This window comes from Hyperoodon ampullatus (genome assembly GCF_949752795.1).
Source record: "Hyperoodon ampullatus genome assembly, chromosome: 1".
Classification (NCBI taxonomy): Eukaryota; Metazoa; Chordata; class Mammalia; order Artiodactyla; family Ziphiidae; genus Hyperoodon; species Hyperoodon ampullatus.
In genome coordinates, this window is record NC_136914.1 from 66,427,556 (window position 1) to 66,642,107 (window position 214,552).

At 48.4% G+C, this 214,552-nt stretch overlaps 1 protein-coding gene across 3 annotated transcripts; it reads right to left on the minus strand.

Annotated features, from left to right (window-relative positions):
* Window positions 1-63,903: 63,903 nt before the first annotated feature.
* On the minus strand, window positions 63,904-185,084 carry DLG5 (discs large MAGUK scaffold protein 5; the record flags this gene model as incomplete). 3 transcript variants are annotated; one of them, XM_079717487.1, is made up of 32 exons in its annotated part: window positions 63,904-64,007; window positions 65,493-65,602; window positions 66,316-66,425; window positions 67,729-67,856; window positions 68,119-68,262; window positions 74,452-74,648; window positions 75,564-75,734; window positions 76,634-76,782; window positions 77,360-77,543; window positions 78,930-79,076; window positions 79,771-79,904; window positions 80,023-80,185; window positions 83,302-83,452; window positions 83,687-83,776; window positions 84,430-84,542; window positions 85,855-85,999; window positions 86,337-86,460; window positions 87,279-88,298; window positions 89,673-89,765; window positions 91,411-91,514; window positions 91,865-92,040; window positions 93,023-93,150; window positions 93,561-93,693; window positions 96,061-96,186; window positions 97,871-98,055; window positions 102,248-102,560; window positions 103,800-104,059; window positions 122,088-122,271; window positions 122,912-123,055; window positions 124,864-125,026; window positions 137,718-137,786; window positions 184,781-185,084. In XM_079717487.1, the coding sequence occupies 32 exons, from the start codon at window positions 185,082-185,084 to the stop codon at window positions 63,904-63,906; spliced, it is 5,766 nt and encodes a 1,921-aa protein (XP_079573613.1). The 3 variants fall into 3 exon arrangements, with proteins under 3 accessions (XP_079573613.1, XP_079573614.1, XP_079573615.1); XM_079717488.1 differs by having other exon boundaries at window positions 78,918-79,076; XM_079717489.1 differs by lacking the exon at window positions 137,718-137,786.
* Between the last annotated feature and the right edge of the window lie 29,468 nt (window positions 185,085-214,552).

A 214,552-nucleotide genomic window follows, 5' to 3' on the forward strand; every position in this document is an offset into this window, starting at 1 on the left:
TTATTATTTTTTTAATTAATTAATTTTATTTTTGGCTGCGTTGAGTCTTCGTTGCTGCGCGCAGGTTTTCTCTAGTTGCGGCTGAGCGGGAGCTACTCTTTGCTGCCACGCACGGGCTTCTCCTTGCGGTGGCTTCTCTTGTTGTGGAGCACAGGCTCTAGGCGCGTGGGCTTAGTAGTTGTGGCGTGAGGGCTCAGTAGCTGTGGCTCGTGGGCTCTGGAGTGCAGGCTCAGTAGTTGTGGTGCAGAGGCTTAGTTGCTCCGCAGCATGTGGGATCTTCCTGAACCAGGGCTCAAACCTGTGTCCCCTGCATTGGCAGGCAGATTCTTAACCACTGAGCCACCAGGGAAGTCCCTCCTTATATTTATACTACGTGGGTTTTCATGGGCTTCTAAAATCTGCAAATTAATATATTAGTATTTCTCATTAATTTTTAAAAATTCTCAAGCACAATCCCTTCAGATATTCCCTCTGCCCCGTTTTCTCTCTTCTCTCTTTGAAGGACTCCAAATATGTATATACTATAGTGTTTTATGTTGTCCTACTGTTCTCTGAAACTCTGCTATAACTTAAAATTTAATTTAAATTCAATTTACTTTTTCTCTCCATATGCATTAGTTTGGATAAACTTTATTAACCTGTCTTCAAGTTTCTGATCTTTTCTTCTGCTGTATCTAGTCTGCTGGTAAGACCTTCAATTAAAATTTTCATTTCAGTTCTAGAATTTCCATTTCATTCTTTCATAGGGCTTCAGATTCTCTGTGGAAACTTCCCATTTTTTCATTCATTTTGCCCATCTTTTCCAGTAAATATTTCAACACAATTATACTTAAAGATTTTGTCTGCTGATTCCAACATCTGGGTCATTCCTGGTTCTGCTGCAATTGGCTATTTTTTCCTCTTGATTATGGGTCACATCTTCCTGCTTTTTCACATGTCTTCTACCTTTGACTGTGTGCTCACTGGTAAAGAATTGGTGGGCATATGTGCCTTGAGGGGTTCTCCCCCTATCTTCCTTCCTGTCCCTGCTGTTGTTTTGTACTCTGTGAAGACTTAGAAGGAAACAATAGGTGAGTGCTCCAAAAGAAATCTCTGTCCACCCTCATTTCCTGTCCTTCACCTTCACCAGGCCACGGTCACCAGGCCACGGTCATGGAGTTAGTGAAGCCCTACAGATAAGAATTGGCGGATAGATGCCATATAGCATTTAAGTTTGGGGGTGGGATTTTAATACATCATGCCAGCTCATGGAAATTTTAGCTTGTTCAGCTAGTTTCTCAATGCACATTCAAAAATGCCCTGTCTATGGTGGGTCTGTTCTTCTATCCGTCATACCACTTTGATGAAAGCAGCCTCATGTCTCACTCTCCTAGCAAGGGCTCTTTCCACTCTGGAATTTAGTTCATTTTAAATTCTGGTGGTTTTTTTTTTTTTTTTTTTTTGCGGTACACGGGCCTCTCCCTGCTGTGGCCTCTCCTGTTGAGGAGCACAGGCTCCGGACGCGCAGGCTCAGCGGCCATGGCTCACAGGCACAGCCGCTCTGCGGCATGTGGAATCTTCCCAGACCAGGGCACGAACCCATGTCCCCTGCATCGGCAGGCGGACTCTCAACCACTGTGCCACCAGGGAAGCCCCTAAATTCTGGTGCATTTTTAACAACTAAGATTTTGCAGTTCATCCAGATTACTTGCATTGTCACAAAGAGAGTAATGATCTCTTGCAAATTTCTATATCCTGGAAATGGAAGTCCAAACGTTTTTCAAAAAGATTTATAAACTGAAAATACAGAGAGAAAGGGTGAGAAGGAAGCCTCTGATATCTGTAGACTATAAGATTATCCATTTCCTCTCCATATTTAATTGCTAAATTGACTCAGGGGAAACACCCCCAGGTCACTTGGCAAGGTTTGTATGCCTGCTGAGAAAGTCCAGGAAGGCTAATGTATCAAATGCCCATTGCCAAAAAAACATCTGTCGTTAAAAGGCCATCTGTTTTAAAATGGGATGTGAGGGAAATGGAGTAGAAACTAGTTTGCCCTTATTTCACCAAATAGGATTTCTGATATCATTTAAAATGCCCTTTATCCTCATTTCAATATATTTCCACTTCTTAATCCTGCTGAATTGGAACCAAATCCAGAAGCCCACTTCTCTAACAAAACTGATGAGTATGAAGAGATAGTTTCCTTAATGCACACCAAAAAAACCTGCACACAGCTAGAGTTTATGCTATTTCACATGAAGAAAACTAGAAGAAAAAAAGGAGGCTGACATGAGAGGCGCTTTTTAGCAACAACTTTTCTGATGCAGGAGAGAGAAGACAAAATCTGAAACACAAACCTTCTTCCTCCAGAACACTCAGTCAACTGCTCTAGGTCTTATTATGTAGAAGGATACAATTGGTAGATTCAGTAAGAAATTACCTAAAAATCCACACTTAATTGGTTTTAAATAGTCCAAAACTTTATGGTCACAAAACCCTTTTTAACATCTGATGAAGAGACACAATGGAGGGGGCTACAGCTGCTCAGGTTTTGAAATTCCTCAGTGCCCTCCCAGGAACAGACACAAGTAGGACTGTAAAAGAAAAAGAAATTGTAGAATAGGTGAAGCAGTGCTAAGAAGGAAGAAGGTCTAAAAGCAACCATCTACGCTTCCATAGTAAGAAAGTAGAAAGAAAAGAGCAGCTTAAGCCCAAAATAAATAAAGTGGAAAATGAAGGCAAGAATAAGAATAATGAAATAGAAAATTCACAATCAGTAGCATAAACCAGTTAAACCAAAAGCTGTCTTTAAAAAATGTGATAAAATTGATAAACCTCTAGACTTACCAAGGAAAAACCCAAAATCAGAAGTTAAAGAGGAGTCAGAACTACAGGTCCTACAAACATTAGCATGATAAAAATGAATAATATAAACAAATTTATGCCCCCAAAATTCATCAACATAATGAAATTACCTATTCCTTCAAAGAGGCAAATTATAAAAACTGACTTAAGAGAGATCATCTAAATGATACTATGTCTACGAAAAAATTGAATTCTTTTGAAAAAGGAAAAGAAAAAAATAGCCCAGATGGCTTCCCTGGTGAAATCTATCAAACATTTAAGGAAATAACACCAATCTTACACTATCACTTTCATAAAAGAGGTGAAGGGAGCACTTCCCACATCCATTTTATGATACCAACATTATCCTGATAAGAAAAAAAGTTATTATAAGAAAAGTAAACTCCAGGCTAATATCTCTCATGACCATAAATCCTTAACAAAACATTAGCAAATTGAATCCAGCAAAATATAACAAGGATACTACATGTGACTTAGTGGGGTTTATCCCAGGAATCCAGAGTTGGCTTAACATTTGAAAAAAATCAGTGTAATTAACAGAATAAAACAGAATAAGAGAATAAAGGAGAAAACAGAATAAAAGAGAAAAATTAACAGAATTTAACAGAATAAAAGAGAAATTAACAGAATAAAAGAGAAAAATCATGATTACCAACAGGGACACGAAAAAACACTTAACAAAATTACACAACTGTTTATGATTTAAAAAAACACCCTCGGGCTTCCCTGGTGGCGCAGTGGTTGAGAATCTGCCTGCCAATGCAGGGGACACGGGTTCGAGCCCCGGTCTGGGAAGATCCCACATGCTGTGGAGCAACTGGGCCCGTGAGCCACAACTATTGAGCCTGCACATCTGGAGCTTGTGCTCCGCAACAAGAGAGGCCGCAACAGTGAGAGGCCCGCACACGGCGATAAAGAGTAGCCCCCGCTCGCTGCAACTAGAGAAAGCCCACACACAGAAACGAAGACCCAACACAGCCAAAAAATAAATAAATAAATAAATAAATAAATAAAATTAAAAAAAAAAAACACTCAGCAAAATATTGGAATAGAAGGAAACTTTCTCAATCTATTTAAAAAAAAAAAAGCCCTATAGCTCCTGCATGTCAACAGAAAAATAAGCTGAGGGAGGAGAAAGAGTTGCCTAAAAAAGAATAGAACATTCCCTCAAAAAGTATTTTTATTCCCACAGGAGACAAAAATAATTCATGATCACAAGCCACTTATGACACTAAATGCTCAAGTGAAGAGACAAAATCTGTAGATAAAAATCCTTATAAGGATCATGAGAAGCACATCTTAGAAGCAAGGAACGACAAAGAATCAAGTAGCAATACATTACGTAATACATATTCTTAACCCACCAGACACAGACTGAAAATGTGCAGATTAATGGGCAAATTGGCAGGAATGCTATCCAGCCTAAACCCCAGCTAAGCCACTCCTCTTGACCTTCCTCTGACTTAACTAGAGAAACTGATGAAGCTGCTATTGAACCAAACTATAATGAAGGTGATAGCGAAAGTAACATATCTGTAAGAGAAGAGGAAACTTGTCTAAGGAACCGAAAAATAAAGTGATGGAGGAAGCAGAAGAGCCTGGACACGGCGGCAGTCGGCCAGGAGCCAGAGTCAAAGCAGCCCCAGCATTAGTCCAAGTAGAAGTCATAGCCCTTCTGGAAGCCCAGCCCGAAGCCACAGTAGCATCACAAACCGTACAATAATTAGGAATGAATTTAACAGAATGGGGGCACAAGACCTGTATACCAAAAAACTGCAAAACATTGCTAAGAGAAAGTAAAGAAGACAAATAAATAGAGGGCTATGCCATGTGCATGGGTTGGAAGACTCAGTATTGTTAAGATGTCGGTTCGTTCAAAATTCACCTACAGATTCAACATAATCCCTTTCAAATCCCAGCAGGGTTTTTTTGGGTAGAAATTGACAAGCTTATTTTAAAAGTTATAAGAAAATGCAAAGAATCTAGAATAGCCAGAAAACAATTTAAGGGAAGAACAAAGTAGGAGGACTTACACTACCTGATTTTCAAGTCTTCCTATAAAGCTACAGTAATCAAGACGATGCAGTAGACCAGTGACTTCCATGAACGCGAGCTCAATGCTGTACTTCATTGGCTGTAAAATGAGTTCCTTGGTCACAAGTAATGCAAGGTGGAATAACATCTTGGTGAATAAGGTATTTTGTCAGTGCATGGATACCAGTTTGGGAAAAAAATATTGCAGGCAGGAAAAGCAAATCTATATCAAAAGTAGGTGTCTGGGGCTTCCCTGGTGGTGCAGTGGTTGGGAGTCTGCCTGCCGATGCGGGGGACATGGGTTTGTGCCCCGGTCTGGGAGGATCCCGCATGCCACGGAGCGGCTGGGCCCGTGAGCCATGGCCGCTGGGCCTGCGCGTCTGGAGCCTGTGCTCCGCGGTGGGAGAGGCCACGGCAGTGAGGCCCGCATACTGCAAAAAAAAAAGTAGGTGTCTGTGTCAGTGAGGTTAAAATACCACCCCTTACATGGAGGAGGTTGCTCACTGATTCTCCTGAAGAATGGTGCTATGTTGGGGGCTCAGTGTTGGTCTTTGCTGTTGGCAGGTTGGCCTCTCAGCAGTGACTGTAGCGACTTTAGGAGGTGGACAGTCCATGTTGTGGAGCCTATGCACAGTCTCCATCACTGCTGCCTTGGCCACTTTGATCATGAGGCCTTTGTAAGGACAGAGGTTGCTGGGGAAAGAAACTAACTAACATCCAGAGAACAGATGATTTTATCCACCTGATTATCAAAATATTTCTCTTGTATAATTACTCTTAGGTGACTACTGGGACACAGATCTTCACATTCTGTGGTCATTCAAAGATATCTATTCAGGGGGCTTCCCATTGCCTCCATCTAGACAATGTCTCAGCATTCCTGAGAAGCTGCTTAAAGAGGCTTAATCACTGCTGCTGTTGACAAAAAAGAATGGCATAGGAAGCATTCCAAATTAAAGGAAACTAAAATACACATTAAAGGAAATTAAATGCAACATATGCTCCTGAGTTGAGTCTTAGACTCGGGAAAAAATGGCTATTAAGTCATTATTGAGACAGCTGAAATTACCAAAATATGGACTGTGGATTGGATGATAGTATATTAATGCAAAATTTCCAGATTTTTATCATTACATGGTGGTTACGTAAGAGAAGGTCTCACAACTTAGCAAATACACACTGAAGTATTTAGGGTGTAAAAATAAAGCAGATACATTGAAAATTCTCCCCTTCAACCCAGCCTCTCAGCCACACAATTTCCCTCTACCCCAGAAGGCAATAAATGTTTCCTCATTCTTGTATACATCCACCCAGAGGTATTTCATGCTTTTGCAAGCTAAACTTGTTCTAACATCTCCTTTACACCCAAAATGGGAGCATTCTCTATACTCTGTTCTCTGCTTGGCTCTTTCTTAATATAACTTGGAGATCATTCCATATCAGAACATGAACCATCCCCTCACTATTTTCTACAAATATGTAGTATTCCACTGGGAGATGTACCATAATTTATTTAGGCTCCATAAAATTGGTTTCCAACCTTTTGCTGTGCTTTATTAAGATCTGCAGAATAGCAACCTTCAAGGGACCCAGGAAGATTAGGGAACACAAGCATACAACAAAAGTATGAAATTAATATGGTGATAATTGTGGCAGGGATTATATTTTAAATGGTTACTAATGAGTGCAATGTTTTATGTTATTAACCAGGGAAACAGACTTCAGAATGAATGATTAGTGGGTACGAAAAAACAAGAGTGTGTGTGGGGAAGTCAATGTTAACAGCCCTCCGTCTTAGCCATTAAACCTGTCTGAAAGAGCATTTTAACACAATGGAATTTTTTTTTTCAGAACTCTAACAGACGCTGAACGCAATAAGCAACGATCAAGAATAGTAGTGGAGGATATCTTGGACTTCCGGGGAAGATGGCGGAAGAGTAAGACACGGAGATCACCTTCCTCCCCACAGATACACCAGAAATACAGCTACACGTGGAACAACTCCTACAGAACACCTACTGAACGCTGGCAGAAGACCTCAAACCTCCCAAAAGGCAAGAAACTCCCCACATACCTGGGTAGGGCGAAGCAGAGAGATTCCCGCACAGAGGGTCGGTGCCGACCGGCACTCACCAGCCCGAGAGGCTTGTCTGCTCGCGCGCCGGGGCGGGCGGCGCTGGGAGCTGAGGCTCGGGCTTCGGTCAGAGCGCAGGGAGAGGACTGGGGCTGGCGGCGAGAAATCAGCCTGAAGGGGCTAATGCGCCACAGCTAGCCGGGAGGGAGTCCGGGAAAACTCTGGACCTGCTGAAGAGGCAAGAGACTTTTTCTTCCCTCTTTGTTTCCTGGTGCGCGAGGAGAGGGGATTAAGAGTGCTGCTTAAAGGAGCTCCACAGACGGGCGTGAGCCGCGGCTGAAAGTGCGGAGCCCAGAGACGGGCGTGGGACGCTGGGGCTGCTGCTGCCGCCGCCAAGAGGCCTGTGTGCGAGCGTAGGTCACTGTCCACGCCCCGCTTCCGGGGAGCCTGTGCAGCCCGTCACTGCCGGGGTCCCGGGATCAGGGACGGCTTCCCTGGGAGAAAGCACGGTGCGCCTCGGGCTGGTGCAACGTCACGCCGGCCTCTGCTGCTGCAGGCTCGCCCCGCACTCCGTGCCCCTCCCTCCCCCCCAGCCTGAGTGAGCCAGAGTCCCCGAAGCGGCTGCTCCTTTAACCCTATCCTGTCTGAGCGAAGAACAGACGCCCTCCAGCGACCTACACGAAGAGGCAGGGCCAAATCCAAAGCTGAGGCCCGGGAGCTGTGAGAACAAAGAAGAGAAAGGGAAATCTCTCCCAGCAGCCTCAGAAGCAGCGGATTAAAGCTCCACAATCAACTTGATGTACCCTGCATCTGTGGAATACATGAATAGACAACAAATCATCCCAAATTGAGGAGCCAGGAGTCAGTGCTGTGCCTCTGAGGTGGGAGAGCCAACTTCAGGACACTGGTCCACAAGAGACCTCCCAGCTCCACATATCAAACGGCGAAAATCTTCCAGAGATCTCCATCTCAACACCAGCACCCAGCTTCACTCAACGACCAGCAAGCTACAGTGCTGGACACCCTATGCCAAACAACTAGCAAGACAGGAACACAACACCACCCATTAGCAGAGAGGCTGCCTAAAATCATAAAAAGTCCACAGACACCCCAAAACACACCACCAGACGTGGACCTGCCCACCAGAAAGACAAGATCCAGCCTCATCCACCAGAACACAGGCACTAGTCCCCTCCACCAGGAAGCCTACACAACCTACTAAACCAACCTTAGCCACTGGGGACAGACACCAAAAACAACGGGAAATACGAACCTGCAGCCTGAAAAAAGGAGACCCCAAACACAGTAAGATAAGCAAAATGAGAAGACAGAAAAACACACAGCAGGAGAAGGAGCAAGATAAAAACCCACCAGACCTAACAAATGAAGAGGACATAGGCAGTCTACCTGAAAAAGAATTCAGAATAATGATAGTAAAGATGATCCAAAATCTTGGAAATACAATAGACAAAATGCAAGAAACAGTTAACAAGGGCCTAGAAGAACTAAAGATGAATCAAGCAATGATTAAAAACACAATACATGAAATGAAAAATACTCTAGATGCGATCAATAGCAGAATAACTGAGGCAGAAGAACGGATAAGTGACGTGGAAGATAAAATAGTGGAAATAACTACTGCAGAGCAGAAGAAAGAAAAAAGAATGAAAAGAACTGAGGACAGTCTCAGAGACATCTGGGACAACATTAAATGCACCAACATTCAAATTATAGGGGTTCCAGAAGAAGAAGAGAAAAAGAAAGGAACTGAGAAAATATTTGAAGAGATTATAGTTGAAAACTTCCCTAATATGGGAAAGGAAATAGTCAATCAAGTCCAGGAGGCACAGAGAGTCCCATACAGGATAAATCCAAGGAGAAATACGCCAAGACACATATTAATCAAACTGTCAAAAATTAAATACAAAGAAAACATATTAAAAGCAGCAAGGGAAAAGCAACAAATAATACACAAGGGAATCCCCATAAGGTTAACAGCTGACCTTTCAGCAGAAACTCTGCAAGCCAGAAGGGACTGGCAGGACATATTTAAAGTGATGAAGGAGAAAAACCTGCAACCAAGATTACTCTACCCGGCAAGGATCTCATTCAGATTTGATGGAGAAATTAAAACCTTTACAGACAAGCAAAAGCTGAGAGAGTTCAGCACCACCAAACCAGCTTTACAACAAATGCTAAAGGAACTTCTCTAGGCAAGAAACACAACAGAAGGAAAAGACCTACAATACCGAACCCAAAACAATTAAGAAAATGAGAATAGGAACATACATATCGGTAATTACCTTAAATGTAAATGGACTAAATGCTCCCACCAAAAGACACAGATTGGCTGAATGGATACAAAAACAAGACCCATATATATACTGTCTACAAGAGACCCACTTCAGACCTAGAGACACATGCAGACTGAAAGTAAGGGGATGGAAAAAGATATTCCATGTAAATGGAAACCAAAAGAAAGCTGGAGTAGCAATTCTCATATCAGACAAAATAGACTTTAAAATAAAGACTACTAGAAGAGACAAAGAAGGACACTACATAATGATCAAGGGATCGATCCAAGAAGAAGATATAACAATTGTAAATATTTATGCACTCAACATAGGAGCACCTCAATACATAAGGCAAATACTAACAGCCATAAAAGGAGAAATCGACAGTAACACAATCATAGTAGGGGACTTTAACACCCCACTTTCACCAATGGACAGATCATCCAAAATGAAAATAAATAAGGAAACACAAGCTTTAAATGATACATTAAACAAGATGGACTTAATTGATATTTATAGGACATTCCATCCAAAAACAACAGAATACACATTTTTCTCAAGTGCTCATGGAACATTCTCCAGGATAGATCATATCTTGGGTCACAAATCAAGCCTTGGTAAATTTAAGAAAATTGAAATTGTATCAGGCATCTTTTCCGACCACAAGGCTATGAGACTAGATATCAATTACAGGAAAAGATCTGTAAAAAATACAAACACGTGGAGGCTAAACAATACACTACTTAATAACGAAGTGATCACTGAAGAAATCAAAGAGGAAATTAAAAAATACCTAGAAACAAATGACAATGGAGACACGATGACCCAAAACCTATGGGATGCAGCAAGAGCAGTTCTAAGAGGGAAGTTTATAGCAATACAATCCCACCTTAAGAAACAGGAAACATCTCGAATAAACAACCTAACCTTGCACCTAAAGCAATTAGAGAAAGAAGAACAAAAACATCCCAAAGTTAGCAGAAGGAAAGAAATCATAAAAATCAGATCAGAAATAAATGAAAAAGAAATGAAGGAAACGATAGCAAAGATCAATAAAACTAAAAGCTGGTTCCTTGAGAAGATAAACAAAACTGATAAACCATTAGACTCATCAAGAAAAAAAGGGAGAAGACTCAAATCAACAGAATTAGAAATGAAAAAGGAGAAGTAACAACTGACACTGCAGAAATACAAAAGATTATGAGAGATTACTGCAAGCAACTCTATGCCAATAAAATGGACAACCTGGAAGAAATGGACAAATTCTTAGAAATGCACAACCTGCCAAGACTGAATCAGGAAGAAATAGAAAATATGAACAGACCAATCACAAGCACTGAAATTGAAACTGCGATAAAAAATCTTCCAACAAACAAAAGCCCAGGACCAGATGGCTTCACAGGCGAATTCTATCAAACATTTAGAGAAGAGCTAACACCTATCCTTCTCAAACTCTTCCAAAATATAGCAGAGGGAGGAACACTCCCAAACTCATTCTACGAGGCCACCATCACCTTGATACCAAAACCAGACAAGGATGTCACAAAGAAACAAAACTACAGGCCAATATCACTGATGAACATAGATGCAAAAATCCCCAACAAAATACTAGCAAACAGAATCCAACAGCACATTAAAAGGATCATACACCATGATCAAGTGGGGTTTATTCCAGGAATGCAAGGATTCTTCAATATATGCAAATCAATCAACGTGATACACCATATTAACAAACTGAAGGAGAAAAACCATATGATCATCTCAATAGATGCAGAGAAAGCTTTCGACAAAATTCAACACTGATTTATGATAAAAACCCTGCAGAAAGTATGCATAGAGGGAACTTTCCTCAACATAATAAAGGCCATATATGACAAACCCACAGCCAACATCGTCCTCAATGGTGAAAAACTGAAAGCATTTCCACTAAGATCAGGAACAAGACAAGGTTGCCCACTCTCAGCACTCTTATTCAACATAGTTTTGGAAGTTTTAGCCACAGCAATCAGAGAAGAAAAGGAAATAAAAGGAATCCAATTCGGAAAAGAAGAAGTAAAGCTGTCACTGTTTGCAGATGACATGATACTATACATAGAGAATCCTAAAGATGCTACCAGAAAACTACTAGAGCTAATCAATGAAGTTGGTAAAGTAGCAGGATACAAAATTAATGCACAGAAATCTCTGGCATTCCTATATACTAATGATGAAAAATCTGAAAGAGAAATTAAGGAAACAGTCCCATTTACCATTGCAACAAAAAGAATAAAATATCTAGGAATAAACCTACCTAAGGAGACAAAAGACCTGTATGCAGAAAATTATAAGACACTGATGAAAGAAATTAAAGATGATACAAATAGATGGAGAGATGTACCATGTTCTTGGATTGGAAGAATCAACATTGTGAAAATGACTCTACTACCCAAAGCAATCTACAGATTCAATGCAATCCCTATCAAACTACCACTGGCATTTTTCACAGAACTAGAACAAAAAATTTCACAATTTGTATGGAAACACAAAAGACCCTGAATAGCCAAAGCAATCTTGAGAACGAAAAATGGAGCTGGAGGAATCAGGCTCCCTGACTTCAGACTATACTACAAAGCTACAGTAATCAAGACAGTATGGTACTGGCACAAAAACAGAAAGATCAATGGAACAGGATAGAAAGCCCAGAGATAAACCCATGCACATATGGTCACCTTATCTTTGATAAAGGATGCAGGAATGTACAGTGGAGAAAGGACAGTCTCTTCAATAAGTGGTGCTGGGAAAACTGGACAGGGACATGTAAAAGTATGAGATTAGATCACTCCCTAACACCATACACAAAAATAAGCTCAAAATGGATTAAAGACCTAAATGTAAGGCCAGACACTATCAAACTCTTAGAGGAAAACATAGGCAGAACACTCTATGACATAAATCACAGCAAGATCCTTTTTGACCCACCTCCTAGAGAAATGGAAATAAAAACAAAAATAAACAAATGGGACATAATGAAACTTAAAAGCTTTTGCACAGCAAAGGAAACCATAAACAAGACCAAAAGACAACCCTTAGAATGGGAGAAAATATTTGCAAATGAAGCAACTGACAAAGGATCAGTCTCCAAAATTTATAAGCAGCTCATGCAGCTCAATAACAAAAAAACAAACAACCCAATCCAAAAATGGGCAGAAGACCTAAATAGACATTTCTCCACAGAAGACATACAGACTGCCAACAAACACATGAAAGAATGCTCAACATCTTTAATCATTAGAGAAATGCAAATCAAAACTACAATGAGATATCATCTCACACCAGTCAGAATGGCCATCATCAAAAAATCTAGAAACAATAAATGCTGGAGAGGGTGTGGAGAAAAGGGAACACTCTTGCACTGCTGGTGGGAATGTGAATTGGTACAGCCACTATGGAGAACAGTATGGAGGTTCCTTAAAAAACTACAAATAGAACTACCGTATGACCCAGCAATCCCACTACTGGGCATATACCGTGAGAAAACCATAATTCAAAAAGAGTCATGTACCAAAATGTTCATAGCAGCCCTATTTACAATAGCCCGGAGATGGAAACAACCTAAGTGTCCATCATCGGATGAATGGATAAAGAAGATGTGGCACATATATACAATGGAATATTACTCAGCCATAAAAAGAAACGAAACTGAGCTATTTGTAATGAGGTGGATAGACCTAGAGTCTGTCATACAGAGTGAAGTAAGTCAGAAAGAGAAAGACAAATACCGTATGCTGACACATATATATGGAATTTAAGAAAAAAAAATGTCATGAAGAACATAGGGGTAAGACAGGAATAAAGACACAGACCTACTAGAGCATGGACTTGAGGATATGGGGAGGGGGAACGGTAAGCTGTGACAAAGCGAAGGAGAGGCATGGACATATATACACTACCAAACGTAAGGTAGATAGCTAGTGGGAAGCAGCTGCATAGCACAGGGAGATCAGCTCGGTGCTTTGTGACCGCCTGGAGGGTTTGGATAGGGAGGGTGGGAGGGAGACGCAACAGGGAGGGGATATGGGAACATATGTATATGTATAACTGATTAAATTTGTTATAAAGCAGAAAAAAAAAAAAGAATATAGTAGAGGGTTTCCCTGGTGGCACAGTGGTTGAGAGTCCGCCTGCCGATGCAGGGGACACGGGTTCGTGCCCTGGTCTGGGAGGGTCCCACATGCCGCGGAGCAGCTGGGCCCGTGAGCCATGGCCGCTGAGCCTGTGCGTCCGGAGCCTGTGCTCCACAATGGGAGAGGCCACAACAGTGAGAGGCCCGTGTACCGCAAAAAAAAAAAAAAAAAAAAAAAAAAAAAAAAATAGTAGTAGAGCCACTGATGATGTTGTTGTTATTGTGTCATTAATGAAAGTACTGACAGAAAAAGAGTAGTACTTTGGGTTCATTAATAAAAGACCTGAAAAAATGTAATGGCTTAGAGTCACAACAACAAATAAAGTTGCCTTTCACTTCACTCTGCCAAATAAGGCTGCCCGGAAGGGGAGGAGGTTAACAATGAACTTAGACAGCAGGGTGAAGTGTGTACGTCCATATATATACATACACTGAGTTTGGGGTTGTAGGGACTTCCTGTTGTTGTTAATAAATATAATTTCTGTGCCCATTTTTATCTTCAGTATTTTTCCTTAGGTTCTTAAATTACAGAAGATAGTGACTTAATTTGACACAGATTTAGACAATATCCCAGAAACCCAAGAGCACATACGTCACTCATCCTGACCTAAAAGCTTCTCTCTTTGCAGGAATCAGAGTCCAGCATCTCTCTTCTCTCACAGACTCACTACCTCCTTTGCTGTTACAGTGGCCTTTTATGAGTTCTCACTCCTCCAACTGGACAGTTAGCCCTCTGAGGGCAGGACTACCACATCATAATCATCTAGGCTGTGCAGACTCCACTACTCGAGCAGGTGGGGGGCAGCCCCTGCTCTCCAGACGCGGCCCAGCAGAGGCTCCATCCACAGTGTCCACTGGTTGGTGTCACAGTGACAGTCATGTAAGTCAGTGTATCCACGCTGGCAGCGGTAGCATTGATACCTCCAGGGCAGCAGCTTTGGAATATGATTTAGGGCATTGTGTCTGAGTATGAAGGCATCAAGCCTAGTCTTCTATCTTTATTGGTCAGAATAGGCTAGGTCATTCCAGAAAACAAACCCTGACCTCTCAGCAGCTCACACAGTGAGTTTATTTCCCAATCACACGCAGGTCCATGCAGGCTGGGCAGCTCGCGGGGCAGCACTCATCCCAGCAGTGACTCAGGGCCCAGCTGCTTCTACAATGTGGCTCCCCTGTCCCAGACTCCCTCTCACAGGAGAGTGAAAGCCAAGGATCTGGCGAGAACTTTTAGGGCCAGGCCTGGAAGTGCTGTACATTATTTCCCATGTTCCACTGGCCTAACTGAAAGGTAGGCTGAGAAACATTGTCTTCCCGAGTGCTTAGGGGCAGATATGGGATCAGATCCAGCCAGAGTCCACCCTCTCAGAGATTTCACGAGCCCCCCTTAGCCTTCAGAAATCCATTTGATGATTATCCCAGCCAGGCTTGGTTTCTCTATCTGCACATAATCTCCCCAACTGACATACAAATTGGAGGCACAGTAGAAGGTGGGGGTCAAGAGCACAGGCCTGAGCTCCACTCCAGGCTCCTGCCCTACTGCGTGCTTTGGTAGGCAGGCAGGGCTCCTCTGAAAATTCCAGATTAAGTGGAGTGTCTGCCTCAGGAAGTTGTTGTGAGGGCTGAGTTAATGCGAGGTAGGCACCTAGAACTGTGTCGCCTGCACTCAGCACTCAGTAGCATTGTTTATTATTTATTCCCCCCGTAGTCTCCAGCCCTCAGAGACTTCTAGGAGGAGGTAGTCAGGAACACTCCAATGAGTGAAACAATGGATTGTAGAGGATTGAACAAAGGAAGGGACCTTAAAGGAAAATGAGTTTCTCCAGGCAGGACGCTGTGTTCTCTTTGAATTAATATAACTGCTGAGGACTTCCCTGGTGGCGCAGTGGTTGGGAGTCCGCCTGCCAACGCAGGGGACACGGGTTCGAGGCCTGGTCTGGGAAGATCCCACATGCCGCGGAGCAACGAAGCCCCTGCACCACAACTACTGAGCCTGCGCTCTAGAGCCCGTGAGCCACAACTACTGAGCCCACGTGCCACAACTACTGAAGCCCGTGCACCTAGAGCCCGTGCTCTGCAGCAAGAGAAGCCACCTCAAGGAGAGCCCTCGCATCGCAAGGAAGAGTAGCTCCCGCTCGCCACTAGAGAAAGCCCGCACGCAGCAATGAAGACCCAAATGCAGCCAAAAATAAAAATAAATAAAATTAAAATTAAAAAAAAATATATATATATATATATATAAAACTGCTGAACCCCAAAGAAAGGGCCCCCCAGGACCTATGTCTGTCATGTGCTCCAGGGAGCCTCCTTGCCTGAGTCCAGACAAGCTTCTCCTTTTATTTTTTTTGGCCACGCCATGCAGCTTGTGGGATCTTAGTTTCCCAACCGGGGACTGAATCCAGGGCCATGGCTGTGAAAGTGCCGAGTCTTAACCACTGGACCATCAGGGAACTCCCCAAGCTTCTCCTTTTAAAGTCCTACCTTTGGGAGCTGGACTTACAGCCAGCAGGGCCGGTTATCTTGCCCAGGCTGTCCTCTGCCTCCGGGGTTGGGGTGGAGGTGGGCAAGCCTATGGGAGCCACACCTGCATGGAAAGAGCAAGGCTGCTGGCCCCTCACCAGGCAGGTCCAGGCCTGGGCTTAGGGCGTCCAGAGGGAAAATGGTCATTCTGAAATCCCAGGCGCAGGCTGAAGACCTTCTTCTAAGTGTAAGGCATCTGGGCTCACTGTGGGGACAGGTACAGTGTCTTTGCTGCAGAGCAGAGGTGATGAGGCCTGCCTTCACTCCCGTGTTTGCCAAGTTGCTTGCCGAGGCTGTGAAAACCCCATCCCTAGTTTTTCCACCAACACATCTCCTCTGTTAATGCAGAGACCACACTATGAAAGAGACAGTTTCCTGTGCCAGAGCCCAACAGGCCCAGCCCCCCACCCTCAGTATGCTCCCACGGAGAACATGGTGACAGTGGGGAAGGTCTCTCCTCGGGGCAGCTGTAAAATATCCCTGGGGCATAAGGCTTCCCCTGGAATGTGGCCTTTTTCTAGCCAAGAACAGTTCCAGGTAATGAGCACACTTCAGGCTGAATCCTCTCTCTCTGGAGAAAAATTTTCCAGGTATGAAAGGATCGAGGTTCCTACTTTGAGAATCTCTTCCTAGAGGGTGACAGCCCAAATTCTCCCTAAAATAATAGTAGCACGCAGCAGAAAACAGAGCGGGGAAGCACGGAGGAAGTAGAGGTATGGATGTGGGGGACTCAATGACACCGCCAGGGAAATGGACAAAGACTCTCAGCATCAGGCATTCATTCAATAGGCTGGGCCAAGGGCATTCAGGGTACCCGTCCACTGCTGGGTGTCAGGGTGCTGACGCAGCAAATGGCCAACACTGGACTCTAGATCTGTCATTTACCAGTCATGAGCCTTGGACAATGTCAACTGTCTGAGCCTTAGTTTCTTCATTTGTCAACTAGAGATAAAATTCCTTGCTCTGACTGCTTCACAAGGTTCTCCTGATGAACTAAAAAGAAAAAGGCCATGAGAACACTTTATAAACCAGAAAGGGTTGTCTTAAAACAAAGCATTGTTATCATTGCAGTTGTTAAGACAAATCTTAGCTCTCCAGGGACCTACAATCTAGTTGCAGGAATAAATCAAGATACCTGGAACAGTAAAGTGGTAAATCATGGCAGTATTCACTGAGCATAAAATAGTGTTAGCAAAATTATATGCAGTACGTTTTCTGAAAGACAGTCAGGTGTAGAATGAATCAGACAGAACAAATTTCATGAAAGTCGTGATAAGAATTGAAATGAGTCCTGGAAAAAGAGAAAGTTGTAGAGAAATTGGAAGAAGTAAGGCATTAACTGTGTGTGTGTGTGTGTGTGTGTGTGTGTAGTAGTAGTAGTAGTAGTAGTAGTAGTGGTAGTAGTAAAAAGCGCAGCCAGGACATGTACCATTCTAGGCTACAGACATACTCAGGAAGTGAATGGTGGGAAACGGGTCTAAAGCAGAGGCTGGCAAACTATAGCTCCACAAGCCAGTTTTTGTATAGTGTGCAAGCTAAGAATGGTTTTACAGTTTTAAAATGTTATACACTTATTAGAATGGCCAAAATCAAGAACACTGACAACACCAAATATTGGTGAGGCTGTGGAGTAACAGCAACTCTCATTCATTGCTGTTGGGAATGTAGAATGATGATACAGACACTTTGGAAGACAGTTTGGCAGTTTCTTACAAAACTAATTATATTTTTACCATATGATCCAGCAATTATGTTCCTACTGAAAGGAACTGAATACTTGTGTCCACACAAAAACCTGCACACAGATGTTTATAGAAACTTTATTCATAATCGCTAAAACCTGGAAGCAACCAAGTTACCCCTGAGTACCTGGACAAATAAACTGTATGGTATATCTGAAAACTGAATGTTACTCAGAGCCAAAAAGAAATGGACTATCAAGCTGCGAAAAGACAAAGACGTATCTTAAACATATATTACCAAGTGAAAGAAGCCAATCTGAAAAGGCTACATACTATATGATTCTAACTATATGACATTCTGGAAGAAGCAATGCTATGGAGACAATAAAAATATTCATGGTTGCCAGGGTTGAGGGGAGGGGGCGGAAAGTAGGTAGAGCACAGAGGATCTTTAGGGCAGTGAAACTACTCTGTATAATACTATAATACACGTCATTAGACATTTGTCCAAGCCCATAGAATATACAAAACCAAGACTGAACCCTCATGTAAACTATGAACTCTGGATGATATGATGTGTCAATGTAGGTCCACCAATTGTAGCAAATGTACCACTCTGGTCAGGGATGTTGATAATGTGGGGGCAGGAAGTATATGGGAAATCTCTGTACCCTTCTCTCAACTTTGCTGTGAGCCTAAAACTGCTCTAAAAAATAAGTTTATTTTTTAAAAATGTTATAAGGAAAAAAAAAAAAGATGAGTAGGAGTGACATAGATCATAGTCCCACAAACCCTAAGGTATTTACTATCTGTCCCTATACTGAGGTTTACTGACCCTTGGCCCAAAGGATGAACACTAGACTGAATGACAGTGGAAATACAATATAACGCAAATTTGTGTGATGCAGCTAAAGGAGTGCTGATAGAAAAATTTATAGCACTAAATAAAATGTTTACATTTAGTAAAAGCCTCAAATCAATAGTTTAATGTCCCATAATAAGAAACTAAAAATAGAAGAGCAAACTAAACCAAAAGCAAGCAGAAGGAAGAAAATAATAATAATAATAATAGCAGAAATAAATGAAATTGAAAACAAAAAACATAGAAAATCAATGACACAAATACTGGCTCTTTGAAAAGCTCAATAAAATCAACAAACTTCTAGCAATACTGACAAAGAAAAAAAGAGAGAAGACATATATTATCCATATCAGGAATGAAACAGACGATATCACTACAGACCCAGCAGACATCAAAAAATAAAAAGGGAATACTACAAACAACTCTACACACATGAATTTGACAACTTAGATGAAATGGACCAATTCCTTGAAAAGCACAGACTACCACAAGTCACCCAATACAGTACAGATAATTTGAATAGCCCTGTAACTATTAAGGAAATTGAACTCAAAATTTTAAAATTCCCAAAAACAAATTTCCAGGCACAGATGGCTTCACCACTGAATTCCGCCAAACACTTAAGAATTAACACCAGTTCTACACAATCTCTTCCAGAAAAGAGAAGATGAGGAAACTTGCCAATTCATTTTTTCCAGCTTTACTAAGGTATAATTGAGAAATAAAAATTGTATATATTCAAAGTGTACAACATGATAATTTGATACATGTATACACTGTGAAATGATTACCACAACCAATTTAATTAACACACCTATCACCTTACATAGTTACCTTTTGTGTGTGTGTGTGGTAAGAACACTTAAGACCTACTCTTTTAGCATATTTCAAGTATACAATAGAGTATTGTTAACTAAGGTCACCATGCTGTACATTAGATCCTCAGAACTTATTTCATCTCATAACTGAAAGTTTGTATCCTCTGACCAACATCTCCCCATTTCCTTCAGCCCCCAGTCCCTGGCAACTATCATTCTACGTTCTGCTTCTATTAGTTCTACTTTCTTAAAATCCACATATAAATGAGATCATGCAATATTTGTCTTTTTGTGTCTGGATGATTTCACTTAGCATAACATCCTCCAGGCTGATCCACGTTGTTGCAAATGGCAGCATTTCTTTCTTTTTTATAGCTGAATAATATTCCATTGTATATATAAATATATTTTTAATCCATTCACCCATCAATGGACATTTAGTTTGTTTCCATATCTTGCCTATTGTGAATAATACTACAATGAATAGAGAGGTGCATATAGCTCTTCAAGATCCAACTTCATTTTATCAAGTTAGTATTATTCTGATGCCAAAACAAAACAAACACATTGCCAAAAAAAAGATCAATATCCTTCAAAAATCCTTAACAAAATATGAACAAAGGGAATTCAATAATATGTTAAAAAAATTATACACCATGACCAAGTAGGGTTTATTCCAGGTATGCAAAGCTGGCTCAATATTTGAAAGTCAACGCAATCTACCATATTGACAGGCTAAAGAAGAAAAACTATATGATCAGATCTACTGATGCAGAAAAAGCATTTGACAAAATTCAATATTCATTCATGATAAAAACTCTCAGAATACTAAGAATAGAGGGGAACTTCCTGTTTTTTTTTTTTTTTTTTTGCAGTACGTGGGGCCTCTCACTGCTGTAGCCTCTCCCATTGTGGAGCACAGGCTCAGCGGACATGGCTCACGGGCCCAGACGCTACGTGGCATGTGGGATCTTCCCAGACTGGGGCACAAACCCGCGTCCCCTGCATCAGCAGGCGGACTCTCAACCACTGCGCCACCAGGGAAGCCCGGAACTTCTTTTTTTAAAAAATAGTAACAGCTAACATTTATTGAGCCCTTTCTTTTTTTTTCTGGCCATGCCCCGCAGCATGTAGGATCTTAGTTCCCTGACCAGGGATTGAACCCGTGCCCCCTGCATGGGAGTCTTAAAAACTGGAGTGCCAGGGAAGTCCAAGAGGAACTTCTTAATAAAGAACTGGGGTGCTGCTTTTTTTTTGGAAATGATAAAATTGACAAAACTTTAGCTAGACTAAGAAAAAAGAGAGAAAAGATGCACATAAATAAAATCAGAAATGAAAGAGGAGACATTACAACTGGTACCATGGAAATACTAGTGATCCTAAGACTACTATGAACAATTATATACTAATGAATTGGAAAACCTAGAAAGGTGGAATACTTTCCAGAAATATGCAACCTTCTAAGGGTGAATAATGAAGAAACAGAATATATGAACAGACCAATAATGAGTTACAAGATCTTATCAGTAATCACAAACCTCCCAACAAAGAAAAGCCCAGGACCAGATGGTTTCACTGGCAAATTCTACCAAACATTTGAAGAAAAATTAATGCCAATCCTTCTCAAACTCTTCCAAGAAAACTGAATAGAAGGGAACAGTCCCAAACTCATTTTATGAAGCCAGAATGAAATCTGATACCAAGCCATATAAGGATACTACAGGGAAAAAAATAAATAAATAAAACTAGAGACCAACATCCCTGATAAATATAGGTACAAAAGTTCTCAACAAAATATTGACAAATCAAATTCAATTGCACATTAAAAGGATCATACACCATGATCAAGCTGGATTTATCCCTGAGATGCAAGGATGGCTCAACACATGCAAATCAATAAATGTGATACACCAACTAATAAAATATGTAAAATCATATGATCATCTCAATAGATGCAGAAAAAGCATTTGACAATATTCAATATCCTTCCATTATAAAAACCCTCAACAAATTGGGTATGGAAGGAACATACCTCAACATAATAAAGGCCATATATCACAAGTCCACAGCTAACATCACACTCAATGGTGAAAAGTTGAAAGATTTTCCTCCAAGATCAGGAACAAGACAAGGATGCTCACTATCACCACTTCAACATAGTACTGGAAGTCCTATTCAGAACAATTAGCCAAGAAAAAGAAATAAAATGTATCCAAATCAGAAAGGAGGAGGTAAAATTGTCTCTGTTTGCAGGTGATATGATCTTACTTATAAAAAACCCAAAGACCCCACCAAAAAAGACAAAGAATACACGAATCCAGTAAAGTTGCAGGATACAAAATCAACATACAGAAATCAGTTTCATTTCTGTACACTAACAATGAAATATCTGAGAAAGAAATAAAGAAAGCAATCCCATTCATAGTCATATCAAAAGCAATAAGATAGGAATAAATTCAACCAAGGAGGTAAAAGATCTGTACACTGAAAACAACAAGAATTTGGTGAAATAAATTGAAGACACAAACAAATGGAAAGATATCCCATGTTCATTAATCAGAAGAATTAATATTGTTAAAATGTCCCTACTACCTAAAGGCATCTATAGATTTATGTAACCCCTAACAAAATTTCAATGGCATTTTTCACAGAAATGGAAAAAAATCCAAAAATTTGTGTGGAATCACAAAAGATCACAAATAACCAAAATATCTTGAGGAAAAAGAACAACACACTTTCTAATTTCAAACTATATTACAAAGCTATAGTAATCAAAACAGTGTGGCACTAGCGTGACAATAGATACAAAGACAAATGGAACAAAATCAAGAGCTCAGAAATAAACCCTTACATATATGGTCAACTAATATTTGACAAGGGAGCCAAGAATACTCAATGGGGAAAGGAGAAGCTCTTCAATAAATGACATTGGGAAAACTGGATAACCACATGCCAAAGAATAAAATTGGACCCCTATCTTACATTACTCACAAGAATTAATTCAAAATGGATTAAAGATTTAAACATAATACTGAAGTCACAAAACTCCTAGAAGAAAACATAAGAACAAAGCTCCTTGTCAATGGTCTTGGGAATGATATTTTGGATGTCAAACCAAAAGCATGAGCAATAAAAGCAAAAATAAACAAGTGGGACTACATCAAGCTAAAATGCTTCTTCACAGCAAAGGAAACCATCAACAAAATGAAAAGGCAACCTACTGAATGGGAGAAAATATTTGCAAATCATATACCTGATATGAGGCTAATATCTAAAATATATAAAGAACTCATACAATTCATTCGTAAAAAACAAACAATCTGATTTTAAAATGGGCAGAAGATCTGAATAGACTTTCTTCCAAAAAAGACACAGATGGCCAACAAATACATGAAAAGATGCTCAACAACATTAATCATGAGGGAAATCAAAACCACAATGAGATATCACCTCACCCCTGTCAGAATGGTTATCATCAAAAAGACATGAAATAAGTGTTGGTGAGGATGTGGAGAAAAGGGAACCCTGAGCATTGTTGGTGGGAAGGTAAACTGCTGCAGCCACTATGAAACACAGTATGGAGTTTCCTCAAAAAATTTAAAATAGAATTACTACCATATAATCCAGCAATTCCACTTCTGGGTATTTATCCAAAGAGAAAAAAACACTAACTTGAAAAGACGTACGTGCCCCATGTTCTTTGCAGCATTATGTACAATAGCCAAGACATGCAAACAACCTAAGTGTCCATCGATGGATAAGTGAATAAAGAAATTGTGGTATAACATATACAACGGAAACTTACTCAGCCATAAAAAAGAATGAAATATTGCCATTTGCGGCAACATGGATGAACCTCAATGGCATTATGCTAAGTGAAATAAGTAAGAGAGAGAAAGACAAATACCATATGATTTCTCTTATACGTGAAAACTTAAAAAAAAAAGTTATACTCATAAAAACAGAGTAGAATAGTGGTTACCAGGGGCAGATGGAAAGATGCTGGTCAAAGGATACAAGCCTGCCATTATACGATGAATAAACTCTAGGGATCTGAGCATGGTACAGCATGGTGAACATAGTTAACAACACTACATTGTGTACTTAAAATCTGCTAAGAGAGTAAATTTTTAGCATTCTCACAACAGCAACAAAGGTAACCATATGAGGTAATGGTTGTGTTGACTTGATTGTGGTAACCATTTCACAAAGTATAAGTATGTCAAATCATCACATCATGCACTTTAAATATATACAATTTTAATTTGAGATTATACCCTAATAAAGCTGAAAAACATAACATCTATAAAAAATACCCTATAGCTACCATCATACTTAATGGTGATAGATCAAACGTTTCCCCCCTAAGATCAGGAACAAGACAAGGATGTCTGCTCTGATCACTGTTAGTCAACATGGTGCTGAAAGTTCTAGCCAGTGCTTAACTAACATATGATAAGGAAATAAAAGGCATAAAGATCAGAAAGGAAAACATAAGACTGTGCCATCTGCAGATGACATAATAATCTACATAGAAAACCTAGGGAATATACCAAAACAAAACAAACAAAAAACAACACCCATCTCCTAGAGCTAATAGTAAGATTATAAGATACAAGTTCAACTTACAAAAATCAGTTGTAGGGCTTCCCTGGTGGTGCAGTGGTTGAGAGTCCGTCTGCCGATGCAGGGGACATGGGTTTGTGCCCCGGTCCAGGAAGATTCCACATGCCGCGGAGCGGCTGGGCCCGTGAGCCATGGCTGCTGAGCCTGCGCGTCCGGAGCCTGTGCTCCTCAACGGGAGAGGCCACAGCAGTGAGAGGCCCACGTAGCGCAAAAAAAAAGAAAAAAAAAAATCAATTGTATTACTATATAGCTATGGAAGCTGAGATTAAAAAATACCATACTGGGCCTCCCTGGTGGCGCAGTGGTTGAGAGTCCGCCTGCCGATGCAGGGGATACGGGTTCGTGCCCCGGTCTGGGAGGATCCCATATGCCACGGAGCGGCTGGGCCCGTGAGCCATGGCCGCTGAGCCTGCGCATCCGGAGCCTGTGCTCCGCAACGGGAGAGACCACAACAGTGAGAGGCCCGCGTACCGCAAAAAAAAAAAAAAAAAAAAAAAAAAAAAAAAAAATACCATACTATTTACAATTGCTTAAAAAAATTTTAAATACTTGAGTGTAAATATAACAAACATACAGGACTGAATATAAAACAGAAAATGCTGATGAAAAACATTAAGAATGTTCTAAATAAATAGACATAGCATGTTCATGGATTAGTACACTCAACACAGTGTTAAGATAGATAGATAGAAAGAAAGAAATTCCTATCCAGATCTCAGGAAGATTTTTTTCAGATATAGACAAGTTATTCTAAAATGTATGGAAATGCCAAGGAATTAGAATGGCTAAAACAGTTTTGGAAATGATGAATAAAGTGGGAGAAGTAACTCTGCCCAATTTCAAGACTGATTACATAGCTCAGTAATCAAGACTGTGTGATATTGTTGGAGTAACAGACACAAAGATCAATGGAACAGAATAGAGCTCCCAGAAATAACCCCATACAAGTACAGCCAAATGACTTTTTTCAATGTCAAAGCAATCCAATGCAGGAAGGATGGTCTTTTCAACAAATGGTGCTGGAGCAACTAAGACACCCGTAGGAAAAAAAATGGACCTTGACCTAAACCTCACATATTATGTGCAAAGTAACTCAAAATGGGTTATAGATTTAAATGTAAGACTATAAGACTTCTAGAAGAAAACAGAAGAAAATCTTCAGCACTTGGAGCTTGGTGAAGACTTCTTAGACATAACACCAAAAAAGAGTCCTTAGACATGACAATTCACAAAAGAAAAAAATTGATAAACAGGACTTATCAAAATGAAAAACTTTTGTTAAAGAGATGAAAAGACAAGCTATAGACTGGGAGAAATTTTTGTAAATCACATATCTGACAAAGGACTCATCTCTAAATATATAAAGAATGCTCAAAGTTCAACAATAAAAAAGCCAAAGAATCCCATTAGAAAATGGGCAAAAGACATGAAGAAAAGTTGCAGCAAAGAACATATAAAGATGACAAATAAGCACATAAAAAGATGTTGAACATCATTAGCCATCAAAGAAATGCAAATTAAGACCATAATGAGCTTTTAGGACATGGAGAGGCTGAAGCAGTTAGAATTTGCACGGCAGAGTCCTGGAGAGGAGAGAGCTTTGCAGAGAAAGAGCTCCAAAAATCTGCAGAGGCGTCTAAATCTTTGGCTGAATATAAATCTGAGCATGCATAGGGTAAAACTCAATGAGGCTGGTAGGAAACAACTGACAAGGAAAGACAATTTTCCAGGGAGCTCTAAGCCAAACAATTCTCAGACCTCACACAAGGCTGGGAATCATTTTAGCTCCTACAATAGGTGGAGGAACTTTGTTGAATACATAGGGGATTGAGTAGAAATCACATAAGTGTCATGTCCTAATAGTGTGGCTAAAATAGCCCTACAGTACAGGAAAATCTAGACCTGCCCTTTAAAACTTAAAGATAAGCTTGAAAAGGATTGATACGAACCATGAGTATCTTAACTGCCTGCTACAACAAAACCAAACACTCTTTAAAGTAATGCAACAAAATAAAGCACTACTAAACACAAGGTTTAAAATGTCATATGCAATAAAAAAATTAGGCGTATGAAGAAGAAAGAAAGTGCTACCCATAATAAGGGGGAAAATCAGTTAGTGAAAAGAAAAACCCAAATCACATATATGATGGGAGCATGTCAAGTTGTCAGGAGCCAAATTAAAGGAGCACCCAAAGGCCAGGTCAGGGATATTTTAAATAACAAAATATAATAGTAGTAATGGATTATAACACATAGAATGAAATAAATATCCGTGAGTCCACATAGTTATAATGAATAAATGAAGGAGAAGGGCTAGCTCTTCCTTTCAGTAAAATTCCAATTTATACAAGTAGAAGAAATGAAAATAGAAAATCATTTGGGAAATACCATGGTAATAATTATTGCTGGCAAAACCTTTCAATGGATGCTAAAAAGTATGATAAAAAGGAGATATCTCATTGGTCTCAAAATATGTCCCCATGGAAGCAACCTAAGTGTCCATCAACAGATGAATGGATAAAGAAGATGTGGCACATATATACAATGGAATATTACTCAGCCATAAAAAGAAATGAAATTGAGTTATTTATAGTGAGGTGGATGGACCTAGAGTCTGTCATACAGAGTGAAGTAAGTCAGAAAGAGAAAAACAAATACTGTATGCTAACACATATATATGGAATCTAAAAAAAAAAAAAGGATATGAAGAACTTAGGGGCAGGACAGGAATAAAGACGCAGACGTAGAGAATGGACTTGAGGACACGGGGAGGGGGAAGGGTAAGCTGGGACGAAGTGAGAGAGTGGCATGGACTTATATATACTACCAAGTGTAAAATAGATAGCTAGTGGGAAGCAGCCACATAGCACAGGGAGACCAGCTCGGTGCTTTGTGACCACCTAGAGGGGTGGGATAGGGAGGGTGGGAGGGAGGGAGACACAAGAGGGAGGAGATATGGGGATATATGTATATGTATAGCTAATTCACTTTGTTATAAAGGAGAAACTAACACACCATTGTAAAGCAATTATACTCCAATAAAGATGTTAAAAAAAATAAAAATAAATAAAAATTCCAAAAAAAAAATGTCCCCAGAAGATATTTATTAATTGTAAAAGGGAAATGGCAACTTTACAGTGGACAAACCAGGTAGACAACGCCTTAAGCAAATGTTAAAAGTTAACAACACGAGTAATAACATATACTGACACCTTGTACCTCCTGATAAAATGCACTGAGAGGCACAACATGACTTCTGCAGTGTTCTTGCCAAAACTGCATAACCTCAACCTAGTCAGGAGAAAATATCAGACAAAGCCAATTGAGGAACACTGGGCAAAATAACACTTTACAGGGCTTCCCTGGTGGCGCAGTGGTTGGGAGTCCGCCTGCCAATGCAGGGGACACGGGTTCGTGCCCCAGTCCGGGAAGATCCCACATGCTGCGGAGCAACTGAGCCCACATGCCACAACTACTGAGCCCGCGCGCGTACAGCCTGTGCTCCGCAACAAGAGAAACCACTGCCATGAGAAGCCCGCGCACCACAACAAAGAGTAGCCCCCGCTCGCCGCAACTAGAGAAAGCATGCACGCAGCAACCAAGACCCAACGCAGCCAAAAACAAATAAATTATTAAAAAAAAAAAACAAAACAATGTGGGGGATTGGCTTAAGGGCAAGCCATGTGATTGACGGAACATAAAGTTCAGAAATGGACTCCATTCAAATATGGTCAATTGACTTTCAATGGGGGAAAGGAGAGTCTTTTCAATAAATGGTGCAGGAACAACTATACACCTTTAGTAGCTGAGGGGAAAAAAAGGGAAACTCAATCCTTTCCTCATACCACACACAAAAATTAACTTTGGATGGATTGCAGAATGGTTATAACAACTTTATTCATAATAGCCAAAAATTGGAAACAACCCAAACCAAATCAAGTGAATGTATAAACAGAGTCTTGTATATCCAAACAATGGACTATCACTCAGCCATAAAAAGGAACAAACTATTGATAAATTCAACAACATGAATGAATCTCAAAAACATCATGCTAAGCAAAGAAGTCAGACACAAAAGAGGACACACTGCATAATTCTATTTATATGAAGCTCTAGAAAGGGTAAAGCTAATTTGTTGGACTGGAAAGCAGATCAGTGGGTCTAGGGCTGGGGGTGAATGGTGGGGAATGACTGAATGAGGGAAAAGTCCTTTATCTGGATTGTGATGATGGTTACAAAAGTGTAAACATCTGTCAAAGCCCTTCAAACTGTACATTTTAAGTAGTCATATTTTATTGTATGTAAATTATACCTCAATAAAGTTGATCTTTAAAAAGTAACTGTAAATATTATAATCTTCTGCTCATCCCTGCGTATCTATATGTGCAGATATATCATCCCCCAAATCTGTGGTCCTCAAAACAGCAGTCACCTGGGAGGCTTGTTTAAAAATTCATTTTCCCAGGCCCATCCCCAGGAGTAGGTAGGGGGCCTGGGACTTGACATTTGAAACAAGCATTCTAGATAATTCTGACTCAGGCAACCTCAAGTCCACACTTTGGAAGACTTGCCCTAAGTGGACTGTGGCATTAGATTTTTCTCCTGGATCAGAATAAGACCATGTTTGGCCATCTGGTAAGCGCATCTCTGAGATTTACTCAGGCCTGGCATTTCCAATTTACAGCAGGAGGTGATACTGGAGCTATCATGGCAGATAGTGTGATGCACTCTCTTCATTTTAATCCCAGCTTGAATGACTCTGATCAAGCCACGCCCCTCATCTGTGATATGCAGTTAGAGTTGCTGCCCTGGCAACCTTTCTAAGTGGTGCTGACCAACTGAAAGTTTTTGAATAACTCTCATCCATTTGTAGGCTTAGCCCCACCCATGCTGCCAGGGCAACCAGGCCTGCTGAGACTGGCCCCACCTCCCAGGCCCAAGTCACCAGTAGAGAGAGGAAGGCAAGGAAGAAGAGCTTACAAAGAAGCCCTCACGGTGCTGTTCTCCCCACCAAGGCAGAAAAGACGCTGGGAGATGGGGAAAAAGGGAAACAGGCAGTCCTTTCAAGGGTTCAGGGAGCCAGGGCCTAACATGGGTCCCACAAACGCAAAAGCCTCCTAAAGCTGTTTTTCAGAAGCTGGGTCGGAAGAAAGCCTCAGAGCTGCTGTCAGGCATGGAAGGAGCCACCATGAGAAGCCACTGCTGAGGAGAAAACCCTTCTCAGTCCTGAAGGGAAGAAAGCAATGCCACCATGGGTCCCCAGCCGGGGGTGGGCCCAGGTTTCTCATAAAGGGAGTAGGTGAAAAGGCATGGGGAATGGTGAAATGAGGATTCAGCAAAAGCTTCAAACGGACCTACATAAATCTATTAAAATATAACTGAACCAAAGCTTGTTAACACAGAATGGGGGGCAGTGCGGGGGGAGCCAGACGGTAGAGAGGGAGTAGAGAAATAAAATGCCAAAGAGTTAGCCTCAGGGGACTGGAGTTAACTAACTGCGCACAAAATGCAGCTCTGAGCTTCTTGGCAGTGAAAGCAGAGAAAGGAGCAGATGGGTGACATTAGACTCTTCGACTTCCCTAGTAGAAGGCAGAAGGACCAAGTTTTTAGGAAAGGAAATTGATTTCCTGACTCCCAAGCAAGACAGCAAGCCACAGCTTCTCCTTATATTTCTTTCCACTTGAAATGGGGATTCAGCATCTGTAGCAAAGGGAACTCTTCAAAGAGATGATAGTGAGGGGTTTCAAATCAAGGGAAATAAGGAACAGTTTAGCTCAAGAGGAAGAACGAGGTGGACTAGAGGCTACAGCCTTGAAGCTAATGAAGCTTAACTTCAAAACCCCACACACATAGGGCCTCTCCCCAAGTTCTCTCCCCTTTTTCTGTCTGTCCAACGAAAACTGTAGAGATTTGGTGTTTTGCTTTCACTGATTTTACAAACTCAAATCGATGCATGGGCACAGAACGGGATTTAGAAACAAAAGCAAAAGCAGTATAGGGAGGGCGGGAGGGAGGGAGACGCCAAGAGGGAAGGGATATGGGAACAGATGTATATGTATAACTGATTCACTTTGTTATAAAGCAGAAACTAATAATAATAAAAAAAAAAAAAAGCAAAAGCAGTAAGTGCTCTCCTAAAAGCCCGGCACATTGGCAAGCTAGCCTGGGAAACACTTTGACCTCGGACCACGAGTTGCTGGGGAAGCCAGGAAGGAGCTGGCTGGCAAGGTCAGGGACACAGGGCCTCATGAGCTACTGTGGAGGGGTCCAGGGTTGGAGGGTGGTGGGCCCAGCACCAGGAAGAAGCTCAGTCTCCCCCGACTACCTTACTGTCAGTCTTGAGGCCTGGCTGCTGATCTGCCCCCTCCCAGCATATCCAGGATGCCCTGCTGGGATGTGGGGATACTGTGGGTACAACACCAGGCCCAGGAGTGCACTATGTGTAGTTCTCTTATGGTACTTACCTTCCCTCCTCCTTTCATAATCATGTGTACTTAATCTTCCCAACAATATGTCCCTTGTTGCCAAGGGCAAAATCGTCCATATCTCTGCTCCATCCAGGAGCTCTTACATTTTGCACAAAATACATGTCAACACATTCTTGGGGCTTTGATCCAAACGGAAGTAAAAGAAATAGGAGACTGTGAGCTCTGAGCTTCCAGAAGTTCCAGTCCTATTGTAATAAGACACTTGTAAGCAAACTCAGCCCCACAGTTACTCATTTGCGGTGTAACTGTGCGATCAGTTACACAGCAAATGAGTTTCCCATGGTCAGGAGCAGAGATGGGTGTGGGTTTGGTGGAGGCTGGAAGTTTATAAAATTGGGAGATCTTCTCTAAGAAAAATAATGTAAGATTACAAATATAAAATAAGGCCCAGAGCTTGGGAGTGTGGGGTCCTGAAGGTTAAGCTTCAAAAACTTCAAGGGTAAATAGCCTGTGGTCTTTGCAAGTGGCTGGCGCTAAGGGGGTTAAGGAGATGGGACCTGAACTTGCTGACCCTTGACCGGGCAGCCTTTGGAAAGACCCAACAAAAAGGGCGGTGTGGAAGGATGAGATGTAAGAATGCCAGAGACCTGCTGGGGGAGCCAGTGAGCAAACCAGTGCAGCCAGACAGGAACTTTGCAAAGTACAGGTACAGAGAGGGAGGCTAGGAACCAGCTAGTCAGACTGCGGAGGCCTTGAGTGCAGGCTAAGGCATCTGAATGGTATTTCGCTGGTAACGGAAGCTGTCAATGTTTTTATTTTTTAAATGTGGTTGAGTGACTTGAATAAAGAAATGTTTTAGGAAGATTAGCCCAGTTGAATTGTACAAGGCAATGAAGCAGAAACCTTTTTACAAGAGTCCAGGCTTGGGTGATAAGAGCCTGAACCTAGGCTGTGGCTGTATGGAAGCAAAAGAAAATAACCAACTCGATGCACTTTGGTGATTTAGGTACCAAGAGAGGAAGGATTCCAAAATTATTGAGGGTTCTTCTGGGAAAGTCAGGAAGGAGGGCAGATTCGAAGGAGAAAATCAGAAGAGGAGAATTTGAGACATCCTGGATTTGAGGTGATTAAATAAAAAAAACTATGGATGTTGAGATGGTCACCTGATGCCTGGGAATTGAGGAACAGAGTTCTTCATTGGTACTCAGAGCTCTCATTCATTCATTCACTGAGTCATTCATTCAAGATGCATTTGTTGGTAACCTCTGGCACACCCAACCCTGTGTTAGGTGTCAAAGGAATGTAAAAGATGAAAGTGTTCCCTCCCTCCGAAGAATTAAATTTAGGATCTCAAGAGAGAAGAGACAGAGGTGAAACTAGTTGAGTAAGGCAGGGTCTGTTGTGTCTACAAATGAGCAACCTGGAGGTGCGGGTGGGGGACTGGCTGTGACATTTGTCACTGTGTTGTTCTCTAGAAAGTATTCTGCTCAAGTGACTAGCTGTCATGTGGATATCCCCTTACTTCTCCTCCACTCCGCTCATGTTCCTCCCCAAATGGCAGACTTGTCTGAAGAGAACAGTGTTCCCAGAGGCCACAACTGTCCTCCGGTCAAGGGTCCCTTGAGTAAAATGAGTGGTGCAGACAATAAAAGCGATGCCACTTCTCAGAACGGTGAAATCCCTATGAGAGGAGGCACAGCTGGGGCAACGCTCTTAGACCCTGGAGAAGGTGGGACTGGATCTGAGTCCTAAGTGATTGAGGGGCTGGCTTCAGTGGAATGGACGGAGGGGGAGGGCAGACCTGGCCCTAAGAGATAACTGCCAACTGCCATCTGCTAGAAAGCAACCCGATATTTGGGAAATTGTCTTCAACCCCAAAACCTCAGCTACTAGGAGGAGGAAACAGTCTTCCCAACGGCAGCTGTGTTAAAACACAGAAGACGTCCTCTAGGAAGGTGACGTGAGACCACGGGGAAGCTCTCCTGACTTTCCACGTGCTGCTCCCTCTGTCTGGAAAGGCTTCACCAAGAAGAAAACATGGGAAACGAAGAAGGGGAAACGAGGACCAGAGGTGGGCAGACAGGAGCAACAAGGTCCCGGGAGGAATGGGCAACAATTCCAAGATATTTCAGTGAATTGAAACTCCCAAATTCAACCCTGAAGACGTTTTCTTAGCAGCAAGCTCACCAGAGCTGTTTTTGCAGTAATTTAAAATGAATAGAGATGATCTCCTGCATGGGTTTTTTTTTTTAACTTCTATCACTGAAGTATGTGTTTCAATTTCCTTGGTTCATGATACCCTTTCCTGAACTTTTTATGTGAATGTGTATAACACATACATTTAAAAGTAGCCGCTTTAGAGGGCAATCTGAAATTGACAGGGCTTGATTTTCCTCTTAATTGCTAGTCAAGCAGTGTGTCCTCACACTTTTAAGAAAAAAACTGATTCACTGCAGACCTCCCAAACATACCTGAGAGATGGTAGTATTCCTGGAGATGCCACATCTAACTGTCCTGACTCTGTGTCTCCTTGGATGCCTTTAGTCTCTTTAGGAGTTTTATTTACCTGCCCTGAATAAAGTGAAGACAGGAGGGATCAGAAGAAGGAAGGAAGTAGCAATCAAATTAATTTTGCCACTTATTCCCACCTGGCCACCAGGGTACACTCTGATGCTGAGGCTGCGAGTAGGATGAGGGTTTGCCGTCATTTCCCCAAATGGTCACACCCCATATTGATGGAGAGATGGCCCATCTGACGAGAAGAGCTGGTTACTTCTTGGACAGTTGAATGTATACCCGGTGATGCGTGCTGAATCAACTCCCACTCCTTCAGCCAGAGATAAGGGGCTAAGGTCCCAGGGACTTTGCCTGTAACTTCTACTGCCCTGTATCCACAAAGCCAAGCTTCTTGTCCTGAGCCTTGAAACATTGCTCACACCAAAGAATCCTACCCTTCCTGCTGCAGGGGGAAAGTTGCTCACAGACTTAAAGCTCTTCCTAATTGGAAACAGAAAGGGGCCTTCGATATGCAGTAGGATCCCTCTGTTTACTGAGTAGGAAATGTTTTAACAAACTGAAAAATACTGAGTAGGAATGCCCACACACCCCTACCTAACTCTAGCAAACCCAACTATTTTACTCTTATGGTTCAGATCTTTTTTTTTTTTTTTTTTTTATAGTAAGATGCCGGTGCCCATGAGGCTTCTATTCTGGCATGAGGGCAAACAGGATAACCAGAAGAGCTTTCTGTAACAAAACATCTAGAAAATGTTGGGTATAATTTAGAAAACTTAATTTTAATGCATAGCTGAGCTTGCAAGAAGGTAAGGGAAACACCCCCGGGGGCTGGAGCACCAAGGGAACAGAAGTCCAGAGCACTGACCATAAGCAGCTGCCATACGTAGCTGCCTAAGGTGGGAGAATGTCGTAGGAAGGGCTATGTTTTAGGAAGCTTGACCTTCAGTGCCCATGCAGGGAGAGGAGACAGAGCCTCTGGCCTTGCCAGGGGGTGCTGGCACCAAGACCCTCCTCACACAGACACAGAAAATTGGGAATCTCTAAAAGCAATACTTACTCTCAGATAAAGGGGAAATTAGAGAAGTTCACACGGGAAGACAGTCCCCAGAGAATTCTTAACCAAGGTCTAGGACTCAGAGGCTTTGGAGTTGAAATACACACTCCCCTCATATTTGGGGAACTCAAAAAATTGACACAGAGCCGATGATGTCCCCAGGTTACCCGGCAGAAGCAAATGAAATATCTCTGTACAGGACCCACCCACAAGCTAGGCCTTACAAGGATCCCACAGATAAAGCCCTGTTAAAGATGAGCTCATAGTCCAGGCAGTAATACACTGAAAGAAACAATCTACCCCTTGGCTTATACCTTCCTCCACTTTTTTCAGCTACAAGATGCCCCTGCTGTGGGATACCAACTGCTCCTGTTATGCAGCAGAATTAGGCCCTAAGAACTATGTGCCCCTCCCCTAGTCTATTCCCTCCCTCCCCGAGAGTAACCACTAAATCCTTGCTAATTCCCATGCATCATTTTAAACTACACTGAGTGATTCCATAAATAACTATACATTTGTTTGCAATCTCAAGCTTACAGAAGATGACAGTGATGCTCAGCAAAAGGCCTGTTTTTGCTGGGAGCTCATCTCTAAATGAAGTGCACATTCCGGTCTCGACAGAGGCTGAGCTTTCCCCATGACTCTCTGTGTGAGGGTGATGAACCCTCCTAGCATCGGGATCATCAAGGAGCTGTCTGCAACTCAAGGGCAGAGCTCATGTCTGATTCATGGGCCCTTGTATCTTCAGCTCTTAGAAAAGACCCTGGCACACTGTCAGCGCTCCATCAGAAAGCCAACTGGAGGATGCATGACCTGGGCGACAACACAGCAGGGTCCGTCCAGAGGCAATGGAGGGACAGCCGCTCCCCCGGCCCAGCATAACCTACACATCCCCGACTCTGCAAGTCCACGTTCAAGGCAGCCATGTGGCAGGAGGAGAAGAGAGAGCCCTGAGATGGGGCAGGCTCTGAACCCTCTACCCATAGCCACCAGGGCTGGCAGTCCAGGTGGAGACCCCGAAATGGGCATGGCACTGATGGCAGTGCCCCTTCTCAGGGCTCACAGGTCCCCGCCCCTTGGCTTATGTTTTCTCCCCACACTTGTCAGCTACAAGTTACCCTATGATACCAACTGCTCTTCTCGTGCAGCTTTTCCCCACCCTGATCCGCTGTGGTTTCCATGAAGGTTTTTGCCATGACTGAGCTGGTGATGCTATGTGCTTGGAGAGCTGAGCCCAGAGCACAGGGCCTCTAGAAAGTGACAGCCTGCAGGAGCTGAAATGCAGCTAGGCGGTATCAGCTTGGGTTCAAGGCCTCTTCCCACTCCAAATGCTAATGGCAGAGTGCCTGCCCCGGCTGCCGCCCCAACCTTGAAGGGGCACCACGGAGCCCGTCTCTTCTGTTATTATCATACCTTGTCTCCTGTGGAGTCTCTCTGAAGTGATGTTCCTCCTGCCGCTGGACTTGGCCCCTTGAGCCCAAACAGCACACTGTGCGTAGCCTTTCAAAACAATGTTTACAGATATGGAGGCCAGGAAGAGAAGGGAGGAAGCAGGGAGTTCCAGGAAGGAGCATTTTGAGTTCTGAAATAGACAAACATTAGCTCTAACCTGGCAGGAGCTTTTCTGAAACACAAATGTGATTGTATAAGTCCCCTCACTCATCGCCGTGAAATTCTTAGACTCCTAGGGAAAACGCCACATTTCTGTCTGTCACCGTTAATTATCCCACTTTCTCCCTTGTACATGCTTTTGTCCCACCATCCTTAAACCTGGGCTCCTTCCTGACCTCATCAACGTCCTGGCCCTCCTGGCCTTTCTACCTGCACTGCCCTCCCCTCACTACCCCTCCCGCCCAGCCTCACTGTTGGTGCAGCAAACCCTTCTCACTTGTCTCATGTGTCATCCAGGAAGTTTTAGCTTCCCTGTGAAAACTTCTAAAACTGGCTCAGACAGATGGAAGTAATTTTCTGTCATCACGGTCAGTGTCCCCTTTTGATGGTCCTTGTCCTTTGGGGTCCCAAAAGTGACTCTATTATTAATTTTTTTTTTTTTTTTGCGGTATGTGGGCCTCTCACTGTTGTGGCCTCTCCTGTGGCGGAGCACAGGCTCCGGACATGCAGGATCAGCGGCCATGGCTCACGGGCCCAGCCGCTCCGCGGCATGTGGGATCTTCCTGGACCGGGGCACGAACCCGCGTCCCCTGCATCGGCAGGCGGACTCTCAACCACTGCGCCACCAGGGAAGCCTCCAAAAGTGACTTTAAAAAAGAGAAGAAAAGACACAAACCAAGAAGGCTGGTGAGCCCTTGGGAGACACCCCCCTCTCCCGACTAGGGCATCACAGCAGAATGACCTGTCTCGAAGGGGTGTCTCTGACCAAAATTCACCCAACTCACGGGAATCCCTTTCCCCAGACAAGCAATTCACCACCTTGCCCCACTTCTACCTTCTTTCAACTACCATGGCCCCCACCAGCTCAAATGATGCTGGCAAGGAGGGGCTCACTCTGCAGAGATGGGCTACAACACTTGCCCACTGCCTATCTCCTGCTTGTCACTCATCTTGTGACAGAACCTCTGCCCAGAAGCACTCAGGAATCCTGCCTGGAGGAGCCATCGTGGTCCTAGGGCCCGCCCTTGTCCCATGTCCAGCATAAACAGGACAGCTGGAAAATCCCTGAATTGGAACAATCCTCAACAGAGCTCTACCACGGCACCCAGGCGTCCACGCATAGCTGCGTGGCAGGCCTGTCTCCCCACAAGGCTGTGAGTTCCTCGGGACAGGGACCACGTCTTATTCACCTTTGTTCCCCTGTGCCCAGCACATGCAGGTGTTCAATGAATAAGAGCAATGACTGGCACTTGGAAGGGCCAGTTAGGAACCAGGGAGGGTGGGACATGACAAGGAAGGATTCTCTAATCCAAATCTGCACCATCAACCAGGACTGAGTGGGTCTCTGGATGGAAGAGGCAATGCGGATTTAGGCGATAAGTAACAACCTGGTCCACCCAGCCCAGCGTGAAGACAGGCTGTCCAAAAGACGGAACAGAGAGAGCCGGGCTTCTGATAGTTATCCCCAGAGACTGCTTCTCATTTCCTGTCCTCTTACCAGATGCTATGTGCATAGGTCAAGGCCTATTTCAAACATACTTTAGCTGGGAAGTCTACCTGACCCCTTCCAACCACCACTTTCTACCTCCCAAGAAGGACTTTGCCTTTGTCTGACCTCCTGGAGCCCGGGGCCCAGAGGGCCCACTCAGGTGTGAAGGCAGGATAGACATCAGGAACCGAAACAAACAAAAACACCAGTTAGGTAACCAAGGAATTCGGGCACACATCTGCTTGTTGCTATTTGCATGTACTCTCTCTTGAAGAATTCCCTGGAAACATAAGCAGTTCTCATTGAGACATGGTGGCCTCTGGGGAAGGGGACAGGACCGGGGGCTGAGTCCCAAGAGTGAGCAAGGGAAGCATATCTGAACTGCATGTTCTTCAGAATGTTTGGGTTTTGACCATATGCACGCAATACTGTTAAAAAGGACTCAAGAACTAAATATCAGACCACAGAAAACCGCAAATTCCAAAATGCAAAAATCTTTTGAGGCTAAAATTACAGACCTAGTCATAAATAACTGAAGTCTCAACAACACTAAAGCAAGATAAATGACAAGAAAACAGAAGTCTAAAAGTCTCTCCTCAAGCAGCAAACAAAATCAAGACTATAATGAGCAATTACTCTGAGAGTAGAATCACTATATATTTAAATGGGTTGAAAGCAGGATTTCTCAGAGGAAAATTCTTTGTTTTTAATGCTTATGTATCAGGAAACACTAAGAGAAAATAAGGGAAGAAAAAAGGTCAGAAAGGAAGAACTGCCAGGAAACCACAAGGAAGGAAGAAAAAGTTTGCCAGCCACCCCGAATCCATAAGCTATTGCACTTCTAAACAGATTCATCACTGAGGTGTCATCATTAGGAACACTCAATTTATTCTTGTCTTACCAGTAGCTTCCTAACTGGTTCCTTCCTCTGACCCAGCGTCACTCATCTCCAATCCATTGGGAAGACACCCCCCCCAAAAAAGATCTGATCCTGCCATGCTCATTTTAAAACTGCAATAGTTTTCCAAATGATAGCCTATGGAATGCACTTCCAAATCTTGTCCCTGTGTCTACCCCTCTCTACCCCTTTCTCCTGGGCCCTTGGTTCCAGCTCTCTAGACATAGCTCTTCAAGGCACCTTGCTTCTCCATGAGAACAGATCTGTGTACCAGCTGTTCCACTGGCCCATCCCCACTCTGCCTGGCCAATTTGACTGTGTTTAAGTTTGAGCTTAAATGTGAAGCTTTGCTAGGCTTTCTCTGCACGTTTCTCTCTCACAGGGCTCGAGTGTAGCCATTTTTACATGTTTTGTAATGCCTGCCTCACCAGTGGGCTCGGGCAGAGACTATGCCTTGTTCATCTTTGTATCCTAGCTCCTTCCACCCGAGCACAAAGCCAGTTGCCTCGACTCCCCTCAGTGAAGGTTCATTGAATGCCTCAAGTGACTTTCTTGTACAAAGCAAAAGAAAGCTAAAAGCCCCCTCTGCCCGAAGACGTCCCATCCACCCATCTTAAATTCTCCTTCCTCTCTCCGTGGATTTCAGTCTCACAGACGTTGCTGTTCACGATGGTACCCAGACCTCTGCTGGCTGATGCTATTCCACTCACTCTTTAGGGTGCAGGGGCATTGCCAGGGGTATCTGAACTCCGCTCTCAAAAGACAACTCCCTTTCCCTTACAAATTCTCCTTCTCTTCGATGGGTCTTGCCCAGATTGGATCTCAGGTCCTTTTATACAAATGTCAGTAGCTCCATATCCTGCCCCAAGACTTGGATCTGGGTTGAGGCCCTATTCAGCTCCTGATACATGTCTCAGACCTAGAGGAGAAAAGCAGATGCATTCAACTACGCATCTGGTTGTTTTCTACATTCCTCCTAATCTCCTGATTGGGCAACCTAAACTGAAGTTTTATCTAAAGATACTCTTCCCCAACCTCAAGAGAAAAATGCCATGGATTGGCTGAGTGTCCACCACGACTCTGTGTATGGTGATGGACCCTCTGGCATCACCAGCCTCAGATAGCTGCCAGGATCTTAAAGCCAGGGCCCTTGCCTCCTGAGTACTCAGAAGAGATCCTGGCATAGTCGGTGCTCCATCAGAATGTCAGCTGGATGATGCGTTACCCAGGCAACACAGAAAGGTCCATCCAGAAGCAATGGAGTGACACCCGCTCCCCCAGCCCAGTATAACCTTCAGTTTCCTAGCTCTGCAAGTCCACGTTCAAGGCAGGCAGGTAGGAGAAGGAGAAGAGAGAACCCTCACCAGGGTTTGAGCCACATGCTCAATCTTTCAGAAGCCCAAGTCCAAAAGTAGCTTTCTGGTACACATTTGAATTTGAAAAAAAAATGAAAACTTTTCCAGTCTTCAAAAAAGTTTGTTTTAAAACACAAGCTTCTAGAAGGCAGATATTCCTTTCTATGTAACAGCAAGCACAGCACTTTTTATTTATAAATATTATTTGATAAGGATAATACTTTACTAGATGAACAAATATTCCAGGTTGGTTATTTTAGGAAGTAACTCCTAGAACAAGAAGTCTCCTGCAGGTCAGGTAGAGAATCCTTTATTATCTCAACAATGTGTTTGCTTCCCATGCCTAATCCTGAAAAGGAATCCTTTCTAACGGTAGGGAAATTAGAGTCTCCTCTCAAGGCTGTATATAGGATTTTTTTTTTTTTTAATGTGAGCCTTCTTTTAATTTATTTATTTTTATTTTTGGCTGTGTTGGGTCTTCGTTTCTGTGCAAGTTGTGGCAAGCGGGGGTCACTCTTCATCATGGTGTGCGGGCCTCTCACTGTCGTGGCCTCTCTTGTTGCGGAGCACAGGCTCCAGACACACAGGCTCAGTAGTTGTGGCTCACGGGCCTAGTTGCTCCGCGGCATGTGGGATCTTCCCAGACCAGGGCTCGAACCCGTGTCCACTGCATTAGCAGGCAGATTCTCAAACACTGCGCCACCAGGGAAGCCCTGTATATAGGATTTTAATTTTAGACCTAAGTTTTGTGGGGAAGCTCAAACTTATTAATTGCCCTACTCTTCCCATCCAGTGTTTGACTACACCTAAATCCCTACAGGGATAGAAAGCTCAGTACCTCTCAAGGAATCCTGCACCATTTTCAAACATTTCTATTAGAAAACCTTTCCTTACAGCCATTCCAATTCTTTGCCCTTAGAATATTGTTTGCCTGCCTTCCCTGGTGGCGCAGTGGTTAAGAACCCACCTGCCGATGCAGGGGACACAGGTTCAAGCCCTGGTCCAGGAAGATCCCACGTGCCGCGGAGCAACTAGGCCCGTGCTCCACAACTACCGAGCCTGTGCTCTAGAACCCACAAGCCACCACTGCTGAGCCCACATGCCACAACTACTGGAGTCCGTGCGCCTAGAGCCCGTGCTCCGCAACAAGAGAAGCCACCTCAATGAGAAGCCCGCGCACCGCAATGAAGAGTAACCCGCGCTCACCCCAACTAGAGAAAGCCCGCGCGCAGCAACAAAGACCCAATGCAGCCAAAAAAAAAAAAAAGAATATTGTTTGCCAACCAAAAAAACAAACAAAAACAAAAACCCAAGAGTTAACCCCAAATGCTGGCATCTAAACTACCTTCCTGCTTTGTAGGGGTGGTATGCATGTGGCTATGTGTTCCAAACCCCACAGCCAATCTCTGCCAAAGTGCACGGGCACATTTTTGAGCAAGAAATTTGATCTCATCTTTCTGTAGAGAATGTCTGTTGGGGTTAACCATGGGCCCTTGGGCTCTTCGTCTCTTGAGTTCTTACTTTTCTTAACTTGGAGAAAAGATGCTGTATTGAATACACATTTAAGTTGATTCATGTTAAGGATGGCTGATTACATTTGACCAAAACTCACCCAACTCACAGGAATCCCTTCCCCCAGACAAGCAATCCATCATCCTGCCCCATTTCTGTATTCTTTCAACTACCATGGCCCCCAGCACCTCAAATAATGCTGGCAAGGAGGGGCTCTCTCTGCAGAGATGGGCTACAACACTTGCCCACTGCCTCACAGGCCCTTGGTTCCAGGAGCTGCCCACCCCATCTCCTGCTTGTCACTCATCTTGTGACAGAACCTCTGCCCAGAAGCACTCAGGGATCCTGCCTGGAGGAGCCATCATGGCTCTAGGGCCCTTGTCCCGTGTCCAGCATAAACAGGACAGCTGGAAAATCCCTGAATTGGAACAATCCTCAACAGAGCTCTACCACGGCACCCAGGCATCCACGCATAGCTGCGTGGCAGGCCTGTCTCCCCACAAGGCTGTGAGCTCCTCGGGACAGGGACCGTGTCTTATTCACCTTTGCTCCCCTGTGCCCAGCACATGCAGGTGTTCAATGAATAAGAGCAATGACTGGCACTTGGAAGGGCCAGTTAGGAACCAGGGAGGGTGGGACATGACAAGGAAGGATTCTCTAATCCAAATCTGCACCATCAACCAGGACTGAGTGGGTCTCTGGATGGAAGAGGCAATGCGGATTTAGGCGATAAAAAACAACCCGGTCCACCCAGCCCAGCGTGAAGACAGGCTGTCCAAGAGACGGAACAGAGAGAGCTGGGCTTCTGATAGTTATCCCCAGAGACTGCTTCTCATTTCCTATCCTCTTACCAGATGCTATGTGCATAGGTCAGGGCCTATTTCAAACACACTTCTGCCTGGAAGGGTTTGGGATTTTTTAATGCAGTGTCATGAAGTTTAGTGCATGGGCTTTGTGGCATCTGTTTTCACTGCTTTTTTCCTTTTCCTTTTTTGACTGTTTCAGACAACTCAGGTTGCTAGGTAAAAGAATCTTTATACAAATGAGGTGTTGTTAAATATTCTCAACTATGATATAAACTAGGGATCCTAAGGTTTTTTTTTAAATTAAAGTAATGGTATAAAAAAATTCAAACAGATCTGAACCGTCACTAGCCATCACGGAGATAAGGGGTGAGGTGCTCTGGAAACAGTGTGAAGGGACAGGTGTTCCAAGCAGGGTCCAGGCCATCAGAGAATGAGACCTGGAGGCTCTGCACTTAACCAGCAGGGTGTACAGAAGAGACATCAAGAGGGATGGTAAGAACATCACATAGCGCTTTAGGACATGGAATGGCAATGTTGCAAAAACCCCATTAAATGACAATTTCTCCTTTTTTCTATATCAGAGGCACATATAATTTTTATATTGGCGTTCTGATAAAAGCTTTTTTTTTTTTTTTTGCGGTACACGGGCCTCTCACCGTAGCGGCCTCTCCCGTTGCGGAGCACAGGCTCCAGACGCGCAGGCTCAGCGGCCATGGCTCACGGGCCCAGCCGCTCTGCGGTACGTGGGATCCTCCCAGACCGGGGCACGAACCTGCGTCCCCTGCATCGGCAGGCAGACTCTCAACCACTGCGCCACCAGGGAAGCCCAAAAGCTTTTTTTTATATATACTAATTTGAAGGAAGATAAATATAGTAAGTAAAAAAAAAATCAAGGAATTCAGTTTTTATCTATCAAAACTTTAAACTGTGTACCATTCAACCCAGAAATTCCACTCTGGGCATCTATTCTAGGGAAACATTCACGGTAGATAAAGTAGCTTGTACCATTTTTATAACATTTTATGGCAAAAATGTCTGTATCAGTAAGGGAATAATGAACTACATTAGGACAAACACAAACTATTAGAATACTAGGCAGCAATGAAAAAGAAAACCCTTCTGAACTCCAGATCCTAGGCTTATATCAAGCACACATCTGTTACCACCAGGAGAGCAGCAGGAAACTCTTTTCCGCCCATGACCAACTGCAGGTACAAGGCAGAGTTTGGCTGCCTTGAGGAAGAGAAGCGGGAATGCTGGAAAAAAACCCAGTTCCCAATCCACACACACAGAGCCTGTCTAAGACTAAAGATGACCAGGGAAACAGAAATCCCCCTACCACTCCCAACATGAACCTGGCACCAAGTAATAAGTAACATCAGTCTACCACTGAAGGAGAGGCAATGCATGGAGAAACCCCCTCTCTGTGTCATGGGTATGCAGGGACTTCTCAAACCTGATGGTACAGCAGGAACACTGAGAAAAACCTTCTGGCACCCCAGAAACCATTCTCAGCAGAAGTTAAGAGCAGCCCACTGCTAAAGGAATCTGAAGTCTGTGATACACCGGGGGAATGACATCACTAAAGAAATCAAAACCTAGCCCATCTCATGATTAGATTGACTCCACGCAACATACTAATAACCTGACAGAAGAGGCATGCCCATTTTGGGGCACAAATACTGCTTATTTAGTCTCTTCTAGTCATCTAAAATGATGTTTAGCATTAAATTTAAAATGTCAAGACACATTTTAAAAGGAAGATAAAGTAACTTGTTATCAAAAGAGTAAAGTAATCATCAGATCTGTGCTCAGAGATTGCCCAGATCTTGGAACTATCCGAGAATTTAAAATAACTACAATTAATATGTTAAATGCTCCAGTGGAAAAGGTGGAAACCTGCAGAAGCAGATGGGGAACTTCAGCAGAAACACAAAACTGTAAAATAGTCAAATGGAAATGCTAGATATAAGAAACTAATGTCAAAAATGAAGAATTGCTTTAACAGGCTCATAGAAAACTATATACAGCTGAGGAAAGCATCATTGCACTCAAAGAACAGGTCAATAGAAATGATCTAAGTTGAAACACAAAGAGAAAAGAGAAGGGGAAAAAATAATACCCAGAATAGAACACTCAAAATTTGTGGAATAACATCAGTCTAGCATAATAGAAGTTGACAAGAAAAAGAACATATAAAATATCTGAACTAATGGTCAAAACTTTTCTAAAATTAATGGCAACAAATCATATACCCAATAAACCCAGACAACTCAGAATACAACAGAATGGCATCTTTAAAGCAGAAAGCGAAAAAATCCCAAAACTATCAACCTAGAATTTTATGACAATGAAAACATCTTTCAAAAATGAAGATGAGGGTCTTTGCTGGTAGTCCAGTGGCTAAGACTCCAAGCTCCCAATGCAGGGGGCCTGGGTTCGATCCCTGGTCAGGGAACTAGATCCCACATGCCGCAACTAAGAGTTGGCATGCCACAACCAAAGATCCCACGTGCCTCAACGAAGATCTCGCACATGGCAACGAAGGTCCCACCAGCCACAACTAAGACACGATGCAGCCAAACAAATAAACAAATATTAAAAAACAAAAGGAAGATGAGAACCTACTCAACCATGAAGAGCAACATTCTCCCAACATCAACAAAACAGCTCCTTAAAAGATAACATTCCTTCTTGATCTTGTAAGGGGCCAAGATGACGCTTAAATCTGGCGTGTGTAAACTGTCAATAATACATCATTTAATGTACAGCCCTCTGTCTCAAAAAACTTATATGACTGTGCCTTGACTTCTAACGGCGGAACAGTTCTCAGAGCTTTCTGAGATGCTGTTCCTGGGTTATAATCCTCAATCTGACTCAAATAAAATTTTGCATTTCTTTCTTTAAAAAAAAAAGGTTCATCAAAAAGTTAAACACAGAATTATCATATGACCATAAACTTCACTCTTAGATACATACCCAGAAGAATGGAAAACAGGTATTCAAACAGATATCTGTAAAAGAATGTTCACGGCAGCACTATTCATAATAGCCAAAAAGTGGAAACCACCCAAATGTCCATCAATGGATGAATGGATAAATAAAATGTGGTATATCCATACAATAGAATATTATTCAGCCATAAAAGGAATGAAGTATGATAGATGCTACAATGTGGATGAACCTCAAAAACATTATGCTAAATGAAAGAAATCAGAAATGCCGTGTGCTGTATGATTCCATTTATATGAAATATCCAGAATAGGTAAATCCATAGAGATAGAAAGCAGATTAGTGGTTGCCAGGGGGCTGGAGGGAGGGAGAACGGGGAGTGACTGCCTGGGGATGATGAAAACGTTTTGGAACTAGACAGAGGCGATGGTTGTACACAATGTGAATATAGTAAATGTCACTGAATTGTAACTCTAAAATGGTAAGTTTTATGTTATGTGAATTTCACCTCAGTTTTTTAAAAGACAGAGAAAATCAGAGACAAAAAAATAATTCCTTGCTTTGAAATGACTAAGTACAGGTACTTAAGCTTTATAGTATGGAACACTGTGAAAAGACATATCTATGTCATTAATAGATAAATACCCTCAGAAGTAGCTTCACAAACACTGACTGGCTTTAAAATTACCACAAAGAAAATATGACAAATTCACTTGAATTTTTTTTAAAGAAGATGAAAGACTTTTACATGTCACCAAAAATTAAGAAAAGTCATTGTCATCAGACCTATACTACAGAAATGTTAAAGGAAATTCTTCAGGCAGAAGAAGTATGATACCAGATGGAAACTTGGATCTACACAAAGAAACAAGAAGTGCCCGAAATGGTGAAAAGAAAGAAAAATTCCTGCAAGTCAATTTATTCAAGTCAGTTGCAAATTACTTTACAATTTACTTATCCAGACTCACTTCAAGACTCTCTCCTCACTGTTACCAATCCTAAACTATTGTCCCATGAACTGTGCCAATCTGAGTTTGCAGTCTGTCTTAAACCACTTGAGCCTAGAGCCAAAGCTTTACAATTACCCAACTTCTGACTTTCCCCTTCTGAGACACTGCTAAGATTGTCAAAGTGATGGTCTCTCTTACTGCAGTGAGTTCACATAAATTTCGTTTGCTTTATTTTTTAAAAAAAAGAGCAAGTAATACAGTAAAGTATGATCCCACATAAGTGTAAAAAGACCATACACATGTAAAAGCACTGGGACAATCTGGGCAGGTACCCACCAAACTCTTATAGCAGTCACAGTGGGAAAGGAGCGTCCTGGAAGGTTCTGGAAACAAAGGGAGACTGCTTCACACTATACTCTTTTGTGTTATTTGAATGCTCCACAGTAAGCATATGTTATTTCTGTGATTTAAAAAAATCCAATTTTAAAAAGAATCAGAAATTGAAGTTCACTCAGGCCATATTGTTATAAGTTCAGAGGGGTATGTTTAACTCAAAATGTATCATGGATCAGAAATAATTTTTTGCCAGTCAGTATAACTTGGGCAGGGAAGTGCTTTTATTTTCACAAAATTGTGTCTTAAGTCGTGAAAAAGTGTAGGAGTCATAATCAGACTCTCATTCAGCCCACTGGACCTTAGGAGGAAATCAGCCAGTGAAGTGGAAGACTTGCCCCTACTGCAATAAAGCCTTCGGAGGGGAGAGAGTGGAGTGCCAGCTCTGCTCTAAGGCTGTGGAGCCAAGCACAGGGGATGCAGGAGGGAGGCCTAGCCCTAGTCAGAGTGCAGCTGCTACAGGCAGACCCTATTCTGAGACCCAGCTCAACTCCGAACGACTTTCCCCATGACCCCAACTCAACCCACCCCAGTCCAGGCCAAGAGGCATCACTACCATCACTGCCAGCCACCCTATCCGAAGGGCGAGCAGCCCCTGAGCCGGTGGGCAATCGGCATCAGTTTGGCGATGGGCTCCTCCCCAGACTCCACATCGTCAAGGACTCCTCACGAGGCTGACTGCTCACCTAGGGGGAGTCTTCCATGTTCCCTTTCCCCAAACCCTATTTTTACAGATGGGAAAACCGAGACCCAAAGAACTGGGGTGACTTTATCAAGGTCACAGTGATTCAGAGGCAGAACCCTTTTTAACACCAACTCCCTTGGCTTGAAAGAATAAGTTCTGGCATCTAGAAGGGATGTCTGTTTTCAGCAATATTTCAATGCTTCATACAAAAGAGAAAATTCAGATGGTTTACTCAATATACATACCTTAAGCTAGGTCAGAATTCCCACTAATTTCTAGTTTAGTCAGGCTTATTAAGGAAGCCAGGACAGCAGGTGTCAGTCATTCTTTGAGTCTCTCTCTAGAATGCAGCCTCGGGTGGAAACATACCAACAATCCTCTTTGCTGCTGTTTCTCTTACTTCCAAGGAATGTCATTAAGACTTCATTAAGAAGTCATTTTTAAGAAGTAGGCACTAATTGGTCATCCTAGGCTATGTTCTCAGCTTCTCCCAACAGGGCTTATCTTCAGGGACCCAAACATGCATTCCCAAGAGTCAATGCAGGAGAGAATTTGAAGTCTGTCTCATCTTGGGTTCCCTTTGATGGAAGCAGTCCTGCCCTGGGGACTGGGGAGCCCAGAGAGCAGACAGAAGGGTCCCATGTCATCCTGGACATGGGGCCCTTCCACCTGAAAGGAGCCATGGAGGAACATCTGGGGAATGGGGTCTGGAGCTGTTGTGATTCCCCAGACTAGTTTTGTGTATAGGTTGGGAGTGGCAACCTGAAAACCCAGCCAGGAATGGGCCCAGGGTGAGGCGGGCAGTATGGGGAACACATGGCCTAGCTGATTCATGGGCCAGCCATCACCCGGCCTGGGGTCTCAGCACTGCGCTGCACCATGAAACAGGTGTGGTGGCCGGGAAGCTCTTCTCCACACTGAGCAGAAATCTCCTCTCCCTCTGGGAACTTCTCTCCTTGGGCCCGGTTCTAACGGCCCTTCAGATGTTTGAAGCTCAGCATCATGTCTCCCTAAAAAGTCTTAGGATTCATCATCAGGGTTTGCTGTAGGGCTGAACTGTGCAAAGTCTTCAGAGGATAGCCCAGGGACTCGGGGAACCTGACTGTCTATCTCCTACCTCTGTGTGAGCATTTGGCCTGCTCTATGAAATCTGGGTGGCAGTACATCTTATTGTAGCATTTTTTTTTTTTTTTTTTTTTTGCGGTATGCGGGCCTCTCACTGTTGTGGCCTCTCCCGTTGCGGAGCACAGCTCCGGACGCGCAGGCTCAGCGGCCATGGCTCACAGGCCCAGCCGCTCCGCGGCATGTGGGATCCTCCCAGACCAGGGCACGAACCCACGTCCCCTGCATCGGCAGGCGGACTCTCAACCACTGCGCCACCAGGGAAGCCCCTATTGTAGCATTTTTATGTAGACCTATGCCTGACCTTTTGCTTTCCAGATTAGTAGGCCTGCCCAGGATCTCTTCCAACTATCACACTAAAGTTGCCCAAGAATCCCGAGGTTGCTCAGCCTGTTTTCCCCAGCCTCCTGGGGGCGAGAATCAGGAATCAGCTGCCATTTTTAGCTTCCATGACTTCTGCTGCTTCTATACAATGTTGCCTCTGACCACTGACCCCGAACAGTAAGACACATTCTTGCCCACAAATAAGATGGTGCTCCTGACGGTTCAGGTCCCCACCGAGGTCACAAGCAGATACCAAGATCCCATGTACCCTCAGTGGCTCTGTCGTGTCCTCAGCTTGTCCTTGGGGCCAGCCAAAGCCCTCACCATGACATCATCTCCCTGGAGAGCCTTTCTTCACAGTGGCTTTCTGCTGCAGAGGTTTAAGTCTAAGGGCAAATCCAAGTAACTCGCCTCCCCAGAGGAATGCACATTGAACCACCTGGTCCCTGGAAGCTTGGAAGTTTTGTTCAAGACCTTTTACACACACAGAGGCAAGGCTGTCACTGATCTCACATGGATGCAGCTAAGAGGGGCTTCTTGGGAGGTTTTCCCCCAAGCAAAGATCCTGACTTGGGCTCCTACCTACACACAGCAGTAGCAGGACACCCGAAAATTGCAGCTTTGTTGATAAAACATTTGGAAAATACATATACTCCACTAGGAAAGTGACGGTATATTTCTAGCAGTCCCTTCTAGTTAAAATCTTAAAAAAAGAATTTCTTGAAAATCATTCCTTAAAAGGATTTTTAAGGAGCCTACCTCTTTCACAGTCAATGGTGTCCACTCTGGAAATGGATCACCTCTACTTCCTAATTGTCCACAGGGGGGAGGGCCAGAGGAGCGGGAGGGAAGAGGCCATCAAGCTTGGCAAGTTTCGAAAGCTGAGGGCCTCTCGTGAGACGACATTTTAAGTACTGGTGTCACTGTCCTAACTGAACAGATACTTCTGTCCGCAGATTGGGCCACAATGACCAGGGCATGGGGTCACAGCCTCTCTGGCCCTTCCCTAATGACGAATGCCGAGCCTGCTTCCATGTGGAAGTGAACATTGGCAAGGCTGGCTATCTCAGGCCTCCAGCCATGGCATCAGTCAGCCAGCAGAGAACTGCCCCGGGGGATCACATGCCCCACAGCTAAGCATGACTTTGGAGCAGGACCAGCTGAGTTTGAGGATAGCCCCTGCTCCTGCTTGGTTGCCCTTTCCTCCGGCTCCCACTTCCCTTGGCCAAGCTTTGTCCTTTGCTGGATTAGCTCAACCACTTACTTCTCGGGACCTCCTCCCGGGCCTGGCCCAGGCACCCAGGTCTGGGTTGGGAATGACCACCTTCTCAACTGCCTGGCAGGTGTTCCAAAAGAGGAGTTAAGAACAGACTCTGGCATTGCCACTGATTAGTGTATGACCTTAAGCAAGTTTCTCAGCTTCTCTGTGCCTCAGTTTCCTCATCTGTAAATGGGGATAATAGTACCTACCAAATAGGGCTGGAAGTGAATACATATGAACTACTTAGGGAAGTGCCTGGCACATGATAAGGCCCACATAACTGCCTTCATTGCTATTATTACTGTTTCCTCAGGATATCTTAGCTCTTCGTCCCTCTAGTTGCCCATGGCTGTGCCGTACAAATATGAGAGCTTCTCACTGGATACCTAGAGATCAGAGAGACTCACTTGCCCTTACCAAGGATCTGACCTCTCCTACACTTCTTTTTGTCTCTGGGTGGAAGCACTGACAAGGGATAGGGAGCCCGCACCTGACCTCAAAAGGAGCACAGCCAACCCCACTAACCCTGCGGTCACACTGATGTCAGGAAGGCCAGAAGACCACGTCTCCTAGGAAGCAGCAGAAGCCTTCGAGGTCTGAGACCTCAGGCAACTCCACAATTCTCTCCAGAAGCTTTCTTCCTTATTCCTAATTTGTGAGGCTGGGACCAGATAATCTCCAGTTTCCTTTAAGTACTGACATTTTAGGATCTGGCTTATTCTAAAGGGTCCCCGAGTTACCTCTGGATCTTTATAATCCACAGAACCTAAACTCAGGGACGGTGGGATCTGCCTGACAGAAGAAGAAACCCTCAGAAGACATGAGAGTTTGAAATCTGAGTTAATTAAAATCAGAGTCACAAAATGAGGTCCTCCATACAAATGGTCTAGTTTTCCAGATGACTGACACTCACTTGTCCAAAGCACCAAGACGTATAGCTCAAAGCTAAAGAACGGTAGAAAAGAAAACAGCTTTAGTGTTTTCAGAAACCTTCTCACTCTCTTTTAAGGCAAATTTTCATAAAAACCTAATTACAAACTGAATTTTAAACAGTGGTACATGGGGAAAGAGAGCAAACGCAGGTGGTAAAGCTATTAAGGAAGCACAGAAGCAACTGCTCTACCTCCCGGGGCCATCCCTGTGTCCACAGAAGGGGGCCACTTGGGCTCCAGGGACGGGGCTGGCAGTGTTCTGCTTTCCACCCGACGCTGGTTACACGGATGCTTGCCGGGTGATTGCTGTCCACACACCTGTAATCTATGTACACTGTGCACACGCGTGATATTTCCCAGCAATAAGGGGGTCAAAAGAGTAGCAAATGGGTTACTCAGGCAGTTGTAATAACTGTCGTTTGCTACATGGTATTTCTTGTGTGCAAAGCACAGCTCAAAAGTCACCCTCATTTTATCAACGTGTTGTGGTGGCCAGGGAGGTGTGCCTCTCACTCTCCTTCAAGAGAGCCTGCTATGGGCACACAGTCCCCCAGACTGACAGCTTCCAGCTACAGCCCCGTGACCCTGAGGCCACGCTTCCCCTGGGCTGCTCCCAGGCAGTGACTGGGCGCGGCACAGGTCGGTCGTAGTGCTGGCGCACTCCTGCCAAACACGGGACTCTTCTAAAGAGCAGCTTCTGCTCAGGGCCTTTGGCCTGGCTGAGATTTTCTCTGAACTGCACTGTGGTTTGGGGCTTTTCCTACTCAGCCCTTGCTTCCTCTTTTCTTTCACGGGAGGCAGACTTGCCTCCAGTCTGAAGGCTTTTTTGCATGCCCAACTCCCTCCCCCTCATCCTTCGCATCCCCCTCTTGTATGTCTAATCCCATGTTGGCACCTGCTTCTCAGGGGACTCAAATAGACACAAGGCTTTCCCCCTATGCATTCTTTTAAAAATTGAGACCATCCTCAACGTATGGTTTTGCATATCTTTTCATAAAACATTTTGAGCATTTTCACATGCTGTTAAATGTTCTTCAAAATATGTTATAAAATGGCCGCATGATATTGCATGTTATGAATGCACCATTATTTATTTAAAGACATTTAGATTCATGGTATAGATTTGTTATGCTTGAAGCTGCTCAACTTGTGAATATCTTTCCTCTATGTGGGAAAGTCCTCACATTAGTGGGTCCTGCCTCTCCAAGCTAGACATCCAAATTTGCTTTCTCAGGCTCCCTTGCAGCTAGAGGCAGGCAGATGCCTCTGCCAGACACACCTGCAAGAAACCTGAATCAGAATGAGAGCAGTGCACTGTGTGGGACGAAGTCTCTACTGGTGGCAGTGGTCTCTGCTTGTTCTTCATCATTCAAAGATATTATGTTATTGGCTGTAAGGAAGTAGCAGCCCCATTCACAGAAAAGGAAACTAAAAGTCAGAGGTAATTGTTTAAAGTAACTCAACCATTGTTAGATACAAAATAGTAGTTGAGGTTTTTCGACTCTAGATCAAGTAAGTGCCCCAAAATTATACACCAGGTGACAGATCAGTCTCTCAGAGGCCAAAGATAAATCAGTCCCCAAAGGGGGTTGCTAGAGAAAGCCCTAGTTTTATGAGTCCCATTTCTAGAGCTCTGGAAACAACACGAACGTGGCTTCAGAGCCTGGTTCTCTCTTACTTGGCTGTGCATCTTTGTTCAAGCAACCAGCCTGTTTCCATTAACACCTCCTTCACAGTTTCTTTGACAGTAGAATTAGACAATGCTTTTAACAGAAAAACTACAAAAAAACCAAGTCTAAAAACTAAGTTTTTAAATTAAACCTATGGTGTAAAAAAAAAAAGTTTACTCATCCAAATAAATATTGTGTGTAGTCATAAAAAGAAAAACAGATCCACATACTCTGATATGGAAAAAACCCCATGGCATTGGGTGGGGGAAAAACCCAAGTAGTTAGGTTATGATTTTGTCTAGGTAAAAATATGAAAGGAAACACAAATCTATTTTTCGCTTGTGTAGGCCTAAACTGTAATGGTGGTTGCATGAAGTAAGTAGAACTAATAAGGCTAGATCAAAACAGACTCCATTCTAAGCATTATTGTAAGTTCAAACATAGACTAGTTTGCTTTTCTGCAATGAAAACCCATGTACTCACCATCTAGATCTAAAACTACAACATTTTGCCATGTTGCATCATCTACATTTTCCTGAACCATTTCAAGGGAAATCAGACACTGCACCTCCAAAGAGTTAAGATTGCATTGCCACACATAACCCGTACACAAGGCCATTGGCACCCTAACATCATAAACAATTCCCTGTCTTTTAACTCTGAATCCATATTCAAATCTCAGTTGTTTCCCAAATGTCTCTTACAACTTTTTTTCTTGTATTTGACTATAAAAGTCTCTTAAGATTCTTTTAATCTAAAACAGGACCTCCACCCATCTATCCCAACAAACACCTTTTCTTCATACGTTGCATCCAAGGGACTGGGGTCATTGTCTCGAAGAATATTCCTGATGTTTCTTCATTCCCTAACTTCTTCTAAGCCAGCAGCTGGATTTAATGGCTAATTCCGGAAGCCAAACAACCCTTCTAACACTTGGCCCCAAACGGCCACGACTTGATCAATACCTGCCAGCTTCCCTAATTTTTGCCCCAGCTTCCAGCTTAGTAGGACCAACCAGAGAAAGCCAAATATGCACTCTGAACCAAACACATAGGATGCCCCATTGCTAGTCAACCCACCTAACAGCTTCCCCAGGCTAACAGACTCTGATCAGGGCATACCTGAAGACTTTCCTTTTCCACTATAAAGCTTTCTCACTCCACCATCTGCCTTTGAGTGTCTGCCAAAGGCAAGTGATGGTGGCTGACTCCTTTGCTATAGCAAGCTGGGAATAAATAGCCTTTGCTTGTTCTAATTTGAGCGGTCTCTATTTCTTTCCACAACTACTACTGATGCTAAGTGCGATCACACTTAAGGTGGTAATAGCCACCTTATAACCTCTTATATTGTCAGAGAGAATGGAATCTGATTTTTCAATTCATGTCCTGCTATAACATTTGCCTGTTTTTCCATGTGCCTTCATTAATATTTGCAAGAAAAAGATGGTTTAATTTTGCACCTAGAATTTACTTTGATCTTAAGTAAATGCTTCCCAAGTATGCAATTTTTTGTCAACCTTTACACTTCTGGCTCAATGTATCGAAATAATGGTTTTTTGTTTTTTGGGTTTTTTTTTTTGTGGTACGCGGGTCTCTCACTGTTGTGGCCTCTCCCGTTGTGGAGCACAGGCTCCGGACGCGCAGGCTCAGCAGCCATGGCTCATGGGCCCAGCCGCTCCGCGGCATGTGGGATCCTCCCGGACCGGGGCACGAACCCATGTCCCCTGCATCAGCAGGCGGACTCTCAACCACTGTGCCACCAGGGAAGCCCTGGTTTGTTGTTTTAAAATGACAGGGTTTGGCCCTCTTTTCATTAAACATGTAGTCAGTTAAACTGATCTCATAAGAATGAGTTTAATCTTAATCTAATTTGAATAAAAGAATGCTACAATCAAACACTAACCAATAAAAATAACAATAAAGAACTTTAACCCTGGGAAGATGTATAGTATAGAGCATATGAAAGTCGGTTAGTATGACATATGGCACACAGGGTGTTCTGCAAATATCAGGGCCCATCCCCCCAGTGGCGCACCCGGCGCAGGACCACTGAAGGGCAGCCCTTTTCCTTTCAGGTTATGCTCAGTCATGACCCGCAGTGCATCCTTAGGGCCAGCCCTGCCATCCCACACACAGCAACACTGCCAGAGGACCAACAACCCCTCGTAGTGCTTCGAGGAAACAGCATCGCCGTTTTCATGTGTGGGTGGCCATTACACACTCTTCCACTCACGTCCCGAGACCCCTGAAGAAGAACACTTGAGGTCCCTCTCTCCAAGCTCCTCCCTTTGTGCCTCAAGGTTTCAGCCAGTACACCGGGCTCAGGAAGTTATGTGAGGATCAAGGATGTCAGGCAAGGTGGGCACGCTTACTTCTCAAATCCCAGCAGAAAATCTCCACTTCCTGTAACCCCAGGGTATGCACAGAAATGACTACCCACAAACCCCAAAGCAGGGCTTGCACCCTACCTCACAGTGTGGGCGCAAAGCAGGGCTTCCAGTCTGGCCCGACATAAAACATCTTTAAAACCTGTTTCCTTTTTTAAAAGCTACATTCCACGTTTTCAACTGCCTAAGAAAACCAGAAAATGATAGTAGCACACAGAGCCCCAGGGATGCCCCCTCTACCCCCCAACAAACACCTATCCCAATCTCTGACCTTCTCTGAGGGGCTGTGTAGCATTTTAGCAGCGCCTCCTGTCAGAGGAACAAGCTCCACGTGATGGGACTGAATCCCTGTGCTCACCTGACCTGGGCTTGTATTTCCCTGCGTCTAGGCTATTCGCCTGCCTGGCGGTCCTTTGCATTTTTGGTCTCAACTATAATAGCTCCATTTGCCACTGCAGTAGTGACTGCAATATAGGGCAAAAGGCTACACTAGCATCTCGGGTTATGTAAAGAAAACTAAGAAACAGCACTGTGCTCACTCCTCCTGGGTGAGAAAGGGGAGAGTTTGATTTAGCTGGTATCTGCATCAAGAAGCAGTAAAGAGAAACATAAAAAATGTGTTATCTTTCTGGGATGAGGAGTGGAATTAGACATCTCAGTGTATACATTTTTCTGTCTTTTCTACTTTTGAAGCAAAAAGAGGAAAAGAAAAAAAAACACAAAACTCCAAGATCTGATCACCAAATCCTTCCAGAGAGGGTCTTCTAAGCCAAAGAGGCACTTTCAGTCCCACCCACTGGAATCCTGAAACGCTTTATCCACCCATCCCCCACTCCATCACTGATGTGTTTCACGCCATGTTCTTTCATGCCATAGGGAAGACAGGCCTCCACCTGGTCCTACAGGGTCACCTGAGGCCTGCAGGGGCAAAACCACAACAAAGAATCCAAGAATCCTTGGCTGGAGGGTGCTCAGGACAGGGGGACATGCAACTCCCCCACTGTGGGCTTCTGGCTTCTTCTCATCCCTGCATTTTTTTCCCCCCAAAGACTGGTTCAGCTTCATATCCAACTATCTGAACTGGCTTGAGGGCACTGACTGCCTCCTGGGGGTGTCTTCACCCCTAATTAGAGCCCACGTGCTCAATCCTGCCAGCAGAGGCAGTGACAAGCCTGGGTGCTGTGACTGTAGCTCCTGGTGTCCTTCCAGGGCTTTGAACCTAGCACGTGATGGTGAGTGCTTCTTGTCTCACCAGTTGGTTGCTGTAGGGAGTTCAGGAAACCTTTTGGATGAGAGTTTAATCCCTGCGGGGTAGCTGATAGTGCCTACTTATGGGCCTTAACCTCTTCTTCTGCAGCCAAGAGTGGTTGAATCTCTGCCGCATGGGGGGCTGCAACTGCCCCATCCCTACAGTGGTCTTGGTACCCCCTAACTGCATTAGCTGCTGTTGTCTGGGCAATGCAGCCACATCTTGACTTGCCCAGCTAGTAACTTCCCTGGGGACTGGAGTGACTTCATGATGGCGGCCACTACGAGGATGACTCAGGGCTGCACGCTGATCCAGTCGATATTTGGGGCAGAGCTGTAAGTGATCAGATTGCTGACTTGGTCAAGAGTCCTGCTTGTGGACAGACACCATAAAGGCCTTCATGCTCTTGGAAGGTGATCAGTACTGGCAATGATCTTCTCTGCAGATCCGACAACAATGCTGAAGAATGTATCAGAAACACATGTACATATCAATGCAACTTCAACTGCCTGTCATCCTGAGCTCCCATCCTGTGCGGAATGGCTGTCGCTCTGACTCTTGCTGACTGGGTCGTCGGATGGTAAGCAGTAATGCCTGACCTCTTGGGGATACCAGCAGCGTCAAGAGCATCATATAACCCATATATCCCATAGGAGGTCAAGTCTGCTCTTACAGGACTGAAGGATGAAGCACTGCTTTGGCATGGAGGCCAATAGTCTCGAGTTCCCCAATGCCTGGGCCCTCAACCTTGGACTGTTGGGGAAACGAGTGTGCAGCCTGCGAGGGACCCAGAGAAGCTCTTCTGATGGGTTTCCATCCCATGTTCTTCTGCATTTTAGAGGGCCAATTACCTGGGCTGTAACCTGAAACAAGGACCTTCTTGTACAGACACATGCCTTTCAGATTCAACTCTGAGATTTTTGGTTTTAAACAAACAATTGTACTTCCCATAAATGAAGATGACCTCAAGCAGCAGCATCCTAGAGAATCACCTGCTTAGTCTAGACCCTGCAACACACAGAAACAAGAGATGACACAGGATGTCACAAAAGCTAACTTTAAAAAATACACTGGTTTTTAGGAACAAGGGAGTTGTTTAGAAATTATAAAATGTTATCAGAAGTATTTAACATATTTCAAACACAAAAATGTAAAAACAACTTACTGTACTTCAAGGAAAATGTAAACTTGTAAAATGTACAAATTAAACATATATTATCTTCACTCTAATTATTAGCAGATAATCTTAATAAAAATAAGCTGTTGGTCAAAAATAGCCACTGTCATTTCTAGCAAAATGTCTTACAAGTTTAGATTTATCATGTTTATTTCCATGGAGAACCAACACCAGCACACACCGTTGCTGGGCTCAAAGCAGGTTTTGTTTGATTCTGTTCATTATCATTGTGTGTTCTGAGATGCATGGCAGATGCCAGCCACAACCCATGATGTGCTCGGGGGCAGCCTGGCCCCACAGAACCCTCCAGTCCAGACTGCAGGTGGGCATCTGGGCCGGCTAGCCCCTCTTCTTAGTCCCACAGTCGCTTAGTCCTCAGGGCATCTCTGTCCATCTTTGACATAAGTATGCATAAAGCAGCTTCTTAGATGGTTAACTTCCTCAGAGCAGGTAGCATCTGTGAGAAGCTAAGATCATCTCCAAACTAAGCACAAGTCTGCTTTTATCCCAAAGGCAACGTAGCAAAAAGAAAGGGCTGGGGCAATCTCCTATAACTTGCCCAAAGCCTTGATGTCCTATCTGTAAGCCATAAACCCAACACAGAAGCTTCTATCAAGTTAAGTGAGTCTATATACAAACACAACAACAGTAAACTTAATCTGAATGCCCATTTGTTGGGAACTGGTTAGGTAAGTTATTGGTAAACCCACTGTGACAGTTCTTTTTTTTTTTTTTTTTTTGCGTTACGCGGGCCTCTCACTGTTGTGGCCTCTCCCGTTGCGGAGCACAGGCTCTGGACGCGCAGGCTCAGCAGCCATGGCTCACGGGCCCAGCCGCTCCGCGGCATGTGGGATCCTCCTGGACCGGGGCACGAACCCGTGTCCCCTGCATCGGCAGGCGGACTCTCAACCACTGCACCACCAGGGAAGCCCTGTGACAGTTCTTTTGATGTGTCAGTTTGACTAGGCCACAGTCCTGTTATTCAGTTAAACACTCAGCTGGGTGTTACTGTGAAGGCATTTTGCAGATGTGATTAAAGCCCCGATCAGTCAACATTAAGAGTAAGGGCTGGGCTTCCCTGGTGGCGCAGTAATGAAGAATCCGCCTGGCAATGCAGGGGACATGGGTTCGAGCCCTGGTCCGGGAAGATCCCACATGCCGTGGAGCAACCAAGCCTGTGTGCCACAACTACTGCGCCTGCGCTCTAGAGCCCGCGAGCCACAACTACTGAGCCCGCGTGTCACAACTACTGAAGCCCGTGTGCCTAGAGCCCGTGCTCCGCAACAAGAGAAGCCACCGCAATGAGAAGCCTGCGCACCACAACAAAGAGTAGCCCCCGCTCGCCACAACTAGAGAAAGCCCGCGTGCACAGCAACGAAGATCCAACACAGCCAAAGATAAATAAATTAATTTTTAAAAAAAAGAGTAAGGGAGCACCCTGGATAATCTGGGCAGGCATGGTTCAATCCAAGCTACAGGGCTACCGCATTGCCTTCAACGCTAAAGAAGCCGGGAGGTTTTTTTGCCTGGAGAATGTAAGAGAGGATTCCTGGACTAGGGACACCAGGCACAGATCAGAGAACTGGTACCATACTGCAGAGAAAAGGACTAAGGGACTGGATGCTGCCGTACTGAATCCTGAATGCAAAGAGTCTCCCTGCCTTCTTCCCCAGTGGGCTCAGGGATGCTTCCAGGCCGATCCATCCTATCAGAAGTGAAAGGACTCCTTTGGGGAATCTGAAGACAGACCTAAGGAGACCATCACTAAGATTCCCCAGTGAGTAGCCCAACCAGGCCACTCTACAGAGAAACTCAGACTACACACCTCCCCATTTGTTCTGGACCATTAAATCAAATGCCCATGATTAATCATTAGCTGACATAAAAGGATTACCTGATACCTGAGATTAAAGCGCTAATATACAGTATCCCCAGTCCCAGTATCCCCCAGACCACAAAATAAATAAATAAGCCACAAGCAAATTAAAAAACCTAAACCTTGGAGGAATTAGAATTACGTGAGAAGAAAAAATATCTATCTTCAGATGTGAGAAGATATTATAGCCAAGAAAAAAGCATAGAATGATATAAAAAAATGACATTCAGAAAGAATTCTTGGAAATTAAAAACCGGATAGCAAAGCTGAAAAACTCAACAGAAGGGCTCGAAAGATAAAGCTGAGTGAATTCCCTCAAAAAAAGGAGCAAAATGACAAAATGATGCCAATAGGAGATCAGAAATTGAGGGACTCTGTCCAGGGTGTGCAACGTATAAATAATGGAAGCTCCAGAAAGGAGGGAGGATGAGGAGGAAACCCAACAGCAAGTTATTTGTTATTTTACTTTGACCCTCAGGCCTCCCAACCCAGATGCAACAATCAGCAGACCATGGTGAATACAGACCTTGTCTTTTTCTTAATCCAGAACTTTTCTAGAAAACAATCCTAGGAGAAGGTAAATGGAGTCATCTTCCTCTGAAGAAAGAATTCGGATCAGGGGTTAATCCTTTCTCCTCACAAGCAGCACAAGAAACAGGAGATCCATCAAAAGAGAGGAGAGGAAACTCAAAGAAAGAAATCAAGAAAACTCCCAGGAAATTCTCAGGAAAGTAGAGGAGGTACCAGGATGAGGGCTGGCACCAGACCAAGAGGACAAGAAGTCTGGTCTGGAGCAGGGACTCCAGATAGAAATGCCCACAGATGTTAGCAGCAAAGTCTCTGCTCGTTTCATAGGGCTCAGCTAAGAACAGAACGTTAAGGTGATCCCGGCCCTGGGTCTTATTTCTCCTAGGTTTTTATCGGCATGAGCTGGAGACCTTCCTGCTCTCCAGATCAGCAAGAGAAACCAGCATTTCCTCCCACAGACGTGCTCAGCTTTGTCTTACTGCTGAAATCCAGAGGACGGCTGTGGTGAGCCTGAAAACTGCAGTCAGCGGTCCACGCCCTCTGACCATATTTCTGCCAGACACAGCACGGCCACACACCCCGAGTGTGGCAGCCCCGGGATCCCCAGGACTCATTCAAGTCCCTGCTCACTGACTTCCCCAAGGGGAAAGGGCTCTTCAAAGTTCCCAGGGAAGCGGAGGCTCGCCCTGCCCCAGAGAGCCCATTATATTGTCTGGCCAATGTCATCGAACAGTGGCAGCGCTGCCCTGTGCCCTCACAGCTCAGTGTGTGCTTGAGGCCCAGTGTTTTCAAAACCACACACGACATTGTTTCAAAACACCTCCACTGGGGGTGAAAATAGAAAAAAAAAAAAAAAAAGCAAGGAAATCATTAAACCACAAGTCAGTACAGTGCTTACTTTGGGGGAAAAGGTGGAGAATTCAGCTACTGTTGGGTGTTAAGATGGCCTCTACGGTAGTGGTAGTGTTCCTTAACAGTGGACGCACTGTCCATTTCATTATTCTTTAGACCGTATATTTATACTGTATATGCTCTTCTGTATGTATGACACATTTCATGGTTGGAAAAAAAGATATAAACTCATAATAGCAAGGAGAACTGAAGGGGAAACCATCAAGAAGCCAGAGAGACTACATTCTGGAAGGTACGAGCACATTAAAGAAAGAGTATGCACGATTGAAATAAGGTCCAGGAAAGCCACAGGGAGAAGAGCAGCAGAAGGGAGCAGGGAGAAGGCCCGGCTGTCCAGGCTCGGGCCTCGGAGCCCCATCCCCTGCAAGAAGATGATCGTCCCCATGCCAGCCACACTCCCAACGGTGAGATCATGCTTGCTCTGCAGCCCACCCGGCAATTCCTCGTATTTCTCTCCGTCTGTCCTTGGCATCCGTGATCCGGGTGGCCCTCTGCCCTGTCAACCCCGAGAGGGGCGGCAGCTCAGCTTCCCAGCCCCAAACTCCAGTTGTCCAGCCACTTTGGTCAGCCTCAGAGCCTTGTTCCGGCCAGAGAGGCCCAAGACTTTGGGCCAGTGCTTGGCTCCTGGTCCAGACCCCTTCGGTTTCTGCTCCTGCGCATTAGGCGTCAAGGACTCCTCCAGTCTCAGAAAGTCACGTGTGCCAAGGCTCCCAGAGCTGGGGTTTTGCTCAGCCTCTGCAAGGCCAGGAGGGAAGTCCCACTCCCCACCCATAACGCAGATGTCAGCATGGGAGGGGGCCTCAGGGGTCATCTCGTCTGCACTGTCTTTGGAGGCCCCGGCGAGATCTGTCCAAGGCCTCAAGGCTGGAGTTGAAAGTCAGCTCTGCCTTTCCAGAAGGATCTGAGCCTGCGTGAGACAGACACCAACTGGGGGCAAAGGCTGCGCACCTCCAGCCCCTGTCTGGGCTCTGCATGGTTTAGAGACAAACACAACTGCACACCCCCGCCCCAACCCAGTGCCACTCAGCGGTGTCCCAGGGGCAGCCCTGCAAGGCCTCGGCGCATCCAGAAACAAGCAGTCTATGAGCTCAGCGACCTAACTGCCCTCCGTTTAAAGAGGTGTAGCGGTTTTACCCTGCAATTGTAAAAGAAAACCAAGTTTCCTGTAGAAAACTTGGAAAGTACAGAAAAGTCTAAAGAAGAAAATAAAAATCACTCATAATGCAACAAGTGTGAGCTGCTATGGCTTTGGCATCGTCATGGACCTCTTTTAAAAGAAACCATTTCCTAAAACAAGCGTTTGTTGGGTGGGGTCACAGGATCCAGGCCACGGTGCACCCCCTCCCCCAAGGTCAGTGCTGAGTTTGTCAAGAAGATGTAGGCGACCCTGTGGCTGGCTTCACACAGGCTGAGGAGTGGCGGGCTTGGGACCCGGCCAGCTGCACAGGCCCTCCCCTCCTCTCCATGGTCACAGTCCGACGCAGCTCGGCGACTCCTGTGGCTGCAGGCAAGGCCAGAGGGACCTGCAGGTGAGACTGCAGGGTCCACAGTGGAGCTGCACCCGTGGGCCATGACCAGGGAGGCACTGGCGCCGAGTCTGCCCCCGCTGGCCCAGCCTCTGGTGCAGTGTGAGGCTTGTCCACGAGAGTCTGCCCTCAAGCTCCTCCAAGCAAACAGAGCAGAGGAGGAGGGCTCTAGTGGGCCTTGGGGCGCTAGTGAGGCAGCCCTGGCCTCCTGGCCACTTCTCCCAGCCTTCTTGCCACCCTGGAACAGACTTTCAGGCCCAAAGTGGCTACCCAGGAGAGCTGTGGGTGGTCTTGCACTACAGCCCCTGGGCCAGGCTCTGCCTTCTTCACCCCGGGGGCCCGGTCTGGGCCTCACCCCCTGGCAGACAGGGACTTGACTGAGAACATGAGGGGATAATGGCGTCCTTCAAACCCCCTTTGCTTTTCTCGGCCCAGCCCAAACCTGCAGATCTGAACGGGAGCCCCCAGATTAGGATCTGAATCTTGCACAAATCAGCTGCCTGGCTGTAAGCACTACCCACAGCTCTGCTGGACAGAGGGACACATGAGAGGGAAGGAGAGAGTCAGAGGGGTTGAGGCCACAGGGAAGAGGGGCTCCTGACCATCAGGAGAGCTGGCGAGAACCTCACACGGCAGCCAGTTCCAGCCACCTGCCGCCGGGGAGGAAGGCTGCCTCAAATTTAGGAACAAAGAGAGGGCAGGAAGCAGGGAAAGGTGGAAACGAAATGAATGCAGGCCTCTTCACCACCACAAGTTACAGAAATTGACCTTTATTGTACTAAAGTCTATTTAACTTTCGATACAAAGGAAGGTTTTAGTACAGAAAATCCCAGTCTGTCCGAACAGTACCTGTGCACACTGTACCATCACCGTCCCACCCCCGCCGCCCAGAGCAGCAGCCCCGCAGGGCGCCAGTGAGACCCCTCGACAGCCTGCAGGGGGTCCTAGTTGTCTGAGCCAGAACGCGTGTACCTGTGAAACGAAGGGCAGCACTGAGGGCTGAAACGTGTCTATTTTCGAACAACTGTGCAAGAAAATATATCCCTTTTTAAAAAATGTCACTATGGCTAAACTATAATCTAGTGTCTAGAATTACAAAGAATAAAATGAAATCGGCGATTTCTTGCTAGTAAAATGAAATGTTAGGAACAGTATTAAAATAGAGGTCCTACCCCAGTGACACTTACCCGGAGCCCCGTACAGTACCTATTATTAAGAGGACGCACAGTTTAAGGAGGAACCAGATCAAACCTTCAGCCAGAAACATCCAGCGTCAGAAGCGGTTAAAAAAAAAAAAAAAAAGACACACAAACCCCAAACAAAGCCATCCTCGTGGAGCACTGCTCATGCTGTAAGCGCTGGAGCCAAGACTAGATAGATCCCAGTTTCTCTTTTTCTGAGTTTTGACAGTGACTGCACTAATCCTTAAGCTTCCCTAAGAGTTCTCTGCTCAAAGTCTGAAATGTTTTTATATCAAGTAGAGCTGATGTGCCCGCCCCACTCTAGAGCGCTTAGGAATTACCCTGCAAAATCTGCACTGGTAAAGGCTGTCACGATTCACAGAACCTAAAGAGGACCCAGTGGCATGCATCAGCCCCAGCCTAACACCCTGCCTGGAACTGGCGGTGTCACAGTGAACCCATGAAGCTCCGAGGACCAGAGAGAACGCTGGAATAATGAACGCAGGTGGACGAGAAGAGGACGCAGAGGGCAGGGGACAAAGTCTGAGGGACGCGTCCGCAGGACGGCCCGAGTCGCCCTCCTCTGTGCAGGAGGGGAGTACACTGCCGCTGGAGAGTCTGCCCCACAAAGGCACTGGTTCCGCGCCCGCCGATGGTCGAAGCGTCCGCAGTTGCAGGTCCTTCCAGGAGAGGTGCCACCAAGGAGCATGAAGTTTGTCAAAGCTCTGGTCCCACTGACAAGAACCTCCCAAAGCAAAGCGGCCCCCAGCGAGGTTCCAGAGTCGTCTCGCTGAAAACAGGCACAAAACCAACACCAAAGCGACAGTGAGGAAAGGGCAGGGGCTGGGCAGCGACAACATGGAGCCGTTCAAGTAAACATCAACAACCGAATACTTAGAAAAGGCTTGTAAACTTGTGATCTGAAAGGTTCTCTTTGCAGCATCTCTGACGAGCTGGCTACGAGAAAGGTTGGTGTCGAGCCCCTCTACAGAGTCTTCTGTCTTACAGCGCACGAGGGAGAGGAATAGAGTCAGCGGCCCTCTTGTCTACAAAGGAGGTGCTTCTGGAGTCCTGCTTCATGGATCCTTCCCCTTCACGTTTATATACAGAGACGTCTATCTTTAGTCGCTAAAAAGGGCTGAGCCAGGCAGTCACGCCGGCGGCCAAGCTGCAGCCATCCCCAGCACCAAGTTCTAGAGAGGGCTGGCTGGGATCCACAGGACTTTATTTTGTTCTTGATTGACCATTGCCAAGATCTGAGCGCAAATGCTCGACAGGGCTCCTCCCTGGACGACCCCTGCAAGAGAGCCCCCAAACACACACGTCATTGGCCCAGAGGAAGACCCCAGGGTGAAGGCAAATAAACACATCTTTTACTCTTCCTGGCGTTCTGCCTGTTTTGAGCTACTTGGCCCTCCTGCCCCACTCCCGCCTCACTCTCTTCCATCAGTAAGAAATTGGAAAAGAAAAAATAGTTGAGTGCAAACCACTTCGGCTTTTTACCTATCCCTCTCGGCAACTGTTCCATAGGATGTTAAAATTTTACGCTCAAATGAAGGCTGGTGTCCCATTTTGCCAGGCTGCCCTGGTCCCTGTAACAGGGATGACAGGATCTGACCACACACATGAATTGCCAGGCCCCACTGCAAGGATGCTCTGGGCTGCTTTGCCTAGTCATGCAATGGGGAGTCCCAGCACAGTGGAAGGCAGTCTGGGCTGTGTTGTGATGGTCCAATCGGCAGCAGGATTCTACAGGTGACAAGGTTGGGTCTCGGAAGCTGGGCATCCCATGGCCCAGAGAAGATTCCCAGCAAAGATGATGGAATGTCTCCAGCTCTGGCTCAGGCCTGCTCTGCAGGCTTTCAGCACCACAGCCCGGCAGACACTAGACCAGGGCTCTCTGCGGGCTCCACGGAACAGCGCCGAGCGCTGGCTGCTTGCCACAGAAATGGACAGCGAGGGTTTAGAAACTGCTATGGAAACGTGACAGAGTAATTTTACATCTGTTGAATCTAACAAAAAGTCAAGGCTCGTATTTTGTTAAGTTTTGGAGTTTTGAATGTTCTTTTCTCTAGTAATTGTTAATGTATCTGACTGAAATACTGGTCTGTAATGGACTGGAAATTAAGACACAAACACACATAACACATACATAGACAGAAGCACCAAGGCTGGGTTTTGAGGCCAAATGTTGCATGAGAAGCGCCAAACTAGATCACAACACTCTCTACAAGTTCATTAAAATCACTGTCTCCACCTCTCTGTGGCCACAGTGTTATTATGCCCCCTACAAATGACTGATTTTATGGAAGAAATTGAAAGTCACAAAGTAAAATGGCAGTTGGTAAACTGGAACCCTGCTTCTTCTGGTTTGCTTTGTTTCAAAGACCAGAGATAGTAAAGGTGAAGCTTATCTTCAAACTTCACTGCAAAACTGGCCTGACCTGGAAGGTGCTGGGGACAGATGGTCACAGCCACCACCGCCGTGCTACCCGCCCAGGGAACGCTGGAGCTGCGCTACATGGCGCCTGTGCAGCCGCCACACAGGGCCAGGTTGTGACCCAAGGCCAGAATTAGTGAACTTTTACCTTTGGACCTGCAACTTCCTGACGCTGCCCTGTGCCTGCCATGAGACCATCTGTGATGAAAGTGCTCACTGTGACGGCATCCACCAGGCTCCCCGGAAGTGCGGGCTGTTACCACTTCTAAGAAGGACGTCCTTGGGAAGCCTGTATCCATCCCCACTGCCTGCTGCTCCTCTCCAGGCCTGATGCACACCTACCTGTGAAGAACCTGCTGTACTCCTGTTCAATCTTCTGAGCCGTCTCAAACTGCTCTTTGGAATGCCTCTGAGTCACCTTGTCCTTCAGGTAGATGGGGTCTCTCTGCTCCCTGTTGGGACATCCAGGGAACCAGGCTGAGCTTCTCACCTCCCCCCAGGCCCTCCCTCCTCTTTGCTTCTTTGTCCAGAGTAACAGGGGTCTCCACCACCACAGGGCCCCCATGTGCTCCCCTGGTAAAGCACAGCCTGCAGGCTCCACGGGGAGCTCCGGGCAGAGAGGGGGAAGGTGGGAACCCGAGTGTGTGCACACAGAGACCAGACACCTCAGCTGGCCCCCGAGTGCAGGTATCAGAAGCCTGGAAGCACAGAAAGGCAAAGTGGAGGAGGGCCTTGGCAAGCCGTTAGCCCAACCCACACAGAAACTCAAGCCCAGTGGGAGCAAAGGCCCATCCACACCACAAGCCAGCTCCTGGCAGAGCTGGACCCAGGCCAGGCCACCCAGTTCCTGTGTTGTTGTGAATGTCCAGCTGAGACGCAGGAGAAGGGAAAAGGGGCTGGGGGTCAGGAGGGGAGCTACGCAGACAAAGCTGGACCTCCTCAGGGAGCGGTGGCAGCATCCAAACAGCACGGAGAGTGGTGTGGAGGGAGGGCTGTGCTGGGTTCACATGCCTGGCTCAGTGTGAGATGCGGGCTCGAGGCGGAAGGCCGCTCCTACATGGGATGCCTATTTCAAGGCCAAGGGGCCCCTCGTCCCACGGATTTGAGCCAGCAGTGCCTCCCCAGCAAGGCCCCAAGCCAAGCCCCCGAGGAGCCTGTCACCTACTTGATGTGTTTGGCGCTCTTGTAGTGGATGAAGATGACGATGGGGTAGATGTGCATGTGGTGCAGCCGCTCAATGGCGTGGGGGGCGACGTCCAGGAGACAGTGCCGGTTCTGGGGGGAGGGAGAGAGTGAATACCTGGGCGGGTGCGGGGCCGGGGCCTCGGGAGCACTGGACACACCAGCCTTCCTCTGACACCGATGGGCCCCACCCCTCCCCTGACACTGCCCTGCCTTGCCCTGTAAGTGAACATACAAGGTTCTACCAACGAACAAGGCAGCAAAACCAGTCTTTCGTTAAGACCACACATGATACACGGAGGGGAAACTTCATCTGGGAAAATCTCTCCCCACAAGCCGTCAGCTGTGATGATGGTCCAGGCTGGGAACCAGGGCCAAGCGGGGTCTGGACGACCCCACTCCAAACTCCCTTTCCTGCCTTTACCCAGATATAGGAACTTCCTGAAGCGCTACCCGACCTGGCCTCAGGAACCTTACTTCTGCCAGTCTGGGCAAAAGAAGATACGGAGACTCGGCGGGGGGCTGAAGCAGGGGAGCGGGGAGTGTGTGGGTCTTTGCGTGGCTGTGATTGAAATGCATCCCATGGATCCCCTGAGCCTCCAGGCAGAGTATGAGCCAAAGGCAGGCCACGGGCACCCTGCCTGTGGTTCTCCCTGACCCCTGAAAGCTCCACTGAGGGGGTCCACCCTTTGGCAGGCTTTCTGACATCCTGGGGCACCTCTGACTGGAGCTCGTCCACTTCAACTGGGCAGTCTGCACTGACAGGTGTAAGAAGTCAACTCCCTCACGTAACAGGAAGGATCCAAAGCCTGGCGAGGTAAACTGACCACCCAGGAAGGATGGAGCCCAGAAAGCGCCCACATCCTCAGACTTGTGAGGGATGCTTTTCCAAAAGATTTCCCCACTTCCCCTCATACTATCTGGCAAATAGACCCCAGCGTGTTCACAAACCTAAAGGCACATGGCAACGGCTCTTATCCTTTCAGGGTCGTGGCCCTGATGGAAGCTGTGCCCCTGTCCCTAGAATAAGGCACATCAGCTCAGCACACAAGCTCAGCAGATGCATTCTGGGACCCTGTTGTAGAAACCCCTGTGAGGGGCCTTTCCTAGAGTTCAAAGCTCTCGTCAGAGCCCCTCAGAGAGGGAGAGGTGACACACGCACAGGGTGACTTTTGCCCAGGACTAGCTTCCTACTCACGAAAGCGGAAGCACAAGAAGCAATGGGGGCCAGCCCCCAGTAGGTTAACTCAGACTAACAGGACACAGGCGAGCTCATGAAGGTCCGAGAGACATGCAGGGCAGATGTGCAAAGGTACAGAGCCCGGACACACACACTGGGGTCCAAACCCCGGACTCAGAGAGGCGGCCCCATCCCTTGGTCTGAAGCAACAGGTACCTTTTCTGTGATCTCCTTTATGGAAGCCACTGTGGTCACATCAAAGTGGCCGCTCCTCCGCTTATAGTCGACAAACAGGCAGTCTTTGACGCCCCGCTCGATGGCCTGCTGGGAGGCCTTCATCACCTCTGCAAAGCATAGACACAGGAATCAGGAAGGCCCTGGCACCATGAGCCGTCACTGCACGTGCCAGGAGGAACGCTGTGCAGAAGAGACTTTAGGAACCCAGCCCTACTGTCTTCGCTCCTGGACAAAGAACCAGAGGCTGCACACTGATCTGAGCCAAGTCCATGGGACTCTGAAACATCCTGGGATCCGTCCCCGGGAACAGGGGGATGAACACAAACACAGGAACAGACACAGCCCAGCAGGCACGAGGGCATCCCTTACCAAGGGGGCATCTGCAGAACTTGCCGGGCACCTCGTTCACGAGCATTTCCTTCACCACATCCAGTAAAGGCCCCAGGATCAAGACGGGCCTCAGGGAGGTACAGTCCACCTTCTGGACCCGCTGATAGGCAAGGCTCACCGAATCTGAGGGAGAGAGGGGAGCAGTGTCATGGACACCCACCTGGAGCAGACGGAGGGGCTGGGGACCCACTGCTCCCCTGACCTTGCTTACCCCAGGGAGGCCCACCTCCTTCACTCCACAAATCCGGAGCCAGCTACCCAGCTCACCCTGGTTTGTCTGGGACTTGCCCAGTTGTGGCACTGAGAGTCCCACATCCTGGGCACACCAGGGCACGGCCGCTCCTGGAGTCCAGCACAGTGTCCCTGCTCCACGGACACCCAAGACACTGCAGCACTTCATCCTGCTCAAATTCTTCCGTATGTGTCCAATGCGCCCTCCCCTGACCCCTAGTATATATTCTCTACTCTCTAGAGAGGTAACCTCCCCTGAGGTAGGTGTGGTCATGTGACCCAGGCCTGCCCCATGGGGTGAGCAAACTCTCCCCCTTCCCATCAGCTGAAATGGACAGGACCGGGTGCAGTGAGCCAGCTCTGATCCTGCAGATGAGAACAACCCTCAGGAAATGACAGAGCCACAGGACAGAAGGGACCTGGCTCCCTTATGATCCCCAGAACAGAGCTGCCTCCCAGGGGTTCCCCCCACCAGCTCAGACTTCTATGTGGCAGGGAAATAAGCTTCTTATCATGCTTCAGCCATTGTTGTCTGGTCTCAGTTACAGCAGTCAAACCAATATCCTAGCTGATGCATGTAGTAAAAACCTCTCCTTCCACCAAATGAATAAAAAAAATCCTTGCAGGAAGTGACCGCCTAAAAAACCAGCACGCAAATATCTTCTTGGCACCTCCCTTGTACCAATCATTGTGCTGGCATCTCGGAAACACTTTTAAAAAGAGTAGAAAGCACAGTCCCTGCCACTGCAGAGCTCATGCTCTAACCAGGCTCACAGACGGCAACAGGTAAGAAACAAGACAACCATACAAGAGTTGCCTGCCAGCTCCAGGCAGCAGGACAGGAAGCCTCACCCTTGGGGGGTGGGAGTGGCGATGAGGAGGGGCAGAGCTGAGGTGAGGGTCGCCTGAGGTGGGCTTGTGAGGAAGGGTCAATGACAGGTCCGGCCTGGAAGGCCCGTGACTAGGAGATGAAGAAAGACGGACCAGAGGCAGAGCTTTAGAGGTGAACACACAGGGCGGTGCTCGGTGCAGCCTCAGCTCCACAAACGCCGAGCTCACAGGCAGAACCGCATGCATTTTTTCGGTCTGATGATTATCCAGGCACATCTATATGGCTTCCTAAACAGCATTTCTCAACCTGCTGACCAGATGATCCGTTATCAAAGCAGGGGGAGGGTTTGGTGATCACACTGACTATCCAAGACCCCCGCACACTTCTGACTGAAGGCTCTGTGGAGTGCCAGGGCAAAAAACTTCCTCCAGGAAGAGATAAAAACATCCCCTCTTTTAAAACTCTGAACATTACAGATAAAGCCAGGCATCCTCTCCAACACCTCTTCTCCAGTCCTGGTCCTCAACAGTTTCCTCATAACCACCATCATAGTTGGTTATAAGGATATAAGGTACATCCTCTTCCAGATGTCATTCTTACTTGTTGACTTTTACGGGCTCAAAATACCTAGAAAATATGTTATGTATTTCCATGTGCTCAACAAAAATGACAAGATACATTTTTGTATCGTGATACATGCAAAAATACATGACACATGCGACATTCCGCAACTCCCTCTTCTACTCAGTCTTATGCTTCCGAACCGCATCCCTGGTGATGCACATTGATCTCCCTAACTCCTTTTGAACACCCTACGGGATGGACGCCCTGCACCTATTTATCCATTGCCCTGTGTACAGACACTAAGTCACTATGTCTTCAACTTAACTTGAACAGAATCATCTTCTCCCTGAATGATTATTAACATTCCACACTGAGGGGCACCAATTTAGAAGATTCCTTTTCCTCCCCGAATAATCTGCTTTGTTGGAAGTCCTCATAGTTACAGAATCATAGGGGGGCTACAGAACATCTCGCAAGCACTAAATCCAACAAGGTCAGAGGTCCAGAGAAAATAAAAATCTACCTGGGAAGGGTAAATATACAGACAAATAGACAATCTGGAAGTAACCTAATGTAGTTATGTAAACTGCTTTTAAAACTGGTATAGATATTAAAACCAAAAGCATAAAGGTAATAATAAATCTACGCTAATGTTCACATAATGTAAAAAGGATGTAATTGGTATCATCCATAACATAAAGGAGGTGGGGGGGTGGAATCCCAGAGATGTAAAGTAGAGTTTTTATATAGGATTGAAATTAAGCTACCATCAGTTTAAAACGAATTGTTATAACCTTAAGATGTTTTATGTAACTGCAATGGTAACCAAAAAGAAAATATCTATAAAATATACACAAAGGAAAATGAGAAGGGAATCAAAACATGTCACTATAAAAAAAAAATCAATGAAATACAAAAGGCGGCAGCAAAGGAGGAAAAGATAGACAAAAAAGCAACAAGACATACAGAAAACAACTAACAAAATGGCAATAGGAAGTCCTTCCATGTCAGTAATTACTTTAAATATAAATGGATTAAATGCCCCAATTAAATGACGTAGATTGGCTGAATACATAAATAAAAAGGATCCAACTATATGCTGTCTACAAGAGACTCACCTAAGCTCTAAGGTCATTCATAGGCTAAAAGTGAAAGGATAGGAAAAAAATAATTCATGCAAACGGGCACCTAAAGAGAGCAGGGGTGACCATAGTTGTATCAGACAAAATAGATTTTAAGACAAAAACTGCCACAAGAGACAAAGAAGGACATTATAGCATGATAAAAGAGTCATTTCTCCAGACAGATAAAACAATCATAAACACATATGCACCCAACATTAGAATTCCCAAATAAGTGAAGTGAACACTGATGAAACTGAAGGGAGAAACAGACACCAACACAGTATTAGTAGGGGACATCAATACCCCACTTTCAGTTATGGATAGTACAACCCAGACAGAAGATCAATAAGGAAACAGCACTTGAACAACACTACAGACCAATGGACCTAACAGATTCCCCCCTAGAGCCTCCAAGGGAGTGTGGACCTGTCAGCACCTTGATCTTGGCCCAATGGTACTGATTTTGGACTTCTGGCTTCCAGAACTGTGAGAGAATAAATGTATGCTGTGCTGACCACAAAGTCTGTGACATTTGTTACAGCAGCCCCAGGAAACGAATAAACAATGAAAGCCAGAAGATAATGAATTATATCTTTAAAATGCAAAAGTAAAATATCTACCAATCTAGGGCTTCCCTGGTGGCGCAGTGGTTGAGAGTCCGCCTGCGGATGCAGGGGACATGGGTTCGTGCCCCAGTCCGGGAAGGTCCCACATGCCGCGGAGCAGCTAGGCCCGTGAGCCATGCTGCTGAGCCTGCGTGTCCGGAGCCTGTGCTCCGCAACGGGAGAGGCCACAACAGTGAGAGGCCCGCGTACCACAAAAAAAAAAAAAAAAAAAAAAAAACCACCTACCAATCTAAAATTCTATATCCAGTGAAAAATCTCCAAAATGATGGGAAAATAGACCAAAAAAAAAAAAAGAGAATTTGTCACCAACAAACCTGCATTGCAAGAAATGATGAAGGTCACAATAACATCAAGAGAATGGTAATTATATGAGGTAAAGGATGTGTTAAACTAACCTTATTATGGTAAACCTTTTGCAACATATACACCGATCAAATTATCATCCTGTACACCTTAAACTCACACAATATTATGTGCCAGTTATATCTCAGTTAAGATGGGAAAAAAAGAAATGCTGAAGGGAGTGTTTAGCTGAAAGAAAAGATCAGAAGGAAAGAGAATTGCAGGAAGGAATGAAGAATAATGGAAAGGATAAATATAAGTGAATAACTGACGTTCAAATCAGTAACACTGTTGGATTTAAAATATATGTAAAATGAAAATGATAATGTAAAAGGTGGGAGGGAGGTAAAGAAGTCACAGTGCTCTCATGTTTTAGAATTATTAGAGAAGCGGTCAAAGCAATGATTCACGTTGGCAGTAAGTCAGAGATATATATCATGAGGGTTGCTGTAATCCACCCCCCCACCACCAAAGAGTAACACAAAATGATTAACTAAAAACTAACAGATGGGGGGACAGAATAATAAAAATGCTTGATTAATCCAAAAGGAAGAAAAGGAAGTGAAGGGAACATAGAACAGGCAGGACAACAGAAAACAAACCGGAACATGTAAATGTATCAGTGTAAATGTATCAGTCATGATTTAATCAGTGATTAAATACTCTGATTAAACGATAAAGATTGTCACAGGTGTGTTCAAATTGTGAAAACGCCTCAGGATGTACACTTTTCTGTAGATGTATGTGCGCTTTTCTATACATATATTATATATCAATAAAATGAAAAAAGATGAAGTATCACAGTGGGTTGAAAAAACCCTACATGCTGCCTACAGAGCCATGTAAATATAAAGCTACAGAAAAGTATAAAAGGATGGAAAAAGACAAACTATGCAAACACTTAACCAAAAGAAAACTGGTGTGATAATAATACTTAAACAAAATAGACTTAAAGGCCAGAAACATTTCTAGACATAAAGGACATAATGATAAAAGAGTCAATTTAACAGTAAGATATAACAATTTAGAAATAACAATTTAAAGACCACTTCAAAATACATAATGAAAGAAAAAAAAAACCCACTGAAGAACTGAAAGGAAGACTAGACATATGGCTGTTTTCCAAAGACATCCACTAGACATACACCAAATACACCAGAGATGGTGTCTACAGAAGAAAAGGGAAGGGAGAATCAAGCAACTATTATTGCCAAAAGGTGAATAGTCTATTTTACATTTACAAATGTAAAAACCCATTCTTAGCTCGAAGGCCATATAAAAACAGCCAGACTTGGCCCATAGGCTATGGCTTGCCAACCCCTCTCCTCACTGACAGTGACCCGTGGGCCATGAACAAAGGTGGAACTCACTCAACTCACTGGGACTAAGGCCCTAACTGAAACAATAAATAAGGAAGCTGAGGAGGAGGAAACCAGCTGTCCCACCTTCTGAGGCCCACTGCCACCTCCACACCCTGCTACCAGGGAGGGCACACCTTCTAGGACAGTGGACACACAAGGGGGTCCTCGGAGCAGCATTCACAGGAGGCTCCTGCTTCACAGGACAAATGCACCCTTCCACGGGGCAATCTACCAAAGGATGTCTGACGCTGCCTAATACGCAACTCCAGGACTGGGTCGGCGCCTGGCCCTGGGAGGATCTTGGAAGAATGGACACAGGAGGGGACTTCCCTGGTGGCGCAGTGGTTAAGTATCCACCTGCCAATGCAGGGGACACGGGTTGGATCCCTGGACCGGGAAGATCCCACATGCCGCGGAGCAACTAAGCCCGTGCGCCACAACTACCGAGCCTGTGCTCAAGAGCCCGTAAGCCACAACTACTGAGCCCACGCGCCACAACTACTGAAGCCCACACGCCTAGAGCCCGTGCTCCGCAACAAGAGAAGCCACCGCAATGAGAAGCCCACGCGCCGCAACTAGAGAAAGCCCGCACGCAGCAACGAAGACCCAACGTGGCCAAAAAAAAATAAGAAAAAAAGAATGGACACACACAGGAGTAAGTCCAAACACGGCCAAAGATCTGCACAGTGGCCCTTGGTCACCACCAAGCAGACAGTAATAACCCAAAAACAAACTAGAAGCAATGCATTGGGCAGAGACTGCTTTTTGCCCACCCAATACCCATCTTTCCTTTATTCCTTACTAACAGAACCTGCTAGTTACTGAAGCCAGCAGGTCATCAGTGAAAGTCCTGCCTTCTCAGCGTCCCTCGCAGACTGAGCGGCCAATGAGGAATAAGTGGGAGACCAAGGGTGGGGCTTCCAGGTAAGCTGTTTAAAGAGGCACACTTTTGCCGTGCCCCTTCCTCCTCCCTACTGCCTGAACGTGGATGTGATGGCAGAAGCTGCAATGACCATGGGGAGACCTTGAGGATGGAAGCCACACCCTACAGGTGGTAAACACTCTGAAGACAGTAGCACCACCATCCCAACCCAGACACACATCCCTAGATCAGTTATGTGCGAAAGCAAAGCAAACTTCTATCTTGTTTAAGTCACTGTGGTGAGGCTTCTGTGGTCAACAGCACACCTCATCCTGCGAGCCTGCTGGAGAAAGCCAGCCCAGCCACTTGCCTTCAAAGAGTGGAATGGAGTCGTTGGAAAAGGTGTCCAAGGCAAGGAGGTCTTTCCCATCTTTGGACCCGCTGCGTTTATGCTTATGTTTCCTTCGAAAGAAGGATCTGCGTGCAGCTGCCGAGAGCGTCTTTGCGGTGTTGCTGTCATCCTTGACTTCAGACATGCTGAGCCTCCGGGAGAATTCCTGGTCCATCCTGTGGACAAGAGTACAGCAGTGCTGCGAAGGGCCCAGGGACCATCACCTCCCCGCATGCCCAGCCGCGAGGAGGGCCAGAGCTGGGACTCCAGGCTCCTCCCACATTCTCTACAGGTTTCCTGGCCGCTTCACCACCCACGCTACTGAGGACACCATGGTGCCACTGCTGTGAGGGTGATACACACACACCAGTGCTGGGCAAGCTCTCAGAATACAGGGCCTCCTCCTATAGTCAGACGAGGGTCAGAAGGAGCTGCTAAGACAGGCTTCACTCGTGAACACTATAAGTTATGCTTCCTGCCACCAAGAGGAACGAAGCACAGATAGACACTATAACACAGAAGAACCTTGAAGAACATCATGCCAAGTATAAGAAGCCAGTCACAAAAGACCACGTGCTATATGACTCCATTCACGTGAAAGTCCAGACAGGGAAGTCTATAGAGACAGAAAGATCGGTGGTCGCTCAGAGTCGACAGGAGGGGGCAGGGCAGACAGAAAGACAAGGCGGGGTAGCTAAAGGGTTATGGGGCTTCTTTCTGAGGTGATGAAAATGTTCTCAAATTGACTACGGTGATGGTTGCACATCTGTGAAAATACTAAAAGCCAGTGAACTGTACACTTTGGGTAAATTGTATGGTATGTGAATTATGTCTCAACAAATCTGTTAAAAACAAAAAAGTGCTGTCTCTTAAGTTGCCCCTGTGCTTCTGTATAGCACTGACTTAAGTACAGCACTGACCTACACTAGGACCAAAATTGCTTTTTGGACAAGCAACTGTGGCAAAACGTACAGACCAGAAGCTGATACGAGCATCAGAATCAACCCCCATGAGCCCCAGCCCGCATCCCATGGGGCATCCCCACAGGTGCCGCCCGCCCCAGCCCCAGGCCCAGACTCGAGGACACTCACACGTATTTGCTGGGGATCTGCCCACGCTGGATCTTCTGGGCATTCTCGTCCAGCTGCCAGGCCATCCAGGACCCAAATGAGCCCTGGGGCAAGGTGTCATCCACGTAGAGGATGTCATCTTTCTTAAAGCTCAGCTCATGCTCCACCTCTGCCAGCCGCTCATAGAGGGCCCTGGACCGGGCAATGGAGAGGACAGGTCAGGCCGCTGGCTGCCCTTTGCAGCCATTCTCCTAGAGCCGCTCTCCTGCTCTGAACTTTCCCCAGATCCCAGAGGCTGATCAGGACCAGCCTCTCCCCAACCTAGCAGTGGTTCCCAAAGAGGGGAGCCCGGGCTCTGCACGACAGGACAGAGACTGCCCTTTCCTCCCCTGAGACTGGGCTCCCTGGAGACAAGGGCTGCCTCATGCCCATCACATAAAAGACTTTTTGCCAAGGACCAAGGCCGTTATCTCCATTCCAGATGGGCCTTTCCCATTTGCGCCCCTCCCCTGAGTCAAGGCTGACGGTTCCTACAGACTAGAAACTTCCCAGAAGGGAAACATGCCATCCTCAACTGAGGAGGGGTTCCCTAGAGACAGGGACCCCCCCACCTCACGGTACATGGTCGATCAGTGTTTCCATTCTTGTGTGGCCTCAGATCTTAGGGGACACGAAGAAAGCTGAGCACCTCCCGGAAAACGCCCGATGCCTGCCTCAGACACACACTGCATATAGTACTTTGGGGTACCGTGGATGCCTTGACACCCACACACGCTGCAGAGGGATCTGCAGACCTGGGTCAGAGGAGACCAGGAGAGGAACCTAGCCCACAGGAAAATGAGGCTCTGTGGTCTCAAGCTTCCCCACCAGGCCCTAAACCCTAAAGAGGGAGCCCACCTGGCCCTGGGAGCTTTCGAGGGTTTTTCTAAGTCACAAGCATCTCGTCGTGAGCTTCCAATTTGGGGCCCAAGTAATAATGCTCACGGCCCCACCCTTTGGGGGCAAGAAACATGGGGACATTCACAGGGAACAGCCTCCACCGAAAGCCCCTCCCCTAGCCCCAAGTCCCCGGCAACCCTGGCCACGGGTACCTGATATAGAAGCTGTCACCAGGCAGGCCCTTGACCTTGGTGAACTCCTCAGGGCGGTACTGCACCTTCAGGCGGACGCTGTCCTTGGGCTTCAGCATCTCCACGTAGACCTCCTCCACCGTCTTGTTGCGCATGTCCAGACCACCGTACTACCCAGAGACAGAGAACTGGGGTCAGAGGGCATCTTGGGCACCCGTGAGAGGCCGGGTGTAGGGTAAAGGTGAGACTCAGCATCCCCTTCACTGGGCATCCATCTGCCCCACCTCCGCAGGTAAGGCTGAGTCCTCTGTCGAGTGTCTGCTCTACCCTCGACAGCTGCTCCCAGGAGAAACCCTGTTCTAGTCCCCCAGCAAGTAAGGCCTATTGGAAACACAGCACTTCACCTTGCTTATGCTCCCTGCTAGCTTTCGGTACCTATGACCCACCTCCCCCACCCAACAGGAGACGCAGTGAGAGGGAGATGGCCCTCGCCATCGGACCAGTCCTGACTCCTGCCACTGACAACAGTGGAGCATCTCCCCTCCGGACACCAGGGCCCAAACCAGGCCCCCTTACCCGCTTCCCCATGATCTACCCAGCAGGGGTCTGGGCGGCATCCAGTGCCCACACACAGCGGTCGCCAGCAGAGGCTGTGCTCCTCCACCTCCTGTGCCAACTGAGACGGCGGGAAGCCCGACGTGCAGGCAGAAAGCAGCCCGGCTGCTGCGCAGAGGGCGCAGAACTCACCTCAAGGACGAGGTCCCCAGGCACGAGGCCATCGGGGCCCTTGGCAGGACTGTCGTCCTCCACCTCGGCCACGAACACCCCATGCAGGTTCCCACCACATAAGTGCACGCCAAGCTCCAGCTGGGACTTCTTGATGAAGACAACTCGTGGTTCTGGGGTCTTCTTGGTGGCATCTCCCACCATCCTTATGGGGAGGAAAATGAAGCTCTTCAATTGTGCACAGGGAGGGAGGAAGACATGAGAAAGATGAAACAGTGGTGATGATGCCCTAACCGTTTTCTGCTGCCCCCGCCACGGTCTCACAAGCTCTCAGAACCACAGGAACCGGGAGGCGGGCCGACACAGCCTCTAGTTCTAGTGACCTGGTTTGTAGGCAGGATGCTGAGGTTTGGTAGAGGTGAACACATGACCCCGGGTCACAAAGCCACTTGGGAACAGAGTGGAAATCAACGCCCCTGCTTTCCAGCCCAGCTGTCCATCACACACCATGGGCTATGTCTTGCCCACCTGGACTGCACTTGTTTTCCTAACTATTCTCCTGCGGAGAACTGCAGAGCCAGGCTCACCATCCAGGGCACAACTCATCCAGCAAATGTTTACTGAGCAGCTTCTATGGCCCAGATGGCACTAAACCAAGAAGCAAGGCCCCTTGCCATCAAGGAACTCACAGCACAGGGACACTGAAAGGCTGGCAAACAAACTGAGTGAAGGAGACAGGACAGCAATGGAACCGAATGAGCAGGACCTCAGCGGGGGAGCCAGCCAGTGACGAAAATTTTGCTGCAGGTAAGTGTAGCCATAATGGGCACAGTGAACGGTCACAAGTAGGAAAGCCCTGAAGATGTCCCAGCTTCCAGCCTCAAACTTCTGTGAACAGTCCATTAAAGTCGTACCCGAGAAAGGGCTCTGTCCAAGACTGCAGAGTGACTGCCTCAGGACCCAGCCTGTGTGACCCTCTCCACCACCTCCCCACCAGCTTCTGCCCACACTAATGCCGTTCCCTCCACTGGACATCTCTTCACACCCGCCCTTGGCACGGCTAACCCCTGCTCATCTGGAACGCTGTGACTGAGCTGTCACTGCCCTGCCGTGCTCCTCATGACTGTTCCATCGTGGCCCCTGGTGCCCCTCCCAGCACTCCGGCTGTGCTGCACATGCCTGGACACTGGTCTGCCACCCTCAAACCTAGAGCTCCTTGGGGGCAACACTGCTGTTGATGGCCAGAGCCCAGGGCCTGGCTGGGGGATGACCGTGGGATTCTGTCTAAGGACAGAACCAGAAAACAAGTGAGTGAGAAAAGGAGGAGAGAAAGAAAAAAGGCAGAGCTAAGAATGAGTCAGTGAGAAAACGAGAGAAAAAAAGGGAGAGAGGGCAGGACGGAGGGAGGAAAAAAGGACTGGCGTGCTCCCCACCCCAAATCCTGACAAGCCGGTGTGCCGTCTGCAGCGCAGGGCAGCGCTGGGACCCACGTCCCTCAGAGGATGTGCTTGGGCCCCAACAATGACCCCCCGGACCCACCCCACTCAGCCAAGGTGCACGGATGGAAGGCTCATGGCACGCATTTGCTGACCTGGAGCTGGGGGAGCTCTGCTTGGCCGGGGGGGTGCCAGGGCCCTCGTCCTGCTCCATCAGTGGGTCAATGACAGAGGGATGCTCCGGGGTGGTGGCACCGCTGCCCTGGAGAGTGGAGTGGGGACTGACAGGGTCCAGGTGGGAGCTGGGGACAGAGGACAGGAAGAGTAAGGAGTGGCATGCAGCCGGCCAGAGCCACCCCCTCTCTGGTGGTGACCAGGTCTGGGATGTGAACAAGGACCAGGTCACGCAGCTCTGTGACCCGAACCCTGAGGAGAGCAGGTGCCTCAGGAGCCTGGACTCGGTCACCCAGCTGCAGGATCTGCCTGTCCTCAACTCGGGGATCCTCTGCAAAGGGGTCGGCCTGGGGACCCCTGAATTCACCGTTCTCTTTTCCTCTGCATGTGCATTTCAGCCCTTCCCTTCACAGGCGCTGCATGACAGGGGCATGTCTCACCCTTTCCTCACCTGTCCTGACACCCACAGCACAGAGGCAGATGGGGGCAGGTGTCCAGTGTCTGCTCGTGGAGTGGGGCCAGACCACTCTGTGGGAGCGCCCGCTCGGGGCCGCAGCTCCTGGCTGCTCCACATACCCATGCCGGGGCTTCCTGCTGCACGGAGGACCCAGCCACCTGTTTCCACACCCTACTTCAGGAGGGAAAACCATCCCTCCATATGTCCCTTCTCCAAAACCCAGGGCTGGTCAACTCCTCTCTCATGGCAGCAGAATCCCCAGAACTTGCAGCTGGCACGTAGGTCTCCCCATAGCGAGCCACGCACCTGCCGCACCCGTCTCTCTTCCTGCGGCCCCCATGCCCCCTAGGAGGCCAGGGCCTCACCTGGACCGGGAGTGGCCGCTCAGCTGGTGCATGTGTGGGTTGTACTGGGCCAGGATGGTGATGGTGTCGCACTGTTGCCCGATGATGAGCCGGGCCTGCTGCTCCGTGGCGCTCCGCAGGTTTATGCCATTGAACTAGGACACACCGAGAGCGGGCTCAGTGATGGGAGAGGAGGGCGTGGAGGAGGTCCTGGGGACTCAGGGAGGGAGGGGAGGAGAGGAGAGGAGGGAGAGGACGGCAGCTCCCGCTCACCTCAAGTAACTGGTCCCCGTACTCAAGCCCGGCCTGGTGAGCAATGCTCCCCCCGGTCACCTTGGAGACGTAGACACCTCCCTTCTCCCCGCTCACGATGGAGATGCCCAGCGGCTCCGAGCCCTTCTGCAGCTTCACATGGCGTGGCTCCTCCACGTAGGGCCTTGGAAGAGAGCCAACAGTTTTGCGGACTCAGACTCAAAGGAAAGGCCTGGGGAAGATCTGAGGTCAGGCATGCAATCACTATGCAGAAAGGGCCAGGGGGCACAGACGCTCCTATGATGACACAGCTGGATGGGAACACGATGAAGTCCACCTTTGTACGACGGTGATACACAACCCCATGCAATACAGACACAACCCCCCACCCATGGATGGACACAGAAGCACCCAGTACCAAAGACACCAAGAAGGGTCTGTGTGAACTATAAACACTGATATACGCAGGGAAAAGGCACGCAGGTTTCCCTAACAGGAGAGGAGTGGCCTCACAATGTGCAATGTACAAACCTCCAATGGGGTCTCAAGACGCCCTTGGGGAAAAAGGACTGCTTTCTGGGATGATATTCACCCAAGAAGGGACAACATAAAATATCAGTTTTTATATTTACCGGTACACAGGAGGATGCAAAATGATCATGAAATTAAGCTGCTGCAAACCCGAGGCACTAAAAAGGGAGCAGGGAGGCTGGGAGCAAGGCGGCACCATGCACCCACTGGCCCCGGGGAGCCGCCCACCGCACCGCGGGGGATAAGGGGCACAGGGGGCTGGGGTGGGGACCTCCTGTCGGGCCAACCTCACACTCCTCAGGGAGGAGGACCTGGGCCTGGCAGCCACAGGCAGTCTCAGGAGGGATCTGTGGTGGTGGAGGCATCTGGAAGGTGCAAAAGGTTAGAAAGCAGAGTGGGGTGATCGGAGGAGGAAGACAACCACAGACGCCTGGAACGTGACAGACAGACAGACAGACAGTTAAGTGACCCCGAGCCGCCAGGACCGCCGCTGCATGCTGCCCGAGCTCCTCCTCAGGACAAGACTGCAGCCAAAGGCCAGGGGAGGGGACAAGCAGAGCGCCACCGCCGAGGGCTCCCTCCTCCAGAGCACATGTCGGGGAGTTGGGGGTTGGTCCACGTGCTGAAGGGCAGGCAGGCAGAGGGGGGCCCTTTTGGAAGGAATCCTTACTTTTTAATCTCCCGAATGATTTAAATTTTTTATAATATGCACAAGAGTTTTGTCAGAACAATAAGGCTGCTTTGTAAAAGAAGTTCATAAAGTATACTTAACACTACCAACAGCTTAAAACATAGCATTAAGGAGGAAGTGTTTATGTATGTAAAACAATATAAATAAAGCATGCTATTTAAATTGTATATATACATACACACACACCTCAGAAGGTGAATTAACAGCAACTGAACCTCGGGTTGATGAGATTATGTGACTTTTTTTCTTTCTACTTTTCTAGTTTTCCCAATTTTCTATAATGATAGTTAACTTGAGACTGAGGAAAAGAGGGACTTTCTTTTTTTTTTTTTTTTTTTTTTTTTTTTTGCGGTACGTGGGCCTCTCACTGTTGTGGCCTCTCCCGTTGCGGAGCACAGGCTCCGGACGCGCAGGCTCAGCGGCCATGGCTCACGGGCCCAGCCGCTCCGCGGCATGTGGGATCTTCCCGGACCGGGGCACGAACTCGTGTCCCCTGCATTGGCAGGCGGACTCTCAACCACTGCGCCACCAGGGAAGCCCGAGGGACTATTTTTAGTAAGTAACCCATTCTTCAGTCAGGTCACACATGTTAAAGTTTATGTCACCTAAGCGCTGTGAAGGCAGGAATCACCGACACCGACACACACACTTGCTCACACACACACCGGTTCTCTGTGCACCGCCGAGGAAGCTAAGGGGATGTCTGAACTGCGTGTGATAAGGCCCCTTCTGCTTCTAAGGAGCCCCCTTCAGTGGGGGGAAGGTCTTGTTCTCTCAGTGACCTGAGCTGGGGGGGTTCAATAAAACCTCCCACCCACCCACCCACACCCTCAGGCCCGGTTTGTGCTCCTGTCTGCACAACGCAGGTGAGGCCATAATGAACACATCCACGTGAACTGCGCTGACTCCCCTGGAGGCCCAGGCGCCTTGGCGGTTATGGGTACACTCTGTTCTCCAGTTTACACTTGCTAGGTGTGCTGTCTTACAGGTTCAGATCGTAAATGAGATTTTCTTAATGATGGGCCCACCCAGCAGCATCTCTTGCATGGCTTGCAGCTACAAGGGCCCTCAGCTTTCTGGATGTAAGTGGAGGAGAGTAGCTCTAGTCCTTCTAAGTGATTAGATAAAGGTAAGTTCAAGTTTAATCCAATCTCCCACTAGGATCTAGACAGAACCCTTTAAATATATAGATACGATCTGGTAAATCCCACTCTGAAGAACACCAGAGGTGGATGAGGAACGTGCAGAGCTTGTGCAGGGAGCGAACAGCCCTGAGAGGAGGCATGTCTGGACTGACAGCTGAGATCGGCCTGCATTTCAAAATGAACCAATAAATGGCTAAGCTGTACACGTATGATTCACATACTCTTTTCCTATGTGTATTTTATCTCACAATAAAAAGCTTGGGGGGCGGGGGGAAGGGAGCAAGCGATACAGCTGTGTTCTGGGGCCAAAAAGAAAAGGATAAGAATGAGTCCTGGGACTTCCCTGATGGTCCAGCGGTTAAGACTCCGCTCTTCCACTGCAGGGGGCAGGGGTTTGATTCCTGGTTGGGGAACTAAGATCCCGCATGCCGCGCGGCGCAGCCAAAAGTTAAAAAAAAAAAAAAGAGTCCTGATTCTAATTAGGGTAGGCCAGTCACTAACCATGTGACCACAGACAGATGCCACTGATCACGGGGTTATGTGAGGATTTCACGACTTATTACGTGGAACATGCTTAAACAAGGGCCTGGGAAGCAGTGAATGGCATCACTCCGTCACGGTCACTGTCAGGTCGTCCCCAGCATCACGTGCTGGAGCCCCCCTCCTCCCGTGGGCACTCAGTGGAAGGAGCTCACCCTGCTCCTCCAACTGGCCATCCACGTGCGCCCCTCCTCCTGCATCACGTGTCCACAGGACTTCCTCGTGACGTCCTGGAGCAAGACACCAGGGGATGCTAGGCGACCCCAATGCCGGTGGCCTCGCCGGAGGTCAACTCTGTCGGAACTCCCCAAACCGCACCACGCCCGGGGCCGAGGGCGCGGCCGAGCGCTGGCCCGCTGCAGCAGCGCGCCGTCCTCCCCTGTGCCCGCTCACCTGTCCTTTCTGCGCTCCCCGAGGGCCGCGGGGTTGACGGCAATCCTGGGCAATGTGGCGGCTGAGGTCTGGGATGGGCTACAGGAGGACAGGCCTTCGACATTCAGAGGAGACTGCGGGGGAGTGCTGCACTCCGAGTGGGACAGCGAGCCTGCCGAGAGGGACGGGTGAGGGCCGGGCCTGCACCTCCGCTCCCGCAGCCCAGACACACGGCCGTGCGTGCAGGTGCCTCGTGCCTCGCACTCCCCTGCATCGCCCGCCAGGCCCGGCCCCGCCAGCATGACTGATGGCTGAGACAGGGAGCGAACTGTGAGCGGTGCCCAGACACCCCACCCTGAGGACAGAGGGGGTCAGCAGGGGGAGGGGGGCACTGAGAAGTTCTCACCTCTGTCAGAGCCCATGACAGACCGCGGATATCTTGGCGTTGATGGGATTTTAATGCGTTCTGCCTTAAACTGCAAGTTGCTCGAAGACCCTGTGGTTCCACAAGGGGACAAAACTTTAGGCCTGCGGTTAAACAGCGCCCCTCACTCCCTCACCACCATCCTAGTAGTCAGGAAACATACACGGTTACGACAGAATGAAAGTGGGCCCTGCCATTTATCCCCGAGGGGGTCTCAACGTGGAACAGTCGGGGAAAGCAGAGGCCTAGCCCCAGTGTGTGAATAAACCGTGCAGGGCTAGGCTGCTCCAGAACAGCATTCCACAAGTCTCGCTTCCAGCCCCGAACAGAGACAGTACCCCACGTGACAGGGGCGGCTGCTGGCCCTGTGTCCACAACGCTGGAAGCAGCTCCATCAGGGTCTCTTTGAGATATAACTGCTAGCCTCGACTCTGGGCTGCGTTTTCCGTAAGTGATCGGCCACATGACATCCCCCAGAATGACCTCAGGGTCAGGCAGCAAGGCTCCTGGGCCAGGGGTCACCAGAACAACTACACGGCCACTGTGGGAAGCTGCAGGAAGGCCACAGGAAAGGGCTCTGGGTGCAGCATGGAGCCGGCCTCGGCACCCAGACAGGAGAGGGGCTGTGTGTGTGGGCCGCCAGAAGGTCTGGTCACGAGGATGTGGGTGGAGACGAAGAAAGGCTGGTGCCTGCTCTGGCGAGAAGGCGCCAGTGGCTCAGTTACCAAGGCGGGCGCTGGAGGGCAGGGAGTTGCACCCGTGGGAGGCTCTCATCTCAGAGCAGTCGCTGCAGGCCCTGGGGCTCAGATCCAGGCTCAGGCGGCCCTGGTGCTGGACACTGTCGAAAAGCAGACAGGTGAAGGGCTCGGGAGGAGGACCAGGTCAGGATAACAAGTGGCTGGCCTCCCTGAGGCCCTCTGCCAGCTCAGGGAGGCCCAGAAGCGGCTCCCAGTCAGCCGAGGATGGCGACTGCCCGCAGCCACGCTCAGAGGGCCCTGCAAGCGCCGGGCCAGGACCAGGCTCACTGGGACAGAGGGCTTTCTGCAGGGACGAACAGAGGCTCTGCCTCCTGGGTGGGCAGGGAGGGGCAGGACAGCACCAAGGACCTGGCAGAGTCCTGCGCCTCCCTCAGGAGAGCCCGTCCCAGGAAACGGGAGAGCTGAGGGCAGGGAGCCCGCGTTGCCCACGTCAGGCTGGCCTGCAGTCAGACCCAGTGATGACCTCTTCTAGCTGTGAGACTACATCTCTTGCCTGCTTAGAGCCTTCCAGTGGTCTTCACTGTACTCAGCAAAATAAAACCCAAACTCTGGGTTTGTGCCCTACGACGTGGGCCTTCCTCCTGACTCACCATCTCTTTGCCAAGCTCCCCTACTCTGTCCCTTGAGCCCACTGCACCATTCTCAGACGCCCGGGCTGTAGCACCTACAGCCCTCCTTCCTGGAGGCTCCTCCCCAAGTCGTGTACAACTGGCCTCTTCTCAGCCTTCTAGTCATGGCAGCATCCCCCTGCACGGGGCCCTCTCCACCACCCAATATAACTTGCCACCCTCTTCCAAGTCACAGCCTAGCTTGTCAACACTTTAGGGTCTTTAGGGCCATTCAGCACCATCTGGTATCACTCTGTTCTCTTTTTCTGTCCCACCCCCACCCCGCCCCGGCCACTTGAACACAAATGCCACAGGAGAGGAAGTTTGTCTAATTTTTCACTGTAGCCCTCTAGAACTATAGCAGTCCATGGCATGTAGTCTGTGCTCTATTAAAACCTGTCAAGTAATCGAATGAATGAGTGACCTTGAGCCAATCCATTCATTTTCTTAAGGCTCAGTTCCTCATCTATCAACCAGAGACAGTAATAGTAGGGTGGCTCTGGCGACCAAGTGAGATGATGCTTATAAAGGTCTGAGGACAGTGCCTGGCATGTGAGCGCTCAGGTATCAGCTGCCATCTCTACCATCGTCCTACAAATACCTTTTCAAGCTCCACCTGGTAAATAAAGAGAGCGACCTTAAAGTTTAGTTTCCTCGGGGTCCCAGTGCTGCTCTACCTGGCCTCTTCCCAGCTAGGCAAGGGAACCCCTCTATACACAGTGGCTTTATGCCCAGGTGGGCTTGGATGGCTGGGGTACAGGGAAGCACAGGTGGCTTCACATACCTGGGATGCAAACCCTGGGGGCCAGCCTCTCTGGGGACAGGCGGAGAGCTGCAAGGGCCGACCCTGTGGCTGCGCACGGTGTAGATGGGGTTCCTCAGGACGGAGCTCACAGTGGTGCCTGGGGTCATACTGCGGGGAACAGTGCCTGCAAATGGGCAGGGTGAGACAGTGGCCCCAAAGCATCCAGCCAGCCCCAGATCTATGCAAGCTTCTGGCCCTGCTCCACCTGTAAGCCAGGAGAACCCTCTTTAATGCTTCCCATTTCCCAGGCTGCTATGGGGAGAAAGCACTCTGAAAAGCTAAAAAATGTCACTGATAGAAGACTGAACACTCCAGATAGGTGAGCAGTGGCTAGATCTTTGGACCACCGGGTTGAGGACACACAGCGGCTCCCTGAAATGACAGTCTCCACTCTCCCTGGGACTGGGCGGCCCTGTGAGCCCGCATCGACCCTCCTCCCCGGCCCTGCCCTGCCAGCTCACCCACAGACGCCCTGCTGGAGTAGAAGGGGGGGTTGCTGTGCCGGCTGGAATGCCCTGGCGAGTAAGGGGACCACTCCTGGAGATCCGGGGAGAGCTCTCCACTGGCTGGGACGCTCTTCTGCTCCTGCAGAACCAAAGGCAAGAGGCAGTGGCTGGAAACAGGGAAACACACAGGCATTTGCAAGCGATTTCTGTCCCTTACGACCTAGCTTCTCCCACTCAGACTCATGACGTGACATTGGGGAGAGATCGTAACTCGTTTATTCATTCACGTTGCCTTACACATCTGGAAGAGAAGAACTTCCTTCAAAAATACTTCGGGAGAAAACCACACAAAAAGAATCTGTTCTTTCAAATAAACAGCTTTTGTATGTAGAGAGGGTGGAACACACGGGTGCATCGGGCACACATATGTAGCAACTCCACACCGCCTGCCCAGCCGTGTGAAGCTCCGTGTCTGCTGAGAGTAGCACGGATTTGTTCTCCTGCTCACAGCAACCTCTCCCTTCTGGAAATAACCACAGCACCCACAAAAAACAAGCCGGCCTGTCCTACTGCCGGCTAACAGATTCACGCGTGCTATCTTGACTCCCTAAACCCTTTGAGGTGGGTCCTTGCCACTTGGGTTTATTGCAATACAAGTTCAAAAGCTTCTTGCTCAATAAGCAAATCAAACCCCACGCCCAAGAAAGCGTTGCCCTCTTGCCGTCATATTACCGCTATCATGCACACCCCAGGCTCCTTTCTAATCTCCTAAAGGGAGACTGCTTCCTGCTGGCACTCACCTGCCATCCCCTCCCCTTCCCCCGGGCAGGTGCTGAGAGCAGAGGCAAAGGAGCCAGGGCTAAGCCTGAGCTGGGGGATGCCAGTGCGGGCGGGCGCAGGCCCCTGAGTGGCCCGCCCCACCTCCACCTCACCCTGACCCACTCCAGGGCTCTCTACCTCCAGGAACTGAGCAGAGATCACTACTGGAGCGAGCTTGGGCCGAAAGCTGGGAGCAGACTTTGGCCGGCGGCGCTTCTGCCCCAGCTCGTCTATCTTCTGGGAGGTGAGGTCCTCGTCACAGGACTTCTTGGCCGGCAGGTAGGAGGAGTCCCCGTCCCCTTCAGGGTAGTAGCTGGAAGCAATGCGGACCCTGGCCTTGCGAGGGGGCGAGGCGTGCATGGGCTCCCCGGGGTCCATGTCGGGGGGCAGGGCGCTCGGGGGGCTGGTGGATGGGGAGCTGCCCACTAGAGTGGCCTCTGACTCAGAACTGGTTTCCAGTTTGTGCTGGAACTTAATGGAGTCACCCCTCCTGGGAGGTTTTGGGGGCGTCAGAGGTCCCACCCTCTTGGAGGGCAGGGGGGAGTAAGCAGGCCCAGGGCCTGGGAGCAGGTAGTCTATTTTGGGGGGCGTCTGGGGGCGTTTGAAAGTGTTTGGGTCAAAGATAGACTTTCTTTGCTTTGGCTTCTTGTAAACGGAGAGCTTCTCGGGTCCTGCTGTGGAGCTGAGCACAGCCTTGGGCCAGGTCCCGCCGCTGTTGGCATTCTCGGGCTCTGCCTTGTCCAGGCGGGCCTCTGCCTCCCCACAGGGGCCCACCTCAGTCTCGAAGGGCAGCAGTGGCCGCCGGCTACGCACGTCCACCGGCCCAGAGCCACGTTCCCCCGAGGCGTCCGAGCGGAAGGGGCTCAGGCTACGCTCGGAGGCGCTGGGACAGGCCTGGGGGGAGACGGGGAAGGTTCCCCCGGGGAACGGCTTGTGCAGGAAGGAGCTGCTGCCTCCTGGGGGGCCCGACTCCTTCCTGTCCTCCAGCCTGTCGGCGTAGAAGATGTCCGTCTGCGTGGAGTTGTTGTGCTGCATCAAATTCCGTTTATTCTGAGCCTGGACCTCCGGGCCATGGGCTCGGAAGCTCAGCATCTTATCAGAGTCCTTGATGTTTTCAAAGATGTTCTGGCCGCTCCACGAGGCGCTCTGAGGGAACACCTGAGTGGGGGTTGCAGAGGAGTGAGGAAGAGAGCCGGTGAGACCGCCCGACCTGGAGCTGCCACTGAAAATCATCCCTGGAGGTAGAGCGATGGTCAGGAATGGGCCACACACACCCCGAAGTTGGACAGATGGACAGACGTGCAGGCATGTACACCTCACCAACAGGTGAGGCTTGCTCAGAGCCAGGCCACTGGGAACCCACAGGAAAGACACAAAGTTCCCTTGACTTTGAGCACTTTCTGAAATCATCTGCACTGTGTCCTGCCTATTTTTTTAAAAGTATTAAATGTAAATATAAAAAATTCATTATTAAAGACATCTTACAATACACCTAGACAATGGAATATTATTCAGTGATAAAAAGAAACAATCTATCAAGCCATGAAAAGACATGCAGGAACCTTAAATGCATAGTACTAAGTTAAAGAAGCCAATCTGAAAAGGCTACATACTATATGAGTCCAGCTATATGACATGCTGGAAAAGGCAAAACTACAGAGATAGTCAAAAGATCAGTGGTTGCCAGGGCTTGAGGGGGAGGAAGGAATGAACAGGTGAAGCCCAGAAGATCTTTAGGGCCCTGAAATTACCCTGCAGGATACTGTAATGGTGGATACATGTCATTATACATTTGTCTAAACCCGTAGAATGTACAACCCCAGGAGTGAATCCTCACATTAACTACAGACTTTGGTTAATACTAATGTATTAATATTGGCTCATCAATATTACAGGGCAGAAAATATGAGAACTCACTGTACTAACTCAACTTTTCTGTAAACCTAAATCTGTTCCCCAAAAAGTCTATTAATTTTAAAATAATTTTTAAAAATATCTCTTAATGAAGTAGATGAGCCTTTTTCCAACCTTCTTAGAAAAGCTGATAAAAAGTACAATAAACGTCCTTAAACCCATTTAGATTCAACAATATTTTGCCCAATTGTCTATATTTATACTGCAGATCATTCAAAAATAAGTTACAAATATTATGACATTTCACCCTAACAGCTTTAGCATCATGCATTTCTCCCAAATAAGGCCATTCTCCTGTATAACCCCAATACCATCATTATACCCAGGAAAAGTAACAATTCCCTAACATCATCTAATTATCCAGTCCAGATCCAAATGTATCCCCCATCTCCAAAATGTCCTTCATAGCTAGGTTTTTTTGTTTCTGGGTTTTTGGTTTGGGTTTTGGTTTTTAAACCAGGATCCAGTCAGGGTTCATGCATACCTTGCACTTATAAATCAAGACCTTTTTTCCAAGGATCCCAGTGATGTGGAGAAGTGGCTTGGGTACAAGGAGCTGGGGTTCTGCCTGCCCCAAAGAGGGCGAGAGCAGAGCCAGTGCAGGGCGGGGGCCCTTACCTTCAGGAGGGAGAGGGTCAGGGAGTCCTGGCAGCTCCGCAGCAGAGATTCACACTCATTCAGAGACTTGTTGTCCAGTGCAATGCCATTGATCTAGGGCCAACAGAGAGCCCGTCAGGCCCACCACCAGGATAGGGGTTCTGCCTAGCTGCTGACCCATGCTGGACAGTGGGCCTTGTTCTGTAAGGTGCCCCTGTCTGGAGCTGGCAAAGGAGAGAAAGCCACTCCCCAGTTAAGGCCCTCAAAGTCCAGTTATGGGGCTTCTGAGGCAAATGAAACACACAGCCTTAAAAGCACTTTGGGGAAGTGACTTTGACTGACTGGGACCAGAACACCACGGGTCCCAGAGGGACATCCTGGACCTGCCGCTTCCTGCTGCGTGATGCCGGACCACGGCTCAGAATTCCTTCTAGAGCAAAAAGGAAAACAAACACGACCGCCCCCCAGGGGCGCGAGGAGACTGAAAACGAGATCATGATGTGGGAGGCTGGACCCACGGGACACGAAGTACCATCGCAAAGACTCCTACAGCCCCTCACGCCTGAGTCTCTGTCCGCACCTCTCTCAGACACATTCCAGTCCTTTTTAAAAGTGCATGTGCAATAGGTGAACAGTGAGACTGGGGTGCACCCATACCATGGAGTCCTACCCGGCTTCGAGAAGGACCACAGCATCAGCACATCCAACCACGTGATGGAGCTCACAGCAAGAAGCCAAGTGGAAAAGACCATCTCAAATGGGCAAGTACTGTAGATTCTACTTATACAATATCCTCCAAATGACAGAATTATAGAGCTGGAGAACAGATTAGTTGCCAGGGCTTATGATGGCGGGGAGGGGGCATGCTTAGGACTGCGGGGGTTAATAGAAAGGGGTGACAGGAGGGAGATCTTTGTGGTAGTGGACAGCTCTGTATCTTGATTTTTTTTATCCTAAAATGTGATAACAGATTTCATAGTTACGTAAGATGTAACCATTAGATGTTAACTGGATGATGGGTATGTAGGACCTTTCTGTACTATCTTTGCCACTTTATTTTTTAATATTGTTTAACATTATAACTGAATTATAATTATTTCTGTAATTATTTCAAAGTTGAAAGTTAAAAAAATATATATTCAGAGTGATTATCTTGGGGTGGTAGATTAATTTGGTTGGTTTTGTTTTTCTTTATAACTTCCCCACATCTTAAGAGTTTTTTGTAATGGCCATATTGCTTTCAAACTCTAGCTCGCCCCCAAATCTGAAAAACCCTGGCAAAGATGTGAAGTAATGAGCTCCCCCAAACACGGCAGGTGGGACTTCTTTGAAGCACAAGGAGGGAAATCACATCACATGTTAAATGCTCATGCCCTCTGATCCAGCAATTCCCCCACCCGGGACTCTATCCCGTGGCGGGACACAGCAGTGGCCATGAAGCACTATTGCAAAGGCAAAAATGTCCTGACTGTCCATCAGGAGACCGGCTCAAAGGCCACTAAGGAACATGCAGTTACTGAAATGACCCAGACAGATCTAAAGATGTGAATCTGGAAGAACCTCAAGGCACGCTGTTAAAAACAAAAAGCAAGGTTAGCAGCAGCACAGTATATTAGGATCACCTCTAAGTTTAAAAAGAGATATAAGTTTTGAACGTTTGGGGGAGAAAACACAAGGAGTTGTTAAAAGTAGTTGCCCTCAGGATGGGAACTGGGAGATGGGGAGTCTAGAACCAGAGGAAGGGTTCCCTGAGACTTACAGCCACAATCCTGTCTCCCACGGCAAGGGACCCCTCTTTGGCAGCCGGGCTTCCGGGCACCACGGCGGCAGCATACACTCCATTCTCCAGGCTGATGCCGCTGTCTGCAAACCAGAGGTGCCCAGTTAACCCCCGCCCGGGTTGCATGGCCCTCTGGTTGTCTCATCTTGTCTTTAAGAGATAAACTTTAAAAAAGGATGTTGGCAGACTGCGACCTGTCCATCCCAGCACCCCGCCCAGGTCACGCCACCCAAGGACCCGGTCAAGTCTGGTCTGGCGAATCAAACAATCAGAGCCAAGCAAGACCCAGGACCCAGACGGCCCCCTAGCGGGAAGCACATGGGCTGCACTGAAACCACATCAACGCCTAGTTCTGGGAATGAGGGGTGCCCAAAAACACATGCAATCTCTCTGTATGAGAAAAGGGTGCCCTGCCCAGCTCCCCAGCCCCTACCTTTATGCCCGCTCAGGTTGATGTGCAGTGGTGTGACCACCTTCCCGCCCAGGGACTTCCTCCGACGCACGACCATGTTGATGGCCCCCTCCCCATTGAGGAGCGCTTTCATTGCCTGCTTCTTGTCCTTATTGATGAGGTCCACGTCATTGATTCTCAGCAGCCAGTCATTGACCCTGAGGAGGGGGACAGCCAGGTCACTGCCAGCGGAGGCCTTGGGACCAGGGGGCCGGCCCCTGTTGCTCCTATTCGGGGAGCAGAACACCAGAAAGCAGGTACCCCACAAACACATTCAGAAAGGTTTCCTCGGGGCTCCCCTGGTGGCGCGGTGGTTAAGAATCCGCCTGCCAATGCAGGGGACACGGGTTCGAGCCCTGGTCCGGGAAGATCCCACATGCCGCGGAGCAACTAAGCCCGAGCGCCACAACTACTGAGCCCACGTGCCACAACTACTGAAGCCCGCGCGCCTAGAGCCCGTGCTCCACAACAAAGAGTAGCCCCCGCTCACAGCAACTAGAGAAAGCCCGCGCGCAGCAACGAAGACGCAGCACAGCCAAAAATAAAAACAAATAAATAAATAAATTTATTTTTTTTTAAAAAAGAGAAAGGTTTCCCCTTCTAGGAAGGTGGAGTGGTTAAGCTGGCAAGGGTTGGAGCCTGGTTTCAAACCCTAGCTCTACCACTTACTAGCGGTATGACGTAGTCCCTCTGGGCCTCAGTGTGCTCATTTGTAAAATGGGGGCAATAGAAGCACCTACCTCATGGGACTGTAAAGATTAATGAATTATATAAAGTACTTAAACTTAGCAAATACCAAGCACTATGTAGGTGCTAATTATTATCATCACTATTTCATGGGATGAGCAGGCAGTGCACATTCCAGACTCTCACACACTTCACCTGAGCCCCTTACTACACAGAGAAGCAAAAGGCAGCACCTGGTGATGGGAGAAAGATCAGATTCAGAGGAGATTCAGAATCCGAGCATCCTTTAAGAACAATGTTAGCAGTTAAGCCTGAAAGCCTCAACAGCCTCTGTGAGGCCCCCAGATCCTGGGATGCATTCATTTAAATGCCACCTGGCCCTCCAGGTCCTCTGCATTAGGTCAGAGGGAAACTGCCACCTTCCCTCCAGAGCCTGGAGCCCTCTACACTCACCGTAAGCGGCCATCAGCAATGCTTCCTTTGTCGACTTTAGTGACAAATATGCCACAGTCCCCCGGCAAACAAGGCTCATTCACACCCTCTGCCATATCGAAACCAAGTGCCTTCAAGTCAATATCCTCCTGGCAGAAGAAAAGCAGTAACAGCTCACTTTACAGCAGTGATGAGAAACATTTGGCTCTTACACCCCCCTAAGACACTCACTCCGATGCGGGTGTTGTCCCTTCACACCGACGGGACACCTGGTCCCCAGGATAAAACCTCTGAGCGGCTGTGATCCCCTTTCCACCATGGGAAACACACACACACACACACACACACACACACACACACACACACACACACACTGCTACTGCATGGGGCTTGGACAAGTGCAGGGTAAGGAGGCATCCACACCCTCGGAGAAAAAGCTGACCTCCCAACTAGCAGCCATGAAACTGGGGGGCCCTGCAAGAGGGCCATCCTCTCCCTCCCCCATCCAAAGCCGTCATGTTGAGGAGAGCTGGGGAGAGAAGACACAAGGGCGGTTTACCGTCTCCCTTTCAAACTCCACGACTTCTGTTTCCCACTCCATGGAGTCTGTGTCAATGGCCGAGTCATGGGAGCTGTGGGCCATCAGCTGCCGGAACCGGGCCTCCTTTTCCAACTGGGATTCCATCTGTTCCCTGTGAACAAAGAGAGAGCCATGGCAACGGTCCTCTGGGAGGCAAAGCATCCCACCAAAGTCCACTCGGAAATGAGGTGGACCGTTCCCTTCCCCCTCATACTTCACATCAGCTGCCTCATAAACCCAAGGCTTCTTGGGTATCAGTGAGTTTTCATAGTTTTTTTGTTTTTGTTTTTTTAAGTCTCAGAAAATTGCCCCTAATTTATCTAGGGGTTTAATGCAATTCTTACAGAAATGCCAGCAAGACTTTCTGTAGATAGGGACAAGACTATTCTAAAATATACACAGAAAGGCAAAGGAATTAGAACAGCTAAACCCATTTTGAAAATGAAGAATGAAATGGGAGGAATCACTCTACTTGATTTCAAGACTTATTATACGGCTACAGAAATCAGGACCGTGCGGAACTGCCAGGAAGACACATGGATCAACGGAACAGAACAGAGGACCCAGAAATAGCCCCACAAAGTACAAAAGGTGCAGAAGTAGTTCAGTAGAGGAAGGATGGCCTTCAACGAATGATATGAGAGCAAGCAGACATCCTGGCAACAGACTCTCAACCTAAACCCCATACCTTATATAAAAATTAACACAAGACCTATCACAGATTTAAATATAAAGCATAAAACTAAAAAACTTCTAGAAGGCACGTATAGGAGAAAAATCTTTGAGATCTAGGACTGGATTAAGGGTTCTTAGACATAACACAATCCATTAAAAGTAAAAAAAATAAAAATCAGTAAATCAGATTCGATCAAAATAAAAAGCTTTAGTTCTCAGAAAGACCTAGTGAGGAGGACGAAAAAAGACTCAGAAACCTGTTAACATCCCCCAGTAAAATCCTTCTTCCTAGAACCTGGGCCCAGATGGCCTCTCCAATTCCTCAGCACTGCCCAGTGGGTTCCTGGCACACCCCTCACTACTGTAGTTTCCTGCTCGACTGGACACGCTCCCATGTCCACACCTTTGCCTGAACCGTGCTCAAGAATGTGTGGCCGGCTCTAGGAGGCCACTCAGCCCACGGGTAGTCTTCTCCAAGCTTTCTTCCCCGACAGAGAAGCAGCTCTGCACTTCATGCTCACTGCACACGGCTCACCTCTCACCCACTAGGCACATACATCTGTTGCTTCTGCAAACGGGGGGCTTCCTGGGCAGTGGCAAGGACTCCCTCACCTGCATCCCACTGGTTAGAGAACTTAGCTCAGAGAAGGTACAAATACAAACGTGCTGAATGAACAAACGCAACTTGACATTTCTTAGAAGTTCCAGGCAACTCCGACTCAATTAACGTGCAAAACCTCCTCCCATGCTCAAGCCCCCGAGGCTCCAGGCTTTGCCCTAATTTGATTCCACCACCTGCTAGACCCTAACTGGGTCCCTGGAGAGAGTCTGCCCTTTGCCGCTTAACCTCCGGGATTTTCTTAGAGTGTTCAAGCCCCAGGGCTTCTGGGTTTTCACTGAGTAAATGAAGCTGTTTGCCTTACGTTAGGAGGTTCTGTTGAATGGGGAAGAAGGGGAAGCTGTCACCCACTTCCGGAAGGCATCCCTCGAGTGTGCGAGGCTTGCACGCTCACCAGCTTCCAACCACCCTATCAGTTCAGGAACCCTCACGAGCAGGCGGAGAGCCACTGCTTCTCAACTACCCGGTCTGGCTCCGGACTGCACTGACGATTGGCATCTGCCGATTTCTCTTCTTCAACTTGGATCTCTGTATTTTCAGTACACTGCTAGGGGCCACCAAGTCTGAAGTAACACCCCTGGGAGCAGCGCTGTAACTGAGGGGACGCTGTCTGACACCCCAAACAGCACAGACTGCTGAGCGGTAGTCACAACCGCCTTTAAAAACGCTGCATCAGAATCTGTCATCATTCTCTTCGACTTTCATGCTGGTCTCTCGGATGGCCCTGCCTTTGGTCTGTCACCGTGTACTGTGAGCCCCACAGAGCAGGGACCCGGCAGCTTGTGCCTCCCCCGGGGCCTGGCCCCCACACAGCAGGCACCTGGCAAATCCTTGTTGAGTTGTCGAATGAATGAGGGAGGGAATGAATGGACAACACATGCCTGCCTGTCCCCCAGTGGACTGCCCGGGGCAGGGACCTTCCTTCCAATAAGCCCTGGCACACAGTGCCTGCCCACCCCGACTCGCTCACCAAAGGGCCGCTGCCACGCTCTGTGCTGGTCTAAGGATTTCTAATTAACTCTCAACAGAGAGGCAACACTCGGACACATTTTACGGACTGACCGAGTGAGGCAGAGTGAAGGGACTGACTGCCAGGCCTGCTCATGGGGCTGCCTTGACCTGATGGAAGCGGACACCGCGCTCCCGGGCTCCAGCGCAGCCCAGCAGGCGCCCACCCCGGCGTACTTGAGCTCCTTCAGCTCCCGGCTGACGTCGTTCTTCTGTTTGCGGGTATCATCCAGGCTGCGCAGGGCCTCAGCCAGCTCGCTCACCGCCCGGTCCCGCTCCCGCCTCAGGTTGTCACAGAGCGTCCTGTCAGAGGGGGCAGAGGGCAAGGTCACTGTGAGGGGCAGGGGACGGAGGACTCATGGCTTGCAGTGAGGCCTGCAGCCCATACTCCCGAACACCCCAGGTGCTTGCCTCGCTCCCAGATGCATAGATGGAGTGCTTGAGAGTCTGGAGGCAAGGCCACCCAGGCCAATCCCACACAGGGACAGAGGGGACACTAAGGACCTGGCGGAGGAGACACCCCCACGGTTACCAGGCAATGAGCATCCGCTTCTGAACGTCCAGTGTTCGTCCCACAGGTTCAGCCTCAGTGTGCCTGGGGTTAACAACCATGCTCTCACCCGCAGCCCACCTGGCAAGCCCCTGTGCGCCAGCACCGACCAGATACTGCACAACTACCCACGTGCAGGCTTTTCTAGAGATGCCCTCCACCCCACAACTAGACTGAGACCCCCACCTGGACAGAAATCATGTCTTATGCATCTCTGCAGCCCAGAGCCCTGTGCAGGTGGAAAGTGCAGGCTTAACAGCTCTCTACGAACGGACGTGTGGCCTCTGGGCTCCCAGGATCAGCTCAGTCACTCAGAGAGGTGGTGGGGACAGGTGACCAGGCAGCAGGAGAGTCTGTGCTGTGCTCTGTGCCACCTCCAGAACGGCATCCTGCCACTCGATGGACCCTGAGGGCTGGTTCCCACTTCTCCATGGCCCCAAATCTCCTCCAATCCAGAACCTTCATCTCCTGACCAGCCCAGGTGGACATCAGTCTCTCCAAATGGCCACAAGGGATCTTGCAGAAACTCTCAATGAACAAGTCCTCACTTATCGCCATCATCATTATCACCACCACCGCCACCACCACCAGGGCCTCTCCTGGCTTTATTCCAGGCCAAGGGCCAAGTCTACACTCCTGGGCTCCCCTTCACAGGCCCTCACCACCTGCCCTCAGGAGCCCTGCCAGCCGCTTCTCCTGTGACTCACCAAGTGCGCACCCACTCATGCCACAACCAGTCCCAGCTCTGCCCTGAGTTCACCATACACCTTTGTTCATGATGGTCCCTCAGGCTGCAACACCCATCCCCCCTTCTCCACCTGGAAAAATGCCACTCGAGCTTTAGTTCTAGCACGAACGCCACGCTTTCTGGGGAGACCTCCCTACCCATCCCCCAGTAACCTGCATGCCCCCACGAATTCACTGTTCACGCACCTCCCTCCCCCCGACCACCCTGTCCCACGAAGCTGCCTGTGGCCCCCGCGGTGCCGGCCCCTCACGGGCATCACACGTGCCCAGGAGCCTCAAAGGCTGTTTTTCTCCCAGGGTGTCCTTGCTCAAGGGACCTAAGATCCTGGCACACAGTAGGCGCCCAATGAGTATCTGGCTGAAAGAATGCATTTTTGAAATGTCAGTTGCAACAGAAACCCCCAAAGAAAAAAGCCTGGCCTTATACCACTTCACGGGGTCCATGCTGTGGACACAGCATGTGCTCGGTGCTCGGACCTCTAGGGTGAAGGGAAATGGGAAGTCGAGACATGATGGAAAATGCTAAAATTCTCACTATGAGGCGAGGCTGGGGCATCACCTAGGGTGAGGAGGGACGACCCAGGTCACGCCCACCTTACCTGGAAGTAAGTGGTTATGACTCCGACCCTCCCACAGACCCAGGGCACCACGGGGAGACCCGAGCCCATGCGGCCCTGGGGCGCCCCATACCGGATGCTGTCCCGCTCCGCCACGATCTTGTCCCGCTCCTGGAAGGCCCAGTCCCGCCGGCACTTGGCCACATCCGCCTCCTGGAGGGCTTCCTTCAGCTCCTGGCACAGAGCCTTGCACTGCTTTCGAAGGATTTCAGCCTCCTTATTGGCTCTCCCCGCGTCCATTGTCACCGTGTCTTTGATCTGGCGGAGGTGAGGGGCAAGCAGAGGGGAAGGTTACCAGGCCTTCTTCTGGCCCAGAAGTGCCCTCTGACTGGTATAGGAGCTGGGGCTGGACTCTCGGGAGCTGGACGGAGGGAAACATTGGGGTCTCAGCCAGAGCCCGTTCCGACACCGCCCCCCGCCCCCCATGACTACATGCTCCACAGCCACGTTCAGACCCCTAGCGATGCTATATTAGGGTCCGCCCAAACTCTCACAGCACCACACAGAGCCAGGACCGGAAGCCCAGCCCTCTATGGCCCGGTCTCAGGGGCCCAGGGGGAATGCCCCCTGGAGGGCTCCTGCCAGACCCTGCCCTGCCACTTACATGGTATACGTTTTGCCGAGAGCCCACTACATCTCCCTAAAGAGCTCTCGTGACAAACGTGACATGAGGCCCCACTGCAGTGAAGGGTGCAGCACTGGTCATCATGCTCCCCACCGCTGTGTCTACAATACAGTTTTTATACTCTAGCATATGGAGTTATTTCTAAATCTGAAAATACACCACTATATTTGCTGGTGAAGTCCTATGTGTTTCAGTTCCTTTAAAAAGCTGAGATCTAAAGGATTTGCATCTGGACCCCTCCCTAAAGCGTTACACGCTCCATTAAAATTTCAAATCAAACTCTTTGAAGCACTCATACAGAAAGCTCCCTCTGTGCCTCTATAATCCTCAGAAAAATGAAGACTGTGACAAATGACAAAGTGAGCATCTATTGCAAGAATAACTCCCAGTCCAGCTCAAAGGCTTTCTGAAGAAGCAAAATACACGCAACACGAGAATGCACCTCTGCTCATCCTCCACCTCTCACAGTACTTCCTCCCTCGCAAAGTACTCCCCCACTTTCTAGCAAATTCAGTTCCCCAAGCAGGACTGGACACAGGAGATGCAAGTGCATTCAGGGGCAGCAGAAAGACCGGCCAGTCCAAGTGACCAAGCTGGGCTTTCTAGGGGACAGCGGCTCTGTCAGAGGGCCTGTCTTGGGAAGCGACCTAGTATCTGGAAGGACCTCTGTGACACGCAGCAGCACCCCACAGCTTCCCTGTGGCAGGGACCAGCTGCCCCAGACGGTAACCACGTCCTCCTGAAGCCGGCGAACCTTCAGTGGACTTGGCCTGCCCATGGTCAGAGTCTGGACACCGGCCCTTGTGAAGGAAGCCCCTAGATGTGCCCACTCAGAGAGGTGGGAAGCAGGGGAGAGAGGGGTCAGAGCTGACCTGGTGTCCAGAGTGAAGCAAAGACCCTGACAGGCCCCCCCGACGGCCCTGTCTTTGCACAACCCACTCTGGAGAAGACAGTAGAGAGAGGGAAGGCAGTGGCAGAGAAAAGAGAGTAAATAAAGAGCGAGGTACAGAGAGAAGGGAGGAGAGTGTAGGAAGCCATCAGGTGTCAGAGGGAAAAAGAACCACGCCCCGGCTGAGCGGAAGAGGACAGTTCTGAGACCAGGAAGCTAGCCTGGCTGAAGGCTCACCTCAGCCAAACCCCCACCCCCCACCAAGAAGTGGCTGCTGGAGAGGGGCGGGATCAATCCCCAGGGGTCTCGCAGGCCACGGGGAGATAAGACCTTCCTGCCCACACCTCAGAGCAAGGATGGCCCAGGTCACAGACCTGGCCTACTCTGGCCAGGCGGGGAGTGGTCGTGTCCCAGAAGCCAGATAAACTCAAGAAGGAGCCGAGGGTTTAAGTTCCGGAAGCTGCAGGGGTTGGGGGCTGGGGCTGTCCTCTCCTGCCTGCTGACTGGGACGGGTGCCCAGAGAAGACTCCTGCCTCAGCTGACAGGCAGACTTCACACGCTGCCAGGGCCCCCCTGCCAAGGCCCGGGAACGTGGCTCCAGGCTGGAGGCACACATGAGCAATGGGAGGGGGGTGACACAGGCCACCAGCTCTGGCACCACGGGGCAGTCGGGGGCCTTCCTCCTCCTCTGTGCTTCCACATTCCTACAAAGAGCACGATCGGGGCTTCCCTGGTGGTGCAGTGGTTGAGAGTCCGCCTGCCGATGCAGGGGACACGGGTTCGTGACCCGGTCTGGGAGGATCCCACGTGCCGCGGAGCGGCTGGGTCCGTGAGCGACGGCCGCTGGGCCTGCGCGTCCGGAGCCTGTGCTCCGCAACGGGAGAGGCCACAGCAGTGAGAGGCCCGCGTACCGCAAAAAAAAAAAAAAAAAAAAAAAAAAAAAAAAGAGCACGATTGCTCTTTGCCCCCCCTGCTCCCTGGGGGGCATCCAGCATCTCAGCGCCCTCCAGGGGGCTGCTGGCCTATCACAGGCTCACCACCTTCTACGGGTTTAACACACTGTCCTCGACTGTTTAGCTTACTGACTGACTCAGACATTTTTAATGTTTTATTCTTCATCAGTTTGTTTTCCTTATTTGGTATCAACATTTTACCCAACAAGTAAGCTCTCAAACCAGAATGTGAAAGTGAGGTGACATTTTCTCCAGGGCAATTAACAAGTCTTAACGCATTATATTTGCTCATTAAGAATTTCTTCATGGATTTCCCTGGTGGCGCAGCGGTTGAGCGTCCGCCTGCCGATGCTGCAGCGGACATGGGTTCGTGCCCCGGGCCAGGAGGATCCCACATGCCGCGGAGCAGCTGGGCCCGTGAGCCATGGCCGCTGAGCCTGTGCGTCCGGAGCCTGTGCTCCACCGCGGGAGAGACCACGACAGTGAGAGGCCCGTGTACCGCAAAAAAAAAAAAAAAAAAAAAAAAAAGAATTTCTTCATTCCAGTCTTTTAAAAATTGCATCAAAGAAAATATTCCTTTTCACAATGGCTTTCACCTTGATGGTCTGGAGAAGTCTCACTCCCTTTGTATGAAACTGTTGCTATTTGGCCCATTTTCGCCTATGAAAACAATTTTATAGGATGCACACCGTAATCCTAACAGGGTAGCAAGGTTCAGATGGGCATAAAAATAATCCTAATAATAAAGACTCAAATCATTCCTACTTTATGCAGATATTATCCTGAGTGTGTTTTCAATGTTAAACCATTGTCATGACCACGCTGTGAAGCAGATGCTGTCGTCACTTCCATGTTGTAGGTAAGGAGACTGAGGCCCAGAGAGCTGGGAGAGGTAAGAGGTCACGTGGCTGAGGAGGTCCACTCTCCAAACACAGTCCCCAGCACCGCCTGGACATCAGGCAGTATCACCGTCCGCAGAGAGGCCCACGAGGCCCTGGCCGCCCCTCGGGCATCAGCCCTGCCTCCTGCTCGGTCCAGAGGGCCCTGGCTTCAACAATCCACACACACACCGTCCCTTACTAAGCTGCCCAACCTTTAACACCTTGCTTTTCACTTCTCACAGGCCAGTTTTAAAGCCTTCATTCTAACTGACCTGCACAAAGTAGAACGGAGAGGTATGAACAGAGAACTATTCCAACGGGAAGAAAGTCTGCTCTCAAGTTCAGCAGCTCTAAACAGAGCCCTACACACACTAACCGAATGGGAAGGCAGTGTCAAAGAGGAGGAGTCCACAGGCCTGTGCAGGCCCCAGCAGGGCACACCTGGTCTTGGGGGTAAGCAGTGTCAGTGATAAGGCCCGGCTGGTCAGGTAGGAAAGATGCAGAGAATCCCCACTGGTCACTCGGGAGTCAAGCTCAGTGCCTCAATTCCGATGCTGCTGAGCGCCACTCCCCTGACCCTGGAGGCATGCACCCCCCCACCCCACCCAGGGAGCAAGGCTTGAGAAGAGTATTGGGCTCAACCTAGTAGAACAGCTTCCCAGAAGGAGCCCAGACCACCCCTCTAAAGAGCAGACTCCTCAGATGTTGGGGTGAAGGAACACTGAGTGTGCCCTTCTGGACTCACATGGCCAAAGGTACCTATGGCTTTGGGAATGTGGCCCTGGGATCTTGCTTCTTAATGAGCAAGCCCTTGAGCTGACTTCCAGCACAAGACTGATCTACCATCACATCACGACAGGAGTGGGTGAGTGTCTGTGTGTGTCATCCAATCTTCTTCCTACACTGTCAGCTCTGGACACCCAGGAGCACAGCTGAACCTCACCTGTGTCCCCTGCAGCCCGAATAGAGCTGGGCACCGAGTGTGAGCTCAGCAGTCACCCAGGAGGCACCCAATAACCCAGGCAGCAGCAGGCTGAAGGCTGCTCCCTGCTACTCTGGACACCTGTGCATCACGGCCCTTTTTCCCTCGCCACCTTCCTACCTGTCGCAGCGCCTCCATCTCCTCGCTGGCCGCCTTCTTCTCCGACGTGCTGCTCTTCAGCTTGGACTCGGCCAGCTCCACCTCGGTCTGCAGCTTGTCCAGCTCGGAGATGACCTGGTCGCGCTCGCTCATGATGAGCTTGTACTCGCTGTACACCGCATCCCGCTCCTCCTTGTACTTCTCTGACTCCTTGGCGGTTTTCGCCTGTGTGGTCCTCAACTCCGTCAGCTCCGACTGCAGCAGCTCCATCTCCCACTGCAGGTCCTTGTTCTGGGCCGTGGCCTTGTTCAGCTCGTGGTGGATGGCCTCGAACCTGGCAGAGAGAGGCAGCCAGGACGAGGGCGTGGGGACCTGCCCAGCCAGCTCTGCTGTGCCGCACAGTCGAGCGTGAAGTTTCGAACACGGTCATTCTCCACACCCCCAAGAGAGAAAAGCCATGAAGGACCAGTGCCCCTGGACTGGGAATTTTTCTCAGTCTTTTACAAATACTGGAAGATGGACTGAGAATTTCATGCCCTCTGCTCTACTGGAAATAACAGTGTTATTTCTTCCACAGTCAAACTACATTATCTTTAAAAATAAGAACAAAACAATGCTAGAATCACAGCCTATGAAAGACAAAAGTGGCCTGAACAATCGTTGAGTCTGAGCACCTCATTTTACAGATACAGGAGATAAGGCCTCGAGACACAAGTGACTGGCCCAGCGCCTCCAGGTTAGCCCAGCGCCTCCAGGTTAGCGTGAGAGCACCGCTCGGGCCTTCCAGGCCAGGAAGTACCTTCCATGCAGGCAGTCCTGCAAATTACAGCCTGCAGCTCTAGAGCAGCATTTCTGAGTGTGGGTTCCTTAGAAACCAATCCGGCACAGAGCTCCATTTAAAAAAAGTGTGCTCTCTGATGACTGATGTTTGGGAAAAACACTGCATTCTGTCCCCTCTTGGGAGATTCTAGCGCACCATATAGGAGTAAAGGTTCTGAGAAGTCCTGCAGCGCAGACACCTGTTTGTGTGCAACCCGGCAATTCCCAAACTCTTTTAAAGCCAGAGAACACTTTTCACATAAACTGATAAGCACACCAGAGAACAGGTATTCTGCAGGAACGTACCTTAAGAAACACTGTTGGAGGGCAGGGGTCACATCCCTACAGATTATCTACCTTAATAGAAAGTGCAACTTTAGAAGAACAATGCCTAGGACAATTAACTTTCCTATCTGCCAGGTGGGTGACTGACATAGAGGGGAGAGGCTTGTGGGGTGACCTGAGAAACAGGATGGTCAGAACACACCCGAGTCGCTCAGATGGAAGAAAGGAGCACAAGTGCCAAGACAGTGTCAGGAAAATGTTTCCCGGACATAAGTAATTTTTGATTGAAAAAGTTCAATTGCTTATGCTTTTTTTTTTTTAACCCCCAGAAAGTGGTGGAGAGCCTTGCATACACAAGCCCACAAAGGAGAGTGGCCCCTGGCAGAGAGGATGCTTTGGCCCTCTGACCATTCTCTGAGTGCAAGAGACAGGCCAGCTCGCTCCGCTCCTTGACGGCCTAGGTTCCTACCTCCTCAGGGAGAGGGCACACTGGTGCTGCAGCTGGATGGCCGTGTCCCTCTGCTGGGTCAGCATCTCCGTCTGCTTCAGAAGGCGCTGGTTCTCCTCCTCTAGCTGCTCCAGGCGGCTCAGGTCCGAGCTGTGGACGGCGACTTTCTCACTATACCTCTTCCGCAGGGCGTCATAGTCCTTCTTAACCACCTCCAGCTTGTCCATGGCTGTGTCGTACAGCTTGTTGAGAATTTCTGATGACCCGTTGTGCTTCAACACCTGGCGACCAGAGAGTCACGATTACCAAAGGTCTGAGGGCAGGAGGAAGGACAAATTCGCCTCCATCTGTCTGGGGGAAGGATTGTTGACAAGGGAGGGGAGGTCACACTCTCTAGCCTTCAGGAGTCTTGAGGTCTGATTCCACAGGCCCTGCAGTCACACTGAGTTGATTCATTCGTTCACAAACATTTCTTAAGTAGTGTACAGGAAAGAGTCACCATAGCAGGCCTGAGACTTCCATCCTTAGAAAGGCCTGCTTGCAAGTTGACCCTTAGCTGGCGTGTGGGAATGTGAACAGTAAGCAGTTCCCTGGACTGATATAAAACTTTACTGAGTGACAGGAAGGGCTCCCCACGCCTGGACTGGATGAACAGTGTGTTTTAGGCTCAGCACCTGCTTTCTTATGGGAGTCTGAAATTTCAGAGCATGCTAAGCAGGGGGTTCCTACGTGGCCAGCTCCCAGTAAAAACCCCAGGCAGAGAGTATCTCATGGGCTTCCCTGGCTACATTTCACACGTGTTGTCACGATTTGGTACTGGGGGAACTAAGTCTGTCCTGTGAGACTCCACAGCGGGAGGACTCTTGGAACCTAGCACCTGATTTCCTCTGGACTTCACCCCATGCACCTCCTTCCCTTTGCTGATTTTGCTTTGTTTCCTTTTGCTGAAATAAATTTTAGCTGTGAGTAGGATTATATGCTAAGTCCTGTGAGTCCTTCTAGAAAATCACCAAACCTGAGGGTGATGCTGAGGATCCCCGACACAAGTGCCTAATATATTCTAGCCCTGTTCTAAATGCTGGTGATGCTGGACAGACACAATGACTGTGGCCTGCGGACCTCTTATCCTGATGGGACGATACAAACACACAGAGACAGATATCGGTAGATAGAGAAATTGACCAAATAAAATAACTTGAGAGCATAATAAGAGCTGTCAAGGAAGTAAAAAATTAAACAGGATAACGAGCTGGAGAGAGACTTCTGGGCAGCAGAGTAGCTTGTGAGAGAGTCCATAGCCTGAGGAGGCCTTTCTAAGAAGGTGACTTCTGAGCTTGGGTGCAAATGAAGACCAGCAGCCAAGAGCACATCAGGCAGAGGAGTGAGCAAGTGCAAAGCCTTGAGGCAGGAATCACCAGCCATGTTCTAGGCACAAACAGGAGGGCAGGGAGGAGTGACTGGAACCCAGTGAACAAGGAGAAGTGGATTCAAAAAAATGGCCAGAAAGCAGTGGTTAAGGCTGCGCGCTCCCAATGCAGGGGGCGCGGGTTCGATCGCTGGTCAGGGAATTAGATCCCACACGCGTGCCGCAACTAAGGAGCCCACGGCCACAACTAAGGAGCCCGCCTGCCGCAACTAAGACCTGGCACAACCAAATTAATAAATAAATATATATTTTTAAAAAAAGTATAAGGTTAAGAGTGCAGATTTTAAAAAAAAAGGCCAGAGAATTGGGCACAGTTTCAAGGCTCACAGCAAAGACTGTATCCTGAGTGAGATGGGAACCATGGGAGGGTTTAAGCAAGAGAGCTTTCTACTCTGAATTACAGGGGGTACTAATGCTCACTCAGGATGCTGCTCTACAGAACAAAATACAAGATGTGTTAAGAGGTGGTCAGGGCCTGCTGACTTCTGCTAAGCACCTCAGGGGATCTGAGCCCTTGGGCTGAGGGCTCACATCTCCTGAGCACCGCCCCCCACCATGACACGACTGAGCCAGAAAGGCTTGCTTAACCGTTCCAGGTCCAACAGTCCAGGAATCACCTGGCTCATCCAACACGGACCCTGAGTTATCAGAAGATCTTTGCAGCCCAGAGAACCAGAACCTGGAACTACTGAATATTCCCTGTGGAGGGAGGGTGAGCCCTCAATAAATATGATTAACAGGAAAGAGCTAATTCAAATGTCAGAATCTTTTAGAGACAAGGAAAGTGAGTTCATTCCCCTGAGACATTAGCTCCTAGGACTACAGATTAATGGGGAAAAAGGGAATCTAAGAAATCAGCTCATTCAGGGCTTTTAGTCTTTTTCCTTTTCTTTTTTTTTTTTTTTTAAAGCAAAACTCTTTCCTTCAAAGGAAATCTTACGAGGACACCAAACTACAAAACTCACTTTAAGAAGTGGTACACATGGGCTTCCCTGGTGGTGCAGTGGTTGAGAGTCCGCCTGCCGATGCAGGGGACATGGGTTCATGCCCTGGTCCAGGAAGATCCCCCATGCCACGGAGCGGCTGGGCCCGTGAGCCATGGCCGCTGAGTCTGCGCGTCCGGAGCCTGTGCTCCGCAACGGGAGAGGCCACAACAGTGAGAGGCCCGCGTACCGCAAAAAAAAAAAAAGTGGTACACAGGTACCTAGGGCAGTTAAAATCTTCACCTTTTTATAAAAATGTGTCACTGTTGCAGATCAGGACTGCATGCTGAGAAATAGTCAGAAGACCACTGACTTAGCCTCACTCGATCATTTAAAGTCTTCTTAAAGACACAATGCAATATCTTCCAAACATACAGCAAAGCACAAATAAGGTAACAGAATTTTAAGTACCCACCACTTAGCTCTCATCTTAAAGACTGGTTCCAGGACTCCCCACGGATACCAAAATCCATGAATGCTCACATCCCTCATATAACATGGTGTAGTACTTACATACGAACTATGCACATCCTCCCTATACTTTAAATCATCTCTAGATTACTTATAATACCCAACACAACAAACACGCTATGTAAATAGCTGTCAGCAAGGCAAATTCAAGGTTTGCTCTTTCAGACTTTCTGGATTTTTTTTTTTTCCCCAAGCCCTGGTTGGTTGAATCCTCAGACGTGGAACCCACGGATATAGAGGGCCGACTTTACCTTGTCACATGTCTTAAATTGCTTTCCAAAGATATAAAATAGTACAGGTGCTTAGCCAAAGCCCCCAATATACCCTTCTCTTATCTAGTACCCCTCTCTTCCCCTCCAGAATTGCTCTCCTAAATTTGCTGTCAACCATCACCATGCACAATATTTTACTTATACTACTTATGTACTCATGAAAATTCCTAATGGTGTTACATGTGCTTCCTTCTAGACAATGCTGCTTCTGAGGTTTAGTCAGTGGTGCAGGTAGTGTTTCACTGTAGGAGTACATCACACGGTTTTTGTTTTTAGATTTTTTTAAAATTTTTACTGAAAAATATTTGATTTACAATGTTGTGTTAGTTTCAGGTGTACAGCAAAGTGATTCAGTTTTATATATATATATATATATATATATATATATATATATATATAGATATATATTCTTTTTTAGATTCTTTCCCATTATAGGTTATTATAAGATATTGAGTATAGTTCCCTGTGCTATACAGTAGACCCTTGTTGGTTATCTATTTTGTACTGTGGATAGATCTTTTTAAATGGAAGTATAGTTGATTTACAACATTCTGTTACTTTCTGCTATACAACAGTGATTCAGATATATATATATAGATATATATAGATATATATAGATATTCTTTTTTATATTGTTTTCCTTTATGGTTTATCACGGGATATTGAATATAGTTCCCTGTGCTATACAGTAGGCCCTTGTTGTTTATCCATTCTATTTATACTAGTTTGCTTCTGCTAGTTCCAAACTCCCAATCCACCCCTCCCACACACCCCTCCCCCTTAGCAACCACAAGTCTGTTCTCTATGCCTGCATCACACATTCTCATTCTGGTGGATGGATGTTTATTTACATCGTCTCCATTTTTTTTTGCTGTTATAAATGATACTCTTGTGAACCCTGTACATGTCTCCTCTCCCACACCGGTGAGATTCCCCTCTAGGGTGGACACCTTGAAGTAGAGCTAAGGATCAGAATACGGACTTTTCCCCGCTGATTGGACGATAGCAAATTGCTCTCCAGGTGGCTATCCCAATTTATATCTCACCACCTGTGGGCAGGAGTTCTGAAAGTTACTGTCGTCAACACATCCTCACCAAGGTTTCATATGGTCAGGTTTTTCTTTTAGTTTTTACTTGTGATAAAATACACATAACACAAAACTGTCTTAGCCTTCTTCAACCTCTGAAGTATACATTTCTGTAGCGTTATGTATATTCACATTGTTGTGCAACCAACCTCTAGAACTTTTTCATCTTGCAAAACTGAAACTCTGTCCCCACTAAACAATTAGCTGTTCCCCCACCCCCAGCCCCTGGCAGCCAGCCTCCTACTTTGTTTTCTATGAATACAACTACTCTAGAGGTATATACAGTATTTACAAATAGAATCATATAAATGGAATCCTACAGTATTTATCTTTTTGTGACTGACTGACTTCATTTAGCATAATGTCCTCAAGGTTCATCCAGGCTGCAGTATGTGACAGAATTTCCTTCCTTCTTAAAGATGAAAAATATTCCATTGTATATATGTACTGCATTTTGCTTATCCATTCATTCGTCAAAGGATACTTGGGATGCTTCCACCTCTTGGCTATCGTGAAACAATCAGATTTCTTTTTTAAGTACTGCCAGTCTCATGGACAAAAAATAAGATCTCTTTTTTTTTTTTTTTTTTTTTTGTGGTACGCGGGCCTCTCACTGTTGTGGCCTCTCCCGTTGCGGAGCACAGGCTCCGGATGCACAGGCTCAGCAGCCATGGCTCACGGGCCCAGCCGCTCCGCGGTATATGGGATCCTCCCAGACCGGGGCACGAACCCGTATCCCCTGCATCGGCAGGCGGACTCTCAACCACTGCGCCACCAGGGAGGCCCTAGATCTCTTTTTTTAAAAACTTGCTTTCCTGATTTCTAGAAAGACAGAGCAACTCTCCTTATGTTTTTGTTTGTTTGTTTGTTTGTTTGTTTTTTCCTGTACGCGGGCCTCTCACTGTTGTGGCCTCTCCCATTGCGGAGCACAGGCTCCAGACGTGCAGGCTCAGCGGCCATGGCTCACGGGCCCAGCCGCTCCGTGGCACGTGGGATCTTCCCAGACCGGGACACGAACCCGTGTCCCCTGCATCGGCAGGCGGACTCTCAACCACCGCGCCACCAGGGAAGCCCCTCCTTATGTTTACTGACTATACACTTTCTCTTCTATGAATTGCCTGCCCACATCCTTTATTTTCCTTTCCTCCTTCCTTCCCCACCTGCCCCTCCCTCCCCCCGCCTCCTCTCCCTTCCTTTCTTTCTGCAGGACTGATTTTTAAATTCCAGGTACTGATCCTTTTCCAGTTATATTCATTAAAAATATCTTTTCCCAATATGTGGTTTTAAAATTTTCTTGAGTGCCCTTTGTTACTAAAATTTCACGTTTTAATGTGGTAAAATCTATCAATCATTTCCTTTATGGTTTGTGGTTTGGTTGTTTTACTTAAGAAATTCTTTCCTTCCTACCTTGAGATCACGAGGATACTCTCTCTCATTAGTTTTTCTAAAAAGTGTTAGTTTTACTTTTCACATTTAAATCTTTAAACTATTCATTTAAACTATTGGAATATATTTTTGTATATGTTGCAAGATAGAGATATAACATTATTCTTTTCCATAAATTACAAGACAAAGGAGAACTAGGTCCCCAAGTGCAGGACAAACTGAGGACCCCTGAATTTGTCCAGGTGCAGACAATGAGGGTTGGAGGACAGCAAGGACATCAGCTGACACAGTGCCCACCACTGAGAGGTGAGAAGGGCATCCCACAAGGACGTGCCCACACATGCCCAGGACACACAGCGCCAGTGGAGAGCTCTCCTGCCTTCAGGGTCACATCTGGAAAAGAACCAGCTTCTAGGCCAGACTGCCCTGTCTTGTGGGCAGTACCTCAAACATTCCAATTAAAAATCACTCCAAATGTTTTATTCTCTAAACATCTCCAAGCCAGGTGAGAAGCCCAAGGCTCCAAAAGAGCCCCGTGTGGTTTACTACAGAACAAAAGCACTGCTGCCATTCCCAGAGTTTCCCACAAGGTAGCAGGCCTGAGTAGACAGCCAAATGCACTCCCACAGTTGTCCAGCCTTCCAAGCTTCATTCAAGAAACAGACTAGCTCTGGGACTTCCCTGGTGGTCCAGGGGTTAAGACTCCATGCTCCCAGTTCAGGGGGGCCTCGGTTTGATCCCGCATGCCGCAACTAAGACCTGGCCCGGAGCAGCCAAATAAATAAATAAATAAATATTTTTAAAAAGAAGAAGAAGAAAAAAGAAGAAAAAGAAACAAATTAGCTCTCATCACAAGAAAAAAAATGTGTAACTATATAAGTTGATGTATATTAACTGGACTTACTGTGGTGATCATTTCACAATGTATACAAATATCAAATCGTAATATAGTACACCTGAAACTAATACAATGTTACATGTCAGTTATACATCAATTTTTTAAAAAAAACTTAATAAAATATAAATTAAATATCACCCCACATATTAATAAAATAAAACCTAATTTTAAAGACTGCCTTGAAACAATGCAAAGAAAAACCCTGTTCTGGGCACTGGCCCAGCAGAGCCCACCTGCACTGGTCCACAACAGAATCTGGAGTCAACACTGCGGTTTGGCCTCTTTCCCTGGGAAATAGCCCCCAAATGCCCCAACCGTGAGGTGCTTGGATGGGGTCTGTATGACAATCCAGAGGCAACTGAGGGCAGAGTGAATCTGCTGCCAGGATGGGTCACAATTTTCCAGTGAGACAGGGTCAATCAGAGAAAATCCCAGAACAAACCCAGAAACAAAATCAGAAAGGTTGGGATACTTTCTGATGCCCAACCCAGCCCTGCTAACACAGTAGGATCCGGGATCAGAAGAGATGACCCTGGGGAGATCAGACTGATACCCTGTGCTGTCTCAGCTGCCCATTCCACAGGTGAAAGCTCTGCATGAGAAGGCCTTGCTTATTATGAGCTATCCATTTTCCTCAACTCCTAACCTCTCGTCCTAGCCCTGGAGTCACAAGAACAGTCTCTTTCCCATATGACAGCACCCGGATATTCAGAGGCTCATGGGGCCCCCAACACTTCTCAACTTTTCTCTACAAGCAGGCCTGAGAATCATGCCTGTGCTAATGTAATCAAAAGCCTCTGAAGAAATTTGGGGAAACCACAGTCACAGTTAGCTCCAGAGGATTTGAAAAACTATCCTATCAGTCTACAATTTTTCCTTTTTACTATTACAAGATTATGTTCTTGGTAGACAGTTAGGTGCACACACACTAACAGTCAAATGTTTAGCTTCCCAGCTAAGGCTAACAGTAGTCTGAGAGACAGAATATTTAAATCTGGCTCAGAATTCTAAAATGAAAAAGGTGATAAACTTCTCAGCTCATGCAGGCAGCAGTCTTTAGAGATGACTCTCCTCTGGCCCGTGAGGAGGGGGTGAAAGTGACCCAGGGGAGGTGCAAACCCAGGGTCTGGTCCCATCCACACACGAAGACAGCTACAGCCTGAGCTGCTCCCCTCAGGGAGGCCAAGAACAGAGCCGTCCTTATATCCTGCTCCACACTGGTCAGAAACACTCTGGGCTTCTCTGAGAGCCAAGCTCTTTGAAGATTAAGAAACCCCTTTCTTGGGTTATCTGAGAAAAGAAGTTAACTTTCCTGAATCACCAAAGAAAAGAGTATATTTAAAGACAGGTGACAGGGGGCTTCCCTGGTGGCTCAATGGTTGGGAGTCCGCCTGCCGATGCGGGGGGCGCGGGTTCGTGCCCCGGTCCGGGAGGATCCCGCGTGCCGCGGAGCGGCTGGGCCTGTGGGCCGTGGCCGCTGGGCCTGCGCGTCTGGAGCCTGTGCTCCGCAACGGGAGAGGCCACGGCGGTGAGAGGCCCGCGTACCACAAAAAAAAAAAAAAAAAAAAAAGACAGGTGACAGGGCCAGAAGGAGGAGAGGGAACTTTCCTGGAGCCTTAAGTTTCCCAAATAAATTGGCAGAAACTATTTTTTTAAAAAAAGAAAAGCACTGTTTTGAACCTGGCAACTGTACCTTTTAAGAAACAAACTTCAGAAAAACATGCACAAAGGAACATAAGGACATATGTAAGGGTGCCCATCAAAAAATAATTTGTAACGGGAAAAAGTGCAGACTACCAAGATTCCCAACACACACAGGATGGGGTTAATAAATTACTGACAACTAAACTATGAAATATCTTGTTGTATGCTCCAAATTTACAGAAAATACAAGGAGACCCATGATATACTGCACAGTTAAAAAAAAAAGGCAGGTGGCAGAAAATAAAAACAAAACTTTGTGTGTTAAGTATGACATAGCAAATGTCCACAAGGAAATATCCCAAGTGGTTCAGAGAGGTCAGTCACCTCCAGGGAGTGACACCAGGGCTGAGGTGGGGGTGGGTGACTTCACTGTTGTTGAAGTTTTTTGTTTTTTAACCAAAGAATATGCATTATTGTAAAGAAAGGAGATGCAAAACTACCCTCTACGTTGCTCCCCCACCAAGGCTTGGCCATCTCCGCCCCGGAACACTTGGGCATCCAGATGGTGCATTCTGACTGCGGTCCCCCGGAGATGGAACTGCCATACCGTGCTCCCCTCGGCCACACACACGCACGCACGCACACACGCATGCTCGCACACATGCAAACACATGAGAAAAACCACCTGTCTGCTGCTCTGGAGAGGGAGAGGTCCCAGGCCCCAGGCCCACGGTGCCCTCCCACACAGCTGCCTCATTTCCTCCGAGATAAATCATGTAGAAGGCTGGGAGCCCACAAATCCCTCAAGCAAACATGCAAGTCAAACAGCACCATTTACCCCCGCAAGGGCCTCTTCAAGTTAACAAGGCGTGGGAGGAACCAGGCAACAAAACCGGCCTTGTCCAGTGAGGTCAACCTTTGGCCCCAGGGCCTGCAGGGAGGAGACCTGTGGCCACCCCCATGTGCCCTGCTTTCTCGGCTGTTGCCCTACCCAACACCTGAGCTTTTCACAGCCCAGCACCCGTCCCAGACCTGGTGAAAATGCTAAGGCCCTGGCTGGGGAGAGCAGGTGGCCTGGCAGCTCAGACACAACCCTCACCCCTCACCCCCACCCGAGGCACTGGGCCTTCCTCTCCTGTGGGGGGGGCCCTGAAGTGGCCCCCAGGCCACTTGCTAAGGGGCACTGGTCCAGCTGAAGAGAACCGGGGAAAGTCACTGACCACTGTAATCAACTACCCCCCCAAGGGTCAGCACTATAGAAAAGGAGAAGAGGAGGGAGATGGAAGCATTGGGGAGAAAGCCTTCCCAGGTCACTTGTGGGGGGACGGGAAGCGGGGCACAGGAGGCGATCATCTTGGCCTGGATGCGCATACAAGCTGTTTGGGTCCTGAGGGAAGTCAGAGAATGGGAGGCAATAAAACATCATGCCTCAAGAGGGCAGGTTTTTGGTTTTTTATGACAAAGTGGTAACTGGAGCCTTTTATTTTGAGATATAAATCACATACCATATAATTCACCCTTTAAAGTGCACAATTCAATGGTTTTTGGAATATTCACAAGGTTGTGAATCCACAAAGCTGTGCAGCAACTGCCACTGTCTAACTGCAGAACATTTCCACCACCCCCAGAAGAAATGCAGGTCCAGCACTTTCTCCTTGGTGCCTCACTTCATCCTTCAAGCAATGCTCCCAGAGCACCGCCCCCTCCAGGGCTGGAAGGTTAAAGGGCGGAGGAGAGGAAGGTGGAGAGTGAGAGTTGCTTCTCTGAGACAGTGCAGCAGGTAGGCTGCAAACGCCCCTGCTGTGCTGCGGGGCTTTCTGCCCCAGCCGGACTCCTGCTGCCCTGGCCTGCACTCACCTCCCCTTCCAGGAACCTTCCCGTTACCACCGCTGGGCCAGGCCTACCCACGCCCACCACCAGACTTCCCCCACACAACCAAGCCCGCTAATCAGAGGGCTCGCGGACAAGACGCCAGGGATCTCCAAGTGTATCCAGCTTAGCGGCCTGCACGGAGCCTGGACTGTGTACTCCACATAAGGCTTCAACAAATATCAGAGAAACAAAATAAGGCACAGAAACAAATTTTTCAACAGAACATAGTTTATAATGGGAAAATACTGAAACTAGTCCAAGGGTCAGTCAATAGGAGACCGGTTAAATCAATGATGATGCCCCTATGTAACTCAATACTCTGCAGCAGTTAAAAACAAGGAAGGAGAATCTGTATTGAAATAGAAAGATGCATGTGACATATTCAGCAAAAAAAACAATGTTAGCAACAAAAGGAACGGTGCAATTCCATTTTCTCAAATACGTTAACAAGATATAAAGGGTTCTATGAGTACAGATATAAATCTCAAACTTTTCAAAGTAACACAGCTACGGTTAGTTATTTCCGTGGAGTGAGACTACACGAAAAATTCTTTTATTTTTTAAATATCTGTATTGTTTGATTCTTTTATTGTGTTACAAAATGCATAATTTTTTTTAATTTTTGAATTTTATTTATTTCTTTATACAGCACGTTCTTATTAGTCATCCATTTTATACACATCAGTGTATACATGTCGATCCCAATCGCCCAATTCATCACACCACCACCACCACCCCCACCTGCTGCCGCTTTCCCCCCTTGGTGTCCATACGTTTGTTCTCTACATCTGTGTCTCAATTTCTGCCAAACACTGTGATGAACCGGTTCATCTGTACCATTTTTCTAGGTTCCACATATATGCGTTAATATACGATATTTGTTTTTCTCTTTCTGACTTGCTTCACTCCGTATGACAGTCTCTAGATCCATCCACGTCTCTACAAATGACCCACTTTCGTTCCTTTTTATGGCTAATATTCCATCGTATATATGTACTACATCTTCTTTATCCATTCGTCTGTCGATGGGCATTTAGGTTGTTTCCATGACCTGGCTATTGTAAACAGTGCTGCAATGAACATTGGGGTGCATGTGTCTTTTTGAATTATGGTTTTCTCTGGGTATACATACACCCAGTAGTGGGATCGCTGGGTCATATGGAAATTCTACTTTTAGTTTTTTAAGGAACCTCCATACTGTTCTCCATAGGGGCTGTATCAATTTACATTCCCTCCAACAGTGCGAGAGGGTTGCCTTTTCTCCACACCCTCTCCAGCATTTGTTGTTTGTAGATTTTTTGATGATGGCCATTCTGACTGGTGTGAGGCGATACCTCATTGTAGTTTTGATTTGCATTTCTCTAATAATTAGTGATGTTGAGCAGCTTTTCATGTGCTTCTTGGTCATGTGTATGTCTTCTTTGGAGAAATGTCTATTTAGGTCTTCTGCCCATTTTTGGATTGGGTTGTTTGTTTTTTTAATATTGAGCTGCAAGAGCTGTTTATATATATTTTGGAGATTAATCCCTTGTCCGTTGATTCGTTTGCAAATAGTTTCCCCCATTCTGAGGGGTGTCTTTTCGTCTTGTTTATGGTTTCCTTTGCTGTGCAAAAAAAGCTAAGTTTCATTTGGTCCCATTTGTTTATTTTTGCTATTATTTCCATTATTCTAGGAGGTGGATCAAAAAAGATATTGCTGTGATTTATGTCAAAGAGTGTTCTTCCTATGTTTTCCTCTAAGAGTTTTTTTTTAAGTGTCCGGTCTTACATTTAGGTCTCTAATCCATTTTGAGTTTATTTCTGTGTATGGTGTTAGGGAATGTTCTAATTCCATTCTTTTACATGTAGCTGTCCAGTTTTCCCAGCACCACTTACTGAAGAGGCTGTCTTTTCTCTACTGTATATCCTTGCCTCCTTTGTCATAGATTAGTTGACCATAGGTGCGTGGGTTTACCTCTGGGCTTTCTATCCTGTTCCACTGATCTATATTTCTGTTTTTGTGCCAGTACCATATTGTCTTGATTACTGTAGCTTTGTAGTATAGTCTGAAGTCAGGGAGTCTGATTCCTCACGCTCCACTTTTTTCCCTCAAGACTGCTTTGGCTATTCGGGGTCTTTTGTGTCTCCATACAAATTTTAAGATTTTTTGTTCTAGTTCTGTCAAAAATGCCATTGGTAATTTGATAGGGATTGGATTGAATCTGTAGATTGCTTTGGGTAGGATAGTCATTTTCACAATATTGATTCTTCCAATCCAAGAACACAGTGTATCTCTCCATCTGTTGGTATCATCTTTAATTTCTTTCATCAGTGTCTCACAGTTTTCTGCATAAAGGTCTTTTGCCTCCCTAAGTAGGTTTATTCCTAGGTATTTTATTCTTTTTGTTGCAATGGTAAATGGGAGTGTTTCCTTAATTTTGCTTTCAGATTTTTCATCATTTAGTATACAGGAATTCAAGAGATTTCTGTGCATTAATTTTGTATCCTGCAACTTTACCAAATTCATTGATTAGCTCTTAGTAGTTTTCTGCTTGGCATCTTTAGGATTCTGTATGTATAGTATCATGTCCTCTGCAAACAGTGACAGTTTTACTTCTTCTTTTCCCATTTGTATTACTTTTATTTCTTTTTCTTCTTCTCTGAGTGCCGTGGCTAGGACTTCCAAAACTATGTTGAATAATAGTGGCGAGAGCGGACATCCTTGTCTTGTTCCTGATCTTAGAGGAAATGCTTTCAGTTTTTCACCACTGAGGACAATGTTGGCTGTGGGTTTGTCATATATGGCCTTTATTATGTTGAGGTAGGTTCCCTCTGTGCCCACTTTCTGGAGAGTTTTTATCATAAAATGGGTGTTGAATTTTGTCAAAAGCTTTTTCTGCATCTATTGAGATGATCATATGGTTCCTATCTTTCAATTTGTTAATATGGTGTATCACATTGATTGATTTGCATATACTGAAGAATCCTTGCATCCCTGGGATAAATCCCACTTGATCATGGTGTATGATCCTTTTAATGTGTTGTTGGATTCTGTTTGCTAGTAGTTTGTTGAGGAGTTTTGCATCTATATTTATCAGTGATATTGGTCTGTAATTTTCTTTTTTTGTACCATCTTTGTCTGGTTTTCCTTTTAGGGTGATGGTGGCCTCATAGAATGAGTTTGGGAGTGTTCCTTCCTCTGCAATTTTTTGGAAGAGTTTCAGAAGGATGGGTGTTAGCTCTTCTCTAAATGTTTGATAGAATTCACCTGTGAAGCCACCTGGTCCTGGACTTTTGTTTCTTAGAAGATTTTTAATCACAGTTTCAATTTCATTACTTGTGATTGGTCTGTTCATATTTTCTATTTCTTCCTGGTTCAGTCATGGAAGGTTATACCTTCCTAAGAATTTGTCCATTTCTTCCAGGTTGTCCATTTTATTGGCACAGAGTTGCTTACAGTAGTCTCTTAGGATGCTTTGTATTTCTGCAGTGTCTGTTGTAACTTCTCTTTTTTCATTTCTAATTTTATTGATTTGAGTCCTCTCCCTTTGTTTCTTGATGAGTCTGGCTAATGGTTTATCAATTTTGTTTACCTTCTCAAAGAACCAGCTTTTAGTTTTATTGATCTTTGCTACTGTTTTCTTTGTTTCTGTTTCATTTATTTCTAATCTTTATGATTTCTTTCCTTCTGCTAACTTTGGGTTTTGTTTGTTCTTCTTTCTCTAGTTCCTTTAGGTGTAAGGTTCGATCATTTATTTGAGATTTTTCTTGTTTCTTGAGGTAGGCTTGTATAGCTATAAACTTCCCTCTTAGAACTGCTTTTGCTGCATCCCGTAGGTTTTGGATCATCGTGTTTTCATTGTCATTTGTCTCTAAGTATTTTTTGATCTCCTCTTTGATTTCTTCAGTGATCTATTGGTTATTTAGTAATGTACTGTTTCGCCTCCATGTGTTTGTGTTTCTTTATGGTTTCTTTCCCTGTAATTCATTTCTAATCTCATAGCATTGTGGTCAGAAAAGATGCTTGATATGATTTCAATTTTTTTCAATCTACTCAGGCTTGATTTGTGACCCAAGATGTGATCTATCCTGGAGAATGTTCTCTGTGCACTTGAGAAGAAAGTGTAATCTGCTGGTTTTGGATGGAATGTCCTATAAATATCAATTAAATCTATCTGGTCTATTGTGTCATTTAAAGCTTATGTTTCCTTATTAATTTTCTGTTTGGATGATCTGTCCATTGGTGTAAGTGAGGTGTTAAAAGTCCCCCACTATTATTGTGTTACTGTCGATTTCCTCTTTTATAGCTGTTAGCTCTTGCCTTATGTATTGAGGTGCTCCTATGTTGGGTGCATATATACTTATAATTGTTATATCTTCTTCTTGGATTGATCCCTTGATCATTATTGTAGTGTCCTTCCTTGTCTCTTGTAACATTCTTTATTTTAAAGTCTATTTTATCTGATATGAGTATTGCTACTCCAGCTTTCTTCTGATTTCCATTTGCATGGACTATCTTTTTCCATCCCCTCACTTTCAGTCTGTATGTGTCCCTAGGTCTTAAGTGGGTCTCTTGTAGACAGCATATATATGGGTCTTGTTTTTGTATCCATTCAGCGAGCCTGTGTCTTTTGGTGGGAGCATTTAATCCATTCATGTTTAAGGTAATTATTGACATGTTATGTTCCTATGACCATTTTCTTAATTGTTTTGGGGTTTTTTTTTGTTTGTTTGTTTGTTTTTGTGGTACGCGGGCCTCTCACTGTTGTGGCCTCTCCCGTTGCGGAGCACAGGCTCCGGATGCGCAGGCTCAGCAGCCATGGCTCACGGGCCCAGCCGCTCCGCGGCATATGGGATCCTCCCAGACCGGGGCACGAACCCGTATCCCCTGCATCGGCAGGCGGACTCTCAACCACTGCGCCACCAGGGAGGCCCTTAATTGTTTTGGGTTTGTTTTTGTAGGTCCTTTTCTTCTCTTGTGTTTCCCACTTAGAGAAGTTCCTTTAGCATTTGTTGTAAGGCTGGTCTGGTGGTGCTGAATTCTCTTAGCTTTTGCTTGTCAAGCTTTTGATTTCTCCATCGAATCTGAATGAGATCCTTGCTGGGTAGAGTAATCTTGGTTGTAGGCTTTTCCCTTTCATCGCTTTAAGTATATCATGCCACTCCCTTCTGGCTTGTACAGTTTCTGCTGAGAAATCAGCTGTTAACCTTATAGGAGTTCCCTTGTATGTTATTTGCCATTTCTCCCTTGCTACTTTCAATAATTTTTGTCTTTAATTTTTGCCTATTTGATTACTATGTGTCTCAGCGTGTTTCTCCTTGGGTTTATCCTGTATGAGACTCTCTGTGCTTCCTGGACTTGGGTGGCTATTTCCTTTCCCATGTTAGGGAAGTTTCTGACTATAATCTCTTCAAATATTTTCTCGGGTCCTTTCTCTCTCTCTTCTCCTGCTGGGACCCCTATAATGCGAATATTGCGCATTTAATGTTGTCCCAGAGGTCTCTTAGGCTGTCTTCATTTCTCTTCATTCTTTTTTCTTTATTCTGTTCTGCAGCAGTGAATTCCACCATTCTGTCTTCCAGGTCACTTATGCGTTCTTCTGCCTCAGTTATTCTGCTATTGATTCCTTCTAGTGTAGTTTTCATTTCAGTTATTGTATTGTTCATCTCCCTTCCCCTTTTTGAACTATTTAAACTTACAGCCATTTGGTAAGGCAGAGTAGGGCAGGAGGCTCCATTGGGCAAGGGGTGCCCCAGAGTGACCATCGGAGCCTGCATGGGATGAGGAGGGGCCCTGCATAGGTGCATGGGGGGTCCCACAACAGGTCAGAATGGGGGGATGGCGTGGGAGGGAGGCGGCAGTGGGGAAGTCAGGCAGGTACTCCCGGGAGACCGACCAAGTAAAGAGATTAAGAATATTCAGAACCAGGTTTCTCACTGCTAGGAAATGGAGTTACAAAAATGGAAAGGAAGAAAACAAGAATGAACCCTGTTATATTGTAGTACTGGACTGGAACTGGAAATGTCAGTGTGAACTCATGGTTTTCAATATACATATTACATATTGAAGGTATAAATATATTAGGAAGAGGGAGAGACACATGGAAATAGGTATGAGTGAGTGGGTGTGGTGGCGGGGGGCTGGGAGGGGCGGTGGCAGTGTACTCAGATATTCCTTATTCTGTCCACTAAGAGGGCCTGGAGCCATTACACCCCAGGAGCAATGAGTACATCAACTACACCCAGCACTCAGATCATGCTTCTAAATACCATTTTCCACTAAAAGGAATGAGGACTCCTAGGAGAAGTGTTTGATTTCCAGGACTAGGGCAGGGAAATTAGAAAATGAACCTGGAACATCTTCTTCTGCCAGAAATCAAGAAAGTGCTCAAAGAATCAGGGGTCATGTCAAAAAGACAGACAAGCAAGCTTGAAGGGGCTCCCCGTGGCCACAGTGGTATACAACCCACTGAGTAAAACAGGAAACCATGAGTGTGTGTGTATGTATGGGGGTGTATAAAGGGAAAACAAGTATCACTACAGTGGAGAAGAAGCCTAGAGACACCACTTTAGTCAAATGATCAAAGTGAACATCATTAGTAGTAAGTCGTATCCAGCCAAGTCTCAATCAACAGGATGCAATGAGAAAAAGGCAGCATCACTTCTGTGACATTCCTGCCTAAGATGCAAAAACTCACCCAACCATGGGGATCCAACAAATCCAGGCTGAGGGACAACCTAGAAAATAACTAGCCTGTAATCTTCCAAAACATCAAGGTCATGCAGGTCACAGCCTGAGGAACTGTTCCGGACTGAAGGAGACCAAAGAGACTGGACAACTAAATGCAGTGCGTTATTCTGAATGGGATCATTTTCCTATTAAAGACATTATTGAGAAAACTGGCAAAACTTGACCCGGGTCTGACGATTAGACAGTAGTACATATCAACGTTAATTCCTGATGTGTCACTGTCACTGTTACACAGGAGAATATCCCTGTTTGCAAGAAGTACACATTTACATGTTCAGGGGTGACGGGGCATCAGGTTGGCAACTTATTCTTGAATGATACAGGAGAAAAATTCTTTGTACTGTATTTGAAACTCTTCTGTAAGTTTGCAATAATCTCACAATTTAAAAAATTTTAACTGTAAATGAAAACAAAAGCAACAAAGGCAACATCATGCTAAATTACCAGGTGAGTTCAGATTGTTATATACTGGCTTTGTGTCAATCAAGCCCCAACGGTCCTGCTTTAACTGGGGAACCATAAATGTTTCTGATGGGGAAGGTGCTCTGCTTAATTGGACCCATGCTACAATGCTAGCAGTACACCCTGCCTCTGCCTGGGACTGTCTTCCAACACCAAACGTCCAACCATCTATGGACACAGAGCATCATCAGTCCCTGCCACGTCCCTGGGCAGCCCAGGCAGTTCCAGACCATAAGCTACGAGAGAAGAGGCACTGGCCTACATCATTCACAGGAAGCGGTGTTCTGACTGGCCTGCTCCTCATGCACTGCTGTCAATGTGAAACAAGAGCTGAGCAATGTGAAGAAACTAACTTCGAACGCAGAGAGCAGCAAGGGCAGCAGGACATACTCTCATCCCAAAATAACGATGGTAACTGTTACCATCTTGTATTTGCACAGGATTTTAATATTTGCAAGTTTCTTTCCATCTGTAATCTCACACAATCCATACAAAGGAAAGAAGCTATAGATGCCCAAAGCTCCCAGACTAAGTCGAATTCCTGTGACACAGCACACATACCACATAGAACCTCCTCCTTGGTAGCCCTTGCGATATTCATAACGATACAGAATGTGTGTGGTTATTTGATTAACATCTGTATCCCCCCTTGGATTGCAGAGGCCAGGAAAACAAGGGTTGAGTGTTTGCTCACAGATGGCCCGATGCCTCACAGAAGGCTGACACCAAAAATACTTGCTAAGTAATCACATGGACACACGGGTGGGTGGATAAGATGGGTGTGCATAGGTCAGCAGGTAGACGGACAGTGGGTGGGGAACGGATGGGTGGCAGATGAGTAGGTGGATAAGGGGACAGATGCATGGATGGATGGTGGGTGGTAGGCGGGTAGATGACTATGTGGATGGTGGGTGGTAGGCGGGTAGACAGTAGGTAGGTAGGTGGGAGGGTGGGTGGGTGGGTAGATGAGATGGTAGGTGTGTGTGTTGGGGGGGGCGGGGCGTTGGTAAATGGATGGTGAGTGGGTGAATGCCTGACCTGGGTCTGGTCCGCCCCCGCCGCCCAGCCCGGTTCTACCTGCTGCTGCTGGGCCCGGAGGTCACCGATCTCCTTCTGGTCCTCCTCGTGGAGCCGCTTCATGTCCTCCCACGACTGCTGGAGCAGGTTACGTTCCCGTAGCAGCTGTCCGTTCTCCCGCCTCAACATGTCCACATCATCCTTCAGCTGGGTCTGGTCGCTCAGGAGCCGGCTGTGGAGCGTGCTGAAATCCCATGTGGCACAGTAAGCCCGGCCAGCCTCCAACTCCCACCCGAGGCACCAGCACCCCCTCCAGGTCCTAGTACCCCCAACACACCAGACAGGTCAGCAGCGTGCAGAGGCAGGCCACAGCCTGCTGTCAGCCACATGCCAGGAAGACCCAAACTATTTTTTTAAGAGCCTGACACCACAATGGCACACATGCGAAGGCCAAGGAAAGGAGATAAGCCCCTACCTGGCATGGACCTGGCACCTCCAAGTGCTGAGGCCTGGGCAAATGTCAGCAGGTGGGCAGGCAAATGCCCTCAGGGGGGCACCAGGAGACCAAAGGGGAACATGCCGCATCTGCCTCTCCTGTGGCAGTAGAGCCCCAGCAGGGACCCAGAGGTCCACAGTGATCTGCCTGGCCTACTGTCTCGCACATTCAACCACTTTCCTACCAACCGTGCTTCTGAAGCTGGCAATGGATGGTATGGAAAACTGAGGCCCAAAGCCACAAACCCACGTGCTTAAGGCCCACCGCTTGCTATGTGGCAGAGGCAGGATGGGACCAGAACCCCAGGCTCCAGGTCCAGAACTGAAGACTGGCAAGAAGCAGCGGTTCCTTGCACGCTGGGAACCCTGGCCAGGCAGGCCCCACTCACTGGTAGAAGTCGGTCTCCTTGGCCACCTCCTCGCACCTCTTCAGGGCGTTGGTGTGCTGGTTCTGCAGGCTCTGCAGGTCTGACATGGCCCGCACACACTGGATCTTCAGCCTCTCGTAGTCCGGATTCAGCCTGTGGTAGGGCCTGGCCCAGACGGCAAACAGCCCAGTGAACACTGGCCCCGGGATCACAATGACAAGAATGTCTTTCCCTGGGAAGCCACGTCCTAGGTCACTCCAGCCCAGCAGTTCCCGAACACTGGTGTCCTGCATACCACCACCACCAACGCCCCCTCCGCCACCCCCAGTGCCTGCTGAGCCCAGGTGTCCTGGCCGCAGCCAGACCAACAGAATCCGAATCCCCAGGATGGAGGGCCTTGATTGCTGAACTCCCTGCGTGGGCCTGGAGAGCTGGGAAGGTGCTCCTGTTCTCTGGGAGCCCCCGGGAGGCCACACTTCAGGCCTGCACGCAGTGGGCCCAGCAGTCCCTGGGATGAAGCTCCTCCTCTCCTTACAGCGGTGATTCTCAATCTTGGGTACATAACGAATAGACAAGGCCCAGACCAATTACGTCAGCATCCCTGAGGGTAGGACTCAAACATGGGGATTTTTCAGCTCCCCAGGGGATTCCAATGTGCAGCCAAGATTGAGAAAAGTGGCCAGGACCAGGAGTCCCCAGACCTGCAGCACTGTAGTCACCTGGGAACTTGTTAGAAATGCAAATTCTCAGGCCAGCCCCCAACCTCCAAAATTGGACACTCAGGAGGGAGGGAGGAATGGCCAGCCATCCGTGCTCTAACAAGCCCTGCAGGTGACCCTGGTGCAAGCTCAAGCCTGGGAATCCCTGCCCTAGAGCAGGCTTCAGCAACCTTTCCCTGTAAAGGGCCAGTCTCTGTGCAGCCACTACTCTGCCTTGGTGGCATGAAAGCAGATGTGGACGGCACACACTCGCACACTGTCTTCACTTGCCCTGCCCTCGAGCTGTCTGTCTGAGAGACACATCCTCATAAAAGCGACCTCTAGGAGCAGGCTTTGAGCCTCGACGTCACCCCAGAAAAATCCTCCCCAGGATGAGGCGCATACCCCTGATGCTCCTGAAGGAAAGTGCTTAAAACGGCCCTGCTGCTGCTCCCCTCAGAACCCCTGCCAGCACCTCCCCAACCCTTCCCTGGTATCTACCTCTCAATCCCAACAAAAGAAGTCGTCAAAAGTTTTCTTCAAAATAACAAAAAAGCCAGGTGGGACCAACCCTTTCTAAAACACACGTGGCAGGAAACAACTAACGTGTTTACAAACCACATAAAGATCCACTCAACAATGAAGTAGGCCGGGGTATCCAGGAGACAGCAGTGCCCTTGTCCACGGACAGAACAGTCAAAGGCTCAGCAACAGGGTGACTGACTATCTCTATTAGGGCAGGGGCTGCATACAGCAGCAAACAGGGGACAGAGAGAGAAGCATATTGTCTCCAGGGCTGGAAGGCAGAGAGGACTGGGAAAGGGCTGGTGACAAGGCCAAGGCCATCCAACCAACCAGGGAGGAGGCACCAAAGTGGGACCAGGAGCCTCCAGCTGCTGCCCACACCACTCACCAAATGACCATCTGCAAGGCCAGTAGAAAGGCGGTGAGGCCGGTCCACACACACACACGCACACGCACGAAAGAGCACGCAAGTGCCAGGAGCCAAGTGTAGGATGGATACACCCACGCACACTGCTCAATCCCCAAGTTGTGTGATTCAGGCCATAGACTCCGATTTTGATCTGGAGGAAGCATAACAAGCCTCCGCCCCGCTCCCCGCATCCAGGTCTACACGGGCGGGTGGCGGGAAGGACACTCGGGCAGGCAGCAGGGCTCTCAGGAGCTAAGGGTACGCCTCGGGGCAGGGGGTGCCATGGCATCAGGGTGGTGACCCTGTCCATCGGGCCGGCGGGGGAGGGGCACGGTCGCCACCTCTTGTCGAAGGTGGTCCCGTGGGTGGCGAAGGCCAGGCGCTTCCGCAGCTCATTCCTCTCCCGGGTCATCAGCCGCAGCTGAATGGAGAGGTTCTCCACCTTCTCATTCACTTGCCGGTCAGTGAGCAGCGGCGGTGGGGACGGCGCCTTCCCGGTGGTGCCTGCAGGAGGAAGGTGACAAAGAGAACTCGTGTTCACATGGCCCCCACCAGCAGCCAGGCGCTGTTCTGGGCTCTCAGCTTGCATTCGCTCCTCACGATCACCCTACCAGGTGGGTCCTGTTACATCCCCCTTTCCCAGAGGACACCACCAAGTCAGAGTGTAAGAGGCACAGCTGGGACCAGAGCCCAGGCAGTCTGGCTCCAGCACCCACTACCTTGGCCCTGGCTGAGGACCCTGAGGTCCCCCTCTCTCCCTCCAACCTAGCTTTGGCACCTCCAGGATGGAACTGTTTTGGCCCTGATCTTTGCATCCTTGCCTGCTCTGCTAACACCAGCTGTCACCCACCCCTGGGCACGGAGAGGCCAGCCTGAGCAAGGTGGAGGCACGGCCTGAAGAGGAAGACACAGTTACAGCTTCCCAGAGAAGCTGGCAGAGGACAGAGGCAGCCAGCTCCAAAGCCGGGCCCAAGGGCCGTGTCCTGTCTTCCCCTGATCAGGGCTGGACACTCCACACAGTTCCCTCTTCTAAGCTGCCCGACTGCCTAAAGCACCTGCTCAACCAGCCCAGGTGTGCAGCTTGGAGGGGCTACAGGGAGAGCCGCCTATGGCCAAGGTAAGTGGGATGGGGTGCAGGTAAGTCCCAGGACCTCTAACTGACCAGCCCACACCAGGCCCTCATCACTTGTCCCTAGGACTAGACATGTCCTGAAGGGAATCGCATGCCTTATGCTATTACCAAGGAACAGTGGCCACCACCAGCACCTCTGACGAGATCCCAATCTGCTTCTAGGAAGTATGCACCTCACTCAAATGTCCCAGAAAAAGAGACAAATCCATGGTGCTTTTATAGTTAACTCCGTCCATGTGTTCCCCTGAGCCCTCTAACCCTCAGAGATCCTCAGTGGGGTCAGAGTAACCCACAGAAGTCATCCCAGTTTATGGATGTGATCCAGAGGCTGACTCACCCCAGGGACACAGTATCTGTCTCCCCAGTAGCCCTGTAATGTGTAAAAGGCAAGACGAACGTCTTCTGACTCTGTGTCATCCTGACCGCTGCCCCGCAGCAGACCGTTGTTGGCTGATTTGCTTGTGCAAACCAAGTGTCCCCCAAGATAGGCACTCAGGTGTGGCCTCGCATCTTCCAGGAGTGGCAGGGAGGACGGAGAATTCGACACTGTGGGTGACAAGCTAGACCATGGTCTGAGGCAGGAGACTCGAGCTCCCAGCTCAGTGTTATCCAATGTTGGTACGCCAACCACTGAATCTAGTACCCCTCAAAACGCATGTTATTTTAAAGCCAGCACCTCCGTGACAACCGGGATTCCTGTGCTCAGGCCAGACCTCTGCAGCCAAAATGTTCTTTAAGGTGGGGCCCAGGATCACCATTTCCCACAAGCATCTCCCTCCCTCCATGGGTTCTAGTCCACAGCCTGAAAAGCCTTCCCTCGCCTTTCCCCAAAGATCCTGGATCCTTACCCCCGCCCCCAGGAGTTTTGGAAAACAGGCTGGTTACAGCTCTGTGCGGCTGTGTAACGTCTTCCTCTTTGGCAAATGAAGGCACTTCTATGAGCTCTAGTTCTATGATGGCCATCTGATTTGCACTAACTTACCCGGCTGTCTGACACGTGGGGCTTCCTCTGGACACGTGCCCGACACCCCCTTCTGGAGAGGCCTACAACTAAAACTCTGCATCTAACCAGCCCCGGGGGGGTGGGGGGGGAGGGACATGATCTGTGGAGGACTGACAAACCCAAGACAGTGGGATGAACAGACCCAACAAGCACCCAGAAAAGGATTTCAATGTAAACAGTCACAACCAACCACACAACAGCACACAACACAGATGCCCCAGGCATTAATTTAACCTTCCCAACAATCCCAGAGGTGGTAAGAATATTACCATCTCCATTTTACAGGTGAGAAAACTGAGGCCCAGCAAGCTTAAGGAATCAACTTAAACTTCCACAGACAGCAAGTGGTGCCCTGGATGAGAGCCCAGGCACCCGATTCGGAGCACATGCTCTCTGCTGCTGTGCCTTGCGGCCTCCCAAAGACAACCATGAGTAGCACTCACTCCATGCCTGGCAGTTTATGAGATGCTTTTCACTCATTATCCCATTCCATCCCCTTAAGGAAGATACTGCTGTTATTCCCATTTTACAGATCAGGAAACAAAACCTTATCAAGCTTAAATAATGGGTCCAGGTCACCAAGCCAGTAAAAGACAGCATGGTGTATGGAGTGCCTTCTGCCTGACCCCAGTGCCCGAGGCCTCAACCTAAAAGTTCTCAAATGGTTTGATTTTAGGGCCTCTTTACACTCTTAAAAATGACTGAGGACTCCAAAGAGCTTTTGCTTATAGGGGTTATATCTAACAATATCTACCAGATTAGAAATTAAAACTAAAAAGGTATTTTAAAATATTTACTAATTTTAAAATAACCAAACCCGTTACATAGTCACATTAAGATTTTTCATGAAAAATTAACTACACTTTCTACCACAAAACAAAAAACACAGAGAAAAGAATGGCATGGCTTTGCATCTGCGTAATGCTGTTTGACATCTGGCTTAATAAAGACAGCCAGAGTCACATCTGTGCAACATCACACACCGTGGATGGAACCTGTAGAAAACTCCTCTCTACAGTAGAGTCTGTGTGAGGACGAGAGTGCAAAAAGCAAGTAACATCTCAGGATCATTATGAAAACAGTTCTGACCTCACTGGCTCCATGAAAGGACCTCAGGGACACCAGACCATGCTCTGAGAATGACTTGACCTGCGGTCAAGTTCAGTAAGTATCAGAGAAACATCAGATCTCAATTTCAGAACTGAAAAGCACCACCAGGCCCAGCAATCTGCCTCCAGGGAGATAAAGAATTTCCACCCTATTTTAAAAATGAAGCAACAGAAAAATGTAGCCCTTGGCTTTTGCGGAGGCTGGAGAGAGAAGCAGCAGCAGGACAGAAGTAGGGGTCATCAGACCTGTCACCACACAGAGCCACCGCCTCCTGCCTGTCTCCAGCAGGATGAGGCCACTGGCTCTGCAGCTGGTAGGACCTGGGGGCAGCCGATCACACACACAGGGACGTGAGTGCTGTCATTTGCTGAGCACAGCCTACGCGCTGGGTTCTGTGTTAAACACACCTGGGTTCTCACTTCATTAATACCCACAGTACCCTCCCAGATACGTGCTGTGATCACCGAGTGAGAAACTGACATCTAGCAAAACTGCACAGCTGGGAAGCCGGTGGATACCCATGCAAATCCGGCTTCACCTCCAGACCCAGGGCCTCATCCACTACCCTGCACAGCCTCCCGACAGGATTGGCCTCCTGCTTCCCTTCCCCTGCCCCAAAGGCTTGAGCATACACGAAACACACAAAAAGTGAGGCCATCCAGGCCTGTGAATCCATCAAATAGCAGGTTGACTTAGGGAAACTGCTGCCTGGATACCCCTGTCCTTTCACAATAAGAAGGGCAGAGGGCAAAGGAGGGCCACAGGGGGCCTCAAGAAAAATCCCAACATGTGCTAAGCCAGGAAGTTCCAAAATAACAGCAAGTGTTGCAGAAAACCCTTTCCATATCCATTCAATTAAAAATAAAGTTTTTCTCTTTTACTTGCATCTCAGGGTTGAAAAACATTTTCAAGATGATGCAGTCCTTTCAAGAAAATGGTTGCCAGAATCCCCTAAATAGCTACCAAGATTGTTTGAACTCCTGCACAGTGAGGGAGCTCACTACTTCACAGCAAAGCCCATCTAATCTCTCCCCAGGTAATTATTCTATGTACTGAGTTAAAATCTGTATTTCTCGGGCTTCCCTGGTGGCGCAGTGGTTGAGAGTCCGCCTGCCGATGCAGGGGACACGGGTTCGTGCCCCGGTCCGGGAGGATCCCACGTGCCGCAGAGCGGCTGGGCCCGTGAGCCATGGCTGCTGGGCCTGCGCGTCCGGAGCCTGTGCTCCGCAACGGGAGAGGCCACAACAGTGAGAGGCCCGCATACCGGAAAAAAAAAAAAAAATCTGTATTTCTCCCACTGACCCTAGATCTATCACCCCCCCCAAGGCCATGAGGTAGGGACTTCCCTGGTGGTGCAGTGGTTAAGAATCCGCCTGCCGAGGCAGGGGACACAGGTTCAATCCCTGGTCCCAGAACATCCCACAGGCTGCAGAGCAACTAAGCCTGTGCACCACAACTACTGAGCCTGCGAGCCACAACTACTGAGCCCGCGTGCTGCAACTAGTGAAGTCCACGTGACTAGAGCCCGTGCTCCACAATGAGAAGCCACCACAATGAGAAGCCCACACACTGCAACGAAGAGTAGCCCCAGCTCGCTGCAACTAGAGAAAGCCCGAGCGCAGCAACGAAGACCCGACGCAGCCAAAAAAAAAAAACCAAAAAAACAAAGGCCACAAGGTACAACTGTAATTCTTCTTCTAAACAACAGACATGCAAGTATTTGAAAACAACTGCCAAATCCCTTTATCACTACCAGAAGAGCTAAAATTAAAAAAAGTGACAACACCAAATGCTGGCAAGGATGCAGAGAAACTAAATTCTCAAACACTGCTGGTGGGAATATGAGATCATACAGCCACTGCAGAAAACACTTTGACAGTCTTTTATAAAGTTAAACATGCAGTTACCATACTACCCAGTAATCCCACTCCTGTATATTTACACAAAAGAAATGAAAATTTATGTTCACACAAAAGCTAGCACACAACTGTTTATAGCAGCTGCTGAATGGATAAACGACAGTGTTATACTCATACAACGGAATACTTCTCAGCAACAAAAAGGCACTATCATACAAACTCCTGTACACACGAAGGCAAGGGGAACAGGGACTCGCGAATGCACTATGCTGAGTGGAAGAAACCAGACTCAAAAGGCCACACACCATATGTTTCCATTTACACGACGTTTGGGAAAAGGCAAAACTACAGAGGCAGAAGAGAGATCCATGGTTGCCAGGGCCTGGGGGTAGAGGGAAGAAAGGCTGACTACAAAGTCACAGAAGGGAATTCTTCAGGGTGGAGGATTTGTTCTAATCTTAATTGTGGAAGTGGTTAAATAACCAATGTGTTCATCAAAACTCATCGAACTATACACCAAAAAGGATAAATTTTACTGTACGTAATTCATACCTCACGGAACATGACTTAAAAAAATCTGAAGTTAAAAAAAAAACAACACCACCACCACTGTGGTGCCCTAAACTGAAGTGACCATCCCAGGAGAGGTGTGACCAATGAAGAGGTGTGGCTTGTCACCCCCGACCAGTCACTGTGTTTATAGTAAACCTTTTCAAGAACAAGCAAAATCAAAACTAACGTCAAGTGAGTTGTCCACAGAAGCCTCAAATTCTATCTTTGCGCAGTTGTTCTTTGGGACTCAAATGCAAAACTGTCCACTCTCCCCCCACTTCACTCCTTCCTCTTCCCAAATCTGGAACCAACGTGAAAAGAAGGCAGGGGAGTTCCCTGGTGGTCTAGTGGTTAGGATTCGGCACTTTCACTGCTGTGGCCTGGGTTCAATCCCTGGTCGGGGAACTGAAATCCCACAAGCCATGCAGCACAGCCATAAATAAATAAATAAACTAATTAATTAATTAATAATAATAAAAGGAAAAACTTAAGAAAAGAAAGATTTTCTTTTTTTTTTATTTTTATGTTCAGGATGGGATTCTGGGGTTAAGGGATTTGGACTGGACTAAAATGGCCCCAAAACGAGTGCTGGAAGATGCCAGGAGAGCCGGCACAGGCCCTGGAATTCGGACAAAGCGCTCTCACTCCTCTGGGCCTTGGTGTAAGAGGAAAACTGCAGCCAAGGGGAGCAGAGCCCCTTCTCCATCACAAGTCCTGGCTCCTCCTCCCGGACACTCTGGCCGATGCAAGTGCAGCCTCCTCTGTAGACCACTGAGGCTCAGCCAGAGCCTGGCAGCTGGGTAGTCTTCTTGGCTGTAAGGCCCTTTGTCCTTAGCCCCCTTGTCACACCACACTCCAGCTGACCCTGAAGGCCACTTCCCCACCAAGTCTTATTTACAGCTAGAGAGGTCACAGCTCTGCTTCAGAGCCCTGTGGGCCTGTGGTACCAGAGGCCAAGGAGAAAATGGGCACTGGCCCGAAGTGGTCAGGTGGGTGGAGCAGGGATGCCCAGGTAAACTTCCTGGCCTCCTCCAGGCCCTGGCTGTCAGGAGAGAAGCAAAACAGCAGACCATGGTCATCACAGGCCGCAGCAAGCAAAACCAAGCCATCCTCGCCTCCAGCCCAGGAGAGCCAGAGCCGTCAGGGGGAGACACAATCCCACGTCCTGGACCAGTGCTTCCGAAAGCACCTCAGCTTCACTGGAGACGTTATTAGAAATGCACAGGTCAGGCCCCACCCAGACCTACCGAATCAGGAACCCTGGGGGAGAAGCCGGCACTCCCCTCCAGGTGAGTCTGATGCCTGATAAAGTTTGAGAACCTCTGGTCTGGTCCAAAGTCGCACTGTCTGGCCAGAGTGGCTTATCAATCCCTTGTTTTTTTGGCTGTCCAATACCCACTACATTTAAAAGCATCGCCCATTGATGCCCAGGGGATGCCCTCCTTCGTCAGCACAGGACTGCAGCTGGGCTCCTCCTGGACTTGGATGGGAAGGAGGTTAGACTCCAGCGCAGGAGCTGCAGCCTTGCCCAGCTCCCAGATCTCCTTCCAGATAAGCTACTTGCTCTCAAATCAGTTTGCCGAAACCCAAACCAAGACAGGTGACGACGGCCTGTTGCTTCCAGGCTGCTCCTACATCCAGAGCGCCATTCCTGGAAGACCCCACTAGAAGGTCGCCTCCTCCCTGAAGCTTCCTGTGACACCCCTCGTTAGAAAGAGCTGCTCCTTCCCCTCTGTCTCCTTGTTTTACACAAGGCAAAATGGCCAGTCACTTCTCTCTCTGGTGCTCTGGTCTGAATGTTGGTGTACCCCACCAAATTCCTACGTTGAGGTCCTACCCCCCCCACCCCATGTGGAATTAGGAGGTGGGGCCTCTGGGAGGTGATGAGGTCATGAAGGTGAAGCCCACGTGAATGGGGCCAGTGGCCTTATAACAGGGACCCTAGAGAGCTCTTCGCCCTCCTTCCATGTGAGGTTACTACGGGAAGGCACCATCTATGAACCAGGAAGCGGGCCCCCCAAGACACCGACTCTGCCTTGATCTTGGACTTCCAAGCTTCCAGAACTGTGAGAAATAAATGTGTGTTGTTTCTGAACTGCCAAGTCTGTGGTATTCTGTGATAGCAGCCCGGACAGACTAAGACACCTGGCTAGCCTGTAAGGCCCGGAGCCAGGCCCCCGTGATCCCTATGAGTGCCGAGCACGGGCTCCAAGAGGACAAGGTGCTCCCGGGGGAAACAGGCCCCGGATCCAAAAGGATCAGAGAAGGAAGGGTCAGAGGGCAAGGGGTCAGGGTGCAGCCTTGCCTCCATGCTCATTCACCCCACCATCCTCTATCAACTAGAAGCTGTACTTTCAAGGAATCTTTGCTGGGGTAGGAAGGAAGCCCTCCAGATCCTCCTGCTAACAAAACCAGATCTCTCTCCTTAATAAGAAAGCTCTCCTGTTACTTCAATCTGCATGAAATTTAAGGCTCATTTTATAAATGCCGCCCAAGAATGTCTCCTCTTCTTAAAACTTCCCCAGTTATCCAAGTTGAGGGGAAAAAAAGGTACCTGAGAAATTAGATCAGGATGAACGGGGGAGGAAAAAAACATCGATTGCCTGAAATGAGTGTGCATCCCCTGGGCAGATCCATGGGGTCTACCCACAGGCAGGTTACTCAAATAACAGGCCACACGGGGTGGGGGGAAGCATCAAAGAAGCCAGGCGTGCTTGGCTGATGAAAACTGCCTGGAAAGACACAGCAAACTTTAAGGCTGTTGGTCTGTTGTTAGGAGGGTCAGGCTGAAGAGGTGAAATGGGCGGACCACCTGAGGACCTAATGCCAGCCGGGAAGAGGGAAGGCGCAACCAGGTACCAGCTGTTGCAGGGAAAATACCATACCCAAGGCTCCACCTACCAATTTTCTCTTATGCTAAATATAACTTGCTGTTCTTTGCCCAAACGTTCTTAGTTAGGGAGGCGTAAGTGGGAAAGTGGAGGCAATGTTTTTATTGTAAGACCTTGCCTTTCCTTAGGTTCATGGAGAAAGACCTAACAAACAGAAACAGCCAGTCTCCATCTGACTCATCAGCCCCTTGGTCGGGGGGTGCGCCTGAGATGGCCAGGAAAAGAAGTGCTCTGCCCGTCATTAGGTGAGGCTGAGCCAGGAGGGATTCCTCCAGGAGGTGCTGCAGTGGGCCATGGATGACCCTCCATTCATTCCACTCCAAGGAGCTGGTCCAAGCCAGCCACAGACATTCCAGTGCTTTTGCCAGGGACTAGGTTAGATCAACTCATCTCCAACCAGGAGGGCTGTTAAAATGGATGCTGAGCCCCATCCTCAGAGCTTCTGGAGCCTGGAAACCTACATTTCTATCAAGTACCTGGGTGCTGCTGGTCCAGGGACCGCACTGCATGAGCCATGGTTTGGGCACAGACAAGTGACAGGGGACTGGGGACTGTGCTGAGGACCTTCTGGGGAAGGCTTCTTTGCTTGTCAGGAGACACGAGAGCAGACGGCCTCCTTCATCCTCTGGACCATTTGTGATGATGGAGATGTTCTTTTATCTGATCTGTCCAATACGGTAGCCACTAGCCACAGGTGCTACAGAACCGTGGTCTCCAACCTTTTTGGCACCAGGGACCGGCTCCGTGGAGGACAATTTTTCCACGGACCGGTGGTGGCGGGGGGCAGGAGATGGTTTCGGTGATGATTCAAGCTCATTACATTTATTGTGCACTTTATTTCTATTATTATTACATTGTAATATATAATGAAATAATTATACAACTCACCATAATGAAGAATCAGTGGGAGCCCTGAGCCTGTTTTCACTTGCCACTCACTGAGAGGGTTTTTTTGTTTTGTTTTATTTATTTATGGCTATGTTGGGTGTTTGTTGCTGTGCGCGGGTTTTCTCTAATTGCGGCGAGCGGGGGCTACTCTTCATTGTGGTGCGTGGGCTTCTCACTGCAGTGGCTTCTCGTTGCGGAGCACGGGTTCTAGGCGCACGGGCTTCAGTAGTTGTGTTGCACAGACTAGGTAGTTGTGGCACACGGGCTTAGCTGCTCCACTGTATGTGGGATCTTCCCGGACCAGGGCTAGAACCCCTGTCCCTTGCACTGGCAGGCGGATTCTTAACCACTGTGCCACCAGGGAAGACCCACTGATAGGGATTTTTGGTTGTTTGGTTGGGGTTTTTTTGCGATACGCGGGCCTCTCACTGTTGTGGCCTGTCCCGCTGCGGAGCACAGGCTCCGGACGCGCAGGCTCAGCAGCCATGGCTCACGGGCCCAGCCGCTCCGCGCCATGTGGGATCTTCCCGGACCGGGGCATGAACCCACGTCCCCTGCATCGGCAGGTAGACTCTCAACCACTGCGCCACCAGGGAAGCCCTAGGGTTTTGATATGAGTCTGCAAGCAATTGATTTATTATGGTCTCTGTGCAGTCAAACCTCTCTGCTAACGATAATCTGTATTTGCAGCCACTCCCCAGTGCTAGCATCACCGCCTCAGCTCCATCTCAGATCATCAGGCATTAGAGTCTCATAAGGAGCGTGCAACCTAGATCCCGCACAGGCGCAGTTCACAGTAGGGTTCGCGCTCCTATGAGAATCTATTGCTGCCGCTGATCTGACAGAAGGCGGAGCTCAGGCGGTAGTGCAAGTGATGGGGAGAAGCTGTAAATACAGATGAAGCTTCACTTGCCCACTGCTCACCTCCTGTTGTGCGGCCCGGTTCCTAACAGGCCGCGGAGTGGTACCAGTCCGTGGCCTGGGCGTTGGGGACCCCTGCTATAGAACACGTGAAATGTGGCTAGTGTAACTACTGAAACTAGTGATTTCAATTTTATTTCACGTTAATTCACTGGAATTTAAATAGCCACGTGTGGCTAGAGACTCCCACCATGAACACTGTAACCCTGGACACTGTCAGGTCTAGATGTGATGGCTGACCCCTGCCATCAGCCCAAGGGAAGACACCACACAGAGGCTCGCAAAGCCACACCCGATGTACTCAGCCCACCCTCAGCACAGTTACCATGTAAGATCACACATTTCTCTGCTGTCTAAGGCAGTATGAGTAGGTATTCCCTACTGCGGCAGCCAAAGGCCTTCTGGCCAATACAGCCACGGGGACATTCAAGTCAGCCTGCAGAAAAATGGGGCTACTCACCCCAAGGTCAACATCAACTCTACACAGAAAAGCAAGAGAAGGAAAACTTGGCTACCGGTGAACTAGAGAGGTTTTGACCTGAAGGGATGCAACCAGGTCTTTGAGCATCCAAGATAGGGGCCCAGACAGTGAAGTACAGTAGAGCTCTGCTAGCAGCCTGCCTGCCAACAAGTATCCGGGGACCCTGGTGACCCCTCCATCCCAAGGGCCAAAGGGTGGGTCACTGACACGATGCTCTTCCAAAGTATACGAAGTCCAGCTGCACAAAAAAATACCTTCTTACTCAGGCCTGAAATTCCACCATTAGCAGTACTTGCTGTGGTTTAAACAATATCTTTCTCTAGAATCTCCGTTTAAAATGCAAATGCTCCTAGGAAAGGTAACACTTTAAGCCTTGAAGGGTCAATGTGAATGAGTTTGTCAGATATCAGATCATTGTACCTTGCTCCCAAGCGGAATATGGAGCCGGAAAAGGATGAGGCCAAGACAGGTGCCCTCAGAGCTCAACCAGCTCAGTTTTACACAACCCCACATTACCGTTCCACACATCCTGACTGCCTGCCTGGCCCATGCACTTCCTGAAAGCCAGCCCCGTGTTCAAAATCCCAGCAGCCCCATCATTCAATCCCTGTGTCTCACCAACCCAAAGCAGGAAGGACAAAGTGAACTGTGGTCCCAGCAGAGTCCTCCCTGAACCCTAGACAGGACGAGGGGACCTGTGAGGGGCTGAATTGTGCCCCACAAACAGATGATGAAGTCCTAATCCCCGGTAAATGTGAACGTGACCTTATTTGGAAATTCGGTCTTTAGAGATGATCAAGCTAAGGTGAGGTCATACTGGAGCAGGGCGGGCCCCTAAACCAATGTGAATGGTGTCCTGCTTGAAAAAGGAAATTTGGAGACACACACAGAGAGAACACCATGTGAAAATGAAGTTAGAGACTGGGGTGATGCATCTACAAGCCAAGGAACATCAGAGGTTGCCGGCACACAACCAGAAGGAGAAGAGGTCTGGAAAAGACCCGTTCCTGGTTGCCTTCAGGGCACAATGATCTTAGACTCTGGCCTCCAGAATTGTGAGAGAATAAATCTCTAGTGCATAAGTCACTCAGTTTATGGCACTCTGCTAGGGCAGCCATGGAAAACAAATACAGTGCCTCCTTCTGGTACCCCTCTCACCACTCTGACCTCACTTACTGTATCTACTCATCTGACTGTCTCCCCAGTAGACCCTAAGATCCATGAGCACAGGGACCAGGGCTGCCTATTCACCACTATATCGCAAGCCCACTTCTGGCCCCCTGGAGGTGGCCTGTATGAGTCAAATTAACACATAAGAGGCCTGCCCCTGGCAGGTTCTAGAAGCTCAGGCACAAGACTTCCTTCTCTGAGTGTCCATTTCCCCATCTGTCTACTGGAGGAAACGGAAGGAATTGGACCAGATGACCTCTGTGAGCCCTTCCAACTCAAAAACTCCAGGACTCACCACACCACTGAAGGTGTACCCATCCATCAAGGTCAAACCAGGACACAGAGCTACACTAGGGCATTAAATAGAGGGCATGTGACACAGAAGACGGGCCACAGAGGTGCGGGAAGACTGGGAGACTATGACAACCTTCCTCTGGGACGTCTTCAGTGAAGTGACAGCAGGGCCGGCCTCCCTCTATGGGCTCCTGGGACCCATGTCCAGAGACACACCGAATTCGGCATGGACTGGCGACTCCTGCCCCCAAGACAACACTCCCAGTGAGCCATTCCTGCTCACAAACGACAGCCCCCAAAGGGGCCAGTCTCTTGGAATAGTGGTCACTGTGTACTACGAGGCCTGGGGGTCAGAGGCAATGGGCGCTCTGAGAAGCACTGTGCCCTGACAAAGTGAAAACATGGTGACACAGGTGCCTCTATGTCATGCACCTGTGCACGCACCTCCCTCCTAACGCCAGGAACAGCACCCTGCCCTCCTCCATTAAGAGGACGTGCTGGGGCTTCCCTGGTGGCGCAGTGGTTGAGAGTCCGCCTGCCGATGCAGGGGACACGGGTTCGTGCCCCGAACCGGGAAGATCCCACATGCCGCAGAGCGGCTAGGCCCGTGAGCCATGGCCGCTGAGCCTGCGCGTCCGGAGCCTGTGCTCCGCAACGGGAGAGGCCACAACAATGAGAAGCCCGCGTACCACAAAAAGAAAAAAAAAAAAAAAGAGGACGTGCTGATGAGAGGAAATGTGAATGGAACCAACAGAAGATGACTCCACGGATGATCTGACAGCTGCGGGCCAACTTTCCCATCCCATGCACCCAGCGCCGCCCCAGCTCATACCCAGACCCCCGACGGGCCGGTGTCCTCCAGGAAGGTGGGGTGCCCAGGAAGGTAGTACTCACCCACACTGCTGAGGGAGCTGCTGCTCTCTGAGTCTGAGGGCATGATGGACAAGACACTGTAGGTGGAGCCTGGAGACAGAAAGAGAGGCCATTTGTTACTAACCCCAAAGGGATTTCTCTTCTTATACCCCAAACCACTGTCCAACCAAATGACTTCAGTCAGCGCCAGGCTGAGAACCAGCACCATGTGGGGTACCAGACATCGGAACCACAGGCTGGGCAGGGGAGGTGCTGCCAGCAGGGCCTAGTCTTTGGTGCTTCTGCCTCACCTTCGGCCACCCTCCGACTGATCTACGCACGGGCAGAGGGGAGCTTGGAGTCAGCCAGCTGGCTTCTTATTGGGACACCTGGGGAAGGCCTCAGCAAGGGAGCAACATGCCCCAGGGCAACAAGGGGTCTGGGGATTTCCTACAGATTTGTATCAGCGTGATTCTGGCTTCCGCATAGAGGGTAACAGAGCCTAAGTTAAACATCTGTGAACTCTTCGTTCTCTGTGCCTGGCTGTTCTGCTCTTAGGTTCTAACTGTATTCAAGCTCAGTCCTTAATGATTTAGGCAGTGGCTGCCCCCTTCTTAAAAATTACTGATAGAATTATAAGCAATCACACTGTCACCAAAGCTAGGGAGTAACATGTTTTGTTTTTTGTTTTGTTTTCTGATTTTTGTTTTCTGTTTTTAAATATTTATTTATTTATGGCTGCATTGGGTCTTCATTGCTGTGCGCAGGCTTTCTCTAGTTGCAGCGAGTGGGGGCTACTCTTCGTTGTGGTGTGAGGGCTTCTCATTGCGGTGGCTTCTCTTGTTGCAGAGCTCGGGCTCTAGGCACATGAGCTTCAGTAGTTGTGGTGCACGGGCTTTGTTGCTCCGCGGCATGTGGGATCTTCCCGGACCAGGGATCGAACCCGTGTTCCCTGCATTGGCAGGAGGATTCTTAACCACTGTGCCACCAGGGAGCCCCATGTTTTGTTTTGTTTTGTGGGGGGAGGTGTTGACACTTGTTATTAACTCCTGGTGGCAGCCACACAACCACCACGGTTTGGTTTGCATTCAAATATCTTCAAAGCCAGGCTGTTACCTGCCCGGCATCAGGAAAAACCTCTGGGTCAAGAAACCCAGCTCTGAGTGCAGTTCTCGTCCACGTGCAAGTGGCTGGCCAGTGGCCTCAGTTTTCTGGATCTCTGTTTATCAGTCTGTAACATGAAGGGGTTCAACCAGATGGCTCACAAGGTCCTTTCCTCCCCTGTCCCATTTCAGAGATTACATTTTCCATGATTAATGGAAACAAAGCTGTGCTTTGCTTATCAAGACTACAGATGACACAGAAGTTAAGAGGGCAGGTGAACCCCAACCCAGAGGTTGAATGGGAGTCGAAAAAAGCACAACATGCAGAGATGGTGGGTCAAATAAAACAAGACGATGGGAAGAAGGCAATGTTTTGCTCTTAGAACCGAAAGAACTGTACAATGAAGTTGTGTGTACTGAGCAGAGTGAGTGAGCCAGAGATGAGATTTTTGCAATAAAGCCTTTGAATGAGGCTTAGGGCTTTGGTGTCAGAAAGCAGCCGAGAACTAATGAGACCTTGGGCTCCAGGACCAGAAATGCGGGGTCAAATTTAAGGGGTTCTCTCCGATCTCAACTCTTGACTAGCTACCCTACACCTGCACACCCTCGGAAGGAAGGAAGGAAGGAAAGAAAGAAAAGAGATAAAGAGATGGGGTAAGCAGGGGAGAGGGAGAGGAGGAGGGAAACTCATGGACGGGGGAGAGGGAGCAGTGCACCAGGGGACAGGGGAGACCCCGAAGGGAAGGGGAAGGTGTCGGGGGAAAGATGAAGACCGCATAGAGGTCAGGGAAACAGACAGCCCTGGCATAAGAGTCAGCATGCAGAGGAGCTGGCTGGTGTACCCACCAGAGGGACAGAGAGATGAAAGGAGAGAGGAAAAGAAAGAAAACCAGAAAAAGGGACCTTGGTGATGGCAAGAAGTGGGACAGTGGCCAGGAATGGCCAGTGGCCTCATTATCACATTTTCCAAGAACCTCTTAAGAACCTCTGGGTGCCTGGCGTGGATGGAAGAGGAAGGCTCGGGGAGTGGGCAGGACTATCCGAAGGGATGCAACTTGTTCGACTGGCCTACGGCAGCAGCCCTGACACAGCTGGTGGGTGCAGGTCAGGAAGGGGGCCTAACGGTCAGTGCTGCCTTGGTCTGAGAAGACCTGGGTGGCGGGGGGCTCCCACGACACATGCATTCACTCCATGCACACCTGGCAGAGATATCAGAGGTGGCACCCGCACATCATAGGAAAGGAGACGGAACCAGAAAACCCCGTGCAGCCCTGAAAGTCCTTGATCCTACTAAAAAATAAGTAAGCAGTGTTCAGTGAGATATCGCCTGTATTTAAGTTCAATCCACGCTACTCATCTTGCTGCCCCTTCCACATCTCTGCGTTTTTGTCTCAACAATGAGCATCACAAACTTCTCAAAGCATCTCTCTTTCCATATCATGAACATTAAGCACTGCATAAAAATCCATGAAATAAAGTCAGGTGCAATTCAGCCAATCCATCGGTATCTCCAAAAAACAAGAATGTAACACAATGCCTGTGTTTTAAACTCAACTGCCATTTTCTTAATAACTTTTCGTGGGCTTCCCTGGTGGCGCAGTGGTTGAGAATCCGCCTGCCGATGCAGGGGACATGGGTTCGTGCCCCAGTCCGGGAAGATCCCACATGCCGCGGAGCGGCTGGGCCCGTGAGCCGTGGCCGCTGAGCCTGCACGTCCGGAGCCTGTGCTCCACAACGGGAGAGGCCACAACAGTGAAAGGCTCACGTACCACAAAAAAAAAATAATAATAATAATAATTTTTCATTGTTGTTATGTGAGGGCAAGGAAGGCTAGCCGGCTGGTGTGTTGGTGGATTGTTTTTGAAAGACGCCTGCTCAGAAAAGCGGGCACAAATACACCGTCCCACTCACACCTCTGAGATGTGAGCTCAGCCCAGCCCTGCTCGCGACACCACAGCCAGCACTCTGGCGGATGCTCCCTGCACAACGCCTCACCTCTTTCTCACTACTGGCATCAGCAGCGCCCCATCTTCCAGTAAACCGCCCCTCCCCTTCAAATCATCCCTCTCCTCCCCCGTGGCAAGTTTCCACTGTTAATTAAACTTGGCAGACACCCTTCTCTCTCTCCTCCCACCTCCCCCCTGGCTGGGAGGAGTCAACTGGCCAACCGACACGCGCTGGTCCCCTTCCCTGTCCCCCACATCCTGACAGGGCTCTGGGCCTGACCCGGGGGGCGGTGTGACATCTCTATCGGCATCTCTGGGCATTACCTCCCCTGAGTCAGCTGGCAGGGCTCCTAGGAGCTGGGGGCGGGGTGGGGACTTGCGGTGCCAGGGAACGGTTAAAATTGGACAAGGCCCAGTTTCTACGATGTTCCCAGGGCCTTAGACGTCATTCAGGGAAAAAAAAAAAAGGCCCGAAGACGACGCTGTCTTGGTTATGCTTTGTCTCTGCAGCTATTGTTGTCTTAAAAAGCCTGTGTGGTCAGGACTGTCGGGAAAAGGCAAAAAGAGTCGCTTTCCTCCGAAGTCACGCAGTATCCTTTCAAAGCGATGGCTTCTGAGAGGTGGGACGGTCGTCAATCTACCCCTGGGATTTCACAATCCAATCTGGAGCCTGACAGAGGTCCCATCTCACTGCGCACGCTCTCCTGCCCTGCACAGCCCCTCACCCTTGACCATGTGGGAGCTCCCTTGAAGGCACCTGCACCCCGACCCGGGCCCTAATGCACACCCTGCACATCACACACACAGAGGCCTGGGTGAACGAGGGCCAGCCTCCTCTGCTCCCACTGCCTCCCCCCGAGCCCCACAGGGCAGCAGGGCACTGCCACTCAGGACCGTCACCACAAACTCAGACAAGCCTGTGCAGAGGTCCAGAGAGGACCCGGAGAAAGTCATATGATTGGGAAACGTTTCCAGAAAAGGAGAGCAGAGGGACTTCCCTGGTGGTCCAGTGGTTAAGACTCCACACTCCTGATGCAGGGGGCCCGGGTTCGATCCCTGGTCAGGGAACTAGGTCCCGCATGCCTCAACAAAAAGATCCCGCACGCTGCAACTAAGACCCAGCGCAGCCAAATAAATAAATATTAAAAAAAAAAAAAGAAAAAGAAAAAGAAAAAGAGAGCAGAACAGGAGCCCAGGTTTTCATGGCCATGTGAAGCAGAGTGATGATACAGGGGGTTTTCTACCATAGCAATAACCTGAAGCCCCAGTCAAGGTGCAGATTCTGACTGGGCAGATTAGGGCGGGGCCTTAGACTCTATTTCCAACAAGCCCACAGCGGGGACTGAAAGCAAGGTACCAAGGCTGACCCGAGCCAGCAGGTGGCATGTACATGGAAGCCATGGCAGAAGCCCTGGGAGAGAGCTGGCAGACTCTCTGGGACTGGCCTGGGCCACAAGCATTGTCTGCGTTGTTCCCAAAAGGCCGCCCCCTGCTAATTGTGTTTACTCGGTGACTCAGCCCCACTGGGTCATGGAGACCACTTCAAAGAACTTCCAGTAAAATCAACCAAGCGATAACAGAACACCCAGCCCTCCAAGGCCCCATCCCATGGCTGCGGGGCCCCTAACACACCCCTCCATTCACCTGGGGCTTGTAAAGGCCCCAGTGACTCACACTTCCTCCCCATGAAACCACGACGCTTAAGGGGCTTGTTCCAGCCAGCACGCAGAGTCCTCTCTGTGCTCCAGCCCGTGGCACTGCCCTGAGACAGCTCTGGGCGCTGGGAGGACATGCACCTCCCGCGAGCACCGGGGAAGGAGGGAGAAGCAAGCCGCTCTTCCCTGGGGGCTGTGCGACAGGGCGGGGAGGTGCTGCCTGGATGGTGGGGGCGGGGGGGGCAGTCACCACCAGGCCACCTGTCCCACCCCAGAACCATCCTCCAGCTCAGAGCTGACCACCCTCGGACGGCTGAGGGTGCCCAGTCACTCTAGTACCCACACGTGTCCATCGGGGTCCTGGCACGTGGCTGAGCCCTGCGAGCCGTAGAAAGAAGACAAGCCAGGGGCTCAGGAGGCTATTCACCTGCTGTGAGATTCTGTGGAAGTCCCTTCCCCTCTCTGAGCCCGTGGCCCTAGTCTGCAAATCAAGGCATCAGTGACTAGAATACTAACAGGCTGCCAGCCTGCCTGGGTTCAACTCTTACTGGGTTCTGCCACTTAGCAGCTGTGTACCCTTGTGTAAGTCACTCAGCCTCTCCCTGCCTCCATGTGCTTATCTGCAAAATGGGACAATAGGAGTACTAACCCCACGGAGGATCAACTGAGTTAATATGAAAAGGGCTTGACACAGCACCTGGCATGGCCAGTGCTGAAAGTGTTAGCTGCTGCTCCTACAGTCAAACCAGACCTTCCAACCCTGCTGTCCTCAATCCTTTGGTTACCCAAATTGAAAGCTGTCTTTCAGAAAGCTGTCCACCAGAGTGACAAGGCTGCATAGTCCACGATGACAAACTGCTAGACCGTATGGCACTAACAACAACAATACCAGAAATAATAATAGCAGCAGCTAATAGGCACTGAGCCCTACTAAGTGCCAGGATGTACTAGACTCTGCATATGTTGTCTCAGTTAATTCCCACACCAACCCTGAGGTTGTCATTATGCCGGTTGTGCAGAGGAGGAAACTAAGGGTTAGAAAAATTAAGTAACTTGCTTAAGGTCATGGTAGAGCCACTAAGGGGGCGAACAGGATACAAACCCAGGCAGTCTGGCCCAAAGCCTGTGCTCCTGACCCCTATACACAACACTGCTGCCCGGCTCTAAAGGTCTAGCAGTCCGGGGGGACTTCATGGAGGAACGGTCCTGGAGCTGGTCCTGGAGGACGGTGGACTTGGACAAGCACCAAGAAGCCAGATCAGCCTGGAGGAGATGTAGGCAGAACCCATCCACTTGTGCAAGTGAGAAGTATTAGAGCAGGGCCACCCCTGCCCAGAGCCTCCCAACCTGGAGCTCCCAGCGTAGGCTTTTCCCCTCCCTGTGCTCCTCCCCACACCGAGACACTCAACAGACACTGTGAGCTGAGTGGGGCTTGGGGACTAAAAGTGGGAAGAAAGAAAGAGGGGTGAGCCATGGCATTATGGCCCTGACACATGCTGCTACTTCCTGCCCACCCCAACGCCCATGACCGTGCTGGGTACAGAGACTCTCGACCCCGTGAGCCACAGACATGAGAAGGAGGCAAGAGGGTGAAAAGTGCTATGTGCTGAGCTCACTGCCCCGGCTTCTGTGGATCTCGGGAGGTGCTGGGAGGGTGGCTCCTTTGGCTGCTGGGAAGCCCTCTTGCAGAATCACGGTTCAGTGCAGCCATGCCCCTCCCTAGGGCCTCAGCTTCCTCCCCTTTAACAACATGGCCCCAGACTGTGGACACTGAGACCCACAGTTGGAGGCTGACAAGCCCCCCGATACTTCAGGAAGCAGGGGGTGAAATTCCGTGGCCCTGGAATGGAGCAGCCACGAAGCCTGCCGCATCAATCAAGAAAGTCCTGCTTCAAGCAGCTGACACGCCCACCTCAAGGGGGGAAAGCATCCTCCCCCTGACATGCACAGGGAGGCTGATGCCTCCTGGCCAGGCTGGGGGACAGTTGTCACCTGACCTAGAAGGCCCAGGAGGTAGCCCAAAGCAGGGTCTGTAGGGCTCCATGGGAGGGAGGCCGTCATTTATGCCCTAGAGGGTGGGGAGGAGACTGGGACAGACTTCAAGAGTCTCCTACTAAAATGCAACGATGTAGGGGGGCGTGTTCATCATCAATGAACACATCCACACCTGACAGGCACCCCCAAAACAGATGACAGTGCAGGAGGGACCGGCCGCAGTGTCACTGCCCTGCTACCCTCACAAGAGCTCAAGACGTTAGCATAGCAGCAAAGAGGACACACCGAGATGGGACAGGAAACAGAGCAGCACAGGCAGCCAGGCTTCCATTAATCCTGCAGCCAGACATCCCCCGGTGGGCGCATGTGCCCTGGAATAAACTTCTGACCAGCACCAGGAGTCACGACAGACTGGCTCCCTCCTGCTCTCCATCTGGACTCCCTCTCCATGACTCAGTAAAGGGAGAAAAGGCTACCTCCTCCTGCACGGACTGCGACCAAGCAGCATGTGCTGCCCTCCACCATCACAGGTGTTGGTACCAGTGCAGGCTCTGGGCCACACCACCTGGGCTCAGGCCTGCCACCAACAGCTGCGTGACCTTGAGCAAGTTGCTTGCACTTTCTGCGCCTCCTTTCCTGGTTTATGAAATAGGAAGAATGATGGGCTATGAGAACTGAATGAGGACCGAACCAGGCACACGGACAAGCGCTCCATAAACGCTAGCTCTTGTTCTTGTTATCTGACCCTCAACCATGAGTGTCCCTGCCCAATATCTGAATCCAGCCTTGCTATGCCTTTGTTTTCTTCCGCTCAGGATAAGGAGGCCTCCTCTCCCCTTCCACCATTCCACCTGGCCACGGCCAATTCCAAGCCAGCCCACCTCTCCTCCGGGTCTCTTGTTCTCTGATTCAAACAGAACAAGCCAGAGTGCTCACTGGCTTGTGTGCTGGGATAACACCAGGCCACGCCCCAACCTTCTCATGACCCTCACCGCCACCTGCACATAACATGGGCATGGGTCAGCCCTTCAAGAAAGATGAAGGTGACAGCGCTCTGCACAAGACACCACCCCTTGGTAGGCATGTCTGCCCTGGGAACACAAAGTCCATTCCGCCACCAAATGCTTAGTGAACAAACTAGGGATGCAGCAGAGAACAAGACAGAGTCCCTGCCCTCATGGAGCTCAGAGGAATGCGGGTGGGAGAGAAATAAACCAATACACAAATGCAAAATGCATCAGGTAGTAAGTGCTGTGAAGAACACTACAGCCGAGTAAAATGCAGGGTGAGTGGGGCGGGGTGGAGAGGTGGCTACTGTGCTACAAGGGCCAGGGGAGGTCTCTCTGAACAGAGACCTGAAGGAGTCTGGAGGAAGCAAAGTGCCGGAGGAGGACTGTTCCAGGTAGAAAAATAGCAAGTGCAAAGGCCCCAGGGTCAGACCGGAAAGTAGGCGAGGACATGACACCCCAGGCTGGACAGGTCGGGGACATTCAGTCCACAAAGGCCAAAGAGGGCCACTGCAAAGGAGAGGTCTTGTCTTCATCAGCAGTGAGCTGCTGTTCTGCCCCCGCTTCCCTCAACAGCAGCAGCACTGCCCCCTTACATGGTCTGTGTGGTGTCTTGACTATTACTCACCACCAAGGCAACTCAGTCTGTGTCCCCAGGACTCTGAGGTCACAGAGAACCGCTTACCTCTCCCGCCCCAATATCCGTGCCGAGTTTAAACCTACTAAGACCCCTGCCAAGGGATGGGAGGTACAGAGTGACTGTACAGTGAAAGGGCATGGGATCAGAAACTGGATGGGCCTGGGCTCTCCCTCGTCTGGCCACATACTAAGGAACTCCAAAGAGCCAAAACAATCTTGGAAAAGAAGAATAAAGCTGGAGGACTCATACTTTCTGATTGGTGACAAAGCTGCACTAATCAAAATAGTGTGGTACTGGCTTAAAGGCAGACATACAGACCAATGGAACAGAACAGAGAGCCCAGAAACAAACCTTTGCATAATGGCCAAATAATTTTTGACAGGTGCTAAGACTATCCAATAAGGAAAGAACAGTCTTTTCAAGAAATTATGCTGGGACATCCAGATATCCACATGCAAAAAGGATGAATTTCTTATACTTATCTAACACCACATACAAAAATTAACTCAAAAGGAATCAAAGTCTTAAAGATAAAAGCTAAAACTACAGAACTGGACTTCCCTGGTGGCGCAGTGGTTAAGAATCCGCCTGCCAATGCAGGGGACACGGGTTCGATCCCTGGTCCGGGAAGATCCCACATGCCGCGGAGCAACTAAGCCCGTGCGCCACAGCTACTGAGCCTGCTCTCTAGAGCCTGCGAGCCACAACTACTGAAGCCTGCGCACCTAGAGCCTGTGCTCCGCAACAAGAGAAGCCACCGCAATGAGAAGCCCGCGCACCGCAATGAAGAGTAGCCCCCACGTGCTGCAACTAGAGAAAGCCAGCACGCAGCAACGAAGACCCAACGCAGCCCAAAATGAATGACTGAATTAATTTTAAAAATAAAACTATAGAACTCTTGGAAGAAAATACATGGCAAAGCTTCAAAACACTGAATTTGGCAATGATTTCTTGGATATGACACCAGAGACACAGCAACCAAAGAAAAAACAGACATACTGGACTTCATGAAAATTGTTAAATTTGTGAATGGAAAGACACTGTCAACAAAGTAAAAAGGCAACCCACAGAATCAGAGAAAATATTTGCAAATTGCATATCTGATAAGAAATTAACATCAGTATAGGGAACTCCTAAAACTCAACAACGAAAAAAAACTGATTCACAAACAGGCATGACTTGAGAGACTTCTCCAGAGAAGATATACAAAGGGCCAATAAGCACCTGAAAAGATGCTCAGTATCACTAGTCATCAGGCAAATACAAATCAAAACCACAATAAGGGGCTTCCCTGGTGGCACAGTGGTTAAGAATCTGCCTGCCAATGCAGGGGACATGGGTTTGAGCCCTGGTCAGGGAAGATCCCACATGCCGCGGAGCAACTAAGCCCTTGTGCCACAACTACTTAGCCTGTGCTCTAGAGCCCGTGAGCCACAACTACTGAGCCCGTGCTCCATAACAAGAGAAGCCACTGCAATGAGAAGCCCGTGCACCGCAACAAAAAGTAGCCCCCTGCTCTCCACAACTAGAGAAAGCCCACGCACAGCAGTGAAGACCCAATGAAGCCAAAAATAAAATAAATTAATTAAAAAAAAAACACAATAAGATGCTACCTCATACCACTCAGGATGGCTACTGTCAAAAAGCCAGAAAACAGTTAAGTGTTGGTGAGGATGTGGAAAAATTGGAACCCTTGGGCTTCCCTGGTGGCACAGTGGTTGAGAGTCCACCTGCCGATGCAGGGGACACGGGTTCATGCCCCGGTCTGGGAGGATCCCACATGCCGCGGAGCAGCTGGGCCCGTGAGCCATGGTCGCTGAGCCTGCGCGTCCAGAGCCTCTGCAATGGGAGAGGACACAACAATGAGAGGCCCGCGTACCGCAAAAAAAAAAAAAAAAAAAAAATTGGAACCCCTGGGCACTACTGGTGGGAAGGTAAAATGGTACAGCCACTGTGGAAACATTTTTTCAAAAAAAAAAATTTTTTTTTTCTCAAAAAAATCAAAAACAGTATTACTATACGATCCAATACATCCACTTCTGGTCATATACCCCAAGAAACTGAAAGGAGGGTCTCAAAGAGATAATCCTATACCCATGTTCTTAGCAGCATCATTCACAATATCTAAAATGTATAAGTAACACAGCTGTCCATTGATAGATGAAAAGATAAGCAAAATGTGATGTCTACATACAATATTATTCAGCCTTAAAAAGGTAGGAAATTTGGACATGTATCTATAATGTGGATGAATTTTGAAGACATTATGTTAAGTGAAATAAGCCAGTCACAGAGACACAAAAACTGTTTGATTCCATTTACATGAAGTACTTAGAGCAGACAAAATGCTAGAGAGAGAAAGTAGAAGAGTGGTTGCCAGAAGCTGGGGTGGGGAGGGGGAGATGGGGAGTTACCATTTAATGGGTATAGTTTCAGTTTTGCAAGATGAAAAGAGTTCTGGAGATGGATGGTGGTGATGGTAGCACACTATGAATGTTTTTTTTTGTTTTTTTTTTGCGGTACGCGGGCCTCTCACTGTTGTGGCCTCTCCCGTTGCGGAGCACAGGCTCCAGACGCGCAGGCTCAGCGGCCATGGCTCACGGGCCTAGCAGCTCCGCGGCATGTGGGATCTTCCCAGACCGGGGCACGAACCCGTGTCCCCTGCATCGGCAGGCGGATTCTCAACCACTGCGCCACCAGGGAAGCCCTATGAATGTTTTTAAAACCACTGAATTGTATACTCAAAATGGTTAAGATGGGGACTTCCCTGGCGGTCCAGTGGTTAGGACTCAGCTCTTTCACTGCCAGGTCCCGGGTTCGATCCCTGGTCGGGGAACTAAGATCCCACAAGCCATGTGGCAGGACCAAAAAAAAAAAAAGATGAAGATGGTAAATTTTATGTTTATTTTACCACAAAAAAAAATTGGGAGGGGAAAAAAAAAAAAACCCAACAGCAGGGGGAGAGGCAAGGGCTTTATCTCCCTCCCTCTCGCCATTAAAGTAATCCAAAATCTTTGGGCCTTCAGAGTGATCCAAACCTCACCGAGCTTCACACAATCCTACAGCGACTTTGATCAAGTAAAGCCCCAGCTCCTCAGCCCTGGGACTCAAAAATGCCTGGGATTTTTGAGCACAGGAGTTAAGAGAGCAGGCATGAGCTTCAGGAAACTGTCTCCAGCATGTGAACAGGAAAGGTGGAAAGAGGGAAGACCTGGAAGTAAAGAAAACAGTTGGGATGCTCCCACAAGGGCTCCCCTGAACCAGTGGTCAGGGGTGCAAGCTGAGCGGTGACACAAGAGACAGCAGGGGTGGGGAGGATGGGAGGAGGATGCTGGGTCGGGGTGTGCGGGAAGGTACTGCAGTTAAGGAGGTGCAGAACTGAAGAAGGCTGGTGAAGAGAAATGAGGAGACACTGCTGAGGCCCAGGCTGAAGGTGCTAAAGGAAATCTCTGGGCAGGTGGCCTGCTGACGGTCGGAAACTGGAGTCTGGAGCTAGGGAGCAATGTTCAGGCTAACCCAGTCCACTTTGGAGTCACCCCACAGAGCCTGGAGGATGTGAGTGACAAGCCCAGAGAGGCTCACTGGCAATGTGAAGCCCTTGGGTAAGAAAAAGGTGAGGGGAAGGGGAGGGCCAGATCTAGGACTTCCTGAACAGCACCCACGCAGTAAGTATTGCTCTAAACATATACAGGACAAAATCCTAGGATGTGCGACCTGTGAGGACGGGAGAAGGAATACGAATTTCAGGAAGAGACAAACAAAGCCCACTCAGGGAGACAGGAGGAATAAGAGAATTAAGTCTTCTAGAAGGCAATGGGGTAGAGAGTGGTTAGAGGGGCTGTTCTGCCACACCAAATGCTGAAATAGGACACAGAAGGCAAAGACACATTTGATTTGCACACCAAATGCTGCAATAGGACACAGAAGGCAAAGACACATTTGATTTGCACACCAAATGCTGCAACAGGACACAGAAGGCAAAGGTCAGTGATGCTCTGCTAATTAAGTAAGGCCACTGATTGGCTGTGGTTTCTCCACCAGAATTGCAGGGCTTGGATTAGACCAGGAAAGGAAAGAGGTTCAACATGAATGGACTGCTATGTCTACTGACAACTGCCTGCTGTGTTTAAGGAGTGTGAGGCCACACCTGTGCTCACTAGGAAGGGAGCCCAGGATGGACTAGTGATGTGTGCCGAGGGCAAGACAAGGAGGCATGCATCATCACTCCTGGTCTGGGTGGCTCCTGAGGGCCAGCCCACCGACAGAAGCACTATTTCACAGCGCCCAGCCCTTGGCAAGCTTACTGTAACTGATTACTGATCAGAACTAACTCTAAAACCCAACAGGTTTCTCTAACATTCTTTAAACAGGCAGGACCGGAAGGGCCCTCACGAAAAATGAAAGGACAATGATCTCTTCCCATCTATTCTTTTTCTGAGGCCCTGAGAAAGAGAGTGTAAAGAAGAGTTTGGCCCTTCAGGGAGGCTCTCAGAGGCCCAGCCCCAAGCAGATGATTTTCCCAACCAAGAAGAGCCCTGGGACACTTTTATGCACCCTTCCTCTTGGATAAGGTGACATCACCGGAAGGGTTCAACCTTATTTACACAATGCTTTTGTGGATTTTGAAAAGATGACCTTCAGAAACCGGTGAAAAAGAGTCCATTCCTGAAACCACAGGCACCTTTTACAGTATTTTACAGAAAGGACAGCTGCACGCACTCACCTGCAGAAATCCACTCAGGCATCAAATGCTGTCACACCCAGAGCAGGGGGGAGGGCCTTGGGCAACAGACCCACTGCACCAACACACTCAAGCAGTGAGTGTTCCTTCTGCCAGCCACCCTACCCCACCAAATAAAGATGAAACATCGCCAGCATCCTTCTCACTAAACCCCCCCCAACAAAGCCGTCCACCATGTTCCAGTTTCACACCTATTCTTTCAGCAAATCCAGTGCTCACACTTACCTTAAGCTTGAGTGCATAACCAGTCACCTACTCCACCGCTCAGAAAACGGGCCCATGGCCACTCTTTCCTCAAATGCAGAAAGAAGAGCTCCCCCTCACACCCCATCTCAGGCAAAATCTGGTCACACACTGTCTTCAAATTGTCCCCAGTCAGCCCCGGGAAATGTGGGAGACGATCAGAGAAGTATTTCAGATGCACAAATGTGGGTTATCTTTCATACACAGGCATTCCTCAGGAGAGAAAGTTGATCTTGATAACAAGAGAAGATATTTCACTATTTTGTGCAAGGAGAAAAAAAAAAAATCCAGGGCTTCCCTCGTGGCGCAGTGGTTGAGAGTCCGCCTGCCGATGCAGGGGACACGGGTTCGTGCCCCGGTCCGGGAAGATCCCACATGCCGCGGAGCGGCTGGGTCCGTGAGCCATGGCCGCTGAGCCTGCGTGTCCGGAGCCTGCGCTCCGCAACGGGAGAGGCCACAGCAGTGAGAGGCCCGCGTACCGCAAAAATAAAAAAATAAAATCCACATCCCTAACCACAGAGTGTAGCAAACGAAAGCAAAGCGCACCAGCTCCTGGAGCACTGGCCATCTGCAGGTAGCCCTGACAGCGCACACGCCCAGTGTCCTCCCGTCGACAGGAAACCCCGGCACTGGCATCGCCGTACCTGCCGTGCACAAGGCCCATGCTTAGTTAAAGCTTGAAGAGTAAGTACTGGATCCCCATTTTCAGTTACACTCCAGAATCCTCAGAGCTTACGGGGCCCCTATACCGCCCAGCCTTGATGTTCTGCAGATGTCCAGAGGAGACACGCCGAGCCAGGTCACGTGGCAAGCTGAAGACAGTGCCAAGGCCAGCTTCAGGGCCCCTCATCACTACAGAACCGTGCATAATAGAGATAATTGCTGTGAAGGCCTGAACTGTGTCCTCTCCAAAATTCACATGTCGAAGTCCTAACCCCCCAGAATCTCAGCATGTGACTGTATTTGGAGAAAGGGTCTTCGAAGAGGTAACTAATAAATTAATACGAGGTCAGTAGGGTGGGCCCTAAGCCTTCCAAGAAGAGCAAATTTGGACACAGACAGGCACACACACACAGAGACCCTGTGAGGACACAGAGAGAAGACAGCCATCTACAAACCAAGGAGAGAGACAGGTCTCAGGAGAAAGCAACCCTGCCGACACCTTGATCAGGGACTTCTAGCCTCCAGGACTGTGAGACAATAGATGCCTGTCAGTTGAGCCCCCCAGTCTGTGGTACTTTGTTACGGCAGCCCTACCACACTAATCCAGTTGCTACCGTGCCAGGCTCTGTACAGCCCTTTCCAATACAGACATCATCCACAGTGAGAGCCGTGGAAAACCGTCAAATGAATATGCTATCCTACTTAAAATTCACAGCACTCCAGGAAAGAGGTACTGCTATCAGTCTCAATTTACAGACAAGGACCCTGAAGCTCAGAAAGATGAAGGAACTAGCCCTAGATTATTCAGCTAGACTTGGAACCAGATGTACCGACCTCTGAGCCCTCTGAGAACTTTAACTACCCCTGAGCTGCCTCTAGGCCAAACCCTGTTCCCTCTGCCTGTCCCCCACCCACTCAGCAGCCCCAGTATGATCCGAGTGGCCCTGCCCCTCCGGAGGACCACTGTATGAGACCACTGCCTTCCTCCCCACCCTCAGGCCTCCAGCAGATACTTAAGGGAACTCCACTTTCTACCATGAATAGTTTTGGAATCTTTTCTTTCTTTTTCTTTTTTAAATGATTACTGCTTTGATACTCAGAAAAAAAATTCTTAAAAAGTTAACAGTTAATGAATTCTATAGAATCTTCAGCCTGTGCGCAAATAAATAAATGATCAAAAGGGATATCTTTGGAAACACAATTAAGAATAAAAAGGAAAAAAAAAAATGCAAGCAGCCCTTGCCAGTGTCCCATCAGCCAAGATGAGATAAGGGACTCATGGGGCAGAAATAAGACCGCCATGGCCAATAATCCCAGTCAGGCCATCTCCAGAAAATATCTATTTTTAAAAGCATGTTCCGTTTCATCACATTTCAGAAACACAAAGAGGAGACCTTGAGGGGCAGACAAGCAGGCTCCGAAGCGACACGCAGCACGCACGCTTACAGCAGCGGCGAGGTCGCCTGTGGCCAGCCAGTGATTTTCATCAGAAAAATGCGAATCTCCAGTGACAGATGGAGCTCAGATACAGAGCTACCATCAGCATGCAGCCCAACAAAGTGCCAATTTTCATATTTCCAAGGGCCTGCTAGGCCCCCAACTTCTTAGTTTAAATGGAAACTGTCAGACAGGATTTTGTGCAAACATGCGCTTTCCTTGGGGGCAAACATTCTGAGTCTACAACCTGTTCTTTCATTTTCCAAGCTTTTTGTCCATGGCAACAACATCAAAGATGAGAGGCGGGTGGGGAGGGCTGTCGGGGGCACCAGAGAACAGAGCAAATACAAAGTGCAGGAAGAGCCAACTGAATTACCAGGAGGTGAGATGCAGCAAGAGCCTCTTTGCTCTGCCCCTGGCTGTCAATCACAGACAAATGACAGGGCTGGGTCCACGTGGGAAGAGAGTCCCCCCCTTCTGCAGCTCCTGCGTGGATGCCCCAGTCAGTGTTAGCAGTTTCCCTCCAGATGATCTACAAGGTCGTGGAGAGGGAAATGACATGACAGACTATGCAAAAGAAAATAAAAATTTACAGTGGAGAGCCCCTATGCCAACAGTGAAAGCACGATTCCCATATTCCCATATGAATAGGATCAGATGAGTGGGTTAAAAGTATTACTAATACTCATGGGCAAAGCTGTTGGACACAGTTTTAGTTAACAATACCGATTCTTCTGGAACGACTTTAAAGGGCCAGTAGCTTCTTCATTCTAAGATCATTAACTGGAGCCTCTTTAAATACTCTCAAACGACAGGCTTGTGCCCAAATCCACCTTTACACCATCGGTGTGCTTCAAGCAGATGAAATTCTGAGGCGAGGACATCTGTAAGGACCTTTCCAGCCCCTGTTACTAAATCATCTTCCTCTCAAGTTTGATGCACTAAACCTCATTAAACCAAGTCACCTAATACTGACCAAGTTCCTCTGAGATGTGGGTTTGGGGTTTGTGTTTGGTGGGGAGTGATGAAGAGATTCCCTCAAGATAACTGAGGAAGAACTGCCAAAACTGAAATACGTCAATCTTCCAAAGTCTCGTTTCCCCTCTGTGTTTGCATCTCAAGGAGACAGGATGAAAACCTAGCCAAGAAGGATCACAACCCCTCAAGGATCATAACCTCCTGGGTCTGGGCCTAGGCCAGGCAGAAGAATCAGTGAAGTCTCTTGATACAGGCACGATAAAAACACCAGGAAACATTGCCTTTAACAGCAACCAAAAAGGGAGAGAAGTAGTCCCTGCAACTCCGTCCCCTGCACCATCAAGAAAACTGGAGCCGGGCCTCCCTGGTGGCGCAGTGGTTGAGAGTCCGCCTGCCGATGCAGGGGACATGGGTTCGTGCCCCGGTCCGGGAAGATCCCACATGCCGCGGGGCGGCTAGGCCCGTGCATGAGCCATGGCCGCTGAGCCTGCGCTTCCGGAGCCTGTGCTCCGCAACGGGAGAGGCCACGACAGTGAGAGGCCTGCGTACTGCAAAAAAAAAAAAAAAGAAAACTGGAGCCTGTTGTAGGCCTCCCAGCTCAGGGCCCCACCCAGCCCGGTAGCCTGCGTGTGCAGCCACCTCCCCCACGCTGATGGCCACTCTGTCCACTGGCACACCACAAAGGCCACTTGTTTCCCATGAGTGCCCAGAACAGTGGCTCAACCAGTTGGCCCAGTTGCGGACTGTGGTTCTGGTGGACGGGTGATGACAAGGGCTGCTCTGACCTCAGCAGACAATTAGCAAGGTAGTGTTGAGTTACCAAGTTCTGGCAGGTCACCTACCAGGCTGGGAGACTGTGTAGGATTCGGCTTGCAGACCCAGGAAGGGGTCAGGCAGGGTCAGCTGCAGGCTAATTCATCTCCGTTTCTGTCCCTCTAGAAAAATGGAGGGACAGAAACTAAGCACTGTTTCCTCTGACCCTGGGGTGGGGGGGCAGGAGAAGAAAGGTGGTCACAAGGAATTTAGAACTTGTCACATGAGACCTTGTCACATGAGGTCTTAGAGCACAGGATATAGGAAGACAGCCCTCCAAGGAGGTGTTTGTAAATCTGGGAACATGGTTCAGTGGACATACGATGGGGAGGGGCACACTGACCGCCAGTGGGTGGGGGCCAAAGATAATGAACATCTTAAAAGCGCAGGAAAATCCAAAACCCAATAGCATCCACTAGACACGCTGAAAGTCGGTTCCATCTATCTTGGCTGTTCTAACCATACCTGAACCACCGTATTTGGCAGAAAACCACAACAAATGTGGGAGGGGGGAAAGAACCAAGAGTTGCAGGAAGGAAACAGTACAAGGTCTGGAGGAACAGACTACCATCTTTACATGGCCAAATGGTGATGATGAGAAAAACGGAAAACTCAGAGACCGTTTAAGGCTAAAACACCAAAAGGTAAAAAGTGGTTGGATTCACCCATAGAAAAGGCAAGCAGCTTCTTAGAGTGGGGTGCTCCCATCACTGCTGACACTGAGCTGCAGCAGGATGGCCACCCACCAGGACTACAGGATGTCTTCGGCTGATGGACACTCTTGACTATGAGACCCACTCAGGTGCCCACGTCCACCTGACCTACCTCCACAACCCCTCACCGGTCACTGCTTGCTACTGCCACCATCCTGGGGACACCTCTCCCAGCTCAACTGCTTCTTCCACCTCCCAACTCACCTCGAGTCTCCAGGGTCCCAGCTCTGCCACCTGCCACTATGGAGGAGGTACATAATACCTCTCTGTACCTCGCTTCCTCACTCACAATGGTTCGGGAGGATTAAGTGAATAACAAATGTCAAGTGTCTTAACATCAGAGTCATTCCGAGCTACTGGAAAACCAGCGAGCGCCACCTCCCGAGAGCGTTTCCCAGGGCCCAGCTCTGCACCATCTCCAAGCTCCCAGGAATCCCTGGCTACAGAAGAAAGCCTGCCTTGAGGCTGGTATTCAAGGGTCTTCCTCAAGGGCTAGGCCCAGCCTGTCTGCACCCCCCTCTCATTGCTCTCCCCACCATGCAGGCCTCCGGCCAGTCTAATGGGCCATGTACTCATCACTCCCTGCCTATGCTCACATGGTCCCACTTCCACCATCACCACCACCTCTACCAAGGTCCTAGCCATCTCTCCAGGCCCAGCTTGAAGTGGGACCTCTCCAAGGAGCCCTCCCAGATCCCTCCACCTGGAAACTACCTGTTCTGCTATCAGCCTGCTTATACCACCTTATGGTTCTAACCAACATCTAGCAGGCCTGGCTGTACCTGTGAGACTGGGGCCCAGGGCCAGCCATCACAGGTGCATGGCTTGTGCAGTCACGAGGCCCTGAGCGTGGCTTCATGCTCTGCTGTTGTCGTCTTAAAACTGTTAATGATTTACGAGCCAGGGGTCCTGCATTTTCACTGTGCACTGGGCTGCACATGAAGTATCCAGTCCTGCTGAGAACTCCCCAAGGAAGAGGCTTTTATTTATCTCTGCATTCCCTGCAGCAGTGCGCGGTGGGACCTGTTACACAGCAGGGACTCACAGGAGGAGGAAAGGAGAGTCTAGGGGTGTCTGCCACCTCGGGCGATTCGTCCGTATGTGAGGGGCTCGCCTTTCTCCCTTCCTTCCTTCCCCACCACCACGCTCACACACAGGACAGAGCACGGAGCCGCAATCCACCTCAGATCATGCCCGACACCCACACTCCCCTCCCGTCCCCACTACACAGCACTCCACAGGACACCCTGAAAAAAGTCCTTAAAATGCAGCACACTTAATGACACACTGGTTTGCTGAACAACTCACTCCCTGCAGAGCTTTAAGATGCAGGACACTGATTCACGAGTCATCCCGGCTCTGCCACTCACTGCCTGTACAACCTTGCCCATGAGGCCCGGAAAGGGGGACTTGTGGACAGGCCCTCTCCAGCCTTCCCCACCCCCTCCCTGTCCCTTCTTCAGACCTGGCTTCAGCCCCGCCCCTTTCTGCAGCCTGGCTGGGTGGCTAGGGCCCATGGTGACCACCTCACCCAGCTCTCACAGTCCGTATTTGTGGTGCCCACAAGCACCGGACTCAGGAAGACACCAGACACACCCGCAGGCCAGACATGGCCTTAGGGAACAGGGATGGCGGCCACTTCCCCAGGAAAGGGACCCCCCCCGCCCGCCAAGCTAATGGGCTCACACTCAGTACTGGCTCAGATTTGCAGGAGCACATCTGACACGTGCCCTCAATCCACCCCCTACCCCGTGACCCATAAGAAGCCTGCTGGCACTGGCACACAGCCATAAGCCAAGCCAACTTGTGAGAAAAGCACTCCCAGGCCATACAAACGTATCTGACACATCAGAGAATGAATAATCATTTGTGAAAAGACAGATATAGAACACAACAGATTCCTCCCTCTCCGTCTGACCCGGGACCACTTTAAACATAAAATTTCGGTTGACGCTAGGTGTGTTTTAGCCCTCAAGATAACACTGTTTTCATGAAGAATCACAGAATGTAAAAGACAGAAGGCAGATAAACAATAAGGTGCTACTATATAACACAGGGAACTATATTTAGTATCTTGTATTAACCTATAATGAAAAAGAACCTGAAAAAAATATATATGTATAACTGAATCACTATTGTACACCAGAAACTAACAACACTGTAAATCAACTATACTTCAATTAAAAAAAAAAAAAAAACACAAGGGAAGCCCAAAGATCAAGTAATCCAACACACCCATTTGACAGATGAGGAAACTGAGGCTCCAGCAGGGTCAGGACTGCCTACCTCTGAGCTCGTAGAGCCCCTCCATGCTCCACTTGGATACTGCACCTGTGCACTGTATTAGCACTAGCTGTTTACAAGCCACCTCCCACACCCCACTGTGAGTTCCCTGAGACCACGGTGTTACCTCTTTCACCTCTGTAATTCCAGCATCTCTCACAGGGCCTGGCAACCGTACGTACTCAATAAACAACTGTTGAACAAACAAACGACCCACAGAGACATCCTGAAGCCACACAGTCAGGGCAAACAAAGCTGAATCTGGAGCCCTAGCTTCCTGTGTCACCACCTTCCTGCTCTTTTCTCAGAGCGAATGCAGTAGGTGCTGCATAACTGGGTGAAGGAACACGAGAATGGCAAGACCCATATGCTGTATGCTGCTGGGTTAGGGTACTGGCCTGGGGGTCAGACCTGTTTTCAGCCCTGCCTCTGACACAGGCGTGCAGGCCACGTGACCACATGAGCTGCCCTCTCTGAACCTCGGTTTCTGCCCTTATCAGCTGGAGAATAAAGAAACCTCACCTTGCCTACCTGCCAGTATCTGAGCAAGGAGAGACTGAATACAACACACGAGTGGAACAGAGATGCCCAATAACCCACATCTCCCTCACCCACCAGCCCACCTATTCTCCCCTAACCCTAACACTTATTCTCCCCAGCGAGAACAGACACCATCAGCCCCGCTGTACAGATGGGAAAACAAGGTCCCGAGAGGCCATGCCAGCTCTTGCAGTGCCCCCTGAAAACCCAGGTGCTCGCTAGGGCTCTGATAACTGCCCCGGGCCAGGGCAGGGGCAAGAAAGGGTTCCAGGAGTGCCTGCCCCTCAGACAGCAACACCCGCCAATCCCATATCTAGCTGGGCAGCAACTCCTGGCTATGACCTGCTAAGTCCACAGCCAGTCCCTGAACGCCACAGGGAAGCATCAGCTGTAGACTGTTCCATGCCTTGGACAGGAGTCCAAGGCAGCTCAGATGACCAAGTAAAAAATAACCAAAAAAATACCCATAGCCTATGGCCTAGAAGTCACTACAGACACCATTACCTAGTTTTCCAATTCTCCCTGGAGGAAACATGGTTAACGGCAGATGGAGGGAGTGGGAGGGCAGTTTCAGGCCCCACCTGCCCCCCTGGACCCGAGCTGGGACATCCCCTCCTCCACTCCCCACTGTCTCCTCTTCCCAACATGGCTATCTTGGGTACCTCCCACAGATGGGCTGACCTCTCTATCCCTCAGGTAACCAGAGCAAGTAGACAAAACCTGTTTCTAAACCCCAGGCCACTGACTACGGCTTTCATACAGGGAGCTGTGGGGAAGAAGATGTGCAGGACCGCCATGTCTATCCGTACCAACTGCACAGCGGCTGGGGTCTCTATCACCCACTCAGAGGCTGAATCCTAGCCTCTGTGTGTATACAGACGCGTCAGATATCTGCAAGGGCGATCAGTATCCCAGAGGCGTTACCCGTATGAGCTCTGGAGCCCGCCTGCCTGCTGGGAATCCGAGCTCATGCACATTCTGTGTGACTCAGGGCACCTTCCTTAACCTCTCTGTGCCTCGCTTGCCTCACCCATAAAAGAACGATAATAAAAGTACCCACTTCCCAGGGTTTTTGTGAGGATGAAATGAGATAACATTTGGCACAATACCTGTCATACAATAAAAGCTCCATCTTCCCCCAGCACAATGTTAACAAGGTTGCCTCTGGGACTTTTTGTGTACTTTTCTTTTTTCTTCTTCATTAACTGAATTTTCTACATGAATGTACATGCTTTACTATCAGCAAAGAATAAAGTTTTTGTTTTTGTTTTTTTGAGATAGGGTAGGAAGAACAACTCAGTATCCTAAGTCAAGCTTTCCTCCAAACACGCAGAACTGAAGCAGCCCTCTCACTGCCGGCCTGTTATGGGAGATCCCCTTTGGGGCAGGGAGACCCTACTGCCCAGAGCGGCCCCAGACTCTTCCGCTCCCTGACCCGTGCTGTGCCTGTTCTCCACCCTGCCCATCCGGTAGGACTCAAGCCTGACCTCATCCAAGAAGCCCTCCCTGTGGGCCCACACTGCACCCTTCCTCCTTGGGAACATCACCTTTCCTTTTGCCCTCCCCATCCGGAGCTTGCCCACCCCAGAGCCAGCCTGCCTCGTGCCAATCTGACAGTCTCAGTGGTGAGAAGCCTGCCAACCCCCCAGACGGACGACCTTGAGGGCTGGGCCACCTGCTTGCTCTACAATTTCAAAGCACTTGCCAGACTTCTCTTCTTGGTTCCTCACTCCAAGCCCACGAGTGGGCGAGGGGTTCAGGGACGGGGAGTGATGAGCCAGTCCTGCAGCTGGATGAAGGCCAGTCTGACCAGCTCCATTCCCAATACAGAGCTGCTTCCCACCACAGGTACAGGCAGGCCCTCAGCCAACAGACCCCAGGGCCAGCTGAGCGGCCTGGCTCCACGGGGCAGAACTGCACTGGCCCCTGCGGCACCTCCCCCTGCCCTTCGCCTCTCACTGCTCACACCTCTCCTCCTTCCTCTCTGCTGGCTGGGCTTTGGTCCTCAGCAGCCCCACTGCAGCAGTCAGCCCTTCTGAGGGTGCCCAGAGCTAAGGATGCCAGTGACCCCACAGGGGGTTTTGAGCTCTGTACAAGATGCCTCTGGTTTTTCTGTTTTATGTCGAATTACCTACAACACCCCAGGCAATGGTACATTTGAGCCCTGGGTACATAGGAGAAGTTAGCAGGACAGTTTAAAATGTCCAGACTTGGAGGTGTCAGATTTCATAAACCAAGGAACTTCAGAACACATATGCAGACCTCCACACTGGGACACTGGAAAGGTCTCTCAACTGTTCAGACCACAGATTCTGTAAAGAGAAAAGAGCAGATCTCCCAAGCCCCTCCCAAGATAAAAGAACTCCAAGATTGCCTAAGGGATATCAATCAGTAATGTGCATACACACGTCTATATTATAACAATGTGTTCTAACAAAGGTTTGACAGTCGCTGATAATCAAGCTTATAATCCAAGTTTTTTTTTAAGAGCATCAGCATAACAACCAAACACATGTTTATTAGAATTTAAAAATCTATAAAAAGTATATATAGGACAATCCGGGAGATTGAAATGCACTGCCTCCTAGATAATGTCACTGTATCAGCACTGAATTCTTGGGTGTGATAATGGTGGTGAGTTATGTAGGGGCATGTTCTGGTTCACAGGTGATGCACGCTTCAGTGTTGAGGGGTGAAGTATTCCAATATCCACCACTTTTTCCAAATAAATCAGGAAAAAAATTTTGTGAATAAATATGGAGTGACAATGAAAAAAACCCAAATATGCCAGGCTGTTACTCAGTGGTGAAACTAGGTGAAGACTACACAAATGTTTACTGCACTAATCTTTCAACTTTTTTGTATACCTGAACATTTACAAAACAGAATATCAGAAAAAAAAAAATAGTGCCATTTGAAATTTGTTTAAAACAGAAAAACTTGAAGAAAAATAAAATGGCTCATAATCCCACTGCCTAAATAATTTTTCTAAATTATTGCTATTTAGCTGCTGATTTAAAAATAGGTGAGTAATGCTGTATGTGTGCATATATAATGCTGTAATTCTACCCAAGGGGGAAAATACTCTAAGAGGATTTTTTTGCTTTTAATAAACTGATACTTTAGGCAAACAAAGAATAATAAAGAAGAAAGTCTACTGTACCATTTCTTAATAGTAGAAGGAACTTTTTTCTTTTAAAGTATGTGATTCCCAAAACGAGGGCCTGTCCAAAGATAGGGAGACATGGGGATGAAGTCTGAGAAATATTCTACCAAAATATTCTACCAATATATTGCCTCTGGGTCAGCTGATGGTGGTAGAACTTCCAGGAAGGGCTCTCCCCCCATCTCCACTACCCACAGATAGTACAGCCCTCTGGGGCTCCCCAGAGGTCCTCGAAAGTCCTGTGGTTGCCTACGCAGGTCCAGGAGTGTAGGACCACCCCCCCACCCCCCAAAACACCCACGACCCCACCAGCTTCAAAGCAGCACCTTCTTCCCGGGACTCGTGTCTCCTCGAGGCACTAGAACGGCCCCTCCATCAGTTCTAAAAGACACACGGCTCACAGCCAGCCCCCACGCTTCAGCCAAGGTGGCCCTGCACTCCCCACATCCACTTGACCTCCCCAAAGGCCCGGGCTCGGTCTCCTGACCTCCCCCTGCCCCACCACACTTCCATGCCGGGGACTGACCTGTTGTCAGAGACGGGGAAGAAAAGGCAAAGCAAACCCTGCTGAATTGCTCGTTAAGATCCTGAAACCTGTCCAGAGAGGGGAGGCTGGCGACAAAGTGAGGGAGACAGAGGTGCAGGCGCATCTGAGGAGGGCATCTGAGCAGGGCTGTCCCGGCATGGGGAGAAAGAGGACCGGAGGGGAGCGAGAGGAGAGGCAGAGGCACCCAGGAGCGGGGGCTAGGAGACCTGCACAGAGCCCACCACCGGCCTGCTTACTAAAGCCAGCAAAGGGCCGCTCTTCCTGCCAACAGAGTTACCTTTTAATCCAACCCCCGGATGACACCATCTGGCACCAGCACAGGAGCAGCTTCTGAGGGCACACAAGTCATGAGGCTGGCCCCGGTCTGTCCCTTCAGGCTGGGACTTGCCCTGTGATCCCCAGGAAGCGCAGGCCCCTGCCCCACCGAGGCCTGGCTCCCGACAGGCCAGTGCACGCCTAGGAGGGCGAGGCAGCAGTTGAGGAAGTGGAGAAAGCTGCCGTGCCAGGCAGAATCACCAAATGCAAAGACCTGAGAAGGGAAGTCACTGGCCCCAAGTCACCAGGCAGGCTGGCATCATGCCGGGAAGAGGCAGCAACCCTAGGATCTTCCTTCTACCCAGATGTGGCAAAGAGATTTGCAGCTCAGGAACAGCTCAACTGGCTGTGGCAGGCTGCCTGGAATTCTGGGCGAGAGGAATTCTGTGGCCCTGGGCAAGCACAGCAGGCAAGAGCACGCTGACAGATGAGCGAGGCAAGTGAGCAAGTGAGCGCCGGCCTGCTCCATTCCACGCGCTCTGACGACGCGTGGACCAGCCTGCAGTTATGTGCCCACCTCCAGGGCTGATTTCCGAGGCCCCTGCAGTCACCCAGGATCCAGAAGCAACATTCTCTAAGACGCAGTGGGCCTGTCCCTGCCTCCATGCCAGGGGCTGTCTCGGCGCCTGCCTCTACGAACATCCAAATCCCACCCACACCTCCAGCCCCAGTTCAAAACCGCAGCTCCCGGGGATGTGAGGGAAGAAGATGTGGGGAGCTGGGCATCAGCCAAGAAGTCTCGAGGCTGGCAGGGACGGGTGGCACGTAGCGAGTCTCCTCCAGCTCCGGCAGCACCTGACAGGTAGCCCTGTAGGCCCTCCCAGCCTCGGGCACACCACCTCCTAAGGCAGCCGTCCCATCGCTGACCGGCTCTCCGTGCGCAGTGCTCTTCCTTGTGGGCAACTGAAATCTGCCACCAGGAACTGGCAGCCAAAACGCCAAACAAATCTAGCAGCCCCGAAGGCTGCTCCCATTTCCCACCACAGCTCAGTGGGTGTGCCCTCTGGATCCCAACCACCAGAAGTGAAATCCTGACTCATCAGCTGGGACTCTGGGCAAGTAGCTTGCCCTCTCTGGACCTCAGTCCCCTCATCTGTAAAATGGGGAAAATAAAAACCCCTCACCTTCGGGTTGCTGGGACAACCCATGAGACATCCATGTAAGCTCCCTGGCACACACTATAAGTGGCCAATAAACATCTGCAATCCCTACCATCTACCACACCGCTGTACCAGGCCTGTTTCCACAAGCTCTGTCCTGGCCCAGCCTCCGTCCCTCTCCTGACACTCATCCCACTTTCTCAAGACCAGACTTGCGCTTGGCAAATGTCCAGTTCTACAGCCTCCCTTAGGGGTAGCTGTCTCTGGGGACACATTTCAAACCCTAGCCCCTCCCCCAAAACCTCTGCCCAGAGCTCAGGCAGGCCATCCTAGCAGCCCAGTGGAGCTAGCACACAAGAAATGCAGCAGGAAACAGACCATGACAGGGAGGATTCTTCTCACCCCTCCTAGTCTTGGCCCAAGTCTCTAGCCTCACCACCACAGACCCCCAAAAGTATCCCCACCAGATCACCAAAGTTGCCTTAAAAACACACAAACACCTGAGCAAACAGATATAATCTTGTCAATTCCACGCTCTACAACCTTCCATGGCTCCCTTTGGCCTATTAGGATAAAGTCAAAAGGCCTCACCCCAGCATTGAAAAGAAGGAAATCAGGTACTCAACGCTTGTTGAGTACCCGATTCTGTGCCAAGTTCTCGGCTACATACTTTATATGTATTACACCTCTTACAAACTCCCTCTAAGGCTAGTCTTATTACTGCATCTCACAGGGGAGGAAGGCGAGGTTCCAAAACATTAAGCCTCGCCTAAGCCCCGTGGCTCAGAAGCATCCAAAGCAGACCTGGAGGCCAGGTCCGTGGCCCAGCTCCTGCTTGGTTCTCCTGCTCTTCTGTTCCAGTCCCTCCTTGACCAGACCACCCTCCAGCCACCACAGGGCCCACAGTCACCCAGCACGCTTGGCTCCTGCCTCGCTGCTCTTCCTCAGGCTTCTCTCCCCCTGCCTGGAACTTACCTACCCATCACCTGATGACTTCTACTCAACCCTCAAAGCCCTCAAGTTTCCTCCTCCATGAGACCAACCCTCAGCCCAACTTCCCCTTCCATGAGACAAAACCAATCCCTTCCTTGGACGTGCTTCCCAGGCACTTTGTCTCTACCCGCATTAGAGCATGACTTACCAGTCCCCAAGCCAGCAGCGCTGCCGTCTGCTCGCTAACGTACATCACTCATCTTGATACCACCATAGCTCAGTGTGTTTGCTTGAATACGTGAACAAATGATCTCCCTTCTAGACTTACAGACCAGGAAAACAGAGGATAGTCAGAGCCTCGACCTTTGCAGGGACAACTGGCAAACAGCCCACCTAGAGTAGCCTCCTGGAGGTTACACCTGGCAAAGAGCTCATCCTCGGGTGGGTACACCTGAGGAAGCTCGTCAGGACCACCAACTCCACCGTTAGGAAGCAGCACATCCAAACGGTGAAGCTGTGGCAAAAGGCAGCATCGGTGACTTCTGGGAGCCACAGTGCTGAGGAGGGACATCTGGGCCTTCTCCACACCCCCACACTGGCAGGGAGCCCCACACAGGGCTCACTCCTACACACAGGAAGCAGCAATCCAGGGGCAGAAGCAGCGCCTCTTGCTGACCTGGACAGAAAGACGCCTGGGCCTGGAGGGGGCCTCGGCCAACAGCACCCCGCTCCAACAGTTTATCAGCCCTGGGTCGCCGTGGGGAAGAGAAGGAAAGATGAGCTCTCCGTCCTGACCCACTTTTCCCAGAGCTCCCTTCCCAGACCCGGCCCGGCCCCGTGAGTTCCTTCTCACCTTGTGACGTCAGTGACAGAAACACTCACATACGCAGTCATAGACAGAAGACTTTCAGCTCATCAAAACCACTGAGAAGGGACTTCCCTGGTGGCGCAGTGGTTAAAAATCCGCCTGCCGATGCAGAGGACACAGGTTCAATCCCTGGTCCGGGAAGATCCCACATGCCGCGGAGCAACTAAGCCCGTGCCCCACAACTACTGAGGCTGTGCTCTAGAGCCCGCGAGCCACAACTACTGAAGCCCACGTGCTGCAACTACTGAAGCCTGAGTGCCTAGAAGCCCGTGCTCCGCAACGGGGGAAGCCACCACAATGGGGGGCCCGCACACCACAACATAGACCCCGCTCGCCACAACTAGAGAAAGCCCAGGCGCAGCAACAAAGACCCAACACAGCCAAAAACAAACAAACAAACAAAAACCACTGAGACTCCCACTTCACAGACAAGGAAAACGGCACCTAGAGGTAGGTCCCTAAACAGCGCTCTCCCCACTCTGCTGCCCCCCTGACCCGCAAGTACATCCCAGCTCTCCCTCAAGTGAGTCAGAACAGACAAGCTCCTCTGCTTCCCTTCCCTGGGCAGGCTCGGACCCTGAGGAAGCACCAGGCACCAAGCAGAAGGCTCTTCCGGCTGCTGGTAAAACTGCAGATGAGACCAGCCCACACCCACACTTCTGTTTCTGTTTCAGAAGACCTAGGGAGGGGCCGGGGAGTCTTCACTTTTCAGATGCTTCCCAGGGGGTTCTGAAGACAAGGATCCAAAAACTACACCTGGAGAGACCTAGGAGTGACTCAGAATCAAAGCCATCTGCCTGCCAATTTGTAACACCAGCCTTAAAATCGTCCATACCCTTTGACCCAGTAGCCCCACTTCCAGGTATTTATCCCGAGGAGATGAAGAAGTACACAGATCCTCACAGCGACATGACTTATACTGAAAAGTGGGACATTTCTAAATCTCCAATCAAGGGGAACTGGTGACATACATCTTGATATGGCAATACTGTACACCCATAAAAAGTGATTCCTTTGTTCACTCTTTAAAAAAAAAGCTTTATAGTAGTTACCTCCCGTTAGTAAAAGCACCTGCAACTTATTCTTTTGATTGCCTGCATTTTTTAAATTCTCTACCATAAGCATGGCGAATTATATGTTAAAACCAAGCAATCATTTTGTTTTAATTACTAGCATCAGACCTAAAGCATGAAGCCCAGTTCAACTGGAGGAGGAAGGACTGCAGACGGCATCTAGTTCAACCATGAACCTGACAGAAGGAACACCTTCCTGGCCACGCCCGAGGTTCTGCTTGAATACTTCCAGCAGTTAGGAGCTCATTTCCTTTCCTAAAGCACTGGTTGCTGGCAATTAAAAAGTTGCTCCTGGGCTTCCCTGGTGGCGCAGTGGTTGAGAGTCCGCCTGCTGATGCAGGGGACACAGGCTCGTGCCCCGGTCCGGGAGGATCCCACATGCCGCGGAGCGGCTGGGCCCGTGAGCCACGGCCGGAGCCTGTGCTCCGCAACGGGAGAGGCTACAACAGTGAGAGGCCCGCGTACCGCAAAAAAAAAAAAAGTTGCTCCTTAGTCTGAGCAGGACTCTACCTTCCTGAAGCTAAAATCCCCATCTCTCTTGCAACACATGACATCAAAAGTTCAATAAATACACAGAACAGAGCTATTTTTCTAATCAACTGACTTAAAGGGTGACTACCCGTATCTTCCCACTACAGCCAAGATGTAAATGTGGGTTTTTGCAAGCACTGCTGACGCATATTCCCAATGCCATGTTTAAATAGAGTGCTGGTCACCCCCCCCACAATCACCTAGATGAGTATTATAAACATCCATGTCCCTACTGAGTCAGTTGTTCCACGCACTACAGCTGGCCCTCCCCCGCTGGTGACTACGACAGCCCTGCGATGGCACAGGCAACTCTTCACCAAGACCATTTTTGGCAGGTGAGCAATCTGCCTGAGGTTGCTAGCTCAGCCAAGACACACAGACGCCACACCGCCAGAAGCCGGCCATCAGGAGCAGCCAGTCGGGAGCAGGCAAGAGCCCCTTCCCTCAAGGACAGCAGCCCACAGAAAAGTGATGCTTCTTTCCTCCCTCTCTTATTTATTTCCTTTTATTCCCATTTCCCTTCCAATTCTACTCCCCCAGGCACTTAGGCGACCATTGTTCTGTCTATCTTTTTTTGTGTGTTCTTGAAAAATGGGCATTGTTTTGTATTGTTAATTTACATAATAGTGCTGCAGCATCCATCTCACTCTCCTTCTTCCTTTTTCAAGGAGCACCATGCTTTAAGCTCCATCCCATTGCCATGCGTGTGTCTCATCAGTCACCTGGAACCACTGCACTGTCAGCTCTCCCAGGGATGGATGCCACCCACGGAGCACTGCAGTGAACCTTCACCTCCCTCCGGGAACTTGTGAGGAAGCCTGGGGCATTCACACTCAGGAGAGGGGATGCAGGGTCAGGGCTTGGCAGCTGCCCTGCCAGAGGCTCCAGGACGGCTGCACCAGCAGGGGTGAGTTCCCACATCCCCACACCCCGCTGTCCACGAACATCATCTAGCTTTCTAGTTTCTGCCAGCCTGGGAGGTGGGAAAGGAGAGGGTTCACTGTGGATTCTTACCAAACCTGCGAGAACCATGCCTCCTAGGAGAGCAGCAAGAAAGGCATTTGCCACGGTAAGCGTCAGTAGCGCTGATGGAAACAATTGCTCATTAATAAAAATCTCCACTGGGAAACCTCACTCCCTGGAGCTGTCACAGACTGCTAGAGCACAAACACCACGCACTGCCTTGCAAAATGCCCTGGGATCCCGCCTGCTGTGGTCAGTGGAGGAGCCTCCCAAGGAAGCCGACTGCTCAGGAATGGGCAGCGATGGGCTCTCAGCCTACTTCACTTCTTTATGTGCAATCACACAGTGCCGCCACCGAGGACTATTATGCACAGCTCATACCACATGTGACACCCCATGTGATCTGACGGCACCTGAAGCAGTCTTTACCTGTTCAATGCGTCCCAGCAAGGTCAAATTGCTCTAAAGGTTGCTAAACGCTGATTCTGATCTCTGTGCCAAGAGTTTGCAGACCAGCACTGGTTTGTAGACCACACCCTGAGTGTGGGACAGAGGGGGGAACCAACCAACCCACCTGCCCTGGAAGTCACAGTGTAAGGTGGCACTTAAAAGCCCTGGGACTGGGGCACCAATAACAATACAAATAACAGCTGATGCTCACACAGTGCTCACTGGGTGCCAGGGACTGCTCCCAACACTTCAAAAATAGTATCTCCTTTAATCCTTACAAGACAAGGTCCTATTATTATTCTCATTTCACAAATGAGGAAACCAAGGCACAGAGAGGGAGAGTGACTTGCCCACAGTCACAGTAAGTAGCAGATCCAAGATTTGAACCCAATGCTTGACTCAGACACAGGCTCTTAACCACTGGACTAAGCTGATTCCTGAGTGACCTGACCCCTCCCACCTGTTCCCTCACTGTAAGGTCGAGTAGGGACCCCCAAAGGGTTGCTGAGGTCAAATGAGGAAATACAAAAATAATAGACAAAGTATCCTGTGCAATAAAAACACCTACCATCTGCACAGTGCACAACGATCTACGTGCATGGGACCATTTCCCTGTACCATCCACCTACTTTCACACCAGCTCGGAAGGCAGTGGCGTCACAGGTCCCATCAGAGAGAGAAGGATAAGGCTTGGTGAGGCTATGTGAGGGGGCCACGGGGACACAGCTAGAGGGCAATGGTCACTTATTTCTCCTCAGCCACCTCACTCCTCAACTGCTCCCTTCTCCTCCCCAAAGAGAAGGCCAGCAGATGGGAACGGGTTTCAAGTCCCCTGGAGGGCTCAGGGGCTCTGATTTCTAAACACCCCAGCTGTAATTCTCAGACTTGAAACTTAGGAGAAGAAAGGCGGCCTTCCAATCCCTCTAAGGGCTCACAGAAAGCCAACAAGGCACCTCTGGGGATTCCGAGAAGGCTAGTCAGTCTACACCCCCTTACCCCGCCCTCCTCTGGCCACAGCGCCCTCTCCCACATTCCACCGACCGCCCTCTAGCCCATGCCAACCCCGCCTATTCCTCTAGGCAGGCGCAGGCTCAGGCTCAGGCTCAAGCAGCCTCACAGAGAACCGATGCAGGGAGAATGACTGGACGCAACAGCCAGGCTTGCCCTGTGCCTTCCGGGGGCTGGCTAGCCTGACCCTATTTTCCCAGGGCCTGCTGAGTACGTGCCCTAAACAGAAGCCCAAAATTCCTGTGAAGACCCACTATTCACAGAATGGATTTTCTCCCAAGCCTCCTGCCCCTGCTCTGCACGCTGTCTCATCAGGCCGGCCTTCCTCCTTGTCCCTGTCCAGCGCCCACCCAGCCTGCCAGCCACCCACCCTCACCCAGCTCATAGTGCACTGATCTTTAGGTGGCCTCCTCTGTGCTGCATGACCTGTTCTGCTGGACACCTGCTCCCTCGGGCTTGGGCTTTCCAATGAGACAATAAACTCCTGGTGGGCAGGAACCATCTTCTTTGTCACCCTTTTGAGAATCTTACAGATTTTTGCAAATACACTTGTCATCTGCTATAAACCACAAAATGGAAGGTGAGGAGTAGGAAGTCAATAAGCTAAGCTGATTACTTTCCAGCATTTCTAAAAGCTCCAGAATAGACAGTGCAACCAAAAATGAAAACCTCTGAGGAAGAATAGGATATACCTTCCATCTAAAAGAGCAAATCCAAGTCGGGGCACCCAGTATGGGACAGTGGCGTCGTTCATGAGCAAGGCTAATGTCTTTCTCACCTCTGCATGCTCAGCGCTCAGCAGCGCCTGGTCAGAGCACTGACCAGGTTCACGCTGGATGGATGATGGATGGGCAGACGGACAGGCAGTTGGACAGATAAAACTTGGATCTGACTCAGCCTGGTCTCCACCCTAAAGGCTGAGTGATCTCATGCAAGAAGACAGTGACCACCTCTGCTGAATTTTCACATGGGAAGTCTTAATGTTGGATTGGCCAAAAAGCTCGTTCGGGCTTTTCCCTAACATCTTACGGAAGAGACAGTCACATATAATAAACTCTCACACACGGGCCCGAAATTCTAAGCTGCTTCAGGTTCAGCTATAGTTTTTCCAGGAGAAGGACCCAGAGCCAGCACATTTTCGTTTTGTTATTCTCTTGCTTTTTCCTGGATCCAGTTCCCAATGAGGTTGGCCATGGGGGTGGCCGGCTCAGTGTCCACAGGGCCTTTACCCTCTTATCTTTATTAAAGGTTTTTTCCTCTGGGGCAAGAGGCTCAGTGGCGTCATTGTGCTTTTTGAACTCTGTCCCGTGACTAAGCAATAAGAAACCACATCAGTCAGCCCTAGAAGTTTTTGCTGTGTCATAAAAAGAATGAGACAAGGAGGTACCTCCTGCCAACATCAGACCCATTCTGTGACTCAGCACTAAAGTCAGATGTCACGTCCTATGTTTGCATTCAAATAGTACCCCCTGTGTGACAGGTGCTCAGAACATGTCTGCTGAATGAATGAACCCTGTCACGAAGAAGAGAAGGGGTTCCAAGGCTCAGGACACAGAAAAATCACTGGGGACCTTCACAGGATGGCCCAGAATACAGAACAAATGCAGATTCTATAAAGAAACTGACAAAGACTCCAAAGCCTGCCCAGCCTCTCAGCAGCTGGAGGCCCTGAGCAAGGTGACAAACCTCTCTTGGCCTAGTCTGCCCATGTGTGGAACATAAATACCAACTGCATGGTCTGATAAAAGATTTTTCTCAATGGTCAGGAAGGAGAGCTGCAGCACAGCTCCATGAACTGCGATGCCCTGTTACATGCTGGAAAGGCTGGTGCCTGCAAAGCCAGGCCTGGATCAGGAAAAACCAGTCAAGGCTCCTGAAACTCCCCGCCCAGCCTGTGGCTGGCGGAGATGCCTTGGAAGGAGCCCCGGCCTGGGAAGAAACCTGGATCCTGTGTCCAGCTGCATCGAGGCATGCTGTGAGAGCCTGGTGGAGTCCCTTTGTGCCTTTGGACTGCTATTTCTCATTTGTAAAATGAGCAGTTCGGGCAAAGTGGTCTCTAAGATCCCTTCCAGCCGCGATACTCGACAATCTTAAGCTGCTTAAGAAACATAAACAGGAAATGAAAATTCTGGCCAGATGAGAAGAAAGAGAGGTTACCCTGAGCAAGACAAATAGAGGTTATCGTGAGTATTGAAAAGGTCATTATACTTCTTTAAAGTATGACTTCTTACATCGAAATATAAAAATACAATTAAGTTTCTTCCCATGTGTTTGTCATCCCATCACTCACTATTGGCTGGACAGATTTTTCACCACATTTGGACAGCAGATTTACAGTGGTCAAAATGATATACAAGAATATTCGTTTGGGGGTCCCAGGCCATCCTAAGGAGTCTGACGGTTACCATCCAGACAAGTAACATGAAGTTGACTCAGAAAGAGGCCTGAGAGCCACCTGGGAGAGACTGGCCATACCTAGAAAAACACTGTGGGTAGAAAAAACACACCCTGGCTTGAGACGGCCACCAAGGCTGCAGCTCAGACTCACAAGCGATCATCTCTGCTGGCTTCCCACACAGGCAGCTCCACAAATCCCACCTGCAGGCTGCATATCGGAAGGGGCTTGTTTATGCAGCAACAACTAACAATTCTCTTATGCAATGTAGGGGTAGGGCCAGTCAGTGATAGTATTAAAAAAAAAAAAATAGAAGTTTTCAGAAAAGGTAACCACTTCCCACCTGACCCCATCTGATGGGATTTCACTCCGCTCCTTCCCAATCACTGTCTTGTGTAGCAGAGAGTGGGGTTTTTTTTATTAGCTGCACTGTGGTCACTTGTCATTTTTGACAGCATGGTTCATCCTGAAAGGAAACCTACAAAGGTAAACAGAGGAAGCAGACAAAGACAAGAGTATCTGGTGGTAGCACAGCTGCCACTGGCAGCAGCCTCCGGGTCCAGCTGTGACTCACCAACCCTTCCTCAGCTCAGGCAAAGGAAGGTGAGGCTTTGGGTAGCTCTTCACCTCCCTCTTCATGGAGAGCATCTTAAAACAAAAGCATCCAAGCACTCTGGTTTTCAAACCCTGTTCCACAGAACTCTGGGGAACCCGAGGGAACTGTGCGGAGGCACCTCAGGGAGTCCACGGGGAAAAGGGGCAAGCTCCACGCCTCCAGACCTGTTCACCACAGCACCTGTCTATCTTATATATCTGGCTTTCATGTAAGAGTCCAGTTAATGAAAAGAATCCCACAGCTTAAAAAAAAAAAAAAAAGGCAAAAATAAAAAAATTTAACTCATAAAGAACAGTTACATTTCATATATATTATTTCATTTAATTGTTCCCAACAGCCCTGTGAGAAAACTGAGGCTAAAGGGGTTTACGATCAGACTCCACAACCCATTCTCTAACGTAACCACCCCATGCTCACCCACCATCTACGTGGACTCTCGGGGAAGGGACATCACCACCTGCAACGGTGCACTCCATAGCTGGATGGCATAGACCATTAAAACAAGTTCTACCTTAAACAAAAGGCCCAGGGAAGGGGGGCTGCTGGGGATTCTAAAAGAGACTCAGAAAGCAGCATCAACTAAAGGCAACGTGTGGACCTTATGAAAATCCTGATTTGAACAAACCATCTCTAAAGAGGCATTTCTGCAACAAGGAAAACTGAGTATCAACTGGATTTGAGATGACATTAAGAAATTATTAATATTGTTGGTTGTTGGGATAGGGAGGGTGGGAGGGAGACGCAAGAGGGAGGGGATATGGGGATATATGTATATGTATAGCCGATTCACTTTGTTATACAGCAGAAACTAACACAACATTGTAAAGCAATTATACTCCAATAAAGATGTTAAAAAAAAAAAGATTGTTGGGTGTAAAAATGGTCTGCTGGCTATATCTTTTTTCTAAAGGCCTTATCTCTTAGAGATACCTCCTCAAGTATTTATGGAGGAAGTGATAGGCTGTCTGGGATTTGTTTTAAAATATTACAGAAAATGGGACTTCCCTGGTGGCGCAGTGGTTAAGAATCTGCCTGCTAACACAGGGGACATGGGTTTGAGCCGTGGTCCGGGAAGATCCCACATGCCGCGGAGCAACTAAGCCCGTGCGCCACAACTACTGAGCCTGCGCTCTAGAGCCCGCGAGCCACAACTCCTGAGCCTGTGTGCCACAACTACTGAAGCCCGTGCACCTAGAGCCCGTGCTCCGCAACAAGAGAGGCCACCACAATGAGAAGCCCGTGCACTGCAATGAAGACTAGGTCCCGCTTGCCGCAACTAGAAAAAGCTCGCGCAGCAACGAAGACCCAACACAGCCAAAAATGAACAAATAATTTTAAAAAAAATTACAGAAAACAGAAGTTATTAGGAGAGCTGGGTATTCATTATATTATCCTCTCCATCTCTGCATATGTTTAAATTTTTTATAATATATAGTATAAAATTAAGGCAGGGAGGAAGGAAGAAAGGTTCTTCCTTTTCATTTATTTATTTATTATTTATTTTTGGCTGCGTAGGGTCTTTGTTGCTGCGCGCAGCTTTCTCTAGTTGCAGCGAGCAGGAGCTACTCTTTGTTGCGGTGAGTGGGCTTCTCACTGCGGTGGCCTCTCCTGTTGCGGAGCACGGGCTCTAGGCATGCGGGCTCAGTAGTTGTGGCACGCGGGCTCTGGAGTGCATGCTCAGTAGTGGTGCTGCACGGGCTTAGTTGCTCTGAGGCAGGTGGGAATTTCCCGGACTAGGGCTCGAACCTGTGTCCCCTGCAGTGGCAGGCGGATTCTTAACCACTGCGCCACCAGGGAAGCCTTCTTCCTTATCTTGAGCTCAATTCTACCTCCCAGTATCTTCTACCAGTCATCTCTCTGGGGTCAGAAAGAATCAGGTCTCATCACCTGCCCATGTCCATCTGAAAACAAGCATCCAAGCCCCTCTAAGTCTCCCTTCCTTTAAAATAACTCTTCCGAAGGTCCTTCTGGAGCTGAACTCCTCATAGCTCATGGCAGTGCCCTCCTTAATGGCAGGATCCAGGACCAGAACACTGTGAAAGTGTGTTCTGAGCAGCCCCAGGAATGTGGGCTTCCTGGTCCATGCACACTCTCGACTCTCCCTTGAGCATCTCTCTGTACCCTGTGACACCTCCTGATTCCAAGGACAAGAAGGAGATTGGCTCTCTACTCAAGGGCAGGCTACCCCCAAGAGCAGAAGCAGCAGCAACAGCAACAGCAACAGCTCGCCCTCACCTCACATAAATCACCTCGATCCTCACCAAAGCCCTAGGAGGAGAATATTAGCCCTTTTATAGATAATGAAAAAGAAAACCCAGAGAGGTTAAGTGCCTTGTTAAAGTCACACAGACTATTGTGGGGGTCCCCAAGTCTGGGTTCATGACACTCAGCTCTCTCTCTGTGTCCTTACTCCTGGGCTCCAAACACACCAATGATGCTCAGGCCACCCGGGTCATTTATCTGTATCACCTATCTTCCCAGAAATAACTTATCACTCTCCAGGCCATATTCCAGCTCTCCAGCCCAACAACTCCCCAGGGCTCAGAAAAGATCTGCCCAAGAGCTAACCTGTCCTGGACCTGCAGTCACCAAACCCCTGAACAGGTCTCTATACATCCTTCCAAGGTGCCCCTAGAAACCCCAACTATGGACCAAAGCCCAGCTCTAGAGAAGACCGCAAGAGGTTTAACCATCTCAAAGAATAACCATCACGAACAAGACTTCATTCTTGTTAAGCCACACTGGGGAAACTGAGGCCCAGAGAGGTCAAACATCTTGTGCAAGATCACACACCGAAAAAATCTACTGGTCCCAGAATCCACTACACGTCTGAATTGTCAACATATCCAAAAAAATCTCCTAGCCCCAGAATCACATATGCCCATTTCAGCTGGTATCAGAATTCAAAAGAATGGGAACGTTTAACGTTTTGGTTCCTTGAATGAAAGAGCTGGGGGAAAATTCGAAAAACGATGGTATACGTTGATGTTCCAGTTCCCTGCACTAATGCTGAAGTTTCCCAAGAGCGCACCTCTCAGAACACTGATGTTGCAAGATGCTCAGTGAAAAAGGGTTTTGTGGTCAAATCAGTTTGGGAAATGCTGCATAGTGAAACCACTCCAGTGAAGTCCCAAAGCACACTGGCTTACTGGTGCCTGAGAGGCTCCCAGTAAAGTAGCCTGCGTGGCCTGCTCAAACCAGCACTGCTCAAATGTACTTGACCAGAGAACCCTTTTACAAATAACACCACTGACATCCCACCAAACTACTGTTTAGAAGATATTTCCCTGGGAAATGCTGATCTAGGTTTTTCTAAAGAAAATCCTGATAGCCAGTTAACCCTGGATTCAAGTCTATGTAACCAAACCAACCCTGAATGGGGTAAGGAGCAAGTGTCTACAAAGCGGAAATAACTAACATACTTCAAGGCCTTTGGGGATGGAGATATTAGTACTACTGCAAACACGAAGAAGATGTGTGAACACCCCCTGGCTGCCAGATATGAATGCTGCTGGGATTCTATGGTCAACAACTTCTGCCCTCAAAAGAGTCATAGATGACTACTGAAACTAAAATCTTTATTTCTGGTCCAAAGGAATTGTGCTAAGGCTCTCCAAAATGAGTCTGGGTGGGGGGGAAATACACAATTTTTAGAAGAAAACAATAAAATGTTGAACTAGGACTCCAGCCAGGCCACTCATCCCTGAGTCAAGGTGCTGTGGACAGTAGGGATTTCCTTAATTAAAACTCAAAGCGAACAGTATGGAAATTCCTCAAAAAATAAACGCAGAATTACCACATGATCCGTAATTCTACTCCTGGATATATAATCAAATGAACTGAAAGTAGGGCCTCAAAGAGATATTTCTGCACCAATGTTCATAGCAGTTTTATTCACAACAGCCAAGAAATGAAAGGAACCCAAAAGTACACTGGTGGATGAGTGGATAAACAAAATGTGGTACATACATACACTGGAATATTATTCAGCCTTAAAAAGGAAAGAAATCCTGTCTCATGCTACAACATGGATAAACTTTGAGGACATTACCCTAAGTGAAATAAGCCAGTCACAAAAAGACAACTACTGTGTGATTCCACTTATATGGGATATCTAAAGTAAACAAATTCATAGAAACAGAAAGTAGAATGGTGGTTCCCAGGGGTGGGGGAGGGAGGAATGAGGAGTTATTGTTTAATGGAGACAGAGTTTTGGTTTTGCAAGATGAAAAAGTTCTGGAGATCTCTTACACAACAATGTGAATATACTTAGCACTACTGAACTGTATACTTAAAATGGTTAAGATGGTGAATTTTATATTTTGTGTTCTTTACTACAATTAAAAATTTTTAAATAAAGGAAGGAAATTTTGACACATGTTATAATATGGATGAACCATAAAGACATTATGCCGAGTGAAGACAAGCCAGTCACAAAATGACAAATACTATATGACTCCATTTTTATATGCGATACCTAGAGCAGTCAAATTCACAGAGACAGAAAGTAGAATGGTGGTTGCTAGGGGCTGGGGGGAGGGGAGAATGGAGAGTTATTGTTTAATTGGTAGAGTTTCAGGTTCGAAAGATGAAAAAGTTCTAGAGGGACTTCCCTGGTCGTCCAGTGGTTAAGAATCCGCCTGCCAATGCAGGGGACACGGGTTCGATCCCTGGTCCGGGAAGATCCCACATGCCACAGAACAACTAAGCCCATGTGCGCCACAACTACTGAGCCTGAGCTCTAGAGCCTGTGAGCCACAACTACTGAAGCCCATGTGCTCTGGGGTCTGTGCTCCCCAACAGTAGAGGCCACCGCAATGAGAAGCCCACACACCACAACGAAGAGTAGCCCCTGCTCACCGCAACTAGAGAAAGCCCAAGTGCAGCAACGAAGACCCAGCGTAGCCAAAAAAAAAAAAAAGAAAAGAAAAAGTTCTAGAGATGGATAGTAGGGATGGTTGCACAACAATGTGAATGTACTTAATACCACTGAACTGTACACTTAAAAATGAATAAAACAGTAATTTTAATGTTATGCATATTTTACCACAATTTAAAAAATAGAAAAAATTGGTTCAAATGGTAAATGTTATGCTATATATATTTTACCACAGTATTAAAAAAAAAAAAGTACAAAGCAAATGGGTTATGACCCTTAGTGTGAAACGAACATCAAGGTCAACAGTCACCTCACAATTACCCACCAAGGGTTTAGAATTGGACGGCCAACATGGAACACTCCAAACATCTGTTTAATTTAAAATATTTCTGTAGCACTTTCGTGGAACTCTGTCTCAAAAAGATCAACAGACACACACAATTCAGAGATATGCAATCTGCCCCAGGGAAAAGGTGAAAAAAAATGCAGTATCTCCCCAACTCAATCCCATTTAAAATTCTTCTCTGCTGAACGTGTTTGGCATCCCTACTGCACAGACCCGTAGGGAGTTCAGCCCTCTTGCTTTATGCCCACTATTTCTGTGGCTCACATCTTCCCAAGGTTACAAGAAATTAATAAAGAACCCCCTCAAAATGGCCTGCAGAATGTATAGGTGGTTGGAATGAGGTGGAACAAAAACTTAAGACAAAATAACTCTCCTACATTGCTTACTTTTTCAGGAAATAGAAAGCCAGAGTACGAAAATCACTCAACACTAACACTAAATCAAAAAATAGTAATCATGACTTCCCTGGTGGTGCAGTGGTTAAGAATCCACCTACCACGCAGTGGTTGAGAGTCCGCCTGCCGATGCAGGGGACACGGGTTCGTGCCCCGGTCTGGGAAGATCCCACGTGCCGCGGAGCGGCTGGGCCCGTGAGCCATGGCCGCTGAGCCTGCGCGTCCGGAGCCTGTGCTCCGCAACGGGAGAGGCCACAACAGTGAGAGGCCCGCGTACTGCAAAAAAACCAAACAAACAAACAAACAAAAAAAAAAGAATCCGCCTACCAATGCAGGGGACACGGGTTCGAGCCCTGCTCTGGGAAGATCCCACATGCCGCAGAGCAACTAAACCCGTGCGCCACAACTACTGAGCCTGCACTCTAGAGCCCACGAGCCACAACTACTGAGCCCACGCGCCTAGAGCCCATGCTCCGTAACAAGAGAAGCCACCGCAATGAGAAGCCCACGCACCGCAACGAAGAGTAGCCCCCGCTCGCCGCAACTAGAGAAAGCCCACACGTAGCAACGAAGACCCAACGCAGCCCAAAATAAATTAGTTTTAATTTAAAAAAATAGTAATCATGGTAGAGACCTGGAAGAAAGGTCTTAGAAATCTACTCCAACCCCATCACCAAGCTTCCTTGGACCTAAGGCCACCCTGCAATTACTGAGAACCCTACAGGACTGAGGAAGTCCTCAGTCAACACTGAACTTCTTCCAGCTTTACTTCTTCCAGGCTTCTACTTGGAAAAAAACAAGCCCCGGGTAGTTAAGAGGCTCATCCAAGGTCAATATGTTGTACAGTTAGGAGCAGAGCCCCATCCAAAACTCTTTCGAGGACACCAAGCTGACTTTCAAATTCTAAGTGCAAAAAGTGAAGGGCTCTCCAATCCTACACAGGTAGTGTGGTCGCTCCGCATGGCTCCTGGTAGCCAGTCCCACAATGCTGGTACCTGAGGGGTGACCTTGGAGACTTCAGACACCAATGTCACACCACCTGCTTCCATCACAGACATACTGTGGGTGGGGACATCCGTGTGTGCCGCTGGAACTCACCCTAGCCTTCCTGCACTCCCACAGCCTTCTGTCACTGTGAAGTCACCACTTAAGAATCTGCACTTATTTCTGAAGAGAATCTGGACTTATGCAGGGACACACTACTCATTCGCCACACCGCTGACTAGTCATCCATCCAACAGAAATTTACTGAACGCCCATCTTGGGCCAGGCTCTATTCTAGGCATCGGGAATACAACAGCGAATTTGGCTCATGGAGATTACATTTACCCTTGATGACCCACAGCCACAGTAAAAGCAACCCTGACATCTGTTCAGCACAGTTTACCAGGAGCTCTCACATAACCCTCAGATCAGGAGAATCCCAGGCTTCTGGTCCTAAGGCTGGTTCCAGGCTGCATTACTCACCACACTAATAAATGTTCCTTTTTTCCTACCATGCATTGTCAAACAGCAGAGTGAAGTAGTTACTGTTTTAATTATTTTGTAGAGAGGGAGGTAAGTTCAGAAAGGTTAACTGCCTTGCTCAAGGTCTAAAACCTAGTGAAATCTGACAACCTCCAACCACCCCACTCCAGCAATGACCTCATCTGCTAATCGCATCATCACACAAAGATGAGACCACATCTTGGATATTCACCTGCTGCTTTACCTGCACAACATCCTTTCTGCTCTTCTTTTTTTGGAGTGCTGCTTCTCCTCATTCTAAAGAACCACATGGTACTGGTAAGAGCTGCCAATCACCCTACCCTATTGGTTGGGTCCACTGCTGGGCCAATCTTAGTCCTTTAGCCCCAGCCACAGTGACTGGGTCTCACATGGACATGTGACCCTAGTCAGGCCAATCAGAATCCTCCCATGAGATTTTTCTGCCTGGTTTACTGGATGCAGCTCCCTTTATTCTCTGGTCAGGGGCTGTGAAGATGAAGCCAAGAGGGGCCTGAGGTCAAGTTCCAGGCCCACAGGAAAAGCCCGTGGCATTCAGGATCAATCATCCAAAGGCCAGTTACTCCAATTCATCCCAAGGTTTTAGAATATTATACAATAAATTTCTCTTTTCTGCCTAATACAGTTTGAGCTAAGTTTCTGTCACCTGCAATAAGGGTGCCTCAACTAATACACAGAGGGATAAATAAAATCTGCCTTTCTCTTGGAAACCTCTTTTCAACCATCACTTTCAAGTTCCTCACTACTTCCTCTCAACACAATTAACAGAACCAACAGAAAAACCACAGTGGGGCTTCCCTGGTGGCGCAGTGGTTGAGAGTCCGCCTGCCGATGCAGGGGACACGGGTTCGTGCCCTGGTCCGGGAAGATCCCACATGCCGCGGAGCGGCTGGGCCCGTGAGCCATGGCCGCTGAGCCTGCGCGTCCGGAGCCTGTGCTCCACAACGGGAGAGGCCGCAGCGGTGAGAGGCCCACGTACCGCAAAAAAAAAAAAAAAAAAACTACAATGGTTGGAGCTTTATGACCATCAAGGACAGAGTGGATGAAGAAAAGGTGGCTGGTACCTGAAGAGAGTAGGGAGAGAACAAAACGCCCAGGTAACCTCTAATGAATAATAGATAATCCACACCTGACAATCAGCAGCCAACTGCACTCATCCCACTGGAAACGCCTGGGGTTATTCTTTTTTAAAAATTCCTCCAGCTTTAACTTCTGACAAGTGTACAATGCCTAAATTCCAGGTGATGTATAAACCCCTTGCTCCGCCTAGCCATCATGGTCCTTCAGATTACCTCTGCATCTCCACCCACCCAGAGCCAATGCCCTGCTCACTCAGGCTGGTCTAATTTCTGCAACCTGAAAACACACTGCTCCTCTCATAGCTAGGAGTTTGTTCTTGCATCTCCCACCCAGAACATCCTCCTTCTCCTCTGCACACTCAGAGTACCCCTTCAACACCCAGCTCAAGCCCCAGTCCCTCCTCGAAGCCTTCCTTGGCTTCTCCAGCAAACACTACTGTCTCCATCCTCTTAACTGTAGCGAAGCCAAGTCAGCCAGCTCTCCAGGAAACAAGAGGAGGCACGGAGGCGACAAGGAGGAGAAATTCAGCTCTGAGCACACAGTAGAGAGCGCCACCAGCAGTCACCATGTTCTGCCACTTCTGCTCCACGAGAGAGGCCTGTTGTGAAAATGGTTTGGGGAGCCCTCCACACTTAGATGATAATTAGAGCCACTTGGGGTGGATGAGAGTATTTGCAGAAAGCATGTAGTAGAGTTTTAAAAGGAGGAAAAAGCCTGTTTGTATTTGTATCACTCAATTGATCTGTCTCATAATGTCACTCTCCTGAGTGTCCCATTCCCCCAACTAGGCAGCAAGCTGCAGGCTGGAATTACATCCTATGCACCCCGGCCCCACATGCACCAAGAACAGGACCAGGCACCTCAGTCCTCCCCAATCTCATTTTGCCTCCCAGTGGCTGAGACAGGCCATGCAGCACCCCCAGCCCCATCTCACAGATGAGGACGCTGAGGCTCAGCGCCAGGAAGGGGCCCCTCACTCCAGGGGCAGGCGGTTGAGGAGCTTCAAGTGAGAAAACCCAGATGTTAGCAGCTGAATCAAAGAGAAAAAACAAAGGATCTCGCGGGTTCCGAGTGAACAAACAAGATCCTGGTACTACCATGGAAGAAACTCGAGAGACCTGAGCCAGTCAGAGGAGAACAGTTCTCTCCTCTACCACCAGTGGGGACAAAGGGACTCACTCCTTCCCTACAGATGCATGTATTGGGACAAGGAAAGGCTACAAAATTCCAGAGTTCCCCAATGCAGGAAACGACCTAAAACTCTAATGGGAGGGCCTAACCAGGTAACAGGAAAAACCACCCCCAACATGGAATCAGGAGCACTGCACTTAGCCTGACTCCAGCTCCTTTCTGCCCTGCAAATCCTGGCCTGTCCTCAGACCTCACAGATGGGGGGAATGGAACCCAGTGTCACGCAGAAAAGGCACTAGGTGCCACAGAACTAAGTGAGATATTAAAGTATGCAATAAGATAGAAAATGCTCAACAGCAATGTCCTATCAATTCTGGTAGAGAACTCCCCCTGTCCCCAAAATAAAACAACTCTGTGTCTTCTTACTCACATTCATACCCCAGGCCTGAGCATGGTGAGTTATAAATGTCTGGGGCTCTAACTGAACATGAGCAGAACAGATGAGTTTGGTTTGCTTACCTGCCCCGTACCACCTAGGCCAGTTTCCTCCCAGTTCCAGGCCCCATGTGGGGAGCGGCCAGACATCATCTGCCTGCAGCACAACAAACTCCCACAGCACACAAGTGCCAGCCACGGGACGGGCATTCTAGACCAGGGGCCCACATGGGATGTGGAATCCATCAAAGGAGCCCCTAACTGGGTGATGGCAGCACCTCCGATGTAGAAACAGTGACAAAGGGGCCTCCCCTTGAGACTACGGATCCTTAGGAAGCCAACTGGTTCCTCTCTGGGGCTCCCACAAGATGCTTGCACTAAGGCTGTCTTACAGGCAGAGGTGTGCACCTGTGTGCAGAGTGGAACCTGCTGGGACAGCAAAGACCAGGACACAGGGCTGAGTTTCCCTGACTTCGGCTCCTCAAGGGATGAAACGGGTGCTTCCATTCCTTCAACCTGAGCAGTCCTTTTAGTCACTGAGCTTTGTGCCATAAAAGGGGCTCCCTGGCTAACAGAAAAAAAGCTGGCAACCACTGCACAGTAATTCATCCTTTAAAAGATCCCAATGCTCTGTAGTTTCCTTGCACACCGTGTCACCCCCTCATCCCCAGAAGCTCTACATGGCATCTTGCCAGACCAAATGCTATCGTAATTTTTTCCTGAAGTATTAACTAAAATGAACTTAACTTCCCTTGAAAAGCTACACAGCTCTGCATTGTGGTGAAACTAGGGTTTGAAATCCTGTCCTTGAGGATAAAATCCAAACCCTATTTCATCCTTTCCTTAGATGTCAGGACCAGCTTTCAGAATGTCAGCTCTGTGAGGCCCCACCTTCTCTACCAGGCATGGAAAAGGGAGGGACCTAATTAATGGCAATTCATCTATCTATTCCAGAGATTAAAGCTAGCGCTGATTCAAACACATCCCAATGAAGACTTAAGTCTGTCTGCACTCTTAACTTCTGCGCTTCCTTGATCAACCTCCTCCTTCAAACACAGAGAGCTAGGTAGACAAAAAGGCAACTAAGAAGAAAAAAAAGTTACCCCGAAGAGATTTCCCTCTGACATTATCCTCAAGGCCACATCTGACAGCTCTCCTTAGCATCATCCCAGGAGAGGACTGGGCTGCCCAGCACCTCAGACACGATCATAACTGGGGGACAGCGTAGGTTTGAGGAACAGAAATGCTGAAGAGTCAGAAACCCAAAGTGAAGACAGAAGGGCCATCAGTGAAATGATATGCTGTGTGGCCAGTTTAGTCTCTCTGTATGCCAGTTGCCTTCACTACCAAAAAAAGGTGGCCAATATCCAGTGGAGCTGTTACCAGGAACAGCTTATAAAAGCATCTCCTTAATAAGTGAGGCTTTTAACAGCCAAATAAACACGTTTCATCAGCCTGTGGCCTACAAGTTGTTAAAGGCAGCTCATCAGCCCTCTCTGTTCACTTTTAAAACACGGACAAGACATAGAAAAGCAGCACTTGTTGCTTCCTGGTTCCAAATGGGTTAAATAAAACAATGGGTCATAATCGAAAACTGGTGCCCAATACTTTGAGCAATTTAACCACTCCAAGCTGGAGTTTTCTCTCTGGCAAAGTAGGAATAATAGCTCAGAGAGTGGTAAACAAACGTGATACAGCAGAGTGCCTGCCACAACAGTAGGTGCCCAATAAATGCTGGCTCTTCCTTCCTCAATGCTATGCCTTCTTCCTCAGCTTCCTTGTCTAAAAGCCTGGCTTTCCACACTCCCCAACCAGGCCACGCCAAGCCTACCACTTGCCACAAACTCCCAGCAGTACCCACCCCCCCCACACACACACACACGAATACTCACAAATCCGTCACCACCACCCAAGGGAACCAGTCACCAGCCTTCCCTCCTCAGGCAGCTCGGCAGCCTTAGGGAGGGAACTGAGCCCCAGCAGCTACTACCAGGATTTTCCCATGGTGCAATGCAACTTCCCCAACTTTTCCCGGCCCACAGTTTCCAAAGAAACCTAGCAGGCATTGTGCATAATCAACCACAAGCCTGGGCGAACAAACAGACTGAGCTTTGGGCAGAGGGAGCTGAGAAAATCAAAAAGTGAAAAGGCACCAGTGGTCCTGAAACGGGGTGCCAGGGACCAAAATTCAGAAGTACTGGCCCTGGCCCAGGTTCTATTCTTCTAGACCTTATCACTGATTGAAGGCTAGCAAAGGCTCTCAAAGGACTGGTGGATGGTGAAGAGTCTTAGAAAAGGGACTGACGGACATCCCTCCGAGATCGCCCCGCGGTTGGACCTGGTGGTCTCGGGAGGACCCTGCTGCCGCGGTACCTGGAGGATCAAGGCCTGCAGTGCGGGGCATTGTTCACAGGAAGGGTGGGATTGGGGGAGGAGGTGTGAAGTGGGGGTCCGCGCATCGGGCCCTCCCCAGGCAGAATGAAGGAGGGAAGGTTCTCCCCGCGGCAGGCGCCAGGTAGATGAATGGCCCTCACGACTTCCCCCTCGGAGAACCGGAGAGAGAAGTCGTGGAAGGCGGGTTCGAGAGGCCGGGCGGGGGTCTCACACTCACCGGCGCCCTCGGCGGGCTGCGGCGGCCCGACGACGCCGTTCAGGTAGAGAATAGGCAGCAGGTGAGGCTGCGTCTTCTCCAGCGCCGCCCGCAGGTCCTGGAAGTGGTCCCGCTCCTTGGCCAGGAGCAGCTTGAGCAGCAGCTCCGCCTTGGCGCCTCCCGCCTCCTCGTCCAGCTGCCGCCGCTCGCCGGGGCTCAGCGCTCCTGCGGCCTCGAGCAGCCCGAGCACCGCCTCCACCTCTGTCATGGCCTGGGCCAGGCTCTGCTGACACTGGGCGAGCAGCTCCCGGCGCTGGGGCTCCATGGTGGCGGCCGCGCCGCCCCGCCCCGCCGGACAGCAACCGGACTCCCGAAGGCCGGCGGGCGCGCGGGCGCGCGGGCGGGCGGGCAGACAGGCGGGTGGCGACGGGCCCCGGGCGCTTCGGGGCGGCGAGCGGTGGCGGCAGCCCTAGAGCGCCGGGGGCCGCGAGGCCGCGGGGGCCATTGGCCGGGGCCTGGGCGGGCTGGGGGCCCGGGCGGCGAGCGGCGCTCAGCAGCGGCCGCCTCCCGGGCTCAGTAGCGCAGCCATGTTGGCTGCGGCGGCGGCGGGACTGGAAGAGGAGGAGGAGGAGGAGACGGAGGAGGAGAAGGAGGAGGCGGAGGTGGGGACGGCGGCCGGGGCGCGCCCCGAGGCCCGGCTCCAGCCGGGCATGCTCCCCCTCCCCTCCCCCTCGGCGCGCGCCGCTCCCCCGCCCGCCCCGCGAGAAAACTCTCCCCGAAACGCCGGCCCCGGCGCCGCCCCCCGAACACGATCACAACTCGGAAAGGAAAGTGGCCCGGCCGTCTTCGCCAGGCCCCCCGACGGCTCGGGAGCCGCCTCGCCCCGGCCCGGCTCACTGGGGCCCCGCGGCCGCCGCCGGCTCCGCCTTGCCCGCGCCCCGGCGTCGCCGTCGCCGCCGCCGCCGCCGGTCTGTCCCTCCGCCCTCCCCTCCTCTCCTCTCCTCTCTCTCCCCTCCCCTCCCTTCCCCCGGCCGGCCTTTCAAGCGCCCGGGCGGCCGGCCCCGAGGGGATGGGCGAAGGGGAGGGGTCCCCACCTCCCCGCCCCGGGCCCGCCTCGGAGGCGGGGACATCGCGCGCGCTGGTTCTCCGGGTCTCCGAGGCCCAGGCGCGACCGGCGGTGGGGGACTCGGAGTCAGGGGCCTCGCGGGAAGCAGCCCGCACCCCCAGCCCCATCGGCCAGGCACACGGCCAGACCCCGAGCTATTGGAGACCCTCTCAAACAAAACCCTGCCCCGCCCCCATCCAGGGTCTTCTAATCTGAGAACTCCAAAATCAGGCCTGGAGACAATAGAGAGGACGTCCCCTAAACTTGGCCATCTCCAAATTTAGACCTCCCCCAAATCTGTGAGATTTCCCCACTCCAAGGAGCTATTATATAGAAAATGTCCCAGTATAATCCCGAGACTCGATTTATCAGGATCTTCCCCTCACCCCCATTTTAGATGGGTTGGTCCCCAGTGTCTAAAGAGGCTTGGATGTTGGGGAGAGGGGGAGGGGATGTGTTACTGGAGTTGGAAGAGAGCGAGAGCGGTGAGGTCTGCAGTGGAGCCAGTTCATCTTTTTGGCAAGAGAAGTGCTCTCCTCCGTAGATGTCATCCCAGATTCTAGTCTCAGGAGAAGGTAAATCAACGGGCTGCAGAAACCTTGCTCCCTTGATACCCTCAATGAGGATCTACAGTTGGGCTCCAAGTCCAAGAACGCCTCCTGCCTTCCATTGTAGCCCTTTGTGGACACATAACCACTTACCTCCTGACTGCAGGAGGAGGTCCTTAAAAGCTGGAATCCCAGCTGATGACTCCCAATAACCCCACCTCGCCAGTGTAGAGTGGAAATCCCAAGGCCATTGCAAATGTCTGTGTTCCATTGAATGATGCTCATTTACAAACACTGGGGACCATGGGTGCTTTTTCTGCTGTCACTCCCACCCCACAACTTCCAGTCCTCCCCCCAAAAGCAGTTTTCTTCGAGTCTGCTTCTGTAAGGGGAGGAGTCTTTTATTTAGTGGAAACAAACTCTATATATAGCGGTTAGAACAAAAGTAGCAGTTTGCACTTCAGTTTGGATTTCCCTTTAAATAGCTACACAATGTGGTAACAAATCAATTACCCTGACTGTTCTCAGTTTTCTCCTCAGGAAAACAGGGTGGGGAGAGTGTATTCCACCAGGGGTTATGAATAAGCTCGAGGGTGTCAGTGAAGCTTTTGAAATTATCTGCACTTTTTTGTAGACATGTATGTATTTTTCTGGGATGGAAGTCCATAGCTTTAATCAAATTCTTTAAGGCCTCCATGACCCAAAATGGACTCCAAAATGGTGGAACTCAACTTTTTTCAGAGACCTCCCTGCTTAGGTAGTCTGGGCTTCTATGGCTGAGTGAGGTTCTAGGGGAGGGGAAGGCTGGCTATTGCACAGTGCCAGGGGTCTAGATAGGCTCCCTTGCTGTCCCTCCCACTCCTGCCCCTGAGAGATGGTTCCCCCTTCTGGCCACCTGTTCCCCTACATCCTAAATCATCTACAAAAGCATCCACTCTTCAGTACACACTTGGACCTCTGTTCTTAACTGGATTAGCTAGAAATCTAGGGGTGGGAGGAAGGTGGAACGGAAGAGAAGTTGGAGACTAATTTGGTTTGTAGTTAGAACAAATTGTGACTAACTCCTAGGTCCAAATGGTGCCTGAGATAGGAGAGGGCAGGAGGAACGCGTCATCTCCCAGTGACCCATAAAAGAGTGGTGGGGAGCATGGATGTTTTGCCCAGGGAAGCCTTCCTGGGAAGCAGTGAGGAAGTCCATTTGCTAAGAGTGCTTTCTCTCAGGGGCTGCAAATTGATAGATGACTACTTTCAGCAAACCCTTTATTGGAAACTCTGGGGTTTCATGCAAAACATAAATTCTGGAGGAAATTGTTCACTTTATAAACATATTCGACCTTAAGTGCCCTTTAGCCAGTGACCTTGATATGACCTTGTGTTTCTGTACCATTTTATATCCTTCAGGGCACCTTTTCTCATACTATCTCCTTTGTGCCATGTTCTACGTTGAATTGTGTCCCCGCCAAAAGATATGTTCAAGCCCTGACTCCCAGCACCTGTGAATGTGACCTAATTTGGAAATAAGCTCTTTGCAGATGCAATCAAATTAAAACAAGGTCATATTGGATTAGGTGGGCCCTAATCCAACATCTGTTGTTCTTACAGAAGAGGGGAATTTGGACACAGACACACACACAGGGGAGACTACCATGTGAAGACAGGCACAGAAGTTGGAATGATGCATCTACAAGCCAAGAAACGCCAAGGACTGCCAGCAACCTCCAGAAGCTGGGGAAAGAGGCCTGGAACAGGCTCTCCCTCAGAGCCTCCCAGAAGGAACCAATTCTGCCAACACCCTAATTTCTGACCTCCAGCCTCCAGAACTGTGAGCTAGTAGGTTTCTGTCATTTTAAGCTGCCCCAGTTTGTGGTAATTTGTTATGGCAGCCCCAAGAAACTAGTACAGTCTCATCACAGTGGACAAAGATGTGTCCCCATTTTACGAATCACCCTGTCACCTCACTCTTCTACTGCCTAAGAATTTCTCTGTAGATTTACGTACCTTTCCTCCTTCTGATCTTAGAGAAAGAGCACCTCTCCACCTTCAGAACAGCCCTCCGTCCTATGGATAGAATCTTTGCACCCCCTCCATGCACACAGCCACACACACACACACACACACACACACACACACACACACACACACACACGGTCTCCCTCTGTGCTATGGCTCAGGCCTCCCTCCCCTTTGCCAAAAAACAGGCCTGCATCTCCCCATTCTCAAAGGCCCCCTTTCCCTCTCTCATGTCCTCAGGAAAGAACCAGTGCCTGGCACCAGAACCTCCAGATGTTCATGGACCTCATAGCCCGTGGTTGGTGCTTTGCAATCTGACTTCGAAAACAACTCCCCCTAGAAAACTGCTTTCCCCTCCCTTAAACCTCCTGTTGCCAGCCCAAGCCCTTTCCCTCACACCTCCTCCAGCGTCTTCCACCCTGCTCTGCTTCACCCCACCCTGAGAACATCTCTCTCCCCCACTGGCTCCTTCCTCTCCACATTGGCTCTTCATCCCTCTTCTCCGCCCACACTCCCTCCCTTTTAAAGGGTAATCACTTTGGAGCAGGACAGACATGAGCTCAGATCCCAATGCTGACACTCACTCCCTAGGTATCCCTGGGCTAGTTACTTAACTTTTCTGAGCCTCCATTTCTGCATCTCAACACTGGGAATAAACATCACCCTTTGGTGGGGTTACTAGGAGAATTCAGTGATAGGATTTATACAAAGCCCTCGCTCAATGCCCAGTATGTGGCAGGCATATAAAGTCCATAATGTAGTGCTTGAGCAGGCAACTGCTGCAGTCAGAATGCCTGATTTAAATAACAGGTTTACCCCTTATTAGCTGGGTAATGTTGGGTAAACCTTTCTGTGCCTGTTTCCTTGTCTGTAAAATAGGGATATTATCATCAAGAATAATATCAAAGGAGTTAGTGCTCTATTAATGGCAGCTGTCACTGTTCTTTTGGCTACCACTATCTCATCCAACTGAGAGGAAAGACTCCCCATAGCATGTAGCAACTGGTTTTTGACAGATGTTTCTGGGCTCCTGAAAGAATGGTGTGGGCTCCAGCTGAAAGACTTCTATTTCACTTGTATTCAGATGACAGGTAAGGGCAGGGGCCCCTTCTATGTTGTTCTCTGCTGTATTCCCCTCCCACAACGCCTGGCATGTGGTAGGTGCTCAACAGATACTTTTAAATTAATAAACGAACATAATGAATGGATGAATGAACAAAAGAGTTTTGCACTGAAGCCCTGCTTCACAAAAATATCTGCTAAAGGGACTTCCTGGTGGCGCAGTGGTTAAGAATCCGCCCGCCAATGCAGGGGACACAGGTTCGAGCCCTGGCCCAGGAAGATCCCACATGCCGCGGAGCAACTGGGCCCGTGAGCCACAACTGCTGAGCCTGTGCTCTAGAGCCCACGAGCCACAACTACTGAAGCCTGTGCGCCTACAGCCCGTGCTCTGCAACAAGAGAGGCCACCGCAATGAGAGGCCTGCGCACCGCAAGGAAGAGTAGCCCCACTAGCATAACTAGAAAAAGCCCGTGCACAGCAACAAAAAACCCCCAACGCAACCAAAAATAAATAAATAAATTTATTAAAAAAAAAAAATCTGCTAAAAATGTAAAGATGGGGAAGGAGAGCATCTGAAAAAGGAACAGCATCAGAAGCAACATGAGAGAGGTTCACACCTGCACATGGGGGACTGGCTGGGAGCTCCAGGCAAAGCCTCTACCCCTGGGGGGCTAAGCAGTAGGACCCCCACCCTTTCCTGCCTTGCCCTGCCCTGCTACAAGCTTGGCCCACCAGACCCAACAAAAGATGCCTCTGCTCAGAAATACATTCCCCAGCTTAGTGTAGCCTTGAGGGAGGTCATGGCCCCCTCCCAGTTTCTGCAAGCACAATCCTGCCGGGAGCCTTAACCCTTTGATTCAGAGCCCATTCTTCACATTTCAACTTAAATGTTACCTGCTTTAGGAAGCCAGACATGCCTTCCTGACCTCCTCGCAAAAGGGCTAGATACCTCTGCTCCTAGCTGCCACTGCAACGTTTTACCTCCCCTTTATTAACATTTATCAACGTGTATTCCTAAAATTGCCAGTTTACTTCTCTCTATCCCCTTGGTACACAGAATGCACCCTCGCAAAGATGTCCATGCCCTAGTCCCCAGAAGCTCTGAATATGAAATGTGTTATGTTACACGGCTAAAGGGACTGTGCAGATGTGATTAGCGTTACAGACTTTGAAATGGGGATCGCAGCCTGGATTATCCAGGTGGGCCCAATCTAATCACACAAACCATTCAAAGCAGAGGATTTTCTCAGTCTGGAGGCAATAGAAGGGGAAGTCGGAGAGATTCCAAGCACAAGAAGGATTTGACATGCCATTGCCAGCTGAGATGTAGGAGTCCACATGCAAAGGGGGCAGAGAGAAGGTCTAAGGAGCAAAAGGCAGTCCCCAGCCAACAGCTAGCAAAGTAAAAGGGACCGCAGTCCTGCAACAGCAAGGAACTGGATTCTGCCAACAATCTGAATGAGCCTGGGTTCTTCCACAGCCTCCCGATTAGAGCCCAGATGGCCGACACCTTGATTTTACCCTGGCAAGACCCTGAGTGGGAAAAACCAGTCCAGCCATCTGGACCTCGGACCTACAGAGCTGTGAGATCTTAAATGCAGGTTGTTTTAAAGCTCTAAGTTTGTGGAAATGTTATTATGGCAGCAGTAGAAGACTAATGATCCCCAAAGACTATGAGCTCTTCAGGGACAGAAACAATATCAACTGTTCATTGTTGAACCCCCAGTTCCTGCCAGAGTGCCTGCCCCGTGATAGGCACCCAAAAAACCCTGTTGTATGAACCGATGGAAACCTACTCCTCTGCCAGGACTTGATTTGGGAGTAATTATTTATGGTATCTTTGGAAAACAGAACCCAGTTCTCCATCAGCAATTGGAGGGAAAGCTTTCAAAGGAAAATACCTAGAAACTGGGCCTCCTCTGCAGGCTGAGTGAGCTGGGGCCCCAGGGGCCTCTTGACCCTGGGCTTTATGTCTTGACCCTGGGCTTTAAGCAGCAGCTGCTCGCTGGAGAAGAAACAGATCCTGGTGTCTGCTCCCCGTGTGTGGCTCCTTTGGCGGCAAACAAGATTGCCTTCAAGAGTGAGTGTGTGCACATGAGAGCTTGCGTGTGCGCACATGCACAACAAGGGTGAGGGTGTTGTGGGCAGGAGTAGGGCTGTTTCAGCATGAGTGTGGGTGTCTGTGAGGACAAACTGTGCCAGTACCAACACTTGGATGTGTGTGAGTGGAGAAGCAAGCCTTCCTAGGATCCTTTCGCTGTTGCACCCTGGAAATTGCAGGTGGCCCAACATCCGAGATGTGACATTTAAAAGGATTTCCTTAGAGAGTTCCTTAAAAGAATGAACTTCCCCAGGATGCTGAAAATGGAAATGTTTATGAAAACGCCACTTTTCACACAACTCTTTAGGACGCTATGACAATGAAATGAACTACACCTGTTTAGAAAAAAATCGGCTTAAGCTTGGCTCTTGGTAGCTTTTCAAATAATGAAGACATTTTTCATCCAGACTGTTTTTGTTCTTGGTTCAGGAATAGCTCAGAGGCAAGTGCCTTAAGATTTTTTTTAAAATAAATTTATTTATTTATTTTTATTTTGGCTGTGTTGGGTCTTCGTTGCTGCATGCAGGCTTTCTCTAATTGCCGCGAATGGGGGCTACTCTTCGTTGCAGTGCGTGGATTCTCATTGCGGTGGCTTCTCGTTGTGGAGCACGGGCTCTAGGCGTGCGGGCTTCAGTAGTTGTGGCACGTGGGCTCAGTAGTTGTGGCACACGGGCTCAGTAGTTGTGGCTTGCGGGCTCTAGAGCACAGGCTCAGTATTTGTGGTGCATGGGCTTAGTTGCTCCGCGGCATGTGGGGTCTTCCTGGACCAGGGATCGAACCCGTGTCCCCTGCATTGGCAGGCCGATTCTTAACCACTGTGCCACCAGGGAAGTCCCATGCCCTAAGATTTTAAAACAAGAAATCTGAGAGAGGCTCATACTTAGTGATAAAGCTTGCCCAGAGTACCAGGAGAGGGCGAAATTCTGAGTGAGATCAGAGATTCAAAGCATTTAAGAACCTTAGAAAGGATCCCATCTGCTCCTGGTGCCCATCGTCACACTCAGGAACTCCCTAACAGAGCACCTCCATCTTTCTGGTCTAGACCAGAGACTCTAGTCTGAGAGGCCCAGTGTCTCTGGGGTTACTACAACCCCAGTCAAAGAGAAAACTAAGACTGTTCCCCTTTCCTGAGTGCTAAGTTCACACCAGGCACTATACTGAAGGCTTCTCCTGCAGTCCCCAATTCCTCTGCACTACACTTATGGGCAGCAAGTACTACGATCAGCTCTGTGTTACAGATGAGGGACCTAAGGCCCCTCCTAGCCCTCCTAGCTGTGTGTGTCTGCCATCTTGCAGGAGACAGAATCTCTAGGGTTAGAGAGTGGCTGAGAAGCCTCAGAAGAGCTTTTGACAGTGCATCAAAACCACCCCTGCCAGAATGTAAATTGGTATAGCCACTATGAAAAACAGTATAGAGGGTCCTCAAAAAACTGAAAATAGAGTTGCCATATGATTCAGCAATCCCACTCCTGGGCATGTACTCAGACAAAACTATAATTCAAAAAGATACATGCACCCCTATATTCATAGCAGCACTATTTACAATAGCCAAGACATGGAAACAACCTAAATGTCCATTGACAGATGAATGGATAAAGAAGATGTGGTACATATATACAATGGAATATTACTCAGCCATAAAAAAGAATGAAATGATGCCATTTACAGCAACATGGGTAGACCTAGAGATTATCATACTAAGTGAAGTAAGTCAGAAAGAGAAAGACAAATACCATCACTCATATATGGAACCTAAAATACAATACAGATGAACATATCTACGAAACAGAAACAGACTCACAGACATAGAGAACAGACTTGTGGTTGCCAAGGGGAGGGAAGGATTGGGAGTTTGGGATTAGCAGATGCAAACTATTATATATAGGATGGATAAACAACAAGGTCCTACTGCATAGAACAGGGAACTATATTCAATATCCTGTGATAGGGACTTCCCTGGTGGCACAGTGGTTAAGAATCCGCCTACCAATGCAGGGGACACAGGTTCGAACCCTGCTCCAGGAAGATTCCACATGCTGCAGAGCAACTAAGCCCGTGCACCACAACTACTGAGCCTGTGCTCTAGAGCCCATGAGCCACAACTACTGAAGCCAGTGCACCCAGACCCCATGCTCCACAACAAGAGAAGCCACCGCAGTGAGAGGCCCGCTCACTGCAATGAAGAGTAGCCCCCGCTCGCCGCAACTAGAGGAAGCCTGCGCGCAGCAACAAAGACCCAACGCAGCCAAAAATAATTTATTAAAAAAAACAAAACAAAAATCCTGTGATAAACCATAATGGAAAAGAACATGAAAAAGAATATATGTAACTGAATCACTTTGCTGTACAGAGGAAATTAAACACAACATAATCAACTATACTTCAATAAAATTATTTTTAAAAAAAACTACCCTGCCTTCAGAGGAATGAAATCCAGCTGCTGCAGAAAAAGCTAGAAATCAACAGCTGTCCTGTCTGCAGACACATGTAAATCAGATGCAAATGGACCCGTGGCCCGGTAAGACTCTTGGAGGTGGTGAGAATGAACCCATGCCAGAAACAGCATGTTAGAAGGGATGGAACACTGGCCTTCAGTTTCCAGCTGGGAACCACCAGCTCTGTGCAGTTTTACTAGAGTTGTTCCTTGGTGGGAACCCCTCCGTAGGGGGCCTTGTTTAGGAAGGCATAGTCACACAAGGCATTCCTGCACTGGTGGCAACAGGTCACGGCACGGGTAGCTGCTTAAGTGCGAGGCCATGGAGACCTCTGAGAGACTGAGTATACAAATGGACAATGGCCAAACCATATATAAAAATAGAACTCTGACCCACAATCTGAAGCAACCAGTTTAGAAAACCAGCCAATCTGTCTGCAGAAACTAAACAACAACCCCTGTAGCAATGGGCCTCAAACAGCCAGGACTTAATAACTGACAGCTTCCCTAATTCTGCATCTAGTTACAACTTAGGACCAACTGGAGCAAGCCAAATATGCCCCCCTAACCAATCACGTAGGATGTCTACTTCTAGTTAATTCACCCCATGCCAACAGCCTCCAATCAGAGCATACCTGAAGTCTTCCCCTTTTTCCACTATAAAATTTTACCCCTTCTCTACACACCAAAAGCAAACAATGGTGGCCGACTCACTTGTTACATCAAACTCAGAGTAGATAGCATTTGCTTATTCTCATTTGAGTTATCTTCATGTCTTTCCACAACTCCTAATTATTGAATTGCTTTGTGACTCAGTTTTCTTACTTGTAAAAATAGGATACTAATTTGGGGCATGAATCTTTTGGGAGGAAACTGCCTTGGATAGTGGGGAAGCCTCCTGATAAGGCCCCCACTCCCTGGGTCACCTCTCATCTCAATTCAGCAGCCACATAACCCACTCCCCTCTTGTTCTGTGCATATGTGTGTGCATCGACACGTCCAGTTCCTTCCTTGTTCTCAAGGGAAGAATCCGAAGCCCAGGTGGGAAAAGTGCCTGCTTACCCAAAGCCCTCTCCTCTGGAGGTCTCTGAGAAACCAGTCTCAGTCTTCAGTTTCTCCCCTCTGACTTCCAGACTCCAACAGCAAGCACATGAGCCCGTTCAGGAACCCCACAGGTGTCAGCTTATACCTATGGTGAAACTGAAGCTGGCTAAAGAGGGCAAAAAGCCACCCAGTAGTGAGTTACCAGGAGCCACAGAAGCTTCCCAACTAGGGAAGGCCAGTTGTGGCCTGTACACAGAGCTCTGCCCTCTGCAGGGAGTTTTTCCTCCTAGGTTTCAGGGTGCCCCACCCAGCCTCTCGGAGCTGGAGGCCAGCTGGCTCCAGATGAATTCCTTCTTTCCTGAGGTTGGCTCCACCCAAGGCCAGCCCCACCTTCTCACTGCAAGACAAAAGCCAGAAAAACACAATAGTAATAGGTACCATTCTTTTTGGCACCATGCCATGTATGGACTGTATTAATCCTCAGAACAACCCTCTGATATATGTACCACAAATGGGGAAACTGAGTCACGGAGCAGTCAAATGATGTGCCCAAGGTCGCACAGGTAGCAAGTAGGAGAACAGCAATGAGGACCCAGGTCTGGAGGTAAACTCTGCACCACCTTGCTGTACTGCCTCTGAATGTTTTCAGATGGACACAGATGCTAATAGAAGAATCTTTGGGGGTGTTCCAAAGTTGGGAGCAAGATCCATTTACATTTCAGAGAAATGCTGGGTTCTCTCTCATTTATTAATTTTGGCTCCATAAACATTTGTTAACCCAAGAGAAATACCAGGAGGACAGAAATGAAGACCCTGTCCACCTCAGGTCTAGCACTTTTCTGGGAATGACGAGGCTGCCCTGCTAATCACCCCACCCATCACTTCAGGGCCTCCCAAACGGTGAAACACATCTTACATTCAAAAGAGAGAACAATGTACATTTCACTAGCCAATACATGTGACACCAGAGAAGTGAGTTTGACATCCAGTTTCCTGGGACCCCACCCAGAACCTGCAAGGCCAGGCCCTCCAGGGCAGAGGTGCTGAATTTTTAACCCCACCCCAGGTGAATCTCATCTGTAGTCTGGGAAACAGTGAACCCAGACCCGGGACTCTCTGAAGTCCCTTCCTAGGGGTAGTCGATGCCACTTGTGTTACCCGCTGACTAGCATGCCAGCCCCAGCCAACACCCCCTGAGCACCTCGCTGCTGTGCTGGGCGGGCAGAGAGCCTGCAGAGCTGCAGGCAGGCCCCTCTGGCCCTCGGATAGTCACCCCCCTCAGCTCCAGTGCTGCCACTTCTATCAGAACCCAGACCCCGAAGGCACAGGACCAAATGAGGCCACGCTGTTGGAGATTTGTCTGTCTCCCTGAAAAGTCTCCAAGCTGTGGGAGGAAAGAAGCCGGGTTTGCTCATTTTTATTGGTTAACTCCCTCCTGTCACCCCTCCCTCCTGCTGACACTTTGGAGACTTTCAGTAATTGTCAACTGAATGAATAAATTAATGACAGAGGGAGACAGACGTGTTAACAGCTAACAGTAATTCAAGCAGAATGGAGTAAGTGCTAAATGGTGGTGGAATGAGTCATTATTGCTGACGGGGAAGGAAGAGGGGGAAAGGCATTCATCCTCTCTCCCCTGCACTGTCAAAACAGAGCCTTAACTCTTCCTCCCTTCCTGTCTCTCCCGCATTCAGAAGACAGCAGAACACGCATTGTGTACAGTTTTAATCATTCCAAAGCAAACACCCGCATCGTCACCCACTCTCCAGCTCCCCAGGGTAATTATGAAATAGAACCTTGCCAGAACCCCAGGAGCCTCCTGTATTCCCCGCCATCACCCCCCGCACCGCCTCTTCCCCTCCTCCAACCTCTGTCCTGAATCTGGTGTGAACCAGTTTCTTGCTTTTCTTTATAGCTGAGCCGCGAATGCATATACCACTGGACAACACATTGTCTAGAGTTACCTGGTTTTGAGTTTTCTACATCTGCACATTTTCTTCTGTGGCGTGATCCTTTTGTGCAACATGATTTTTTGGAGTTTTGCCTATGCTGATGCTTGCGGTGGTAGTTCATTCCTCCTCACTGCTACATGGTCTATTCTATTGTATAAACACCCCCCCTCCCCATTTACTTGGCTATTCTCGTGTTGATGGTCAGTAAGATTGTGTCCACTCTTTGGTGATATTAAGAGTGCTGCTGTATGTAACTCCTACAGTACTATGGCATGCGTGCGCAAATCTCTTTAATATATTTAAGAGGAATTGCTGAGTCATGGGGTATGTGATTTTTAACGTTACCAGGTGATGCCTGTTTTCTGAAATGGTTGCACCTAAGTCTAGGCATTCCCATCCGGAGCTCATTCCACTCAGTGGGCCAGGGTAGTCTCTTTAAAACAGATCTGTAATACCAGTTGAACTTCTCTGCCTTCATCAGGCTGAGAGTTTGGGGGAAGCTGAAGGCAAAAAATGGTTCAGAGGCCACTGAAGGGAATAAACCCAAGGTTTATTGGGTACTATGACACTTAAGATTATTCTTTGCTGTGAGTGACAGAAACCCCAAAATAACAGTGGGTTAAACAGGATAGAAGTACATTCCTCTCTCACACAAATGAAGACCCCTAGTCAGCTATCCAGGCTGGTGTAGTGCTCCACGGTGTAGGTTCCTTCCATTGTCTTTCACTCTCCTCTGCACAGGGCTTGAGCTGCTTAAACTCCCAGGTGGCTGCTTGAGTTCCAGCCATTACATCTAGATTCTAGCCAACAAAAAGGAGGAAAGAGGGGCTTCCCTGGTGGCACAGTGGTTGAGAGTCCGCCTGCCGATGCAAGGGACACGGGTTCGTGCCCCGGTCCGGGAAGATCCCACATGCTGCGGAGCGGCTGGGCCCGTGAGCCATGGCCGCTGAGCCTGCGCGTCCGGAGCCTGTGCTCCGCAACGGGAGAGGCCACAACAGTGAGAGGCCCGCGTACCGCAAAAAAAAAAAAAAAGAAAGTTTCACCCCTTTTCTTTGAATACACTTTCAGAAATTCACACAAGCCACTTCCTCTTGTTTCCCAATGGCCAGACTTAATCTCATGGACACAATTAACAGCAAGTGATACTACAAATTATAGTCTTTATTCTTGGTGCCCATATGCCCAGCTGAAAGCTGTGGGTTCCATCATTAAGGATGAAGAGAGAATGGATTTGTGGGACAATGAACAATCTCTGCCATAGATTGGCCTTCCTCAGAAGAGCACTTCTAAGCAGATCTGCCTAATTCCCTCACCACGCAAACACTCACACACGGACATAACCCCCAACACAAAATATTGGAGAGTAAAATACATATTTAACAAGGCCACTTTCTTAAACATTGTAAGTTATACTATCTGTTCACTTAGGAAACTGTAATGCCCACATGGTCAATTTCAAAGTAAGTTTTTTTCTCTAGTTATAGTTTTGCCATTCTCCTCTCTGGGTCCTCTCCTCCTGATTTTTTAAGGCTAGAGCTTTTCTCCCAGACATCTCTAATTAACTGGTACTTAAAGCCCCTTAATACGTAAACAGTGCATTGAAACCCAGATGGGATGGCCTAGAAGCCCACACATCCAGCCTAGGTAAATAAGGTAACTATGTAAACTTGACTACAAGCAAATCCATTTTTAACATCCCAGAAAATCTCTGCCTCATAAGTCTTCCAAGGCTTCTAATGGTTAGAAAAATATGACCGAACTTTTGGCTCTTCCCAGACGCTTCATAATCTGACCCTGACCTACCTTTTTAGCGTTAACTTACAACCATTGTCCATCGTGGGCCAAAATATAATAATGGCAATAATGATGATAATAACAATAGAAACAGTGATACTGCAGGTTACCATTAAATGAGTGTGCATTATGTGCCAGTTACCATTAGTCTATTGACATACATTCTCTCATTTAACCCTCACTGCACCCTTACAGTGTTGGTATTTTTGCCTTTTTACACATGAGGAAACTGAGGCTCAAAGGGAATTTCCCCAAAGTCCTAAAACTGATGTGATAACCAGAATTCTCTGGTCTGGTCAAACCCAGTATTTGAGAATGCAGCTCAAATGTCCTTTCCTCCGTAACCCACCCCTCCCCACCCCAAGCAAAATGAAATGCTGCTTCCTGTGTGCTTCCCTATAATATGATCATTCTTGTTTACAGCACTTTCTACCAAGTATTCAACAAATTGTCTCTGGGCGCCTGTTACGTGCCAGGTGTTACGTTGTGTGGCTGTGCTCCTGTCCCTCTATCCAGCTAGATCTGGGTATGTTAGTGGAGGAATTGTGTCTCTTTTCTAAAAGAAAAAATTAAAATTACTATTATTTTAATTGTGCTTAAAACGTTCATAACAAAAAGTATCATCTTAATCATTATTAAGTATATAGTTCCGTAGTGTTAAGTATATTCACACTGGTGTGCAATCAATCTCCAGAACTCTTTTCATCTTGCAAAACTGAAACTGCACCCATTAAAGAACAGCTTCCCAATCCCCTCTTCCCTCAGCCCCTGGCAACCACCATTCTACGTTCTGTCTCTGTGAATTTGACTACTCCAGGTACACTACATCATATAAGTGGAATCATACCATATTTGTCCCTTTGTAATTGGCTTATTTCACTTAGTGTAATGTCCTCATGGTTCATCCATGGTGTAGCATGTGACAGGATTGCCTTCCTTTATACAGCTGGATAATATTCTGCTGTATGCATTTACCACTTTTGTTTATCCAGTTATCTGTCGATGGACACTTGGGTTGTTTCCATCTCTTGGTTATTGTGAATAATGTTGCTTTGAACATGGGGGTACAAATATCTCTTTGAGATCCTGCTTTCAACTATTTTGGGCGTATATCCAGAAGCAGAATTGCTGGATCATAGGGTAATTCTCTGTGTAATACTTTGAGGAAAACTGATACTGTTTTCCACAGTGGCTGCATCATTTTCCATCCCCACCAACAGTGAATGAGGGTTCCCACATTTCCACATCCTTGCCAACACGTGCTATTTTCTGGGTTTTTCTTTTTATAATTTTTAATTGAAGTAGAATGACTCTTGAACAACACAGGGTTAATCCTTGTGTAATCTATAGTCAGCCCTCCATACCCCAGGTTCCTCTGCATCCTCGGATTCAACCAACCATGGACCGTGTAGTAACTAGTATTTACCATTGAAAATTTTTGCATATAAGTGGACCTGCGCAGTTCAAACCCATGTTGTTCAAGGGTCAATTGACATTTCTTTTAAACAGGAGCCATTCTAATGGATGTGAGGTGGTTTATTTTTTAAATTCTTGCTAAATGAGCACAGACTCTGGCATATCAGAGTGTTTGTGGAGTGAATGAATGAGTGACTTCACCACAAACTAATGGGGTCGTCTTGGCTACCAGGGTTTGTTTGATGAAGAAATAGTCTACAGTATACCGGTGTCTTGACGAAGGTCAAGAACCTGAATTTGAATTGACTTCGAGACACGTGCACTCTCTACAGAACACTCCCTGGGGCTCTCCTCTGAGCCCCAAGGAGATGGTTCCTGCCTACCAAGCCCCAAAGGCCCACCCTTGGTCCCCTTGGTGGGAAGCTCCTTGAGGGTGGGAGAGATGCAGCCCCTCCGTAGGGTGACCTCTCCAACCTGGCTCCACTCTGCATAAAGCAAACAAATCCAGGAGAAAGAAACTCACGGGCATTCAGCATGCAAAATCCAAGGACCCCCAAGCCCATCCCCACCCCACCCCCTCCCCTGTTCTGGGGGTGGAGGAAGGGAACAGGAGCCCAGCCAACTTTCCCCTCCCACCCTCAGTGCTCAGTGGTGCAGGGAGAGTCACATTTCAGCAACACTCCCAAGCCTAGTTGAAGGCTGAAGCAAGCGGCCACACTGCCTTGTGAGAGCTCTCTGGATGCCTGCAGGCTTATGCTGGACTGAGTCACTTCCTCACCTTAATTCTCCCCTAATACCTTCCCTTTCTCTGCAGGTTCACTCCCCGCACCACTGTCTGGGTGAGGAATGTCTGGGGAAGCTGCACAGGTGGGTCAGCTGAGCTGTCTGCCTAGATACTGCAAACATGACCATGACTGGGGACAGAGGATGTGGGGGGCGGGAGTGGGGCATATAAGCAAAGCCAGGTTTGTCTGCTGGCTCTGAGGAGCACCCCTAATCCCTTCAGCCAGTTTGATCTCTGCAAGTCTGAGCACAAAGTTGTCACCTCCAGGCAGGATTCCTGAGGGGCCTGAGCAGGGGCTGGTGGAGGAAGGAGGAGAGGATGAAGAGGAGCAGAGGAAAGGGTGGGGACATGGCTGCTTTGCGTTCCAGGGACCTCCATCCCGTGCTACCTGCCCTGGAGAACACGGCTGCCTCCTGGAAGGTCAAGTTCAAAGGTCATCTTCTGTGTGCCAGTTTCCTGGATGAGTCTGCAGAGGTCACAATATTAGCCAGAGCCTGCTTGTTTCTGGAAGTACAGCTGTTCCTTTTACTTGTATGTACTCTTTCCTTCCTTGTCTACAGCTAAAGTTTTCTTTTAGGATTCCGGATTCTTCGTCTGTATCTCTTTACCATTGCTTCCTGTGTCTGCCTGCCTCAGCTTGTACATCCTAAGATAGAAATCAGGGCACAGTTGTTTTTTATGTTTTTTTTTTTTTTTTTTTGCGGTATGCGGGCCTCTCACTGTTGTGGCCTCTCCTGTTGTGGAGCACAGGCTCCGGACGCGCAGGCTCAGCGGCCATGGCCCACGGGCCCAGATGCTCCGTGGCATGTGGGATCTTCCCGGACTGGGGCACGAACCCGTGTCCCCTGCATCGGCAGGCGGACTCCCAACCACTGCGCCACCAGGGAAGCCCCCAGGGCACAGTTTTAATTTTTATTAAAGTTATTCATTCACATAGCTCAAAGAGTCAAATAGTGGTGCAAAATTTATGAAAAAGCTCTCTCCCTCATCAGAGCTCCCCCCGTTCAATTTTTATGGCTCATTCTTTTGGCATCTGCCATAACTTCCTAAATAATATTGTTTTATTACTACTTCACGATTTTTCAGTTTCAGGGACTATTTATTATCGTCTTCCCCACTCCAACAACCCACTCACCCTCCTGGCCCCCATCCTCCCAATATAACCATATGATAATTTGGTTAGAGCAGCAGTCAGTGTTTACATTCTTACCTCCAGGTAAACACTATTCCCATGTGTTTACACTATAAGCTATGGGATGTACTATGATTTCTTCTTCTCATGCATACGTTTTTATTTTCCCTGGAGTTAATAACCATCCCCCCTCACCCCAATTCACTTAGTATTCTTTGTACTCAATGCCAAACTCTTCCAGTTGTTGAAATCTCCCCTCAGTACCTTTAGATGATGTTCTACCAATTTCATTTTCTCGAAGCAATCTCTCCTGGAGCTTCCTGACCTAATTGGATTTAGGCTGGGTGCCCTCTAGGCCTGTTGTACTGTTTTTAATCTAGCAATCTCCCTTCACCAACATCCTGGGGGATTCTCTACACCACTCTCCTGAGTCAGATTCCTCTTTCCTATTGTCAGCCTTTTGCTTGGTTTACAAACTTATTTTGGTGAAACACATCCTCCAGTAGCCTCTAAAGTACATGAAAAAAATTTTTTGATCAAAGATCATTTAAGTGACATAAACTTTTTTTTTTTAACTTTCAAACTTGATTGATAGTTTGGTTGGATATAAAATTTTAAGCTGTGGGTAATTTTCTTTCTCTTTTTTTTTCTTTTGGCCTTGCCACTCAGCATGTGGGATCCTAGTTCCCTGACCAGGGATCAAACCTGTGCCCCCTGCAGTAGAAGCACAGTTTCAACCAATGGATCGCTAGGGAAGTCCCAAGTTGTGAGTAATATTCCTGCAGAATTTTGAAAGCATTGCTTAAGTGTATTCTCACTTCCGTTGCTTCTGTTGAAACATTCAAGCCATTTTAATTCCTGACCTAATCCCTCTCCCTTTGGTGAGATCTCTTTGTCTTCTGTGTTCTGAATTATAATGATTTGTCTTGATATGGGTCGTTTATTTTCATCCATTATGTCAGGTGCTCAATGGGCCCTTTTAATTTGGAAGTACATGTCCCTCAGTTTTGGAAAAGTTTCTTCAAGTATTTATTTGATCATTTCCTCCACTCCATTTTCTCTGTTTTCTGTTTTTGTTTTTTCCTAGAACTTGGTTTTTTCATTTATGAAACCGCGAGAGTGATACCAACCTCAGATGACCATTGTAAGAGTTAACAGACATAGCATTTAACAGGTTAAGCAGGGCACTCCCTACATGGCAAAGCTCAAGAAAATGGTGACCACTGACCATTACTTTTATGGACATGAAGATGCTTTGTACCCTGTTAAGTACTTGGTGGGCATCACCTTTTGGACAGCCCAGCATCTAAATCCCCCCTTCCTCCATTGAGTGAAGGCCTCTCCTTGCCTCCCATTCCTGAGGACAGGACTTACAGACCCTCACTATCCCTGTCCCCTGGTCCCTGGTGGCTGTCATGACCAACTGCATGTTCCTGCATGCCCTCCTTATTTGGCAGCAGGCACTAAGGCAGCACCAGACCCACTGGCACAGTGCCTCGGATCCTAATCAGACCCAACTGGCTCTCTGCTGCCATTCACCCTTGGGCTTTGCCCATTTTCTCATTGTGGGTTTCCAGCCTTCGTGATGATTCTGTGAGCTGCCTGATATGTTTCCAAAAACAAAACAACACAAAACTTTTCCACGTCATTAGCAGGATTTGGTTTCTATTTCTTGTTACCAGGAACTCTGATGAATAAACCTGATTTATTCAGGTTTAAGGCAAAGCAAGTTATCAAAACAAGGGCAATGAAGTTTGAAACACCAATGGGACTAGGCAACAAAGTGGTCCCACCTGCCCTCCTGGTTAATCTCCTGTGTTAAGAACAGGCAACTTGTGAAAAGTGAAAACAAACGGTCAACAAAAAGTTGAGCCTCAGGAGAAGACAAAGAACTCCAAATTAAAATAGGTATTTTCTCCTGTCCTATTAGCAAATGCACCTACATACAGGGGTGTGTGTGTGCGTGCGTGTGTGCATGCATGTGTGTGTGTGTGTGTGTGTGTGTGTGTAATTAAAGTGTAATAGGGACTTCCCTGGTGGTGCAGTGGATAAGAATCCACCTGCCAATGCAGGGGATATGGGTTCGATCCCTGGTCTGGGAAGATCCCACATGCCGCGGAGCAACTAAGCCCATGCACCACAGCTACTGAAGCCCGCGCACCTAGAGCCTGTGCTCCGAGACAAGAGAAGCCACCTCAATGAGAAGCCCATGCACTGCAATGTGGAGTAGCCCCTGCTCGCTGCAACTAGAGAAAGCCCACGCGCAGCAACGAAGACCCAATGCAGCCAAAAATAAACAAAATTAAATCTTTAAAAAAAAAAACCAAAACAAAACAAAACAGAAAAACAAAAATAAAAGTGTTATAGCGGCTGTGGGCAGGGGAGCAAAGTGTCCCACACACGTCACAGACAGTGCTAGCCCGCCAGTCCCAAGGGAGTCTAAACAAGGGTCGTGACCTCACCAGTGGAGAAACACTTTAAAGATCACTTCCCACTGCCTTGAGCAGTTTTGCTATAGGACAAGATGGGGAACAATAATCACTACCATGTGCATGGATTTGTTGGGAAGTACGACTTGGCTGTGCCTTTAAAAGAATTGTGATAAAATATACATAACATAAATTTACCATTTTAACCATCTTTAAGGGTACAGTTCAGTGGCATTCCGTACATTAATGTTGTGCAGCCGATCTCCAGAACCCTTTCATCTTGCAAAACTGAAACTCTGCATCCATTAGACAATAATTCCTCATTCCCCCCTCCCCTCAAGCCCTGACTACTGTAATTGTACTTCTGTCTCTATGAATTTGACTGCTCTAGGTACATCCTATAAGCAGAAATCATACAGTATTTGTCTTATTGCGACTGGCTTATTTCACTTAGCATGATGTTCTCAATGTTCATCCCTGTTTTTTTAATAAATTCTATTTTTTTTTTTTAATTTTTATTTTATTTATTTATTTATTTATTTTGCGGTACGCGGGCCTCTCACTGTTGTGGCCTCTCCCGTTGCGGAGCACAGGCTCTGGACTCGCAGGCTCAGTGGCCATGGCTCACGGGCCTAGCCTCTCCGCGGCATGTGGGATCTTCCCGGATCGGGGCACGAACCCGTGTCCCCTGCATCGCCAGGCGGACTCTCAACCACTGCGCCACCAGGGAAGCCCTGTTCATCCCTGTTGAGGCATATGTCAGAATTTCCTTTCTCTTTTTTTTTCTCCAGTTTTATTGACTTAATGGACACACAACACTGTATAAGTTTAAGGTGTACAGAATAATGATTTGACTTGATGAAATGATTCACACATGATGAAATGATTTCCTCTGTAAGTTTAGTAAACGTCCATCATCTCACATAGACACAAAATTAAAGAAATAGAAATTATTTTCCTTGTGATGAGAACTCAGGATTTACTCTTAACAACTTTCATATATAACATACAGCAGTGTTAATTATCTTTATCATGTTGTACATGACATCCCTAGTACTTATTTATCTTATAACTGGAAGTTTGTAACTTTTGACCACCTTCATCCAATTCTCTTTCCCCCTACCCTTTGCCTCTGATAACCACAAGTCTGATCTCTTTCTCTATTAGTTTGTTTGTTTGTTGTTGAAGCATAATTGACCTACAACACTATGTTAGTTCTTGGTATACAACATAGTGATTCCACATTTCCATGCATTTCAAAATCATCACCATAATGTCTAGTTGTCCTCTGTCACTATACAAAGTTATAACAGTGTTATCGACTGTATTCCCTACACTGTACACGTCATACTCATGACTCATTTATTTTGTAACTGGAAATTTGTACCTCTTCATTTCCCTCACCTTTTTCTCTCCTCCCCCAACCCCCCTCTCCTCTGGCAACCACCTATTTGTTTTCTGTATCTATGACTCCATTTCTGTTTTGTTACATTTTTTTTTCCTTTTTTTTTTTTTTTTGCGGTATGCGGGCCTCTCACTGTTGTGGCCTCTCCCGTGGTGGAGCACAGGCTCTGGACACGCAGGCTCAGCGGCCATGGCTCATGCGCCCAGCCGCTCCGCGGCATGTGGGATCTTCCCGGACCGGGGCACGAACCCGTGTCCCCTGCATCGCCAGGCGGACTCTCAACCACTGCGCCACCAGGGAAGCCCTGTTTTGTTACATTTGTTCATTTGTTTCTGGTTTTATTTTTTTAATATTTATTTATTTATTTCGCTGCACCTGGTCTTAGTTGCAGCACGTGGGATCTTCGTTGCAGCATGCCGGATCTTTAGTTGCTGCATTCGGGAACTAGTTGCCTGACCAGGGATTAAACTTGGGCCCCCTGCATTGGGAGCACTGAGTCTTAACCACTGGACCACCAAGGAAGTCCCTGTTTTTAGATTCCACATGTAAGTGAAATCATACAGTATTTGTCTTTCTTTGAATTATTTCACTTAGCATAATACCCTCTGGGTCCATCTATGTTGTTGCAAATGGCAAGATTTCATTCTTTTTATGGATGAGCAGTATTCCATTGTATAGATACACCACATCTCTATCCATTCATCCATCAGTGGGCACTTGGGTTCCTTCCACCTTTTGGCTATTGTGAATAAAGCTGCTATGAATGTGATCATACAAATATCTGTTAATTCATAGCTTGGGTGTCAACTCAGGTCATCTTCCTTTGAGACTTAAATAAAATCAACTTGAGGTACACCTACAGCCCTCCACCCCTAAAAGAAAAAAGAATGGACGCCTTCCTTGATGTTGTCACAGTACCCAGGAGCCCCCCCTGCCTTCCAGAGACCACAATGCCACTATTTTTGGAGTGCTAGGTGCTGTACTAGGTGCTAGGTGCTTCACAGCTCTTACCTCTTTTTTTTTTTTTTTTTTTGCAGTACGCGGGCCTCTCACTGTTGTGGCCACTCCCGCTGCAGAGCACAGGCTCCGGACGCGCAGGCCCAGCGGCCATGGCTCACGGGCCCAGCTGCTCCGCGGCATGTGGGATCTTCCCAGACCGGGGCACGAACCCGTATCCCCTGCATCGGCAGGCGGACTCTCAACCACTGCGCCACCAGGGAAGCCCTCTTACCTCTTTTAGTACTGACGGCAGCCCCACGAGGTGGACAAGGACCACGGCTGACCCATTTGGGCCTTTTTACAAATTAGGTCTAGATGCTCATTCTTCCTGGCAGATCCATAGCTCGGCAAGCAGAGCAGGGTCTAGATGGAAGTGTCCACTTGGGTCTTCGGCATGGCCCCCTTGTGCGAACCACAGCCAATTATATATACAACACAATTACATATGAGGGCCCTGAGGCAGGTACAGTGGGTAACTGGGTAACCCAGGTTTATGGATGAGGAAAGTGAAGCATGGAGGTGAAGGAGTTTGCCTGAGGTCATAGGGAGCCAAGGCAAGCTTAGAGCAGAATGAGGCCTGCTTTATTTGTTTGTTTGTTTGTTTGTTTTTGCAGTACGCGGGTCTCTCACTGTTGTGGCCTCTCCCGTTGCGGAGCACAGGCTCCAGACGCGTAGGCTCAGCGGCCATGGCTCACGGACCTAGCCACTCTGTGGCACGTGGGATTCTCCCGGACCAGGGCACGAATTCGTGTCCCCTGCATCGGCAGGCGGACTCTCAACCACTGCGCCACCAGGGAAGCCCTAGGCCTGCTTTAAAATGCAGACCTTATTTAGGTATGATGAGGCCATCAGGTCAGGAGACGATTGTCATTGAAAAGATAGTACATGTACAGCATGGTGACTATTCTTCATAATACTGCATTGCATACTTAAAAGTTGCTAAGAGGGAATTCCCTGGCGGTCCAGTGGTTAGGACTCCATGATTCCATTGCCGGGGGTTCGGGTTTGATCCCTGGTCAGGGAATTAAGATCTCACAAGCTGCGCGGCGTGGCCAAAAAAAAAAAAAAAAGTTGCTAAGGGAGTAGACCTTAAGAGTCCTCATCACAAGAGAAAAAATTTTTTTTGGTAACTATGTATGGTGACAGATGTTAACCAGACTTATTGTGGTGATGATTTTGTATACACAGTCATCCCTCAGTATTTCCTGGGGATTGGTTCCAGAACCCCTGAGGATACCTAAATCCACGGATACTCAAGTCCCTTATATAAAATGGCGTAGCATTTGCATATAACCTACACATATCCTCCCATATACTTTATTTTTTATTTATTTATTTTTTTGGCTGCGTTGCGTTTTCGTTGCTGTGCGCGGGCTTTCTCTAGCTGTGGTGAGCGGGGGCTACTCTTCGTTGCCGTGTACAGACTTCTCGTTGCGGTGGCTTCTCTTGTTGCCGAGTGTGGGCTCTAGGCGGGCAGGCTTCAGCAGTTGTGGCACGTGGCTCAGTAGTTGTGGCTCACGGGCTCTAGAGCGCAGGCTCAGGAGTTGTGGTGCATGGGCTTAGTTGCTCCTCGGCTTGTGGAATCTTCCGGGACCGGGGCTCGAACCTGTGTCCCCTGCATTGGCAGGAGGATTCTTAACCACTGGGCCACCAGGGAAGCCCCTCCCGTATACTTTAAATCATCTGTAGATTACTTATAATACCTAATACAATGTAAATGTCATGTAAATAGTCATAAATACAATGTAAATGCAATGTAAATAATTGCTGGTGCAGCAAATTCAAGTCCTGCTCTTTGGACCTTTCTGGAATTTTTTTGTGTGTGAATATTTTTGATCCATGGTTGGTTGAATCCATGGTTGCTGAACCCTTGGATACAGAGGGCAGACTGTATACAAGTATTGAATCATTATGTTGTACACCTGAAACTAATATAATGTTGTATGTCAGTTAAACCTCAATTAAAAAAAAGAAAGAAAAGATAGTATGTTACTCACAGTTCCCAAGAGGAGGGGCCACACCATACAGGGTCACACCAGGAAAAGCACCAGGGTCAGTCAGTCAGGAGGCAGGAGGGGAGAGGGAACATGCGCAAGAGCCTTTATTGTGGTTTCTGCAGGAAACACAGGTGAGACAAGTATACAGGCATAGGACTGACTAGTTTGAATAATTTCAGTGGGCTCTGGGGCATAGGACTGCCCCTAGTTGTCTGATACCTGGCTCTGGGATGATTAGGACAGGGAAATAGTCACCTAGAGTGTGAGAGTTTGTAAGGTCTTGATAAAGAGGATGGTTGGTGTATGGGCTCTGAATTGACTAGTTTGCACATAGAAGGTGTACTCACTGGAGAGCCCTTTACTATCTGTCGCAATTGGCTGCTCCTGAGAAGCACAGTCTCTTCAGGGTCAGCATAGGCCCCAAGATGTCAAAGCATCAGAATAAGAAGAGATGCTTCCTACAAGGCTGATGCCCAGGTTCTTAATCACTTTGCCTTCCCTCCTTAATACCTTCTCTCATTGATGGTTTTGAAATTTTACATTTTTTTCCTTTTGGCTGTGGAACCCTTTCTCCAAATGAAATCTTGAGGCTGTCCAATTTATTAAAGACTGCTACTCTGATGCTGACAGATGGTAATTAGACTTATTGTGATCATTTCATAATGTATAAAAATATCGAATCATTAGGTTGTACACCTGAAATGAATACATTGTAAGTCAATTATATTTCAATAAAAAAAAAAGAATGCTGCTGTGGCTGGTGGGCAGCGGTAGGAGGGCACAGTATGAAGCCCCCAGTAGTTTGCACCTGCTCATTTCAGAAGCAGCCTTAGAGGCCCTGCTGACCCTTCTTATACAGAGCAGAGTGGTGAGAGGAGGCTGGCCAGGAGGCAGATCCTAGAGTGGCCACTAAGGCTGTGTGACCTTGGGGTGGTAATTTCCCTCTCACTTACTTACTTATTCACATTTATTTATTTATTTGTTTGTTTGTTTGTTTGTTTGCTGTGCCACACAGCTTGCCAGATCTTAGTTCCCCGACCAGGGATCGAACCCGGGGCCATGGCAGTGAAAGCGCCGAGTCCTAATCACTGGACTGCCAGTGAAGTCCATCTCACTCTCTTCTTTAAAACAGCTTTATTGAGATATCATTCACACACCTTACAATTTACCCATTTAAAGTATACAATTAAGTGGTTTTTAGAATACTTAGACTTGTGCATCTATCACTGCAATCGATTTTAGAACATTTTCATCACCCCAAAAAGAAACCTCATACCCATTAGCAGTCACCATCCAACCTTCCTATCCCCGCAGCCCTAGGCAACCACTGATTTACTTTCTGTCTTTATAGATTTCCCTATTCTGGACATTTCATATAAATAGAATCATTTAATATGTGGTCATGTGTGATCCTTTGTGAGAGGCTTCTTTCACGTAGTGTAATGTTTTTGAGGATCATCCACATTGTACCATGTGTCAGTACTTCATTCCTTTTTGTGGCAGAATAATACTCCACTATGAGTATATCACATTTTGTTTATCTGTTCATCCACTGATGGACATCTGGGTTCTTTCCACTTTTTGTCTATTACGGATAATGCTGCCATGAACATTCATGTACAAGTTTTTGTGTTAAAATATTTTTGAATTCTCTTGGGGATATACCTAGGTGTGGAATTGCTGGGTCATGTGGTAAACCTATGTTTAACCTTTTGAGCAACTACCAGACTTGTTTTCCCAAGTGGCTTGTTATGGACTGAATGTTTGCCTGCCCCCCACAATTCATATGTCGAAGGCTTAACATATTAGAAGGTGGGGCCTTTGGGACATAATTAGGTTTAGATGAGGTCATGAGGGTGGTGCCCCCATGATGGGATTAGTGTCCTTTTAAGAAGAGGAATAGATACCAGAGCTTCCTCTCTCCACCATGTGAGGACTCAGCAAGAAAGTGGTTGTCTGCAAATCAGCATGAAAACCCTTATGAGGAACTGAGTATGCTAGCACCTTGATCTAGGACTTCCCAGTGTCCAGAACTGTGAGAAATGAATGTCTGTTGCCTAAGCCATACAGCCTGTGGGTTTCTGTTGTAGCAGCTCAAGCTAAGACACAGCTGTGTATGAAGTTTCCAATTTCCCCACCAGCAGTGTATGAAGGTTCCAATTTCTCAGCTTCACAAACGCTTGTTACCCTTCGTCTTTTTGACTGTAGTCATCTTAATGGGTGTGCGGAGGGATCTCACAGTTTGGCTTTGCATTTCCCTGGTGGCTCACCTTCCCTCTCTTGAGCCACACCCTCCTCCTTTGCTAAGACAGGATCTAGAGGGTCTTCAAAAGTCCTTCTGGGGATTTCCCTGGTGGTCCAGTGGTTAAGACACTGTGCTTCCACTGTAGCAGGTGTGGGTTCAGTCCCTGGTCGGGGAACTAAGATCCCCCATGCTGTGCAGCACGGCCAAAAAAAGTAAATAAATTTTAAAAAATTAAAAAAACCCAAGTCCTTCTGGCTTGACATTCTGAGTTCTTTATGTGTTTCCTTTAGAACCCTGAAGATCCACTGCTGTGGGTGGGATTAGAGAGTGGGGTGAGGCAGAGGAAAAGGAAGAGACAGGCTGTGATAAGAGCACGTAGAAATCCTTCTAAAGAGCCATGGTCACAGGATACCAGAGGCAGCAGCACGTTTGCCTTCATCCAGTCCAAAGTGCCAGGCTATTTTATAGTTGAGGAAAGTGAGGTCCAGAGGGGTGACAGTTACCTAAAGGTGCTCAGCATGTCAGTGGCAGATCAGAGAATCCAGACTTGCTTAGGGGTGCTGGAGAGCCCTGGGTTTGATTCCCACTGGTCTGCGTGACTGTGGGCCACTTTCTGAACCACAGTTTACCCATCTGTGTAATGGGGATAATACCTACTTTATGGAATTGTTTTGAGGATATAAAATATTTAACACAGTAAATGCTCTGTAAATAACTTATTTAATTTTGGAATTTTTTTTTTAAGTAAGTTTCGTTAACATCCATCACCTTACATCATTACAATTTTTTTCCTTGTGATGAGAACTTTTATTTTTTTGAGATTAATTTATTATACATTATTACCAAACTGTTATCATTATTTTTTGTTAATTAATTAATTTATTTTTGGCTGTGTTGGGTCTTTGTTGCTGTGCGCAGGCTTTCTCTCTAGTTGCAGCAAGCGGGGGCTACTCTTCATTGCAGAGCATGGGCTTCTCACTGCGGTGGCTTCTTTTTGTTGTGGAGTATGGGCTCTAGGCGCACGGGCTCAGTAATTGTGGCTCGTGGGCTCTAGAGTGCAGGCTCAGTAGTTGTGGCGCACGGGCTTAATTGCTCTGCAGCATGTGGGATCTTCCAGGACGAGGGGTTGAACCCATGTCCCCTGCATTGGCAGGCAGATTCTTAATCCGTGCGCCACCAGGGAAGTCCCTAATTTTGGAATATTTAATATCTACATACCTGTAATAAAAGAAATTCAAATAATATACAAAAGAGCATACAGTGAAAAATCTCTCTCCTCCACCACCTTCTTGGGAGCCACCACTTTTACTAGTTTCCTGTCTTTTCTTTCAGATATACTCTGTGCATACAATAGAAGGTATTTACCACACGGGTCCCTTAGAGTCGGTAGAGATCATTAACTTGCTGCCTTTTTCAGCTGGTCTTTCCCACCCTGGCCCTTCACCCCCCCTTCTCCTGCCAGCACACAGAACTGTGGGGCTCCCTTATTTGTCCAGCTCCCCTTTCCCAAGCCCCATCCACCTGGTAATGATTTCCTAGAGAGTCTCCCAGGGGTCTCCATGGGGACGTTTCCTGCTCCAATCTCCATGGCAACTCTTCAGGTTGCCATGGTGACACTTAAGTGATTATTTGGAGACCCTTAAATAAATCACCCACGGTGGTATATGCTAGAAGCATTTGGCTCCGGCTCTTATGTTTGGGGCCAGGCTTGGGGCCCAGGCCTGCAGGCAGAAATGGGAGGAGGGGAGGAGGCGGTGGTCCGGGCCCCTCGCCCTTGGTTCTAGCGCTACAAGGGGGCCTCCCTCGGCAAAGGTGGACTTGAGCCTTTGGGAAGTGGTGCAAGGACAAGCAGCAGTCAGGCTCCTGCAGTCCCTGAATAGATCCTGCAGAATGTAGGAGATGCTTAACGGGACTGGGGGCTCAGGACGAGGGGCAGCTGTGAGGAAGCTGGAAGGTGACGGAGCAGGGATTCAAGTCCATGCCTGCTGGGCTCCAAGGCCCTCACTCCCTGACTCTACTGAGAGGGAATTTCAGATTGAACCCACCCCACTTATTCAAAGAATATTTTTAGGGAATTCCCTGGTGGTCCAGTGGTTAGGACCCTGCAGTTCCACTACTGGGAGCACAGGTTCTAGTCCTGGTTGGGGAACTAAGATCCCACATGCTGAGAGGCATGGAAAAAACAACAAAAAACCACAATATTTTTAAAGCACCTACTACATGCCAGGTACTGTGCTAAGCATTGAGGTTACAGCAGTGAATAAAACAAACAAAAATACCTGTCCTTCTGGAGCTTACATTCTACTGGGGGAGACATAATTAGCAAAATAATTAACTCTGTAGGCTAAACGGTGGTTTAAGCGCAGGGTTAGGGAAAGGGGCTAGGGAGTGCCAGGATAAGCAGTGGCATGCACTGCCACAAGGGCTGGGGCTCCTGGGGCCCAGCTCTTGGGACAGCGGTCTTGGGACAATTCCCCCAAGGGACTAAGAATGAGGTGTGAGAAGAACTGGTGAAGACTGGAGGCTCCATCAGTTGTGACCGGCTCCTTCCATGTGTTCTGGCAGCACAGCTAACAGTTTAGTCTTCCAGTTTCCTGGATGCCTCAGAAGATGCATTAAAGCAGACAGGCATGGCTGAGGGTTTAATGTCCATTTTACAGACTGGGAAACTGAGACCAAAAGGAGGAAGCAGCGTGCCTAAGGCAGTGCTGCTAATGGCAGGCAGAGTGAGGACTACAGCTTGAGTCTTGGATAGTCCAGGAGTATTTCTGCTGGACCAATGGATTTATCGGCAAACCTGGAAATTCGTACCTACCCTGAGTACTGTTTTACAGAAAGCTGAAAAAACCACTCGTCTTGAGCACCTGGGAGACTGGTGGAGTCTATCTGGGGAGTCCGGTTTATTTTATTTCTAATGTCAACCTCAAGTGGTATGTGATGGCTCGTTCTTCAGCGGTGGTGCAGACGGAAGGGCGCAGTGGTGTGATTCTTCTCACTCCTGGCTTCCCCTCCTCAAGGAAATGAAGTTTGGAAGCACAGGTCCAAGGCACACAGTGTACAGAGTGCATACCAAGTGTTACTCTGTGCCAACAAGCTTCCTAAGGAGGCGGTGAGACGAGGCCTTCTACACTAGCCTCTCTCTGACTTCTCTGAGTGTAGATTATCCACCTTTAAATAGGCCTTGGGAACAATTCCCTGGTGGTCCAGTCATTAGGACTCTGTGCTTTCACTGCTGAGGGCACGGGTTCAATTCCTGGTCAGGGAACTAAGATCCCATAAGCTGTGTGGTGCGGCAAAAAAAAAAAAGGGCCTTGGGTTTGGGGCCAGGTTCAGAGG